At 38.5% G+C, this 241,651-nt stretch overlaps 2 protein-coding genes and 1 long non-coding RNA gene across 10 annotated transcripts; all 3 read right to left on the bottom strand.

Moving 5' to 3' along the window:
• Window positions 1-59,860: 59,860 nt before the first annotated feature.
• RAPGEF2 (Rap guanine nucleotide exchange factor 2) lies at window positions 59,861-222,271 on the bottom strand. 8 transcript variants are annotated; one of them, XM_032443993.1, is made up of 30 exons: window positions 221,829-222,271; window positions 173,128-173,198; window positions 168,606-168,662; window positions 157,296-157,379; window positions 140,491-140,566; window positions 138,337-138,504; window positions 135,729-135,746; window positions 101,259-101,390; window positions 95,661-95,838; window positions 93,789-93,925; window positions 93,226-93,384; window positions 91,615-91,767; window positions 90,512-90,676; window positions 87,788-87,895; window positions 87,498-87,701; window positions 87,289-87,397; window positions 84,071-84,317; window positions 79,713-79,870; window positions 76,100-76,340; window positions 75,483-75,866; window positions 74,515-74,726; window positions 74,301-74,424; window positions 73,523-73,546; window positions 72,279-72,502; window positions 71,265-71,453; window positions 69,401-69,553; window positions 68,127-68,352; window positions 66,045-66,604; window positions 63,240-63,545; window positions 59,861-62,006 (listed from the first exon to the last, which is right to left on the bottom strand). In XM_032443993.1, the coding sequence occupies exons 1-30, from the start codon at window positions 221,895-221,897 to the stop codon at window positions 61,981-61,983; spliced, it is 4,962 nt and encodes a 1,653-aa protein (XP_032299884.1). In that variant the 5' UTR covers window positions 221,898-222,271; the 3' UTR covers window positions 59,861-61,980. The 8 variants fall into 8 exon arrangements, with proteins under 8 accessions (XP_032299884.1, XP_032299886.1, XP_032299888.1 ...); XM_032443995.1 differs by having other exon boundaries at window positions 69,401-69,535; XM_032443997.1 differs by having other exon boundaries at window positions 69,401-69,505.
• On the bottom strand, window positions 221,908-222,770 carry LOC107312978 (translation initiation factor IF-2-like). Its single transcript, XM_015860843.1, has 2 exons — window positions 222,723-222,770; window positions 221,908-222,615 (listed from the first exon to the last, which is right to left on the bottom strand). The coding sequence occupies exons 1-2, from the start codon at window positions 222,768-222,770 to the stop codon at window positions 221,908-221,910; spliced, it is 756 nt and encodes a 251-aa protein (XP_015716329.1).
• A 2,548-nt stretch (window positions 222,771-225,318) lies between these two features.
• On the bottom strand, window positions 225,319-231,656 carry LOC107313077. The gene is made up of 2 exons (XR_001554777.2): window positions 225,685-231,656; window positions 225,319-225,552 (listed from the first exon to the last, which is right to left on the bottom strand). It is a non-coding gene; the product is annotated as an uncharacterized LOC107313077 (long non-coding RNA).
• Window positions 231,657-241,651: the final 9,995 nt, after the last annotated feature.

Raw genomic sequence — 241,651 nt, 5'->3', positions numbered from 1 at the left:
TAGAATTTTGACATAGCTGGGACAAAACTAAAGGCTTTCAAATATTGCTACAATATATCCCAGAGCCTACAGTCTAAACAAGAATTCAGGTTTAGGTGGTTTAGTTTTACTTAATATTTCTCTTCCTCCCACTCTCTTTTTGTCTGATTAAAAGTATTAAAAGAACCGCAAAATTCAGAAATATTCAAATGTCATCATAATCAACCCACACCTTTGAAATAGAATATTTTGAAGACAATACATTTAATAGAATACACTTCAACCAGCACTCCAATATCCTCATTTTTCACTACTACCTGCTGATGATGCGAAAAAATACAAGAAAAGATCAAAATAACTATGGAGATGAGCACAAACACATTAAAGGAGAATCAAAAAGCATTTCGACAACTTTAGTTGACAATTGCTTTGAGAGGAAAGTGATTTCTGAGAGGGCTCTTATTTAAATGCTTCTCACAAGCCTCAGCCTAAACATATGGATGAATTTTCTTCATTTTACACCAGTTCACCTGTCCTTGAGGAAACATATCCCAAGACAGTAACACCCACAAAGTGTTATCATTTATTTATTTAAGGGAAAGCATAAGGAAAGTCCAAGTTTATAAGGACACAATATTTTGAGTGAGTCAGTTTTAGGTCACATTAGACTTCTAAGCCAGATTTCTACAAGGAAACTATGGCTTCAACATGTATTGGAGCTCCATGCAGGCTGAACTGCAAGACTCCTTCTCAGAAATATTTGCTAGAAGTGTGTTAAGATCTTCCCTGGAAGGTTCACATAGCCACTCTCATTCTTTTTCTGAAAATCTTCCATGTAGCAAACTAGAATTATACTTTATAATTTGAGGCACAAATGTAAACTACTCTGAATGCTGGAAAATCATCTAATGCTAATTACAGAAACTTCTTGCTGAATTTTATAAAATTGATTAAGGAGTCATATCTATCTCAATATGCTGCATTTGATAGTAAAATGTGGAATATTTGAAATCCACAGTAGATTTATAATGGAACACAGAACTCAGCTTTACTGAAACTACTGCCTTTGTACACATATCAGATTGATAGTCCATCAGCATCTGCATATTCCCATTTTTCTTCATGTATGTGTGAAGAAAAGGGTAAAGGAGACAGCTACATATTTTTCCATTGGTAATTTCAGAGAACTTAGTTTATAAATTTTACATTTAGAGAAGACAGCATTTAAGATACATCTTTAATAGTGTTTGCTCAGTCATAGGAAAATTCTGTGTGAATATGTCCTGAACAAAAAATAAATAATTAAATAAAAAGTAAAGCTTCAGTGAAACAGTGGCTTAAATTAAAAGAAGATTGTTATATTATTTTCTTCATCATCTTTGGTGACAAAATTATGCATCAACTCCTATATTTTCCATTACTACAGGGTGCAAAAATCATTAGTAGTTCATTAAATAGTGGTGAACTGCTTCTAGAGCAGGATTGTTAGAATCTACCAATGCTCAGATTTGTGATGTAGTGTGTCAGTGCTGGACTGAGAGCAGAAGACAATGAAATATTATACACTGTGCATTTATTCCCAGTACATACTTTTAAACATATAGCTGCATGATTTATACACTATGATAATCTTGTTCTTATTAATGCAAAATCCCAGTTGTGTTAACTCAATTTATGAGACTTACCCATTAATTTCCATCACGCTGCTAAGTCTTTCATAACGTTTTCTAAAAGAGTTGTATTCAGACTTGTTTAAATTTTAATGCCAAAATGTATTCTATCAGAAACCTCTACCAAATATGTAATATACTTTTTCATCAGTTTAAAACTGTTTACTCATTCTACCTTTTACATTTTTTGAAACAACCCACAAACCATTTCTACTGCTACATTCAACTCTTAGGCTGCTCCAGAGACTGTTTCCCTGGTCGGAATATCATACACACCTGCATTCCTAGGTCACAGTCTGAATCATTCTGTGAGCACAAGTGGTTGGTGCAGGGGGAAAACATCCATGTTTCCTCTCTCCCCATCTCAGCCATGCTTCCAAGAGCATACATGTAGTCTGAGTCTGTGCGGTTTCCCCCCTTTTGCTTCCTTCCCCTGGCACATCAGGGTTCAAACTGAAGAGTGCTGCATTCCTCAGATCACCCTTCTTTCCAGGCTATTGCTGGGAGGAATGAGTTGTTTCCTCTCTCTTTGACGTCTTGTTCTGTGGCACCTGTGTCTCAAATAATGGCTCTGTTATCACCTTTATGTGCACTAAAATACCACCATTCCACCAAGCACAAACCGCTACGTGAACATCCTGAAAAGCAATTTGCTCTTGTGCACACCACATCAGCATGTAAAATATACAAAAATGTAAAGATAACTTGAGTTATTTGTCTCCGGGGAAAGGGAAATCTATGCAGAGCCACCGATGTTATTAGTGATAACTAAGTGGCACTCCACTTCACGATCTGAAGGGAGAGAATGGATCTGGCCCAAAGAAGTCTGCAGGCTCCAGGTATTTCCGCACATGTTCTTGTATTCTACCAGAAGGCTTTTTCCAAGTAGTATTCACACAAATGTGCAGTTTACCACATTGTATATGCAGACCATTTAAACTTAACATGCATATGCAACACATGACTTCAGCCTTTTGTATGGGTGGACAACAGCCACTGTAAACAAGCTGGGCTGGCTGCAAATCCTCTGGTCTCTGAAAGTATACAGCAGAGACCTGTCAATTCACGGTACATAAACTGCGTGCCATATTTATCTGTATTTCCAGCACTAAACGATTTGCAGCCATGTATATCCTACTGCAACACAGTGCTTTTAGGATTTCAAGATGTATCCAAAATGGATTTAAAGTTAAACAAAATTCAGACAGTCTCAGAAAGCCTCTCTCTGCAGAACTTGTATAGAAATTATGACTCACTGCCACCTAGAGGAAATTCAGATTCTTCCCTTTCTTTCATATAAAATCTTTCTTCCTGCTCCTGCTCATCATGCAGATATCTTGTACTGAGGTTTTGAAAAGCAGATTAACCTCAAGTTTGTTAAGCAAACACTGATGTGTACTAATTATTTATGGGAAAAAAAAAAAAAAAAAAAAGTCAGCTAAATATCCAAACCCTTGTACTGATGAGAACTTCTTAACTAAGTTCAAGGGCTCTGATTTACTGCAAGACAAGAATTTCCTTAATAGGCAACAGAAAGCTTTGTAAATATAACAATGTATATTTCAGAGCAAGAAAACAAAAAGAATTTGATAAAATTACATTGAAAATAAAGCTACAATTAAATAACAACATACAAATGAATAGTAGGAAAAAAAAACATATATAGGATAAACACAATTCTCATCTTTGTTTTTTGTAATTAAAAGAGAAAAACAAACCTAAAATATTTCAAAAGGATCTCCAGAATTATTATTTTTTTCCAACTATTGCTTTACTTAAAACCTGCTCAATTTGGGTATTTAAATGTTGCACTGAGAAATGTTTTAGCTGTGAAGCAAATCCAGACATTTAATATTTATTGCTGTTACTACCATTCATACTGAGTGGAACAAATATTTCCCATATTTATGTCCATGAAATTTTACACAGGCTAAGTTAATTTTGTTTTATATCAGTGTAAAACAATTGTTGCTGATGGTGTGGTTTGCAATAGAAAGTTCCAAAGTGTATATGCATATCACCAATGCAAGGCACATCTAAGTGCATTGCAGCAGATATACCTAATGCCCCACTGAAGTGACTCGCCCTATGGGTAGTGTGATATCTCTGCTCATCTGGAGCTAACTATGAGCAGGTCTAACCTGCAGAGTTGAGTCAAACTAGATGGACAGGAGGGTTAAAGGGATAGAAGCAGTGAAAGAACTTGCAGTGTGAAGGTGTGACAGTGTGCTTCTCTACACACATTTGGTCTGGCTGTTATGTTGCTCAAACACTGGCTGTTGCACTGGCAGATAGGAGCCATAACACTAGCTTGAACTGGGTGCTGGAGGAACTGGCAGATAAACCTTGCTCATCACCTGAGGGACAATTTAGCATGTGCAAGAAAATATGTCTGAGTCACTCACCTTACCTTGCCACTACATGTCCTCTGTAAGTGACTAGTAGTTTCCCAAACTTCGTAAGCTTCACTAAGATTGAATGGATTGTGCACACACAAAACTTTAGACGTGAGCCATTGACCAAGCTTGGGACTAGGAGAGGATCCAGCCACATCCTAGCTCCTTACCTCTGCAGTAAGAGGGGAAGGGGAGGTTGGTATAGGCAAGAGGTAAAATTCAGCAGTCCCAAGCAACAAATTTGTAAACTCTGAAGGAGTGGGAAGGGTGCACGGTTGAAAAGAGTATCATTCAAGTCGTTGCCTGAACACATCCTAGTACTCCCTAAAATTTGCTACAGATTTGCTAAGAAGTCACCAAATATCACCATCTACCTTTTGAAAGACAGGTTCATCCATATTTTGCCAGGTTCTACAGTTACAACAAAGTCATTTGCAGATGTCCAGCAGAGATTTTCGAAGTGCTGAGTCTGTCTTGAGTGAGTGATCCTCACACTCCCTACAAACAAATAAGAAAGAAGAAAGACTATACTAAATTATCATTCTAGTTAAACATACTCCAACCAATTTATTAAGGATATCCCCTAAAGCTGTCATGATGCTATTCAGAAGATAGTGCTTAGTAATTAAGAGTAAGTTTACTAGTGAGAGCATCCTGACACATCCAAGCTGCTCAATTCAGCCTCAATCACCTTTTCCTGTTTTTTAAATTCCCAAGGCAGTAAGGAGAGATTCTCTTCAAAATTTTCATCCCAGTGTGTGGAGCAGGCAAGAAATTGCAGAGATCAAGTTATTGTTTTCCAGAATGTAATCGTTTCAGTCATATAAGTACAAGGGAGATCAACGTTGTTATATCACAGAGGATGCATTCATTCTTCATGTGGCATTATGCTTATTAATTAGTCACTCAGTTTGCCCTTTCTATACACATGAAGACATGGATGTCACCCAACTCAAATTCTGTGTTAGAGCAGACAAGGAATATGAAGTAAATTGAACATGGAGGAAAATACTCTTCACAAGAGGGAGTCTGACCACAACACTAGAATGACAGCTGAGACAGAACAGACAGAACTGCAGATATTCTTGCACATTAGCAAACTGTATTGGTGGCTAAAAATACCCAGTCTACATGACACTTTAAGGAATACCCTTCTCCTTTTTTCCACAACATTAAAAAGATCTGAGAAATGCATAATTTTCCACCAGGAACTTGAAATGACAAACACATTGCTGCTGTCCAGAGAACTGTATTCAAATACTTAGTGTCTTCATGCAGGGTGCTGAAGACATGGGATCTCTGCTTTCTATACTTGCTGTTCATATGTGCTTAAGCTGCCGCTGAAAGTGAACTGAAAAGCTCCTGACAGTTTCAGTTTCTGTCTGCAGATGACAATAAATCTGACGATAACTTTCTTAATAAGCAGTCTTGAAACAAAGGAACACTCTCTGGAACCTCTTAAGATAGGATACATAGGAGACTGATCAGATAGCAACAGAGAAAAAAGCAACAAGAAATCCATGACATTCGAATGACAAGCAGCTAGAAAAAAAAAAGAAAAAAAAAAAAAAAGACATCATTTTCAATGTTTGATTCAAACGGTGTTCAGAGGAACTTGGTTTTTCTTCTTTCTTTGAAATGATCGCTGCAACATGGAAGAAATACAATTCCATTATCAGTTTATTCCCCTCTTGGGATGAACTCATAAGCTTCCCTTAAAATTGACTGTTTGGGTCAAAAGTATGAGGTTATTATATTCTATCACATAGACAGTACTGGTACCACAAAGAGGAATTTCAATTACAGAATTATCTGTTTACCAGTATATCTTAGTACTAGGTATCATCAATGACTTTTCCTCCTGGGGTTTACCATCTACATCAAAGTTAACAAACCTAATTGCACCCTGCCATATTACACACAATTTTAAACTCAACTGAAACTGCTTCATCTGTAGTATCAGAATAGGGACTTAGCTGGGAAAAGTTACTCCATAAGAGTATTTCCCAAATTCTTTTGTTTCATTGGCATCCTGAGTTGGCAACAGTTCAACATCTCTAGAGATGAGGAGTGAGAACTAACCAAAACGTCTGTTCTAAATCATTTATATTTTTTCCCTGGCTTTGGAGGAACTGAGCTGTTGCCAGACACTTGTGGTAGTTAGCTGTTCTCAGACTACTGGAAGAACTCTGAGGAATCTGTTTCTCATTCTCTCACTTCCCAAGAAAACCACAGGAATGGGTGATACTACTACCCAGCCGCTCACTATCTTCAGTAAGCACTGCTCTCACTATTTCCTCCTCCTTCACCACTACTGTGAGTTTGCATCAGCCGTGCAACAGCCCTGGCATGTGTTGGCTTTCCCCATAACAAAAGTACAAGCACTAATCTAGAAAAAAACTAATTCCAATAAAGAAGGATTGCTTTCTCCTGTATTATGGGAGACAGCTGGCTACCAGAAGTGTCCAGCAGGAATCAGACCTGGCAAGAAGGAAGGGCAGTGCTGCAGAACCAAAATAAATAAGAAGAGTAAAGTATAAAGGAAAAATTGTATTTCAAATAAAACAATGGTTAAAAGCCTTGCTAAATCTAGCCCTGAAATATATATAAAGCTCATGTGACTAATTTCCTACAACACTTTTCCCTAATTCAGCAGTAATTGCAATGGTGTTACATTAACCCATTCTTACACACTTGACAGTCAAAGTGACATGGCATGAATGATTTTGCTCCTAATTCTTAGCATTCAGTTCACAGACATGCAAGTACTTCTGCATGTCCCAGAGCACTTCAAAGAAGAGAGAAGATGATAGCATGAATTCAGTTGTTCTTGACATGAATCATGAAATTTGTTTAATTTTATAGCTGCAGAATAATCAGGCAAGTTAATCTGTACGCCATGATGCTACTATGTCAAAAGTGAACTTTCCAATAAGCCCTTACAGAAATAGGTGATATCTAGCAATCATAACTCCAAATGTTATTCAGACACCACGTGAATATGTGAATGTCAACAGCAACACTGAAATACAAATGCTACTTATTGCAAAGTGTTTATCATAGTCAATCAGCCATTTGCTATCAAGCACTTTATGGGTAATTTCAGAACGAGTCTTATTTTCAAAATATTCCTCAGTGACTCTGTTATTCAAAGAAGTCCCCCTTGGATTCAAATAACATCCTATGATTATTTCACTAAATGTAAAAATGTATATATATATGTTCATATATATATATTCATATATATATATGAAACTTCAGGGCTGATTCACAGAGATCAATTAATTCCCTTCCAGTTCTTGCTTGGGAAAACAATGACAGCATTGTCTGGGTGGTAAAAACTGATGTACAAGATGTAACTAACCACCAGAGCAAAATCCAATAGCAAGATTAATAGTCAGTGTTTTTTCTTCAGAGGATTTTCTCGATGACAAGGTACAGCTGTCAGGGCTTCAACAGATCTTAACTTTTTTTGGCAGAAAAAAAGCAACAACAACCTGCAATTTGCTGAATATTTTCCAAGTGCAGTCCCCAGTTGCCATAGAGGTAGTAGACCATCTGGAGAAGCTCCAGCTGAACCAAAAAGCAAGCCGATCTCAGCTCTGCAAAACTTATTTTGAGGTTGTTACATACTCCTGCAGGATCCAGCAGTAAATTACAGAACTACTGCTTCAAAGGCTTCACAAATCCTTCTCTGGAGTTGGTCTGCTGCCTTCAAAATACACAAGTGTTGCAATATGGGCATACAGTAACTTCAGAGCTGACAGTATCACACTGTGGAGAAACGTCATGTGAAGCCAGAAAGCCAGGCTGTCTTGTATCAGTCAAGTGCAGGAAAGCTTTGACTATTCCTGTATACTGCAAAGACAGCTCACTGAATAATTCCCACAGAACAATTTGTTCAGTCATACTGACACAGTGGGTGCTCAGGACATATTGCCAGAATGCTACGACTTGCTTGAATTCAATACTCAGATTTGACTAAAATTAATAAAACATTGATCTAATCATTGAACCAAAATAGTTAAAATCCAAGCTGTGTTCAGCTGCAGCTGGTCAGATATGTTATGGGACGCTTGCAAATTCTCCTTACTGCATGAGCCTACAGGCACATCAAAGAGCTTCAGTGCAACTTCAAGTGAACACATGCTCCTTCCCTCAGCACATGAAACCTGAGGTATTGCATTCTGCAAATGTCTGGGATTTTCAAGCTACCTAGAGAGCAAGAATGGAAGAAAAGATGGAGGCAGCTTGTTTGAAACAAATTCAATGAATAGTTAGAAACACTTCACGGTATTTACATCAGCACAAATTATAATCAACTCCAGAAGACACATACAATCATAGAATCATTAAGGCTGGAAAAGACTATAAGATCAGCAAGTCCAACCATCCACACCATGCCTACCAGCCATGTCCTTCAGGGCCACATCTACAAGTGCCAGTGCCACACCACCATTTTGGAGAATAATTCCCACCTTCCATCTCCCTCCCCCCACCCCCTTCCCCCCCCCAGCCCCAGGTTCACCCCTCCCTAACCACATTTGAGGGCTCATAGCCAAGAGGAAAATGTCTTCTAATTGGAGACTACTTCCTTCTGGGAGTTTTCCAGTGAGCCCTTGTCTTCAGAAGGAGGCAAGCTATTCCTTTCTTACTACCAGCTTGTGACTAATACCTTTCTCAGGTTATCCTAAAACTGGTAAGAGGTATGTACCTTTATTTCATATGATACAGTATTACTGCCATGTGCTCGTATTACTGCTGATAAGGCACCTTAGACAAAACTAAAATATATGTTACACATTTTTTAAAAGGTTAAGATCTGTAATGTAGAAAACATAACTCTCTTAGGTGTGTGAACATTAATCTTTCATTTCTTAAGCAAATCCTTTACACAAAATATACTTAAGTCAATTACGGTTCAGTACAAAAAGAAAAAAGTGTGATTTAGGAAGTTAGTATCAGTCAAGACCTAAAAATAAACACCTGGATCCTAAAACAGAAAGCAAGGACTCCACCACAAGAATAGAGATGATCCATTGTTCTAAAATGCTGATGTATTTATTGTTAGCTTTAAAATTGCAGTAGTGAAGTGCTTGCTCAACAGGTATTTGTTAATACATTGACCAAGTAAAAACTGATATCTAAAAATCTTATGAGAATCCTGTTGATTATTTTACAACTAGCTTGCACCAAAACAGAGAGCCTGTCTTTTCCACCCCTTTCCATTCATTGGCTTATTTGGGGCCGGAATCACTTGCTTTTTCCAGGAGATTTCCAGAAGGTGCCTTTGAAACAACATGAGAAATACTGAGAAGCAAGGTGCTTTATAGTACCTATGGTAGCAAGTTACATGGGAAGAAAATAGTCAGCGAAACAGACAGTTCTCTCTACTCAGCTTTTCATACTTGGATGCTGGCAGTAATTGCTGACCAGTATACTGAGCGTTATTGTGGTACTGCCTGATGGCTCAGCAGCAACAAGCTGATAATCCTAATAAAGTATGACAGGTGATACTTGTGAGGAATCTAAATTCTAAACCCATTCTTTTCAATAACAGGATTTCAAAATGTGTCCACGAATTAGTTCTGGCTGCTTGCAGTATTGTTTCTTGTCTTACCTATTTTTCTCATCCTTTTAATTGTCATTATTTTCTTACCTCATCTAGTTCTTCAGTTGTTCCCTAAACTTTAAAAGCACAGCTGTCACAGAGAAAGCTTAGATGATTTGCAGCCCTTCACATGTTCGTCTGGTTTCTTTTCCTCTAAAAGGACTTCATTATATTAATGTTAAAGCATTTAATGCTACTTACTAGTGTTCAGATAATGAAGCCAAGAAAAACTATCAAGGGAAAGGCTGATCAGGAATGACATCAAATATTTTTTCTGACACAAAATATTTCATAAAAAGTACTTCCATTTTGAGTAGCATAAGATACAAAAGGTAGAAGATACATTTTACTGGATTGTCTGGCACCTGCTGTGTTGCTATCCGAGCGGATATCTGGGTGGTTCAAACCCCCTGTCAGGACAAGACCTTTGAGCACAACACCTCCCACAGTTGAAGGAAGGAGGCCTCCTCAACAGGCTCCCCCTACTCAGGTGGCTTGTAGCAGACCCCAACCACTAGATGCCCTTTACTGAGCCAACCTCTGATTTTCACCCATAAGCTCTCAGCCTGGTCATGGTTGTTCCTCAGACACAGCTCTTCACAATCTATCCACTTCCTAACATAGAGGGCAACTCCCCCTCCCTTCCTACCCTGTCTATCCCTTCTGAAGAGCCTGTAGCCCTCAATCAGAGTATTCCAATTGTGCAATTCATCCCACCATGTTTCTGTGATAGCAACCAGATCATAATTTTCCAAGCACATCATGGTTTCCAACTCCTCCTGCTTATTTCCCATGCTGCATGCATTAGTGTAAAGGCACTTCAGCTGGGCTTTCTGACACACTACCTTTCTAGAGGGGCCCTCCCTCAAAACTCCAAAAGAAATCTGAAGTTTTGCCCCACTGCTTCCTAAAGGGACACAAGAAGGTTTCAGACAGGAGGGTCAGCAACATTACCTCTTACTCACCTGGCGTGCTCTGTGGGCTGAAGCTAGCCTCTGCCTCCCCAAGGCAATGTAATACTTATCACAAAGTGTCAAGGCCAAGCATGGGCAGTGCAGCTCCACCCCTGCTCACTCAGCAGCCCACCCACAAGCTGCCAGCCCCCCAGCACAAGTGCAGCACTGTTGCTGGCTTCAAAAAAGCCTTAAAAGGGGCTTTTTCTCAGCCATTTTTGTTTCAGATCCCTTGCCCAGTGTAGTCTTGCCTGCCCTGAAGCTAGTCTCTGCAGCAATAGAAAACAGTCTTGGATTGGGTGATCATGAACTGAATCAGTCTTTATCAAACTGCAAGATACACAGCAGGACTGTCCATCACTAATGTTTGAGATTTTAGAAGGAAATAAAGAAAGCATACAGCATGAATTCAGGAACACAAAGCTTTTAAAACATAAAAATATAGGAATTTAAATCAAGGGCCAGAATCTATTTACAGTTTGCACTGCAAGCCAGAATAAAACCTACTAGAAAAAAAAAGCCTATGGCATTTCTTCACAGAATCAACTCCTTTTGTACACATGCAAATCTAAGAGCAAAGAACACTGTTTCTCAGAAGTCAGAGAATGCAGAAAGAAGAAAAATGGCTGAGAGATTTCAGCTAGGCTTTACAATTAACAACAGTTCATTACAAACATTTAAAATAAATAAGCATCTGGAAGAAAAAAGATGCAGTACTGCAAATATAGAGATTAATACCAACCCACATATTAAATACCTATCTTGCCCCAATTTCCTATAAAGTTAATGATGAGGACATTAGTGGAGTAAGAATGAAAATAAAGATAGAACATCAGAAATTATGACACCTGGGAGAGAAATAAATGTTAATATTCTTAATACCTCATAAAGCAAATATAAGAAGAGCTGAATAATCTCCCTGTTAGAACTTAGATACATGGAATAGGCAAGCAAGACTGCACATCCTACTACACTACAATAGATAATGCTTTATTATATAGTGTGTTCATATTTAATATTACGAGTAGTAGCTGTAATATTTGGAGGTATCTTATGAACTGAAATCAGTAAATGCAGGAATTACATTCAAAAGAATGGGTACAAATAATTCTGGAACTAGACATTAACTGACTTAATCAAAACTAAGTCTTTGGACAGATTTTGAAGGAAGAATTAAGGTGCAGAGAGAGAAAAGGAAAGCAGTATAAATTACAATGTGGCTTTATCAAGAGTACATCACCACAAATCAATCTAATCTCTCCTATTCCAAGATATCTGATTTGTTAGAGAGTAGAACATTATTTATCAGGAATTTAAATCAGTGATTTGATACAATATACACACAGAAAATATTTGCTAAAGGTGAAGAAGGCAGGTGCTAATGTGTTTCTAAGACAGCTAAGGCTAGAGGTATCAACAGATAATATTGCCTAAGAAGCCATGGTATAAGGAAGGCTTGCTAGCTGTTTTATCAAGCAGACATCCTGTTTAGTAAGTAATTCAAAGATCATAAGGAACAATGCGGATGAAATTAGCAGAGAATATTACCATATTGATTAGATTGATAAAATGAGATCATGATACAAGGGCATAAAGACCAGATACCTCTACTTGTAGAAGAAATTGATTAAAAAGAAAAAAAATAAAAGAAAAAAAGAAAAAAAAAATTTAAAAAGAGGCATGTTTGTCAGTCTACTTGAGGGTGATCGTTTCTATCAATGAGCTAACAATGAGCTAACAAATTCACAAGTGCGTGAGGAAACATTTTTCATGAGAGGAATTGAAAGACCTAATTAAGAATACTGTATATTGTTCTGGTCAAATAGTTTTAATGAAGATGAACTTTAACTACAATAACTGCAAAGAAAGATAACTGGATTGATTACAAAATGAATACTATCTGAACAAGATCATATGGTAGTAAATCAACTGTAAACACATCTCCACAAGTTCAGGAAGAGGCTCCCAGATAGAGTAATTAAAACAAAAAAAAAACTAATACATTACATACCATTACATTCAGCTACATATATGCACTTTGCCCTAGAAGTAGGAAAATCTTAGTAAGTGCTTCTCTCAACTTGCTTTTGTATCATCTGGGACTCATCAATATCATAAGGACTGTTGTTTACCAAGTGTGAAAAAAAAAAAGAAAAAAAAAGTTATTACCATTTACAAGACAAGCCACTGCGCAAAGACTTGCTGACCTTGTTGGAAGAATCAGGGCAATTAAGACTTGTCTAATTATAAAGAATCATCCTCTAGGCATGGAGTCAGTGTGGGTGGAATGAGAGTGGTTCTGTTCACACATTCAGCTACTGAAGCATGTCTCTACCTCTAAGCATTTATATATCCTGTTTTGAACATAGATGGAATTCTGCTATTTCATCAGACTCAGGCAGGCTTCCAGACACTCACATAACTTGCAGGCCTCCTCAGATCTGGAAATCACAAAGGATCACCTTCCAAGGCCTGGAGTGGTAGCCAATTAACATAACTCTAATCTGAAAAGCCAAAAGACAAACACAAGAATACTTTACATACATCTTATCATCATTTACCTGGTTCTATTTATGTATTACATAGAATGAGTTGAGTATTTCTTAGAGTCTCATAAGACACCTTTCACAACTTCCAATAGGATTGCCTTGATGTCAGAGTAATTCTTGGCCCTAGCCTTCCATCGTTTAAACGGTCTTCCACTTCTAGGCCCAATGTTTGTCTAGCTAATATATTGCACTATTGCAATATAACTGCTCTTGTGGCACCAGAATTTTGCTGGCTTAATTTGAATCTTTACCAACACAGACTACTTTAATGTAACCTTCTTCTGTAACCTAGCACTGATCCACATAGAGAAAAATTAGGGATATAAAATGTTTGTGAAACCCAGCATAAGCATTGTCCCAGTTGATCACACATTACAGTATACCACCAAATGTTGCAATTCATACAACAGATGTAAAGTCATTTGCGTAGTTTTGCTATTCCTCTCACAGCAGATATGCTCATAAGAGTGACGGTACTTCTGCTATATTAAAGCAGAAGTATCAACTGATTTTTAGCCAAGGGCTATAGAGCTCTCTGCCTGCAGGGCAGGGAGAAACCTGTGCTCACTGTAAGTTTAGCATTTCCTGCCTTTAAGCTTTAGGAATTAAGCTCCACAACTTTGAAGGCAGAAAAGAGAATTCCTTGTTTTAGACCAGCTTTGAAAAATCTTCCAATCAAACTTCCTTTTGTAGGTTGTAAGCATAACATAACCTTATATTTTCCTGTTAGATTCCTCTTTGGAATTAACTGATTGTCGAAATGTATTGGAATATTAATATGCATATGAAAATACCTTGAAATTGATAATTTAAGCAGATTTTAACAGCATTTTAACAGATGAATTAAACACTCTTACTTGAAAAGAGACCTGCACATCACCATCAGCTTCTCAGCTCCTTCCTCAGTAGTAGTGGAGTAAGCCACCTGTTAGATTATTCACAGCACAAGATAGAAAAGAATGGTGAAAATATGGTGTTGTTACATAAAATTTTCCTTATCCTATACAAAACTCAGTGTTAGTTGCCTGTTTTAAAAAAAAAAAAAAAAAAAAAAAATTAAAAAATTAAAAAAAGGAAGCAATTAAGAACACCAAGAATTGAGACAAATTATTAAAAATGTTACAAAATGGACACCATAGACATCAGTGATTACCTTCACCATTCATAGCATAGACTATGGTCATTTATCAGAAACATGACAGCAAAATACATACATTTTTAGAAGATGAAATCAAGACATTTAGAAGGCTTGAAGCTTGAACCAGTGCTACAATTTGCCATCTATGCAAACAGTAATGAATATGAACTCTTGTACAGCAATTTCCTCTTCTCCTTGCACCTTTAATTTAGTTATGCAAAGGAGCTCTGGAGATGCTCCATATGCTACCACCTGTTTGTACACTGTGTCTATGCATAAGAAGCAGAGAAACCCAAACAAAGGCAATCCTGTCATTGATTTCACCCTTTTTCAGGCAAATTTCATAATCAGTCTCCATAGTCCTTCCCCTCTCTTTCCTCTTTTCTGTTCAGTCCCTCAGAACAACAGTACAACAGACTTTCTTTTCCACGGAGCTCCTAATTGCCAGAGAAGGTTTGTTGGAAAGAAACACTAACACTATGCCTATGCAATTTCATGGTATTAAATTAAATAATTTTGTCACTTCCTGTCTTGACATACACTTTACCTCAGCTGTAGAGGTAGTAGATAGTAGAATCTAAGCACAGAAGTTAAATCCTAAAAATCTGAACAAAGGACTGAGTGCTTCTGAACTGAACGTTCAGGTGCTTAGGTAGTTGTAGGGAAATTAGTGTTAACAAGTTCTGTTCACATTTACCGTGTGTCTCAATAAATTAATTTATTGTGTATTTATGTCAGAATGCTGCCTAATACTTGCTGATAGTCACTATCAGGAAATACAATAACCTATGTTGGGAGTAACAGGAAAAGTAAGCCATTTTTTCTCAGTCAAACAGTATTTTATCTGATTAAGATGATGCATGCTCTCCTTCTTAGTTCTGATTTAAAAACTAAGCTATACACTTGAGGACACAGCTGTGGAAGATGGTGACTCACAAAACTTAGTTCAGATTGTCTTCCTGCAATAAAAATGCTTTTTTTCAGTACAAGCCTAGCAAGTGTGTTTGTATCATATTGGATGCAAGTAATTTCTTCAGCTATGTATCAATTAAGATGAAAGAAAAATGAAGTAGCTAGTTGTCAACTTCATAGCAAAAGGAGCACAAGTATTCTAACTTGCACTAGACATTAAATTTTAAAATGTTAGTAGTTCAATGAGAAAAAGATTGCCCATAGAGAAACCTGTTCTTCACAGTTAGAATTCATTACAGGAAAAAAAAAGTCACTGTTAATGCAGTTTAACACAGAATGTATTTAACACTGTGTAGCAAAAAGAAGCTAGACGCTATTCAGTCATCAACAATCTTCCATAAGGAAATGAAAAAAATAAATTCTGAGTAAAAGAAAACATCACAGTGGAAAAAGTGCTCTAGCATTTCTGTACAACAAAATTATGAAAGACTTTTACTATTAATTACAGCTTCTTTTTTCTTCACATGTAAAACAATGATAACTGGTGGGTAGGGCATTTAAGCGCTGAAAATGAAATAGCAGTTTTTCACTGTGGGATAGTTACATCAAGCCTTTTGTAAAATGCAGAGTAACTGACAATGAAGTGGGAAAAGACACCCCAGAGAACATGAATTTCCCGTTGAGTAGTAGTAGGCACCTAACTGTATTACCTAATCATCTACTTTGGGTATTTCCACTATTCATGCATGAGTTCTGAAGAGCACCAGACATCAGTTTGCTTCTTTACTTCTGTGGATCTTCTTGGGATCCAGATTCTCCCGTATCTGTAAACAGAAAATATGTTTGTAAACTTCTGTACTGTTCTTTATTAATAATCCATTCAGCAACATCTCATCCATGCTGGAAGACGTACTACATACAGAAATCTAATTTTCTAAATGTCTCTGACTTTCTTCAGCTGCTCTTTACACACAATAAAGTATGTCCTTCCTTTTTTCCTCTCTCAGCATCCTATCAAGGCCCCTGTTAGCAAAATCTTTCTTTTCTGTACCCTGTACACATCAGCTTCTGAAGTTGTCCCTTTGGCTCTTCTAGCAAATTCACATTCTGTCTGTAATAGCTGGTGATCTTGAAAGATTTCCAGTTCTAAGTGGGAGTAGCAAAGGTCCTTGCAAAATGACACAAAGGTTACTTGATAATCACATACTGGTCATTTGTCTTCCAAGACTCTAATCAGAAAGAGATGCACAAAAGGCCAGCATTTGATGTTCCTTGTTGCTCTGATCAAACACTGGAGAAAAAGAGTGTATTCCTTCTGAAGTTGGTAGGACTTAAGCTCAGATTAACTCTGTACTTAAGGACTCCAATTCATGAGATATTCCAGTACTTCATTTGTAAGCCAAATTGTGGAGCATACCTTTACTCTGATGTCAGTCTACTTACGATGTCGGTTAACTAGAGTCAGAAAAATTGGGGCAGTGATCTTGAACTGACTTACTGTCAGCATAATGAATTTCATATGCAGTAACACAAAAATGTCAAGGAGTCTGTTTTTTAAGGACCCATATCAGAAGTGAAGAAGGCCAATGACAAAATTTATGATGTGACCACTTAATTCCAACAAGCAATATTGGTGTTATAAAGAAAACTTTGTAGGTGACATCCCAGCCAGGCAAACACCTTTAATTCTCTGATCTCTGCTAGTGGAAACCATGAGGGAAATCAGGACTGATGGATTTCTTGAGGTAACTGGCATTTGAACCCTGAGGGCTTCTGAAAGTTTGGAGCATACAAAGGCTGTATGAGTGATTTTTCATCTATTTACTCCATTTAAAGTGTGAATCATTTTATCTGTAACTTTGGCTCGACCTTCTGTTCAGTAGAAATGACCAGTAATATGCACACACATATTGAATGTTTTGAATAAATCATACAAATTTGCTGCTAATGCATTTCATTACAAAGTAGGCACTTCTCTATGGTTAACGATAGACAAAAGGTCAGTCCCCAGTACTTTTCAACAGTCTCTGCTTTCCATCCCTTTACCCAAATAAGTTATCACCTTAGTAATTTCACTAGTCTATATTTAATCTTAGCTGACATAGGGCTGACAACAAAAGAACCACAATAGTCTTTTTTCATCTGTTCTTTCATTGTCCTCAATTCACTGTCCGTTTCATCAAGTTTGAGCTATTCAGTAGTCAAGGCATGATCAGAAAACAACAGAATACCATCTTCATCTTCTGTATAGTTTTTTTAATATTACATCTTTTCTTAATCATAAAGCATTATTTATAAAAACAAATATTTAGATTATATTATGTCATGCAAATTTAGGAATAAATTTTACTGTTAAATTTCTTTGTATGAGATCTTCCCAACTATAAGGCTGGTCTTCTCACAGTGTTTTTTAATCAATATAATTTAACTGTGTGCATACTGCAGTTACTTCTCTTTATGTGAGAAAAAACTGAACTGAGATAATCAGTCTTTGCTTATATCCAAGTATGAAGAAAACCAAAGTAGGAAACAATAAAGAAGAAGAAGAAGCAGTGCAGTAAATTAAATCATGAAGGCCTATGACCTCTTCTTCTCATACATGAATGGAGGAATTTCTAAAGGGTTCTTTCTATCTAAGTCCTCCATACTGTTTCTAATGATAAAGCTGCAGAGCCTACAATGATAGACTGAGGGGAATAAAATTCTCAATTGCTTAAGTGTTTATTTGCCACGTGACTGAATTGGCTCCATATTTCATGAAAATGGAAAGGGAATGACTAATAGAACTATCAACTGTTCACAGTGTATTAAGGATATACTTTAGCAACTGCTCCTTTAACCACTCTGTTACCATCTCTTGCATTTGACTGGGGGTATGATTATCCAGCAGTTGGTTCATATCTTCCTCAAAATAGGGAGGTACAAAAAAAGGCAGGTACAAAAACAAGACACTGAACAACATACAAAAATCTTATGTGGAAAACTTCCCCATCGTCAATCTTCTTGTGTTCTTTAAGAATAGTTTGCCATAGTTTCTAGCAATTGATATGGTTATGTTCCAAATCTTGACTGACATCCCTATCTTTTTTTCTATTGTTGTAAATTCCTTTGTAATTTCTTCCTTTTTTTTTTTTCCTTTTTCTTTTTTTTTCTTTTTTAAGTCAAACTAGCAAACAAGTACTAGAAAGACTTGATACATTTTACTATGTTGACATAAACATCAGCTTAGGTGGATCCATTTTACTTCAAAGTTTCTAATTCTTTGCTCATGCTGAATGCTTTCTTCAGGGATTATGGAAAAGCTTTAACAAAAGGAAAAAAACTCTATTTCAGATGGAGAACTAAAATTACATAGGATGCAGGTACTCTGATTAGTCCAGAAGTAAGCTGCAGGTCATTGAAAACATCTTTGTGAAAGGGATGTAAAACAGTGGTACTGTGTACAGAGCTGCAGTTGTATTCTGGATCATCTTCCTACAGGAAGAAATTAAAATTATGCAGCCAAACCAGGTTAGTTACTGCTAATCATTTAGAAATTTCCAATAAATACAGTTCACAAATTGCAATAAGCGGTTGAAGCTGAAAAGTAGTTTTTCCCAGCTCTGTCTCCTTCCTTTTTTGCTAACTCTCATGTCAGGAGACTGCTGAGTGGGTACAAAAGCTCAGTGTTACTGCAGTCTGCAGTGACTGAGGTGAGAAAGTGGAGTAAAGAAGGGAAGGTTTTCAGCCTTTCTTTGTTAATCATCATAAAGCATTATCCTGATGCCCTTTTTCATAGTCAAACTGCAGATTTGAAAGAAAAAGGTCAAACTTGCAAGCTCACAGCCATTTGGCAAGAAGGTTTGCAACAGCACTTGAACATGAGAGATCATGAAATGATTTGGTTCCAGTTCAGAAATAGGCACTGTACAAAAGTATTTGTTTTAATGTGCCCTTGACCGTAGAGGATCAGCAAGTTCAAAATTCAGTCAGCATTATCACAGGTCTGAGCATTTGACAGGTTAAATACAAATTCAGTGAGTGCAGTCTGCTCTAGATACAACATACATTATGAACAAAAGGAAACTTTATAATGTCAAAATATGTCTTGCCAGATTTAGCATCCCTGTTTCTTATTAAATCCTTCCTCCATCCAGCTCCAAAGGAAACCTGGAGATTTATCTTTCCTGAGAGTCATATTGAATGAGCTTTGTTAACCAAGTAGTACATCCTCTTCAGATTTCTTGAATTAAAAGGGCAAAGAGTGTTATGCTGTCAACATACAACAGCAGCCCAGCCTGCTTCTTCTGGCCAAGGTAGCAAATCTTCCCTTCTACAGTTTCCCCTCCATATTAGTTTGGCTGTTGTCTTTGTTTCTCATTATCTCCAGCCATTTTTTACCATGTGATGATTCACTTTCTACGTCAGCCTCAGCCACTAGAATTAAAATATATGTCTGCTGCTGTAGCTCTAATGTATCTGTGATTGGATATGGGCAGCACTTGGCATTTTGTACAAATTTATTTCTATGACAGTCACGATTTCTAAGGCTACACTCACAACCTGAGCCAAGCTATCAAAGATCAACTATTTTAAAAGTGTATGTGACCCTGGCTAATTTTAGTAGTAATGACTATGCAAATTCTCAGCAGTCCCTGCTGTTTAACCAACGGAACAGGATAATCTCTGACAGACAGGCAGCTTCAGGAAAGTAATTCCTTCTCCTGGCACAGCTGACATATTCACTCATTCATCCTAGAAAACAAATTAGCTCCTTCAGTAGATCTCGATACAAAACTGAGCAGATAAAGAGAGATGCACACATTTCTAATAAAAATGTGATGACTATCTATTTCCTCTGCAGTAACACAACTTGTTGCATTCTGACCAGTCACAACCTGAGGTCAGTAACTCAGCGCCTCTGAAACAGAGCTGAGAAAGGAAGGTTGTTATTCTTTTTCTCTTCTACTGTTCTTATTCACTGTTAGTATTCTTTAGTTTTTGGGAGCACCTATTTACAGAGAGGGAAGCTATAAATACTCAGTGAAGGAGAATCCAAACTTCCAACTAGCTTTATTCAAACCAGTTTTTACTGCATTCAAACACTGTTATTTCAGCTGGGGAAAAAAAAAAAAAAAGAAAGAAGAGAAAGAAAGTTAGAGGGGAGGAGTTGGTAGGGGAGGGAGGGGAGGGGAGGGGAGGGGAGGGAGAGGAGAGGAGAGGAGAGGAAGAGGAGAAGGAGAGGAAGGAGAGGGAGAGGAGAGGAGAGGAGAGGAGAGGAGAGGAGAGGAGAGGAGAGAGAGGAGAGAAGGAGAGGAGGAGAGAGGAGGAGAGGAAGAGAGGAGAGGAGAGGAGAGGAGAGGAGAGGAGAGGAGAGGAGAGGAGAGAGGAGAGGAGAGGAGAGGAGAGAGAGGAGAGGAGAAGGAGAGGAGAGGAGAGGAGAGGAGAGGAGAAAGAGAAAAAAAAAAGTTCAAAAAAATACAAAATGAATGCTATTCAATAAATTATCTATTGACCAATCTGCTTAAATGCTACACAGCTGTATATAATGATTACTTACATAGGGAAGAAGAGGAGGGAAACTAAGAGATGGATCTGAGATAGACAAACCTTAAAGCAAGGTCTTGCTTGGTTCCACCAAGTCTACTGATCCTAAAAAGGTGACCTAAAATTCCAGGAAAAGAGCTAAAAGAAAGGCCTTCCCATTGCAATAAACACATATTAGCAAGGAGGTAAGGGGGAGGCAAATCAGGGGGGAGCTTCAATGTGCAAAAGCATCTTCAGTCTCTGGTCATCATTTCACCTTTCCCATACAGAAGGAGAAGAGAAAAAGGTATTGGAATTAGATGTCTGAAGCACAGTCCTGCATCTTGCTGGGAAGGAACCAAACAGGGCCAGGCCTCTGTAACAGTCAAGTTCAGGTGCAAAAGTTTCAGCAACTGCAGCGGTAAAAGATGTACATGGAGCTATGGCCATGGCCTGATGTGAAGAACTGCTGGCCTCCAAGGCCTCATTAGCACAGGTTGTCAGAGACAACAGTGACAGAACCTCTCTTAAGAGTTGTGGAGCTGTGTTGACTACTTCTCTGGTTTCAGGTAAATGAATTTGCTGGTTCCATGTCTATCTGCACTGATCAAAAGGCTTAAAGAGTTATGTGTTGAGCTAAACAGGCCATCAGTCCTCCTGGATTTTCACTAGCCTATTCCCTCTCTGTGATGGCTCAGTAGGAGTAACTGCTTCTCTGTCCACTGCTTTTTCCAGAAATCATATTTTGACAACCAGAAGTTCCACACAAGATCCGTTTTTATAGAAGAAAGCAAAAGCCTTAATACCAATTAAATTGCCTCTTCCTTCCTCCACCTTAGGCAGTTAGAGGATGTTAGCACCAGCATGGTTTCTGTGTATCACAGTTAGATGACGGGTAGCTTGCAATGCATGCCTATTTGTTGAAACATTTATCCACTCTTCATGGCTCTTGCAGGCTGTTCTGTATGATGTTAACATCAGCAAAAGCCTTCACATGTCAAAGCCTCATTTCCTTCAGGACAGGTTATAATGTATTAACTCCTTTTAGTTCTCATTATACTGACACTGATAAATTCACAGTCAGATGAATTTCTCCATTCCTTTTCCTCCCCCCCACTTTCCCCCTCCTTTTATTTTTTCAGTCAAATAATTTTTCTGGGTTGAATCAATGCCTAAACAAGATACATATTCCTCCAGAGAACTGGAAAAAAATAGTTATTTACACTTCAGCTCTATGATGAGTTATATTAAAGAATGGCTTCTTATTTTAGCTTTGAATTGAACAAGAGACTAAGACAGCTTCATTGTTTAGACAGCAATTATTTGGATTTTTTTTTTTTTTTTCAAAGCGAATTTGGATCACTCATTTCTTCTGCCATTGGAAAAAATCAGCGTACCATGCAAAACTCAGCTGGAGAGACACTTGTTTCAATTCAGTTCTATTAAGCAAAAATTTAAAAAACATGAATGTGTTCTTTGATTGTGTTTCATAGGTAAGTTGTAGGCAAGCAATTAGAAGAACACATTTTTTTTACTTTTTTTACATATATGTCTGCCATATTAGAGCAAGTCGGCCACTTGCTCTAATAACACAGTCATTCACAACAATAACAAACTTTCTCAATTTTTTAGAACACCTTTTCATTCATGCATTTCCCAGGATATCCGTGTAGAAGACATGGGGCTTGGAACTCGATGATCCCTGGGGTCCCTTCCAATTCAAGCTCTGAGCTATTCTGTGATTCTGCAGTTCTACAAGGTAAATCAAATCCCAGCCTTCTGAAGGGAAACAGGATTTTTAGCATCACCATCTATATTTAATCTGGTCCTTTAAAAATAAATAAATAAATAAATAGTGGAGGATTCTTATCTATATTTCATATATTAAGGCTACCAGTAAGAAAAACTCCAATACATCATATATTTAGCATAAGCATGTTAGAGAATTGAGTTTTCTCTATAGGTTCCCTGCCATAGACACTGGAGGACTAGTTTAGTTCCCTTATCCCTTGGCTAAAGCAAACACTAAAATTATTCTAGTACTAAAATTAATGTCATTCCTCCTCTTTTCATCATCAGGCTGCAAATGAGCTTTGCCCATCTGAAGGATGTGACTGTCACTTATCACTATTTCCATTGTGACAATCAATACATATATATATACTTATTTACAGGCGTTTTCTGCCTTTTTGATTCCATGATTTGCCAAATTTGATGTGGGTGCTTCTGTTTAGAACACTAATGTAGGATAATGCTTTAATTTTATCGAGCGCTAGTAGATAAGCTTGTTGCTCCAACAAAAAAAATAATAATAATAATCTAAAATTCTCAAATGCTTCTGCAGAATAGAGTCATGGAATCATAGAATTGCACAGGTTGGAAAAGACCTTAAAGAACATCAAGTTCAACTGCAACCTAACCATATTACCCTACCTCTAATAACCCTCCACTAAATCATGTCCCTGAGCACCACATCCAAGTGGTTTTCAAATACATTCAGGGATGGTGACTCAACCACCTAATTGGGGAGCTTTCTCCAGTGCTTAACAACCCTCCCTGTAAAGTTTTTCCTGATATATAACCTAAACTTACCCTGGAACAACATAAGGCCATTTCCCCTCATCCTGTCACCTCTCACCATTGAGAAAAGACCAACTCTCTCTGTAAGCACCTTTCAGGTATTTGAAGAGAGCAATGAAGTCTCCCCTCAGCCTCCTCTTCCCCAGACTAAACAGCTCCAGTTCATTAGTTGCTCTTCATAGGGCATATTCCCCAAGCCCTTCACAAACCTTGTTGCCCTTATCTGGACCTGCTTCAGCACCTCAGTGTCCTTTCTATACTGAGGTGCCCAAAACTCAACAGCAGTGCTCAAGGTAAGGCCTCACCTGAGCCAAGTACAGGGGCAGGATTACTTCCCTAGCCCCACTCACCACACCATTCCTGATACAAGCAAGGACACCATTGGCCTTCTTGGCCACCTGGGCACACTGCTGACTAATATTCAGCCGACTGACCATCAGTACACCAAGGTCCCTTTCCATCAAGCAGCTTTCCAGCCACTCCTCCCCAAATCTGTAGGATTGCCTGGGATTGTTGTGGCCAAAATGCAGAACCAAATACTTGGCCCTATTGAAAATCATGCAGTTAACTTCGGCCCATCAATCCAGTCTCTCCAGGTCCCTCTGTAGTTTCTCCGCTCCAATAAATCAACATTCCCTCCAAATTTGATGTCATCTGCAGATTTACTGAGGGTGCATTCAATCCCCTCATCAAGATCATGAATAAAGACATTAAATAGAAGCAGCCCCAGTATCAAGCCCATAAGTTCAGTACAGCTAGGTGCAGTGAAAGTATAAAAACTTACGTAAAAGCACAACCACTTTTGCAAGACATCCTACTAAGTACACAAATACTTTTTGAATAAAGTGTTGTCACATCCAATTACAAGTGTACAGAATAGAGAGCTAAAGTGATTGTACCAATGTTTCATTAAAGTATAGCAGGTTTCCACAGTCTAGTTCATGAAGTCAGTAAGAATACACAGTAAATTCTGTATAGAATATAGCATTCAGCATTGTTTTTCTGTATCAAAGCTATCCAGAAATAGTACTTTAGATACATACATTTTATTTCCCCTTCCTGGATATACATCTGTCATTTCAAATACTAAATTTTTAGAAGTCACATGTATATGTTTTGCTTTGTCGTTGTAGTTTTTTTCCTAAAAATTAATGTCAGATTTTTGACTGCTATGAGAATCACCTCATTTTGAAAACAGTCAGCACTTACCTTTACTTCTTGAGCTCACTTATTTCTTTTCCTGCTGCAATTAAAATCAGAAATAAAAATAAATGTATTGTTTTAAGCAACAGTTACAACCTAAATCATATACATGCAGATGCAGAATAACTTACAGTATAGTTCATCTTCCTTCCTGTTCCAAAATACCAGCTATACTATGGAAAGAATACTATACTGCCTGTTTTTAAAATCCCCTAGTATTTTTGACAATGACAGCAACTGAGCACTGGAACACATTCCCCAGAGAGGTCATACAGTCTCTGCCACATCACATCTATCTTCTGCTGGCTAAGACCTTTACAAAATCCTATGAACTTATGATTTTAGGTAACTGTGGGCCAGGTAATCTCCCCTTTTGTACAAAATGTGCCATGTATTCAGTGTTAGAAATACACATTTTCATTGTCTTCAATGATACAAGAAAAAAACTACATGAATTGTCTCTAGGCAGCAATTTCTCCCCAAAATTCAAATTTTTCACAGTAGCTGCTCAAGAAGATATTCTCCATTTTGTGTACTGCAAAGTGTTCTTCAAAAATATTTTCTTTTTCATTAATTCATATCAGGAAAGATGGTGCTGGGAATAGATGACAACACTGCTAAAAGTCTTTTTCTATTATAAGATATATTCATTCCTTATTACCTACCTTTGTCCAATTGATACAGAAAAATATAAAGTGAAACTACTTGGCTGCACTCACATGGTTTTTAAAATCTGTTAAGGAGATTGCAAACAATTCAAAAAGAATAAATCTGAAATCAAAAATGCAAGAGTATTTTATAATTCACAGGGACATGGAAATGCATAGCCACCATTAAACTGGACAGTGAAGCAATCTGATTTCCTTCTTTCAACCCAGTCCTGCAAATCTACATGCTTACATCAACGTGTTTGTTGATTGGTTGTTTCCAAACAACCAATGGGTCAAGACCTGCAGCTATCTGGAAAGTACATGTAAAGCATTTTCACAAATGTGCCTAATGTTTTCTGAATACAGTTAATAATATTTCCTGAAAAACACAATTAAGACCTAAATTTGAAAGTCAGTCTGAAGCACTAATTCTCATGTCATTCCAGGTTTAACACTGCTTAACTCCTGTGACATTTCCTTTTAATCTCTGGTCAGCATTTCGTTAAAATGATTTGGCCAGTGCTTCCTGTTTGTCTTCACAAAGGAGAATATTTTTCTTTTCATTTTCTCTCTCTTCAGAGCTCAGAGAGTGAAGCTCAGACTTTCTTCTAACAAGCCAGTGAAACTCAGAGGAATCTTATTCTTGTTCAGCAAGATGAAGTCATTAAAAAAAGAAAAAAATATGTGGCAAGAAGTCAGAGCAGAGTTACATTAGCCTTCAGACACTGCAGTGTGTAGTCTTGGAGGACACTTTGTCACCCCATGAGCCTGACTTGTCTTATCTACTTCTCCTCCATTCTTTTAGTTTGCAATTAGAAAGAATGGGATGGTTGTTTTTTTTTTCCAACAAAGCTGAAAGGAGCAAACCAGGCATATACTATCAAGGCACTCACCACGCTGATAGCTGCCTATGGGACACCTCAAGTCATTGAGAGTGACCAAGGAACTCATTTTACTGGTGTGATGATACAACACTGGGCAGAAGAAAATAACATTGAATGGTGATTACAGTTGCCATATAATGCAGTGGGGGCAGCCCTTACTGAACACTGTAACAGTATTCTTAAGGCTGCCCTGAAGACAGACTCTCAGTGCCTGCAGGGGTGGACAAAGAGACTCTATTAAACCCTATGTGACCTGAATGAGAAGCCTAGAGATGGCAGAACCAGTGCCCTGAAAATTCTTCAGACAACATAGGAGATTTTTCCTTTTGACTTGGAGAATTTCCTACTTAGATCTGAGACTGTCGCTCTTGGTCTGGAGATGCTGTTTCTTAGCTAGAAGACTCTCTTTCTGGACCCGGAGATTCTCCCTTTCAGCTAGTACATTCTCCTGGAAATTCTCCGTCATCACCTGGAGACTCTCTCACTCAATTTCAGAGACTCTCTTCCTCTCTGCAATAGTATCAAATAAGTCCTGATAAGCATAACCTGTTGGGTTTCTTGGCTTCAATGAGCTTACTTAAAAAAAACTACAGTTATGACCAGATATCACAAAAGTAATTACATGTGTATATACTGCAAACCTTCCTATTTACCTATAGTACTGCATATGGCTGCACAACAGGCAGAAAACTTGAAGGCTCCTACTTCTGCATGGATCACATGCAGTGCAGGCATCCAGCTGCTGCTTCTCCTCCTCTTTGCCACATCCCCATGGGCCCCGGGTGCCAAGTTCAGCTCAGAGCATCACACGCTGACTGATCAGCACTCACACGGCTGGCTGGCTGCCATATCTTTCAGTTGATCAACGCTGCTGGAAACACATTGATGGCACCAATTTAGATTCCATTCTTCTATCCAGCTACCAGTTGACAGCAGCATGTAGACATTTGGTATCTTTGGGATCTCTACGGTCTATCAATATGGTGACAGTTTGAAAAATATTAGTGAGAAACTGACAGCCATGCAGCACACAAGCCTCATTGCTTAAGGAGCAGTGCTGATGCTGGGACATTCACTTTTTCATTGGGGAAACTCTAGGAAATGATAAAAAACTCCAAAGTGTGACACAACAAAGAAAACAGAAGTGATTACAGACATTCCCAAATGTCTAAAGTTTAACTAAAACAAAGAGCAGATCTGAAAACATCAGAAACATTGATTCGATACAGTAATAAGAGTGCTGTGAACCAAGGTAAGATATGATGCTTTAGTGGCATAAAGCTAACAGATGGAACTCAAGTGAAAAATGGAAGTTAATGTGAAAAGAAGAGTAGAAACTGCATCCCTGTAATAAAATGAAAGTGCATAGAAATTGTCTCCTGTGTAATTGTACACCCTTACTGTACAATCATGCATCCTAACAAATGTGATTATTGGTGATTTGAGTGATAGGTATTTGGTCAATTCTGCACCGGTCCAGTGATCATGAGTGCTAGGAGTGGCAAAATTAAGATGCAATAAAATGAAATGAATTTTAAAGAATAAATGGTTACCAGAATTACCATACATAGCATTCAGCTATATACTACGGAAGTGTATCCTGCATTGCAGTATCTTTCTGTAACTACAATTCCCTATCTGCACTAAAACAAAATACTCTGAACTATGGACATAATATGCAACTGTAGGCTAGAATTTTTTTCTAATCACAGTGACTGCCCATGATTAAGGTAGACAAATTAGATATTTATAGGACAAAATAAATAAATAAAGGGGGGGGGTGGGGGAGGGGAGAGACTTTCCACTTTACAATGGCTAGGAAAACAGACAAAACAAGGAAAAGAGAGAAACTGAAGTGCCCTTATCAAGAACACTGAATATTTTTACACTCTTTTGAAGCAGTGCCAAGAGTGTAATTTCAGCTGGGAACTCTGCGGCTGCATCAGCCATTGTTTCAGAAAGTAAATGGGTCAGGCAGTAAAAGGTTGTTCTTCAAGTCTCTTTTATGTCCCTGTACTAACGATTTAAAGATAATTAAGGGTTTTGTGAAGGCAGAAGATTTTTTCTCCTCAACATCACTGTTTCAGACATGAAAGTTTTTCATTCTGAATCAAAGAAGTAAACGGGGAAATGTGCATTTAGATCTGTTAAGATCAAAACTCTTCCATAAGCCAAGCCTAGAGCCACCATCTTCTCATCACACATCTTAATTCTAAATATATTTTTGACAGAACCTTCAAGAATAAATAGCAAGGCTTCCTCACTGCCAATGTAGTTACTCTTTGGGTCGCTGCTAATACCTTCATCAAGAGGAAACTGCGTTAAGTTTGAAACAAGCCATCCTTTGAATCACTGTTACAGTGCTCCAAAGTGCACTCTGTGCTACATTGTAGCAATAGTGCTCTAGTTAAGTTCCTTTTTTCAAGTTTTCTGCCTGCAAGCCTGATTTGTTTTATCTAGAAGTTTTTGTCTTCCCCACTATTTAACACACCGCCACAGCTGAACAGTTCCCTCACCTTCTCCTTTAGTCCTGCTACGTAAAAGAAGCCAAAGACCGAGGGTTACCGTATTGAAAGTACAACCTGGATTCTTTAAACTGGGTGGAGCAAGATTTTGCCTGTCTAACCTATAAACTGAGAGTTTTGTTTGTCCACTCTCAGAGCCTGGTGAAATCAGTAGTAGGATCTAGAAGAAAAAGAGGGGATGGGCAGGAAAATTATTCACTGTGCTAAACTATATTAATGCTAGTGCCATGAGGAAATCAAAGCCCATCTTAACACTCAGAAGTCAGGAAATGCAAATTAATGGTTCCCACAGCCGCCATAACTCACAGTCTTGGACACATGCATTATTTTATATTGCATCTTGTTACTCCTGTTGTTCCATAAAGTGCTACTTTGAAATCCTGAACAAGAGTAAGTAAGGTCAGTGAGAAAAATTCTTTAGTGGATTTACACAGTCACATGCCCAATCCTGACTGATCTCTGTGAGCAAGGAGAAATTAAATGTAAAACCCAGACTCATTTTGTCTGAACTCAACTACACTGTAAATGATAGAACACCTAACGTGCATAACAGTCAGTCGGTGTCAGTGCTCCATGCAGCTGAAAAAAAAAAAAAAAAAAAAAAAAAAAAAAAACAAACAAACAAAAAAAAAAAACAAACCAAAAACAACCAAAAAAAAAAAACCCAACACCCTAATATTTGAAATGTGTTAAGGTGGATATGAGTAACACAGTTGATAAAGTATGGAAAGACAAGCTCTTAAACTTCTCTGTGTTGATATGTCATAAAAGCTAAAGAACTGCTGATTTCCACAGCAAGAGAAAGCAAGCACAAAAAATGAAGAGAACTGTCTTGGACAGGATAGGAGGGGATACCAAAGAGGGAAATCAGCTGAAACATTAGAGCCATCCTTACATCTATAGGCGCACATAGCTTCAGAAGCATGAAAAGAGAACTGCTGTCAACTGGCCTAAGTTGCTTACAACTTCTTATAGCAAGAAAAATGGTTTAGTGAGTTTTATGGTACATAACCCATTTGCTTCTTTGCATTTCAAATTCCAGTGAGTTGTAAAAAAATTCAGGATACAGATTAGATTCCTAGTAATGGCCAGATAATATTGCAAAGTTACACCATGCCAATTTTTATTTCCTCCCTTTTCATCTCATCATTGGTTTCCAGATGGCATTGACTTACATTAACACCCATCACAAACCACTGATTTGAAAAGCTTCTTAATAAATGTACTTGTTACCTGCCAAACATTGGATCTTTCCACACCTGAGCTCATCCACAGAAGAGTAAAAGATTAATGTGAGTAGCTGATTCTGCTTTTGAGATGCTTTAAAAGTATGCTTTAACATACCAAGAACATATAACAAGAATAAGGCTAATCTTATGTTACAGCTGGTATAGCCACAAGCTAAAAAATTGTGCTTCTCATGTTGTCATAGAAAGAAATACTGCAAATAGCAGGATTTTTCACTAGATTACATGCATTTCTCAACATGTTCCTCTTAAGTCTGCTATGGCTTCAAGGACTTTTTCCAGAGAGAGGAGGCATTTCTTCCTATCAGTGGATTCTACAGCTGTATTTGGTAGCTCTGCATGGAAGCCATGCAGCAGAAACATGGCTGGAGATTGTAGTAACCTGAGAAGGATATCTTCAGACTTCTGCCTAGAATATTGGCACTGTAATGGAAAAGATTTTCTTTGAAGGGTTCTCTCCACTTGCAAAATGTGGTATCTCAAGAGTTACCAGGTCTTGTTGTATTACATACTTTTCAGTACTCTCATTGCTTTTACTGAGGAACCTCTGGTCTTCCCCTGTTGTTTTTGGGAGTGCATTTTTAGCTCTTGTAGTCATAATACAGGCCAGGAAAACTTATCTCTTCAAATTTCAATAACAGAATGCAAATTTAGTAAACCTGATATTTGTAATTCATCATTTGGGCATTCAATCTGTAAGCCTGGAGCTCCTGCCCTGGTAAAAGTGACAACATTAAAAACGCTAATACCTTACCATACCCACATCAGTGCTCAGAAAAGACAATGATACTTTTCAAACGGTGCTTGTGCATGTGAAAAGAGACTGACCTGCCCCTGGCATTCAAAACCAGGACAGAGAATGCAGAAGGACTCCTGACAAATAACACAGGTGTAATTTGCTGTCAGCAAGTAGCTTGCTCTCTAACTCACCCTTCTGCAATAGCTTTGATCCCAAAACAACCTCCGTTGGAAAACCCTAAAATAAAAAATGAGGCCTTTATCCTCAGCTGTGCATATCTCCAATGACCAAAATTTTATGAGCCACCTCTGCTTCTGTGCTCTAATGTCAAGCTTTCCTTACCCAACTGATAGATGAAACAGCCAGGTCCTGGGTCTTCATGACCTTCAGACAACCTGACCTACCTCCAAACTCTTGACATTTTCCTGGTGGCAAAAATAGTTCTTTCCTTGGATAATCACAGAAGAACAGAGAGGAGTGCTTCAGTTGACTCATCTAAAATATCATTTCTTTCAGTATAAGGAAAGTGTAAAATTTATAACATCCCAAGTGACCTAAGGCAAAGTCATGAACTATGGGTTGGAGAGGGAAGGGAGTTTGGGGGAAAGGGGGAAAAATAAAAAAAAAAAAAAAAAAAAATGCATGAGAGAGAGACAGTTTTAAAATATACAGATGTGGCAGATGACTTCACATTTATGTACAACATTAGGAGTCTGCACCCGTAACTTAGTATTGGAAAAAATTACATTCTTTCTTTTCTGGAAATGCTGCCTGCCTAGAATTATTTAAAGATTGAGGGAACTGTGTGTATCAAGAATCTCTGAAAATCAGCTCTAGCAATTCATCCATAGTCATCTACAGAGAGTCCAAGTTCAAAAACTTCAATGGAGTCTGACAGCGTATCACAGAGGTCACAGAGCGAGCAAGTAGCAGAGCTGGACATGTTTCTGTCATCAGTTACTGAAGTCTCCCCATAAGTACTAGCCATCATTTCTTCTGATTTTTTTTCAATCAATCAGTGATCTTGATTGCACTTCTTTTCTCAGTCTTGTGTATGAACCTGTAAGCACTGTCTGGCTGCATTACTATGGTACACTCAACAACAAACTCAGCAGGATACTAATAGGCTGTCTTCATTAACCTCTGTTAAGCAAGTTATGTTCCGTCAAATTTACGCCTTGCACATGTGTGATGTCTTAGAGATTCATAAGAAGGATGTTAATGGCACAGAGCATAAACACAAAATTAACTATCCACTAAAAAGGAAGAATGTTTGCAGGTGATGACAGACTTTTTCTTTTTTTAATATTTCCCCTCATCAAAACTTTGGCAGCACTCAAAAGGGCAAATGGAACAGAGAAATAGATCAGAGGGACTTCACCAATGATGGCTAGAAAAAGGGCAGCTGGCAACAGGAGCTGCACACGTTAGGTATCCAAAATAAAGAGACAGCTTTTGAGAGAAAAAGCCATTAGAAGGTGCCTGGTGAGGAAGAGGCAGTCTGGTGTTATACATTCCTTTCTCAAAACTTTACTGTAATTGCTCACAGGACAGCATAGAAACCAGACTCAGAAAGCTGAGCTGCAGAATGATTTACAGACTTAAATTCTGAGGCTGAACACCCAGCCTTTGACTTACTTGTGTGAAGTCCATCAAGTATTTAAAACAGGCTTCTCAACTTAGAGCTCTCAAAGATTGTACACCTGAAATTCAAAGTAACACTCAAGCTGTGCAGAGGATGATTATTGAATGACTTGGAATATTATATATATTTTTTAAGTAAAAAAACTAAAAAAAGCTCCAGATTTCTTAGGGAAGCCATCCTACATGCAGTAGTCTGTTAGTTCCTCACCTTCTCAACACAGTAATGAAATGACTGCAGGTTAGAAGCATATGAATTACTTGCATTTCAATTAGTTTGTTCAAAAAAAATAAATAAGAAAAGAAATATGAAAAGAAGAACAAGACTTATGATACTTATGATACTAACATTTCAAAGACATGTAAAACTAAAAGTAGGGAGTTACAGCTGAATGAGCATAAAAACAAATTTAAGATAGCCATGTGAATAAAAACGAGGAAGCAATTTTCAGAGCCTGTAGCTCTCACAACATGATGACTTGCTTATATTAAACAAAAACAATAGGCAACAGAACAAAAGTTGGCATTGCTGCTCTGTACTAGGCAGTGGGTACCTTTCTGGCTGCCATTTCAAAGAAATTCAGTAACTTCTCCTGGCTAGAGGAAGTGCCCTTGCTTCAGACTGTGAGGAAAATTAAACTGTAATTCTCTGTCTTTCAGTTTAACCCAAGTCCTAACTATACTGTACAAGTAGAGAAGATGAGCTGAAGTTACCTAGACTCAGCAAAATCAAGAGAATGGAGACAGAATTCTAGCTTCTGTATTTCCTATTTAGACGTTGTTAAAATAAAGAGATTTGAAACATTAACGATACACATCGCTCTCCTGCTCTGATTGCCGTGCCTTACAAAACTGCTGTGTACCACCCTAAGTATTCTACCAAGCATGAGAAAAATCTTAATAACTCATCAATAAACATAAAAGTATAGTCTTAGAGAAATTTAGCCATGACATGTTCAGTTATTTAAGTGGAATCAAACAGGTCTTCATGCTACCGATTAAGAATGAACTTAAGTAAGGGACAAACCTCTGTGAAGAGTCAAACATTTGAAAAGCTTGGCACTACAGCATGGTGCCAACTATAGAAAGAACAAGAAACAAGGTATGGTCTTTTGCTGGGCATTTCAATAATTTTTGTACACTAAGTGAATAGATGGCAATAATTATTTTAAAAAAAAAAAAAAAAAAAAAAAAGTACATTGAGGAAGAAGAACTTGTTAATTACATTTCTTTAGAGATGAAAAAAAAATGACCATCAGTTGTAACCAGTGATCTAGAATGTTGTTTCTTTTTGAAACTCAGGCAGGAATATTTAAGGTCCAAATTACTGCTCAGATGATACCTGATGTTTATTAGCTCCCCTCTCCCCCCCCTATGCTGTTAAAGTGGATTCATTGTTTTTTAATCTAAAAACAATTAATGCAAGATGTGAAAGGTTAGGTTTGAAATAAGGTGTGATACGAAGGGGATGGCAGGCACCCTGATGAGCAGCAGATTGGCTCTGATCTTCCACAAGCCCAGTGTGATGTTGTTGTTCTGCTATGGATGAAAGGGCCCATTATCCTAAAGATAATTGTCCAGATGCCACACCGATGAGGTCGCAGGAAACTGGGCCGTGGTTGTTGAACTGCTATTGCAGCTAATTAACACTTAAGGCTGCGGGCAGCCATTTTATACAGACCTCCCCTCAGATGTGTATCTTCCACATCCTATTAAAGTTAACTACTTGCTCACCCTAATTTTGCTACAAAATGAAAATATTGTCTTGCCTGTCCAAAGAACAAATGCTTCAGCGTTATTTCCACACCATTAAAATTCATCTTTTCATTGCCCTCTTTATTTCAAAGGAGCATCAATTATTTACTCACCAAGGTCAACCAAAGATTTGGCATCTCCTCTTGTTTGATGCAGGAAATAAATAAGCAAATAAATAAATAAATAAAAGGATGTATCAGATATTAAGAGTAAAACTGAACTTTGGAAAAGAGCTAAGTAATAGGCAGCATGACACAGCACTTTGACTTTCCACATTGACTATTTTATCTACTCTTCTTCTGGATTGTGTGCTTTTCTTAAGATGAAAACATGAAATGAGGCCTTCTGCATGTGGTGCTCTCAAAGACAGATCTATATTTCATTCATACCTGCTTAGGGGAGGGCAGTTTCATCAATAATGCTGCAATAAATTCCATACTTGAAAAAATTCAGAGTCCCTACAGACTCCCTCCTGATTTTAATGGGTATTTCACGTGAGTGCACACATCAAAGCAGAGTCTGCTGAAGCAACAGAGGATTTGCAGTGACAGCAGTTGGCAGGTCAAACAGGTAGTTTTTGTTCAACATTATTTTTTTTTTTGTTGTTGTTAGTTTGTTTGCTTTTCAGATCCTATACATTCTTCCAGCAATTACTAAAACTTGACAGATCTGCATTTCTAGAAGGAAACTGAGTGGAGTTTCGACTCTTTGCCCTTGTGAAATTATGTCAACTATAGAATACCTTTACAGCTAAGAAGCGTTTACTGTCATTTAAAAAAATGTTCTGAAATTGACCAAAATGGCTTTAAAGTTTGTCACATTTAATCAGGATGGTCTAGCTTGTGGTTTTTATCATCAAAGTGAAAGAATTTGTGCTGTTTTGGGGATTGTTCCTGTCCTATTATTCATATTTTATTAATTTAGTCTCCCAGAAATATATATGAATATATAATCTGTCTCAACCTCAAACTGTTAGCTTTATTCTCTGGACAATTTAATGATTACAAGGGATCTTTCCAAAGATTTCTGAAGGAATTTCTGTACAGGGAACATGCAAAAGCCTGAATGACCTACACTGTTGCTTTTGTTTACCTTTGCCTGGATCTGCTTTTGCCTCCCACTTGGAATGTTTTGGCATTGCAATTTTTGAGCCTTCTTGTTCATCTTAGAGAGCCAGCACTCCACACAGCCTTACTCAAGATTTATCCTTGTCTTTGCCAACAGAGTAAATTAAGGTCATGTTTTCTTGTTTGTTTGTTTCCCAGCAGCTTCTTTCCAAAACCCTTTTGGTCGGGTTTGCTTGATTTATTGTAAATATTTATTATTGAGGCCATGTCTGCCCAGCTTTAAAATTTAAATCTGCACTTAAGATATATATTATACATACATACCTGTATGTGTATCTTTGAGGGAGTGCCGCCATGGATACTCTATGGTATTCTGCCAGATTTTTCTGATCATATGAAGACGTAACATTTTTCAAAGCCTGGGGAAAAAGAATAATAATCCAAAGACAGGCAGTATAAACAGTGATAGCAGAATAAAAATAAAAGGAAATCCAAGAATGCATCTCTGGGGAACTATAGCAGCTGTCACAGAATGGCTGCAAATAGGTAAAACCTACACTGGAAAGAAGACATAGAGTTTATTTTTCCAGGATATGCAAAAAGATTTCATGCAATGTAAATCTGCTCTGAGAAAACTTGCAAAGATCAGTATTATCTTTTTATGGAATATATAGCTTTCAAACAAAACTAACTGTAAAATTGTCACTGTTGTCTCTTTCACATACACATGCATGTTTAAACCTATGCTTCTGCCATAACTCAAAGAATGATTTATCAGCAAAACACATCCCACGAGAAAGAAAAAACTGTTAGGCAAATACTGATTCAATAAAGGCTCAGACCTAGTCACAGTCTTGAGATCTGCTGTCACACTGAAATTATTCTAAGCATCTGAGTTTTACAGGTTTTGAATTCAGAGCAGTGAAAAAATAGTTGAAGATAATGCACAGAATCTGACATGGAAAACAATACACTGACTTATCACAGAATCACAGAATCACCAAGGTTGGAAAAGACCTTAAAGATCATCCAGTCCAACCATTCACCTATTACCAATAGCTCCCACTAAACCACGTCCCTCAACACAACATCCAAACATTCCTTGAACACCCCTGGAGTCGGTAACTCCACCACCTCCCTGGGCAGTCCATATTCCAGTGCCTGACCACCCTTTCTGAGAAGTAACGTCCAGCCTGAATCCCCCCTGCTGCAGCTTGAAACCATTCCCTTTAGTCCCTCATCTAACACTAAGGACCAAATTTATTCATACATGGTTCCAGAGTCCAAAATGTCTCATTTGTAAAGGTGCAATTTCCTTGAAAACTTTGCTATAAAAAAAAAAAATCTGCATTTTCTTATGGAAATGTTCAAAAATGCTTTAATAATTCAAACAGCATTCTGAAAAGAATTAAGTTTGGGTTTAAATATGTGAGCATATTGATAAAATCAAACTCCAGGTTTTGCATGTTTATGTGTTAATTCATGTGGTATTACACAACTGTAATATTCTCTTACAGAGTCACAAGGTAGAATAAAACATCTGGGCAACCTGGTGACAATTCAGCAGGAACATGGGAAGTAAAAAGTCTTTACAGTGCATGCACTTAAGTAATGCGTATCAGAAACTGAATCTGTTGGAGTCCTAGAATTTGCTTAAAAACAGAATTAAACATTCCATAAATGGCTCAATTTGATGCATTAATATGTAACTACCAAAGCAGGCAAGCAAGAAAATGGATAGATTTTCCATTTTACATTAATGGATCTAGTAGAATTTAGTTAAACTAGACTCACAGAACAAGATGGAGCTAGAGGTAAATATTTTTAAAGGGAAATTTGGAGAAATTCCTTCCTTGAGTGATAACATAAACAATAGTCAGAGCAACTCAAAGTTAAGTGCTGGTATCCAATGTTATCATGCACAGCATGTGAACATTTCTGGAGAAAAACAAAGATGTGAAACAAGCACTGTTTAAGAAAGAATACGGCACTGAGCAGGTATTTGACATTTTCAATGTTTAGTCACAGTTTTGCCTGCAATGCAGATGTGTATGTTCTTAACAAGTCACCTTTTAGCACTGTGGCAGCCAAAGTTTTGTGCCCCGAAAGCAAGATAGACAATGCCTTTGAACTAACTTTCATTAACTAGCTTTCTTGAACTGCATCTGCCAGCATAACAAACAGAACTACTTTCTGTCCCTTCCAAAGTGAATGAGGCTAAAAAGGCATCTTTAACATTTTCACACTGTATGAGGATACCTGTTTACAAGACCTGTGTGGGAGTCTCATAAAGGTGGCCTAGTAATAAGCAAAAAAGGAGTTACTCTGTTCCCTCCAAACAGTACAAATATATATATATTTTCAATCTATAATATTTATTTTGGATACATACACTTATTCTCTGCTTTTCTAGGCTCCAGAACTGGATCTGATATATGGTGACCTGGCTGAAGAAGCTAAATAATATCCCAAGCAATTGCTGAATGTGGTACTGAAACACAATCTTAAATATATGGGGTATAAGGGTCCACTCTGCTGCAATGCATGGACTGAAGTTTTACATCAGCATTAGCAAAGATATATGTATAGAGCAGGACATTTGATACACACAAAATAAGGGTATTCAGAATCTGCATGGGTAAGGTATTACACTAACTTGTAGACTGGAAATAAACAGACTATCCAAATAGTATAGAACAGTCATGGGAATAAAAGTATCTTTCTATTCCTGTCTGGTTAGTTTTGGAGGCAATCTGAATGATTATATTTGTATACTTTAATTTATAGACACTCACTGTGTGAAATCAGTGCTTCACAGAAGGCCACAGATATTTTTAATAATAATGATAATTTAATTTAAATAATTTAATTTATATAATTTAAATTTAATAATTTACATTACTCATTTTACTGTGTGTTTCTTTCAATATTGTTTCTATTTAAAAGGGTTGTACAGAGTCACAAGATGTTACAAAACTACATTGCATTTAGTATAGTGGACCTTTTGGGAAAGGTAACAGCTAGATCCAAAAAGTTAAAGATTAAAATCAAAGCTGAGTAATTTCTGAGCACCACTGTGAGCATAACAGCGAGCCACTCTATGTCCAAGTGCTAAGGAAACAGAGCTTACAATTCTCTGTATTTTGCAGCGTAGGGTAACATACATGCCCTCTGATGGCAACTGGATATTTGGACTATGATCTAGCTATGCATCTTCCTTCCTAGGCTGAGAACACCAAATATTCTTTCAAAGATATCCAGTCTCTCTCTGCCTCCTCCAAGTCATGCAGCAAACTACTTATCACCCTTCTGTTCAACCTCTGTTGTTCTTGAGATGTCCTACCTCTCCTGCCTTGCTTGCAGAACCAGCCCAATCTGCAGAATGCTTTACTTGACAGCAATGAGATTTAATGCATAACGTCCATTCCTTAGAAATAAATATATAGATTAAAATAAAATAATAAATATAAAAGAAATTTAGCTTTAGCTCAAGACTGCGGAGTCTCTGAAGGCATCAAAACCTCACAGAACTGAAACCTCCTAAAACAGTTTAAAGAACTCTGACACTGATAATATCCCAGGGGGCAGGGGAGCAGAAACTACGCCTCTGCTTCTAAGCTGCTTCCACTCCATCCTGAGACCACTGTGCCTGTGTCATTCCAGGATACCTGCTACCCAGAAAGAAATTCATCTCATCTAGATCTGTTTAACAAGTATGAACACTTAAATAGAATAAGAGTACTGAACAAATTCAAAAGTCAGGATATGACAAGAAGCACGAGAGAAATCAAGCACATTTCTATCCTCCATGTTAACTGTATCCCTACCACTTAGCATAAGCTCTCCCGCTTTTCGAAAACAGTGAAAACAGCAGTCAGATCACGTTTCCTGATACTGAGAACACTGAGGGTTCCAGAATACAACCTGGCATCCACAAGTAAGCCCTCCCTTTGCTCCTGAAGAATTTATTTCTTCCATACAATGACAAAGGACAAGACGATGCTCTTTTTTTCAGGCTTGGAAGATTCTAAGTCTTTCCCAAAACAGTTTCTTCTTCATTTTTATGAAGAACTCATTACAGTAACTGAACACAAAGTAGTTTCTTTAATGAAGGCCCAGGGAAGGGGAAAGAACAAAGCACCAATTTTGCCTTTATTTCCCTACTCAATTCCAGTCAAATTCACCTCAGTGGTGCCTGGTTTTCCCACTACCCAATGCCATTCACTGTAATGGCTGAGCAAACCCAAGCAAATCTAGACCGCTTGCTTAGGTCACCAGTGATAATGTAATCTCTGATCAAAGCAGGAGTCTTGCGTTGGTGTTGCCTGCCTCTGACCATCCTCCTTTGCATTTTAACACACTCCTCTTTCTTCCATGCTCAGATCAGAACAATGCAGCATGCGGCTGTCCTTGCTAAGCAAGCAGCAGCTACAAAGGTCTAGGAAGACTGCGCATGGAACTGTGAAAGAGTTGACTGTACATTCACAGTCTGCCTAGAAAGAGGAAGAATAAAGTAACTGCCAGTCTTTCCAGCTGTGCAAGCACCAATTTCCCAGGGTGTATGCCACTGAATGAATCGTTTACATTCTGCCCTTCCTTTTTCTTACTGCTAACAGCTCTGATTGAAATTCCTTTCCAACTCTTCTTCACCCTTTCTCCAAATCAAAGTCATCATGTAATAACCCAAGCAAATGATACCGCTACAATGTTGCTATTTTTTCTTCAAAGCTATTTGCCCGTTTCATTCAAAGTAGTTTCACAGTAATGGAAACGCCATTCAGAGATGAATAACTTAATCCTTTCACTTAATGGCCTTCCCTATCTCTTCTGTTTGATTTGGTGTCCATGCTGGCTTAGTATCTGTTTAACTGATATTTTGTGAAGCAAAGATTCTATTTTTTAATATATTTGTACAGTGGCTAGGCAAACTTATGAATATGCTCTTATAAGTGCTTTCATTTTAAGAGTACTACAAATATAATGCTGATTTAAGTCATTACCGCCTGCCAAAAACAATCAGTTATTTTTGACTTTACAGGTATTCATGCAAATTGAATAACTACAAAATATAACTGTAAAATATATAGAGAGAAATAAATGGAATCAACAGCACAATGCAGATACTGATACTCTCTAGCTCCATACTGGTAAGTACATTGCACAGTAAGATTGTTGTTTTTTGGTTTGTTTTTTTTTTTGAAGGAAGACTGTCTGATTGCATTGTTTTAAATATAATAAGTATATTACAGATTATTGAACAACCTCATCTAAACCACATTAATCCTTTATAAAAAGCAATTATTACATTGGAGTTTAGTCTTCCTTAAAGAGGGCTGACTGGCACAATATATCTGTTAGTAGCATAGTCACCTGTCTTGTGCATATTGCAGAATCCAGAAATCCAAGTCAATCAGAGGTCACTTTCTTTTGGTATCAGACATCTAACACATCAACACTATTCAGCATATGTAATGATACAATGGTGAGCAGCTCATTCCAGAAACTTTTAAGGAGACAGTTCACCATGTCTTGACTTCACATGAAAATACAGCAATTACCCACCAGCTGATATGTAATTCAACATCAGAAATACATCATAGTAATTTTTTAAGTGTATCTGTGGATCCTTTCATTTTCTTGTGACCTCTCAGTCACATGGGCATCATGATTACCAAATAATAACAAGATCATTAGTCTTGCAGATTAAAACTATTCCGTCTGTTGCCTATCCCTCAATTAAGCCAAACAATTTAGAACCCCTGTCTTGCTTCCATCTGGAGTCTGTAGAAATTGTAGCTGTGACTGCCTGAAATAACAGTCTTATCCAATCCCTCTCAAGACTCCCTTGTCGTTTACAGCCTTTGTTTTCTACTGCAAGTTCTTCCAGCCTTATCATTATTGGCCAAGCATAACTCCCAGAATCAGAAAGCATACCAAGGTTTGGTAGGATTGACCTTACTTGCCTCCATAGTAATCTGCAATTCCCTGCTGGCCCAGTCACTATCTTTGTTGTTGTCTTTTATTATTATTATGGAATGAATTGAAAGGGATCTTTAAGATCACCTACTTCCAATCCCCTACTATAGGCAAGGACACCTCCCTCTAGACCAGGTTGCTCACAGCCCCAGCCAGCCGGGGAGATTGGGGGTCATCCCCAGTCTCTCTGGGCAACCTGTTCCAGTATTTCACCACATTCAAAGGAAAGAATTTCTTCCTAATATCTAGTCAAATCTACCCTCTTCCAGTTTAAAACCATTTTCTCTCAATTTGTCACCAGGTGCCCTTATAAAAAGTCCCTCCCCATACTACTACAGCTGCTTCCCATGAAGGGATTTTTTTTTTTTTTTAATTTTTTTGAAGTAACCAAAAGCTCTAGAAGTTTCCTTAATGTCATTCTTTAATTGAAAGCAAAAGGCTTCTGTGATCCTTGCCTTATATTTTTCAATATCAAGGATCCTCACAGCATCTTTCTTTTCTCCTACTGTTACCAGATTTAGCAGTCATTAATACATTTTCACACTGATGTATTTTTGGCTTTTTTCCTCACTCCTTTTAAATAATTGTCACGTGTCTCTTTCTATTATAAGGAAAGAGCTATTTATACACATTAGTACAGCTAATATTATCAAGTCTTCCAAAACTAATCATATATTAAGACTACTGATAGATTTGGGGTTTTTTTTGTGTGTTGGTTTTGTTGTTTGGTTGGTTGGGTTTTTGTTTTGTTTTGTTTAGTCAGTCTATAGTGCTTGCAGATATGACAGAAAACAACACTGCATAAATTTTGTCCTGATCATTTTCCAGGGAGCTTCAGCTCTGAATGGAATTCTTCTCACTCTCATTTTCCTTCTCAGATTATTTTCTTAGTTTCTTTTATCCCTTTACTGTGCATGGGCCAGTAACCACGCAGAAACTGACAGAGGGGTCTATTACATTCATTGTCTGTGTTTTAACTTCTCACCTTCTCATCACCATCAACTCAGTTCTTCAGAATTCTGACCAGTTGGATGTCTTTATGGGACAGCTCTCAGCCACTTTAACTAGCACCTGTTCCCTGCTATCACAGGTCTGTATGGACTGTTGCACCCAGCAGAAGAAGAGGATTAACACTACGTCTGGTGACTTTTGTATCAGTTTAATCAGGCTAAACCATCTGGATTATTTCAGCTCTCTTTCCAAACTTGCAATAATTACAATATTTGAGTTAATCGTTGCCAACCAGCTGCACTGAACTGAGTTCTGCGACTGGCTCATAATTAATTCTCCTTAAAATAATTGTCATTTCTCTGTAAATAGGAACCAGGATCAAACAGATGAAAATAATTTTCCCTTCTATCTCAACTGCCAGCTTTAAAAAAATACTGGACGTATCCTTGGCACCTCTTGCTTAGATCAAATAAAGCTGGAACATATTACACCGTCTATACAAATGGCATTTGTTTATATAGAGTATAACTTTCTAAATGCAGGACTGTCTTGCTTTCCAGTAAAAGCTATCTCCAGCAAATATATTAGCACCAAGTAATTTAATCTATGTTTAGTCAAGTAAGGCAAGGCCTTCTTACAGAGAGGAGGACAGCCAGGAGGAGAGAAACTCTAAAGGAAATGAACCCGTGAGCAGAAAGGTTTCAGGGCATCTCTGGCTTACATTTTGCAGCATATTCCTAGTAGGAATATATCAATCCTCTGAAGTAGTAGCCTATTCTTGTCTACAGCTGCATTACAATGTGTTAAGCACACAAACCTCTGGGCTGTGCCAGCCCCTGGGCTGAAAAACAACTGCTGCTCCCACTGTCACTCTGCACCTTGGCTGCTACACCCCTCTGTGCACTGGTGTTAAATTAGTTTAAAGCAGTATGGGATTAGTTACATCTCCCTAACTAGCAAATATAAAGTAAATAATAAAAGGTTGTGTGCATATATATGTAAACCATAAATATATATATAACTATGTATATATATATATACACACACACGTTGTTTAAGCCAGATGCCCCTCTGCCACAAAAAAAAAGTGGGGATGAGGAAAGCCTGCAGCTTCCTCCCCTATTCTGTCACCTCTGAGTGCCACAGCAAAACCTCCTTCCCCAGACCTCCACAGCCCTCCTTTCCTGAAGGCACATTGCCATCTAGCAACAGCAAAATGCAATCTGCATTCAGTAAAGGCACGACAAGGTGATTCACACAAGGCAGACTCATGCAACGGTGTCCCTCAGAGTGACCTCATGTCTGGCTGCAAGCCCAGGCTGGGTGGGGGGTAGAAAGGTCAGGGCTGCACAGGACAGGCAGAGCCCAGCTCCTGTCATGCTGCACACACCATCACCTCCTCCTGAAACCAGGCTCAGACAAGCTGAGGTGCCTCTGCCAGGCAGAGTGCTTGATCCAGGTCCTTGGGCATTACTGGCATGGGGAAAGTGCTGGGGGCTCTTCAGCCTGGAGAAGAGAAGGTTCCGAGGAGACCTTATAGCTACCTTCCAGTACCTGAAGGGGCCTTTAGGAAAGCAGGAGAGGGAATTTTTTTAGGGCATGTAGCAACAGGATGAGGGAAAATGGTTTCAAATTGGAAGAGGGTAGATTTAGACTAGGTATTGGGAAGAAATTCTACCACCTGTGAAGGTGGTAAGACACTGGAACAGGTTGCCCAGGGAGGTTGTGGATACCCCCTCCCTGGAAGCACTCAAGGCAAGCCTGCATGGGGCTGTGTGCAATCTGGCCTAGACGGAGGTGTCCCCGTGTATGGCAGGGGATTGGAAGTAGGTGGTCATAAAGGTCCCTTCCAACTCAAACCATTCTATGATTCTATCATCTCTTCTGGCTGCAGTAGGTACAGCAGGAAGGCAAACTTCTCTGAAAATGGGCTAAAAGAGGGGGCAGAAACATGACAGGCTGAGAAGAGAGGCTCAAGATTTCAAGAAATATCTGACTTAGTTACAAGGCAAAAAAGTTTTGAACTTAGTTATCTAAATTATTTTTATATCTTTATCTTATAACCTGTGAGGTTCTTCTCACTCCTGTATTTTATGCTTAGTTTTTAATATAGAAAATGGGACTTTGTGGGAGGCTGGCACTAATTTGATATTACCCAAAGTTACTTGAATTTAACTGTTCAAACTGCTACAGGTTTTCAGCACCAAACAATGACTTCCATCAGTAATGGTGGTCTCTCTCATTACAGTGCATTAAATAAGAGCATGGTGTACAACACATCGAATCAATTGTATTTCTCTGTAAAACCCACTGGAATAGTCTGAATGTTTTTAATGAGGATACCAAACCAATAAGCTACTCTGCGATGCTTAAAAAGAAGGAAAGCAAGAAAAAAAACATAGGGTTATTTTAATCAATATCATCCTCTGTTTGCAAGGTCCCTACATGTCCTAGAGATCAAAGAAACATGAATCATCCCTAGTAGGATAAAACACCTCACAGCCAACTTCTGAGACTAAAGTGAACAAATCCATTTGTGAACCTGTGAAAGCTTAAAGCCAAAAGCACCTCTCACTGATTTAGTGCTCAATACTGTACAGTGACACTAGCTATTGTTTGTTCTATAAACCGCCTTGCAATAATAAGCACTCATGGAGGACTTATACTACAAAATGCTTTGATGAGTGCTACTGTGGTGCTTAGAATTACCAAGCCAGATTGCGGGTATTTATTTCAGTGTCTCAGAAATGATTTGGAAAAAGAATTTCTATTTGGAATTGCACCACAGTTTTATCACTCACTCTAATACCTTCCTAGAAAGCCTGACACTGAGTTAAAAATACAATACCTTCAAATTACAGCTGTCCTTCTGACCAAAAAACTGCAGGTAATGTCATTCCTTCCAGACAGAGACAGTCACATCACACCACACACAAATCCATTACAGGCAGTACTTTGGGCTTTTCTTTTTATAATGGCATCTCACATTTAGGTACCAGTTCACAATTCATTAAGCATACAGCTCAGAAAGTTGGAGTAATGTATTAATAGGTTTGAGATCACTGTGTGTTCATACACAGATGGCAATATGCAGCTATTCCAAAGGGAATGATATCAGAAAGATAAGTAATCCCGAATCTAAACACTAAATCTAAATCTCTGTCTTGTACTGAGGGCTCCATACCTGGACACAGTACTACAGATGGGGCCTCACAAGAGCAGAGTAGAGAGGGACAATCACTTCCCTATCCCTGCTGGCCACCCCTCTCCTGATGGAGCCCAGGATCCCATTTGCTTTCCGAAATGCACAAATACAGATGCATTCAAACTCCTTATCACTGTCATAACAGAATCTGACAGCAGCCACTACTACACAATTTCATTCTCATTTTGCTGGAATTGCAAAACGCTGGCCTTTTATTTTAGGCATCTGTGGAACTACGTATTATATGTTTTATGAAAGCACTGCAGAAGACTTTATGATGCTGCAGGGACACATATAAAATAACAATGTTAAGGATGTGAATAACATACAATAGCCGAGAGGAAACAAAAAGGAATAGCCCTCTTCCTTTTAGTAATTGGCTGGTGAGAAGAAAACTTACACTGTGGGGCCACGAGGACCCCTGTGATCTTATTGCTCTTTTTTGATAATAGATTAAACTTTAATAAAAAGTGCAACACACACCTCAGACATCCAGTTTTAATATGACTACTAAACTCATAATAGATGTATGATTTCAGTCATAACAATGATTTCCTATTATGCTAATAACCTTCTTGCCAGTAACACAGAAGATGCTATTCATACCTTTTAATTTTGTCAGAGGACACCATTCATGTGCAAATCTAATTGCTTCAATCCAGTAAAAACATTGGAAAGTCACCAATTTGATGTTGAATACATATTTAAGATCACACTCCTTCTCCTCCCTCTTCCCCTTCCCCCAGAAATTAACACCAGTCTGCCTCAGCTTGCAGCTTCAGGTTATTTAATAGCCTGGTATATATTTCTGGTGAGCTCTTACCAAGTGCTGCAGCAGATCTGTCAGCCACATTCCGTGGGCTCGTACACCACCTATGGAGCACGGCAGCATATGGCAGTGTGGCACTGCAGAACACCAGGAGGTACTACAGGCCAAGAGGAGCAGATTTATGGTGAAAACCACTGATCCTGAGGACTTGACACCCATATTAGATTCAGGTAAGGTCTTCCTGTTTATTTACTTTGGACTAACTCTTGTCTTTCCTTACAAACTGAACACCTGTGTGTGACCAATGAACATCAGTTGGTTCCCAGAGCACTTCTCTCATCTGAGAGGAATAGATGTCCACTCTCTCACACTGCTTCCAGATGCAAAGCACAGGGCTGTACACAGGGATAGGCAGCAGAATGACTTGGAAAGCACAACACTGAGAAACATGTCAGTGCGGTATTCAAACACCAAACTGTCTTCTACTCAAATGCATTTATTCTTCTTCACAACTTCTGTTAAAACCCAGAAACTACAGTTGGACCCCCATTTCAGGCAGGCATGCCCATTATATATATATATATATATATATATATATATATATATATATATATAATAGAAATACAAGCTACAGAGAAGTCCATTCTGAACTGGATCATTTGGGTACTGTCACACACTAAATACTAGGTAATCTGAAAGTTTCATGCCAGAGACCCTCTTTCAAAAGAGAAATCTTGAACATGTGCTTTGAATGTTCTATTTTTAACAGTAAAATGATTTTTGAAACTTGAAGCGTTTTTCTGTTTTTGACTAAACCTGACATTTATAGTTAATATGTGGCATTTCATCAGATGCTTAAGATGTGTTTGAGCAGATAATTCAAATTCAGCATCCTAAATAAAAACTTGATTTAGATTATCAAACGAAAAGCAAAAAAATTCAGTCAGAAAAGTGTTCTCAACTACTAGGAAGATTTTCAGGGAAGACTAACAAAAGGAAGAAAGAGGATGGCCAGCATTTGAGGTAGTTATCTCAAACAGAAGATGCTTAGGACTTAGTTTCTCCTACCTTATGTCCAAGGGTGGCCCACACATGTTCACCACAGTGCTGGATACACCTGATAGATCTGTATCTTTGTGGAACAGCAATTAGAGACCAGATAAGACAATATCCTGAAGCACCTCCAATAAGTACCAGAGAGAGAACAGCTGAACTGGACTCCAAACGTAAGTTCTATTGCAGATAAAGTGATCCTAAATAATCCAGAAGTTACTTGTCTGCGCTTACATTGCAGAAAGCAAGGGTTTGAACCAGCTGCCTTAATGGGGAGCAGATCCATGCAGTTACTCAGTAAACATTGTTAGTATCAGATAACCTAACTTCTCTGGGAAAGTACTCGCTGTTCAGCCATATTTCATAGTAAAAATTATATTTTATATTGTGTATATTTTCTATTTTTACCATTTTATAGTAAAATAGCATCACACAGAGAGACTGTCTATGCGTAGGATGTGAACCTGTAATATTACCGCTTCATTAGATAGTATATGAAAGATAAGCCAGAATTATATTTTTTTACATTAAAGGGAAAAAAGAAAGAAGGAAAGAAAAAGAAAGAAAGTAGCTAGAGATTACGGTTGCTGATGTAGCACATATTCCATGCTATTTAAGTTAATTCACAGCTGTTAGCTTTTTAATGTGACTTATTTATACTAATTATACACTTGAAGTCTTACCTAAACAGGTGAGGTTTAGAAGGCATAATTAATATCTGATTAAAAAAAAGTTCTGAGCACGCATCCTTAAAATATAGGTGGAAAATGTAGGTGGGTAGTCGCGTGCTTTAAATTTCTTATGTCGTAAAAGTGTAGAGCAGATTCGAGCAGCCAGCTTGCAGTTACCACAAGCCGCCACTCCGGGGAGACTTTTACCCACCACAAGCTAAGGGCAGAGCAGCTGTTCACAGCGAGATCAGCCAGAGAAGATAGTTTAAGCCTTAACATAACTGATACAATAAAACAAGTAGCTCTCTGAATTAGCACCATATTCCTATGACATGTAATTGCGCTTCAAATACTGACAGCAAGTAGCAGCATCTCCTCCCCAGCCCTGGGACTCTCAAATACAGTGGAAAAGAATGGATCAGCAATGTTACCAAATATATTTACTAATTATGTATATCAAAATATTGCCATTAATTTTTTTTTAGGTTTGCATTCATATAGGTATACCAACTTCTGTAACACAGAGACACCATGATCCCACCACACCATTAGTGCCAGAAACACCTTCTTCCTGATAGGAACTATGAAGTTCCTGTCGTCAGGTGTCTGCAGAGCATGACATGCTGGCTTTACCTGACTGCAGGTCTTCCAAGTGAGGGGCAACAAGCAGGCACAATGGCTGTCATACAGTACTGAGCACTGCAGGTCTTAGATGGGCCCTCTCTGCAAAATGCACAGTAAAGTAAAAAAGTACTAATTTGTACTGGCATTCTTGGTTAACATGCCCACTGTGGTGAAAAACATCATGTCCTCTAGGCTGCAACGTCATGAAGCTTAGAAAGTCTTATAGAAAACAACAGAAAGCAAGAAGTTTAGAAAGACTGAAAGCCAATGTCACTAGAGGCAACCTGCATGTTCTTAACAGAATTCCATTTCATAGAGTCATAGAAACATTAATATTGGAAAAATCTACTAAGATCTTCAAGTTCAACCATCAGCCCATGCCTGTGACCACTCCAATCCACATCCCTCTGTACCACATCTGCATAGTTCTTGAACATCTCCAGGGACAGTGAGCTCACCAGCTCCCTGGGCATTCTATTCCAGTGACTCCCGCCACATCTCCAGGCCTTCCAGTGCCTCACCACTCTTTCAGAGAACAAATTTTTCCACATATCAAACCTGAACTTCCCCTGGTGCAACTTGAAGCCATTGCCTCAAACTGTGCCTTATTTCTTCACATTTCTTCCTCATGCTTTACTGAATAAGACTTAGTATTTTCACACAATACAAGATATTGTAATTGCATGCATCCTTCTTCTATCTCCTTCCAGATGAGAGCTTAGCTCTCAGGTGCTGAGAGTCAAAGTGAAATGAGCCATTACGACACTGGCTATTTGAAGCTAAGAGCTCAGCTATTCTGTAAATCGTTCTGAGGTCAAAGCAATTTCCACATTTTCCAATCAGCGCACCTCATTATCTGTAAATTAAGAGGGAAAACACAGGTATTGTATAACATATTTCCTCTCTTAAATAATTAAACCCAATCATTTTTGGTGGACACCCAGATCATATTATTTAAACAAGACCTTATTTAAGTGAAGACTTTCTGTGCATGAGAGCAGATTCTGAAGCATGGAGAGGAATCCTACATCCTTTTGGAAACCCAGCTGCACCAGCTGCCTGGAGACAGTGTGGAAAACTCCATGAGGTGGCAGGACCAGGGAGGTTCTGCACATGGCCATGCAGCCAGGGAACAAACCAGCACCATACCAAGGTAACAGAAGTAGGGATGATAAGGAACTGCAGGGTGAGTGAACACTGTTGCCATAGTTGCCAAAATCAGGTCACTGCTATTTTCTGTTCCCCTTCCAATCCACATGTTGCCTTCTCTCCACCTGTGGTACCACGCGTTATAGAAAACCGATCCAGCTAATTTTTTTCCCCCGAAGTTGTTTTCATTTGCATCCTTTTCTCTACCTGGTATATGATGCATCTGCCAAAACATCTTGCCAAAGATGGGTCCACACATTTCCAAAGTTGCTAGTGGATGGCTTAACTAGGAGTAAACTAGAAGACTGGCTTAACTAACAGTGCAAAGCTGCACATTGTGGGTAGGAGGGAGAAAGGGAAGAAGTAGAGATAGAAGCAGAAGCAGAGAAAGATGATATTGCTAATGAAAGAGAAACAGAAGAACATTTTCCATTTATAAGACACAGAAAGAGAGCATTGCTTTTAGAACTATTTTGGATTAAAGTTGTCACACCCCTTCCTCCCTCCCTCTCCCCCCCAAAGTCCTTTCTTAAATTAGAACTGATTCTTTTGAATTATTTAACATCTCATATTTGAGGATTGAAAAATATATTCTTACATTATGCAGCATTAACATGATGTCTATATGAAGGATCTTGTTTGAAGGCAGAAAATTTCTCAGGCTTGCAAATGAAGCTGCTGATACATTCTACTTTGGAACAGAAGCACAACGTTTTTAAACCTACACAGAGATTGGCAGCTGCAGACATTCAGCTTTCATGCATACATCACTAGCTGTTTGCATGGAGACATATGATACAAAATGAAGTTGCCCGAACTTGGCTGATGTTATTCTACAAACCTAGTCGCTGGATGTTTGAATTAATTATCAGTTCACAATTCGAAGAAATTATATAAAATTAAAGTTCTTGTACAGGTGCCAATACTAATGAGGAGGAAAACACAGATAATCTATTTTTTCTTTATTTATGTGTGGTGGCTACTTATCCTACTAAATCAGTTCTGTTTTTCTTTTCTTAAAGTAGGTTATAGTCAACCAGTACAAGTGCATGAAGCTTCCTATTACACAATGAATCTGTTCAGATAATAAGTACCAGCTGGATCCATCCCCAACAGCAATAACAGCCTGTAGAGCACAATTATAACGTAACAGATTGTGAAACAGAGGAGATGGGCTCACTTATAATAAGGCCCTTATGTCAATACAGTGACAGAAAAGAGAGCTTTGCTTGTACATAGTGCTTGTGGCAAGACCCTTATGTTAATATAGAAAATTTCTTCAAAGGTAAATTCTCTGTAAATATTGCCTGTGAACATTTTTAGGAATGTGATTGCATGCACAAATGAGGGACCACTTGGGCCCACTGCTGAATGAAACGGGAGCCTTATGACACACATGATAGGAAAGGCTGAATATCTCACCCTGTTGTTTGCCAACAAGACCAGTCTTCAGGAACCTGGAATCCCAGAGAACAAGGGGAAGATCTGGAGCAAAGACAACATACTTCTTGGTGGAAGAGGTTCAATACTGGATACAACCAATTGCCATGATAGGGCGTGCATGTTAATGCTGACGGAGTTGACAGAAGTCATCACAAGATCATTTTTGATAACTTTGATCAATCATGTCATTTGGAGGAAGTGCCCAAAGACTGAAAGAAAGCAAATGTTGCTCCTATTTTCAATAACAGCAAGAGGGATGGATGGGGGAAGCACAGGTGGTCAGCGTCATATTAATCCCTGGGAAGAGGACAATTCAGCAAGGCATGGAAATCATTTCCAGGCATGTGAAGGTCACAAATGTCATCAGGAGTAGTCAGCAAGGGTTCAACGAGCTTGATCACCTTGATAAACTACTATATTGAAATAAATAGTGTGATAGATCAGAGAAGAGCAGTGAATATTGCTTTTGAAGCTCTTCCCACACTCAGGACACTTATAGGGTCTCTCTCCTGTGTGGATGCGCTGGTGCAGCTTCAATTCAGAACTGCTTTTGAAGCTCTTCCCACACTCAGGACACTTAAATGGTCTCTCTCCTGTGTCTCTCTCCCTGGATGTCAGGGAGACCTTTGGCACTGTGACCCTTAAGATACTCACAGAGAAGCTGTTGAAACATGGGCTGGGTGAGCAGAACACGACTGCACTGAAAACTGGCTGGACAGCCAGGACTAGGGCATGGATATCAGAGGTAAAAGTTCAATTGAAGACTGATAATTAGTGGTGTACTCTAAGACTTAGTACTGGCTCCAGTCCTGCTTAACATCTTCATTAATGGCCTGGATGATGGGCAGAGTGCACATTCAGCAGTTTTACTGTTGACACAGAACTGGAAAGAGTAGCAGAAACACCAGATGGCCACAGTGCCACCCAGAGAAACCTCAACTGTCTGGAAAACTGTCTGTCAGGAACCTCACAAAGCTCATCAAGGAGAAGAAAAGAGATCTGCACCAAGCAAGGAAAATGCACATGCATCCAGCTGGAAAACAGCTTGGCAGAAAAGGATGTGGAAATCTTGTTGCGATACAAATTTGAACAGTAGCCAGCAGTGTGCCCTAGCAGCAAAGAAGGTGAATGGTTTCCTGGGCTAGATAAAGAGGAGTGATGCAAACAAGTCGGGGGAGACAATGCTTCCCCTGCTGATGAGGCTACATCTGGAGTGCTGTGTCCAGATCCAGGCTCATCAGCACAAGAGAGACCTGGACACACAAGAGTGGATCTAAAGAATGGCCAGAAAGGCACCTATGGGACTGGAACACTTCTTCTATGAGGCAAGGCTGACACTGAGCTGTGACTGCTCAACCTGGAGAAAAGAAGACTCAAGGGGATCTCAGCCATGTGTACAAATACCTGAAAGGGAAGGTGCAAAGAGGATGGAATTGAGCTGATTTCAGCAATACCCACTACCAGGACATGAGGTAATGGATGCAAACTGGAACACCAGGCAGCACTTCTGTGCCATGCAGTTGCCAGAGCCCTGGCACAGTCTGCCCAGAGAGGCTGTGGAGTCCCCTCCTCAGAGATCTCCCAAAGCCACCTGGACATGGGCATGGTAGCTGCTTTGGGTGGCCCTGCTGCACCCAGGGCTGGACCTGATGGGATTCTGTGCAATCTTATACAAACCACTTCACAAGTGCTACATGCTTTTAGGAAATGGAAATGTACACAGAAATGGCTAAACATCACTCACAAGGAATTTGCAGGTGTACCTATGAAAAAGACATTCTAAACATCAACATCTAACTTAGATCTATGTATGGCAATGTGTACAAACGCCAATGGTTTAAATTAGCTGATGAGGAAAGTTTTTATCTAAATCCCTCATCATGTGAGCTCTCCAAAAGCCATTTTGCTAAGCTGCATATATGCTTGATTTTGAGATCTTTTGCGCTGTTCTGTTTTTGCCCAATTTTGAAGTTGTCAGTTCAGTTATAGTGGGTAGTACCTCCCAGGGAGACGTATGTTTTGTCTTGCAATTGGCAACACTTACCAGGTCACTGTTGCTGTGCAACTTCCCCCACTTAATAGTAATTGCACATTAAGTCGTCTCTTCTAAAATCATTGACTGAATAGTCAAGTAGAACACCAGCTTGAGAGTAAAGCTTGTTGGAATGTTGACTTGTTTGTAAATGCCTGCAGTCCTCCAAGAAACCGACAGCGATGCACTTGTTCCTGATAGAGCAAGTTGAAGACAGCCCCTGTTGTCAGCTTGCATGATTTTGTTTTTCTATACAAGGCTTGCAGCATTTGGTGCGTATTTTTTCCAAAAATCTCCAGCATCCAGATTTTTGTTTTCCAGTTCTGACAGTATAACAAAGACTGAAACATGCTTTGCAAAAGCACATTTTGGAGAAGATAATTGCTCCTTCAGGCATTATTACTGAAGATAATCCATAATCTTTTTTCATCCTCATAATGCATTGCATCCAGAGTAACCAAAGTTTTCTGCACAATAGTACTCACGTCCCTCTGAAACACAAGAGTATCACTCAGACACACTGCTAGCATTTTTATGACATATAGAAAATTGTAGGAGAAAGAATGCTGGCCTTCAAATCTCAGAAAGGCCATACAGGAGACAAGGATATAAAATGTTTTCTTTCCTACTCTTTCCAATTGATTTCCTGTTTTTAGGTTGTTTCTTCTGATGCTGGTGCAGCAACAACACTCAATAGATATGCCTACCATGACCAAAAAACTTCAAACTACATGTGACCTGCAGTTCCACATCAATGGATATACAACAGAAAGCCAATACAACTGAAATAATTTTGCAGACACCAGTACCTCATTCCAGAAGAGACATGAGTTCCAGAGATTACTTATTAGCTAGTGGCTGTATTTTCCTGCCATAGGAGTTGCTTTTTGTTGCAAGAAGATTTGCACTTTCCCCCCACCAAGGTTTTTATAAACCATTTCTAAGAGTGATTTCACTCACCGAGGTCACACAATTCTTCTTCAGAGAAATAACCTCCAAATCCACAGAATATTTGTGTCCCCACATCTTCCACAGGTTTGAAGACAGGCTGCTCAAAACTGAATAGTAGAGATGTCAAGATTGGACTCTGTAACAGCTGAGTAGGATTATGATTATTACAGTTTAGAGCGTCAGGTTCTTAACTCTTCCATTCTCCATGGACATGCTGATCACTGACAACTCAAGAGTCGGCCCACAACCACCACATTGGTGTTTTTTGGGCTAAGAACAATATGCATAAGGAAAAATAAATAAAAGTCCAGTATCTCATTACACAGCACAGCAAATAGTGTCTTTTCAAGTAGTTACTATGTGTGGGTAACAGCCTTCTATAAAATGCCAGCTCTTCTAGTTATGTTCCTATCCTAGTGAAGGAAGAGATTCCATGTTATTTAGAAACTATAAGAGTTATAGGGTTTTCCAGCAGCAACATTAGGAGAGGAAAGAGGAAAGGAATTAAATTTTTAGGTACCAAAAGCCATGCAACACTTTTACAAGTGGAAGAATCCCAAAATAGCTTTCCAGGCATCTCCAGTCATTGCATAGTGCCACAGTGAGTCATTGTCCCTGCGGTTGTTCTAGAACCATGCAGAAGTGGCACTGAGGGATGTGGTTAGTGGCAAAGTGGAATGGGTTGATGGCTGGGTGAGATGATCTTAGAGTCTGTTCCAACCTTAACGATTCCAGGAAGAACTGGTATTTTGTGCTTATAACAGGTAAAAGGTGAAGACTGGAATAAGTATGTATATACACATTCTGTAGACCTTCATAATGTCAGAAGTTTTAGTCATTCCAATACTATTTTTCTTACATAGGTATAAGGCCAAGTAAGAGGTCGATAGATTTGGCTGAACTCTCAGCTTCAAAAAACACAATTTATTGTAATAGGGGGGAAAAAGCGTTGTCATCAGTATGCAGCATTCTATTAAGTGAGTATTTTTAGCAGATTTGTGAAAGGTATTGATTGGGTACATCTGGCCAATTCCATGTTCCTAAAATCCCAGCACATTTCATTTATAAAATAATAGCTCAGGTGAAAGAAGGTGACCTTCACTGAGCAAGCAGCATGTTTTAAAAATGGTTTATGTTTGTATCTATAATTCAAGAAATCTGCAGAGATGTTTGTTTTGGTTTTTAATCCTGACAATGCTGAGCATGCTTCCAGAATGAAAAAAATAAGTTTTCTTTGTTGGGGAAATAAATAAATGTTAACGTAGATTTTACTTTACAAACGTGCATTGCCATTCTCAAAGGGCCTTCAGTCTAAATTATGCACCATATTTGATGTAGTAAGCAAAGGTAAACAGCAGGGAGGGAACTGGAGGGCAGATTTTGCTGACAACACATTAAAAGTTCAGATATTAAGCAAATACTGGTGGAGGTTAAATAAATGCACAAAGATTCCAAGAAGCACAGCTGAAGGGAGATGGGAAGCAGTGCAATAACATACAAAACATTAACCTACAGGCCCCAAACAGCGGCAACAGCAATTTGTTTGACACACCAAGGTGAATAATCAAAGGGTCATCGCTGATGACCACGTTATGCCAGCCCTGTGTCCTTGTCCCCACAGGAACTCTGGGTGACAGGGGCTGGCAGCACACTGTTCGACCATGGCACCTAATGCTGCTGGAGCTTGAATTGCTGTCAAGCAGCTTAGTCCACACGATGAGGGGACATGACCACCCTCAGTAGGCCAGCAATTTCCACTCTTTCCCTGCCTCTTATTTACATGCACTTTCAGAGAGTCAGAAATCCCTCAAAGCTGCTGCTTTCAGGCATTATACTGTTATTGGGTGACCTGCACCAAGGGGTGACATTCATGAGCGTGCAGAAGGGCTGAGGGTAGGACCTTCTCACTTACAGAGCAAAGGTTGCTACAAGGTGAGCCAACCCAGAGCTTTTTGCTACAGAACAAGTACATAGCAAATAATGTAGTCCTTGGGTACATCCCTGGAACAAAACACAACTCAAATTTTCACCTCAGTGAAATTATCCTTTGAAACAGTGGATGACACAGCTGCAGTGTCAGGGAGTGGGGAAATAAAAGGATTGCAAGGATTCTAACATTCGCTTACAGAAATACTGGGGGGGAAAAAAAACCAAAAACAATCATTTTTCCACCTTTCACAAATCAGCATGTTTTCTCCATTCCACATCAAGCCTGGGGAATGCCAACCACACACAGAGATAACTTGTTTGCAGATGACGCCAAGTTGGGAAATAGTGTTGATCTGCCTGAGGGTAGGGAGGCCCTTCAGAGGGATCTAGATAAGCTGGATCGCTGGGCTGAGGTTCAACAAGGCCAAGTGCCGGGTCCTGCACTTTGGCCACAACAACCCTATGCAGCGCTACAGGCTTGGGGCTGAGCAGCTGGATGACTGTGAAGAGGAAAAGGACCTGGGGGTGTTTGTTGATGCTCAGCTGAACATGAATCAACAGTGTGTCCAGGTGGCCAAGAGGGCCAATGGCACCTTGGCCTGCATTAGAAATAGTGTGGCCAGCAGGAGCAGAGAGGTAATCATCCCCCTGTACTCAGCTCTGGTGAGGCTGCACCTCAAGTGCAGGACAACACTACAACCAAGCACAAGTTTACAACAAAGAAGGATGAAAGGCTAACTCTGCAGGTACTAGACTCCTACTTTCAGTTAAACCATGCAAACTGAGAATCTCCCATGTTCCCAAACTTGACAAATAATTCATAAAATAGATAAACAAAATATAATCCAGAAACACACCAAGAACAAAAATAATGGAGCATGATATTCCAGCAGCTCAGAGGCATGCCAAGACTTAACAAGATGTAGAGTGCCCAACACCTGCCACAGGAAGAACTCATTGCACTCAAAGGAAAAGCCAAATCCTGGGAAACAAAGGCAAAATTGCTGTAATCAGGCACCTAATTCCCAAGCGAGTAGTTGTAAATACATCAAAACCATGTTAGCATTGGGTTCAGACAATTTAAGCTAATGGAAAGCCAATTTATCCCCAAGCTGGTGATAAGGATAGGATCAGTAAAGAGAGTAACTGTACTCTGCAAGTGGGGAGACATTTTGAAAACATTTGTCCTTGAGGTATTCACCAGATGTGCAATAAGCCTTTAAAAGAGCAGCATCCACAAGTGTTGGCATTTGGGGTCCCTAACATCAAGACAACATGAAGGTAACTATAGACACATTGCACTATTGCTTTATGCAACACTTGCTGATGTTTGCAAGCCTTAGTCCAATCCCCTATAGGGCAAGTGTGATGTTAGATGCCTAAAGACATTATCTCACTTTAGCTATTCAGAAATTATTAGAATTTGTAAGCTACCGTGAACCAGCTGAAATTGATATATTACATTATACATCACCAGAAATGGAGGAGGAAGCAACTCATTGGCTCCTTAACATCTGCAGCATAAATGTCCAGCAGCTGGAAATTATCTTCAATGAAGTGCAGGAGATGCAGGAAGATGTCAGATGCGTTAAATAAGCCTGCCACATGCCCATTTCAATGAAGATCCAAACAGAGAACAGCACCTGAAAGAAGGTTTCTGCCTGTCCCTCTGAAAGCTGGCCACTGGGAGTGCAAGAATGGAGTCCTTCCACCTGAGAAAGTGTCCAGCAACCTGAAATGAAGGCTGTGCAGTCCTGCAGGGTCACTAGCAACACCAGTTTTGCAAACAGTTTCAGGAATCTAGAAAGGAACATGTTTTTCTTGAGTGTATATTGGTCAAACATGATTAAAAGCAGCAGAGTGAAACACTATTGCTAATTATAGGGCTATGTGTATGCTGACAAAGGAATGAATCACAAAATTGTAGGGGTTGGAAGGGACCTCAAGTGATCGAGTCTGACCCAACTGCTGAAGCCTGAGCTTGCCCTGTCTGGAAGCACTCCTGGCTTTCTGAATGTTTAAGCGTAGCCTCCTGGCATTGTTTCTGGAGACTGCACACAAACCATGTCTGGGGAGGAAGGAAATGGGTGGTACTGTGCTCTGCACAGAAGCAGAGAGGCTATGTGAGCAAGCAGCAAAGATAAGCAACAGGAACAGGTTAATATGGAGGAGAACCAGGCATCTGAAGAACAACAAAGGAGGTGTGAGCAATGGGAAAGCGTATTTGTGCTACAAAGAGGAAAAGCAGCTAAGGATATCTTTTCTTAGCCAACAGAACACTTAAAACCAGCAGTTTTGGTTGCACACATTAAAAAAAAAAAAAAAAAAAAAAGAATTAAAAAAAATCCAGCCACACAAGATGCAAAGGCATTACACAAATTCCCACTCCTGTCCTACTCAAGTCTGACTTAATCTGACAGGGACAGGATGAACCTAAAACCACAGTAAGACAGAAGAAAAAGAAGAAAGGAAGAGTATTATCCAATCTAAAAGACGTTTCATGTGACAATGATGTTAGCATTACCTTTTGACTACCAGGGCTGTGGCAAAGCCTTCCATAAAAGCAGCAACAGAGGCCATCTTGTCCCAAGACTAAATGGGGATTATATGAGGGTTCCCTGCATTAACAACTGAAAACACCTCTTTCAAGTTGTACATTGATTTTGAAAAGCAGGGCCAAAGCCTGAAGGTTTGCTTTCTATCAGCACAATCCCACACGTTTCAGACCAACAAGGAAGCAAAGCCATACTGGGTCACACAGGCTACCTCCCGTTAGTCAAAGGCAGTGCTCAGATGTACCTATTACACAAAACTCAAGAGAAATTAGTTAAAAACCCTCTCGTTTCACTGGGGACACAAAAAGTATAAAAAATAAAAATAAAATTGAACACAGCACCCAGGCAATGTATTCGTGACACAGCTACTCAGGGGCAAGTGGCACCGTTTTTATTCCTTGGAATGGTATCAGTCGGATTATGCAGTTGATGATTGCCAGTGGTAGAATGTCTTCAAGATTCACAGCTCCCTGGCTTGTTCCTGAGATATAATGGCATCAATTCATGAATTGGACAAGCAGCTGCCAATATTCTGTTACCTGGGGCATATTCATTCATTTCCAGATAACTGCTGTATATAAGCAAATAAATCTTTAAAGATCATCATAATCTAGCAAAAGCTACCATTTTCTTTCATCACATTTTCAGCAGAAAAGAAAATAATCAACTTCCCTTTTACATCAGCAGTGAACCTACTTTCACTGGCAAACTTCCCTCAAAGTGTGCCATTTTCAGGCACAAGTCTGCAAGACTAAAAAGTACCCAGAATATCTGCTGGCTGTTTCCTCCCCAGGTCAAAATTGCTTTTCGGAGCAATTTTAACAACGTTCAGCCTCAGCAGATCTGTGGCATTAATGAATGCTAGAAAGGCTGTTGGTGCTACATAAGCTTTGTCCACAAAAGTATTTTTGAGGTTTCATCACATATCAGGTAACACAGAAGTATTAACAGTCATAATTAAATCAATATTTGCATTCCTCAGAGTTGACTGTGTTTCAATTACCGAACAATCCATATAAGAGAGGAAGTCTGGTACTTTGTTCCATTTCCCACTAGTTTTGAAGCAAAGAGCTTCATTTTTTAATTGTATTTCTCCAAAAGTAGCAAGCATTCAGCCCTTTCGATGGGCCTAACATTTAAGTCCCAGATCTAAAAAAATAAAGCATGCACATTTCATGGCCAAGGTTGGACACTGAGTTGAGTCTAACATCCACTTTTATTACTGAGACTACTACTAAGTGGCCTATATTACTTTAAAATACCTTTTTCAGGCACAACTCATATGAATTATTTTTCCTCCATCTCTCTACCCAAATTGTACAATATACATTCTTCACTTTCACACCATACAGAGTATGAAATCAACATGAGTCCTCCTTTAAAGCTATTAACATGCTATACATACGTAAAAGCATTCCTCCAGGAACTCCTCTTTTTGGAACTCTTTCTGCTGGGGATAAACATCAAACGTTCATTCAGCAGTACACACACAAACTTCCCCTTAATTAACAGTGGTACAAGTATATATCAAGAAAAACTCCACGCTGATAGTTTGCCCACGTCACTTGGCAATGTCCCTTTAATATTAATACACAGAGAAGTTAATATTTTTTCATAAAGTTGTTCAAGTATGTGGAACATGTAAAATGCATAAGAATCAATATGGACATCATTAATGTTATATTTATTTATTTTCCAGCTTCATACAAACTGGATGTAGAAGCATAAACATAGTACATTTCTACCATTTTCAACAAAAATATAACCAATATGTACAATTATTGTATTAAAAATACAAAAGGGATACAGACTCCACCAATGTCTTTCTAAAAGACATACAGGTACAAGTAGTATCAAAAGTATGAGGAAATCACCAGTTAATTGTACATTCTGCACTTGACATCACAGAGCGAACTGAGATTAGCAGTCCTATGGTCTACAATTACTTTATGCTTATATAACATTTGTGCAACTTGTGATAGAGCTAGGATTTTGTATTTCTATATGCACATGAGGTCCATAGCCTTGAGAATAAAACTGGCAAATAATGCATATTACATGTAAAATTACAAATGCTTAATTGACAATGTGATATATAAGCAAATAGACAAAAGCTATGATTACAGGAGAGAGAATTAAATAAAGCACTGACATTTGCCTGATACAGTGAAAAAACACTGCATTTCAATCTTTAAAATTTGAAGTTATTTACGTTTATCTACTGATCAATATGATCAGCTGAGTTCAATGGAAAAAAAAAAATCCAAGACCAGCAGTTCCTCACATTTGAGTACTACTCGGATTGGCAGCCTTCACTTCTCCGGAGTCTGTGCAAAAACAACACAAAAATAGAGGGGAGGGTCATTTCAGTCGTTATAGGTTAATAGCAGCTGTGAGCAGGTGGTTGCTACACATTGGCCTTCTCTACACATGCAGTGTTCCACAAAGCCATTAACAGTTGTGACTATTTCTGCATTGCAAAGGCTGGCATATCTAAAAAGGTTATTCTTCTTTACTTAAAGGCTTGTTTATCCCCCTAATGCCAGGTCAATAGATGGAGGCTATTTAATCAATATTAACAGCTTTCAGAAGCTGTGACATCCCAGCTTGCCTTCACTGCAATGTTATCCAGTTAATTTTTCTTGTAATATAACAACTATCGAGTAAAAAAAAAAAAAAAAAAAAAGAAATAAAGAAACAAAACAAAAAAATAGAAATAATATATAACTTAAAGGTGACGTTGCCGTCTGTCTCGTTAGAATGGGATACTTTGTTTTGAGCACGCCGTCCTGTATCCCACAAGGCACAGGTACGAGGCATGGTGACCGCTGTTCCTTCATTGGAGAGCTGTAAGAGCATGGCTCTGCACTGATCCTAGACCCAACGCCATCCCCACTAACGGGCACAAATCTGGAAGCTTTCAAGGTGGGACACGCTAAGAGAGAAGCTGGACAGTTGGGAAAGGCTGCATCCTGCAGCTCTTCCCTTCTGCCCTGCTCAGCCACGCAGCAGGTAGATGCTATCTGGGAGCTGAGGCTGGCAACCCTACTTACAGGTAGGAAATAATACTGTAATTACTAGGCAGATGCAGTATTTGATCTCAGAACACAAATGTACAAAATTGTAACAAAGGCATTGTAAACAAGCAAATAAGCACTGCCTCCTTGAAGGATTTCAATGCATTCCACTCTTGGTAGGTTAAAGGCCAAACGTAAGTTGACAACTAGCTTATCTCATTATCCCAATGAGACTAAGTGCTAGGATCACGATTAAAATTGAAAAGGAAGATTAAAAAACCCTTCCAGGCATTGGGAAGTGCAGCCAGAGTTATCGTCCTGATGTGATGATCTTGGAATTTGGAATGATACTGTGTGATGTGGCAGACAGCGACAATGGTAGCTTGGAGATTGCTGCACTGTGCATTTCAAGCAACACAGTTTGAAAAGTGCCAGGGCGATTTCTTCACAGTATTTCACATGCAAGGGGAGAAGGGACAGAAGGGGGGTTTGAGGGGGGTGGAGGAAGAAGCCCCATGCTGCTTTAAGGCAGGGAAGGAGGCAAACAGGTCCACCATCCTTTAACTATAGTTCCAAGGCTCCTATTCTAGGGATGTCTTCTTGTGCTCTCCTTTAAGGTGGTTCACTCTGGATCCAGAAAAGCCCCAAGTCTTACACAGCAGAGACTTGTTCATCTTCTGCAAACACAACAGGACAGGGGAAAATATTTAGTTCATGTAGATGAAGACCGCTACTAAATGAAACAACCTGTACTATGTTCATGTGCTTTCTGTTCCTCTCTGTTAGGTATATTAAAAAACAAATGAAAACAAAACAAAAAACCAACTATCTAAATATCTTTACATTTCAGGTCTCATGAGAAGCACTTCTCTGACATTTTATCATCTCAAAGAAAATAGAACAATCACTATTGTTGATCTGGGCGCAGTATTCTCAGGACTGGAATGCAACAGCTGTTCCTAAATATCTAGTAGCTTCATAAAGCAGTTCTTACATTTTTCCTTGAATGTATCTGACACTATTTCCTAGGGAGTTATTTGACTTAAGATTGCATAAAAATGACTGTGGCTTCTGCTGTCACTGGTAAAATACAACTAAAAGTCTCAAACTGCCACAGTAGTTCTTAAAGATTGAGGCAATCCTATTAAAGGGATCTCATCTTTTTGTCATGTTTGATTGCTGAGTTCATGCTGTACACAGAGCTTTAGTAACTAAGCAGTTAGCGAGGGAAGGAGAAAGTTAGCCTTTCTACCATTAGACAAAACAGAGCATCAAAGATTCAGATGCGTGACTTGAGCATTATCCTGCTTAGGCTGCAAGCATCTAGCTCTGAAGATGCAATCCAGCTACACGTACACGCCACCAAATAACAGAAAGACTATGTGTGTATGGTCTTTATATTGCAATACCTGAGCTAAAGCATAAAGATCGGCAAGCAAGATAGCAAATTCATGTGAAGCAGTTGGTATGGAAGACCCAGCATCCACAACAAGAGTTTCAGCTAGAACGCCGAGTGATAATCCATCTAAAACTGACCAATGATGCTCTCTGGGGGTAGGCATTTGTAGACTGAGATAAATATTTTGAGCTAGTGCCAAACACTGGATATTTTCAGGGCACCCAGGGCTTTTTATCTGGAACGTAGGCACCTCAAAAGAAGTTGCCTAAGCCAACTGCTTGGTTGTCAAGGATTCAAGGCAGACATACATTCCAGATTTTAAATGATGTTTTGCATGAACTGAATTCTTCTTTTTCCAAAAAGTAAACAGACAGTAAGGCTTGAAAGATGGAAACTCAAATTATAGCAAGAATTTCTAGTGCAACAATCACTTGCATAATCTACTTTGTGACTGAAAACAACGAACACATTTGCATGCAGCACACTTAAAATTTAACAATAAGAAATTTACCATCTTCATCTGTGGGAAACCCTTGAGACTGATAGTGAGCAAGACGTGGATCTGACTCGTTTGGTTTATGCCACTGAGGTTTGTTCACAGGCCTGCTAGTTGAATGGCCATGTGACTGTTGCTGTTGAGCCGAAGTCCCATGGGTCTCACATGTCCGTGCCACCATTCTAGACCTCTGAAGTGCAACATTGTAATCTGGAGGCTTTCTAGTTGGATGGGAAACACCTTCTGCAAACTCAGCAATAGGTATTCCTACATAACCAGGAGGAGTTGGAGGTGGCTCCCGATACCGACCTTCTTTTCGTGCTGCAAGAAAAAAAGATTGTTATGAAGTAATAAGACGAAAGCTGATGAAATCAAAATGAACAGTGAGAGTTAAATGTTGATCAACTCATGATCCAAGGAGAAAAGCCCTGAAGAAGGATGAAAGTTAAATACTACTTAGTAGATAATGAGATACTGAAAAATAAACTATACGAGAAAACTAAGAATATACAACATACATGTGATACCAATATTGTTCCAGTAGTGAAGTATTAATGAAATTAAATCACTAAATTACATGAGGAACTTGCTCTAACTTAGCAGCTGAAGCTACTCCACCAACTACACAGAATGAATCATTCACTGGTCAAAGAGACCAGTGATATGGGAGATACAAGAGTTCACAAAAGTGGCAGCCATCATGAATATCAGCTTCTCCCCAAATGCCATCCCAGTCTTAATCTTGAAGATGAGTTTTGCCCCTAAAAGTTTACCTCTTCTGTTCTTAGAAACTTGCAGGCAAGGAAAAAATAAATAAATAAATAGATATAAAATAAAATAAATATAAAATAAAACAAAACAAAATAAAATAGAAAAAAAAAAAGGTTCTAAAAACCTTACTAAGGCAAAGCTACAGTTCCAACACATAAGAGTAATGGACCTCATTCTCATGCTTTTTGCATGCGTCACTAACCACTGCTCTTATGATTTTAATTTCTACAGAATTAAGTCTTGAAATCATTCCTGCAAGAACACTAATTGAATAAGATTTTGAGCGGGAGAAGGAAAGACCACATACTTTGTGGATCTCATTGAGGTTTCTCTGTTTACCTGAACAAGAGTTACCTCTGGCCATGACCAGTGTACCCTTGCAGAGAGATTTGAGGGAAGAAACAGTGATGAAGAGTTTTAAACACCTTCAAGAACAGACCAGATGCACAATGGTTTCATGATTCTGTACTGTGGAATTTCATGTTTAAAGAAGTTAATTAAGACTCTGACCCTGAACAGTTTTTTTGTGAGTCTAACCCTTTAATGTGACTACTTACAATACAAAAGCAAACACAGCAGGAAAAAAAAACCTGGCACAGCAAACTTACTCTTCCTGCCTTGTCATGCCCTGTATATTCTTGCACAAGTGACGAGGACAACATCACCCTGCATTATGCACTATGAAATTGACTGCAAGGGCAGTACCAGCTCACAAATGGTTTTACTGGGCTGGTTGGCTTTTGCCTTGCTATTAGCAAGCCAAATTGTCTCCTATGGAATCTAAATACTTTTCTTGGACAAACACGTGTAATTGAGCAAAGCAACATGAAGAAACTTCTGAGAATTTTTATTCAAAGATTTCAGTAATTTTCATTTCAAGTAATTTTGACATAGAATAAATTCTGTTGAAAAATTCTATTGAACTATTGCAAGAGATCCATGATAAACAGAGCTGCATTTTCAAGCACAGTTAATAGTACTGAATGCATGGAAGTTATACAGCTGCAATTTTTGGATCTTTGTCACATTCTCTGAAGTCTATCAGTGTATATAAATGTAGTGGCAAGCTCAGTCATGAGAGGCGAGTCTGGAAGCACACCTGTTGGTGGAAACCAAGTGCATCAAAGAGTAAAATTAGAGAATGGCACAAATCAGGACCTTGAGTCCTGAACTGACCAGCTTCCTCCCCTTCACAGTTCAAGGATTCAATGCTGCACCCAAGTTTTGCAGCAATAGGCAAGCAATATACTAAGGCAGAAAATGGAAAAGCACCTTATCATAATGGTCTCAGCATGGCCTCTGTCTGACAGACTTTTTCAGCTGTGTCAAACCAAAATGGCTTTCAGAGAACCCTTCATAATAACCTGAGGAAAGGCACTCACAGCAAAGGGAAATGAAAGATGCAAAAAATGTAGAAGGGTCTTGGATGGCCCTGTAACACCTGGGATGTGTAGAAGGAAAAATATGAGGATTGTTAAAAACACTGCCAAAGCTACCTTTATGTTATATCCATCCTCACTGGATGATTGTAAATGTAATACAGCCCTAATTTCTTAGGAATCTCTTAAATTTCAGTAATCTAAAGAAATGCCTCAGCTGGTGTCTAAACACAAAGCTGCATTTTTAGAAGTAAGGAACATTTAAAAGTAAGGAATCATCAGACTAGTTATACAAATGTAGAAAGGAAAACACTTCTAAAAAAAAGAAAAAAGATGACTAAATATAGAGTACAAAGGCTTACTGTGAAAAGTAATTCAAATTTCAGAACAGACACCTATATACATCAGCTCCTCAAAACACTGCCCAGCAGTTGAGCTAGTTGGTTTTTTTATGATGTATGGTAGGCTGTCTTGAAACACAAAGGAGCTGCCAGAACTGAGAAGCAGCTGTAAGTGATAATTTCTCTAGCAGTAAAAACACAGTTACAGGGCAAAAACTGAGAGACTACAAAACATTCCATTCTTTAAAATCAAACCAGACAAAAGAAAAATAGGTTTAGAACAATGCTAAGCACTGTAGGTAAGTGAATTAAAGTAAAATGTAACTTACCAATAAGCCCCTTTGTAGTACTTGATGTTACCGGTATGTGAGCGGGCATGGGAGCTGGCTTCGCCTCCTCTGCTGGTATGGATGTTCCGCAGCTAGTTTCAGCTTCAATAGAAACATCCTTCCCACCCCTTCGCTTTATGGTACCTGTGTCACCTTCTGAGTCCTCTCCCCAGTAGCCCGTTGAGGATGCCCAGCTTGCTCTGGACTGTGCTTGATCGAGGCCCTCCCTACCTTGACTTTGCCGGCTATACTTTGTGCCATGATCAGAGAACATCAGCTGGTCCACATGACTGCCTGAGGCCCACAGTCCTGCCCCATCGCCCGAATTATCAAAATGAGCATGTCCAAATGGCAGAGTCTCCCAGCTTCTCTGGTGCTGTATTGTTTGTATGTTGTCATGAGAACCACTTGAACAAGAAGTCCAGCTACCACGGCCACTGTCAGCTGCATCGAGTGAAGCTCTGTCCCCTTGATCCTGTGACAGTTCTTCTGTACTAGGAGAAGACAGAACAGTAGCTCCAGCATACAGGCCTCTGTTCTCTGACAGTGGTGCGTAAGATCTAGATGCACATTGAAGAGGGGAACAAAAAAATCCAGCACTGAAAGCAGAGATCTTTTACAAAGCACACAAAGAACTAGCACGTTAAAAAAAAAACAAAACAAAACAAAACAAACAAAAAAAAACCCCAAAAAAGTGCATGTTGAAAGTTTTGATGCAATTTATGTTGTAGTTGTTTAATGACTAATCTGATTTTGAGCATAGAAAACTTTCCTTTTAAGCTTATCCTTAACAGAATCAGTAAGAACACTGGGTAACTCTCCTGATGAAACACGTTAGTGGAGCCTCCACAAAATATAAAATCTTAACTTTGCAGCAGTCCTTTAAGACAGGCAAATGCCACTGAGATACATAGAATAAAAGGGAGCAGACTGACATATAGGTTCCTACCATTTTTCCATACAAGCAATGCAAATAACTCAAAGTTATAAACTGAGTGACTGAAACTCAGATTCAGACCTCTGCTCATTCATAACTCAGAATGACAACTTACCAGTATTTCTTGCAAAGGAAATTGACTTTGTTACTTTTGGAAAAACATATTACTTCCTATAGCAAGTACGTTCTCTGTAGCCTTCCACTGGCTGATCAAGTCTGACACTACCACTTACATAGCAGCAGTGAAAACTGATCAAGTGTCAGCTTCATTTAGCAACTATCAGGGCTGCTGTGAGTTGTGGTTTCAGGGCAGCTTGTTATGCAGATTGGGACCTTTATCTTCCAAATATTTTACACATCTGATCAAAGAGCTTGCATAGCCTGGGATTCCCAGAGCTGAAGCACACCACTTTCAGAACAGGCCTGTCATCCACAGACCCTACAGGACTATAAACCTCAAAACCAGAGAACTAAAGCTTCCAAATAATAGCTCAAAAAAGCAATTGGTGACTAATACAAATCAGAGCTTCAAATATTTTCAGACCGAGGCTCACAGAGATTCAGAGAACTACTTGCAGCGCTAGCTTACACATCTTTACAGAAGTTAATTATCTAGAAAATTACTTTGAAAGCCAACAGCCAAACATGAATTTTACCTTCAAACATGAATTTTAGCTTTATTGGTGACTAGGAGAGAGATTTGGGGTAAAAAAATTCTAAGCTAGATAAAAATGCAATTTTCTGTAAAAACAGACTGGAAAATTATTAGCTATTTCTGCTCTTACTGCCATTCCTGATATAACTGCATCAATAATTTGTCATCTAACTCAGTTAATTCCCCACCTAAAAAAATGGATAAAACATTCATCTGCTACAGAGAGGAGTCTATAGCAATACTAAGTGCTTAGATAAGGTCTATTGGAAGAAAGGTCTTACTGACATAGACCTCAAAAAACATGTGTGAGGACAAAACATTTTCTTGTAAGAAAACAGAATATGATCAGAAGACTCAGTAGTGAAATAGTGGAATTTAAGAGCAAAGGAGAAAAGGAAAATTTGAGAGAGATAATGGGACAGTTATATAAACAAACATGCAAGCCACATACTGTATGAAAGTATAATTTAAGTAAGAATAAAATTCCTACCCTAAGCTGTATTGATCTGGTTCAATCATGATCCTTCTATCAATTCTTCCCATGCCAAGATTAGTCTCCACAATGCTGACAGAATGCCTCTGTCTCCTCTCATCATGCAGGGATGCTGGCATGGAGTCAAAAGAGGAATTGCTGACAATACTAGATCTGGATGAAATTTCACTGTGACCAGAGTCTGAAAAGTTATCCACTGTGCCACTGGGAGCCAAAGCATAACCTGCAAACAGAACATCACTTCAATCAGATTCTTAGAGGCCCACTCAGCTATTGCCAAGCAGCTGGCAGGTTTCACTGCTGCAACTGCAGTGAATCAAAAGCATGATTACGTTTTACTTACAGAAGAAGCACTGGAAAAAAAGGAAAAGAAAAAAAAACCATAGCTTTCTGTATGCCCTTTTTCTTGAACAGCAGTTTAAGATTGTAGGGGATGTGAAACACTCATTTAGAAACTAGCCACCTTCCTTCCCCTCTACTTTCCTCCCCCGAATTATTTTCAAATGCAACGTATTTGTGTTCTTATATCATGAAATCTCAAATTTCATGAAAAAAAAAAAAAAACAAAAAAAAAAACAGCCTATTCATAAACATAGAAAAGGTTCACTAGGCAAGATTAATGTTACAAAGTAATCCAGAAGACCCTTCATACAGTTTTTGTGTCCTGTATACAAAACACCACCCTTCAGAAGTGAACAACATATGCAGTGTGAAGCACATATGTCTGGGCTCACTGTTTATGACATATCTCAGTGAATAAAAGGCCTATGACATTTTTAAATTAAATTTTAAAAATATTCAAAGTTTTCAAGCTTTCTTTGTGGCTACTGTTACAGCAAAGCCTCCAACACACACACCACTTTATCTTAAGCTTGCCTGTCATACATAGGTCACATCCCACCCAGCTGGGTTACAGAGTAAATAATTCCTTTAATAGCTTAATGAGCTCAGTGAAGTTTAAAATCTTGTACAGCAATCTGCATGTACTGCCACTGGCAGGAGATGCTCTGATGGGAATACTTTTGTCAGAAGCAGCTGTAATGAGAGTGACCTAATGCACCACATCCTGTATCAGTTCAGGCTTCCTTGCCAACTGCTATCAAGCAGGGCCTTCAGCTGTCCCACTTGAGCACCACCTCCTGCTCTCTTGCTGACTATATATGCCTGAAACAGGAGTAGTAATTTATTCTGAATGTACAGATTTTCCTTCAGAAACTTCCAAAGTCTACGACCTCCAGGAAACAGAAGGAGAAATGTTCTGTGTCTAGTACCTTTCCTTGGCGAACTCTGTGGTGAGGTGGGAGGAGAAGACAGATGTGAAGATGCACTTGATACTGCGTCTTCAGATTGTTTCTTGTGGCGGTCCAGACTTCCTTCTTCAGATAATGAAAGAATTTTCTTTAAAGCTTGTGGGGAGTTAATGCCTTTAAGTAAGAATGAATGTAAGCAGATGTAAAGTTTAATATAAATACATCTTCCTATTTCACAGTGCATCTATGGAGGGAACACCATATAGGAAAAAAAAAAACTTCTCTTTAATTAAAGAGTTTCTAACAGCACCCTAAACGAAGCAAAATTTTAATCCTACTGTTCGAAACATAGTGAAGTATTTCTTAGTGAAATAACTTAGTGAAACCAGTCTTTCATTTTTCCTACCTAAAATAAATATTTTGTTGCAGAAAATATAATCCAGAGGTGGTGATTTGTAATACTGCTTGTACAATATACAAATCAGGAATAAGCAAAGTAGTGGTTTCTGGCAAACGAACTGAAACAATGAGGACATACGATGCTCAGCTCTCAGTGAAGGTTTACATTGTGAGGAGTGAAACAGCTTTGTTTCTTTTCCAGACACAGAGCAGTCCAGAAGAGCAAAGGAAGCTGGACATATTAATACGACTGGCTTACAAAATAAGGCCATCCTGCAGTTGCCTTTCTCCCTTTAGAAAATTACTTCAGCACTGGTTTATTTTGGGAAATCAAAGAATAACAGCATCTTTAAGATAATGTACAATGTAAAGATCTAGGGCATAAAGAATTGCTTTTCTGAGGCAACACTTCTCTTTGCCTTTTTCCACCCTCTCCTGTCCTCGAAAAATACATCCTGGAATACACTTAAAAGCAAAGATGGAGCTTCTCTGACAGTTTTGTAAATTTCTGTTTTGTGGTAGAGGATATTTTCAAGCCTTCTACAGACTTTTCCTTTGATCTGCTGGATCACAATGCCATCAATAATTCACAGCTCCTTCATCAACATAACCCAGTCAACTTTTCAGAAACTTTCCCACCATAAGCAAAAGTACAATGTATGTAGCTTCAAAGTCCTTTTAATATTATTTAATATTTAATAATATTTAATATTAAAATTAAGAACTAGATGAAGGTTGAATTGTTTCTTGCCCATTTTGCAGCTTTTAATTCTACTCTAGCCGTCTAAGCTGTGCACAAGTAAAACTAATAAAAAGCAAGAGAAGACTTCAGCTCTGAAGCAGATCTTAAGAATTCATATATGTTACCTACATGTATAGGAACATAGATTTGGAAGACAAAGAAATAATTCCTATATTCCCGGCTCTTTAAGCATGACATGCATGCAGCAGCTTAACAGTAAAAAGCACTAGGGAACAGAATCCAGGCAGACAATTTTCATATTGGAACTTCAGGCCCATGTTTGTAATGACTAGCACACCACTTCTGTAATTAGTTTAGCACACCTGAACTTCTCATTATATGTTCAACTTTAAAAAGAGGACAAAACAAAACAAAGCACCAAAGTAAAAAAAAAAACAAACACACTAGAACTCCTGAGGCACTTCAGGCCACTGAAAAACCTGATGTTCACTAATCCCCTTGGAAAAGCCAAGGTGTTAGTGCAGATAGCCAGAAAAAATCATTATCTCCATCTGCTACTAACAGGTAAATAATTACACTGATTAAATTGACAAAGATGCTTTCCTGGCAGATTTCCTTCTTCCCATTTCTGAAGAATTTTACATATGCACTGCATGAAACAGCATAATTTTCCTATTATACTACTACAAATTAATGTCTCCATCTTATTTGATTAAAGTGCTTCCATGACATGAGCAAAGAAACCTCAGAGTATTAAACTGAATGCTTCTTTGTTTGACTTACCAAATGGTGGAAGGTCTTTGACAGGCACTTTCTTGCGAGAGGGATAAAGAGATACAGCAGGGACCTGCAGTGCCTGATTTACTTTATGTTGCTGCTGCTGCTGCTGCACTTTCTGCTGAATTCCTGCCCGGGGAGCCACTGGTGATGTTTCAGATTTTCCAGATCGCTTGTCTCCTGTATTCTTTGGCACTTTACAAGAAATAGGAAAAAGCAAAGAATGACTACCAGCCACAAATACAGTGGGAGTTCTAACCTGAGAAGTGCCAAGCCCTCCAATTAATAGTTAAAAAGTGATAAAATACTGAAACCACAAATGCAGGAGTATACATCTAGAGCTAAACAGAGAAGAAGGGGAGATTTAATTTCATTTAAAATCTGTACATTATCAAAGAACCTTTCCCTTTCTCAAAATAAAATTCTCATAAATTGACTATTGTTATAGTTATTAAAATGTGACCAGAAGTATACTGAGCTATGATATGAACTGTAGTTGGTTTAGGGTGAATATAATCAATACACTACAATCTTGTATCCTAATATCATAATTAGATTTTTTTGCTATCCTAAAGGAAGGGCATAAGATACAGCATTCTCCAATTAAAGTGTGACAGATTTCCAGTTCTGTTTCCCCCACATGTCTCTTAAATACCTGGCCATTATGGAATCTGTTTTTAACTGATGAGGTTATCTGGGATGACCAGCCCTATTCATACCAATAGCCTGAGAACATCAGAACTGTAGAGGCACTTTTGGTCTCTCAGGACCCTTCATACGGACAAATCAAAAGAACTCGCGGGCTTCAGCATTACACCATCCAAAAAGCCTACATAAATTTCTATGCTGTTAACCTCTAAAATGACTCCCTTAAGCTTCAAAGATGTCCAGTTCTTGCCCACAATCAGTTATAAATTTTTCTGCCTCATTGTCTAGTTGCTATTCCCAAATACTTCCTTGCATTAGACAGAAATAGATTTAACAGCCTCCTTACAACCCATAGCAAATGGCTGTGCTCACATGTGCTGGTGGCTGGCTCACACTGTAGAGACAGAGTCTGGAGGCTTTCTTCATCCATTTCCAGATCCAAGTTTGAGAGATACTGCTTTACTTTCCGTGCCATCTGAGCATCTTCATACAGTTTTTTAGCGTTAAGGAAGGAGCTGCGGCGTACCCGCTTTTTATGACCCCCTGCTTGTGCAACATCAAGCACAGCTGCATTCGTACTGCCCTGGCTGAGAGACCTGGAGTAAATGAAGGGGGAAAAAAAGAGGAAAGTATGAGTTAGTGCAACAGAGAATCACTTAACAAGCATGAAACATGCAAAAGATTGCATGAATGTCAGTCTATGGTCAAAGCTCACATGCCTCATTCCAGTAAGTCAAACAGCTATAACAGATAGAAGGATGAAGATCAGGAAAATCTTTTTACTTGGTTACAGGCACTACTTTAATTACAAAAATATTTTAACCTGTTCTGCTCCAACTAGGCAGTATCACTTCACACATCAAGAAAAGCATTCAAGCTAGCTCTCTCACATAAGCCAGCTATTGAGAAGACTGGGGCATTAGGAAAAGCTCATGCAATAAGGCGATGCTGACAGAAGTCTACAGCTGAAGTTTATATTCCAAGACATGTAACAGAAGGCATTTTTTAAAAGTATCTTGGGAGTTTTCAGTCTGACCACATACAGAATGTATAACCCAGCTTTAAGGAATAAAACTTACTTGTAACTTCCTAGGATGAAAATAGCTTTTTCTTAAAAATGATTCGCTAATTCATGCTGACATAAAAGTCATGCAGGTTTTAATGTATGTACATCTATATAAGAGCTATGCATTGTTCCTGAATTGATAAAAGTTATGGTTGAATTGTAGTGGGAAAAAAGTTTAGCATGTACTGGAGTTATAACATTTCTATTTGACTGTGATAATTGTTTATTGGCCCTAAGAAAGTTAATACCAAATTTTAGCTGTTGCTAACTTCCCACTTCACAATTTCCATTTCACTTAAAGTCAATTTTTGGGCAATAGAAACTGGAGGTGGTGGGAATAAAATACCACTGCTATTTACTTGAATATTTTACAGGTTTTGTATATTAACCTCAAAAGCACTCCTGATCTAAAACATATCGTCAGTTAAAACGAAACAGGGTTAACAAAAGAAAGTATCAAAGCATCAGAAAATTAAAGATGGCAAGTAGGAAATAATGCAAATGGCAAGGGAAGAATGAATGGCTGTGTGCATTGTCTACAACCACTTACCCCAAACTCCTCCATTTCTTCTTCCTGCAAGTGAGAGCCAGGAAGAGTAAAGCATGGGTTTAAGAAGAGACAGAAAGATCACAAGCTCAGAAAGAAAAAGACCAGATCTAAGGACAAGCAGTTTCTAGAAGCCCACAAACACTAAAAAGATTCAGCTACACAGTCAGATACTGCAAACTCCTCTAAGTTCAAATTAAGGAAAACAATATGCAATAAGCTGGTCTAACGTGAAGGCAAAGACCATTCACTCTACATTTTAAAATTATTCTAACTTACACCATTTCAAATACAATCCCAATTCTATTAAATCAAAATGATCAAGCTCTCACACATCGCCATTTCAAGCAAAATAACACATCTCCCCCACCCTTCAACTGATGCAATCTTTTTCTTGAAATAAAATAACTAGCAGCTAATAAGTAATATAAACATCCGTGTGTGCGTGTGTGAAAAATCACAGAATTTAATGATTTCTCCAGTTTTAGAACTTCCTTTGATATATATAATGCACAATTTTGGTTAATCATTAATAACAAAAAAGCCCTCATACTGCTCCAACGTATCAAAGGGACTCAGAAGAGTTAGACATCAGCCCTGAAAATCAGTAATGTTTTCTGTTCACACAGAGCTCACTGAACAACTGCCCAGGACCTGCTGACAGGAAGAAAAATATATCCTTTACTCTCCCAGTACACAGAGAGGCAAGTGAAAAGCACCTCTTGCTGATACTTAGCCTTCTCCAAACTGGAAAAAGCTCTGCCTTCCACAACAAACTTACCTAGTTCTAAACATTAAAGCAGGATCCATGTTGACAGATGCCATGCGACCAACGTGGCGAATTTCCTTTGCGATCATTCTCAGCTTCTCAAAGTTGACTAAGCCCTCCACTTTGGAATCGTTTCCTAAAATTAATGATAATTAAAATCATCAGTGATTGGGTGCCAAAGTGCATTTTTCATAGCTGGTAAGAGATGAAGCACTTATGCTTTTACCTTCATGAAGGAATGTAAGGTCTTTTTTGATAACAGGAAACAAGGGAATAATAGGGGGCTGCAGATTTTGGCTGTTAAGGACATTACGGTATTTTGCCATATTCCTAGACGGATCAAATAAATCCTGTAGATCTTGGAACAGTTTTTCATACTTGCTTGGAAGCTTTTCCCAAGTAGTTCGGAGCCTTGCAACTGGTGCCAAATTCAGGCCACTTGAAACAGACAAAAAAGTGCAAGTTAAAGAACAGTAGAAAAAAAAAAAAAGAAGAAAAAGAAAAAGCTGTGCTCAGCTTTTAGGGTAAAATATCACAATATCACATAACCAGAATAGCATAGCACAACACCAATAAAATCATACAACTGAAAATTTCCTTTTCCAGTGTGCACTGCAGAAAAAATTAACAACATTTGAAGTAGTTAAACATTTTAGAGAATATGTATTTATTCTTGCTACTTTGGAACAGCTTCTGAACTGGATAATAATGTTGTAAACACAGAAGGACCTCAGTAACAATAATTTCCAGATTCCCAGAAATGTCATCTACATAAAATTCAGCTGATGACAGCACAAGGAGCTGCCTTCTGGCTGCAATAATCCAACTCCACTGTGCCTAGGTCAAATTTTGCTATGAAAGACTCCATATATTTGAGGCTATTCTAAAGCTGTAGAGCTGGTACAAAAAAAACAGTTTTCTCCCCCTTAACAATATCAATGAAGACAGTACCTTATGCAGTGGCTAGCATGTCTTGTTTATAATTTCTAAGTCTTGAAAAACTTGGTATAGCAGCATTCCTAATAGTATTTCAGCAAACATTACAGTTTCAAGTTCAAATTACAGGAAAATACCTTCCTTATTGGATCACCAAGTGCCACTGTTAGCAATATGAATTTGTTTAATAAATTTTTTAAGCAGAGATAAGTAAGGCTTTTCTTTTTTCTTTTTACTCAAAATAGAATTTGACAGTACCTAATGATAGCAAACATTGAGTTGAAATTCTTGCATTCTCTGCAGTGTAGTGCTATCTTAATGAAATGCTTGATGATTTTCATCCTTTTCAACTGGTTGGTTTCTCTTAGAATCTCCGAAGCTACCCAGAATGTTTCTTGATTTATCACTTCTTCAAACTTCTTTAGATTAGTGCAGCCTGTTTTTGATTTGAGTTTGAACAAGTCATCTATGTATTCTGTGGGTTCAATATTACGGAATAGCTCAAAGTTTCTCATGGAGAGCTGGGTAGCCACCTCGACAGTACTAAGCTGTAGTAGGGAAATTTGACTCTCTCTTAGTAGCTCTTGAGCATCTTCATCTGAACAAAGAGTTTCTGTTTCCATGTTGTTCTTCAGGTAATACCTGTAAAAACAAAATTCCAGAATATACTTGATACAGTATACTCAAATACTAGTGAAAATTAATGACAAGCTGTAACCACAGAATAAGCTGAATTTTAGCGGGTTTCGATATTAATTAGAAGGTACATAAGAAGTGATTTCTTGTAAAGAAACAGAATGGCAGTAATTAAATAATGCTTCTATTAACAGGATTCTTCATAAACTAGCATAGTCAGCTTTAGTCTATAATCTCACCTGCCACTTAGCTGTATCCTGTCAGCAAGCTTGGATAACTGATCAGGAAGCCTCCTTTGTTTGATTACACCCTCAGGTGTGACAGAGACTTCACACAGTGAATACGCCTCAGGAGTTGCAGTGAGAGCAAATTCCCTGATGGCCTGGATGACCACTTCTTTTGCTGTTGTGTCCTTACTGATCATGATGTAACGACTTTGTTGATCTGCCTTGAAAACCCTCAGAACTTGATCTGGTAAGTCTGAAAAAAAGTTGCACGCAAGATGTACAATTCAGTAATGCAGGAAAAATAAAAACAGCATAAGAACAAGCAACAGTATCAGTCGTACTGAATCAAACTCCTAATACTATTTTCTCTTTATTTCAGACTGTTTCACCTGTCCCATTCCCATGGAACAGAAATGTTGTTTATTTTGTATTCTCGTAGTTTTGTTTTTAAATGAAAGACTGGTCCTGCAAACATTCAGAAAAATACAGCTATCAAATGGGAAAGCTACAAAAATATGCCCACGTATGGACAGGTGAGCTAAAAGGATTTTCATAGGTGTTGAGTGCTGGTGAATTCCACTTAAGTCTGGGAGTAGCTAGAAATGCACATTTAATAGCCAGCTGTATACACAAATAGACTGCTGTAGGGTTAATACATCCAAGTACTTAACTACCAAAAAGACTATCCCTGATAAGTTTAACTCACTGTATCAAATGTGTAAATGATTGAAAATGTAATCACTAAAACATCATCACAGAGTGTAAGCGCTAAATAAGTCAAAGAAAGAAAGCTTTTCTAAGCATCTGGGTTTCAAAAATGATTGTTTCAAATGACTGGTGACAATTCCTGAAGTGAAGGTGTACAAGAAAGCTGTTTACAGGAAACCTGGGGAATTACCATCCTAACTCCAATGCTGCATTTGACATTTCTACCACCTCACTAACAGTTTGAAATCCCAACCCATTAATCAACTGATGTTCGATTGTTGTAATTATATTATAAAAAGAAAACAAAGAACTAAAAATTGTACTGCTGTCCAACAAATTTTTATTTTTTTTATTTTTTAAAGCTTTTAAAATACATGATAAAGTACTTTCAATTTATTTAATTTGATTTCTTCTCTTTATTACAAATAACCTTTTCTAGTGTTGTATGGTATGATATCTGCTCATCTTTATCTGATTAGAATTAATGTCTTCCCCCTACTGTTCCATTTCTCTTAGATAATTTGGAAAGGATCAAGGTAAATCCTTCTGATATGAATAGGCATACATGCTACAAAGGCTGTTTAGACCTAAATGGAACTAGGCCCATAACTGTCAAGCTCACAGTAATATATTTTGCATCTTGAGAAGCACTAATACTTAAGCATATTATGATTAAGTGATTACATCATTATTTACCCATAACACACATCAGTGTAGGCCAATTTTAAGCCACTCCCAAGTACTTGAATTAAATGTATGAATGCCTTTGGTAACCAACATGTCAATTTTGCCCATCATCATCAACTCATTATCAACCCGTCTGTCTTCAGTAATTAATTGAAAAGGGACACAGAGCAGGGCCTGAAGTCATTTAAACATATTTTGACATCATACGGAAGGCAGATGACAAAGACACAAACATTCAGAAGAATTACTAAAAATCAGAATGCTCTCTAGTTCCTGTTGTGTCTTGGTGTTACAGAAATCCTCGTCCCACAAAGAATTGCTACAAAGATAGGAAGCTGTTGCACACAATTGCGGGAACCCACACAGTACTCAAAAGAAGCAGGCATTTTGTGCAAGGAGAAAACCTGCTCTGCTAGATGAGTTAATATGAATTATTTATATGTGCATACCTATAAGAGCTGGTAGCAAAGCACTAAACAGCCTACAGTGAAGTCTACTAACAGTCAAAATGATTACAAATGCAGCAGAATTAACATGTAATTCAGCACATTTTCAAGTAAAACATCTTGAAAAGAATCATACTTATTCTCTTCACTCCTTTTTAAAGTGAAAACTGGAGCGACAGACAAAAGAGAGCAATGCTTTATGATAGCAGTCTAGTCCTATAGAAAACTTGTGGGGAAAGAGTACCAATAACCGATAGGTCATCATCGCTATATCATTTTGGATCCAATCAAAGAAAGACAGCACAAGAAAAGAAAAATCAAGGAACTGACTATATGAATGTTTAAAAATAAACCTTTACATATATTTATTTGAAAATATCTGTGCGGATGAGAAGTAAAGCTAAAAAGACTCCTGGCAGGGAAAAAAAAAAAAAAAAAAAAAAAAAAGGAATTACATTCTCATTTCCTTCTCAAAGACCACTCTTTCAAAAAGAGTTGTTTTATTTTTTGCCCTGAGAGATATCTCTCAAAGCCCCAAAGGATGGCCACACTACTACTACTAGCTTTCTTCTCTGATGTATTCAATGTCTTGCAAGCTGCCTCCATCTCCTTCTTTAATTTAGCCTAAGGTAATAAAAGAAATTAAAATTGTAGGCTTTAATTGTTTCCCTGTCTTGAAGTGTACAGTGGCATAACTCAGCTCTTATCTCCAGCACAACCATCCCTGAAGTCCTTAAGATACGTGCTTTAGGTTTCAGACCTCCCTTCCCCCTACTTCTCACTGAAGAAAAAACTAGAGCTGCAAAGTAATTCAAAAATATTCAATAGTTGATCATTTGAATAAGTTTTAAACAAAAGTAAATAAATAAAATGAAATGGGATTTGCTTGAGGTTTGAGACAGCACTCCCCACAGTTCTGGAAGTGAACCATTTGCTGTACTTGGCACATGCTGGAAACTGCCTAGACTAGCAAAGTAACAAGCTGAAGAACGGATTTTACACACATCTATGTAACATTTATAGCCTTAACACTGATTAAAGAGTGATAGGCTATTATTGATAAAATATTTTCAAAGTACAAGTAAGTGCCCAAATCCCAACTCTCCAGGAGTTCCAGCTGAGCCCTTCTCATATGATAAGGCTCTCAAGGTTGTCAAATTCTTTCCCTTTCTTACCCTCACTTCATAGTGTGTTCCTCTGTACTAAATATGTGTTGCCTTGATAATTTTGTTTGATGGAGAATTTTTAAATTATTACTCAGAATGGATTTCAAATCACTATATATACAAAGCATTCAGAATTCAGCTGTAGACTCTTCTGAGGGACAGGACGATTAACAGGCAACTCAGAAACTCTGTGCCTTACAAGATTATGTAAGAAGTCTGTTCAGAAAAAGACCAAAATACAGTGTGTCCAAGTCCAATGCCCTTCTGCTCTATTTTAAGCTTATGAACTTCCATGCTATTTGAAAATACTGCAGTCTTATAAAGACTGATCTATCATAGCAGATTATGAAGCACCATGCAAAAGTTTTCACTTGCCAGGAGTATTCAGTCAGGAAGAGGTGCTCTGTATACAACATACTTCAAAAACATTCATCTATACACAACTGGGCAAAGTGGAGGAATGTAGTAAGCATTCATAAATGGTTAATGAGGATGACAGTGCATAGTTAATAAAAACCTCGTATGTACTTCAGATTCCAAAGTCCATAAACAAAACAATAAATTTTTTAAAATAAAAGATACAAAACTATAAAATGGAGAACAAAAAAGGATCCTTACCTGGAGTTGTATTGAAGTCCAAGATGCGGTGATGAGACTGTAGTAGATCAGGATTACTGGATGACAGGGTTCCACTGACAGGTAAAGCAGGAGGAATGTGCTTTGATTGCCTCAGTCCTACAATGCTGTCATCCTGAGATTGGCCAATTCCAATGTCACTGCATCCAGAAAGAAATATATGTTCAGAGCTTGGACTATAGCAGGGGAATGCAAAGAGTTCTGTAATACTACATTTTCCAGACTCTCAGGAATTGTTATTTGTGAATCAGTATTCTCCAGAAGATAGGGATTGCTGCCTAGCTTTGCTAACAGCACCCAAATGTGTGGGACATGTATCACTGTTCTTGCATCTTTGACTAGTGCTGCTGTCCCCTCAGTGTCAACTGAACATCCCCTCACAACAACTGAATTTCACAGATCTTTCACCCCAAGACAGATAGGATTTGCAACTGTACTTTGGGAGTTACTATAGTTATATAGTATAGCATGATCTATTCACAAATAGATAGCAGGGGATTGTTTAGCATAACCTTTTAGCCCTTCTACCCTGTATCACCCTCTCAGAGTTCCTCTTCACTGTACATAATTGAAACAATGCCAGCTGACTTGAAAGGCTATGCTATGTGTCCACAGTTGGATGCTACCAGCATCCCCCCCAAAGTGACTAACTGAAAATATTCCGTGATAAAGGTGAAAGACTTTGTCTACTAAATTGTGAAATGTTGGTTCCCAAAAGTCAGTAGTGTTAGACGGATCGGGGACAGAATTATGATCATACTACAGCAGCTGCTATCTGCTTATTGCATGTTGAGTTGAGAAGCTAGGCATCAAACTTTTCTAAAAATATATAGCTGCACATCCTTAATAAAATATTATGTGTGTAAAATGTTGAAACACAGATGCTATAGAGATTGAAAATTATTTAAAACTCAACCACTATAGGAAAAGTCTTCTAAAAAGACTAATACATCTAAATCTGTATCCACACTTGTAAATAAAGCATAAATCAGAACTTCAATTTCATTGCAAAATGATGCTACACAACATCAAGCTACTAAATTTGATGACAGAACACAAATGGCATTTGTACCCTAACCTGGGGGCACTTTGGTTTTTGTATAGTATTCTATCCATCCTCGGAAAGCCCATACAGAAGTAATTAAGGGCCTGATAATTATCCCTGTAAAGCTGTTATAGCATAAGCATCCTTCTGTGTTCACAGGAGGATCACTGCCCAGTATGCTCTTGTACCACTTCTTTAAGTGCTATGAAGTGGAAAGCATTCTGGGGAGCAATGACAATACCCACACCATGTGAATGACACAGACACAGTCACTGCTTTGTAGAAGATGATGATACCTGAAAGTGTCTGTGTATGTTTTTTGTTATTTTGAGGTGAGCTTTTGTTTTTTTCTTTAAACACAAGGCAGCCCCACATTACAGAAATATTTTATGAAGTGTCATGAGGTTCATGAGAGAAAAATACTCAAAACCGAAATAGAGTTGCTGGATTCCCTCATCCATAAGATAGCTGAATCTGAACATCTGTATTTCTGTACTTCCACATAAAGCATGAAATGCTGCGACAAGCAGTGATCAACACAGCACAGTACCCTTACAGCAAGCCACAAATAAACTTCACTACTACTAAAAAGCATTCCCAATAATTGAAGTTTGGTCTTTCAAGTAGGAGCCACTCTACACACAAAAAAGCACATAAATGAACAAACGGGACAAACAAAATGCTTTCTGGCAATTACAGAAACTATGCCGGACAGTACATAGAAGTGTTAACGTTAATTTTTCTCCAAATTAAGTCAGACAATATGCCCCCCTCACTTCTTACACTAAGTAGATTCAGGTACATCACATATTCATTTCTGGGTCTGTCACTATTATATAATCTTTTCATATTTTACTGCACCAATCCTGTGCGTCATAACCGAAGCAGCTTCACTGAAGTGGATCAACTGACAAACATCAGGCTTTTAAAAAATTAAGAGGAATGTTCCTAAACTACTTCTAGCTTCCCTCTAAGTGTTCATATACTAAACTGGAAAGAAGTAACTCAGTTTACTCTATTTTTAAAACACAGAACACTCCCCTAATTCTGATTTCAAATTACACAAACAAGAAATGAACCCCAGAAATTTCAGCTATAAATAGCAGTTCTAGAGGACTCCCAGGTCCCATGAAGATCAACTGCTCTCATCACTAGGCAATAAATTTTATTTTCTGGGTGAAAGGAAATTGTGCTTTTAAAGGAAAGTATTTATGTTATTTTCTATAGTGCTTGCTGTGCAGAGACAGCATTATCTGATAAACAACTTCCCTGCTGAATGACAAATGTGGTAGAACAGGTAGAGGAATGGCAGAAGTGTCCAAGTGCCTCTTGCTTCAGAATAGCATGCTGAGCATCCCCCTGAATGGCTAAAAACAGAGAAGAGAGCGGGGGGCTTTCTCCTAATCTGAGGTGCTGAACCATGGACTGGGTAAAGCTTTGTAAAAGCTGGAAGGGTGATGGTACTTAGTTTTAATTTGAAGCAAAACCACTCCAGGATGAGAAGTGGTGTCAAGTGCTGCAACCAAGGAGCTTGAGTAGTGCCTATGAGAAGGAGATTTTGTAGTAGCCCCAGAGGAAATGACACTATTTGCTCAATTTGGGAAGTTACTCAATGTCATCAGAATGAAAAGCAAGACTGAAGGAATGTATTATCTACTGATCAAAACGATTTGTCCTTGATACTGGCTTAATGTCTCACAAAACTGATAAGTTACCTCAGTCTTAACTAGACTGGTTTCATTTGGCTACACTCTAGAGACACCAAAATCACACAGTGTGTTCACTTTCAAGACAACGTAGATACCTTCACCTCGTAAGCTGGCTAACTGACTCATGAAGTCTTTAAATACCTACTCTAAAATAAGTAAATCAGCTTTTTTATCCTCTTCACTGCTGCTTTTAAAAACTCACAAGAATAAAGTCCCCTCATATATGCAACACCATTCCTAATTAGAAAGAACAAGATAGAAGTTTCTACAGAATGTGAAGAAAAAAGCAGAAACAAGCAAATCTACAGCTACACATCTCTATGCAGAACTGTGCAGACAAACAGCAACAGGCAGGCAAAACATCAACAGGCTTTGCAGATAAGCTGCTATATATATCATATGAAGTAAAGCTAGCAAAAGGAAAACAAAATAGGTCAAGTGTACTGTTGTTGGTTGGTTGTTTTTTTTTGTCTCTTACCCAAATATATCCCTGAACAGAAAACATGCACAAACAAAACAAAACAAAGTGAAAACCAACAAGAGAATTTTATGTCAAAAATGCAAAAATCACATCAATAGTATGCTTGGCTCATCACAGGAACAAACATGTAAGACTGGTGAAACAAAAGAGAACATTCTAAAGACAAACAGTATATGAGGATTTACAGATGCTCCTCTACATAAAACTATCCACATAAATTTTAGTAAAAATCATTATTTGGATATAATCTTCTATATCTCTTTAATCCCCATATATCAGTAACATCCATATTTATCCATTACTAATAATTCAGAAGACTATTCAGTTTTGAGCAGGAATACCTAGTATTAGTCATTAGCATGAAAAGAACCTAAATTTTTGGCAGAAGCATCTTCTTAAAGAATTTTGAAAAGATTTTTCTCAATGGCATGCAGAAAGGAAAATACAGGAAAAAAACATTTATTAAACATCAACTATCCTCTACTCTTCAGCTTTGCCATTTTCATGTTCCTCCCATTGATGGCACTTGTCTAGGACAAGTTTTAGGTTCCTATAAAAACTATATAAAACTGTTTCCAACAATCTTCATCAGAACTCCATCCCTAAAATGTGCTTGCAGAAGAAAAGGTATCAGAACAAAATATTTAGCTTTCATAAGAAAACTCACTTTCATCAAATAACCCAAGTTTTAACCTCAGTCTCCCCTTGATGGCAGCATGCTTAAGTTCTTACAGACCACTGGATTGTGTACAGATAAAAATTCTTACTCCCATCAGCAATTTGCAAGCAAATCTGCTTTGCAGAGTTATAGTAAAATTAATTGCCTGGGGTGCTTCAAATAAACAGTCATCTTAAAAGAAATTAGTAAATAACAAAGTATGTTGTTGCTGTACCTTTTAAGAACTAAACACATTCACACTGACACCACAAACTGCATTATTAGGAGTTTATGGACATGTGAATATTCCAACTAGTACTCCCCAGTACACTGAAGATATAGAAGTGTTTTGCCGTAATAACTAAAAGTATCGTGACAAATAAGTATCACAAGAAGTTATTAAAATGTAACACAAAGCAAATAATTAGAAGAAATCCAAAAACTCACTTGTATGGTTTCTGAGGCAGAATGCTGATTCGAGTCTTGTCAAGTATCTTCTTTAACTTATTTCTTCCCCCAACTGTGTTGGCTTTACTTTTCTTATTTACTTTTTCTAATCCTATTACCTGTTCCACATCAACAGCCAGATCTGGGATGGAATAACGGCTCGCCTTTTTAATATCACCGATTTTAGGCAAGTGAGGAGCACCATTTCGTTTTTCCTCTGACAACCGTGTTAAAAGTTCTTTAAAAACTGTTCAAGACAAAAGGAATGAAAGAAGAACAAAAAACATAAAAGATAAACACTACACACTTGACCAGTTCACTTTTAAACTACAGCACCTTCTGTTAATTCAAATATTAACTGAATTTAGAGGTAAGACTAAATAATTTACAGCTTTTTAAGAAGACACTGATTTTCTGAAGTAAGAATCAGAAAAAAAATCTAAAACTGAGCCCAGCATGAAAAAGAAATACACCAGATAATCAAATTATTACATGGATTTTGTCAGCAGAAGGAATTTGACTTTTCAGTTTAAAGATATGGACTTCTGTGAGATAACAGCATATTTGAAAGAGAACAAATTAAAATAGGCAAGAAAATTAACAACTGTGAAGGAAAGTTTTAAACTAACGGCCAGCAATGAAAGCTCAGAGGTGGGCAATAATTAGCAGCATCAAAAGTCAGAAATCAGAGGGAAAACTGATAGAGATACTATGAAAATTCCCTGACCTCTTGGCTGTTGTGGCCATCTGCCAGATGTACAAGAACACCTGAAATCTTATAAGTCTAACAGGCTGAGTATAACAAAAGTGAGAAGGTCAAACTTATTACTGCTCCCAGCTTTCTCCCACAGCACTGTAGCAAACAGTCATCTATCTACAAGGCAGAAATTCCTGACAAATTTGTGAATCATTTCTTCTACAACTTTAATCTTAACCAAAATGTCAGCACATTTACATATTTTTTTAAAAAACCTGATATGACAACAAATCCAGATCAGTTTGGAACAAGATATTACCTATAGACAAATAGAGAAAAATATCACATCTGATGATTTGATTTGTAATGATAAATCCACTTCTGAGAGATATGAATCTATGTTAGAACAAACTGCAAGATTAACACTGGAGGCCACATAAAAGGATAAAAGGAATGCACAAATCTCTCCTAGGAAGGAAGAAGAGAAAGGTTTTTGAAAGGTTTACCCAGAGAGGTTGATGATGCTCCCCTCCTGGAAGCATTCAAGACCAAGCTGGATGGGACTTTGAGCAACCTGGTCTAGAGAGAGGTGACCCTGACTACAGCAGGGGTGCTGGAACTAGATGATCTCAAAGGTCCCTTCCAACCCAAACCAGTTTATGATTCTATGATTCTGGGTTCTGAATAAACAGAAAGCCACTGCTATGGGTCTAGCACAGAACACACAAAAAGTAATGATTCTTGTACAGTCTTGTATACAGGACACTGATGTAAGGAAGACTTCAATTATTTACATATCTTTGCAAAGAATAACCTGTCTGTACAGAAATAGTCTGATAGTTATTTTTTTTAAGTGTGAATAATTTTAATCTTAGGAAAAAGAGAAGCTTTCTGTATATTAACAGCTTAGAAGTAGAATATCTTCAAAGAAAATCACCATAAAGAAGGAAGATATTTTAAGAAACGGAAGGAGTAAGAAAAAAATAGAATATTCAACCCAAGAGTTTGAGCTAGCACAGATTTTGAGAAGATAAACTAAGAACTGATGTTGGCCAGTTGGCACTTACCGCAGATGAACTTACTATATTAAATAAACAAAAGTAATCCCTCTCAAGAAATGAAGAAAAACAAAAGCAAAGAAAGAAATCATTGTTTCTCTGGTACTTTCTGTGAAACTAATGATTAAATGTAAGGAATTGTAGAAGAAATGGGGAAAAAAATGGTAAGCAGCTAAGAATGAGTATTCAAAGCAAGGTTTTATTCCACTGTAACCATTTTTGCCTTTAATAATCTTTTCTTCCAGCAGTACACAAGAAATTACCAAGGGATCTTAAAAGCCTCAAATACGACTAAAGGAAAAGCAAAGAACTAGTAACAGTATCGTAGAAAAGGAGCTGGGGTCTAGAGAGACAAGTTAAATAATATACAGGAAAATGCCGTTAAGAAATAGGAACCTCCTCTGGAAAATTATTGATAGGAATACTGCATGCAATACAGCTGTTCTGATACTCCACTGTGATGTGATTTCAGTATTTGGAGTGGATTCAAAACTTAGAAAGCACAACTTAAGAAATCAGGTTAGGCTTAAGACTAAAGCAACACATGTAACCAAAAATAATCCAGAGATATTTTTGCAAACAATTTACAGAGAAACAAGCACATGCAACTAAATAAGCATATACAGATAAATTAATAGATGTTTCATAATAAATAATTGAAATATTAGAATCATTATTGGAAAGGAAGAAGAAAATCCCCAGGATATAGACTTGACAAATAACTGTTGGAAAAAGCCTATGCATATTTAACCATCAATTAATTAGTGCAGTGGCATCCTGTGGAAATATTCTGCCCTGCTTATTTACAGTGAAGATCATCATGGAAGAAATACTTAGGGAACACATCAATGAATTATATAAATAATATAAGTACCTAGTGGGAAAAAAAATAAAATCAAATAAGATGCACAAGATCTATTTCTAATGATAGAAATAGAGGTCCCAAGCTGCTTAAAGACTCCTTCAGGACTGATTTGGTACTTGTTAGAAAGAGAAATTGAGAGAATAGACTTGGAGATTGTTAAAGCCCATTTTGCAAAAACGTTTTTATTAATCTTACTGTACTCATCATACAGCACAGAATGAAAAAGTATGCAGAAGTACAGTCAACAGATTAAGATCATTAGACAACTGAACTGCCAAAAAAGCTTCTTTCTTGAGACAGAGCTAAATCTTACAAGTGTCATTGTGTTTCATAAATTCAAGCTAAATGGCCTCTGCGGTTCCTGCCTCTTAACCCAAACACAAGCACTTCTGAGAATTAAGTGACCTCAAACAACCTTATTTGTAAATTTTTCTCTGCTATTTTGAATTCAGACACTTCAGGACATGGCAAAGCTCCTGTTCCAATTCTTCCTAACTCAGAAGTATTTCAAGTAACTATTTTAAAACATTTCCAAATGTCTTCTGTACAAAATGAAAAGCATAATCTAAATTAGAACAAAAAGTGTGCGCAAACTTACCAAATAAATTGGTTTTCACAGTGATAGACAGATGAGTGTTGTTTCTAAGGATTTCCATGGCTTTTGACAGCTGAATATTTTCGAAGTTTTGACCATTCACTTCCAATATCTAAAAATATAAAGAAATTAGCATTATTTTCATTTAGTGTGCAGAATGGAGGAGAAAAAGAGGAAAAAAATAACAAAACATCACATTTTAACATACATACCTGGTCTCCACGTTTCAAGCCTGCTTCTGTAGCTTTACTACCAAAATCTACGCTGTCAACAAAAATCCCAAATCCTTTTTCTGACCCTCCCAGCAAGATAAAAGGCAAAGGGGCTTCTCGAGATGGCTTTGTTAAGGTTATCAATCTTCTTTTTGCTTTAGCGGCGCAAGCGATATTTAACAGCCTCAAATGTCCACCCATTTTCTACCAAAAAAGAAGAGCATGATGAGTTATATATAATGACAGCCCATTTCTTGCTATCTCAAACTGTCAGAAAAAAAACTTCTTACCTCCCTCTCCAAATTGTTCTCAAATTCTTCCAGAAATCGAGTCATAGCAGGATCTCCTTCAAAGTCATTGAAATGGTTGTTCACCCACAACAATACTACCCGTGTAACCTGAAAATTAATTAACTAATTACCAAACAGTACTATTGCAAAGTTCTTAAAAACAAACAAACAAACAAGCAAACAAAAAAAAAAAAACAAAAAAAAAAACAAAAAACCCCAACTATTTCTTACAGCTTCTGAAAGTTTTCATCGCAATCCTAAATGTTATATATCCTGATTTCACTGATATGCAACCATTTACCAGGAGGAAAGAATTAAGTGTAAAAATTGCCTGAGTTGTATTTCACAAAGATTACTGAAGTTAGAAAGGTGACACTGGCTGAGTCAGATTTGCTCAAGGTATTGAGGTAGATCAATTTCTGACTTATAATCAACAATTTCCTGTCCACATATATTTCAAAACCTGCTTAACTCTTCATGCACATAATCATTAAGTTTTTGATGTTTTTCTTAGACTGACTCTTGAAACTCACAAAACGTGAGATAAGCCACCATAAACTTCATTAAGCATTTGCCTGTGTCAAAGAACTATTGAACATTTACAGAGGCAAGAAAAAGGAGCTACTGTGAGAAGCACGAAAGAGGTGAATACATGCAATTTTCTTCCTTACATTCAATCTTCCATCTCCTCTCTCTTCATCCTTCCTCTCTCCATACAACTATGGTTATCAAGTTCAAATGGATATTAGCTCATATTTTAAAATTTGTTGGGATAAGATAGGGATGCTACCTATCAATATATTACTGAAAGTAAAGCTAAAAACCAAGAGCTATTTTTCTGTTATTTTTCTCTAATGAAGGCTTTCACTGCAAAATTTGTTCTTAGTAAGTGATCTGACCTGAAAGCTTCTTGTTCTAAAGACCTGAGGCAAAGCATACAAAAGCAAACCTCAGCACCCCTATGGGAGCCATATAGTTTGGGTTCACACTGTTTCCAAGAGGGCTCCCTTTTACTCTGAAAACAAGGTGAATTGAGAAGAATTGTAGCAGTTCTCAACCAAACTAATCTACTATTTTAGAGAGATTGGGTTCTAAAATGGAATAATTACACAGTACCTGTTCTACAGCCCACAGCCCCAAGAAAATAGCATAGGAGTAGCATTTTTCCATTCTTAAAACAAAAGACAAACTTCTTTTTTGTTAAGCATCTCAGTCTTTTTTCATTAATACAGATCGCATTGGAAGATACAGATCATGCTTATATAAATTAAATTCGCAGCAACCACAATTTTTTTAAATCATCTGGGAAGTTGTGAGCCACATAATGTATTTTAAACCACAGCAGTAAAAACTTCAACATCAATACTACTTTCAAAGTTGGAACTTAGTGCTGTACTCAGCAGACACAGCACTGAAATGGTTTAAGCAGTGACTCCGAGAACAATGTCAATAATAGCACTGCTATAAAAAAAGGTTAAAGCTTTAAACTCAAGTATCCTGACACTGGGCAAAACCATAAGGAAGGCAAGATCCCAAATATACCTGACTACTAACTATTGATGGGACTCACTGTGCTTTACTCATTTATTTCCCTCTCCTAACAGTCTGTCAGCTTCCAATAGAAAACAGCCAAAACTCTCCAGATCTCACTTGTCACTTATTTTTGCTCTTCCCAACTTATTGTTTTTCCTGAACTTGTATCAAGCAGCCTTTTTGTCAGCACTGCTCAGCTCAGTGTCAGAGAGGGCTGGCTCTTGAGATGGCAGAACAAAGAGCTGCTCTGTTTCTAGTCCTAACAGCAACTACACTTGCTTATGTTCTTAGAGGCTGAGAGGATTATCCATGGGAGGATAGGAAAAATAAGTTTAAAGATGAACTCTGGTATTATAGCTCTGAAGCTCTAGCAAGTCTGTACTAAACAATATTAGCTGCAGCTTTCCAGTGTACATGGCAATCAGATTTTCACAGAAACAGCTAGTATTTCCCTAAAGCAAAGCCTAAACTTTCTGCCCAGAGAGGAACAGGCACAAGGCACAGACACAGTAACATTTCTAGTTGAAAAGTATATTTTCCAACTATTGCTTTACATTTGAAAAACGAATAACATTGTAAATAAAGCATTACAGTGTGAAGCACAATTTGGCCTCAGTTGACATTGTGTGGGTATCAGAGTGCCAGGGCTGGATAGACAAGGCCTTGCTCCTCCATCCTTCCCTAGCCTTGTCTAGGGAAGGAGCTATTTGATTGCTGTATACTTTTCCTAATGCTGTGAAAGGCTCAGCAGATTTCTAACAGTGGCTACATTTAGCTATATTTTCTAGTGCCTTTCTATGAGAATGAACTATCACCAAATGTTTGCCAACATGTATTAACTAGTATTATAACAGAAAACATGGGACTTCATTTTATACTTGGATTTCCAGGCACTAAAGAATTCCACTGAACTATATTAAATAAATATGGAAATTATCAAGGAAAAAAGCTTTTTTTTATATTAGCAGCAATTAAATTAGGCTGTAGAAAGACAAAAAAATGAAAAATGGAATACAGCTTATGTATGTCAAACACTGTAATTCTTACTTTTATCCATGCAGTTTGCCATTAAAATACTTCATCACCTATTTACATCTTACTCAGTTTAGTTGATTAAAAATATTTCTATTACTAATAGGTTATTTTTTCATGTCTATGATAAAAGGTGTGTAAATTTAAGGGGATCTTAACCTTATCCCTGAGGCTGGGGTCATTGAACCACTCCAACAACTTTTTCCCCACTTCCATTGGGCTGGAAAGAAAGGTCCGATATGTCAATAGGAAGTCTTCTATAAATGTTGGGTCTACCACAGAGTGTTCTTCCACCAAATGCATTGTTAACCTCTCCGCTGTTCCCTATAGAGAAATTAAACCTTAGTTATTTAAATGTATTTTCAACTAATGATTTTTTTTTTCTCATAGCATACTGAAGATGAATTATACTAGAAAGAACAATACAGTTGCTATTAACTGATGAGATAAACAGCACAGTTCAACCATCCTTATAAGAAATGCAGAAAAAAATTCTGTAATTATGTTTTACAAAAATCATATTGTTAATCATGTGCATAACATTTTAAAGATTAATAATAAAAGTTTACATCTTTTACTTTCAAATATATAATTTTATAACACATCTCAACTAATCTTGTGCCTTACTTTACAATTACAGAACCACAGAATGGCCCAGGTTGGAAAGGACCTTGAGGATCATGAATCTCCAACATCCCTGCCACAGGCAGAGCCACCAACCTCCACATTTAATACTAGACCAGGTTGCCCAGGGCCCCTCGAACACCTCCAGGGACAGGGCATCTACAACCTCTATGGGAAGCCTGTGCCAACACTTCACCACTATCACAGAAAAGAACTTCCCCGATATCCAACCTAAGTCTTCGCTCCTTCAACTTAAAAACATTTCCCCTTGTTCTGCTATTATCTATCTTTCCAAAGAACTGACTCCCCTCCTGTTTGTAGGCTCTCTTTAGGCACTGAAAGGCTGCAATTAGGTCACCCCTAACCCTAACCTTAGGTCCTAGAGGGACCTAACCTTAGGTCCTTCTCTGCAAGGCTACTCTCAAGGACTGCTCCTTACAGTCTGTATACATGTCTGGGATTCCTCCAGCTCAAGTGCAAAACCTTGCACTTTGCTGTGCTGAACCTCATTCCATTCACCTGGGCACACCTTTCAAGTCTGTTGAGTTCCCTCTGAATGGCACCCATTCCTTTATCTGCCAAGTGCAGAGATTTATTAACACAGACCTTTGAAAGACTTTCCCCATCTTTGCTTTTACCTTGATGACAATGTGACCTTTTCTTGTTCCAGTGCGATCAAGCTCTCTGTGCTCCTTAACCATCACAATCTCTCCTTCCTCTTCTACCTTCTGCATGTTCTTTTCCACTTGATTGAGGATGCGGCAATAATCTTGCTGAGCTATACAAACAAACTGGAAAGAATCATCACGCACCAGTATTAAAAGGAAAAGTCTTTTAAAAAAAAACAACAGCAAAAACATTTAGAATTATGATGGAAATACTTTATCATCAAAAAATTAGTTGTTCAAACTGTAGTCAGATTTTTCTTATCAGCAGTTCAGCTGCAATAAGCAGATGAATACACAGTTCTGTTCTTCCAATATGATCTTGCAATTAGAGGAGCCCAAGATTGATCAGAGCAAGATGACTTAGCATCATCAACCATTTTTGTTCAGCAGCTACAACCACCCTGATTCTAGAGATGAAGCTCAGTATCCTGCAGCTGATATTGTCCACTTTTGTGTGCTATTTAAAAGCAGTAAGAGAGATGGTAAGAAAAACTTTGCTTTTTGTTTATTGGGGTTTTTTGTGTGTGCGTGCTTATTACTATTCCAAATTATTTTCATTTACTGTTAAAAAAGACAATCATCAAGAATTCTTTGCAAGTATTTGAAATTAATCTGTCTTCTTAAATAAACTTAAGTAGACAGAAAGGAAATTACAGCGTTTCTCTTATTGACAAGTAGCAAAGTCATTGTGTATGATGGTTTTGACACTGGGCATGAGATTCCCAATTAGAATTTCTCTCTCACCCTTCATAATTAATTTATGTAATTTCTTTGTTTCCAGCAGTTATCAGGAGATAAAACAGAGCTCCTACAATCTGGATTAGTTGCAGAACATTATTCTAACAAGATGCCATTTATGTGTTTATTCAAAGTTAGATGGGCAATGTAAACCAGGTGACTCCATTAGCACATTTTCACCTATTTCAAAGGGCATCTGATGAAAGCTAAATACCTATCAAAACCAACAAAAATGCTTAATTTACTCTCATAAAGTTAATAAGCACTACACCTCCAGATTAAGCTAGTTATTTTATGCTACAAGAAGAGCACCTTACAACTGATTGCTTGTGTTACAGCAAATGTCAAGACATATTCCTTGAAAGGGCAGGCCAGCTGAAGCTAAAAGGTCTACTCTAAAACCAGAGGACAGAGATGAATCCCTCTAAGATTCAGTAGCGGAGTCCAGTGCAGGGAAGAATCACTATTATCTACAGAAGTAAAAGAGCCTTTAATGGGTAATGGATCTTGACATTCTACTAAAGGAATTAAACTGAAAAGCAAGGATATATGCAAAGGAAAAGGAAACTGAAGCAATAGATATATGAAGCAGGCTACTGGGCCTTGAGCTCTGGAGAAAGCACATAAACTTTATCATTCAAAAAAATTCCTATTTGGATGAACAGACTTCAATTTCCTGGACTGTACATACAAACACTGGAGCCATAGTTCTCAAGTATTGCACTGGTTATGCACTGGAGATCTTACACATTCACTCAAATTTAAAATAAAGCTTTGTCTGGCTGCTCAGATGTATTACTTCTATATGTACGTGGTTTTGTTTGTACAATTATACAACTCTACCTGGCAGTCATCCACTTTGGTTCTCATCACTCCTTTCATATATTCCTTTTCCATGGTAGGGGAAACTCCAAAACTGTTTCCCATGCACAATATCTCTGTTCTTCCATCAGGATATGTCACTTCCACAGAGCCATTCAGAATGACTGACCAGGAATCCAGCTACAAAGTAAATGTTGCAGGACACAAAAAGACTGAATCACTTAACACTGTAATATCATACAATATAGATATATTTGTCTCCCCAAAGGAAAAGTCTTTTCTTCTGCATCTATTAATAAGATGTATATACTAGGCTTTGAAATGTTGAAATGTATTTCCAAAATCAGCTCTAAGAGGCAAGAAGCATTGCATATGTTACAAAGACCATTTTCTTAGACATTTATTGAATAAGAAACACTGCATAAATACTTATGGAAAGCTTGATAGGGCAAAAAAGAAGGGGATGCTTTTGCACTCTCAATTTCACTCTTTTTAATTATTTTTTTGTCAAAAAATTGGACCTTAACACTGCAGAAACTGGGATGTCTGGTATAACAGGAAAGTCAAAAGTAACGTCCACTGACCTCTTCCCCATCATTCAGTACAATAGTTCCTGCTCTCTCCACAACTGCAAACACCATTACAGCACAGAGCTCTCTTCTTACAGACATTGTCATGTTTGCAAAGGCAGGGAGTTGATGCATAAATTCCAGTAGTTGTTCTGAAGAAGAAAAAGCCCACTGAGTCATGCACGTCAAAACAACAAAGCAGAGCAAAGACGGTTCTTCAGAAAGATGCCTAAGGCTACTTAAGCTAAAATGCTGCACAATCATTTCTGTATACTAATAAATCCTATACAGTGGCCAGTTGTAATTACTGAATATTTTGTAGGCATAGACTAGCTGGTCATATCATCAATAGAAACCCTGCAAAGTAAAAGTCAGCATAGTAGAAGAATTGTAATGCAATCAAGAGATCTGAATACAGCCAATGAAACTAATTCTTCATTCAGCCAGACCAATAACTCCATTGAAACTAAGACAGGCCTATATAAAACACATTAAGACATAAAGAAAGGAAATTTCACAAAATTGAGCAAGTTCCTTGGTAAGTCCATTCCTTCTGTGTCCAGGCTAGACTTAACAGTAATTTGTACATGGCCATAACTTGAAGTGTTCAAAAGTTCCCTTAGGATGGAAAAGGATTGGTGTTGTTCTGTCTTCTATGTACACTGGAGTTATACTTGTACTCAGTTATGAGCTTCTCCCATGTTTTGACTTTTCACACAGCCCATATCCAGATAGAGCTCATTTCTTCTCCTTAATAGAGAGGGATTATATGCCCTAAACACTATACATTTTTTGCATTTATTTTTATCAAATGTACTGAAAATAGTCCATCTTTTCCCTAAAGTTCTATTTGCGCAGAATCCCAGCTGAGGCTGGCAGGACCTGCTGGGTGCATCAGGCCTAGCCCTGGCTGCAGGAGGGCCACCCAGAGCAGCTGCCAAGGCCCATGTCTGGGCGGCTCTGGGAGATCTCTGAGGAGGGGACTCCACAGCCTCTCTGGGCAGCCTGTGCCAGGGCTCTGGCAACTGCAGGGCACAGAAGTGCTGCCTGGTGTTCAGACAGCACCTCTTATGTACACCTCTGTGCCCACTGCTTCTTGCCCTGGCACTGGGTAACTCTGATCAAAGCTCAGTTCCGTCCTCTTTGCACCCTCCCTTCAGGTATTTGTATGCATGGAAGAGATCACCCTGAGACTTCTTCAGGATGAACAGTTCCAGCTCTCTCAGCCTTTGCTCATATGAGAGATGTTCTAGCCCCTTAATTATCTCATAATCAAACATAAACATCATTTAGTTATACTTTGATTAAAGAAAAAAATAAAATAAACAAAATCCTGAGTCAGTAAAACAAATTCAATTAGAAATGGCAATTATTATAATTCTAGTTATGCATTGCTTTGCTTTCAAGATATTAGTCTGTACATTAACATAGCAAATTAGTTTTAGTAGATCCACATTTATGTAAAGGTTTTACGCCTCCCTTATGCTTAATAAATATGTATGTACAGATAGAAAGAGATGCAACAGCACAACAAAATATTTAAAAACTTAATGTGATAAGCATTCAACAATAATGTTAGTGTTACCTTTGCCAAGTTTCTAAAAATCCCCAGCAAGCAACAGTACTTCATAAACCAGTCCTGATATTGATTAGAAATTGAACATTGAAACATAGAAGGCCAGCATTGATCGTTTTCACCCACATCATGTGCACTTTCTGCATCGTTGGCTGCACTCATTCACTGTTCCGTATGAGTCAACTAACAGAATAAACAACTAAACTTACCAACTATGAAAGCCAACAACTAAAATCCACACATTGCAAAAGTACACTTTTTGGTGAAGTAAAAACAGATTTGATAGTATTTTACTACATTGTAATACTTACCAATGTCATCATCTGTCCTGTCTATTGGGTCTTTCTCCAAGCAATCTCTGACAATATCTCTACTCATCAAAGGATCTGATGCCCTTTCAATGTCTTCTTCATCGTCATCATCCTCAGAATCCACTGCTGTCTCTGGCAACCCACTGAGATCCATATCACCAGCCTCACTTTCTGTAGCCTAAATTCAAGTACAAACATCTTTTTTTAAAGTATTCAAATATGTTCTTCACTGCTTCAGTTTCCCACTTAATATATAGACATAAATTCCATCTGATCTTTCAACTGATTTTTATATTGCTTCTTAAAATTTCTTTTTAAAACAACTGATCATTAATCAACCTCAAAACAATGTTTAAGCAGCTTTCAACATATTTTAGTCAGTCATACACAAACAGGATTCAACATACATTATTTAATTAGTAGGTCCAGGGGAACTGAAAGCAATTTATCCCAATAAATTGTTCCTCAAAACAGACAAAAAAAAAAAAAAAAGATTTTTTTTTTGCCCTTTAAACACAGAGAAGGTAAGACAAATTATATTTGTATTTCAATAGAATAAGCTTCCATGCTTTTGCCTGACTAGGCATGGCTGACATTTGTTACTTTAATAACATAGTACACAGCCTCCTTGCAAGTGATGCACATGGCTGGAGAGGGATCAGACCAGCTAGCAATGCTCCTAAACACTTCAACCCCACAGCAACCCCAGCACAACAACACAAGCTCTGTAGCAAGTTTTCACACTATCATCTGCTAATGCGAAAATCATCATAGCAGCACCTAGGCAATATTCACATTATTCTTACTTTGCTTTAAAAAAAAAATGCTGTGCATGCTCCTAAACAGGATAAAGAAGACTATTATCAACATATGAAGAAATCACAAAAATGCAGTACTGCTAGCCGTGCTTTCATTAGCAGTCTTGCTGTGTTTAACATCAACACTCCCTGTGATACATTTTAAGCAGTTGCTCTAGCTACTCTTACAAAACACATTTCATCTAAAAAGTCTGGTGGAAAAATTAGCACTGATGAGTCAGTAGACTCGCAGCTTATGACACTGATCTGTCAGAATAAGTCTCCAGCTGTGACAGTTCCAGAGATGGTATGACTAATTCACAAGTTGGTTTTGCAAATCCTCCCTTTACTAACAAGTGCCACTCTTACCTGCTCAGAATAAGCTTTCTCAAAAGCAGGATGGAAAGCTGAATAAGAAATTAAGCTTAGTCACACAGTGCTAACATACAAGAGGTACTCTGGAATCCAAGAAAATTCCACATATTATACAAAAAGAACTGTTCTATTTTTAAAAAATAAATAAATAAGAATAAAAATAAAGTTGACTGCCCACTTTCAGTTTATTGCTTTACGACAAAAGCCCTAAGGAAAAAAAAATGATGTCGTATTAAAAAAATAAATAAATAAAAATGAAAACACACATGCACAACCCTTAAATATGGTAACAGCCACCATACATTTGTGTGAGACTAAAGAGAAAACTAGTGAGCTCTGTTGAAGACAGGGGTTTCTTTGTAACAATAGAAAATCCAGAAAACAAGATGCACATCCTGCAGAGTTCATCCCACTCACTGATGGGATTTAAAGATTTCCAAGGCATTTTTAACAAGGATGAAAGACACCTCAGAACACTGTACGCTGACATAGGTACATGTACATAGGTACATTACTCTCATGCATTCTTTACATTTATATATGAAAAATGCTTGTTGCAGCTTAAATTCAGGAGAATATCTCTCCAAAACTGGAATACCAGTAGCAATGAAAATTTTCTTCATGGTTAAAAAGATGTCATGAAAAATTTGCTGAAGCTACCAAAAGGAATCATGCAGCAGTGACAGCCTGGGATTTCATTTGTCACATCACCAACTAGAAAGTCGGGAGACTAAGAGTCTCAACCTTGAGGTGAAGTGTTACTTCACTTTCAGTGCATAATGAGACCTACCTATTTCTACGCTGTGCATACTAATACTTATCATGAAGTAATACAAAAATGGTTACTTCAGTCGCTGCCTCCAAGTCCAAAGTTGGTCCTAAATTTCAGTGTTAAAAGATCATTAAATGAATATAGTAAAATGAAGACAAAAAAAATATGAAAAGTGAAAGTGCACTGAGTAAGTTTTTCTTACCTGTTTGAATGATTTTTGTAGGGAAAAAGTAATAAAAAGACTGCCATTCTCATTTGGCCAAACTCGGCAGACTGGAGAATGAAGACGTTGGTTTTGTTAGATTGTGAGCAAAGTGATTAAGCCCAGTTTTTCTGGAGGCAGCATAAACATAAAGTGAGAAGGGATGGACAACATGAACAGCTAAGACCTATTTTACAGTCTTTTTCTCCAACTGATTTGGATATCAGTCAAGAAACAGATGAGAAGAGGCCAAGTGGATATGTGCTCATTCAACAAATCTGTTTCTTTATAATTAAGCAGCTCAAGGTAACTATTTCCTTGCTCACTACCTGCACGCACAGCCATACACCTACTCTTTACTTTGGTGCAGAAAGAACAGAATAATTCAGTTCAAAGGGACCATCAAGAGATCATCCTGGAGATGTTTCTGGCCAGGCTGGATGGGGTTTTGAGAAAACTGGTCTAGCAGAAGGTGTCCCAGAATGGCAGACAATCCTCAAGGCAAGACCACTACAACCCTAAATAGACTGGGATTATCACTTCTTGTGACTGGCTGGCTGTGTTGTATTTAATGCACATTTAAGGGGGAAGAGAATGGAGAAACGTTCCACTTTTAAGGAAAATCCTGAGGAAAGAAATACATCAATTTTGAAGAATAAATCCCCCTCTGTGACCAACACTAACAGAAAAACACAGAAAATTTAAAAGTTCAAGAGAAAAATAATGGGGAAAAATCAAGACAGCTATTGTGCAGATCAAAAGTACATCTATGCCGTACTTCTAGTTAATAACAAAAACAGACAAGCCTTGTTCAAAAATATCCCACTTTTCTTTTAATCACTATTATTTTCACAGTCTAAGGGCCAAAAGCACACAGGAAAAGTGAAATGAAGGATGTTTATTAGCAAAAATATCACTTTTTTCTTTTTAATGTATAAACTGCAAAACACCAAGATTACTGACACTACAACATCAATAAACTGCTACGAAATTCAATTCCTATAACTAATTGTAATATGGAACAGTGCGTTATATAATCATTGCAATCAGTTTTAACTACTGCAACCATACAAATCTTATACAACTTCAAGGTTGTCCAACTATTTTCATAAAACTGCACTGCCAAGAGGGCAAGTGGCCATGAAAATCCTACAAAGACCTTGCTTCAAAGAGGACCCATATCAGACTCATGGGAAATCAAAGCTGACATCTTGAGAATATCCTAGTGCTACAGGCATCCTGGGAGGGTCCTGGAAAGGATGTTACACACTTCCTTTACTTCTGGGAGAGTCTGGGACAGATGGGAGGGCACATAGGGCCAAAAGGAAGCCCCCAGTATAAGGGCAGGATAAGGTAAAGAAAGGCTGACGAAGGAAAGACCTCCAACAACACAACAATGTCTTCCCAAGAGAGAGAGGGGAAACCGCAAATTCACAGGCTTAAATCATGTTATCTAAGCAGGATCATCGGCTGGTGATAAACATGTCAGGGATAGGAAGCATTTAAAAAGCGTATAGGAAGAGATATATGACTAAACAGGAAAAGTAGCAACTAACAATTTGCTTTGCCAAGTCAACAAAAGGCAAAAGCAAAGTATTGTTCTTGGCCAATGCTAGTCTGTACACAAGCTACCAACAGCCTGTCCCTTCCCTCTGCAGCCACATGCAGTTCTCTCTGTGAACTGATTTCCTAAAATAAAAGTTCTAGCATTTAACGCCTTACTGATGGGCACCTGAAAAATATTTTTAGACTAAGGTGAGGTAAAGACAAAGGATTATTTATTTTATTTCAGTAAATAATTCTTATTTTAAATGGAAGTTCTTTCATGTGCTACATAAGACAAACAAATTTAGTTACAGCATTAATATTTAAAAGGAAATATTCTCAGCTCAATGCTGAAAGCATCTGAAGATTCAGCTTCATGATTTATTAAAAAAAAGTCTGAAAGGGCCATGAATGTTTTTTTATTGCTGTTCTTGAAACTACAGGACTAAAGTACGTATTCTAACACAATATATTCCACAATAAATGCTCATAGTATTTCATGTCTCCAGGGACGCAGGTAACTTTAATAAATTCTTGGACATTATGTGATTACACAGATTACAATAAATCTCTGCCAGGAATTTTTTAAATGAGAAATTAACTGAAGATTAATTGACAAAATCAGAAAATGCTTTTAAGTGCGTGACGAAACGTCCTCTTTTTAATTCAACTTTAAATTATTTTTTGTATATTATAATGGTAAATATTCCCCGTGTAAATACTTCAAAAAATCAGTCTTTCTACCATCCCAATGATTCCATTTTTGTAAACAAAACTTTCTACAGGAGTCATATCTCAAATTGGCAACTACATGAAGCCACTTCTCTGACGGCTCTCCACAGTATAGCCATTTTGATAGATTGGTTTAAATTAAATTTGGTTCACCTTTTCAGAAAATTAAATTGCTATAGTTTCTTATTAGAGGACGTGGCAAGAGCTAAAAAATATCAAGAGGAGGACCTAGACTTCCTCAAATTACTTTATCTAATTTTTGTTTTAATTTATATTTATAATAAGCATGTGCGTATCAAATATTCTAGGCACCCTTAGGATCTGTTTCACATTAAATGCCTCAAAACTCAGGCTACTCCAAATAAAGAACCTCTTTGCAACAAGAACCTCCCCTCAGCAGTATAACTTGAAATCTCACAAATTCTAGGAATGGGTTTTCAAAGGGTGGGGAAATGGGATTCATCCCTCAAGTCAGGTCAGCACAGGCCTCTCACTGAGAATGTTTTCCTTTAAGTATGTTTCAGAACAGGAAGCCAATCCATACCAGAATTGATACATAATCAGAAAAACAAACAAACAAAAAAAACTTCTAAGTCTACAATTTTGAAATTCTGGTCTAGCTTTTAACCATAATGGCAGATAAGGCACTTTTCATCAACTTATCTCAACATTGTCTCAAAGTAGCAAAAATCACAGCTGTTGTTCTGCAAATGGCAAAATAGATGCTCAGAAAAGGTGAGGTACAGTGCTGGCATCAGAACCAGAGCTCCTTTGTGCTTTAAGTCCCACCAGAAAGCCCGGCAGATGTGCCACACTGGCTCTCTAAACTGAAATTCAGGAAATTTCCTCTCCAAAAAATTTCAACATGCAATCAAAACTCATGAAGTAGAATGCAGAAATATTGCAAAACACTATGTATCCCTACATTGCTGACTTGAAGGCAACAAAAGAAATACATGTCACTGGGCAACAAGTTACCTGCTGAATTTTGCAACATCATATCTATTAAGTATATATCATATCTTTTAAGTTTGAAATTATGCTGATTCAAACCAAAATTTGTCTTTTGAAATCTATCTGATGCTTCTTTAGACAAGAACTGACAATACACAGTAATCCAGGCATTGATCTATTAGCACTGTCAACACCTCCCAACAGGTGCACTCCAGTCTTACCTGGTAGATATCAGAAAGGCTGCTGCTTCCCGAATCACTTGTGATGCTACATCCTGAGTGACTGGATGAAACGTGGGTCACCTGTGGGTGGAGACTGTCAGTAAGGTGAAGCTTTGTGAAATCTGCAGGAAGCTACGGGTGGAGCAGAAAAAGCATCATTACAATTTGATGTAATTGTACACAGGAAAATTAATTTAATGTCATCATTAATCATTAATTAATTTAATGACATCATTAATGTCACACTTTACTCTCTGACAGCACCAACTGTATTAAGAAAACCATTGGGGTCTTAGGATAAAGCATAAAGTTTCTACAGTTTTTAGATTGGTGTAGAGGTCATCAACATAATGCAGGTGCTGCAAATACAAGAACAGATGAAAAAAAAAATCTGAAAACAAACATCACAATAACCTTTGTGCTAAGACACTTTGGTTTCTTACTACATGCTCTGGGTAGAATTCAACTTCATATGAATATTGCACTACTTGCAACATTGACAGTTTCCTTTAGACTAGGATAAACAGTGAGTACAGTCACAAAAATACAGCAAACGCTGTTCTGGATTCAACAAACTCTTTCTTCTGAAGTAGACAGGGTACATTACAGATGAGCACAGTAAAAACCAAGCCACTGAACTGTCTGTTCTACTTTGGGTGAAAGCATATCATGGCAAAAAGGAAACATGGAAAGACCAAGACAACAGCAAAGATCTACAATCCTGAAATGAGTTTGCTAATGTGCTTTGCTGAGGAATGAAACAAGATGGTGCATTTGATCTTTTAGCAGACATAGTACAAAGCTTTGTGACATGTACTTTACAATTGCTTTACGCACACAGTTCCCATCAAAATCTGTAAGAACTGCAAAACCTACCAGATGCAGAAAGGAAAGGTTGATGAATAAACTTTTAAATGCTATTTCTCTTCTCCCCAAAAAGCTTTCATCCCCTTGATAGCTAATAAAAGTATGATAAACTATCAGTTTGACAGGCAATAATTGCTTCAATAATTGGAAAAAAAACACAACAGCACAAAACTATTTGTTCATTTCTTAATGTTTCAACTCAGATGAGGAAGACACAAGCACATTTAAAAAGAGTAACAAGGAGGAGTGTCCACCCATGTCAGTTATTAATGCTACCTTAGCACAACTACCAAACTACAACAATTTGCCCTGGATAGAAACAGGGTTAGGAATTCATCGAACGTTAAGACAGAATAAGTCAATCAGTAGGAAAGGTTAGGCAAAAAGTCAGCTGTAAGTCATAAGAACAGCCATGCTTCCGAAAATGACTGGCTCAGTCAAGTTAGAGGTACTGAATGGTTTTACAGCCGCATGCCTGACATAAGGTTGTTTTATAGTACATGCCCTGAAAGAACCCTGATTTCAGGATATGTGGCAAAACCACAGGCAACCAGAAACCTCAGTCATATTTTGACTGACTGGCATTTCCTACTCCAATATTACTAGAAAGGTCTTCTTCCTTACCACAGCATGACTTCTTTGGTTATAGCAAAATTTGGGACATTTCAAAAAATTCTTCTTATTATTATTGTTATTATTTGAGTGTGTGAAACAGGAGTTAAAATTAGGAACCAGATATTAACAACCCTAAAAAGCTTCAGTCAGCCCAAAGCTAGATTTGATCTTCAAATACCAATCAACAATGAAAGGGAAATTAACAAGAGCAATACTCTAATACATACACACAAATGCTGCCTCCGGAAAAATCTAATTATGTTCACTACTGTTGCTAATTCACCAAAAGGAGAAAGTACAGAATCGAAAAGTGCATTAGTTATAATATCTGTTGATCCTGCCACTTCCTTTTTCATTCCTAAAGTTTGAATCAGCACAAAACTACAGACACATAATGATAATCAAACCACTGTATTAATTTCTGATCACAATTCAGCATCCGAAAAATCAGAATATATTCTATGCATAGAATGTGAAGGAGGTGAATCTCCATGGCTTTTGTAACATGTCACCAATCATTCCACTTGGTTCTGAAAATACAGTCCTCTAGAATTAAGGTATTCCACAGTTTTTTCCAAATCCTATATATTATCTTAACAGGTGGACACATGTCACTTAATGATAACTCATAAAATAGATACTCTATAATATTTTGAAAGCTCTCTATTTTTGAAGGTAGTAACTATTTCAACTAAAACTAACATTAACTGCAAAGGAAGCTGATTATCAGCAGTCTTGAGTACAGCCAAGCGCATTCATTTTTCATAGTGCCCTGCAAATGTCTCCAAGTCACTAGTAATAGCATTTATTTTTAATCAATGTAATAACAATTCTTTAAAACCTTACATCAAAGCAAAGCCAGCTAGTATGTTAAGAAGAAAAAGAAATCCATCTATGTTTAGCATAATGGCTGCAATTAGTGTTTTAAGTGGATCTTTGTTTTGTTCCTACATAGGCAATAGAAGAGGCAGGAGATTGCACCGCAACTGATAAAAACAAGGCAAATAAAAAGCAAGCCTTCTGAATTTTGGCTGTAGACAATCAGCTGAATGTCTGGTGACTACTGGTCTCAGAACAGCTCCCAAAGTCAAAGCCATGCCACATGTGATGGGCTTGCCAAGTAGTGACAGCAGCAGATCAGAAGCAGGCATTTTACTTAGGGCAACCCAGCCAGTCACTTTGATCTTAATCAAATAGGACTATTCACAAGCAGGAAGCACATGCTCACATCTTTGCAGAATACATCATCTCTGTGCAACATGCCCAAAAGCGACATCCAGTTTGACTGCCCTGCCCCCAAACAAGTTAAGGTGAGAAACTGTGTGAGAAGAAATAAAAGACAGTAGAATAGGTTGAAACATTTAAATTGTGAGCTCAACAAAGACTACGTGAGAAGTGCAAAGTGCATGCATTTCTGTCTTAGTCACACACTCCTATTTAAATTATCTAACATACAGAGCTGCACACCATAGGAAAAAGAAAGGCACTGATGACAAAGAAGAAAGCATGCGTCTAAATCTTGAAGATAAGATTTGACAGCCCTTTCTATTGTAGAGGATGACATTGGGTAAACAGTTTTCGGTAAACAGTGCAAGAATTAAAATGCAGCTTTCAGCACCCTAGCAGTGCCAGCAACCTGCACAAAGCTGTCTGGCCCAAACCACGGTATTTACACTTAATTTCCTACTTGCAGCAAAAAAGAGCACATGATTCAAAAATAACGCCAGGAATCTCCTCTATTATATCCAGTCAAGAAATGAATAGGGACATCAATCCCTGCCTTTGGAAGACTTAAAAGTTTACTGCTATGGGTCTCTCTGTAGTGCTACGGATATCACTTTGTTGTGAAATTTAAGCACTCGTGCTTGTATTCAACTAGCATTCCATTCAACAGTTTCAAGACTGCCTTTAGCATATAGAGTAAAGGTTGACTTGTAACATTGTAAGTGCATAAAGGCTAGATACAGCACTTATCCTCTGGATCATAGCATGATATGAGAAAACCTAAGGGCATATTGCTTTCTCCACGTAGCATCAGCTATAAGGGACTTCAGGCTCTACCAATGCCATCAGATCCAAAGAGCAGCTTGTATATTTTTTTCTGCATTTCTATTAAAACATGGCTAGTTTTAAAGGAGTCCTTCAAAGTAACAGGTGTAGAAATGCAACTTGTGTATTTTGTATGAGCCCTGCAACAACACACCAAAATACAGCTCTCCTGAAGCCAGCAACTTAGAGTGACTCTGAATGTTATCAAACACTCACAGTCACAGCATCAGGATGAAACACCAGATGGAATGAAACCATGGCAGACTATTTTGCAAAAATAAATGCATGATTCATTATGCATTCAGTAAATATAACTTTAAAATATTACATGGACATTACATTAAGTAATTAATAGTCATGACAAGGATCAGATAACTGTCCCACTAACCAATTGTCAAGAAGACACTTGGGAAGTGAATAATACTAAGGTATAACACAGCTGGGAAAAGAAAGTTTAACATGCTTGTAGCTCTTGGAAAGTGTGCATGTAAACATGAAGACACTTCAGTGGTTCACATGCACATAGATAAAATGGAGGAAAAAGGATGTGGGAACTTCAAGCGTTTACTATTTGAAAATAAAAAAAAAAAAAAGGAAAAAAACAATTTTGGGAAACTTTCTTAAGGACAAGCTGTATCTCCATGTTGTAACATACATATCTTAAGCCATATCATAACTGTCTATCTTAAAAGCTACATTTTATTACTTCCACCCTCAAAATGAGTCACCATTCCTTGCATGCAAAGCTAACAATTACTTTGCTCTGAATGTTTTCCTTCTATTTTAGGAACATCATGACTTTCTCCTACTCTCCAGCACGCCTTTCTGTCTAACAAGAGGCTATGACTACGTGCCACTGCAGGGACTGTGCCATGTTCATCCTCCTCCTTGCCAAGCACTTGAGTTCTACTGCATTCTGATCAGAACACCATTGGGTTCACCCTAATGTAATCAATACATAATAAAAGAATTGCAGGGGCTAGAAGGGACCTGAGGAAATCGAGTCCAACCCCCCTGCTAAAGCAGGTACCCTACAGTAGGTCAAAACAGGTAGGGATGCAGACAGGTCCCAAATATCTCCAGAGAAAGCACACAGGAAAATGAAGTAAACAGACACGAAAACAGAAAAAATGTGGCTGAAGTTATACTTTTTTTTTTTTCTTTTTAAATTAGCTCTTCCGTGGGTTTGCTTGTTTGTTTTTTTTTCCCATGCAGTTATATGTGGGGAAAGAAGTATACATGCAATAACGGGAAAGACAGAAACCAAACATAATCTTAAAGTACAAGATGAATTCCAACAAGCCACTCGTTTTAGAGCAAACCCATCAGTAAGCATTTTATAAGCAAGGCCTTCCACTGAATGCTATTCAGCGCTTTATGAAAAATGTATAAAGGCACAAAGTGGCTGACTGAGGGACTGAAGTACACCCACAGAAATATGGAATTTTAAGAAAGCAATGACATAACATTCTTTAAAGCAATATTGATTGTTAATGGTACAGGTAACTAAGTGCCTCAAGGTAGACAAAGCAAGTATGGCGGACATGAGAGAACACAAAATATCTCCTTTATGACATGCTTACAAATTCCGACCTTAAAGAAATAGAAACATCAATTCTTCAGCCTCTAAACACACGCATCTCTGCACTTGTAGCACCTGTTGCCTAACAAAATAATGCAACAAAAGACAATGTAGTGCTATGAAAAACACTAATTCTTGTAATTTCATGCTGTAACTAAATACACATCTTAACCCTTCTGACGAATGAGAATAATAAACACCATCATATACAACAAATACTATGACTTAATCTTTCCCATTTTCCTCTACCAAAAATAGAAGTTATACTGTGTTACAGTCTAGCTTACAAACCTAGCTTTCTTTATATCTTATCAGTTCAGTAACATCTTACTCACTGTTTTATGTAAACATTTTATTTTCTACTAAATGTTTGTAAATCTGCTTATACTTTTTCTTTTGATACACTCACATTTGTCATATTTAATGTCTGAAGTAAGAAACATTTCTACTGATGTAAAGTATTCATCAGCATGCCATTTGTGTGCTATTTCAACATAATTCTTTCTCAAACCAAGAGAGACATGAAGGAAAACAATTTCTTTATGGTTCAGTAATTTAAAACACAGCAGTCAATGTAAGTAATTACAGAATAATAAAGTAACTTCTATTGATTCTGCCTTAGGACATGATGCAAGCTGACATGTCCAGCATAGAGTTAAATTCAAAAAGGAAAAAACAAAAAAGAGTTCAAGCTACACTCAGCTCAAATTTGGATGCAGTTCCCACAGAAGCAGGATTTCCTTTTATGTAGAGATGGAAAATCTGAAGTATTTATGTATTTTCTCTGCAAACTTGAGCAAGAGAAGAGTTAAGTGATAAAAACAGAAGAAACAAGAACCTAGCTCATGCATTTTGAATCTAGATATTTTCCTCAGTCAAACAGACATCTTTGTGTGAAGTGGTGACTCAAATCTCACACAGACTTATTCTTAAAAAACATTCTTCATCTTCTGCAGTTCTGAAAATACTGCATTTGTGCAATCTGTTGAGCAGACTGTTTACATACAAAGCCCATGACAGAACCTCTCTAACAACAACAAAAAGCAACACAGACCTGCAAGGACCTCATCAGGCAAGCTCTTCAGAATTTTTCTGCACTAAGACTCTTCTGTAAGTACTCCTCCATAAAACTGTTCAGGGACTTAAAGCAATGCAATGTGCCCTGCTGGTCTCAGAGAGTGAGCAAGATGCAGCATGTATGGGAACTTCATTTTGTTTCCCTTACAAAACACACAACGCCTGCCACTTAATGTACATCTCATAGCTCTGAGCAGCTAATCCTATGAGCGTTTAATGCATCAAATACAATTATCCCTTGCTTGGAGGACTATTGACTTCTGCATAGGGACAGAGGTGGTGAAATGTAAATGGCTATCAGGGGAATGGAGAACAGCTCTCAGGGACAATCCTTTTCAAAGGAGAAGTACAAAATGGATCACTAACACGTGCTTATGCTTCTTTAACTTAACTGCCTTATCTGCTGTAGAACCAGGTCTGAAGACTAGCCTTTTTTTTGACAGCTTTAGTGCCACAGATTTTATATAAAGTTCTATATTCAAGCATCTTTCACAGGAAATCTCACATAAGCATTATTCCTTTGACAAACAAATTTATTGGCATCAACTCAAGTACTGTATGAACAGAAGAAAAAAAAAAATCACACATATTTATAGTGATAGAGAATCAAGAATACAAGCAGAAAGTGTAGTGGATTTGAACTAAAACATATTGAACTGAAGATATAATTTTCCAAAGTTCCTGGTCAGGTTTCTGAGATTCTGAACACAAAGAATTGTAATGTGTTCTACCCATTAGCAACAGTTCTGCTGTCTAAAGCAGCAAGTCTGCAAGATCAGTGTACTTCAATTTAGATTTCTATTCAGAAGTTTATTCGGCATTCTGTCTCACTCAGAAAAAGTGTAACTTCTTCATTTGGCAACAGAAGATACTTCTGTACTTTTAAAACACTGACTCTGTTGTTTTTAGCATTGGAGCAGTTCTGCCCACAGGATCAAAATAAAGTATTCCTCAACTGCTGACCGTGGATATACATGCAAGTAGAGACAACTCTTGGAACCTCAGCTGCATGCAAGAAAGATGTCCTGCCCTCTCACACCGTCTAGGTCATGTTGCTTCACCTTGTCCTTGCAGCCACGTTGATTTTGTAGATAACACCATTACTCAGGCACTGTGTACATTCTTTTAATCTGCTTCACAGAGAAGATGTGCAATTCTGTCTGCACCTGCAGCTTAATTGCTGCAAGATTTTTGCTCTATCTGCTAACATTCTCTCCCAAGCTGCACAGCTGAAGTGAAACATTGCAGAATGGAGGAGATAGAATTTGCAGGTTTTACTCCTGGTTTTCCATTAATAGCATTGGGTATTTCATATTGGTCAATTCTTTCTGTTTTAAAAAGCATCTAAAGTTTACACAGGGTTCTGTTCCTTGTCACATTGAACTACTGCTCAGATGGTAAAAAGCAAGATCTCTATTCCAGCATTTCAGAATTGTAGGAGTGTAATGCTGCATCAGACAGCTTGGAATTACTCTCAGCAAGCATTCCTGTTTACAGACTTGGTGTCTGCACTGCGTACAGCCCACAACTACCCACAAGCTAACAGCTTCCCTGAAACACTGAATAAAATTGAGAAGATACTGTGGAAATAATGAAATCTGATGGACAAAGAGGCCTCAGCTACAACTGCAGACCACTGTGAGACATCTCAATTTTCATCTGAAATATCTTGAAGGTGAGAGAGTAGAAAATAAGTAAAAAATAAATTAAAAGAAAATTTAAAAATCATTCTAATACCACAGTATTTTAATTACCTCCCTTAAAGAAGCGTACTGTCTCAACAAAAACCATACTGCTCTGTAAGTAAAATGATGGAGATCTGTACCCATGACCATCAAGCAAAAGTCTAAACATTTTACAGAAGTCAGTGGCCTAGACAATGGTTAAGCAAGGTCACACAGCAATAAGAATCCTATTTTCAGGAATACAAAGGTGTCTGCTTTGCTGTGAGCTCAGTTAACAATTTTGAAAGGAAAAGAGGTCACCCAGTGACCAAATGCTCTGTCCAGTTAATGAGCGCAGCCACTTCACCTCAGCAAAAGATCCTGTTATTTAATAGCAGTAAATGTGGAGGACAAAATTAATAAAGCCTGGCTTTGTAGAGATTTGTCTCCTGGGAATAATTGATTTCCATACTAATGTAATACATGTTCCAGTTGATGATGTTCCTAAATACTTGGTCTTGTGGCTGCTTTGTTGTTTCATGTGCAAATGTCTGTTGTTGAACTGGAAACTAAATAGCCTACTTTCAGGAGTTTTGGAGATCTATAAATGCAGAACACTTTGACCTGGTATGTGCACTTGTGGGAAAGAAAGGAACAGACAACATGGTTACCAATTTTGCTTCCATAGGAAATCAGAAAAAAAAAAATATGTTTAAAATTGTAAAAGAAAAAAGGTTCAAGAATACTGTAAGCATATATATATATATATATACACCATGTGCCCCGGTGACGCAAGTGGTAGGAATGCCGCATTGCAACACTGGAGGCCCTGGGTTCGAATCTCCCCTGTGGCGCAAGTGGCAGAAGTGCTGCTCTGCTACACAAGAGGCTTGAATCCCGGGGGTTGGACTCAATGATCTCTAAGGTCCCTTCCAACCCGCACAAGAGTATGATACTATGACACTATGATATTCAAAGTAAGTGTGAGTTCAAACATTTCAAATAAAATATTTAAAATTCTGCATTATGTTACGTATGCAACATATGATACGTATGCAACTTCAAATGTAGATCACTGGAAGGGTTTTCTTACACCTTGTGTTGATTTTGTTTCATATCCAACCACAGATGAAAACCAAGGGCAAACCAAGCAGTAAATCCTTCCAAGTGGGGTGTAAAAAGCATAGAAAATTGATAAAGATGGAGATGCATCACAAACATGGTGGCAAAACCTGCTGGCACAGCACAAAGAGATGGCACAAAACATGAGCAGGACATTTCCGTGAGAGCAATGCAATGCCTACGTGGAGCTAAGAACTAGTGAGTATGCTGAATAAAAGATGCAAGGGTCAAGCAATCTGAGAAAAACAAAACAGAACAATCACAGCCTGGGAACTTATCTGCCAGAAATGACCATGAAAACAACTCCAGCCAGTTAACAGATTAGGTGACTGAACTGTTTATGGTGATGCAGTAGAAAAGGAAACCAATGAGATCACTGCATTCATCATCCAGAAACACATTTGTTTGGGTCTCTTATCCTTGGCTCCAGAAGAGATTTTCCCTAAAAGACTGCACACAGTCCCAGCTGGGTGTTTTCAATAAAGGTGAACTTAAAGTCATGCATTTGAAGAGATGCAAAGAAATACCAAAATTATCACAGGAAGTAGTATGTGAAGGTATATAAAGCACCTTTTAGCATGAGCTGAGAAAGCATATTATCACTACCATGAAATAGGAAGGGAAAAAAAAGCACCTACAGTAAAAATGCAATACAAGTGCAAAAACTAATGAGCAAAAATTTGAAAGAAAGTCGTTGCCTAGCAAAACACAGATTCTCAAAACCACACTCAACAGGAGCTGTGGTAGAGAAGGTTTCAAACTGATGCTAGAGTAAGTCCAGAGCATGCTGTGCAACCCACTGTGCAATGGCAGTGACCCAGAAAATCCCTTCCAGGTCCACGTCATTCATCCAAAAAGAAAAAGCAGTGGCCAGTTTAGTTCTTCCCACTTTTACTGAGAAACAGACTAACCTAAGGAGGAAAAACTCACAAGATTCAACGTGATTAACGTTATATTTTGGATTTTAACTACTTGCAGTTTCTCAGTAAAGACATGCATTCCCTAAACTTGCAAGAAAAAACTATTTTTAAAAATATAGATATGTAAATAATTTCCACGTAAACACGAAAAACTGGAGACTTCAAATCTACATGGATTTTTATCTCTATAAAATACCAAATAAAAATACTTTCGATGAAACAGACATGAGAATTCAGAAGTTACATGGTGGATGTTTCTGTTCTGTGCTTTTTTTGTTTGTTTGCTTCTATTTAAAATTAATATCTGTGGCCATATCGACACCATTGTTGGACTTTTAGCAAAGGGATTATATTTGCTTTCTACAGTACAACTCATGAGGAAAAAAAAAAAATCCTAAGATAGCTTTAATTTTCCATAAAGCAGTAGGAGAGAAATGTGTAATTCCTCCACAAATTCTCCCACTCCAAACAAAAAGTTGTGTACTGGGGCTACTTGTTTCCACATGCTTACTCTGCAATAGAAGCTTCTTTTATTTTCCTCACTCATTAATATAAGATTCACATTTCTACTTCACCCCTAATGTAACTGAAGAATTGTAATATTGCATACTTCGATATAAAATAAGCAAAGGATTGCTAAAACTGTTTAATAAGAATATTATGCTTGCAGCTTTTTTTAAGGTATTGCAGAAATGTGTATTCCCAGAGTTGTGATCTGGAAACTCCTACTCGCATAAAGTGAGCACTCCTAAACAATGATTGGAAACAAAATTTTACAAATTGCTTGAAAGAACGAGAGGCAAATAATTTTGCTTTCAAAAATGAGGATGCTCTTACTTGAAGATTTTTAAGAGAGGTTACTGTTGAACATATTAAAGAAAAAAAGAGAATCCCTTTGAGAGTAATGAACAGAAAGTAAGAAGGTTTCATGTTTGCAGTGTGAAATTAGTACATATAATGTCTCAAGGTTTTTCTGATAGTGTAAAAATAGCACAGCAGCCAGATGACTCAGATTATTTTTAAGTAAGCTTCTCTCTTTCTGCATGGTTAATGCTGCAAAATCCTAACATAATGTATTTACCTTACCATTGATTTTTAATGCTATACCAACCTGCTAGTCAAATAGCTTCATTACTTATTTTTATCAATTTGAAATTATAATAGTACTTATGCTATGGCAACAAAACAATAGAGAACGTTGCAGTAATACTTCCAGCTTTATTGCCTATGCTTTGCTTATGTTTTCCTTCCAATGGTACCCAAAGAAAATAATGAAAATGTTTTGTACTGACACGAGCATTTAGGACTGTATATGGTGACATGCTATCCTAATACCCCTAGAGTTTCTGTTCTGTAAGCACAGAACAAGATTTTAAGTTATTTAAAGAACTGTGACTATTTGATTTAAATGGACAAAAGTCTTCCTTGTGTGTGATCATACAGAAGGAGGAAATACAACTTATTTCTTTTCCTTTCAGAGAATCTCTAGGTAAGTATAAGTGTTCCACTAAATTCAGGATCCCTGTGCAGAGACACACGAGTTTATTTATGCAACTCAATACAGACCCTTCTTGTACATTAACAGTACGTCCACTGAATTCTGAATATGCTGGTTTTCTTTACACCCAAACTGCTATTCAATATACTAATATCAAATGCTAAGTTCAACTAGCCCAGCCTTGTCATGACATTTCCAAATTCCCACAAGAACACATTCACAACATAATGTTTTCCCAAGTCTTTATCAATGCAGCTAAAAGGAACTGAGTGGTGCCTGTTAAAACCAGAACTTCATAGAGCAAGGAAAGAGTCAACTGAAGGATCATGTTAGTCTGCATAAAATGCTGACATTCAGATGTGGCTTCAGAAATCTATTTGTGTCTGTATAGCAATGCACACAAACTTTAAATCAGCTCTGATACACCTTTCTTAGGAAAACAGTATCCTAATAAATAAATAATCTCAATCCATGTAGCAACATATATTCAACTGATACCACAAACAATTTCAGTGATGACTATTTAGGAAAAGACATTTAAGATTGCCAAACTGCAGAGAAATAGCAAATATAGAAATAAATTAGAAATTTGAGAGAAATGCATTTAGAATCATAGGATCACCAATGCTGGAAAAGATACCTCCAAGTTCATCCAGTCCAACAGTCCACCTACTACCAATATTTTCCCACTAGGCCATGTTAGTAAATTTAATCTTTATTAATCCCACTGAGCAGAAGTTTAGCTCCAGAGACCTAGAATGCATGCACGTACATCCCTCATTTCATTTGGTCACCTTCTAATAATGAGAGAATTTGAGAGCCCAATTTTAACCACTGATTTCTGACAGTATCCAAATGGTCTTGGCTAATCTTTTAGTCATTTACTATATTAACCATGTTATCTTTGCATGCTTAAGTGATAAAATGCCATCTCCGCTCAAAAAAGCCATCATATTACTCTAACAAAGGAATTCATATATCCAGATTTCCGAAAATACCATCCTCACAGAAGTAAAAATAACATACAATAATAATGGAAGGGTCAGGTGTAGGAGTGACATTTATCTGTCTAAACAACCTCTTCCTTCAGCAGGAAAAGACAGATAAGTAGATTTTCTGTATACTACTGTTGACATGCATACCACTGTTCATCAAACTAATGCTTTAGTATCCACTTATTGAGGAATACTAACTGTATTTGGTAATCTTGGAAACAGCCAAATGAATTATCTGAAACCCTTTTCTGTGAAGTGGAAGAAATCTCTCATAAAACTAGGAAGTAAAAAATATTTCTTAGCAATTAAAAAAACCTATTCTTTGAAATCAAGCAAGACCAAACAGAATAAAAATCCCCGAAGATAAACAACAAAAAACATTTGCAGGAGACATACACCAGCAGGTGTATACACCTGACATACAGACTTCTACAGTGATTAGCAGAAACAAATAGTTTTCACTTCGGTATGTCTTTTGTTTGGCACCAACACTTAAGTTTTAGTTAAATATATATTTCTTCAGTGCTGCTATTTAAAAAAAAGCAATGGGACACCATTACCAGACACAGAGTTAATTATTCAAATTACAAATTACAAACGTTCTTAAGACATTAAATGCATTCCTTTTCCTTATGGTTCCTCTGCAGTAAGAATTTGAGAGGAAAGAAAAAAACAAACTATCTTCATGTCAGAATCTTTCAAATAAGAACTTCTCTATATTCAGCTTCTTCAAGGGCCTAAAAACCCAGCTAACAATCCACTAGAAACATGGGTCAAAACTAAAAATACAGACACACCAGGAAGGCATCTGGCTCTTTCCTGAGCAATGTGAAATAGAAGAGAGTCTAATGCCTGCCAAGTATTTGAAAGATTTTTTTTCCCCCTAGTTTGCTATCAGGAATAAATTAAGATTTAGAGGTCAAGCTGTATCCTTCTCAGGGAAGCAGCAGAGGCAGACACTGTAAAATGCAAGTTTTGAAGTACTTTTAGCTGCTTATGTATAATTTGAAGGAAAATAATAACAATTATGAGAACAAAAACTGTAGTTGGGTCAACAGAAAAATAGCTTCCACAGTTTGGTTTACATTACCCAAAATCTAGTCTGAGTATTACTTTTGACCTCAGCTAAGCTCATCCAGCTTTCAAGCATGATATTCTCCATTACCCCACTTCCAAGCCATCAATCCCACTACCAAGATTAAATTTAAGTTCCAGTACCACAGCCACATTCCCTCCTCCTGCTGCGCCCCTGCAGAAAATCTCCCATCAGACCTTTCTGACACTTGTGAAACTCCTACTACATTCAGGACTTGGCAGGCATGCAGCAGCAGATAGGAATTTAGGAAACAATGCCATGGGTGGAGTCCTAAGAACACAATCCAGCTCCCATTCTCTTGACTCTGCAGGAATAGCAGCCACATAGTACAGTGAAAGCCTATTTTTAACTATAAGGCAAGCCAACATGACTAAAATGCACAAGGGGAGCAGAACTACAAAACAGCACGTCATTTCTATGAAATCATTCTTCATAGAAGGAAAAAAAGGCTCTTATCTATTTTTCTTACTTGCAAAAATCACAGTTTGGAGTCAGGCTATAAACTAAAAAATCCCATCACAATTGACTTCCAAATGACCTAGTGCACAGCACCTGTGCTTGTAAGAAAGCAAGCTGACAGACTCCACTTTCACAGGGTAAAAGAAACCACAAACTGAGGAACAAGGGCACTGCTTATGGTCTGGGTCACCATGATGGCCCTTCTCAGGCTGCCCATAAACTTCTGAGGATCAGGTAGCTTTAGTTACCAGGAAGATACACTGCTGCAATCAAACATCAGCAATGGGATCACCTGGACACCAGTACTAAGTTATCTACAGATCAGAAATTCAAGTTCCACATGGAGCTTCATTTTATGACTGCAATAACATTAACTTATTAACAGATATTAAATGCAGCTATAATAGGATGCAATAGCAGATCTTTACACCTCATGAGCTTGTTTTTTCTTTGATTTAGAAAAGAAATTGACTCCTGAATCAAGCCATGAAACCTGGGCTGAAGAGAGTGTTAAACCATTATTCATACTCCCACCCTAAAGGAGAAGCATCATATCCACTACAAGCTATAATATCCATGGAAGTATCTATATACTTGAGCACAGAGACAACTTCCCATTAAAGCATAATGTTTGCATTTTGTCAAAGATTTCTGTAGTCACTATAGTGTCTAATTAAACTTGCACTCATACACCATGTGAAGAAAATACAGGATAACATTCCCAACTCAAGGAGGAACATTGATCCTCCCACTTACTCCCACCCCAGGGGCCACAACACACTTCTTAACTTCGGAAAAGACTAAATTGTTTTTACACCTTTCTAAGGTACTCCAGTCTGGCTTTGAGAGGAATGGCATCTTACAGGAGACAACAATTTGACCACCCCTAACACAGGAATCAAGAACGGCTAGAACTGTATCCAATCCAAGCTGCTAGACTTAGCAGGCTACTCCCCTATTTGGAAAAATCCTCCAACAGTTGTGATGGAGACCTCAGATCACAAGAAGACTACTGCCCCTATTTCAGGTTTTTCACTGTAATAAGGTTTAGACCGAGTAGAGGACACTAAGTTAAAGTTAACTAAGTACAGTCAGGTCAGTTCATGTTGTCAAGACGAATGCTGAAAGTGAGAGCAACCCAAAATATAGGACACCTTTTGACCAGAGGCTGTGTGCCTATTCTTGTGCAGTACCACCTAAGTAGCTGCATACCACGAGTGCAAAACACAAACTACATCTTCTCAATATTTTTTCCTATCTTCCAGTTATTTCACCAAACATAATGACTATGATGCTTATCTTCTACAATTTAAAAATAAATAAATAAAAATCAGACAAAACTCTTAGTTATATTAAGGGTTATACATCAACATCATTCGGGTCAGGTAATTTGTTAATGCAAGGCTATTTACCTTCACCATCATCTACATAAAAGCTTTGCAATCTGTTGTCCTTCATCAACCCTCCTCATATCCCCATATAACAGATTTAGGAAGGAATAACAAACACTGTTATAAATTCCAGCTCCTGGGCATAGGATCAGCTTTCACAAACTAATCACTGAGCAATATTCAGGTAACCCTTCAGTATAGTTTATTCTTCCTGAGGTTCTCTGCTAAGTCATCAGCATTTCAAAATGAATAGAGCAAAAGGAAAAAAAAAAAAAAACAACAACAAAAAAAAAACAAAAAAACACAACTACTGGCTAGGTAACAAAATGTGAACAAACAGCCAACCATCCATTGCTGGGGTAGTGTACAAGTGTCGGTTACTTTTCAGGGATGGATTGACAGGTTAAGCACACTAATGGTTAGAATCCTAGAGAGCCTGCAGTCCTGCACAAGTCAACCCACATTTCCTGAATACAATACTGAAAATGAAATGTATTAGGTACAAGAACCTTTGGTCAAGGGCAAATCTTGAGACATCTTTCTCATTTTTCCCAAACCCTTAACACTGACTATACTCATCACATAGGGTCATCACAGTCAGCTGTACTTGTCACCTATTGACATAAAAAAAATACTGGAAACAATGATTCAGGACTATCTCATGTGAACTCTTGAAATACCCTACTATCATGATTTTTATTTTTCCTTTAGTACTCTTCTATTCATTATTAAATTCAGAGAATGCTAACAAGAAAGCATCAATAATAGTAACTGAAGTCTTAATACATACAAACCGTTGCAACTAGGATATCAGAAAATTAATATCAGATTTTAGTAAAAATATCCTGAAACTTTGAAAATCTTGTATTTATTTCAGATAACAATCACAGAACTGTGTATTTCTGAGAGAGCTAGTAAAATCAGTACAGCTTATCAAACATCAAGGATGTTGTTAGAGTAATTTGTAAATTTGTTAATTAGTAATTTAAAGCCCAGATCACAACAAGAAAACCAAACTAGATAAAAATTATTCTACAGCACAAGCATCATTCATTATCCCAGAGCACTGATGGCCAGAACATGGTTTATATGCTGATCCAATTCCAGTTTACAAAACTGAGCATTAGGGAGCTGCGATTTCTAATTGCTAAATCATGTGCTGCTGTCTTTTGACACAGATAATTACTTCTCCAATTCTGCAGACCTGTAATACTATCACATACGGAAGAATTTTTCAGATAAGCTCCAGGTCATCTTAGCAGCAGAGTACAGACCATGAAACACACTTCCCCCTCTTGCATACTGGAGCAGTACCGGTGGCAATCGTAACCGATAGAATGAACAACACTATCAACAGCAGTTTCTAATCTTCTTATAAACCAAGTACTTTTTTGCATATCACTATTTGATACACCCTGCCTTAGGTAATTAAAAATGAAGTTTCCAAAAATCTAATTTACTCCATCTTGCCAGAATATTTTTATAGGTCCATTTACTAAACTGCTGAGTTTATAGACTACGTCATCTGGAATTGTCTGAGCACAAGTACCACCCCACCATTTGAAAACTCTTAATCAAGAATTCTGAAAGGGAGTGCAAATATTTTTCAGGTGGAAAATGCCTGAGATACTGAGGTACAGGATTTTCTTAGCTGAATATGCATGCTTCAAGTAACGATGGACTTCATGTCACTCTATTTGCATAGTGATAATTCCCTACCCTATTTAGCACAGCATTCTAATATCCTCTACGTTTTAGAGCTTCTATCATTTCTCTGACTTTTAACTTGTAGTTTCAAAAGCAAATCAATGGTACTTTGATGAGGACTTTAAGGACTTCTTGCGTTCTTTCTTTAGAGGTTTGGATTTTTTGTCAGTGTGGGGTTTGTTTTGTTTTGTTTTTTGCTTTTCTGATTGCTGGGTATCAGCAGCTCTCAATATTAGCAGGATTTTTAACTTGTCTGAAGATATGACAGAATTATCTACAACTCAGTAATAATATATATTATTAGTCAGTTGGTCTAAAATAGCATTTCAGAATAAACTCAGATTCCATTTTAGGTTCATTTCTGTATTTTGGCTATATTCTAGTTTCAGTGTACACACCACCATAAAGATGACTTCGTAAACACTACAATAACACTACTAGGATTGATCACTTGGGATTATAAAAGAGTGCCAATAATACCAGTAGTGCTGGTGTCCCGGTGCTCACTGTGAATTTTTTCTACTTTATAAATGCCAGAGGAGCTGTGGGTGGCAACCCCAACCCTGAAGGCATTCAGTGCCAAGGTTGGATTGGGCCCTGGGTAACCTGATATAGTCAGAGGTGCCACTGCCCATTGTAGGGGACTAGAACTGTACAGGCTTTAATGTCCCTCCCTAGACAAACCATTCTATCATTCTCTGGTTCTAAACTTTTTCTAAATTTCTTTTTGATGTCAACTATCTATTCTGAGCTGAAAAAATCTGCCTATTTCTCAGGAAGGTAGAGAAAGCCAATTATTTGTCTTTGTAAATGTTTATAAACATCTATATAAACATTTGTACATACATAATCTGCTTTTACACTACCTTTCCAAGAAGTAGACAGTATGTATTTTCTAAATAAATTTCCACATATACAACACACGCACACAAAAATGTGCATGTTGTACAGACTCCAGGCCTTGGTACAGAAACAAAAAAATGGCATGACATCTACTATGTGCCAAAGACACTATCATTGACATCTCTACAGGTCACTAATGCATCCACTCTCATTCATATGAGATGACCCATATTATGCCAATAATAAGCTTTTGAGAAAATTTGCCATTCGATGTTGTCCTGGAGAATAAGAATTTATCCAGACTCTGCCACAGATCACTGGTATGATGCCAAGAAAGCCACTTAAAATTAACCTTTCAGAAAATCATTAGACAAGGGGTGCCTGATCTGGGCCAAAATACAGAAAATTCAGAAAAAGTCCATACTTTGAGCACTTACTTAAGTCAACCTAGACTGATAAATAAGCATCTGAAGTTTTCAGAAATCTGTTCTTAGATTTTGCCAAAGATTTGCTTCATTAGAACTACCTGAAAAATGATGATAATGCCACATATATTAATCACATTAACACTACAAACTAGCTACAAACTCCCTAAAAAGCCAGAGAAAGAAAAAATAATACTTTTATCTTCTAATTAGGACTTGAATAGTATGCCATAAACTTAGCCTGGCCATTTAAGCAACAAACCTAACACAAGATATCAAATATAAACCAAAACTTATCCATCTTGAGTTGAATCTTTTGGAATAAAATTCAGAATTAAAGACTGTACTAAAAAGTACATTTGAAGTAATGAAATAACTCCTCCTAATCATTTTTTAAAGATCCACAACTACATTACTAGTCTGCAGAGAGAACCTTTTTCAAAATACACTAATGAAATGGAAAGGAATGATCTGAAGGGAATAAAACAGAAGTCTTGTTTGTCAACAAGCAACAAAAAATAGATGTCCCTTAAAAAACAACTCCAAGTTCCAATGTGATGCACTCTCTTAAGACAAATAAAATCCAAATCATCAGCAGGTAAAGCAGATAGCAGATTACTACCAAGTTGGAAGGCGGCTTTTTCATATATACGTTTGTTCATGTAACTTTTTCCCTTGTGTGTGTGTATGTATGTGTGTACAAATGTCCATAAGTGTGTGTGTATACACACACATATGAGGTCTAGTCAATTCGGATCATTCAGCTTATCAAGTATAGCTTATACTTTTCCTCCCTGCTTTCCCAAAAGGGCTACTTTTATTTTCTTAGTTCTAAAACAGTACCAAGTATCCCTTCCAGGAAGAGAAAATTATGTTTCTTCTATAATGTTTCACATTTCTTAGAAAAGCATGCCACAATCTACACAATCTCTTACTACAAACCAAATTCAAATAGCCATATTTGCATAGTTACAACTCAAGACTCTTTCTCAAAATACCATTCATTTCCTCCTCATTGTTGGGAGAGAAGGGGGCCATAGCATGGAACCACAAATCTTTGTGAACTACAACACAGCAAGAGCAAGCCAAAGACTTACAGCTTTCAGTATTGTTCAGTAATTCAAGACAGGTCAAGAACATCAAAAGGCTGAAGTGTCTACAAGAGCACTGAAGTAGAGTCACTGGGTTCCCAGTGAAACAAATCCTTTATTTGAGCACTTAATTTCTATAGTACCCAAAGTAAAAATGTAACTTTTCCTACAGACTGTTCATAAGTGACAGCAAAGTACTGGGCAATTCATGAGCTGTTAATCATTACACATTCATGGCAGAGCTATGCATCTTAAGTCACATCTTTAAAAGCCTTTTTCTTTTAAATTTATGTTAGTAATGCCGAGTAAAGTTTTCACAAACAACATGTAGAAGAGGAAGAATGAGATAGCTGCTGGGACAACATCCACACAGAACCCAGAAAACACACACAGCTGCAGCACTGCCTCAATCCCTTCTAATTTATGAAAGATAAATAAGACCTGTACTCTTCATGAATGATACCGATCTTTAATTTCTTACATTAATTAACCTAGGAAATGTAACAATTTTTCACTTCACCTCCCTCCAGCCCAACCATCATGAATGTAATAGCCATTTTGCACAACGTTTTTCACAGAACAGTAAACTTACTGCCTATTAAACTAGTGTTAAATTAGGAACTTAACAGCATTAACTACAATTAGTTTACAGAATCTTGTGAAATCCAGCACAAGAGATTTTTGCACTCATTTCCAGCTTGTCTCAGCAAATCAAGCTGCAAGACTGCAGGTGGGGATGTCACAGAAGTAATTAAGGTTCTTTTCTTGAAGTCAAGTCCATTAGACATCAATAAAAGGTTTGGGATTCTGGAAACATACAAACATGAAAATAACTTTGCCTAAAAAATGATTAATTCACTCAGTTTTCCTTTTTGGCAAAGCAACACAAAGTCTGTGTATCTTAAAACTCTGAAATTGCCCTCCCTCCATACAATAACTCAGATCTTCAAATCCAATTTTCCAAGCAAAAAGCCTCTACCTGGACAACAAGCATGGAAAGTTTCATTGCCAAAGTAGTGTTTCACTGCGAGCTAGATGTGTCCTAACAGTATCACAGAATCATTTTAAACTGCACAAGCCCTTATCTACAGACTTTGTTAATGCAAAATCTGCAATTGTGTGCCAGCCTTATGTCAAAAATATATATTTTTTCATTTATATGTCAGCATTTCCTACAGCAAACTAATTTTCTTATACAATTATTATTATTATCTTTCATCATTACCTTTCATCATTTGGTATTTTGGTTCATAGAGTGAAATTTATCTCTGATTTAATTAATTCAGAATAGTGCATTTAAAACATGTCAGACTTTAGAATGTTAGGTCTGTAAGTTACTGAGTTATTTTTTCCCTCACCTATAAGCTATTATTTTACATTAGATTTGCTCTGTTACAAGAATCCATCCAGAAACTTTCATTAACCTTCTCTGGAGAGCAAGAAGAATACATATGCATCTGTCTCATTTTATTTCAATTTGCAAATTCAGGGTATCCTATTCTATTTCAGATTCTTCAGTACTTGAGTTTCAGGAGAAGTGGAGTCGTGGTGGGGTTTTTTCTTAGATTAAGTTCTAAATATTTCATGAACACCAATGATTTGGTAACATGAACTCCTTTATACTTGGAATGTAATTAAGAAGAGAAAGGAACAGTCTACAAATAAGACACTGTGATAAGTCTGCTGCATGCATAAAAATAAATTCACTAGACATGTTCTGAAATGTTTATAGGTTGGTTTCTATGTTTCTACACAAAATTAAAGCTGAATTTGTGATGACAATATTCTTCCTTTAAGAAGTTCCTGTTACCAAATTTTCCTCACTATTTATGATTTAATTGTATACCCTGAACATGCTGTACGCATTCCCATGCACTCTAGTACACACACTAAGCACAAAATGTAGAGGTCTTCAAGAAAGATATGATGAAATTAAAAGTTACATCAAACCATGTAAAACCTAACATAAAGATATTAATGTCAGCAAAGTGATAAGAATCTATTTCTATCATCCTTTTATACTGTCAAGCCTAAATTTCCAGTTTCTGACACCTGAGGCCTTGTTAAATTATGTTTGCTGTTCTACTCATAAATGCATTTATAACAAACATTAAACACAGGCAGCCCATGGGATTAAATCCTGACAAAGGTGTAGCTGACTCATGGGATCAATTATAAAGCATCAGTACTTATGCCTTTTGTTCATGCCGTGTTTTACTAACAGTTTCTGCATTTTCAGTGCAAGTCTACCACAGATGTTCAATGCCGTGTTACAAGGCAACAGCACGCCCGTACCACACATTACACAGAATAAATCTATTCTTATCACCAGCTACAATTAAACCACTTGTTATAAAGCTCAAATACCTCTTTAAAAGTTTTACAAATGCATAGTTGTTTTAACTGAATGCTCATAGCTTTGTGACCAAAAAAAGTATGTCAATATTTTCCAAGTACACTTCTAACCTTCAAAAAAACCGACAAGAGTTGCCTTTCCCAAGCTAAAAAACAACCTTAAGCACAGACACAGATTCTAACGCCACCTCAGGTACAGCTTTCCCTGAAAAACCCACTATTAAATTCCCAAATCAGAAGTACACGAGGAAGACAACAAGCAGTTCCAATTACCATGCAGCTTGCCTGTGACAGGTTATTGATAGAACAAACAGAATTTGCAATACTTACTGAATGTTTCTCCTGCTGGCCCATAACTCCATGGTTAGCTGGGATTGCAAGTGGTTTCATAATGAAGAAACAGAAGCTGAACTGAATTTACACATCATGTACCAATTTCTTATGGATGGCAAGTCACCCTCTACAGCATTAAATTAAAACGAGGAGGAGGGGGGGAAGCAAGCTGGAACTAAAAGTGTCACTACGGGTAAGCTCAAAAAACCCCTCACACTTGTAGTGCAGAGAAGCAATCCAAACGACAGCGTTTGTCTCCATTTTTGTAACACAGAAAGTCTAACCATGTCAGGATGCAAAGAGCCTGATGAAACCCTACATATCCAGTGCCCATCCAGAGGAACAAAACCATTCTCCGAGACAGAGGAACGGGAAGAAAAAAAAAAAAAAAAGAAAGAAAAAAAAAAGGAGAAAAAAAAGCTAAAATGGCTGACTGCACAGAGACTCCCTCAAAAAGGCTTAATAGAGTATTATGTTAGTCAGGGTGCAGGAACCAGCCCCAGCACCCAGTCAAGCATTGTTAATACTCCTGTTTCATTTGCAACTGCACACGCTCACACACACAGCCCCCCCTCGCCACCACCCTCCACTCCCCCAAAATCAGGGCAGAGCATGCGAGCAGGGACCTCCTCCCCCGGCTGCCACTGCTACCGGCAGTAGTGACCGGTGATCCATGCGCCGCTCAGCTAACCAAGTTTGCACAATTAATCTCGTCAGCGTGACATTGACAGACATTGGATTTTATGACACCCGCTCCTCACAATCGAGACTAGCACATCTACTAGCAGGAGAGTCAGCAACAGAAATACAACACAGTAACACACACATAAAACCCAGAGAATCATGAGTCTGAATGCAATACGCCAATATAATTACGTTATTGTGCTTACTTTGGAAGACCATGGCTGCAGGCAGTTGGCATAGCAACGCACAAGGAAAGCCATTTCCTGGGCAGAAAGAATGCTTCCTTTTCTAAATAAAAAAATTCCTCTTAGGATACAAACGGCATTGCTGCTTCCTGCAGAAAGCAAAGAGACTGTAGTCTGTCTCCTAACCTGCAAAGGCACACTCGATGCGGTCCTAGTGATGTAAGTGCATTTCTCACTCACTCTCTCCCTCCCTCTCCCTTTATCCACTGAAATATTTGAGTCAAATGGAAGACACATTCCTTGAGGCTCGTCCCCTCCAACACTTCACCATTTCACTCATTAACATAGAGGTGGACAACGCAGAGAAAACAAGCAGCTCTTGCCTGTATGATGTCAGCCCCTGAAGATGAAGGCAACCCCAAGGGGAGGGATGTGCTCACAGCTGCTCCTCAGGGCACTGCCAGAGTAAGGACCAGCATGTACCTCCACCAGCCCTCCACCAAGTGGGACTTCTCAGGAAAATGAAGGCAAAGCAGGTTTGACATCACCTCCCTTTCCCCCCCCCCCCCACCCAAAAGAGTGCTGCTGCAGAACTGCTGTAAACGCTGTTATCAAGTATTTATAAACAGTGCACTTGACAAGTTCTTGCAGATTTTCAGCTGTTTCACTGTTAGGCAGGCCACAGACATCCACGGCCTGAAGCCCGTGAATGTCAAGATAGTTTTAAAATACAATTCAGGCTTTCTGAATATAGATCTTGTATCTCTGTTCACACTGTATACACAAATCCCCCAGAAAACAAAAGGGGAAGCGAGATCTGAAAGAGACTGACATACATATGGCTTTTATAATCCCCCACTCCGACCGTAATTGCATCTTAAACTGAGAAATCTCCCGCTGCCTCCTCTGGCAGGGCTGTGCTGCTGGTCGTGCACTGCCAGCACCAAGCTGCAGAGGAGCCAAGGTGCAGAGGCCGGGCTGCAGCAGCAAGCCAGTGGGCAGCCCTCACCACGGAGCCCAAATCCATGGCACCTGGCAGTGGAGACCCACACAGGGCCAATGGGATCGTGCCACCTGCCAAGCAAGCTTCAGCCTTCTCAGGGCATGTTTACAGCATACTCTGTCAAATCGGAGACCATCTGTGCTTAAAGCCACTTCAAAGTCTTTTTTATTTCCTTAAACAATATGAGGGAAAAGGATTTAACAGTTGTTACAAAGGCGTAAAGACACAGGAAGAAATGAATGCTGCAGAGCAGCACATAACCTAATCTGCAGCTGCTTTTCACCAAAATACATGTCCACTGATAATTACGTAGTGATTTCATTCTGTGCGGACAATGATTGCTAGGAAATGAGGCTATAAATTTAGCGAAAACCAATCTTTATTATTCACAGTTACTCTAAGGGCACCACTTCATATGCAGCATATTTGGAACTGAATCTATTTACAATTATGAAAGTTTATGACACTTGTACCCTTGGTTTTCTAGTATATGCTAAATCTTTCTGTCAAAGAGAAGTTACTCTTTAAAATGACTCAATTACAAAAATAAGTATTTTAAAGTCTTTGTGACGTGCCAATGTCACTAACAGATGACTTTAAGGCGTCAGATCATGCTTGAGCCCTGTAAAACTGTGAAATGCTTAGCGCCAATCAACTTTCTGATGAAGTTCTGAACAGAAATAGGAAAAGATATTCACTTTGGGAAGTTCCAAAGAAACCCACCTAGTACAAAATCAAAAACTACCACTTGAAGCAAACAAAAACTTTTCAATTCAGTGACCTAGTGTATAACAGCACAACCAGAATGTGAGTTCAGTGCTATAAAGCTCATATCAGAAAAAAGAAAAATATCTGCCAAGATAGAAAGTATTCAGCAGCGTAGGAAGGAAACACAACACTTTCTGGACTGCTACATACTTAACTGAGCTACAAACATGTATCTGCTTATAGAATGGGGGAGAATGGTTTAAACTAAAAGAGGGAAGATTTAGATCAGGCATTAGGAGGAAACTCTTTGTTCAGATGGGGGTGAGGCCCTGGCACAGCTGACCAGAGGGCTGTGGGTGCCCCATCCCTGGAGGTGCTCAAGGCCAAGCTGGAAGGGGCCCTGGGCAGATGGGCTTTGAGGTCTTTTCCAACCCAAGCCATCCTGTGACTCAACTGCCATCACTTCCCAGGTACAGTGAAGCAATATAATGTATACTATCACTTCAAAAAAAAATGAAGACTGCTCCAAAAGTAATGCCTCTTGTTTCATTATGTTGGCTTATGACATTAGAGCCAGATGTTGGCGTTATGGCAGTAGAGGTAGAACCTTCCCAACAATGCTCCATTACCACATGACAGATGGTAGCAGAGCATCAGTCTGACAAAACAGCCTCTGACATGGAAATGGGTATGAAGCAAAAAAGCAAGTCATGGAACTATTGCACACAGAAAAGAAAAATGGCACTCACTAACATTCATCGATGCTTGCTGAACAGTTCTGGAGACCAAACAGTGGATGTGAGCAAAGTGAGGTGGAGTATGGTGCCTTTCAGCAGTAGTGACAGCAACAGTGGGTCACCTGCCATGGTGCAGATTTTTACAGGCGTGGCAAGCAGGCTCTTGTTCATCACTGGCAAAAAATGCATAGACCTTGGTGGCACCTACACTGTAAGATGATGCTTGGTAGCTGAGAATTTGCTTCATCAAGTGCCACTGTGCTCTTCACAAATTTGTGGTTTCCACGGAAATAAATAGGAAGCATTACTCTCAGAGCTACCCACACAATCACATAAGCTAAACTTCATAAAAATTAAATAAAGAAGAAATATAATTCATTTTTTGTACCTTTCAGTAAAAAATGAAGGGCATTTAAATTAGTTATAGACACTAGAGAACTATATCCTGGAAAGTTTCTATCATAAACAAGTATGAAACCACTATAAAGCCTAAATGCAACTTTGCATTCATGTGTATTTCAAAGCTCATGTACAAACTCCTAGTTTAGACTTAAAGTTTGACAAGAGTAAAAAGGTTTTTTTGCAAATGCTTTTGTAGGTGGTTGAAGTGAGATTATAATGAACCTGATCTGAAATAATTGGACACGATGAGTTATCCCAAACAGCTTCCAAAGTACTATATGAATAAGAAAGCTGGCATCTCTCCCTGAGCCTCTTAAAAAAACATAAAAAATTCCTAATAAGACTAACTACAGATGTTAGGATGTCCCTGGATGGAATTCAGAATTCATAAACAGTAGTCCTGAATTTAAGGTAGAAACTGGTACAGATCTCAGCAGCATCTAAATAATGCCTCTAAACTATTTTACGTTCCAGAATATCATCTCACAGACATTCTCCTAAATGGTGCCAATATTGCTTGGACAATTAAATCTTTTTAGGTTAATGACTAATGCTGCAACAACAGATTGCCTCATCTTCAATTTCAAGCAACCATTGCAAGCAAGCAAATCACAGCTATTTGCAGGAGTATTTAAAATTTGATACAGATTACATACATGCAAAATATTCTTTTTTATCTCATAGACAGAAATTATCAGCATCTTTTCCCCTTTCCTTTGAGGACTGTATAAAGAATCATTTCCTTCTTGTTCAAAATCTAATTCAAAAGACATCAAAATTCTCTATGTTCACCAGATTTACTGTCACTTTATGACTCCATAAAGACAGAAAACTGAAAATAGATGTGATCTAGAAAAGAAGACTAAGTAATAAGGCGCAAACTCCGCAGTCATTACATGCCCTCAAAACACTTGCAGCAAAGGGGCAATTACACAGACATTACACATGGCTGTAGGAGAAGGCAACAGCATTTGTCATATTAATTTTTTATTTGACGCAACCTCACCATCACTACACTGACATTCACTTCACTGCTGGCAACACCAAAGTCCCCTTTAAATGAAGCAACCTGCGCTGCTTTGACAGTGTGTTTATTAATGGTACAGAACATTTGAACAAATGCCCTTCTGCTGAGCTGCTGCTGCAGATGAACCTGTAATCCAGATCCTTGAAAGAATGATGAGCCTGGAGCTGACAGGCTGGTGCATGAGCAGGGCGGATGTACAGCAGCTGCCAATCTTACCTGTGACCACAGGCTGATTTATCACCTCCAGCATAGCTCTGGCACCAGAAAAGCAAGCTTCCAGCATCTGGGCCAGCCAGCTTAAAGTGGAGCAAGCTATAACCTTCCTCTAAAACACTTACCATCAAATTCTATTTTATGTCAGATGAGTTTTTTAATACTAGAGCAGACATAATGACTATGCATACTTGCAAAGTCACTTTACAACATAATGTTTTACTGATTTGCTTGTTGACTATTGGTTACATAAGCCTCAAGTTTTATGTCATTAACAAGGCTTGAAAAGTATACATTATCATTACTTAATGCTAAGAACTGGACATGAAAATAGAAGACATTAATGTTTTCAACTAGCAGAATGGTCACAGACGAATTTCCTTAATTGTTTCAGTACTTTAGGAGTGGAAAATGCATTCTGGCAAAATACTTGCAGCTTTTCCAATGTTCCTGAAGTTTCCTACCCTCTTTGGTGTAAGGAAAAGAGTTTAAAATACCATTAATCAAATCAAAGAACAAGAGAATGCGTCTTTAGCTTTTAAATTGTGAAAAAGAGTACACAAGCAAAAAAGCAAATGCTTTTTCCAAGGTCTAGAATTGATGGTGTGCACAATTAGCAAGGCTCCTCTGCCAGATCTAAATGATGCCTTGCCATCCATACCTGTTTGAGCAAAGGTTTGCTGCAAAGACACAAATCTCCTTACTAGTCCAGGGCAAAACCAAAACAAATATAAATTGTATCATTGTGTTCCAAACAAATTCACAGGAGGAATTTCAGGAACACAGGTCCTTCATTTATGCTAAGAGCCCTCACATTTCATACTCTACTACATGCGAGAGCAGAAAAACATTACTGCTGCTGGATAGTGAAATACCTCATTCACGTGCATCCTACTGCTACATGGTTGAAAGGTAAGCACAAAAATCAGGGATTTTTTTAAGGTCAGTTAACCACTCAAGTTGTAGCCCGTTATGTTCTTCACCAGCTTCCCTGAGTCCTATAACTGCTGTTTGCAAGAAGCTGACACATTTGAACTACAAGTGATGCTTGTTCTGGCATCGAATTCAATGCACCTGAGACCACCAGAGCAGGAGTAACAGTATTAACAACTAATGGCTTAAAAAATTAACAAAAGCCACTCCATTTTATTTTATTTTATTTTCAAAACTCATCTAAACACTAGCTGCTTTTTCTGTCACTCGGTTTGTGGTTCATTGGTTTATCACTTGAGAAACTTTGGCAGTAGTGGAAGGATGTTTTTGCTTTAAGAAAATATAAGATGCTTTCTAGCACTTTTCCTTGAACTTATTTAGAAGCTTTAAGAGAGACTGTGAAATTACCATCACTGCGTTCTCGAGGTGCAAACAGACAGAAGACTGGCAATAAACCTCCATCTTCCACTAGGTTTGCAGATTCCTCCCATTCTGGTGGAAGTTGTAGTTTTTTCACCATATGTGATATTGATTGCTTTCCCTCTGTCCTCTTGACTATTTATATGGACATGTCCCATGGTAGGTAAAGTACTGCTGTTATTTTAAGGAAGTTTAACTTTGGTAGTGCTGAGCACTATTAAAAAGGATTTTCATTCACTTCAGTTATCAATTGAAATAAACTAACTTTTGTTTTTGTCTTCAGACACAGTTTTATCCAGGGAAATTCTCCCTAGAGCCTACTCCAGGGGTTCCCAATTAAAAACAACACTAATCATAATTTAGCAGCATAACATCATTTTCTTTTTGAAGAACTCTCTCCTCATGTTGCTGCACCTTCTCCCTTGTGTAATATACAGCATGCACTATCATACTATGAAAGCCTTGTGCACTAGCAACTGTACAGAAATATTTATCCAGATATTTTGCTTACATCAGTAACAATTGCATACAACCTCATATTTCTTATTTTGGAAAAATAATTATCAAAGTGACCCATTTTAAAGAGTCTAAAAGCAGCATTACATCTTTCAGAGACCTTAAAACAAAATTCTAAGTACCTTTTCTCTCACTCCCTTCACATGACTATAAAGTAAATCAGGGAGCCAACTACCAACCATTGACAAAGGTCCTATTTTTCAAATTTAATACTATTTATTTCCCTTGCAATTTTAGTATCAGTTATGTGGATATATAATAAAATTAGTTGTATCTACCAAATTGTGTCTCTCTAATTTGATTCTACATTGTTTTGTATTGAAAGATCAGAAGATTCTTATCTGAAAACATCAGCATGCTTAGTATTAGGATCATCTTTCATGTCCCGAGAACATTTGCAGACTTTAAAAACCTGTTAGCTGCACTGCACACCTTTATACACAAATTACAGCATTCAAGAGAAAAATGAACCGCTGGTGAGGAGTATTAACAGAGTCAAATGAAAAGACAAGGTAAAATATGGTAAATTTTAGCAAGCACATATACACACGTGCATATTCAAATGAAGCAAAACAGCATAGAAACATTGTCTGTGAAGTTTCTATGCCAGGCATATCAATAATACGCATAACACTGCCAGATGTTCCAGGTGCATAACAAAACTTTACTGCCTTTGAATTGGCAGATAATTAAGGCTAACTACTAAAGAATAAACTCCCAAAACTCATTACAAGCATACAACATAATACTAACACATTAACTAGATCTTACATAAAAGAACAGACTTTTTTCTGTCATACCAAATATCCTTCCATCATAGATGTCTAGATTCCAGGAACTCAAAAAGTTCTCTCTAAGAAGACTTAGTTCCTTAGTGACCAGAGTATGGCTACAGAAGCATATTACTAGAATGGTAAGGAAAAGGGAAGGATTTACATGAGAGCCTTGTAGCAAATTCAAAGCAAAGCAACTACTTCATTTTGTTTAGCAGTTAGCTCCCCTAAACTGGGCTGTCATGTAGGGCAAAGTACAAGCAAAGACTGTGCTTCAACTTGTCTAGACAAGACAGGGCACTGGTATAAGCATCTACTGAACAAAGCAGGATATTTAAGCTGTTTTCAAAAGTTTAAAATTTTGAGTAAATGTTAAATGATTAGAACTCAGAAGTACCTTTTAAAGTTTTCAGAAACAGAACCTTTAGGGACAGATTGATGCCAAGCACTAGTAATTTTATCTTTAAATCACTATGTCAAGCAAAGCTCACATAACAGTAGCACAGATGCTTGGGAAAATGAGTCGCCCATGCTTTAGAGGGTTAATACCATCACTTGTGATGTCCATCTCTGCAGAGATGCAAATATCATATGCTTAACACAAATATGATCTATACCTAGGTACCATTTCCATTTACACATTTGATATACAACCATCATTCCTAAAACAACTTTATGCTAATTAAGATAATATATGCAAGAAGTATTTAAAAACACGTACGGTTTTGTTTTGTATTTCAATTTTCCTCAACTCTAACCAAGTTTAAGTTCCATATTTGTAATTTGTTATATTATGCAATGATCAACTTAGGAAAGAGTTATGAAAAAATTAATTTTCTGCTACATGAACGACATTCCATTGCAAGTGCAATACTCCACACCTCAGAAAAGCAGTATCGTGTATGATATTAAAAAAGAATGCCACAATTCCATAACAACAGAAAAATCCCATGTTATACTGGAATATTTGCTGTTATTAACCAAGTATTGCATGTGTGTTCATAAACTATTGTCAACCTCTACAATCTGTAAACAAGACCCAATGTTAGTAATGTATCTAAACAATGGAACTGCTGGTAAGATTACTGACACCCCAGTTGCATAAAATACTACATAACTTATAGTATGTTGCTCTTTGAATTTCCAAATCCAATCACAAATACAAATCCAGTTACAACATCAGCATAAGCCCTTCTAAAGGGAATAAAAGAACAGTAAATCCCAATGGATACATGAGTTCTTCAGCAGGGATGATGTAATACACAAAAATAGACATGCTTTGACAGAAGCTGCTAGTTGAGTAAATAACGCGCTGCATGTCATTAATTTTGCATTAGTTTGCCAGTAGATATTTCTAAAAGGAGAAAGATCTAACAATTTTGGTTTGCTGCAGGTCCTATACAAAATAAAAAACAATGTTGCTCATATACTAACATATTCCTTGCAGCATAAATGAAGGAAGGAAGCTGCGTGGTTACAAAGTTGCATTTTGACACACAGGGACAGGAAATACATATTGTCTTTACAGCATTATCTGTGGATATAGAATACAATGTACTAACAAGAGTACTTCACAGTAAGGTATATCACAATAACGGTTATAGTGAGATAGTTGAGTAGCATATAATGTGATTGCAAAATAGCATCAGGAAAAAAGAGCGGCTACTTTGCCAACAGAATCATAGAATCCTGAGAGTTGGAAGAGATCTTTAAAGGTCACCTAGTCCAATTCCCCCACAATGAACAGTGACACCAGAGCTAGATCAGGTTGCCCAGGGCCTTATTTCCAGCCTTGCCTTGAAAGTCCCCAGGGACAGGACACCCACCACATCGCAGGGACCACAACCTACAGCTTGGTGTCATCAGCAAACTTGCTGACGAGTGCACACTATCTCGCTATCATTGTAACTGAAGATATTAAAAAGTCCTGGCACTGAGCCCTGAGGGACACCATTTGTCACTGATCTCCATCCAGACACTGAGCTATTGACCACTACTCTCTGGATTCAACCCTGCAGCCAGTTCTTCATCCATTGAACAGTCCACCCATCAAATGCACATCTTTCCAATTTGGAGAGAAGGATGTTGTGGGGTACCATGTCAAAGGCCTTACTGAAGTTGAGACAGATGACATCAGTGGCTCTTCCCTTGTCCACTGATGCAGTGACACCATCATAAAAGGCCACTAGGTTGGTCAAGCAGGATTTGTCCTTGGTGAAGCCATGCTAGTTCTCCCGTATCAGCTCTCTGCCTTCCATATGCCTTAGCATAGCTTCCAGGAGAATCTGCTCCCTGATTTTACCCAGCACTGAGGTGAGTCTGACAAGTTGGTCGTTCCCAGGGCCATCCAGTAATTTGAAGTAAATTTTAATTGCAAGAAGAGTTAAGGACAGGGAAGCAAGGTTCCTACAATTTTCTCATTTGCTCCTGACTTTTAAAATGACTTAAAGAAATCAAATAAGCCACCTTATTTTCATATACTCTTTTCCAGAGAGCCACGACTACTGGTGAGAGACTCTGCCAGATCACACATGGTTTCATTTCCAGACCTCCTCATTCAAATTTTCAGTCACTCCTTTCAAAAAAATCCCAAAGGACAATACTTGTCTGCTCATAATACTACCAGTGGGATGAATGGCTCCAAAGCACACAGCATGTGAGGATGAAATTATTGTTTTTGTAATAATACAAAAATAATTGTAACCTGAGGGAAAAGCAGAGATTATCATTGGGCTCACACCCACTGCTCTTTTCCTTCCAACATTCATGGGATAAATAGATTGCCTCTAGTGAACCTCAAGCTGAGTAGGTTAAGAAAGCCTCCTGAAGATGGCAAGAATTGTGCCGGGCTTCAGCAGGCAGCTTTAACCAGTCTGGCTGAGGATGCATCAGCAGCAATTTTCATAAAGATGTTAAAAAACCCAAACACTGTCAGATTATCATGGAGAGGGGAAAAAAAAAACAAACAAAAAAGCAAAAAAAAAAAAAACATGCTATGGGTTTGTTTCAGGGCTGGTGCTTCAGCATTTTACCTATGGGTCTACCTATACTTCTAATACTATTCTATTTTGAAGTTTCAAAAAAAAAAAAAGTCCATGTAAAGCAAGAAAACCAAACAGTTTCTTAGGAGGTAGACATTCTTCTCAGTCAAGTCACACACACAAAGGCTAATAAGCAAGTTAAATCATCTTCACGATAGATGCAAGCAAAATATGATTATGTCTAAAGTTAAAATACAATTTCTATTACCAAGTCAGGAGGTACTAATCTAATTAAAGACAGTTTCAGACACTAAAAGAACAAGTAAAAATTATTTTAAAAAATATATACAAGATTTCCCAAAATCAAGTAAAAGTAGCTCAGGCTCACCTTATCAGAACAAATTCATTTTACTGCACTAAAACTCATGGAGAAAAGGATGCTAACAAGTTGTTTTTGTTGTTATTTTTACCCCAGAAACCATGTTCCAAAATCCACACACCTTGGTACAATATTTAACATTAGGTATTATTTCAAATGGTCCTTAAAGAATTAGCGTAAGTTATCAAAACATCGCGAATAATTCAAAATTCATATCATAATTTTAGGATCAAACTATCACTCTTTGCCATAATATTTTATTACCATACGTAACCCAGGATTCACAAGCCCACTGAAAAATTGGTGAGCACTGTTCTCCAGATAAAAGAGAACTTATTTCTTCCTGGAAAGAAAGGTATCACAATGAAGAAAGAATTTTAGTGCACAAGTCAATTGCATCTGACAATGGAACTGTATTGAAATTTGAATCCTTTGAAGTTGTTTAAACAATTCATTGACTAATGTGGTATGGTCAAAACTCTTGAAATAAGTACCTTTATGACAAAATTTCAGAGGAATTGATCAAAGAATAACTGAAGGCAGGGAAGAATTCTGCAGATAAAGAAAATAGTTTTGTTTTCAGCTCTATCACAAGAGATTTCTCACACATAATAGCAAAGACACTAAACAGTTTGATGAGATTCATTCTTAGCAAATACTAGATTTGCTGAACGCTTATTTTGACACTGGCAAATGCAACTCATCTGCCAAAGGCAGCACTCAGGTCTTCAAATTACTATGTCTGCATTTGAGATCTGATGTCAGCCAAAACTTCTTTATTTTTGGTGTCATTCTGTGATACTTGACTCACTTGGGCAAACTTTCCCCCCTACCTAGCAAGCCATGCACACATCTCACAAAACCTAAAAAAAAAAAAAAAAAAATACCAAAAAAAAAACCAAAAAAACCAAAGACAAAAATACAACCCTACAAAATCCAACTGCTTTTTACAAGATCAGTGCACAGCACCAGGAAAGAAGATAGAAGATGTGCAAAGGGCACTCTTGCAAGTGCTTATCTTTGCTCCTCACCTTCTCACACTCCATTTCACCCTCCTAGTGACAAAGGTAGAAAACAACTACAAGTGTCCTTATTTTTCCAATCACGAATAAAAGATAAAAGTCACATGAGTAAAACCTCTGTCAATAACTAAATATTTTATTTTTCCTACTTTGATTTATCAATCTGTTTTCTCTAAATCACAAGACATAAAAGCAATGAAGAAAGGTCAATCAGGCTGGGCAAGGGCCATCAAACTCCATTCTCACATTAGTATTTTGAACGTTATAACAAGATGGTTCAAGTGTCAGAGCAAAGGCTAGGAGGCACTTTCAGTTAGAACATTGCATCAGCATTATCACGACACACCGCAAACCCACAAGTACATTGTTAGTGGACCATACACAGTAAGTTACAATACCTGAGGTTTAGTGCATTCCTGTGAGCCAAAATGAAATGAATGCCATATAGGAGGAAAGGAAAAGATGAACATTATCAGACATGCCATAGTACATTCCACAACTATGAAGATAATGTTAAATTTATGTTAATGAGGGTCCACTCTCTCCTACATTTTGGCTTCATGTGCAGAAAGTCATGCCACAACTAAGAGTACTGCATTTAAGTTCATGAAAATCACAGACATGCATTTAAGATAGCTTCATATTTCCCTCCACATTTCCATGAAACTTTCCTCAGAAGATAGAGTTTGGACTTTCTGAAGAAAAGTATTGAAAATACAGCATTAATGATCTATCAACCAAAATTCATACTACATGATAAGTAAGAATTTGGATTAGGAATAAAAATAAGTAAATTATACATTCAGTTATGATATTGAGGACGCTATCAAAGCAGCTCTATTATTTTAAACATCATGCATCTAACATCTAAACAAGAATCTATCCACAATGAAGGGCAGATTTCAAAATAAATTCACTGTATTCATTCATTTTCAATGCCTTTAACATTATTTACTGCAGTATCTGTACATCTATTTACTTTTAATGCTGCTCACTGTTCATTCCTAACTGGGACCAAAGATGAGACCTTGACAAATGCTGACTAGTAAGCCCTTAAGGTCTGTGCTAAAATATGCTTTGAATTCCTGTGTTGTTGATGTTTTTTAATCCTTAATTTCTCTAGTTGATTCTTCAAGAAGTTAAGACTAAAAAATATGAACTCAGGGGATAGAAAATAGGAAGACAGAAGAGACAATGAAGTCTTTAGAACAAGTGCTGGAAGCAATAGAAAAGGTATTGACAAGAGAAGAGAATGGGAGAGCATGTGTACAAGATCACCAAATGCTGTAAAATAGGAAGGAATTAATCAACATGGGGAGAAAGCCTATACTACAATCATTTCAGTTTTGTCTGATACAATATTTGCTTTGAGAAAAATAAAGTCCATCATACACATCATATTACTTTTTAAAGCAACATTTTACTGCAATTATTGCAGATTTTACAGTTTGTTTGGCAATCTCTTCCAACTCAAAAAGAAATCCCTCTTGCAATGAATTTACCAACACATATACAAAATCACTATGAACAAAACAAAAACAGTACAGAATGGGCTTTTGCTCTTACTACCAAAGTTAACTTAGAAAAACTCACTATGTATATCTAAAGTGATATTTATAAAATAGGCATAGACCTATGAATGCAAATGGCATCGTATATTATCTAAATATTGTCCTACGTATTATATAAATATCACACCGGAATGGTTTGAAAAGTACAATGTAAACATCAATATCAATAGGAAAAATTCTTCCTGCGCTCTTAAGTCCTATGAAGTCCAATTCTGCATTTTTATTTTTCAAAAATAAAATCAGTAAACTGTTTCATCTTCAAATCAAGTGAAATGGTTCAATTCATATTAAATTTAGAGGCACTTAAAACTGCACTGAAAATTAAACCATTAAAAAATGTTGCATAAACCAAAAAATAATTGTTGGCATAAGTAATTGTTCAACTTACGAGGAAAAGCCTGTATAATTAACAGGAGATGTAATCAAACATCTACACACTCAGAGACACATACTGAATATACTGAAATCAAAGAATAAAGGAAAAAATGGAATACTACGACTCTGCATTGGACCAAAGACAGCATTTCAAAAGCTAAAGTTCTAATCCTGCATATTTATATGCTCGTGATTAACTTTGTGCAAAACTCAACCAAATGAACTCACCAAGACTAAACATGCACAGAGTTATTTGTATCCATGCCTTCATGGTTTTTGCGGATTTGGAGACTTAACCAATCAACTGTGAGCCAAAGACAAATGTCTTTTCCAGTATTTTGTTCACAGTTGAAATCAATACAAGCATTAATCTCAGAGAGCTTTCCCCAGTTTAAAAGACATATAACAAAACCTTTTGGAGAATACTATTTAATTAATATTTTGGTCCCAGGAGAAAGACCACAAGCTTTCAACATGTAAGATTACCCAAAAAAAAGAAATCACATAAAATGACAAAATGATCTCCCTAATGAAGAGCAGAATACATAGCTCACTGAAACCCGTGTATGTGAAGGGCTCGATGCAGATATCAATAAAGATTATTTTGACATCTAAGCTCTAGATTCCAAGAAGAAACAACAGAATTAAGCCAAAAATATGGCCTACTAAAATGCAGTACAGTCTCTTTTCTGCAACAGCGGTCATCATGTATGTGAATGAGTTAACAAGAGCACTGTACACTAAACCACTTGTACTGTGATCTAATATCAAATAGAAATTAGAACAGTTTTTTTTTCCCACAACTACAAGTAGTAACGACTCAAACACTGAGAAATAATAGGTGACATTCACAGTCAGAAACCATGCTTTCAACTATGAACTAAAAAGGAAATTGCACACACTCACCTAGCAATGAAAGAAAATGCACAGTATTTTAAGGGGAAACTCCTCCCCTGCAGAAACATACATTTTAAAGATACCAACACATCTAGATGTATAGATTTTTATATTCAGTAGTTTTCCTGCTTATATTGTTGTGAAACAAATACAGATAGCTTACCGTATGGTAGCCTCTAGGCAGAGGTGGCTTCCCCACAGGATAAGGATCAACAGTATCAATAATTGTTTGTCGCTCCCCTTTTTGGTTGATTTTCCTAAACCTCCTTCGAGACTGCCTGTGAGAAGCTTGACGCTGAAAATATTCTTCATTTTCATCCATATAATCGACCTATAATAGATTCAAGGAAGAATCGTTCCCCATAAGAAATAAAAATGCTTTTGCATGTTAGAAATACAACTATTTCTATTTCAAAAACAGCAGTTAGCTGTAATTTCTGCATTTTCAGCTCTACAAAGAGTGAAGCCATTACCAACAAAATAAAAAAAAAAAATCAAATGCCCAGGGAGATGATAAAACAAGCCAATTTAGCTATGAACAGAAGTACAGAGTACCAATACTTCTTTCAAATATGCTGTCTCCATCCCCTCTCACTTCTTTTTCTTGCACAGAAGCAAATTATTCACTGCTAAAATCACTATTAAAATAAACCTGTATATGAGAGTAGTTGGTTGTTTTCCTACTGACTTCTCTTCGACATCTCAGATCTTTCCTAACCAACCTACGGCAAAAGCTTTGCTTTTCAATAAGCAGCACTATTTGTTATTATTTAGTTCCACATTTTGAAGAGCATAAAACACATTTTCTAACAGACTGGATTAACCTAAAAACAAATTAAAAATAATAGCAGGGATAATAAAGATACCTATTCGGTATATCCCAATAAGAAGCTACAGTAAAGCTTCTCAGTTTCAGATCCTTCATAGCACTAAATTACTAAACAACAGCACATTGAACAGAAAAATATTTCAAACTAATAATTCTGGCTTTCCTGAAAGAACATTATTTTTATAGCAATTTAGCTAAGAGTCAACATCCCTTCTGTGTTCACCCTATCAACAAAAACACTACTCCATACTAACAGGGCAACAACAAGAAAGCTTTTCATTACTGGCCACACATGGGGATTCAGTTAATCCATTCTTCAATTGAGTTGAACCTGCCAGGGATAAAAAGTAGAGGTGCAGAGAAGGGATTACCAGGCACCTAGCAAGGATCCTCTGTAAGGACCCTTTTCAGTAAGAAAAATAAGTATTAGACAAATAGAAATTGCATCAAATCAGTCAGAAGTGTTATGTAACTTTCAGTGTACAAATACAAGAGCATAAGCACAGTTTACCTGGTTTGCCAGCTGATAACCCTGTCTGTCCAGAAGCTTACTTCTGTCTTGCTGCTTCCTCAACTAATTTCCCTATGCCTATATTACAATCACTTCCCAAAAACTTCAAAATGGACAAGACAAACATTCACATAATCAACTGAGCTATAATCTTGCAGAGAACAACCTTGGGACCATGCATCCTTTCCTGAACTTGTGGTCAGATATCAGTGACACAAACTGGCAAGATAAATCATGGGGCTGGCACAGGGCATTAGTAGTGGGCTGCTGCTGAGAAGCTGCTTCTAAATAAGAGAGTATTAAAGAGAGCTTTAGGGCTAAGGAAGAAGCAATTAGCATTTCTTACACATGCCTTCCATTTCTCTTTCTGTACTGAATTAAATTCATAAGACAGGTTTCTCAAGTAGAAATAGAAGAAGAGAGATGACCATTAGTTCAGATGATGCATCCAAGACTAAAAACTTGTGTGTCTGTGAACCCTAGAAAATGATGCTGTTCTGCCCCTAAACTACACAGCAGAAACCACCAACAGGACAACCTGCACGTAGAAAAGCTTCAAAACCTTCAAACTGATTCTTAAAACCTGATAAATGAAAATACATTTCATTTAAACAAACAATTACTTAAACAAGCCTGAGATTAATGCTTTGAAGTACTTACGCTTTAAATAAAGCCACTTTTAATTACATATAAGCATTCTGCTATTCTGCTAACACAAGCAAAATTTGTAGTTACAAGGAAACTGCAACTGTATAAAAAGATACCTCTTCCGTAAATGTGATATGCAAGAAAAGACAAGAAAGTTATGCATGACATCTTGCATTTATAAAAGCTCATGTGTAAACAGATCTCAACATATTTTATTGAAAACTTTAGTGTTTATCAAGGCTGGTCTGTAAAATGAAGTTCTTTTCTGAAAAAAAAAAAAAAAATTTAAAAAAAAAAAAATTAAAGAAATTTCATGAAAATATTCTTACCACAATCATTTCAGATGGCTCCAAAACAATGCATTCACAGCCACGCCTGAAGCTTCCTGCAGAACGCTTGCCAAAACTGAAGAACAAAAATATGTCCATCAGATCCACAACAAAATCCATGAGCACATTTATATTCTATCCAGATATTATAAAGCACAAAATATATACATACCTATTCACAACATAACAGTTTCATGCATACGGCCTCCTACACATAGCTGCTACCCAGGGACAACAGGAGCGGTGTATTTTTGATTCACGTAGTTTACTGAGAGTAACTGCTAAATAATTCCATTAGCACTAAAACAAATGTCAATCAAGCACAGGGTACTTAAGATGCATGGCTGATTCTGAACCACATTAGAGTTTGATCTAGTATCTTCTTCTGGCATTACAGTATTAAGTTACTTAAACCATCTGCATTTCCATAAGGAAAGCTAACTAGCATGTAAATCAAAGAATAAAAAGACTGATCAACTTCAATTAGCTTTTTTGTTTGGGTTTCATTTTTAACTCAAAATAAATTAATGAAGTAAATACTCTGAATGCAAGAGTATTCCCAAACTGAACTGATAAGGGCAGAAGCTTGTTCTGCCTTCCATTACATATTCCCACATTAGTGCAACAATTAAGCATGATAATATTTTTGCTTCCTATAGGATAAAATAAAATAGCAATTCTAGTTTCCATTTCTGAAGTGCTTGCCTGTATTTAATAAGTGTTTCTGCAGGCACAGGTGCAAAGAATCTGGAGAAGGCAGAAGCAGAGGTGTAGCATAGAGACCCAGTACATAATTCAGTGAAACACAATACAAGCCCTCCTATGATTAGATATGCAGTCAAGGTGGAAGAAAAAAAAAGAGCTGAAGTTTGTTTCTGAGGTGTGTGCTACCCTCTACCCCTCCCCATCCGGTTAACTCCTATTTAGACTTGATAGGTCAATGCCAGACCTTTTCTGCTGCAGACAGAACAATGGGAGATGTGGTAATTCTGGACTCACCTTGCAGCTGGTTCTAACAAGCTTGTTGTAACATCTATCTCCCACAAGCTGATGTAATCTCCTGGCCTTTTTCTTACTGGAGAATTGGGCTCAAGAAAGCACAGAAAGCCTTCCCTTATTCCCTACGCACCGAAGCGACCTGCATGACACTGAGCTTCCTAGTGTCCCTCAGGCTTTTCAAAAGACATCTTTGTTTCCTCAAATTCTCTCATATCCAGCATGGAAAAGAATATGGATATGTGCATGTATACATACATTTTTTTTCATGCAAAAATAAATGAGAATGCAGAAATAAAAGTCACAGGAAAATGGGTTGAAGAACTTCAGAAGGCCGCTATTAAGGAAGCCTAAGAAAAATAAACCAGACTAAAAAAGATTGTAAGTTCTAAATTTTAATCAATGATGGAATACGTAGGTACAGTGACACACACAGAGTTGGTGAAAAGTAACTTTTTGAAAAGCATTTCATGGTAAGCAAACTTCAGAAGCTCATATGCCAATCTGAACAGCACGTCTAGCCAGTTTATACCTGCTCTCCTGTCCTGCCTGGCGATTAGTGGAAATGAACAATTTAACTCGCTACCCCGAAGGCTAATCTCTTAACAACAGCACGTTATAGCTCCAAAAGAAGGCAGTCACATATTGAAAAGAAATGCCAGCTGTGCTTATTCATCAAAAGAATAATCGTGTTTAATGGTACATGGGACTTCTACAATAGAAAAAATTTTCCAGAATACTAAGCCTCTTGCAAAGAAACATGCAATAAAGAAGTCTCAACAAAATGCATATTTTCCTAGAGGCAAACACATGCTTCCTTCTACAGTCCCACAACAAACCATAGGGCGCTTTACTCTGCATTGCCTTCCTGAATTTTTATAGAAATTCACCTCTTAAAGGCACAAGAAAATGAAGTCGTATCGTGATTCCTTAGACCACTGATGAAGTGACAAACTTATTTTCTTGGCCATTAATCTGATGTGAGGCACAGTGCTTCCTTAAAACCTCAATGAAGAGGGAGGAAAGAGAAAAGAGAAAGAAGATGGTAAATGAAATTGCTGACTGAAAAACACAACAGAGCAAAAATGGAGCTTAAATTTATTTATTTAATATTTTAACAAAAGTTCTGGGCAGGTGTAGCAGAAAGAAAAAGCAGTTTTTTGGGAGACGCTGTTCTAGAATTCCGAATAATTTGTTTGGATTTTAACCTTCAGCACAACATAACAGGAAGCCAACAAATTAATACAAAAGACATAAACTGAATTTCTACAAATAAAATTCTGTGTTTCCACTCTCAGTAGCACACCAAGTCTTGCATCAAAAAACCATACCATGGTTGTTTTATTCCTACGACAGCACATTTATCAGAGCACACATAATCCTTGAACAAAGGCAAGTCACTTCAGATTACAAACAAACCGTAATCTTTATTAAATATTGCTTTTATGACAGCAAGTAAATCAAGGCCAAAAAATGCAATGACAGTTCAAGTGTCACAGTTCTCTCCTCAGATGTGCCACTGCAACTGAACCTCCTGACCTCCAGTCTGCTACTGAAAACACATTATCAGCAAGGAGCACAGGTAATCAGTGAGACAAGGAGCCCACTGCTTCTACACATGCTCAGCTATGACCAGCTCTGATGGTGGTGCAACATTCAGGACAGTGTTTGCATGCTACCTGTACCAGCACCACATTTGATTAACTACACATAGTCACACAAATGTACGTTGGCATGCAGCTGAAAAACAACTGGAATCTTAGGGCACTGTCAATCCCACTGATTCAATTCAGAAGACTGACATCAAAATCAAAAAGTTTTATTTTTTTTTAAATCAAAATTAACTTATCAGAGCTTGACACAAGAGCAAAAGGTAAAAACCAGAAGAGGACGCTTTTCTTCCAAATCCTCTGCTAAAGTAACTAGCCATCAGGTAGAGGAAAAGCACCAAACAAACTTGATTCAATTGAACAAAAATAAGTTGTTTGAAATACTAATAAGAACTAGAAAGAACCAAATAACCAACGCATAATACAGCCTATTCACCGAGCTAATAAAAAAGTGCAAGCCGTACAGCCTTCTATAAAATACCAAAGGAATGTTATCATAGAATGGTTTGAGTTGGAAGTGACCCGTAAAATCATCTAGATCCAACCCCCAGCTATAGTCAGGGACTTCTCCCTCTAGACCAGGTTGTTCACAGCCCCATCCAGCCTGGCCTTGAATGCTTCCAGGGAGGGGGACATTAACAGCCTCACTGTTCTAGTGTCTCACCACCCTCACAGGAAAGAATTTCTTCCCAATATCTAGTCTAAATCAATCCTCTTCCAGTTTAAAACCATTTCTGGCAGGATAATCCTGTCACTATCTGCCCTTATAAAAAGTGCCTCCCCTGACTTTCCTGTAGCCAATATCAGATACTGGAAAGCCACTATAAGGCCCCAGCTCTCCCTCCTGTCTTCGTACAGGATCACAATCAAGGTCTTTGGGTTTTTAAGAAACTCATTAGGTTTTCTATGAGCACAGAACTCCACCTGCAGAGTCAAATGTTGAGTCCTTCAGGGGAAGGACTGACCTTACCTTCAGAACAGCAGACCTGTTTTAGTAACTTTTTTTCAAAGATTTTGATGCTAGACCTGATTTAGATAAAATGAGTTTGACTACCCAGATTTAACACAAAATATGCAGTCTACAAGAGAATTGGCTGGGTAACATAAAATGTAGAAAGCCCTTACTAGCTGATTTCCAAGGACTAGGGATTTGACAAATTTATTCCTTTCCTTACTGTAGTGTGAAATAAGGTTATAGATATATGATTTCATCAGGGATCTTAAGATAAAAATGTGATTTATGTTTAAAATGCAGTAGAGAATTTTGCATCATACGCATATTACATTTGCTTCTGTCACTCCTTAGGCATTTCATTCTAAAGTGCCTCGTTGCATAAAGATAAAATCTTCTTTTCCTACCTATTATTATTATTTATTCCTACACTTATTACTTTCAGCTTCTAAAAATAACATTGTTTGTAACCAAGTCCACAATGCATCTGAGAGAATCCCAGAGTTGCAACTACTTTCCCTCTATCAGTGATGTGCATGAGAATTACAACCAGGCTAAGGCAGTTTAAAGCTATCTTTGTGCAGGTGGCTGACACTAGGGGATGCAGAGGTTAACAGTACTGTAGACAGCCAAGAGGCTGTTGGGTTAGAATGTTGCTGCCCCACGTAATTTCCCCCAAGAACCTTGTTTTGCAGAAGTTCTTCCAACACTTCTTTCTTGCTACTAGATAAGTTCTGACGTGAGGCCTCTTGAGTGTTAAACCTCACAGATGCTCTCCTCAGTACCTGTCCTGGAGGCAATTTGGCTTCTGAAGTCCTTTTATATCACAGTTCCTTTTATTTCCCATAAAGCTACACTGGGATGCATGATGTGAATATAAATCTACACTTTAAAAAAAAAAAAAAAAACAAAAAACAGCCCTTAAAGATATACCAAACTATTTTATTTGCAGGAATACATCTTATAGTAAGTCTTGGCATAACAATTTTGAAATCAGATTATATATATATATAATCATATTTTTTATATATATATATATATATATATATATATATATATATATATATAATTCCCAAGAAACTCTCCCTGACTATAATATTTCCCAAAACAACTGGTGAAGAAGAGAACAACTGGTGAACAAGTGATGATCAAGAGAACTCTAATTTTGTGCTTGACTATTCAAAAGCATCAACCTCCAAATAAATTCATTCTTACAAGCATTTTGCTAGCTATATATTAAAAAGCATGTGTTCTAATCCACAGAAGTAATTTGCAATTTTATTCCCATTGTCATGAATTCTGAAATTGAGCTCACACTGTGGATGATAGTTCTCTTCTCCATAAGTAAGACTATTTATATTTCACTCACATACAGACATACAAGGGACTGATATATTATAGCTTACAAAGTTCTGGTTAATAGAAGAAACCTTTTAAATGAATGCTAACAGTTTCTACATTTCCCAAGTTGTTTGTTGTTTTTTCAAAAAAAATTGAAAATGTAAGGTCTTTATGATAACCAAATTACAATTAATGAAAATATGCCAGTGACTAAAAGCAAAATGAGAATAACTTGAGGTTAAAAAAAATATTAAAAATAAGAACTACCTTCAATTAAGTGAAACATCCAATGCTAAGCATACCCCATTCATTTTTATGAGTATACCTACACATACAGACAGCCAAAAAGTCTCAAATGGGTATGGAAGGTGACTTGTTCTGCCTGTCCTTTGTACTGCTACCATAACAGCGGGGGACAAAGCAGCATTCTTCAGGCTTGACCAGTCCATTCCCCCAGGTCCCCAGACACCCCTGCACAAGCATTTTGGAAATGGGGGCAGCCACCACACCGGGCATGTTCCCAGGCAGCTGGTCAGCATTGGCCCTTCACTCCAGGCCTCGGAGTTTCTGATTTCACATCAGCCCAGCTCCCATGCAGAAAGATTTCTTAGCACTGGCAAGTAAACACATAAAGCAAAACCCAAGAAAAGTCCACTGCCTATGAATGCCAAATAACAGACTATAAGTTACAAGCCCATTTCCCTTCCTTTTAAACATCAAAGTTTGCTCACAAAAAAAATCCAGTTTCACTAGTGAGAACTAGTTTTGAAAAAGAACATACAAAACTGTAGTTTCCCCCCTTTTTATTGAAGCTTAATTTTCTGTTACATTTCTCACCTTGCATTAGCTTAAAGTAATTAATTCAAGTACAAACTGCAAGTGGTAGAGAGTTGACATTTAAGTCTTACAGAGAAAGCTCCACAAAGCATGGGCAGTTGGACATATCTGTAAATGCAATATTCAAAGCCAAGCTGCTGCTTCAGAATAAACTCCAATTAATCTGCATTTCCTCTAATCCAGAAAGCATATTCCATTTAGTCATGTTCCAACACAGTGAAAAATACAAGCAGCACTTCCTTGTTTCTAGAGTTCACCAAAGTTCCTGTGGTAGGTTAATAAAAGCAATTATGTGCCATATAAATTTTCTGGCTTTTTTTCTTTACTGAGATGTACAAGATACTAGAACTAGAAGTGCAGGCAATAATTTCTGACAAAACTTTAGCAATCAGATATTCAAACACCTCATTTCTTCTCAAGTCCTCAAACACGACACACAAATATGCCTATGGTGTCAGATCACCACTTTGCAATATTTACCAGTGCAGGATATCTCGGTGTGGAGATTAAAATAAATGCCTTCCCTCCCCCACCTTCTCTAAAGCTAATCCTTCTCTCTTCCAGGCTGCACCTGAATAAATCTGTACACATAAGGCAGAATGCGTAGTGCAGTTTGGTTTCCCAAGCTTTTAACGTCGTCATCATGAAAACACATCTCTAGGTACATAAAGTCAGTACCTCCCAACTATTTTTGAGAAAACCACACTGCTCACTTGACATCTAGATTGAGGAGAATCATAGAAAACCACCCAAATGAAATACACAAGGATCGTGCTGAGTATCTTTAGAATGTGAATCAGACAGAAAAAGCAATGGGGACTCTATTTTCTGTATGTCTTTTAGGGAGGAGGCAATAAGTGACACAGTCAATTTCTCCCACTTCTTCCTTTCCCCTCCCTTCCCCCCAAACATCACTGCTTGTTTTGGTATGTCCAGATTTAAAAATATATATTTTTAATGGCCAATTCTAATCTTGCTACATTTTATCTTTGTTTCACACATCATCATGCTTGATGACATGAAATTTAGATCACTCTTCCACCCAATTCTCCCTTGACAGGGATGAAGGGCAGAAAGAAGTTACTACTAGGAAGGGCACATACACACACCAGCCATCCCTAGGGAAACGCTTAAGTGTTCTGAAGAAAACTAAATTTGGCGTGGCCAGCTTCTGACCCCTTGGATAAAAGGCAGAGCCCTTCATGCATGCAGAGCAGCTCTAATGTGAGCAGTGCTGGGGAGGATGCACGGGGGGAAGGTAGCAGCAGGCTCCCTGGGTTAAAGCTGCATGCTGAAAACAATGAAAGCATGGGTTTGTCTACTGAAAGTCAGAGGGTTGTTATCACAGAATTTGAACTGTACAATATAGGCTGACATCTCTGATTCTCATTAAAATTAATGCCTTAGAAAAGGCAAGGACATAAGTGAAGCCCCAATTTTCTCTGCTTTGTGTTAAAAATTGCTTTAAATTAAAATGTGATAGTCATCTGCATATCAAAATAATCAAGAGGTTTCGTTTTTTAACCTCTTCAATTCTCACATTATATTTATGACTGTTTTCAGCAAAAACAAATGGCTTATTTAAGGATTTGCTTTCCAGGTGAAAGGAAAATTGAGATGTTGGCTATTGGAATGAACTGAAAAAGCATTTGCAGACCTGTCACTCCTTTGAAATTCTGAGACATGAGCTCGCTAAACACCATGGATAAGGATGATTAGACTTACCCAGTGTCATATGATAGCTTAGGTGTTTACACTCTCAGATACAACAGCTCCAGTATCAGGGAAAGAACTTGTTTGCAACACCACATCTAAATATATGTCATTTGGTGGGTGGCAGGGAGAGCTCAGAAGGAAAAAGCCTAAAACCACGTCACTGCAGTCCCCTGCTCACCTTGCAACCCAAATCACCATCTGTGAGCTAATAAGAATAATGGCATCCAGGTTAGTAACCCTATCACAGCAGGAGGATGTCAAGCAGGGATGAATCCAGCAAGTCCTACAGAGAATGACCAAGAACAGCCACGCTGCATGAAGGATATTAATAACACGTGGGCATACGCTTAGGGCATATTAATGCTTTAACTAAAATTACCCACTGAAACTGCGTTGAAATTGATGCAGACAAGTTAAGTTGAAAAAATGGTCAAAAGGACAATCAGAAATTACCTGAAGTGTTGCAAAGAATCTTATATCAGTTCACAAGCATACTGCAGATAATGGTATGCTCAGGGCCTTTATAGCATCAGGTAATCCCAAATACATCTCAGACTGGAATAACACTTAAGAATTCTTTATGACCATTTCAGATACACTAAGAACATAAATGAGCTTATAAGATTTCTTCATTATATTCACTACCTGCATTTAGACCATACATACACAAATATATAAATAAAACTGGAAAGAAGTAATGAAAACAAATGTAGCCTGTTGCAGCTTTGAAGTATAACTATGCAGCAACTGTAGTATAGAAAGCTAGAAGGCAGGTACACCAGAAGAACAGGTAACAGGAAAGATGTTTCTTAGGAATAAATCAATAGAAGGCCTCAATAATTTATGCTGGGAAATACTTGAAGAGCTTTCTTTTTTTAAACCTGGTTATTTTGCAATTAAAAAAACAAAAAGCATTATAATGAATGGTTTGAACAAAGTCAGCTTTGCTTAAGCTTTGTCTTAATGACGTCTGCATTGCCACAAACATTACAGTGAAATCATGAGATCAGTATAATAGTCTCAAGGAAGAAGTCATAGGAAAACATTACTTCAGAGGCAAGACCTTGTCTGAATACTCTAATTAACATTCATGAAATTCATTACAACAGAGAAGTATTTTTCCAGCCTTTAGATGTTTCATCCTTTTCTTACACTGAAAAAATAGCCAGTAAGCTTCTTAATTTCCCTTACTGATTTTCATAATGAAGTTACCAGAAAACGTCATCTTTTTGAACTTTCTGCAAAAAATATAAAATGAGTAACTTGACATCATCTGAGTATTCAGCAGTAAAATAAAACCTCACATAGTGGCACTTTTCAACCCTCACTGATGTGAGTGGTTCATTCAGTACAATCTATTCATTGACATGGGAGGTTAAACACATAGCCTCACTAAATCAGTTACCATAAATCCTAGTAAAATGCATTCAAACATAACTTTGTAATAGGTGCCCCATAACTGTAAACGAATAAACAAACTAATGGTGAGAGTAGTGTTTTAGTTACTTAGTTTGCCATTTGCAAATTAATTATCCCTCATTTAGCATGCTGTGCTATGTCAAGTGCAACAGGATTTATTCTTTCTGAAATACCTGAAACTTTTAGCCTTATCTGATGGAAAACTCTCAGGCATTTTAATGTTCTCTATGGTAGAGAGAACCATGCTAATCATCTAAATGCTCCTATTTATTCCTTCCAACTCTCTAAACTCTTACAAATATATAAATAAATGAATCATTACTTCAGCTTAAATTCATCCTTCAACCAAAGAAGCCTATAGAATTGTAGATTACATGCATTCAAAATGAGAAGAAAATGCTCTTCCCCACTTAAACCCCAACACCCCAGTGCAGTCATAGCCATTCTGTAACAGATTCATACCAGACTTGTGTCAAGGGTTCTCACAGAATCACAGACTGGCCTGAGTTGGAAAGTACCTTAAAGATCATCCAGTTTCTACCTCCCTGCTGTGTGCAGGGTTGCCAGTCACTAGACCAGGCTGCCCAGAGCCACATCCAGCCTGGCCCTGAATGCCATATGGGGATGGGGCATCCACAACCTCTCTGCGCAAGCTGTTCCAGTGCATCACCACCCTCTGGGTGAAAAACTTCCTCCTAATATCTAATCCAAATCTCCTGCATCGTAATTTAAAACCATTCTCCCTTTTTCTATCACAACCAACACTTGTAAACAGTTGTACCACCTCCTGTTTCATAGAATCATAGAATTGCTCAGGTTGGAAAAGACCTTAAAGACCATCAAAGTCCAACTGCAACCTAACCACACTACCCTTACTTTAACAAACCTACACTAAATCATGTCCCTCAGCACCATATCCAAATGATTTTTAAACACATCCTGGGATGGTGACTCAACAACCTCCCTGAGAAGCCTATCCCAGTGCTTAACTACCCTTTCTGTAAAGAAGAGTTTCCTAATATCCTACCTAAACCTACCCTGGTGCAACTTGAGACCATTTCCACTTGTCCTCTCACCAGTCAGAAGAGACCAACCCTGCTCTCACTGTAAGCACATTTCAGATACTGGAAGACAGCAATAAGTTCTCCTTCTCAGTCTCCTTTTCCCCATACTAAACAGCCCCTGTTCCTTAAGTCACTCCTCATAGAGCATATTCTCCAAAAGTGTTTTAAAGTGGAGTATCCAAATTCCAATGAGCGTGGTATTTATATTATTATATACTTTACTTCTACATTCCATAATACAAATTACTAAGCATAATTTTATTGAAATTAGTTCATTAAATTTCATCTAATGTCTCAGCTCTGCCCAGGGGTAAAGCTGGAGCTGGCTCTGATGTGACATGCAGCAGTGCTAGCACTGCTCATAGAGACCACCCCTACAGCCCCTCACTATGGAAACATTGCCACATGAACCCAATACAGCCATCATTAATGAACGGCATGTCTCCTACATAACCACATGAAGTTGTTCTGATCACTCCAACAGTGCACCTGAAAAACCAGCACCATGTTCCAAAACCTGTCTCAAGGCCACCATCAGGTCTTTTGTAAAGACAAAAACACCCATCTCTAGGATATAAAGCCAGAAATCAGTAGAAACCCAGCATTTATCATCTCATGAGGAATTCTCAATATTGTTCCTTTCCTAGTAGTCAGGCTCCCCTGAAAGTTATTCAGGTCATTTGTCTGCTTCCGCTTCTGTTACCTTCTCATCTCCTTATTAGAAACTTGGAAGAAAGCCTGGCAGCACTAACCCCACTACATTAGGCTTCTATTTTTATTTTCAAAGGATGCCAGCCTAATAGATTAAGTCCCTTAGCATTTTATCAGTTGTGCGAGAGCAAAATTCCAGTAGCACTGAAATAATTGTTTTGACAGGAACAAGGCCAGACACCACCCAATCTCATCAGTTAGGAACCGTATCCTCTCTTATTTCCCAACACCTCAGATTCTGGTCATCGTCCAAGTGTGCTACCAATTTCAAACCTCAATGAACTCTAAATTATTCAGCAGAACAGGAGATGGGTGCAATAAAGCAAAATGTATGTAATGGCAAATTCATTTAGCTGTAAAAAACATTTTCTTTTAAAGTATTCACTATATTTTTTTTAATTTCTGTGAACAAGGATGGTTTATGATGACATTGGTGGTAGAAGTAGCAACTGCATCATGAACAATATATGGCAAGGTCTGGTTACATTTATGGCTCAGCCAATTTAGATAACAATAGTTGAATGTAAATTTGGTGAAAGTGAGGATGCCAGAATCAGATCACTGAAAACACAGTCTTTTACTATGGTAAAAGATGATACAGAGCAGTTTGGGTTACTTCCAGTATCTAAAATCCATTGTGAATAATTCACAGTAGGCAAACACAATCATAAAGAGACAAACATCTCCTTCCAAATTTTCTTCAAATTCTTAAGTCACTCTTCATTGGTTAAAATCTAAGATCACTCCCCTTCATGCCCCAGCTTCAAATGGTGGACTGAAATACTAAACTAATTTACTCAAGCCAGCCAGCCAGCAGGCATACAACACCAGCCATCAGCCCACACCAGCAACGTAGTCAACACCTTCCCACTGGTTCTCCTGGTACATCACAAGGGCAGCTTCAAAACAGCATTAGGTACATGCAGAAATAGTAAAGCAACAGGTGATGGCTAAAACTAGTAGCAGCAACTAGCAGCAGCAGAAGAATTTTTAATGTTAAAGAACAAGCTACAACAAAATCACATTTTCAAGTAATTTCTTAAATAGATTCAAAAGCATGACCTGGGATGCTATCTTTATAACATTCTAACCTATCTCTTCATGTTTCTGTCATTATGGTGAAAATTCTTAACCATTAGCAAAACTCAGAAATAGGAGAAAGCTCAATAAGCTCAGCAAAGCACTCAATCTGCTCCCAATGTGGCTCAAACTACTGAAACGGCAGCTCTGAGCACCCCTCAAATCCTTCTTTTTTTGCTCAGAGCAAGAGATCTCCTTTGAGACAAATTCAAAATGTGTGATGGTTTAAACATTTGCTTATACTGATCACTACCTTTCAGAAACCATTTGGATCTTAAGATCTCAGAAGTTTCAGCCAGAAACAGCCATTATTAATAAAAACTCTGTTGCAAATACATTAGTACTAATATATTAGTCTAAACGCACTACAGATACATCAATCTTAATGATTTGGGCCGGAGTATTTAAACAATTAAAATGAGCTCTTTCCTATTAATTTTATCCATTTGAAAAATGGCCAAAGATAAAACAGAAAACCATAAAACCACTTCATAATTCTTGGAAGAACAACATGAAAGTAAAATTTAAATTATATTCTCTATATCAGAAAGTAGAGATGCAGACAACAAAAAAAAAAAAAAAAAAAAAAAACACACCACTGGAATGGATAAAAACATTTCCAGGTTCATGCCTTTTTAGTAGTTAATTAAGTTTTACAAATACTATTTGTTAATTAAGCTATTAAACAATCATGAGGCCCATATTAGAGCTCTTTATAAATAGAAAAACAAGTTTCACTACTGCCAGCCTGAGACAGAAGAAGAAAGCAAACATCTGACAAAAAAACATTCATAACACAAAGTGAGACACAATTCTGCACTAACTGATTTTATTATTGCTTTAAACAGATTCAAAACAAGTCCATAATTTCTTCATTGGCTCTCCAGTACATTTTAAACTCACTAGTCTTTTCTATAGCAAAACAAGTCAAAAATGGAATAGAATATCTAATTCCATTTTTACTTGATTTGCTGTAGAAGACTAGAGGGCTAAATCATCACTATTTAAACAGATGTAATTTTGGAGAGAGAAAAAGCAGACGTTCTCTCAACTTCAAAAGTTCATCTTTTAATTAGAGGAAAAGGCTTAAAAGGTTGCTCTGTTATGTAGGTCTGCTAAACTTGCCCAGAGGAGCGCAGCTTCTCATTGCTTTACATTAAATGGCAAGAGGACAATGGGGTAGCTTTGGCAGTAAGGAAAGACAAGAGGCTACAGGAACTAAATAGCGCAGGCAACTAAACAAGGACACCATGACAGCCAGGTATGCATGTGGAAAGTCAGCATTGCTGTGTGTCTGAGCAGTACAGCAAGCACTGCTCAAGTCCACCTCTGAAGATCTCCAAGAAGCAGGAAAAAACATTTAAGCACCATAGACTATCCGAGAAAAATCTTTCAAGCAATTCCATATATTGTTGCTGATAAAGGTCAGCTGCATCCTCCAGCTGGGGAGGCCATGAACAAGCATGAAGCTTGAGCTGTGGGAGATCTGGAAATGTTTTTGTAGTGCAGCTCCAAGTCAAATAAGATGAAGAATGATGGTAAAATTCCCATTAGAAAACAAGTCCTGGAACAAAGACTACACAGAAAGTCTGAGCAGCTGAGCAAATGCAATGAGTGCACAGACCTGACCCAGTGATGCTGGAGGCAATTCCAAAGATATTTTGAGGGACTGTCACATTACTGCCAACAGTGACCACGTGAAGATGCAGGAGAGCCCAGACAACCTTCAGGGAATCGTAACTTCTGCTCATTTATTTTTTAGACTTAATACATAAACCTCACTCTATCTACCACGTGAACCGCTTCAGGGCACAGAAGCTCAAGGGAAGCTCTAGATTAGTGGTCACTGTGGGAGGAAGAAGTTGAAAAGTGTTTAATTTGACTGCAATAGTTTGCTTGGAATGTTTAAATTAAGGGGGAAAAAAAAGTATGAAAAAAATGTAATAAAATATGGAAGGAAAGTCTTCCTTGCATTAAGCTGCCAGCATAAAATTCATTTCTTCAACTTAAAAACACTGAATAGGATTAAGCCTTACCTTATTTAACCACAAATATGGCAGCTTAATTTTGGTCTAAATTCTTTAAAAATCTCTGAACTGTAAGTTTCCCCAAAATAATAAGTCAACTGAATAAAATTCAGCCCTTTAGAACAATATTGGCTAGTCAATGGCATGACTTTTTCTTTTTACAAATACAGCTTAATCTGTATTGCAATAGGCAAACAAAGTGATTTACTCATAACTGTTTTCACAATAAAGACATCGTTTAGAAATGAAAATTCCTGAAACAAATTACTCAATTCAGGACATTGTGTATTCTGTCTCAAACATTTTTATTTTAAAACCTTTAAGTTAAAGTCTTGTCAAGAAGTTAGGTGAAAGTATGTTTTAGTCACACAGTAAATTACATAACTTCGGCAAAATCAGCAGCTGCACCACTCTTGAGAAAGTATTTCAATTAGTGGCTATTTGACCATATAAAGTGTATTATATGACTGCTTATTTTTGGAGTGCTGTATTATTATATACTTGTGGTTTGAATGGGAAAACAGAAGTATGGCAATTTTCTAGGATTCCTGATTTCTTGAATTTTTATTTATCTTTATGAAATTCTTCTTCTCAGCTATATATTATCAGTCTACAAGCTGTAGTCATTTCTTCCTCTCCTCAAATAATCTTAAGCGCTATTTGTACTAGACTTAGGAACAATATTTTGGAAGAAAAAATAAGGTTCCTTGACATAAAATGCACAAAAAATAAATGAAATGGCACTTTAACAGCCTAATACTAATGCAGATAAATCAGCTAATAAAGATCCCAGATATAAATAATACACTAAATATATGCAAACAAACACACTAAATTATTTCCAATAAACAAAGCATGGAACATTCGCTCAATATTCCTCAAAAGGAACCTGGACAAAGGGAATCATGTATCTGTGGTGCATTGGAATAAATTTAAAAGATGAGAGGATACTTCTGAAGAAGGAAAACATGAGATGTTATGGATTTTGAGAGGTCTAGGGACAGAAGGGGCCGGACGATAGGGCAATCTGAGCTCTGGGAAAAGTTAGGGAAAGAGGGCTTTCTGAGTCAGTCAGATGTAGTAGAGAAGAACATTCTTGCTGCTCCCACGCACTCTTCTCATCTCCATCCTCCTCTTGTACAGCTGCACATGTTGCAAAATTATTTCATAGCAACTTTCTAGACTAACAAAGATGAAATCGATGGAACTCGAAAAACACTAATCTAAATGTGAATTTACAGTAAGCTTGATCAAATTGCATTGTTTTGGACAAACAACAAGATCAAAATTAGATGATATCCACCTAGTAATATTTAGGTCTCTTCGTATTAAAGTCAGTTATTCACAAGAACCTGTTTGATTTACTAAAATGCAACAAATTCCTCCGTTTTGATGGTGCTATTTCTGTGGAAGGTTTTTTGTTTTGTTTTCTTTGAAGCAGCGGAAAGACATCAAGACCTCCTACTTGAATGAATGTTTTTGCTCTCTAGTTATACCTTATCTCACATCATTATGTTGAAGATCCTAAATGTTACTGTTATGGACTTGTTATGCTATCTTTGTTAATTAACAAATCACCTCTTTCAGATCTGCTTCCAAAGATATCAGCTTTGGCAGCTACTTGACTCCATCCACAGTTCTGAAGCCTTGTAACACCACATTCCACATGCCATTTCTGCATTAGTCCAGGTGAGCAATCCCTGAATGCTTTTTTACACAGGTAAGATCTATACTTCTCTGTTCATTTTACCAGGAAGATTCACAAGCTCATTGCTTATATTCTTAAACCTCACCTTTTATAGAGAATCAAAAAATACCTGAAGCACAAGCATTGCTGTATTTCCAAAGAATAGAGGATTCTTGCCACAGATAACATGCAACCATTCTCCATTAATTCAGATATCATATATCCCTTCTTCTGGCATCTAAAGGTAGCAATTTCTGCCAGCTTTTTTTTCTGGCATTGCATCTTCAGGGATGACATATGGGACAATTTTCTTCCATCTGCCAGCAGCAGGGATCCTATAATTTGTTGTTGTGCTACTTTTTACAATAAGCAATTTTGCACCTTTATCGCTTACTGTACAGTTTGGTGGCACATCAAATATGCCTTTTCATCAGCAGTGCCTGTCTTCTTAAATATGCAAGAAATTTAATTATGCCAAAAATGTACACCATCATAAATGGAAGTCCCAAGACCAGCATCCCCCTCTCACAAAAAGGCAGATCTGGATATTTAATTGTCCATACAGCTTTCAATTGACTTCCCACCATTTAAAGCTGTATGGAAGTTTCTGGTTCTTTTATTCTCACCATGCCATACAGAAAAGGGTCATTCCTTCATTGTGCCTTTCACAGATTTTATAACATGTTATTTACTTCAAAGGAACCATTTTTAGTAGTTCGAATGAATATGCATATAACCAGCATTTTAAAGTGAATCTGTTCTGTTTCCACAAAAATCCTTGCAGTATTTGCATTTTTTCCATAGCTCAAAATAATTTGGTTTGTTTTTTGGTTTTTTTTTTGGTTTTTTCTTTTACTTCAGTGTTACTAATCTTGACAGTCTCGCACTCAAACTTATATTTTTCCCATCTAAAATATCATTTTTATTGCAAATCCCCTTACATGAAGGATAACCTTAAACAGAGGTAACAAAACTGGCAGTAACATGATATAAGCATATGCCAAAACATGCACTGAGGACTGGTGCAAAGTCTCAGGAAAGCATCATAAAAGCCCTAGTATCTCCTATGATTTAACATTTGATTACTCATGGGAACAGTCTACTCAGTACTTCATTCTATTTGTTGAAGTGGAGTATTTTTAAATTGTCAGTCTTTTCATGACACTTTTGGTGTTCATACCTTGTGCACAATGATGGGCTTTGAAGTCTAGCTGCAGGCATCAAATAAATGCCCCACTTAGTAAAGGAAGGAAAAGCGTGTTTGTGTGTGTACTTCTGCACTTTTGTTAAGAATCCAACTTAATAATTAAAAGACAACTAGCTCATCAGTTGTGTTTAAATGTAGCATATCTATAGCTTACATACCTGCTCCTTGGAAGAAACATAGATTCTTTAATGAAGACTGAGCCAGACAGCAGAATATACCAGCAGGTACCAATATCATCAGGGCTGCAATAAAGAAGACGACAGAGTAAGACACACTTTGATGAAGAAACCCTTACCACTACCAAAAAGAGCCAAACATGCTTAAAATTCCAGAAGAAAGCCACAGTTCAGTCAATTACTAACTAATTCCAGTTTCCATCTGAAAACACGTACATTCTAATAATGTTTGAAACCACTTATTTCATTAAATAAATAAATAACTATCCATTTGGGAACATCACAAAATCCAATGAAATATACATCTGAAAGTTACCAAAAGGAAGCTAAGTTATAGTAAATATATGGTATTATACTATGTTGAATCCATTACTTTCCTCTAGCTGAAGAGAACCATAGCATCTTCCTCTCTATAAATAAGGCCTCCTTTCTTGGTTATTGATATTTTCTTTTCCCTTCCTTCAAGGCAGAAATTCACCCCTTGGCATCATTCTGACTTTCCACACAACAAGAGAGCACTGGACAAACTTGCAGACATAAAACTTTGTGAGATCTGTAGTCAACATTACCTGCTGCTACATTCACTCCCTTTTGTGCTTATTCACGGTACGAGAATAAATTCCTACTAAAAGGGTAAAAGTTTATTTCCCCTCTTGTTACCTATTATAGGGGACCAAATTAAGATTTCATCATCCAGTTCCAGTTCATTCTACTGTAGATTCAGATCTTGCTCCTTGGGTAAGTTCAAGTAACATTCAGAGAAAAACAATATAGTTTCTTAAAGTTACTTGAAACAGTTGCAGTAGAAATCTTGTGCCATTTCATCTTTCTATCCTTACCTCACTTGAGTCTTTACCACTCCTACTGTTTCTTCCAGAGTAGCTCATAACAACATACTTGAATTCAAATGCGCTAGCATTCATAGCCAAAAACCATGTCTGTAGTGACACTCCAGGAGATACGGATTAATTAATTAATCCATAGTACCTTCATTTTTTTAAATTTTAAATTATATGTCTCAAGTCATTAGCAACAATTAGTTCTAACTTTAAGCAAGAACAGCCCACACCCTTTAACAGTGATGACAGCATAGTATTAAAATCCAACCTCAAATCTAAGAAGGTTATGTGCAGTTAGCAGCATGTTCTTCATTTGAGGAAACAAGATTTTCAAAAGCACCTGCATGACAGGTACTCTTAAAGAAGAGTACGATTTCCTCAGCACTGTTTCAAAGGGAAAGATGAAGTTACAAAGGCTGCTCTGATTACACTGACCCACAAATTCAGAGGCTGCTGTTGGTAATATGGCAGCAGAGGTTGAACCTTCTCACCAATATTCCATTTCATGTTGTTGCTGTGTAACAGATGGAACCAAAGTGGCAGTCTGACAGAATGGCATTTGACATGGAAGTGTGCATGAAGCAAAGATGTGTCATCAAATTCCTCCATGTGGAAAAAATTGTACCCACTGACATTCACCAATGCTCAGAGACCAAACAGTGTCGTCTTTTTTTTTTTTTTTTTTTTTTTTTTTACAAGCATAGCATACAGACTCTTGTTCAGAGCTGGGAAAAATTCAGAGCTAATAGTGATGACTGCACTGAAAAAAATAGTGCTTTGTCATTGAGAATCTTCTCTATCAAATAGAGTTATTGTGTTCTATCTGCTGTACTTTCCAAGCAAATAAATAGGAGGTATTTCTTCCAGAGCAAGCTATGTAGAGAGAAACAGGGAGCTGGCCTAAAAGATCTGAAATCAAAACAGCAAATGATACAATTTAGGAAATTGTATCAAGAAAAAGGACAAGCATCAGAAATGTGAAAAATTAACAGCAGAAATTGAGGACGTTATCTATGTCCAAAAAAATTCAGGAACTGACCAAGATGTTGAAGCCTGTGCTTTTCTTACTATCGTCTGATGACTAAACCGAACACATGTATATGACAAGACTTCTAAATTTTCTACAGTTTTTGTGCAACTCTAAACTGAAGTGAAATAGCTGTCACTATTAACTGGAGTTAAACTCATCTCCTCTTTCTTGCTCTACACTTTTCACCTATGCTTGCTTGCTTTAGATATAGCTGAATTCTGCTGATATCTTGTAACCAAGATTCAGTTTAATGCTACTGCAGTTATAGACTGGCCAATGACATTATGATATTCAAGTGTGCAGGTAATCATGGCTTAGAGAGTTTAGCTTCTATGACAGCTAACATCACCAACATAACCCATGTACCCTCACCACTCTTGATAACCTCCAACTTTGTGTTAAGGGTATACCCAGAAGTTAATCTAAATACAAGAATTTGAGCACATTAAGCAAATGCTGGAGGTAGATTTTTTTTAATTATTATTATTATTTCTAATATGAAGCTGTTATTGTTGATGTTGAAAATTCAAGCATGCATTAGCTCACTAGAGAAAACTATCTCATACAGCTCTATGATACAAGAAATGACTGCAGGCATATTCAAACTTGAAAGATTTTGGCAACTGAAGCTACACCAGTGCTCCTCTACTCACCTTGTGCACACCATTCATGAACCTTCCTAGGAATAAAACTACATATTCCACATTGGGTTTGTCTATAAGTACCATAAGTTGTATTCATTCATTTGATGCACAAGATTTGTCAAAACATTCAAAGCCTGTTCCACAGGCCAGTCAACAGTAAGCAGGTAAAACATGTCAGGTGACAACTTCTGTGAACCACTCCTAAAAGAAGTTAAATGTGAAATTCAGTGATGAACTGCAATGTAAATTCTGCTAATTATCTAATTCTGCAAAGTATGCAAGTATCATAGCAAGTCATAAAAGATAATTGTCTCCAATGTAGCAGTTCCTTGTTCCATATCAATTCACAGCCAACCAATTAATTTATTTATTTAAAAAAAAAAAAAAAAAAAAAAAAAAAAAAAAAAAAAAGGAAGAAAGAAAAATGGGCATGAAAACTCTCTGGAAGGCAGTGCTCTGTTCCTGAATTCACATGTCCTGCCATCAAACACATCAATCCAAAAAAAACAATATTGCACATCAATGACCAGATTAATGCTGAGAAAACCACCACTCTGAAGAGACAGCCATTCTCAAAAGCATAAATATGCACCTTAGTTAAATCACACCTTCAAACACACATAAGTTCTAAGTTGGCAGATACATGGCTAGCACTGCTGCTCAAGAAGTCGGCTATGGTGTTGCCATTTTAAAATGGATATTCTAAATACTAACAATCTACAATAATTAGCATGGTTGAAAGCCACTGAAAAAATAGTCATTTTCAGCAATGGCTGTTAGACTGATTCATCAGACTGATTTCCCAAGATGCAGGGATGCAACTGTGAGGATTTCAATGACAATTTTCCTGCTCACACTGCAGTGTTTATATTATTGCTGAAATTGTTGCTGGTGGGATTTTTCATCTCCTTTTCCTAAAAACTGGCAGCATAACTAAGTATAAATGCATAGACTGACAGAACAACAGCAAAAAACCTCTGATGGGATCTCTTTATAGACAGCTGAAAGGAACAAGATTGTTAAAGTTTAATTTTTATTACCTGACTGGCTTTGTTTTCCTTTTGCTTCATCTGTACTTTGCTAACTATTTTTACAGTAAAGTTTGAGAACCTCAAAGATCATGAGTGGTGGTTCACCAGACATGAGTAGTGTCCTCCAGGGCCCGGTACTGGGGCCACTTCTATTCAACATCTTTACAAACAATCTTGAAAAGGAGGTTGAGTGCATGCTCACTAAGTTTGCAGACCACACCAACTTGGGAGGAAGTGCTGATCTGCCTGAGGGGAGAAAAGCACTACAGAGGAACTTGGATACACTGGATCAGTGGGCCAATGTAAAATGTATGCATTTCAATAGGGCCAAGTGTTGGATCCTGCATTTTTGTCACAACAACCCCAGGCAACCCTACAGGCTTGGGGAGGAATGGCTGGAAAGCTCCCTGACGGAAAAGGACCTTGGTGTACTGATAGACACTTGGCTGATGACAGTTGAACCAGCAGTGCGCCCAGGTGGCCTAGAAGACCAATCCAAGCATCCTGGCTTGTATCAGGAATGATGTAGCTAGCAGGACTAGGGAAGTCATCCTGCCCCCGTAGATGGCACTGGTGAGGCCTCACCATGAGTACTGTGTTCAGTTTTGGGCACCTTGTTTCAGAAAGGACATGGAGGTGCTGGAGCAGGTCCAGAGAAGGACAATAAGGCTTGTGAAGGGCTTGGAGAATATGCCCTATGAGGAGTGACTGAAGGAACTGGGGCTGTTTAGTCTGGGGAAAAGGAGGCTGAGAAGGAGAATTTATTGCTCTCTTCCAATATCTGAAACGTGCTTACAGTGAGAGCTCTCTTCTTACAGTGAGGTCTCTTCTCACTGATGATAGGATAAGGGGAAATGACCTCAAGTTGCACCAGAATAAGTTTAGGTTGGATATCAGGAAACACGGTGATGAGGGACACGATTTAGCATAGGGTTGTTGAAGTTAGGGTAGTATGGTTAGGTCATGGTTAGACTTGATGATCCTGAAGGTCTTTTTCAACATGACCAGTTCTATGATTCTACGATTTTAAATTCTATGACATACCAATACAGTTTTTGAAATATTCAAATTCTAGAAGTAACCTGAAAATGGTGCAAAACAAAGTCAGTAACAAAAAAGTTTCCAATATGAAGAGTTCATTCCTATTCTCTACTTAAGTTAGTTGTAGAAAATTTAAATCAAGCTACTTTAAAATCAACTCTAATATCACAGCCCTTATATCACAACCCTTAGACGCTGAGGATTCATCCTTAGAGGCTAAAGAGTAGAGGATTTCCTGAGGAATCTATATTTAATTTCCCAGAATGAAAAGGGGCGTTATTTACAGGAATTCGGGAGCTAGAAAAGGAAATCCAGAGAATAGTTTGTAATATCTTTCCATTACATTTCCCTCCTCAGCTTCCTTGACATATTCCTTTTCATGCAACTACAGTCTGAAGTCAAGCAGCACTTTCCAACTATCAAAGTGACAGATACTGTAAATTCATAGTTGTTACTCAAAATGTTCTGTTTGAACAGTTCAAGTACACAATTATTGAGGTCTTTGAAGGCCTCAGAATGCTGTCACTCCACTGGTGAGGTAGGAAAGTATTTTAAGACTTTGTCTTCACATTTCTAGCATACGACTGTTGCTTGAGACAGAGGTACTCCAAGATTAAGAGGTGCTTATAATGCACCCAAGTGTTAATCTCTAAAAAATGTGTAGTCTAGCACTTGTTACAAGTTCTTCATGCTATCATCTACTTATTCCACTGGAAACTGCAGCTTATTTCCCAGACTCACAACTAACTACTCAACAATGAAGTTTTTTTCCTCATCGTATGTATTTCTATTAAAAACAATCTGTACCACTTGTAGACCAGGTCTGAAACTACAAACCTGAATCAACACTAACAGGATATATATAACAAAAAAGGTTTGCACATAAAGTACATGCTCCACACGTGGTGATTCTAAAAGACATTATTCTAAGGAGTTCTTCCAATGTTAACTTTCAGATTTTCTGATAACAATATACTGAAAAACATTCCAAAGTATTCATGTAAAATGAATAATCAACTCAACCTGCTGAAAGACCCAATAAATACCAATAGCCACACTCTCTAGTAAATCCTACACTACCCTAACAAAACCTGATATGTGACTTTTTAAAATTTTATTTAGTAATAACAAAATTTTAGGGCCATAGCAATCCATTTCGTTCTTCTCAAGTTGCAATGTAGCACACTAGAAGCTCCGTAACAGACAGTATTCAGTTTATGCCTGCTTGCATACATGGTTTCACTAGGACCATGAATGTCACATAAATGTATAGGTCTTTAGTGGTGACTACTGTCAAACATCAATTTCATCAAAACAGACAACTTCAGTAATAATGTTCAGCATCTGGACATGAAAGCACGTGGTAAACAGAAGTCTTTGCTGCTTTGACTACATCACATTCCTCAGCTAACCCATTTAAAACAGCAAGAACAGTTAAGCAGGTTTCAGTGGAAGCAAGCATGGAAACTAATTCCATACAATTACCACTTTTATTCTTTTTACAGCACATCCTTATCCTGAGCACCGGAACATGTGTTCTCCCTTCAACACCAGATATTCAATCCAGGATCCAGCAACACCAGAAAGGACCACTAAATCAAACAGCAGTATCCAAAAATACTTTCTAATTCAAAAGTATGCTTCTGTCTTTTTCTTCACAAGAAAAACAAACAAAAACAAACAAAAAGCACACAAAAACACCATGAAACTGATAAGATCATTGCCTTGATGTGGAAGATCTACTTTGAATTATTCTCTTTATGGATTATTAAAATTTAAACCAATAGAAGATTCAGGACTTGTATTTAAACAGTATTTGGCAGTACTCCTACAGATATGATTTGTGCAGTTATTTTGGTAGAAGAAATGATATCTCAAACCAAGATGTAACTAGCAGATCATATTTTTATGATTTCATACTCGGTATGAAAGCTGAATGTGTTTCAGAATGTAAACACAGTAATTCAGAAGAGATACTGCTCATACTCCCAAGTACCCACTTCAGGAACAAAGGAAATTTGACTTGTCAGATCTGGGACCTTCTTCAGGCATTTAAGTGCTACATAAGAAGAAATTAGGAAGTACATTGTTCTGCAGGCTTATGCTCCATAGGATATTGTTTCTACAGATTACTCTGTCTGTTTCTCTTTGTTCATTTGGACTATCAGCTGTACGCTAAAAGCTATATGCACAGAATCATTTGTTTAATAACTGCTGCTGCAATTAGACATTGGCCATGGAGTGGTTTGGGACATCAAACATCTTCAAGTTTAACAGTCTACCTGAGAGAACATCTCCTTGCCCATAGGGCCTCCCCACTAGCACTTTTTCATTGCAATAAACAAGATGATCAGAAAATCATTTACTCATTGTCAGCACTGTCTACAATCTTCCTTAATAAGCTAGCCAAGGAGTTATCTGTCACATTATTTTATATATACTTAATGACATTAAGAGGTATATCCCATAATGACATTGCAGTCTTGATGTCAAACTCGTATAGTAAATTAGCCCTTGATACCAGAGAAGACAAACGCAGTACAAAAAAATTACAGTCTCGTAAATCAGAAGGAAAATGATGGCAGTATTAGTAAAATAGTATGATCTTGTATCCAGAACATTTCATGGTCATTCTAGCCAGACAATCCTTCTTTTGAATTTTCTGTTTGCAATATTAATAAATAAATAAATAGCCACCCACCTCAAGGTTCTTAATCTAAAAAGTTCAGCAAAAGCAAAAACTCAATAGCCTTTAGTAAAACATACAGCATGGAAGCTAAAAATTGAAGTCTCTTCAAAAACCTTTGTTTAGTCTTAATGAAGGCTCAAAAACTAGGTCAAACATTAACGCAAATACTGACTATGCAAAGCCAACAGACTAACATCGATCACTGGCACTAATAAGATCATGTATAGAACATGCAAGCACACCTCTCTAACACAAAAATATGTGTCATCAATTTCAGAGAGGTGGCGGTCTCCACCGAGCTGTTCTAATTAAAGATCATGTATCAGTAATTAAAGAAGAAGCTTTCAGCTCATTCTTCCATACTTTATTGCACAATTAAGTTTGGCTCTGCAGAGTTATACAGTCACTTTGGCATTTTTTGGCTCATCATCAGTTTTTCTGTAGAACTGGAAGACTGGGAAACCTAGAGAATCCCCACAGATACATTCCTCATATGACCCTGAACAGAGCATTGGTGTCATAATTACATAGACCTACAGTTGCAAAGAAAACTGCATGTTAGCAGTTTGTCTAAAGCATACCTAGACACTTTACAGACTGTGTTCAAAGTTCTCCCCTGTGTGTGTGTGTGCCGTGCCTGAGCTGTGCTGAGGAAGCTCTAGCAGGTGCTCACCGGTCACTGCTAAGAGCATAAAAACATGCTGTGCTACAGCATGGCAATTCAGATACATGGAGCGTTTATTACTGGGTGACTTCAGATAATCAAAACTTAAATGTTTCTTTTTTTTCCCCATCAGATATCTTTAAGGAAGAAAATAAGTGAAGCTTAAAGACATACAAGTCTATCTTACAGAAGGAGTATGTCAAACACCACTCATCTAGATAAAGAGTATCTATGCTATGGCATTCATGCAATCAGTCTAGTCCTCCTGCAATATGTTCTAGAAAATTTTGCACAATTTCAAAACACATCTTTAGGTATGGCAATGATTTTGTTCCATCTAAAACAGCAGCTTATTACAAGCTGTATTTCAAATGGTCATGATTTTTAATTATAGCACTAAATTGCAGGAACAAGACAGTTGTCATGTAGGACTTGTGACAATGCTCAAGCAAATGAGATACTGCCAAATACATACAGAAATATTGATCAGCACAACTGAAAACCAAATCCAGACACTGTATGATGAACACAAGAGAAAAAAAAAAACAGTGGTTATCCTACTAGAAGCATATTCATTGAAAGCTTACACACAAAACACTTATTGCTGAAGATTCCTCTCTACCAGCATAGCAAACATTTCAATTTTAACCCCCCAAAAATGTGTTTAACTGTCAAGAAGTATAAGCACTAACTATAAATCTGCTAAAAACCTGGTTTTCAACCACAATATTAATTAGAATCCTACTTAAGGAAATGACAGGAGTGACTGCTTTACAGTTTTGAAACAACATTTTTCTTCTAACTACATATAATGCGTGAGCCGGCCAAACTGAATATTCTTTTAAATGGATCTTTAAGTAGGTTTGCATAAAGAAAGCAGGTAAGAAAGCCAGGCATGTGTGTCAAGTAAAATCTCAATTCTGAAATTTTGCCTGGAATGTTTTAAGTCCTTTTATCGTTAACTTCCAATCAAATGAAAGTAGCAGAATGACTGGCAAATGGAGAATAACTCGAGCTGAACTGCCACTTTTAATAACCCAGTTTCCATTTAAACAGTGATATGGCCGTAGGGTTTGAGAATTTGTCACTACCGTGCACTCCCACTGATAGTAAAGTAAATGCAGATAAGCCAATTTTAAACAATGTGCTTTGTTTAATCCCTTTGGCCATTTAAAAAAGAGAGGGAAAAAAAGAGATTAAAAAGTTAACGGTATTTATACTGAATGTGGATAATTATTTTCAGCATTGCATATATGTAATTCACCATATTGCCAAATTTACCTTTCTACAAATGCAGCTGACAACACAAACAAAATTTCAACAATGAATGAAATATGATCAGATAAGCAGAGCAACAGTATTAGTTTCAATGCACTTCGGGATAAGGCTTTAGCTTCTTCTCACTGAGACGTTAAGTTGTGCCTCAGGGAGGTCACACACACAGGTCAATTAACAGCTGCAACAATTGCAGCTATTTTAATAGATTTTTCTAGTGAATGCAGAAGATTAGCACCCAACTTCAAATTTTAATGCAAATCATTGCTGGGGAAAAATAAAAAGCTATCAGATTTCAAATTTAATCAAGGAAAGCAAAGACAACAAACTTAGCTTTCATGACCAAAATAAGAACTCTGAGTAAAGAGTTCCAGCCTGTTCAATGCAAATGATCAGCTTGTGTGCTCCAAGTCCATTTCCTAGAGCTTATAACAAAGCACACTGACTCTAACACCTACCATATCATATTGCTCATCTCCTGCAGTACTCCAAGAATACTACAAAACATGTACATTGTAAAATTGGAGTTCTGCTTAGAAAAATGCATCTCCCTGAATGCACGTTGAATTTATGAAGTGAAAACTTATTCCTCCACATTTATTATGCTAAGAAAATATATATTGAAACTTGATTGCAAGTTCCAAGTTATTTTACCCACTAAATAGATCTCAAATTGCCCTTTAAAATAAAACACAGAACAACTCAGATGACACTAGTCATATGCACATACACTTACAACTTCAAAACATTGAAGAATTTTGATAAAATCTTTCAGTCTTATCTATCAGGTTTAGACAATTAAACAAACAAAAAAAAACAGTGATGTGAAATGCTAGAGAGTAAGCATGCTTGCATTAGCATCTATACCCAGAAACCGCAACACTGCCAATTAAATCCACTGAATAAATCATGGGGAAACAAATGTCAACAAGTGAGTAAATAGGAATGACAAGCCAAAAAAAAAGAAAGTGATGAAGTCACACCAAAACAGTGACAAGGTACATCAGTGCAAAAGAATGGCAAAAAGCACTTCACGCTATCCCAGATTTCATGGTTTTCTGTTAGCAGATTATATTTTCTTAGGCCTATATTTTCTTGTTACCTTTGCCTGCTTTAATGTAAGTAGCAGCCCTGATTAATGACATATTCAAATTTAAACCAACAGTTAGAATTAACCAAGACACTGAGTCTAAACACTTCACAACACTTAACAGACACAAAACCCTACTGCCTATACAAGGACAAAGCAACCAGTACAATGGTCTCCACCAAATTAATTTGTAAAATTAACTACAAAGATTATATTGGTCTGATCACAGAATAATTTACCAACCAGTGGATTGTGACCTTGAGCATTTTCCATACATAACCAATTAATGTGTCTCAGTTGACATTAATTCAACCTTGCAAAACAGCTACAGCTCAGCATTAAAACTTGCTCAATCAACTTCACTTCACAGTGGTCAATGTAGGAAAAAATATACATGCATAAAAGAAGGCACACAGGTACATTTCTTTGCATGCACAAACGTTCCAAAGATATCAGACAACCCAGCAAATCTTCATTTACAGCCTAGATTAGCTACACTGAGTCATAATATGATAAAATTATTGTTTCAGTAAGCTGCTTGTGTAAATAAAGAAACTGCTGCTCCCAGATATATATTGTAAATCCGATATGACATTTAGATCACATCACTGCTAATTATAAACCATGTTAGATTTATTGATTTGGCATCTCTGGCACAAGAAGCTAGTCACTACTACTACAACAAAACTGATGTGAAACCAAATGACATCCCATATCCCTTAATTCTATATAACCTCACTGGTTACAAAAATTAATGTAATGTATTTCACCAAGCAAGGGTCAGTATTCTAAACTGACTGATCAAAATGAAGTGGCCTATTTATGTTTACAGACTCTACCCTGGTTGAGAGAATTGGCATTAAACACTGTCCTTAACATACTCTAGAATGAACTAATGTAGAATGTTAACGGAATATAACATAATATATTGTAATTATATAGAATATAATTAGAACTAATATCATATGAAAGGAGGAAAAAATACTTACTAGTACAGAACTTCATTTGCTTCATGCCTTTCATATCGAACAGTTTCACACATCAGTCTGAAAGAGAAACAAGTCATTTTTAATTACGATTTATATCAGCATCACAGGACTTCACTTTCTGAAATTAGTCAGCATTTTCACATTTGCCTCCAGCCCTTACAGAAGCTAACCATCTATTTAAAGCTAAACCGATTTTTAATCTAGGAAAGTAAGTTGTTAATAGTTCTATGCATTAAAGTTATTAGCTTATCCAAGATCAGATCTGACTTAGGACATAACACGTAATTGCTGCCATTTGTAAAATGGTGGTGATCTCATTCTGTAAGTTATTTGATAAAAGTAAGTTGCTTTATGAAGAAACAATTCTGAATTCTAGTAGTTGGGAAAAACTTACAATGCCTAACACTCACAGATACATTGATATAAAAATTGTTTGGTGTTTTTGTTGTTGTTGTTTGTATTTTGTTTTGTTTTTGTTGTGCTGAGTTTTTGTCTGTTTTGCTATTTTTAACTGAAAATCACATTTCTCATCACTGTCCAGGAGATAAAAAGAGAATTTATACTGCATGGTAAATCGCTGCCTCTCATTTTTGCAGGAATTCAGCAACTTAATTTAAAAATTACCAGGAGGTTTTAATGCTGAAATCCCAACAGGCTCAATATGAAGAGAATTTCCTGCAGTAAAATCCTGTCTAGAAAGGAGGATTAAAACACTTCTACCACATTTGTCAGGCAGAGTGAATGTGTAACAGGCAGCAAGCATAACAGGACTTAAACTTATATTAGGAAATACAGTGTTAACTTAGTGGAGGGGGGCGAGATGGAAATGAACATTTCTGTCTATTGTCTGACAGAAATGGGTTCAGCAAATCACTGCAGGTGGGAAGGAAATAAAACCCACCACCTCCCTTCAACATCCTGGGCACTGAATCAAACTACAAACACCCAGACGATTTGACAGATCATCATATAGAGATTTGCTTAAGAGGCTCATGTGAATATTCAAATGAGGAACTATATTTAGATTTAGTAAAGAAATTCTTATTCCCTAAGAACCTCAGCGTATCAATGGCCAGCTACTACGCACAGCTCATGGCTTCATGTTCAGGCAAGAAGTTGATCTGAGGCTCTGAAGAGTTGTTCTGGATTTGGTGTGACATTTGAAAACTCCTTATTATCATTTCTGATAACTTTTTAATTTCTTCATTTCAATAGCCAACTAATTACTGAAAGTTACCTTCACCCTCACATCTTTCAAGATTTTACTCATTAGATCTGCTCAGTAAGAAACAATGATTTTTCTATCCATAAATGGCAGACTTATAGAAGTACCGCGACATTCAAACTTTTCATAGAGAAGAACTGGGAACTTAATTCAGTTTGCTCAAAATCTGAGTTTTGTTATTGTGACCCTTCACCCAGAGATCTTTGATAACTTTACTTATTTATAAACAGTGCATAAATTGTTTGCACATCTTGTGTACTGTATACACATTTCTGCTAAAGGAAATAACTTTTGTCTTCCTTGCACAGCAAGAAGCCTCTAAACCACAGGGCTTCCTCTTTTTCAAACACCAGTTCCCACCCCAGAATTAAGTCTTGCTGAAACCCTACTGTCTGCTTCCACCACTAGGTTCATCATTTTCTCTCTTGGGTCCTCTGCTTTGAGAGGGACTTTAAGAACAGATGTGAGGTTAGTGGTGATGAGATATCAGAAGAAAATAAATGGAAAATTATTACTAGGTATCAGATTTTAAAATGAAAATGCTGCTTAAGGAACATGCTAACTACTGGTCTGAAAAGACTGTGGGCAACAGGCCATTCAAGAGTAGGAGTGACAGGAAACAGAATCCTTTTAACTATCAAGTTTTGTTCCCATATGAATTTGAAGGAAAGGAAGTACATTCTTGACATAGTCACGCAAGCTCATGGCTGGGTCTCTGAGTTTCACAGTCCTTTGGTACAATTATTATGATGGCAATGCAGAAGGTAGACAAGTGCTTAAATTCTTGTGCTAAACTGAAATAATTAGAAGCTAGTTGCAGAATATCAAAACCTAGACTATATCCTCAGATATTTTTAAAATGTACTTCGATCTTGTTTAATTTTCACTTGAATCCGTTCTAGTCCAACTCCTGAACATACTTAATAAACCCAAGATGAGATCATCAGAAAACTATAAGTAAGCTATTCACTACTAAAGGCTATATTTAATACTGATGTTCTAACGTACCTCGAGTTTCTGTAGTATTCCACAGCTGCAATAAATGCCGCATCATAAAAGATGCTATAAAAGCTTTTTGTCCCACATCTGCAGAGATTCCAGCCTTTGCCATGTATGGAACTATAAACAGAAGCTCTCTTCTAGGAATGTACTGTGCTGGGAGAGCTAGCTCAAGTTCCACACATTCCTAAGCAAGAACCTCATTCAGCACAGGAAGCCAAAAAGCATAAATCAACACACCATGTAACCATATGTGAACACTTTGATCTCTATAAACAAGTTAACATCACTTCAACTCCTCGTCTCCAAAACTTGATGTTCTAAAGACTTGCATATAATAGCAAAACACAAAAAAACTTTACTGAATGTGATTGTGGAACGCTTCCAAAGTAGAAGTAATTACACATCTATTTTGAAATCAACATTCACATTACAAAATGCAGATTGGGAGAAAGAAAATCCCACTTCTATTTTCTCACAATTACAGAACACTGGGTTGGGAATTCAGACTCTGACAGAGTGATGAAGAAGGAAACCAGAAATTATAACAACATTAATCAGTTCATAGTTGCATTTCAGCATCTTCAGGTGTGGCAAATGTTGGTAAGTTCAGCACAAAAGCAAGCACAAACTGAAACAGAACCCAAATAATCTGCTTTTGTGATTATTGCACTACAGGAATGGTTTGTACTATGTACTGACTTTTGTTCAAAACTGGAACCTGTACACTGTGTGTAAAGCATCTACTTCCAACCTGAAAGTTTAAAAAGGAAAAGCAAGAAAAACATGCCCATAATGTAAACCAAAAGGAGCATTTAAGTAGATAAACAATAACACCCACAAGAAGAATTTCTTAAGACAAAAAATGGAATAAATATATGTAAAACCTCTTGAATGCAAGGTATGGTATGCAACAGTCATGTATACTCTACTCATTTATTTTAATAGTGCATTAATATATGTTATTTTAATACCTTAATTATTTTAGAAATAATGAAATTAAACTAATCACATATTTAAAAGAACCTGTTACTTCAATTATGGCATATAACTTCAAGTCTTCACTTCCTTTCTTGAGAGTTTAATAGCTTTTCCTAGAAGAATATTTTAGGGCCAAAGAAAGCAATATCTTTATACTTTTTTTAATCAAACTTCTAATTTCTAAATAACATTGCTGCATTTGCCATAATGACATGCATTCATGTAATACATTACAGTAAAGTACACAACTTTACATTTAATCCTCAATGAAAACAAAGATTGTTATACACTTCCTTTTAAATAAGTAACAATGAAGATTATGCTCTAAATTGAGTGTCATCTGCATGTGAAATAGAGAAAAAGTGCAAGAACCATTCACAGAGCAGCAGAAAAATACAGTTTTCTGGTAACAAGCAAACCAAAGCAAATTCCACTCTTCTTCAGCCCGTTTCTACTCCTTCCATTGCAGGGAGAAGAGCAGCCTCTTTACTCTGCAGTACCTCTCCCCTTGCACCCTTCTGGACTATTACACCTCTCTCCTATTTGTTTCTCTATTGCTAATTTTCCATAATGAAATCTCATTAAGAAACAAGGATAACCACAGCAGCAAGTCCATAAAAATAAATAAATAAATAAATAAATAAGAAAAACACCCTAAGTAGAATGCAAGTCTCCAGACCAAATTGTTCACTGTCCAGACACTTAAGACAACATAAGATTTAGAGACTGAAGTACATAATGGATTTCAGTAGGCCTTTTTATTATTATTCAGTGGAGAGCAGAGAAGCGGGAGTAGCACAACACTCCATGCTCAGAAGCAGTTCAAAATGATTTCTAATTGGCCTTTCTGAATGCATTCAGCGCTGGACTCATACCCAGGATTGAAGCAGTTTCAGACAGAAGAGTTCAAAACATAGACAAGTCTAAAATTAGATGAAAACGTCCCCCAGAAGAAACACTATAACTTTCTTGATAACATTTAACTTTGATGATACCTCTTCCTACACAAGTTCAAAACTTGTGTAAAAAGAAAGTGATAAAATTTATGAACTCCTTCATATAAAGCATAAAATTCAGTTTTAATAAAACATACGCATAATAAAAATGTTGACCTCAACAACTCTTCAGCAACAAACTTCTTGGTCTTTTTTTGATGTGAGGTCAAATGTAAGTGGCACTTAAGATGTTATTTCCATGCTTTATATGAAAAATACTTTTAATAGAAGACTGTCGTGTTTGTAAGAAATGCAGATCTTTTTAACAATGGTGTAACCCTTTTCTCCCCACACAAACAGTAGTATTAATAAAGCATCATACCTTAGTTGATGTTCTCTCAGATTAGACAAGGCTTCCATTCCATGTAAATATGAATACACAATCTCCAAATCCTACAAAAATAATGAAAACACAATTAGGATTGTAAATTTGGTACAAGCTGTTAAAATACTGCTTTTATAATTCATCCAGAGCTCTCCTCCTGTGAAGAGCAGATGATGCATCAAGGACAAAAATCACTACGTTTGGGCTGGAAAGGAGAGACCTTGCTCATACAGCATTAAGAAGAAAATATAGCAGTCACAGTTTGTTGGTATTTTTTTCTTTTTGTACTAATGAAAGGATGTAAAAGTTCACATCTGCTGCTCACTTGAGACTTTGGGGTAAGCAGAGGTTCTTTGGGGCATTCACTCACTGTGGGGAGCTGAGAGGAGATCACACATCTCCACATCACCCATCGCCATGGGCAAGATCCTAGTCAGAAGGCTTTAATTCTGAATTGTCTGTCATTTTCAGCAGCAACAGGCAGGCATAGGAATTCTTCTAACCCTTTGCCATTAGGACTGGCACTGTGCCCTTGAGTGGCATGGGTTTAACATGCAGGGAGTGATTCATAGACTAACTGGAGAACTACTAGAGACTCTGACTTAAGTGAATCGACAGATCTCAAGTGGAAGCACGCAGTCAGAAGGGACCACAGACATTTTGCTTTCTTGTCAAAGCACACTGGCATTATCACACTGCAGCTGATGTGCAGCAGTGCCGGATCAGCTGGTCCTGACAAGTGCTGCAGTCTCTCTCCAGAGGGTGTTCATCAGTGAACAGCTCCCTCTAGTACCACGAGTGGAGCACCGAAATTTGAGTAACTAATTCCAGCATCAATCCAGTCACTAAATTCCCCATAACTGTGCACGATAAAAACAAACAAGAAACCCACAGCAAAGCCAGCCAAAAGCACTGACTTTTTTCATTCATGAACAGTAGCTACTCTACTCTCCCATTTAGTCCACAGCATCAACAAGAAGGAAAGCTATTTGAAAATAATCAGCATATTGAAAAGTTATCACAGCTTGTCACCTTCATTTTCTATTTTCTATCTCTGGAAAGCTGTGCTTCACTTACTTAGCAAACACGGGTGTTTAATTGTTATTTGAACTTCTTAGTTACAAGTCAGTTAATGGAATTAAAGAATTCCTCAGAAACATTTGTAACAAGTCTTGCCAAATCCCAAGTGGAGTCAGAATGCTTGAAGCAGTGGCAAAATAACAGCCATCTTACCCACCTGCCATCCCCTCCTTTCTCCAAAGTCCCCTCACCTTCACACATATTAACTTAGGCTGAACGTTTACAGTTCTGACAGCATAGACAAACCAGCAGCAAGCTGAAGACTCAGAGTTCTTAGGAAAAGGATTTTGTTTCAAGGACACAACATGTCTTTAAATTTATGCAGAATCATTGAGTAAAACCTTCAATGAAGCAGTTAAATTACATATATGCTGAGTGATGTACTTTCTGCTCCTGCAGTAGATGTACTTAAATTACCACACGGTGGCAGCCTGAGCCATCAAAAGTTCTGAGACTGCAATTCTTCACACAGTTCCTCCTCTTATTTTAAAAAGTAACCAATACTTTATAACAGCTTATAAAGTTCTATGCTTGCTGTAACTTTTGCAAGGGTTAAACACTCTGCTACAAACCACTGAGGATCCAACATCTTTCTGCTTCCTAACTTCATCCATAGGAAAAAGATGACTGCAACAGCAACACAGAGATTGAGCATATCTTACTACAAGAATTACAGTCTACATAAAAGTCTTGACAATGGTTAGAAAAAAAAACGTCAACGGAAACTCTAAAAGCAGAGATTATGTTAAGGCAGAGAACAAACTGGCAGCATTTTAAGAGATTTTTCTGATTTAAATGAAGAATCAGGCTAAAAGACATAAAACTAACCTGTACTTCAACCTGCAGTACGGCCAAAGTTGTATGCTTTGTTGCTGTATGTGGAGCAGACTGAAATTTAATTCACTGATATTTCTTAATTCGTTTCAGTGGTGTTAGCCAGCTTGTGTTAACTTTCTGACTGGGCTAAAATTCACTCTAGCTTTCAGTGAAGTGACATATACACCTCAAAATTCACCAGTAGTGGCTCAAAAAAGCATACCACCCTATATATTTTTAACTCTTGCTGGTTTCAGCCCTGCTTTGCATTAAGGCATTAAACTACCAGCCTAACTCAACTATACCTACAGTCAAGAGGCAAAACTGCTCCATAGCAGCTCTCAAAGCACCTGATAGCCACCTCGAGTTCAAAACTATCAGCCCACTGATGCTAAGACTGTTTCCAAGTGACTGGCCCTTGCCACATCAACTCATCACTCAGACTGAGGCAGCAAGGAGCAAACAACAGAAGACACAGACAGAGAGCAGAGGCGTCTGCTTGAGGACAGGTGGCTGCACCCCGCTCACAGCTCCAGGCCCAGGCAGTGCCCCAGCCAAGCAGTTTCAGTGTTGTGAAAATGGGAGCTCCCAGCCCTGCCACCTGTCTGGCTCAGCACTGCTCCGCTTGAGATGTTGCTGTGAAGGAGTTCAGCAGAGTGGCAGGGTGCTGTAGGGAAGACGAAGGTGGAGCCTGGCATACTTCTGCTGGCTTATGCACACCATAACAGCTAGCATGGAGTGAGCGCTGGTAGTTTCAATACAGATGACAGTCAGCTTGAAACTGAAAATTTCTTTCTAAGTGAGTGTTATAATGTCTCCCCCATACACACCTCAGGTCATATACTAAGGAGAGACTGAAGAATTAAGCTATAATTGAAACCAACATTGCATATTCCTTCTCTTTCTTTGTAGCTGTAGGATCCTTTCCTATTTTTTTCCCTGCATCCTGCACCTGAAAGCACCTGACTTTCAGTCATTCAGGTACCTATTCCAAGCATTTATTTTTTCTGCCCCTCTAGCATTCAATTCAGCACCCAGCTGCCTAGCTGCCTGTACCAACTCCAAGGCCAAAGCAGTGCCAGTATTGCCAAAAGAAACAGACTGGATTAGCGCAGCCACTCATCAGGCTCAACCAGAAGTGTCTGTGCCACAAAAGAGGCTCCTCCTTCCCAGCAGGTCTGTGCACACAAGTGGGTTCCAACAGTCATGTCACGCTCACCACCAGCAGCTCAGAAAGACACACAGGCTTCCTGCCCTCAGGAGCCAGCAGCTTCTCAGGAAAAGGGAAGGCAGGGAGAGAGGAAGCAACATGGGTTGTTCCAGCCAAACCCAAAGGTATGGTAAGACGTTACCCTGAGAGTGAGATCATGCTTCGCAAACATTAAGCTGTCAAAAGCAAAAGCAAAACCACAGACTGAACAGACTTACGCCACAACATAAAAATCCAGCATTGCTGATACTAAAATCCCTCCCATACACAAAGGAAGATGAAGTATTCTACTTTTGGCTTCCCAACAGCAGAAAAAAAAAATTAAACTTTCTCATAGTTGCTGTGCAGAAGCATGTCCAGGTTTGTGAGTAGTTATCAGTGAGCCATACCAGGAGTCATTTGCAGAAAAGATTAAAATGAAGTCTTTGTTATGTGGTACAGACTTTGCCTCCCTCACATCAGGACCTTCACACTCAGGGAATAGCTGTCCACCACGTGGAAAGCCAGGCACAACCCTAAGTAACACATTACTGTAAGTTAAATTATTCTTTTTAACTGCACTGTAAGCTATCACAGCATTTTTCTGAAAGTTATTCATAGTACTGTATAACACATAAAGAAATTTGTGGCTTTCAAAAAAGATTTATTTCTTCAGAATAAGGTGATCCAACTGGCAGCTACACAGATCTTATTCTGAACTGTGGGGAAAGCAAAGCGAACTAACAGTGATTAATAATTTATCTCTGAACACAGAATAAAACTGATAATTCTTCATATACTGGACTTCCAAGTGCCACTTAAGACACAGAGTACCCCTACCCACCCCAACTCATAACTACAGCTCTCAGAGACAATGAGAAGAGGACCTGAATGGAAGAGTATCTAAAAACAGGTACCTTCTCATCCATGCTCAGAACAGGTGACTGGGATCAAAAGGCAACTTTGGAATGCAAGGGTCTTTTAGAGACATCAAATGTTAAAATAGTTATTCTAGAACATTAGCTAAACCTGTTGGGAAGACAGAGTTCTGAAAAATTTTGCCATCTTCAACCTGTATGAATTTATCTTGACTAGAATGCATCATATATCAGGAAACCTGTGACAAAACATTACTCCTCAGTACCCAGGCATGACTAAGCTTTAGAACCAGCTTCTATCAGAACGGCAACAACCGAGCACAAGCCTTCAATTCCTCTGTTTTGGCTATGTGGTGGGAAAGGAATATAGGCACTGTATATATATCTTGCTCAGGCTTGCTGACACAAAAAGTGTTATTATTAGCTACACTGTGAGGAAGGACATTTGTTCTGAGTTAGGAAAAGAATTTTTAAACCCAATTGGTAACAGGAAAAACAAGCAAATTCTACCTGGAACTGAAGCACCCGTATGTGAAGCTCATCAGGAACAACTCCCAAAACATACTAAAGAAAGAGAAAAATTCCCATTTTCATGGTCTGTCTTAACTGGGCACTGTCCCAGCTCAGAACAAAGCACACTTCTGCAAAGCCTTCAGTTGCATTATTATTATTACTTCTAAAATTCAGAAGCTGGAGAAATACTATAGAATCATGGTAAAACAAATGTAGAGAAACAAGGTGCTTCAATGCGATACTTAATTCAGCCTTCCTCTCTTTCACATGTATTTTCTTTGGGTTGTGAATACTTTATTTAAACAAGTTCCTCTCGAAAGAAAATTTCATTCACCTTCATTTATGCTTTTTTTTTTTTTTTCCTAACAAAAAACTGGGTTATAAACCTCTCCTTCCATGTAATGCCTCAGAGATTCACATATAATAATTTGAGCAGTTGCTGGTTTTCAATCTTAACCAGCAGAACCTGCTCAAATGTATAAAATGGAGTTGGAAGGTTCAACGACCCACCCCACAGGAACAGACTTTTAACCCCAGCTCAAAATTAGTACAATTGATTTAACATACCCTGCTGGTCATAAAGCTTTTAGCTAAGTAAAGAAATTAAGTCAATCGGGAATATAACCATCCTATATGATGAGGTTACATGTGGAAAGGGTGGATGGGAAATTAAAGCCTGCCATCTCGTCAAAGTCAGTGCATAAACTAATGAGCATAGGAAATTACAGGGTAGTGCTGTGAATTTCCTTTCTGCTTTCCAGAGTCTCAGAAGTCAGACAATTAAATGCTTAACACAGAAGTATAAGTTCTGTAGTCAAAAATCCAATCTTTGGTCGCGTGTCCAACTGCAAACAAAATGGTTTCACCACAAAAGATCTCTCCCACTGATCGCACAGTTCAGAATTATAAAAGGCACTTATGTTACTCACCATTTGAAGTATATATAATTGCCTTTTCATGCCTTTTCAATATTTATAGCCAACAGTTGGAAACGTGCGTTAAATCTGTTCTACCCATTTCACATACATTGTACCAATGTTCACATATTTTGTTGCATTTAAGCCAGTCCCCAGGGGTTTGGTTTCATTTTGTTTCCATAATGCTAAGAGCAGACTCAAATTGTTTTGAGACCATGTTATTTGCCCCATTTTTTTCACTATTTATATAGAATAAGATTCAATATCAACTACAAGAAAGTCAGTCTTGTAACAAACATCAGTTACTAAATACAGTGGTTACTAAATACAAAATAACTATTTGCAACAGAAATGTAACTAATCACTTGATTAGTTGACAGGTTTTGAACAACAATTTGGTTTTTTGGATATTTTTTTCTTAGCATGTTTCATTTAGTTTACAGGTTAGATCCACTACACCAGTTTAACCACAAGGACTACAATCCAGACAACTTAGGCATAACTAAACTAGTCTAACCAATCCACATGAAGTAAAGATATTCCATCTCCCCTCCTTATTTGGCCTTGCTGAAATCTTGATAGGCTTTCCATGCAATGGGCAAGAGCCCTCTATTGTCTGAGAAATGTAAATTTCTATGAAGCTTAGGTCACAGCACTTTAACATCATAGACAAGAGGTAACCACAACTACACACAGCACCCTTTCTTCAAACACATCACTACAACTACTGCAAGTCACTGCATACATCACACTGGTACTCAGACAGCATCACACTTGTTGGGAGGGGTGAATGTTCCTAGTCACAAGCAAATAAATTACAGAGACATTAAAGAGCTGTCATTTGCCAACTGATCTGTGATAGTCATTCACATAAAGATTTTATGTTCATCACTGCAAACAAGCTATAAATGTATTAACAGACTAAGAAGGCAGTGTTGCTCGGCTGATGAATGGACAACCAGGTACACTACACCAGCACAATAAGTTGCCATCATATCTCTGCACCTAAAGGCAGTGCCCAACTACTTATGTTTTGTCTAATTTCTCCAGAATACTCACACTTTCCCTTATCTTTTTTCAAAACAAGGCTTCACGTAGCTTTGCTGAGCATTAGGAGCTCGAGGCCCAGCTGTGAATTACAGCCTTTTTCAGCACTGTCCCAAGTGCTGAAAACCAGCAGACTCCACCTGCAACTTTCTGCATTTTTCCTTTGCTACTCAGGAAAAATAATAATAATAATAGTAATAATAATAATAATAATAATAAATAATTTTAAAAAGGAAAGCAAAGAAACAAACAACCATAACCATCAAAACCAGGTTTCCTAGAGGTCCCCAGGGGAGACCCCAAAAGCCCCAAGCGCTCTCCGGAGGTTCCTTGCTGCAGACTGACATCAGCATCCTCAGGGACTGGTGAGCTGCCTGCCTGATTACCATGACAACTCGCAGGCAGAAAACAAAAGAAACTAAGCTTGCTGGAAGCAACGCTCTGCCAGAACTTACAACAGAAATATCTCGGCAGTACTATAATCAACAGAAAACAGCAAATTACTTTATATCACTGGCCTGCAACCATTTTGTATTGCTGGCTTACAATCAACCCAAGCAAAAACAGAAAATAAAACAAAAATCTTACCTTTCCAGCTGCTGACTGGAGCACTAACTCCAACAGCAAAACTGCACAACTCCTTTATGGCATGGACACTTCTATTTTCACTCAAGAAAAATCCTACTTCTCAGTTTCTTTACATTTATGAGCCAGTAAATAAAGGGAAAGGAGGAGGAATGATTACACTATAGCTGACTTCACAAAGGTTTCAAGTGCAATATGCAACTTTTTTTTATCATGTTTAAACAACACATTAACATTCATTTCGGCTGACAAAATTCGAACATTCAGCTCCTTAGTTCAGTTTATAATTCAAACAAAAGCTATATCATTTGATTTTTTGTTTTAAAAAGAGAAAGCAGAAAACTTTGAGAGGTTTTTTGAGCGTTTCTTCCAACAGATATTAATCTTTCTCCAAGCATCGGCAATAGGTCACAGGAAAATTATTCCTGAACAATCAAGCAAACGATCAAACTGAAGTACATATTTGCGTGTCAAATCTATTCGCACCCAGCAGTTCACCTCGAAAGCTGCTAGCGGTCACATCCTCCCAGAGCTGCGATTACTCCTCTGTGCAAATGAGGTGATTAGAAAAATGCTGAAGTACTTTCCACAGAACAGCCTCTCCAAGCCTCAATTTGCTAGCTCAGGTGTTTCCTGAAAGAGAGGCTGCATTTTATAATTCCACATTTTCATCTTCTGGGTTTGGAGCTGAGTTTTTGGTTTTTCTTTCCTTCCAATAAGGAACTGTAGGATTCTGAAAGGACTTGTTTTTGTCTTAAACATAACTTCAGGATGAATCAGTTCCAATATCTCAGGTGGGCTGACTGGAGACATCACTCTAATCTGACATGGCTAGATGACCATAGCCTTAGAAGCAGAACGGCAACTGTCAAAGACATTTTCATATCACATTGTGAAACACTCAGTGATTAAGCACTGTAGCATCACCACAGTTTTGAAGCATTGTCCCTAGCATTTTTTGTTGCCAATGGTTAGATTTCCTTTCACTCTGACAGTGGCCATGTCTGAGTCCTCTGTAAGCCAATCCGATCTGCCAAAGCCACATCCTGAAGGTTCAGGCTACTGTGCTGACCTTTAATGGTCTAAGTCCAGTGAGGCTATGAGCATGCCCACACCCAGCCCGTGTGAGGCTGCCCATGGCACAAGGAGCAGACAAGACCATTACATCTCTGCAGCCAACCAGTAGGATGAGCAGGGCTCAGCCCATCTGCTCTGCCTGTGTCTGCTAAGGTGAAGCTACACCGAACAGCTTCAGCAGACAAAACAGATCACTGTCCCACAGGCAAGGGGCTTATCTCTCTACATTCAGCCTTATCCAGTGCTGCATCCACAAGGGAAAACCATCAGGAACAACGGCCTTAAGAAAAGATACGAGAGAAGCAAAGCATAATGCTTCACTGCAACACTCCACCAGTCCAGAAAAACTGCGCTTTATAGAGAACAAGCCATGCAAGTTGGTTAGGCTTGAATTGTCTGAAAGAATTTGGAAACACTTTCCTCTTTATCATTCCCCATTAGCAGCTCTAGATAGCTCTTCCTCGGTATTCTGAGGTCCCTTTTATCTTATCACACTATCAGATCCAAAACCAGTTCCTGCATCAAACTCCAAATCCAATATGCAACACCTATATTCATTATTGAATCTCAAATTCCACACTTTAAAACACTGGATTGGAATCAGGAGTGATTGGATTTCAGTGACTGTTTACCTCTGATCTACAAGCTGTCTACTGAACTACAGCTTAATTTCTAGTAACTGCTACCAAGATAAGTGCTGGTCAAATCACAACTGTTTTATTTACTTCTTTTTAAAGTTTCCAAGAACACTCATGTGTGGTACACTAGCATTTCTCCCGACATCGTTCTCCAGTTCTAACAAATAGCAACCAACATTTACAGGTCAGCAGGTAGGGCAGCTGCCAAAGGACCAACAGCAGGTTTTGCTGAATGGAAAAACCCAACACACCACCACCTGAAAACTCCACACAGGACAGCAGCAGACTGTCTTTCAGCATCTTAATTCACCCCATACTAAAGGCAAGTTCTAAAACTTCACAGTCTTTTCAGTGTTCCATCAGATGTCGTATTCTTTGCTTAGTATAAGTTAACTAAGTCTTAATATGAAAAAGCTTGCCAGTTGCTTCACAGACAGACTGAGCATATGACAGCCATCAATTTACAAAATCTTAAGATACTGCTCATCAATTGATGAACGACTGATATTTAGTCTTAAACACTGAGTGTTTACCTTCACAGTAGCACATGTATGAACTGCAAAATGGCATGCTAAAGTACATGCATTCTTCATTAGAGACTAGTATTTTACTACCAAAAAGGACAACACGCTTCTTTATCATGAAAAGCAACCCCAGGGAGAGCCCAGCTGTGATGTGTGAAACATCACAGACAAGTTCTGACCATAGAGTACCCCACATGAGCCCTTGTAATACCACTGGAAATCCAACTGTAAACGGGGCCAGGCACCACGTCAGTATCTACACATTCCTAAGAGTGTGCTAAGAAATATGACTAACATTAATTACCTGTTCCCACAAGCCTAGAGTGTTCTAAAGCAAGAAAAAGAGATGAACATCTTTCCACTTATTCTTCTGCATCTAGCTCAAAACCACAAGAGGGATCCCAAAAGGCAGCAAATATTTTCTGATGACACCACAGCCATGGAGCAGGGCCATGGCCAAGGAGGTTGGCTCCAGGAGCACCCAGTGCAACTCATGGCTGCACAGCACTCACTGGCTTACCTGAGTTTTGGGCATGGAGGGAGAGATGTTACTACTAATGACAGTGTGACTAAAAGGTTTTTTTGCAAAGGCTGGGCACAGCGGCTGAGTTGCTTGATTTGCTTGGCTGCAGAGTACTGGGAGGGTAATGCACAGCCCTGTGGTGTTGGATATGAAGAACTGAGATGCAGACAGGTCTGTCATTAGCTGTGACCTCCACTGGCCTCACATTGGTACCAGCAGAGCTAATTGCTCCTTCTCCTCCTCACTGTCCAGCCTCACTGAGCAGGGCTCATTAAGTCAGGAACTTGACGACACCAAGACAGTCTCCACACATTTAGATAGCATTTCTCTGCTGGAGAAATAAGCCACAGAAGCCCCAGAGAATGAGGTGTAGAAGGTAGATTCATAGAGAATCAGCTCAGGAGCAACAGAACTGGATAATAATTCCCACCATGGAAACCCAGGGTGTCTCTATATCATTCTCACTGCCCGAGGTCCAGAAACTCAGCTCAGGAGTTACTCAGTCAGCCCTATATTGTCACAGGCTTTTCTCAGAGCACTCCTTGTGTCTCCCTACGCTGTTCCATCTCAGCTCAGGCATGTGGCGGGACCTGACTTCTCTAAAAAATCCCAGCAGCACATGTAATCCAGATACTAATTGAGAAGGCAGCCTTTCAGGGGTGGGACTTCTTCCTTTTAGAAAGACTCCTCCTCCCTCAGTTAGGCTTAGCACAGATAATGATGATTATTTCTAGTGACCACCATATCCAAAGGGTGGCTTGTTTGTCTGATTTTATCTATTTAATCTGCAAATGACTAACAGCCTCAGGCAAGCTGGTTCAGGAAACAGCAATCAGACTGTCAACATTTCATCAACTATGTGTTGTACAACCACAACACTTTCAGGTGGCAGTTAGTCATTTTTCCTGCATGCGCGGCCCATTCATTGCAGCTGAGTACTGCTGTTGAAAGAAGTTTCCACCTTGCTATGCTAGTCCCTCTGCCTCCCCTTCCTCACCAGTATTAAGCCATTTCATCACTCCTATTTTTTAATAAGGATCTGGTGGGTTTCTTTTCCTCTTCTACAAACTTGGCAATTTCTGTATGTTGGCAAGCACGTCTATCTTTTTCTTTTTTTTTTCCCCCTGGTAACTAATTCAAATAAATTAGTTCATTGAATTTCTACTACATTCTCTCCTATACCTTCAATATTTAGACAGAGCAGTCAGGAACACGGTTGATGGCCAGTATAAAAATGAGTTAGTGGCCTCTAAGCAGCTGCTACAAGGCAAGTGCAAAGCTTAAATAACCACCAGATGAGGAAAGAAATTGTCACCTCTTTTGGTGGATGCTAGAAAAAGACTGGACATAGCAGCAGTTCCAAGGCCCCACACATTTTATGGACAGACAAACCCTGCAAAATCTGGTAGAAGTTCTATGTAAGTTCCAGCTGTGCTGCTAACTAAAGCCATTTGGCACTTACGAAGGAGCAGAAGGCAGCTGGGAAATCTATGACAAGCCCATCAGCTGCATGTTTCTGGGGAAACAATCAGCAGTGCAATATTTTCTTAAAAACCTTGTTTATGGCTGTTCATAGAAATAGGGAACGCCACAGCTTCTGCTTAGAGTGCAGAATACCACGATTACACTGCTTTTCTTGGTTCTTACTCTTCAATAATGAACCGAAGGAGAAATAAAGCAAGACTTGGCTTCAGATCACTGTCACAAGCAACAGATTTCAGTGGCCTGAAGCTCTCATTGCACCTTAGCCCCACTCTGAAGACCCAGCTCAACACTCAACACTCACTTCCACAAAACAGTAGGGCTCAGACGCTGCTCAGGAGTTCTTATCACCAGGTGCTCCAACTGCCACCACTGACTGTGTGACCTCCCTTAGCCAAATCTCTATTGATCATTTCCACTTCCTATTTGCAATGACCTTAAAATATGCTACTTGCATGTTCCAGGGAACCAGCGCCCAGTAGTGGTTATGGCTCACTCCTCTGCTGCCCAAATTGAAATCTAGACCCAAGGAATTGGGAACACCTTTGTGCAGCCTGCCAGAAATCATTTTATCACCTCAAACAATGTACCAGTACAGCACAGCACATATCTTCTACTGCCAGTCCTGCACAGCTGGTAATGTACAGATGAAGGACAGTCTGAATGACAGTGACAGTCCCTGCTCAGGTTTCCTCCAGTTTTGCCAGAAGACATTCCCCAGTGTTACAGCTGTGATGTAGCTGACTCTGTACAGTTGTCTCACCACATCTCAGAAAATGGTTCTGCAATTCTTTTATTTTTTGCCTGACATTGACTGGTGCTCCTCTGAGATGGTTGAATTTTTTGAAGACTCAATGAACACAATAGTCAAGAACAGGAAGTGCCTTTTTTACATTTTTTTTTCTGATTGTTTCCTTCAGTGAATCAAGAAAATGTCAATTTCAACCTATTTAAACTGTAATTATTGAGTAGCTTCCATTCGAGGATACCTTGATTTTGTCTTCAGTGGCACATCAAAAAAGTTAGAACTCTAGACTGAAAGGAAGAATTCATAGTCTCTGAAATTATTAACTCACACTGAAAATTCACAGAACATACCATCCAAGTGAGAAGTTAGAGATTAGCTATTTACTAGGTTAAGGCTACAGTCACACATAGTACAAGTACAGAGCACAGGTGGCCATTGAATTATATGCAAGGTCTATTTGCCCTTCACTAAATCAGTTAATAACTTCAGGAAGTTTGGAGCCAACAATACATGCTTAACATCACCATTACTGGGGTGGGGGGTAACAGAGGGTTCCTCCAGTATTTGGGGGAATGTTCCCAAGGATGCGGGTGCAGAGAAGACCACATGTTCACACCAGTCCTCAGTCAGGTAATACTGTAACCAGACTCTCCTTTACATTCTTCCACAGGAGCTTACAAGCAGAGCAAGAATGAAAACTGCTAACAGCAGCAGAGACCTACAGAAGGAAAACACTGAAGTTTTCTGAACTTTTTCTTGCCCAGTTACAAAACTGGGTGGAAATCTAGAAAAGCTAGACTTGCTTCTTAACCACACTGAAGGAAAACAGAGACTTCAGTGCCTGGAAGATGACAACACTATATCCAGGCTACTGGTCAGTTCCCTACAATGCAAAAGCTCTCTGGATTTACTTTGAAAATACTATGTGATTTGGGAACGAATTACACCATTTTTTATATTTTAAAGAGTGGAATACATTAATTTTATAGCTACAGCATTGCACAGTAGATCCTTGGGTATTTCACCCTTTAAGTCTTTGGCAGTAGCTGATCACCTTGTGACAAGAGGATGTTCTCTCCTGTTAAAAATGGGAGCTTATTTAAGGCCAAACACCTTCAGTTTTGCTGTAAGTGAGTTAGGATTCCTTCAGGACAAGGGAAGGGAAGCAAATAACAAATCAAAAGACAGATCCCAAGAAAAAAGCACAACTTTCTGTGATAAACTGAGTGGCATAAGGTTTGATAGCACACAGACTTTTCAGAAGACGCCCACAGTCCTTTCTCATTCAATTAAACTTAGAAAAGTCTTTTAGAAAATCACTTTACAAGAGTAATTTGAGGGGAATGAAAACAGTTTGTCAGAGAAAGCCTATTTTTAAACTTGATTTCATACTTTGGCAGAAGAAAACTTAAATACTGAATTAATAGCTTTACAGGAACTGGTGGAATCTGCAAACCTGATTTCAAAACTAAGTCAAAAGAGATAAAAAAACCTTTGTCTTTTCTTAGAAAGATTAGGTCAACACAGAGAAGTAGTTTTTCAAAGGTACTTATCGAACAAATGAATTGAGGATCCAACCTTTCCCTTCAATACATTTATTCTTTTGATTTAAGAAAGGTACTTCTGAGTGCAAGTATTTCTCTCTGTTTTCTTAACTGCTAGCTATTTATAACCCAATCTGACAGCCTGAAAGAGATTTCAGGCAGGAATAAAAGATGAAGAAATCAAGAAATCTTAAGAAGCTGGAAACATGAAGATTTCAAACAGGTTGGGAAGCATAGAGAGCCCATGTTGGGAACATCAAACACTTGAAAACAGCAAGATTTACTCATATTCTTATGTTCACAGAATAACCTTTGGAAAAAAAAAAAAAAATTAAAAAACAAATCAAGTACTCCATACCAAGACACCTGACCTGAAATTAAAGTTCAGCTTTTCAACGTTTTTTAAGTTATAACTTAACATTGACCTTTCCTTAGCTTGGTCACTAAAAGCAGGTAACAAATCTTAATACCCTATTCACTTTCAACTTACAATATACATTTATAACATGTTCAAATGAAAAGTGACTTCAAGAAAAACAGAGCTTTGTTGGTTTTCAAGTAAAAACAGCCTACCCAAATTGTCAGAACTTACAAGTGAAACGTAATGCTCAAGTCTTTTCTAGGTAACATTTTGTTCAAAGAAATGAACCGCCCAAGCTTTCATTCTTGGCTTTACAGTGAGCTGGCAGAGGAGTAAAAGAAGCTTGACCATTTGGCAATGCAAGACCAAGAATTCAATACATGGCAGGCTGACAAGACAATTTTCTGGCTGTAAACTCATTCTCCTAAGCAAATCAAAACCAAGAGATGCTTCCATTGCCCTTCTGGTTAATGTCATTCCATTCACTGGAACAGCCTTCTGTTTGACTATTAATATGACTATTACCAAGAATAAGTTTTATTTCTGACCTCAAGCCAGCAGAGTAAAGTCCAAGAAACCCTGGATACATTCACAGCACGCAGCCATTGCTCACATGTATTCAGATTAACCCTTGGAGCACACTGGTTGGTGAGCACATGCATTACTAAGCACAAATTCACGTCACATGGAAAAAGGTTTACGGGAAGCCTGCTTACACAAAAATATTTAAAAAATAATAATAATAATGAAAACAAACCCATCACAGTACCTGACCAAGCAGCACCACACAAAGCAAGCAAAGGATTCCTGTATTCACTATTTGCTGAATAGCAAAGAATAAAATTCTGAAATTAAGTAACTGGAAGTTAGTATATCAAAACAGGCATGCAAATAAGCATGCACTCAAAAGCTTTAATTTCTTCATAGGACATATCCCACTGCCTCCGGTGTCAAAATCTTTAATTGGTATATTTTATTAACGAATTGCACTGGGAGGCAGATCTAACAAGCTCATTTGATAAGTACATGTTTTTCAGTAAGAAACTATATCATGTAACAGTCCAAATTCAGACACCATGAAAGAAGAATCCTGTTACTGCAGAAGCATTCTGGTGTTATAAAGATACTTGATTTAGCCTGGCTGCAGTCCACAGATCACAAGCACACAGTGTGGTATCAGAAGATGAAACAAAGTGATTGTACCTTTTAAAAGTGTCCCTTTTATTTTCTCTCTTTTAAGCTCTCCTGCATGAACATGCCAATATTGCAGCTGAATCCCACAGTATGATTTCACAAGCTTCTGTTTCAGGTCACTATCTTACAAAGTATATATAAGCATTTTACACAACACTGGAAGCAAAAGTAACCGAAGAACCTCTTACTGTTACTTTATCTGACTGTCTGCACTGTTTCCTACCTCACCATTTGAACCCCAGCACACACAGTAGCTGTTTTGAGAAAGAGCACAAAGACGCCCTAATTATTAGAAATCCCTGAACAAACCTAAGCAGCAGAGTAAGATTAATACAGTCACAAGACCCAGAGATTAATCTATTTACCAAAGAATCTGTGCAACAAAGCAGTCTAATACCAGAAGATTACTGAAGCTAGATTTTCAACGAGATAAGAAGGGTCAAGAGACCTGGAGAGTGCAAAACATCTCCCTAATAATGGCTTCCTCTAAAAATAAAAATATGTTCCAGAAGACAAAGGTTCTACCTTGCCAACATTTAATTTAAAACAGCCTAATTTAAAAAAAATACACATTAATTAAAATCAAGAGTCAAAATTACAGTAAAACGCATTGCGAAATAAGCCGAGTAACAAACAGACCAGTAAAATAAGCCCCATTTTAATTCATTCTAGAGAATGAATGACAAAAAACAACCTAAAACACACACACCCAATAAAGGGCTCCATGTTTTAGAGCAATATGTTTCAAATCAGTAAATTGATTCCAAATTTTAATTGAAAATATTAAAAAAATATAATAATAATCCCAAACAGTAATTGTAGGAACTATTTATTCCACGTTTTTCACAACTGAAATATGGGATTCTTCCCTAAAAGCTACTGTAATCATTTTAAAAGGAAAAGAAAAATAACCAGTTGGTTCTAGAACACAAACCTTTCACCAAGCTTAAGAGAAAAAGGGAAAAAATAAGATAGCTCATCAGCCGAACAGAAAGAAGGCTCTGAGGTCCTGAGGCTTGATAATCATCTACAGCATCATGTGACAGATATCCCAGTGACAGTTTAACAGAAGGTGATACAGTGAATTCAATAACCCAGAACCTGGAACAAGATAATTCCAACTAGGAATGTAAGGGACCATTGCACTCTGTGGTTGTACCTTGTAGATTGCTGGCTGCATTCAGCCAGCTTACCTAAAGAATTCAGAAAATCCTATCACTTACACCAGGATCCAATAGTTTTCTAAAGGTGTATTCACAATGAATGAAGTGCAAAAGACACCATAGGAGTTTCTGTGTCTTATACAGAAACTCAGACTGATCTTAGTACATTCTTGATCATTGAGTCAGAGTTCCACTTGCTTAAATTCTAATGGCATGTTCTCAACAAGAATTTCATTTCATGCAAAGGACCTTAACACAACCAACAAGTGATATCACTTGCACCAAACGCATGCTCACCCTTACCATTCCTATCATCTTATATTTTCCACTGTGTAGTACTAGTTTTCAGTTCATATGGCATGAACTAAATTATAGACAGTTGACTGTTCTAAAGCTGTAATAAAGCTGAAGCTGCTCCCAAGCCTGGGAAAGCATATGCATGAAGGGAGAAATTCTTCCTTCCATCTAGGGCATCCAGAGGGGAAAAAGTAAGGATGACAACAGAGGGATTAATGATTTATGATAGCTCCCAAACTCCATGCCCCAGTTTCAGAGGGAGGCCAGCTGGCCACAGATCCCAGAGGAGAACCTCTCCCAGCTCAAGCAAGCCCTTACACTAGGCAGTGCCAAGCAGTCCCTGCAGCCCCTATGAGGCTGGCTGTTACTTTGTGGTGCACTGGGCACCAACTCCTCTTGCCTGAAGGGAGTCCAAGAGTAGGAAGCATTTAGGATGCAAGAAGAGTACAAGGGTCAGAGCCTTTTCCCTGTGTGGTGAATTTCATTGATGTTCAACTCTCAGTCACTAGAAGCTGCAAACCTCTAGAAGTAGATGATTTAACATTGCCAAACTGAAGGGTAGCACAAGAACCAACTGGAGGATGCAAGGCCATATCATTCCCTCACTTCTCAGTGCCTACACTTAACCACACCTAACTCAGTTTTAAAAGCAAGTCGTACCAGCCACATCCTCCCTTCCTTTTTGTGTTAAATAATTATCTTTAATAATACCTTTATAGCATGCCTTCATTTTCCCACAGTCTCGTTAACCTGGTGATTTGAAAACAATAGAGTTTCTTGCATGCAAAGAAAGAGGATGCAGCTGCTTCCATCTATAAATAAGATGTTATATCAGATGTGACTGCTATTGTGTCAGCAGTCAATCAGTTACATGGTAAGATTAAAAGCAAGGGTGGAGGTGTATTTTTTTCCTCTTTCTTGGAATCGAGAGGTCCTCCATCTTAAACAAAGGACCAAAAAGGTGACCAGAAAAAAAGTAAAACAGTTAATGCAAGTCATCTCTTGTACCCTCCAGCATCTTTACAGAAGAGAATACAGAACACAGGAACCCAAGTGGCTTGAGCATCTGTCTGTGGATGGATTCTTGTGTCATAAGTAGAAAGAAAGCCAAAAAGAGGGGGAAAGGAGAAAGCCACTACCTACCCTTGTCACAGGTTTGAAAGCTTTACTGTCGCATATCAGAGATTGCCTCTCTCATATACTATTTTCCTTCCTGATGGCGCCAAGTGCTATAAATCACACTGGCCAGTAATCCAAATCTAAAATGCACTTAAAGGTCAGTGGAGTTGTTATAAATGAAGAAACAACAGAAAAGAATGCAACTTTGTTTTGCTTTTTCATCTCCAAAGTTTTCCTGCATTATGCAAAAGGAAACTTGCTAGCAGGAAAATCTTACTTCTACACACAACACTGCTACAGGCTTCCAGCACCAATCACTGCACTGAGCAGAAGAATGCTATTTCCACCAGGAGTAACAAAGGGAAACTCCATATTCACCAAGTACTCCTTAGATAACTGGCACATTTATATTATATTAATTTATTATATTATTTATATTATACACATTTATTATATTACCCTTTGCACACATTTCTCCAAATAAACACTGCCATGTTTATGAAGTACAATATAGCATAACTAAGAGGTATTCCTCTAGTTAAAGCTCAGCTTGACAGAATTTGTATGGACTACTGGAGAAAGCATCATTTCTTTAGCATATATTCAAAGCATAACTGCAGTATACTAGATCTATTTAAACCAAACACCAGACAAGCTACAGAGCCAGACAAGCTCCATTTATAATCTGTATTAAGTACCATATTTAACATGACTAAGCTGAATATCTACAAGTCTTTTCATAGGACAGTACACTGAAGGTATGCTTTGTATGAAGCTCTTATTGGAAAGAAGCATTTCCAGCTGCCTGGATCTGAAGCTGCCAGGTAATCTCCATCTGACTTCAGGACAGAAGACCTTAAACTTGGTATTTCTTGTGTCTCAGTACAAAGCAACTCCTCCACACCTGATGTTTTCCTACTCCAATACATGTAAAATGGGCAAGACCATAGACTGTATCCATTGAGGTTGTATCGTTAAGCACTATTGACAACAGAAAGCATCACCACATTAAAGAAGGAAAACACAACAAAAAGAGTTGCTCAAAATAGAGAAGGTGAATTCAAGCAAGCCAACTGCAGGAACACAAAAACCTGCAGGCATTGCATAAGGACACATTTTGACTTCCCAGCAAACATTTAAGAACAGCTATAGTGCTACAGCTCATCTGAACACTTCCGTCACAACAAAGATACAATCAGGAAAGACCATGACCTGTACTGTTCTGTTTTTGTGGGGGGTTTTGTTTGTTTTTTGTTTTTGTTTTATTTCTCAAGGGTATCCTCTAGTGCCAGCAAACTAAGGGAGCCGCCGTCCTCCTTCCTTCCTTTCCTCCCTGCATGCCTCCCCACCCCCCGGTACTTGCTACGCAAGTGGTTTGTTTATAGACAGCCAGCCTTTTTACATCTCTGCATTTTGATCACTGCTGCTTTAACAAACAAACACACCACTGCATATTCTTTCAAACAGCACTGACAGTTATGGTCAAATTTACTCTATACTTGCATTTGGGATCTGAATGCAGAACCACAGCACAATATACAGGTTATATTGCATAACTTGTGTATTGTACATACACCAGCCCAGCATTCCTCTGAATTCATCTATGGTGGATAAACAAGCATTTGCACTTCCTATTTCTTTTCTTTTTTGTCTATAGTATACTTTACACTCACTGATACAATCAACACACTTTCCATCACATATATAGTTGGAGATAAAACACAGTCTTCAAATTGAACTGCACCTTTATAAATGGGAATGAAATACAGAACAGATGTAAGAGTCAAAACAAGAATAATTAACGGAGAAAAAGGATAGAGGAGTGTAACACAAAAGGTGAAAAGGTTGGTGCACTAATCAGAAGGTTGGATCATTTTCATTCCATAATACTGAAACATAACAAATCACCAATGCTAGGATTTTTCATATATCCATCAGGTGATGGACAAATACATACAGAACTAGATAGCACCTGCAGTAGCTTCATTTAAACAGGAAACACAAGAAGCCAGGCTTTTCAACTGTTATTCTTATCTCCAAGCATACAAGGGTTTGGAACAAATTTTAAGGTCAGAGAGAAAAACATAAGCTATTACAGCACAGCCAACAACATAACCAAAACCAGATTTTTTGTTATATTCTGGTTATATTTGGGTAGACTTTTTTCCCCCCTCTCTTAGACAAAATCCAGAAAGATTAGTAGCTTTTAATGAACATCATGTTGAATACGAGTTGGAAAATGTTTATAGTGAAACACAGGAATACAAAACCCAAGGACTTATTTCAAAGGGAATACAGCAAAGTACTACAGAAAGAACCTCAGAAAGGAATTACTGGACTGATTTTTTGTCCTATCTTGTCATTACTGATCATTTTCCAAGTTTATGACTATGCCAAAACCAAAAAAGCTTATATTAAAAGTAAAAAGCAAAGTATCTATTAAAAGTAAAAAGGCAAAACACACCTAAACAAAAAGACTTTAATAAATTAAAAAAAAAAAAAACAAAAAAAAAAAAACCTGCCATAGGAGTTAGGGAAGGAACAGTTCAGGAGACACTCTGCCACATAATTGCCTGGCAACTGCAAAAAGTTGGATTTAGTCACCCAGGGGTGTTTCCTACTTCATTCCTAAAACAAAGCTCAAGTGCATTATGTTAGAAAAACAAAACAAACTCTCCCCTCCCCTATCATTAATAAGCCAGTTTCATAGTCCAAGAGGCCTGTCAGGCAACTTGGTACTACTTATTACTTGCATTGTTCCTTACTTTTGCTTTTAATAAAAACTAAATAAACTTTTTAAAGTTTTCAGCAAGGACAGAATCAAGGAGAAGCCTTTAAAAGAATGGAATTACACTGAGTTCAACTTACTCAACAGAAACAGTAGACTGCACTCACCTTCCCCTACTTTTGCTGTCCTTAAAGAGTCAGTAACATCAGCCACCTGCCCTTCATCAGAGAGCACCTGCTGGAGAAGGGACAAAGACTCTGCCCCATGGGGTTTACTTCAACAATTCGCTGCCTCACCACCCAGGATGTTTAGCTTTCAAGGTGTATGCTGTTCTCAGTGTAAAATGAATAGAATGTACCTGCACTTTGTTATGTATGCAAAAGCACAGCGAGTTCGACTCTTACTGTTCCCAAAAAGCATTACTCGGTCATTTCTAATACAAGGGACAGTCATTTAAAAACTTAAAGACTAAAAACCACCAGGAGCAGAATAGAAGTGAGTGTTGTTTCACTCAACTCAAGCTGCTTGCCACAGCCCATCTTAGAGATGCATTTCTGTAGAGGAACTTGACCAATGCATTTTATGCTATTAAAAGACAGGCTAGCATCCTGCTTTGAGCAGGGAAGTTTAACTGGAGGGGTTTCATGGTTGCAGGCTTTATCATTTGGAACAGCAACCACAATTTAACCGAGGCACTGGGCAGCTTATGCAACTCCAGCAGGGCAATATCGAGTGCTGGCCAGAAGCCCCAGCCAGCTCTGCAAGCTGTGTGTTTTAGTCTGCCCTCCCCATGCTCTGCAGCATGTTCTTTGGACCTCCCTGTCCACTGCCTACCCCAAGCCATGCCCCCCTTGATATGAAACAGTACATGCAGGGGGGCGAATGAGTGTCAGACTCTTGGGATTACACTCAAGCGTCAGCTTGACCCTTATTACATTAATACTACCAAGGAGAATTATACCCCAGGTTCCTCATCCTTAAGGATGAGGGCAGGCCTTTTAATTGGTTTCACAACTCTCCCTGTCTTTCATACTCCTTTCAGCTCTGGCACTCACCCTTCCCTGTTATCCAGGTGCTGGCAGGTAGGCTGGATAAGGCAGAAAAATGAGATAAAATTAACCTCAGATCATTTTCCTTAGTCTTAGATATCAGGTACATCTGAGACAGTCCTTCTCAGCCTGTACCAGCCTGCTCCCGAGAGCCACAACTTAAAAACAGGTGAATGCTCTTCCTGCCATTAAAGCTTTAAGAACACAAAATTTTAAACAGTTTACTTGACCCTGTCAACCACTAAATTATAAGTTTCAAAAGTAAATATCTCTATCATTCAGAGTTTTATCATTGAAGAAGATAAAAATCTAAAGACTTATTAAAAGATTCTCCTAATGAGCATGATTTTAAGCCTAAGTGTTGATGGGTTGTTTTCCTCCCTCTCACCACTCAACTGCCACAGTCAATATGCAGACTGTCTGTGTGCTAAGCATCTTATTCTCCTGTCTCTGAAACTCTCAGCTGACAATAGTGCTGAGGGGTACTGAACAGAGAAGTCCACTTCCACCTGCAAAAGACAAGCATGCTCTTTCAGCTCAAACACTAGAATAATGCTGAAAAGAATGTAGAAAAACAAGGCTGAGGTAAACAAGAACAACCTGTGTTTCAGAGGGTATAATCAAGGCTACGTGTCTTGGAGACCAACACAACTTGGACTTCTCAGAAACTGCATGCAACGATAACCTGTTGCTCAATCTGCATGGCAGAAAAAGCGTTACTCCTCTTTCTCTCCTCCTCCCATTAGCACTGGGCTAATTTAAGTTGCCTCATAGGAATGCAGAACTGGTTACAGTTGTACTGAACTCGTGTCCTAACTTAATGCACACGTGCACCTTGAACATACTCTGCTATGTTAAGAAAAACAAATACTAGTGGAATGCATCAGGACAGAAAGATCTATCAGGACAGGTCACCACTACTGGGGAGAAAATGTAACCTGCCCACATAACAATCAGCCCTCTGGAAACAGAGTAATGGTACTTGATATCAGTTCCTCATAAACTCAAGTTCAAGCATTACTTAGCAGCATTTGTTCATGCTGAATCAGTGTATTTCCTTAGCTGTGTCCTTTCTGATCAGAATTTCAGGTCAGAATGGAAGCAGGGTTCCTTCCCTAACAACTCCAGTACAGCTCAGCTCTCACTGAGCTCACCACACTCAACAAGAAAGCAGAACTCATTTTATATATATATATATATATACATATATATATATATAAAATGATATATACATATATATATATATATATATATTTCTTTTTATTTTTTAAGTTGAAAAGTTATTTTCCTAATCTACCTTTATTTTTTTTTCCCCTGTCATACGGATTTACTGTAAATGAAAATTTCCATTTATTCTGCTCATGAATAAGTAAGAAAGAAGGACAAAGCCAGCTAAAGCTAGTAGAATGGCATCTTTCAATATTTACTTGACCCTTCAGCTTTCACGTTTCACAGCAGTTATACAGCTTGGAAATAAATGACACTGTTAAGTTATTTGCATCATTGAATTCTCCTCTGAAAGAAAGGAGAAGAGGAGATGAAGCTGCAAGCTTGTAGTTTAGCACCTAGAAGTGAGATCAGGCACAAAACAATAAATTTAGGAAAGCTGGTATAGCTAAATGAAGCTATATTTAACATTCTACGCTAATGAAAGCTCTCTGTTGTTATAAGCACTGTGTCTATCAATCCAAAGTGAGAAATTCAGGACAAACACAATTCAGTCAGTCACTAAATTCAGAGCCCAGCTAATCTGGACAAGTATACAAATCTTTCTGGTTTATGGGATACTTCAGAGAACATCAAGATAACATCCACCAAGTACAGTCATCTATCTCCATTAAACGCTTCTGTGGCATAAAGCTGGACGGAAACCAAGTCATGCCAAATACCTCAAAGCATTCCAGTAAGAGCAAGGGCTGGAATTCACAGTATGTTCTTTATCAGTGTTGAATGCAGAACTGGCGTCTGATCACCCCTATGCAGCACACCATGTATACCAGTATACTTCAAGAACAGCAGCCAGTTTATGATTTCTCCAGTATAAGGGACTGCTCTGGTCCCAACAATCCCCTCCCTCGAATACTGAGGACTACACTTTTCTCTAATTCTTTAGATTCTGAATTTCTTCTGTTTGACTTGTGGTCCAGCAGCACTACATAGAGGGAGATCATAGGCTTCTGCTAACTAAGTTACCTCCCCACAAAAGTAAAAGTCTGTGGGAAGGGAAGTAAACAGAGCTCACCTCATTCAGGTAACTCTCTAGAACGCCTTTTTCTATGCGTACATCAGACATGCAGTTCTCCAACAGAACATTGCCTCATCCATATGTTTATTTCACATGCCCCAGTTAACACATCCAGCATTCGCACACTGGCACGAGAAAAGAAAGAAAAGTAGCAAAGTAAAACTGTAAGATGACATTATTCATATTTCACAGGAGTCTATGACCTGGAATACAATGGGGCAGTTACAAAATTGTGCCATGGAGTTCTTATTGAAAATGATATTCAGAAAGAAGAATGCCAATACATGAACATGAAAAGAAAATACGTAACATGAAAGTCACAACCACAATATTAACACAAAAAACCCAGACAGTCAGAGCTATCAAAATGTCTGCCAACAGGGCTCAAAACCAGCTGTTGGCTTTGCCAAATCAGTTCGTTTCTGAAATGCATTCCTTTGTCATCCTCCCAGTGGCACCCAAACAGGATTTCCTGCATTAAACTCATTTTTCAGCATTAAGTAGCATTCACAGGGAATCCAGCTTTAAAAGCATTGACATTAAGAGCACATTGTTTATCCTCTGCATAGCTACCGAGCAGCAACTCCCGCTACCCAGAATTAGTGGTTCTAACAAACACATTATTCCATTCTTTTTCAAGTTACACTAAAATCTGAAAAATTCCAAACTGTTTTGGTTTAGCACAGCTGAAAACAAGTTTTGTTGCCAAGATTAATCTAAAGCTTCAAAGGGCACAAGGGACCTCGAACAAAAGGCACTACAGCACAGTCTGGGTGGACAGCAGTGTCATGTCATACTTCTCAAGTTTGTAACTGTTAATTTAGATAAGGAAAAAGCAACTCAGTGAATTGAATGAGATCGTTCTTTAACAGACTTATTCAGTGTTAGGATAATTTAGGTACACCACCTTTTCCTATTATGTAAAAATTGCCATTTGCTGAGGCAAACAAAGGGCTACAATTGCTTAAAAGAGAACTGCAGCTTAAGATCATTTGCAAAGCGATATCTCTCTCGTTGCCAAACAATTACCGTTTATTATCTCTAACCTGCCTTACAGCTAACGAAGACGACTCCCATTCATTTGCACTTCATGAATACTGCAATAGTCGAGCAGAAGTAAATCCCACACAGCAGCTGTGCTCTAACAGCCTATCAGAGAAATGAAGAGCCAAAAAGATGACTACCAACCATCAGGCACATCCTCTGCTGGTGCCTGCACACATATCTCTGCAAGGCGGCCTCAGCTGCTTGGCACAACTGAGCCACAAGTGACTCAGTGCGGTTAGCGATGTCCTCCTCAAGGAAACTTTCAGTGTGCAATATCTCATTTAAAAACATGTCTTATGAATATTCGTTTTGTCTCCATTTCCCCTTTTCATTAATACTATAAATAACTTTTTTTTTCACCCTAGGATTTTCTGAACTCAAGGCCTGGAAACACTAGCAAGTTGTCACAATAATCTATGCTTCTCCTGTCTTCACCACCCAAACTGAGACAATGTAACAGCTAAACATCCAATCATGGATGTTTCCCATACTTAGCTCCTTTGACTTGAGACTCAAAAGGAAGAATATGGGAACCCCCTACAAGGTCTGTCAACAAAGTTACAGCAAATCAGAGCCCAAGCAGGTAAGCAGTCATGATGAGAAGGTGATAAGTGAAATAACAATAGCGCTAGACAGAACTTCAAAGACAAACAATTGAAGAACCAAGTGCTATAGATCAGAACCACCTTTGGCAGCAACTGATTCAGGTGAGATATGATTTAGCAGTCTTCTGTTTTGCTCCACAGAAACCCATTTTCTTAAGTACACTATTCCAGCAAATATGTCAGAAACTCGCCTACTGTGATAGGTATGGCTTTGATGTGCTGAAAGACGTTGTCTGAACTGTTAGTTTCCTCTTTCTCACGAGCTATCAATAGTGCATATCAACAGCTTTTCCAGCACGCCTCTGATACTCCATCACAGCCAAGCACTCATCCTGACTCATGATCAGCTTCCAGTAATCTTTCATTATACAGAATTAATAAATAAATAAAAAATCCATGACCCCACCTCTTACCTTCTAGAAAGCAACATTTTTTTTGAAGAAGAAGATATCCATTGGATATACACAACCAACAGGATGCAAGTTTTTGTTTAGAACTGCACCAAAGTATAGGAAAATGGTCACTGTTTTCAGACATCACAGCAAAAAAAAATATTTCCATGAAAAAGAAACCCATCAAGTTAGATATTTGACAGATGGCATTTAGAACTTCAGGTCCTAAATTCCAAGTTCTCTTAGACAACACAGATTACATATTTTGTTTGCAGTAAAATCTCATTTTCTTCTTATGTGCAATCAAAATCTTTACTGTTACATCATTTGATATCAAGCAAGGTCATAAGATCACACTAAAGGATTTAAAGCACCTTATTTCTAAACCCTGCTGGTCTTGTCCCAGTGATATCCACAAAGGGCTACAGCAGCACAGAAGCAAAGCTAAAACTCTCCTCAAGAGTAGGTACTTTGCCACTCCTTGTGAAGATGGGAGCTCAGAGATCAAGTTGATAGATGGCAGATACAACCAAGAATTTACAATTCATATCCTTAGAACAGCTAACTGACTGTTTAAAGCATTCAAGCAAGACATTCAGTTGACATCACCTAGTCCAAGCATTACAGAAGCTTCTTAACTAAAATACTGTGATTATAAGCTGGATCAATTTACAGGGTTCATGACTTAAGAGGGCTATCTTTTTAGGCCTCATTTAATTACACTATAACTTGTACATAATAGTTGCTGTAATCACACTGCAGAGCTCAAGAATCCTTATTACAAGCGATTAAAAGAAAACCTTATGTTTCCTTTCAAAAGAATTGGCCTCTAAACAGTTTTAGTCCAACTGAAATTTATACACATACAAACCACTAGGGAGCCTGTTCTATGTACTCTGCTATGTTTTACATTCTACTCTAAATGCTCAGAAATCAACAGAAATAACTGCCAAAATAACATACATCAAAAATGTACTTTGAAGGATGCAACATAGCTTTTACTGTGCACACAAATATGAGTGCTTCAGGAGCACCACTTCCATCCTGTGCACTACATGGGAACCTGGCAGTTCACATTAGCTCTGCACTTGGGAAAAAGATGGAAGAAAATAAATAGAGCAAAATGAATGAAGACTGCAGAAGCTTCAGCTAAGCCTCCTAACACTATCAAAAAGACAGAAGTCACTAGAAGAAAAGCTTCTATCAGTATCAGCAAGGACAGTACTAGGCCTTGAACCTGGCAGGCAAACAGTATCTTACCTTCCATTAGTCACAGAATGGTTTGGGTTGGAAGGGCCCTTTATGATCACCTAGTTCCAATCCCCCTGCTATAGGCCAGGTTGCTCACAGCCCCATCCAGTCTGGCCTCGAATGCTTCCAGTGAGAGGGCATCCACAAGCTCTCTGGGCAACCTGCTCCAGTGTCTCACCACCTTCACAGTAAAAAATTTCTTCCCAATATCTAGTCTAAATCTACCCTCTTCTAGTTTGAAGCCATTTTCTCATAAAAACTCCCACCCCAGCTTTCCTATAGGCCCCCTTCAGGTACTGGAAGGTCACTGTAAGGTCCCTCTGGAGCCTTCTCTTCTCCAAGCTGAAGAGCCCCAGCTCTCTCAGCCTGTTTCATAGGGGAGGTGTTCCAGCCCTCTGATAATCTTCACAGCCCTCCTCCAAACCCACTCCAACTTCTCCATGACTTTCTTGTGTCAAGGAAACCAGAACTGGAAGCAGTACTCCAGGTGGGGTCTCATGAGGTCAGAGTAGAGGGGCATTAGGACACATGCATTAACTTGATATTCAAATACAGTATAACATCAAACTTCTATTTTTTCCTCCCACAACACCACTACTTTCTAGCTTCCTCATGAGTTGAGACAAGGGAATAATCACGAAAAAAAGTTACTATTACCAGCCTTGTTCAGGCAAGATTGCAAGGATGGTTTGCTTTGTCATTACACTCCTGCATAACAATATAATCATAGCAAGTTAGATGCAGAACACAAGACTACATTTGCATGTTTATTTTACTATATTTATTTCCTTCCTATTTGCTACATATGTGAACTGGCATTACTTTTTTTAATTGAACTATGCATTTTAAATAACGGCATAAAATTGCATATATTTCACTAAGTACAAATCACACCCTTTTCCAAAGGCACAAAGACTGTTTTGTTCCAGCCATTCACTTGTCCAGTATGCAAAGTATATCTGTCCATCAGCTAGCATCCTTGACAGCATAATTGCTAACCAGAATGTAAAAAACATGAGGAGGGTCAGAACTACGGAAATACTGGTAACATGCCTTGTCACATGCATGCCACTGGTACTAATTTAAGATTCTCCTTTGTTAAGACTCCCCTCCAGCCACTGTTGCATCCAAAGCAGGATTTTGTAAAAGGTTAAGAATGCCTAAAAAGACACTGTTCTGAAATCAGTCATTTTTGTACCACTCCCTGTAATTTCCAAAGCAAGCAGTAGTTCTAATCATTAATGGTAGCCTCTTCTCTCAGAAACAGACTCAGCTTTTCTACCAGTCCTGAGATTCCACTTTTCTTGCTTCTTACCTCAATAAAAGTATGTGTAAATTTACCTTTGTGGACACATAAGAAAACTACAGGCAAATACAAAAGGAAACTACATTTCATTGAAGGCATGGCTATTCTCATTTCACTACTGCCAAGTCATTTTTCCCTCATGCTATGATAAAGCTATATGCAACATCAGAAATACTGAGGCCATGAAAATACATAAAGAAAAAAAAACCCTTTATCTTATCAAACGTGTCCAGTTAATTTTCACAAACATGAGAAAAAAAAAAACATGTAAACATCTCTTTCTTCATTAACAGCTTTCAAGATACTACAGTAATAAGGAGGGAACTGGTTTGTATAATCCTGTTAATTTGGTAGGAAACAAATGCTTGTGGAAAGACTTATTTTCATACTAAGAATACATTTTAGATAAAGATCTGATACAAAATCAGAAGCATTGATACTCTATCCACAAAATGTATTTAAAAATTCCAAGGTCTGTATTGGGTGAAAGAATGCTCCTTGTAGCACGGCGGCAAATATTCAGGCTCACATAAGTAATCCAACAGGTACATACCACTGCAGAACAGGTATTTTTCTAGTGTTATAATCTACATTAGAAGATCCAGAATATTTCTATTTTGAATTCAGCAATTTTAATGGAATAGAAGCAATGTTTTGACTGCTAGCAGGCTGCCATTCCTTACATTTATGAAGAATAACCTCAACTTTCAGCCTATGCAGGACAGCCTACGCATAAGAAAAATCCAGCTTCTACAGAGTTGAGCATACATGAGAAACACTACCATATTCCCAGTTTCAAATCCCTACTTCCCATTCAGAGACATTAATCAAAATAAAACCTTGTTTTAACTATACCTATGCCTTATGAGCATTAGTAATCTAGAACAGCACCCCAAATATCTTTCAAAGCCTGTACACCCTTGACAGTTATTTTCAAGGCCTAGAGCTAATCATCTCATTTCTACACCAAAAACTAAATATTAACTAAAGAATTTTCAGTCTTCTTACTATTTATACTCTGCTTCCAGAAGAAGAACATTCCAAGTTTGCTGGGGGAATGTTTGTGGCTCTCCACAGGGGTTTTGCTAGGTACAACTGTATAGATGTGGCACATAAGGGCATGGTGGTGATGGGCTAGATCTTAGAGGCCTTTTCCAACTTTAATAAACTCTAATCTCTTTAAATCTGCTGAAGTTAAGCAGGATGAGTAGCTTACGCAAACCAGAAAGAAAATAATTTCTTCAGGTTCCAAAAACACAACCATTCCTGGAGTTCTACCTTTACTAAATCACTGTTTATACTTTATTAAAAACAGCACAGAAGTAAAGGATTTCTCTGGGATTTTTTATATAGTGCAGATCACAATTTAGAAACATTAAAAGTCTTACCTTCTTGGACTTTAAAAGAACTTCATGTAGGAACATAGGGAAAGTGAACTAGCAAGATTGTACCTAACCAATAGAACCAAATGTAGTTCGTGTTCCCCTTTCTCCACCTTAGAAGAAAAAAACTATACTTGGAGAATTACACAGATGAGATCTTTGCAGCTGTTTGAAAGATCAGTGAATGTCTGATATCCTCACTTTAGTTTCCAGATATATCCTTTATTAACATTTTTGCAAAAAATGAAGTCCACGAAAGAAACAGTTTAAACACAGTTCTGCTATTTCAAGCAACTTATGTCCCTACATAACAAAATAAAGTGTATTTTTTCTATTTTGTAAAGAAATTGATCCTCCCAATGTCCTAAAGGCTTCTTGTACATTTTCATCCTGTTCATGGCAGAACTCACTAATAGCTATGGCTTAAACCAGCATTCACTCATGGCAGCTGCTGATGGACCACTCATCTGCTCACTGCTGGCTCTTTGCTACGCATGACACGTGCTGCTAAATGCAGGCTGTCAGAAGTGTTGAAATGATTCACTTCTAAATACGGTAAATCTAGGTTATGACTACTTAAAGAAGTTGTTCCTTAACTTCAGCTGTTAAAAACGAACTAACATGTAAAAAATACTGTCAGTTTTACTGTCAAATTTGGCATTTACACTTTTCAAAGGGTATAAAAAAAATTATCATCAGGTAGAAAAAATGGTAACTTTTTCCTCCGTGTACAGAGCAAGTTTTAATTAAATAGTGAGGCCCCCCCATCTGCAATAATGCAGCTGCAAGGAACAAAGCAGTCATAGACTACTGAAAGTCTGTTTTTTGCCACTATAGTTTACCCAACAAGCATTTTCTCTGAAATAACTGTTCAGTCATTACGACAATAGTTTGGTTTCTAGACTCTAGAAATATGTCTCTCTACAGTAGAGTTTGGTACCAGAAATTCAGAAGGATTTTTTTCTAAACTTACTTGCTATGAACATTACAGTATGGTTTTCATTTCTCCCACCCAATGCATACAACAGCGAACTATAGCATCCCAACAACAGACCCAGATCCTACTCTCAATATCAAGATTATTTACAGTTACAGAAGTTGCTCAGCTACCTTAAATCTCAAGGAGTGCAAATACACTACTTCTAATGACAATAGAAAGCTGACAGTATTTTGAGGCATTAAGTTGTGTTTCTACCTAGAAATAAGAGACTAAACTTTAGTGTACAAAGAAGAAATTCAGGCTTAATGAAGATTTTAAAGTATATTTACTTCCTTCATGCAACTAAAGTTTCATTTCATGCATTAAATTGAGGATGCTGCTTCTATTTTGAACTCTTCCTGATTCCACTGCTGGCAGTGCCCACCAAAGTCAGCAAAGATAATTTCTTTTGGTTTTCTTCAGGTTTGCCTGAACTTAAGCAAATAAGAAAGAAAGTAGGCCTTAAACCAACAATGTTTCAACAGAGATACAAAGCTCCTTCTTAGTTTATTTGACATTAGTAGTGTTACTTTCAACTCCATATTGTCACAATCATAAGCAATGAGTACTTAAAGCATCAGACCTGTATTTTCAGACACTATGCTGGCAATGAAGAAGGGACATGAGGCCAGCTAGCACCTCAGTTTAGCCTCTCTTCTATATGAGCATTTTTTTGGATCCAAGCAGAAAACTACTGAAAGGCTGTTTCTGTTCCTATTTCTATTATAGGTATACTCCACTTTCCCACATAAAAATATTACAGACGCACCAAGTAACTAGACAGTAATGAACCAGTGCAACCTGCAATTTTCCCCCTCCCCTCTTTACACCAGTAGCACTTTCTCTTTGAAAACATAACCATCTCAGCAAGACCAGAAATAATACTACAGAGGACCTAATCATCCCACACTCCTGCATGTCTCCCTGAAATATGAAATACAGTCAGCAGTCCAACCCTTAAGCCCGCTTGCCTAATGGCTTCATGTTTCATACAGCAATATTCATCATCTCAGCATTTTCCTCTCTCTTCATTCTCAAAAAAAGGTTTCAAAGCAGTCACACCATATTTTTGTAAATTATTGGGAAAAAAAAGGCTGTTTCAGTTTTGGTACCCCTTACAAACAGAAGCACAGTGAGATGAGACACATCCATCAACATTAGAGACAACCAAAAATTCAGGAACACCTGCAGATCAGTTAGCTTAACAGTCGTGTAATTCATCAGTGAAGTAATACTTGTACAGGAAGATATCAAGGAAACTGCAAACACTTCACTAAATCTCACAAAAATGAAAGCTGCTATTATCACTCCTACACTCTCTCTACAGACAGTTTTATAAAAAGAACAGCCTACAAAGGCAGTCAAAGCTGGCTGACAGGAGTGGAGACATCTGCAAAAGCTGCTCTGCCAGTACAGTATATGTCACTTCTCAGAACAAACAGAGTATTTTGTGATATAAAAATGATCAAAAGTATTTTTGTTAGTTAAAAAACGAGCAGATCATCAGTTGCACTTGTACTGCTGCACAGGAAAGCATCACAGACATTACCTTCCTGAGAGAATGCCAGTTTAGACAAACTCCTGCAGCTACAGTATAGTATGAAACTCATTACGGCACTACATTCTCTCAAGTCAGTACATGAATGATCTTGTCAATATATGCTTAGATCAAGGAGCTGCTAGAATCAGAGTGCACTGAAAGCACATTTCTACCTGGATAAAAACAGGGAGCAGACAGAAAGAATTTAAAAAGCTTGGTCATACTAAGAAAGCCCTTCACAATATCTTGCAGTAAAACATTCGTATACCTAGCTGTGGTAATTAGAATTAACACAGTTTAGATGTGTTTAAACAAAAAAAAAAAAACAAAAAAAAAAACAAAAAAAAAACACACAAAAGAGCTCAGCTGTTATGAACTGAGAGCCCACAACACTCTCCTTATCTAACCTTCCTCTGGAAGTTATTTTCTTCTGCAGCTGCATTAAATGAAACAATATGGTTTATAAAGAACTACAAATCAAATAAGTTGCTGAAGGAGACAGTTTACGGAGGGGATGAAAAGAAGATACCTGGAAATGTGTTGTGCTCCCTGACCTGCAGTGCTTTTGTATTTCACTCTTTTTCCTGTATATTCACCTGAGGCTTAGCCTGGAGAAAAACCACCAAGCTCTTAGAAAGATGCGGTACTGCTAAAGCAGTTAACGTTCACCCGCAGTTAACATTCAAACAGTCACACAAAGCATCTACCTGGCTGTTATATTACTCTTGGTGAACACCCCTGCACTTCACTGTTTAGCATTTTCAACAACCTTAAGAAACTGTCTGGACTTATGGGCTGAAGGTTATTAATGTTTCGGAATACTTACAGGTACTGCTTCCAAGTTCTGCAGTACTAATTATTGCCTGTATTATTCTTAAGCAGTTGCACCTGTTAATAAGGTGTGACCCAATGAACACTTCCAGGCTTGTCATTATATTCATTTTGCATATAAACAAGTTTTGTTTTGTTTCTCTTCATATAAGCTGCACCGAGTTTCTCTTCAGAGAAACAGGACAAAACTGACAAGAAATCAACTTCCTCTGTTTTGGAAAAGAGAAGTATTGCAGATGGTTGTTTCAATCAAAGGATTACAGTGAAAGCAGCACAGCAATGCTCAGTGTGACACACAGCACCATAATGTTGTTGTTGTTAAGTTTGATTGGTGAAAGCTCTTGTCTCCCCCTCAAAATCTGGAGTGCTTTGATGGACTAACCACGGAGACCCCAGAACCCATGTATGGATACATGTGCAACTGCATCAGCTACTGAGGACTCCGTGATCATCAGTTACACCATCACATAATAAGCTGCACTGCAGGACATCAGAAACAGCATTTGCCATCCTTGAATAAGATACACCAAACCATTTTTTCATGGAAGTGTTAAAGGTAAAAGCGCCTAGGTAGCAAAAAGACAACAGAGGACGGTGTTCTGAAAGTCAACTTCTTAGTGGCTCCGCTAATTTAAATAGCTCTGAGGTGGCTAGCAAGGCCCTGCAAATAGCAGCTAATGCTAGTCCAAAGGACAGCAGAGAGCAACGCCTTAAGATATGCCTTGTTAAGCAGGCAATGCCTCTCGGCTGTCCACAGGGTAGCAATTACAGAAGAGCACTGAGTTGTCATGCAGAACCAACTAAAAGTTCTTTCTAGATGGCTGTCATTGGAAGCACAAGCAACCCTCAGAGACGCTCAAAGGAGCTGGACACAAAAATATATCCCAGAGGGTTCATTTGCAAGAAGTCAAATTGGATGGAAAAAAAAGAGCACTCCAGTCCTCCACCCACTCTTCCAGCTTTAATGGCAACAGAGTGAAAACTGCTTGTTGCTAAAATATTCCCTTGCACGCATAAAAATATACTTCTTCAGCCTCACTTTACACTGAATAAAAAAGCATTTCTTAGGATCCAGATCCACAGTTCTTCCCACTGGTCCTGAGTGAAGTGCCAAACAAAGAGTAGACAACAGAAAAAGCACAAGAAAAAGCTCATTTCTCAAAATTGCATAGATAGACAACTTTTCCGTGGTCCCACAACAAGTTAACTCAGGATACAATCTGTATTTTTAAAGATGGAATAGAGTTCCAATAATTCCTTTTTCTTCTGATGTTCAGGATTGCATCCTTAACAAAACAAGGGAAAGAATGATAAACTGCTGCCCTTTTTCAACCCACAACCCCAAGTATGAAATACCAGTTTGGAAAGAACATCCTTTTTACACTCACATATGGTATTTTACAGGCCTCCTACACAACACGCTTGAGTTTTATTTCATGTTTAAAGAACAGGTTTCACTTGTTTGAACCAAGGATAGCTAAGAACTGTTATATCCATATCAAGAGCAAACATAACACACTAGCTAGAAAAATATATCATCAGAAGAAGAAAGTGACAAAAATGTTCCACAATTGAATATTTAAAGCATATTCCCATTTCAATTATTTTGAGCTATCAGTGAGTAAAACTTAAGTGTAGCTAAGTTAGCTTCAATTGCAGTAAGTCATTTATTCTTAATGCAAAATAGAAAAACAATCACAAAGAAACCACATATACCCCACAGAATAGAAAATTTTCTTGATTTCACACAAGTATAAACAGATGTTTGAACAGAATTTTTTTAATATATGAAAAAGTCAGAAACCATTTCTAACGTATGCCATTTCAGTATCATGTTATTATTACTGGGAACTTCACTTTTTAATAAAAAGCAAATGTAATCCACTGAGACTATTGATTGAACAGAAACTTCATAAGTAACGAGCCAAAAAAAATAACCCCAGTGTGGGCTTTCTTTCGTTTTTTAATTCATCATGCAAATAGATGTCAGCACAATCACCATCTCATCCTTCAGATTTTGATACTGTATGGGATTTGCAAGAGAAGCATTTCTTGAGGCTGGGGAAGGCATCTCCATAAGCAGCAAGTACAATTTAGCGATTATGACAGACTGAATTCCTCTTTATCCCTAAAGCATTTTTTCTTACATTGTTCATTACCAAAGTGAATAGCTTCAGAATGTTATAAAACTGAATCCAGGCAGCACAAAGGGATCAGAAATAGAGATCCTCACAAAGAAAAGACTGCAATTGAAGAGAATAGGAAAAGCAGAGAATAAGCAGTAGAATGAGTGGACAGAAAAAACTCCCAGTTGGTACTAACCGGGAGACTGTCAGAGACTTTTTTCTTTACCTGGCTTTCTATCAGGTCATTATCAAGCCCCTACCTGGAAGTTTCTCACTCTATTTTCTCTGTCTACCTTGGATCAAAAGGCACTCTTTGGATTAACAGGTAGCCTCATTTTTATATTTATATTTTTTTAATTGCAGGAAAACATCTGTATGTTCTTAATAGCTCTTCTGAGAAGATTAAGTAAACTGGCAAATTAACTCCCTGGGAATTTCCTCTTAATGTTCCCAAAGTAGGGAATTCACGAGTGAGTTAAACTCAGTATGTTTGAAGAGCTACTCTACATAAATGTACTTCCCAAGCTAACAGGCCCATAACTCAAGCTTCCTCAGTGACTCACAATTGCAGCCTCACCAGATTTTGCAGGTATTCTCCAAACAGGTCATTCGCAACTTTACACCAAAGCAGCTGCAATGCAGATCTCTCGCAGGCCTTACGGCCAGACCTGGAGCTTGCCCAAATGACTAAACCTCAGCATCCTGCTGCTGAACACCACGGCACAGCCTGCAGTTCTGTCACTGGCTGCAGTAATAGCTCCTCTACAGAACAACCAGCTCTTGTTCCTCCAGCTACTTACAGTCACTACTTCATCTTACAGAAACAAATCACGCATCTATGTTAAGGTAATTCATTCTGACATTTTGGAGAGCATTTAGATATGAAAATAAGATATGAAGTGAATGAAAGTAAATGCAAAAAACATCATTTTCAACACTTGTCACATGGCCTCTCACCTCACTTTACAGCTGCCAGGTCTACTCATTAATCTGAGTGCAAAATTGCTCATTTCTGCATGCAGCCTGACTGCAGTGGTTTCAAGGCCAGCTTCCAACAGACACCAGAAAACAGCCTGAAAAGATGCTTACCAGACTTCTGCATTTTACAGCTGGAAAACAAGGCATAGGAGTTTGTAAGGTTTGAGGGGTTCTTGTTGTTGCTTTTAATTTGGGTTTTTGTCTTGACTGTAGGTCCCTGTTATTTTACAGGGTTAGCAATTAGGAAAAGGAGAAAAAGACAAAATAGCCTAGTTACTGCAGTGAATATTTTATGAGTGAGAAATAAAAAGTAAAGCTCTAAAAACATACAAGCTCCTCACCCTCTGAAGACTGTATGGGAAAGGGAGCAGCTCACACACTGGTTGAGCCCTAGCCCTCACTATCAAAAGGGCACTTGTTTTTAATCTCAAGTTTATTTAAATACAGAATGCAAAACTGATAACACAACCGGTAAGGCAACAAAAAGGTTAGAAACAGGGTGAATGTACAAAACAGTTTTGTTCATGGTACTTTCTTAACAAATGCCTCAGTATCTGTTGGAGTAAATTTAAATCAGTCTGGTCAGCACTTAAATCTGTAGCAGGTAAGAGAAGTTTTACGTTCACTAAGCTGGTTCCATATGTCTCTTTCAAATAGTGCTACACACTAAGAATGAGGTTGTCAAATAGCAACAACTAAACTCACAGATTTGGTTTCTTGAAACCTGTTCAAGGCAACAGATTGGAAAGACTATTAAAAGTAAGAAGTACTAAACACAAATCAGATCCATTATAAAAAGTCACAACGCAGCCAGGTACAGGGACCTGAAGTTCACAAGAAGTTCCACCATTGTTGACAGTGCTGATTTTCAAACACAAGTTGATGGCATATGGAAGAACAAAACAACACAAAACCAAGCCAAAGGACCTAATAGTCATTGTAGAGTACAAGTCTGTCATTATAACACATTGACACAAACAGGAGGAGTTACTGGTCATCAGACTCAGGAAGTACATAGGATTAAATGCAAAAAAAAAAAAAAAAAACTAGCAACGACAAGAAGACTGGGCAGCAGGACCTTCGCTTAGATAAAGATTTTTTAATTTTGACTTAAATCATAGCTAACTTCCAAATTCCTTAGAGTAATACCTGTTCCTTAAGAGCACTTTAGAGCACTGATTGCCTTAAGGAGTGACACCAGAAACATACAAGTTCAGTCAGCACTGCATGAGCAGAACAGCACAAGCCTGAATGACTAAGCAGTGCTGTGTGAGAAATTAGATCAGCATTTAAGACCTTGCACTGAACTCCAGCCACCACAAAAGAAGTTATTTCATCAAAAGCATTTGTTGCACTTCTATCCCACATCTTCACTGCCCTCAGAATTACCACACTCTCTCAGAAGACCAGTTGAAGAGAATGCCTTTTGTTTGTGCATGGAGGGGAAAAAGAAACCTCTTCCTACCCTAGAATTAGCAAAAAGCCTTATGCATTTCATGAAATTGGGCTTTGTATTCTCATCTCCCCCAAAATGGCAGGGACAAAGCGATGCTGGTACCAATATCATGCCCCTAAATGCTTGATGGAAGTATACAGGATGGCTGAGCTTTTATCTCATGTACATACATATACTAGTCTAAAATAAAGTCACTACGGCCTTCCAGTACTTAAAGGGAGCTTAAAAATAGAAGGGAAAAGAAATTTTTTTTTTTACACTGTCTGATAGAGATAGGACAAGAGGAGGGTGGTTTATACTGAAAAAGGGGAGATTCAGATTAGACATTAGGAAGAAAATGTTTCCTCAGAGGGTGGTGAAGCCCTGGCACAGGTGCCCAAAGAGCTGTGGGTTCCCCATTCATGGAGGCACTCAAGGCCAGGCTGGATGGGCCCTGGGCAGCCTGAGCTGGTGGAAGGCAGCTCTGCCCGTGTCAGGAGTTGGGGCTGGGTGGGCTTTGAGGTCCCTACCAGCCCAAGCAATTCTAAGATTCAATGGTCTGAAACTCCACGAGAGAAATGAGCCCTGGCAAACAGGATAGAGTCCAAGTTCCTATGCCCCCACACTCTAACCCACACACGGACGCTGTTCAAAGTTGTAATGCATTCCAATAAAGCAGTCAGCAACTTTTGCAGTTTAATCATTTGTACAACTGACATGGACACCAAAGGATGATGAAAAAACAGCACTGTTTTTGGAAGTGAAGCAATAGAACCCACAGGCAGCAGAGCCTGAAATCTGCAGAGCTGAAGAACTGTGTTTCACTGTGGAAAAATACTTTCTGTACAGTTCCTCTTGGGAAGGAGCAGGGAAAGGACATGCCAGAAAACCCACAACAAGTAGCATTTTTGGAATAGAGCACTTCCTGACCTTCGCTTTCAGATAAATCTGAAACAAGATGTCTATAAATAGAATGAGAGAGAAATCAAGTAAGATATATTCATATAACACTTGTACAAAGTAGGATTTTCATTTTTCTTTTCAAGTCGGATACTATTTTCCTAAAGCAATGCAGTGTGGAAGTAGCCTGTCTTACGAGCACAAGATGCTGGCACGGCTACTTCATCATCTCCTAACTCCATTTACAACAAACTGATTTAGAATCATCTTTTGCTACTCTCAGTAAATTAAATGTAAGTCTTTTCACATGCTCATGCAACTCACAAGGCACTCTCATACCCATTCTACCACATTAACTGCACTTAATGCATTGTAGCATAGTTTAGTATTTAATATGAGTGTCTCATTTTTGCTACCCTTTCACACATTCAGCAGAGCTGCCAAGTTCAAGCTGCATATTTCCTACTGCAACTAAGAGCACCCTGGAACAGCCTGGGTAGGCATTAATTCATTACACGTAGTTTAAGAAGTCATCTTGGGAGCTGCATTTTAGCAGCTGTCTAGCTGCAGAGGTGTCAGCTGCATGCTGGCCTGTCAAATTGTGACAAGCACCTTCTAAAAATATACAGCTGTGTAAGGGGAAGCAAGTATTATGAAGCTATCACTAAGATTGCTTTCTTGAGGGAAAAAAACAGAATAAAAAATATGCAAAAAAACAAGATGCCTTATGAAACTACCTACAGTTAACTGCAGTACTACTTCACCTAAGAACTATTTCTAAAGGCCAGGGCAGCCATTAGAGCACCTGTTTCAAACAAACCCCCTTTGTTTAAGAGATGTGTAAGGGAACTCCTGTGCTAAGATGTGGGCCAATGTCAACAGCAAGCCTTCCCGGGTTTATTTAGGTTGTGTCTCTGCAAACTGTGCTACTTTCGTCACAGCTGAATGTTCATTTACTATCCAGCTAAGACAGACTGCACAAAAAGTTTGTGGTTTTTTTTTTTCCCTTTTACTTTTCTTTTACATTCATGTAGAATATTCACTCATACATGAATGCTAGACTATAAAAATCAACCCTACACAGTTAAAGGTCTGGTGTATCCAAATGAGGATGTACTGAGGATATTTCTACATTTCTTCTACAAGTGGACAGTATTTTCTATAATATACACTGTAGAATACTTTGTAAGTAAAGAGGAATTTCCTTCCCACTCCAAAATTAATACGCAGGAATGAAAGTATTAGCTATGACTACCTGAGTGTTTCTCTAAGTGCTCTAATAAGAGAAATAAAGGAGATGGTTACTTTAAGGTACAAAATCAAAACCTACCAACAGGGGGTATAAAAAGGAAAAAAATAGAAGCTACTGAATTATTAAGACAGATATTAAACCGTAGCACCAGGCTAGGTACAAAGAGTAAAAGAAGGGAGAAATGGATAAATGATTCACGGTCCACCTGGGCATTCACAAATACACCATCTTCCCACACAGACCAGTAGCACATGCTGCTACAAATCCCAAGATTCTCCTTTCCAGTCACTAAACACTGCTTTATAAAGCTAACAAAGCATTTTTGTACGCCTGCACATCATATACATAACTATTTTCCACAATTATCCAGTTGTCTAGATATTGTTTAGCTTCTGAACAGAGACTTTACTAAGAGTTATCCTAAATAAAAGCCTTACAAGCTTCTTCGAAAGCATTTAAGAGCAATGGAGACCAGCTATCCCATCAGTGCAGTGTCTAGCAGAATAAAAGCTAGCAGCACTACAACAGACGGCTGCCTCAGACACAGCAGAGATGCAATAAACTCCTCTCCTCCCCCCTCTGAAAACCTCTGCACCAATTACTCTTTCTTCAGCGTTGTTGCCTCAAATCATTTTTAACAGCCAAGCTCGAGCTGCGTTGTCATCTGATAGTCAATGAGCAGCCTGTGACCAAGGAGCAGGCATCATTCAAGTAAATCATCACAAATTAAAATGAGACTTCAGCTGAAATTAGCAGTTCCCAGATGCCACAGAGCAGTGCAACAAGGCTGGAAACACACCTTTACCCTCTCTACAGCCCTCCTGCTCAACATGCTGCTCCACACACACCTGCATCACACAGGAAGAGATGCTCAGTTCTCAGAGCAGGGTGCTCACAGACAGATTTGGAGCATCACCTAGAAGTGCTTACCACACATCAACAGAGAAGATGAAATACAACTCAGACAGAGGCCTTTCATGATTACCTTTCCATAATTTAGAGTGATTACCTTTCCATAATTTACCTTACTCGGTCTTTACTGACTCCTCACTACCTCTGTAGCTGGGAACGTATTCCAGAAAATACTTAGCCACTGCATCAATAAAGTCAGAGTTTAATAAATCAGAGTGCATAACCAGCACTTACAACAAACTGGTACAAAATCTCATTTCTTGTTCCATTGACCATCCTCCATAAACTACAACTCCCATATTTTTTTTTAATATACATTTGCTACTCATTCCTTTGAGACTACAGCCAGAGAGGAAGCAATCCAATCAAGCTGAGCTTCTCTATACCCTCAACCTGTATTTTATCCACTAGCTAAATGAATATTTTACAAAGGCACAGTACTAATGTAACTTCAATCAATGAGCCATTTACAGCTGCCAGCAGGGAAGCGGCCACTCATTAGCCACCCTCATCAGGAAATCACAACTCCAGTCAAGACCAACTGGGTCACCACAGCTTTTGGCATCCAAATGTAGTTGGAAGAAGCCTCACAACATAAGACATCTTGGCACCACAGTATGCTTCAGCAACACCAGGCATCCAAAACACCAGAGCCACCAAGGGCCACCATACATCAACACAACAAAAGGCCATGACACCAAAATACTGGCATAGCTACACAAATAAGATTGCTCCTTTCCCACCTTCCTTCAAACTGGTGCGGGCAGCGTGGCCTTTTCACACCAAGGAGGGCACTGATAGTGCCTGCAGGGACACTGACAGCAGGTACAGAGATCTGCACCGGCATGTGGCCAAGGCACACTCCGTCCATTCACAATATAGCTAAATATTTACTGCTGTGTATTCTGATACTCCTTCTGACAAAGCCGAAGCCAACACAGCCATTCGAGTTCCTGCCGGCTGCCCACACGACTGCAATGCGCTGCTGATCTCAGCGAGATTAAATATTTTGGGACAATGTTCTGCACAGGTGAAGGTACAGCTCCCTAAGAAGATGAAGCACTCATCTCAAAGGTAAAACAGAAACACCGCAGGGTCTGTATTGTAGGTATGTCCCAGTAGATAAGAAACAAAAGCACGCACTGTCACTCAACACAAAAGCAGGTTCCCTTTACACCTTTGTTTCCCTCAGAAAGAGCCCCCAGCACCCATTTCTCAGCTGCCTACAACAGAGCAATGCAAACACAGACAAGAGTCAGTATTAGGCAGGCACACAAAGACTACCAGGCATTAGCATATCACTCACTCAATACAGTGCACACAAAGATAGCGTTGCTAGCTGAGTTTCTTAACCATTGCTATACAGTAATGAGGGAACACCTACAAAACAGAGTTCTCACAAAGGTTTCTCTGAAGCTAATCTCCAGTACAGCACATAAAGACAGAAGAGCTCTCTCAAGACCTACCTTGCATATATTAGAATCACAAAATCGTTTCAGTTAGAAGTGACCCTTAAAGGTCATCTAGTTCAACCCCTCTGTAATGATCAAGGACACCTATAGCCACATCCAAACACTCCCACAATATTCCTTTTTTTAATACACTTGAAGAAAGTGTCTGAGAACAGAGCACTGTGGAGATTAGGTTGCTCAGAGGTTCCTACACAAAGCCATAAGCATTTACTCTTCACCTTATAACACAAGCCTTCCCACTTCGAGTTGTATCAACACCGACATTTGGAGCCAGAATCTAAACCACACTATTGCACCACCCAGATCTCAGTAAGAAAAAGCCACACTCCACCTCTTGGAGTAAGTCATTTTTCTTTTGTTCAGCTAACAAGATTGTATCACTTATCCTGTTTATATTCTGGCCTCGCAAACAGGCAGATCAGCACAAATGAGGAAGCAGAAGACATTGCATGAGAAACGAAACCCCTAAACAAGCTTTGCCACTAGAAAAATACAGTGTACCATAAAAGATTCCACCTCCTGGTTAAGTAAACCCAATCTCAAACAGAAGGATCTTCCAACTGTACTGGTGGTACAGCCTTCGTCTTCCATCAAGTGCTTACAAACTACATTTACATAACATACTATCTCACTTCCCTGTGTTTTTTTGGTTAGGTTTTTTTTGGGAGGGAGAATTTGTTCTTATGTTGTTGGTTTTTGGTTTGTTGTTTTCTTTTGTTAATAGGACATGAAGTCTGAATGACTCATTCAAATGGAAAATGCTACCAGTACTTTTCCCATCAACTACAGAACAAGTAAAATACAGATAGTGATGCGAATATCCTAAAAAAATAATTAAAAAAATAATAATTAAAAAAAGTAAAAATATGGAAACCTTTTTATCCAGTAAAATATTAATATAGAAAACCTCATTTACTTTATCAGTGATTAAAAAAGACACTTTTTTTCCCCCATAGCCACTGAAAAATTAAAACTTTATCTCTTTCCTCCAGTGCTTTAATGATATATATACTGCTTATTATTGTTATTCAGAATCCTTCAGAACTGCTAAAAAACAGGTATTAAATCACTTTTATTCAGGTCAGACAATAGAGAGGCACACAAAGGAATATATCTACAGATATTCGTGCATAACAGAGCTGCATGGAGACTAAACAGCTTATCTCAACTCCAAAAACAAAGCCCTAAGAAAAGCTCTGTAATAGATCTCCTCTCTCTCCTTGTTTTCAAGAGAAGTGGAGAACTCCACGAAGTTCAGAAGAAGCAAAGTGGAGCACCACTTCCATTTTGAGGCTTACTAAAATGCATCCTTTCACACAAAATATGCCCAGCAAATTAAATCTGCAACGCTGGCGGCAGTGAGCGGCGTGCAGGCTCGGCTGCCTCTCACAAAGGCTCTTTGTGGAGCTATCTTTCTGCCAGCGCTCCTTTTGAATTCCCAAACAATACCTTGCAAAAATTAGATCTCCTACTGTGGGAAAGTTCCCAAGACACAAGCCAAAATACATTTTCTCATGAAGCCCTTCATAAGGAAGTCAGAATTCTTGCGCCATCCGTTCAGTGTACGTATGGTTGTTCTTGAAACACAGCAATAGATCAAGTAGCAGAAGAAAAAAACATCAAATCAGGGATTCATCAGAATGAATTAGTAGCTATCACTTGTTAATAATTTGAATAAGAATAAAGACCTTTAAAGACAGAGGAATGAAGAAAAAAAAAACAACCCAAAAACAAAAGAAGTAGCTGTTTTTTAAAACACCTTACACCAATTACAGGGAGATTAACTAAAATACACAACACATCTTCTGATAAAACATTGAAATCTCTTTTCTTTTCTCCCTCCACAGGTACAAAGTGCTTTCTGTGAATAACCTGACAGACCATGGAACAATGTCCTTCCCTCCTGAGGGGGAAAACACTATTTTGGGCAAATACTTGCAGGCCACTGATCTGTTGCTGCTTCTACAGCAAGAACAAACTAAGCCCTTTCTGCCTCTGCAGCTCAGCTGATAGATTTGCTTCTAGTCAGCTTCAGCATTCATCGTGCCCACTGCTACAGTTACATAGTGAATTTTCAAGTTCAAGTTCCCAGTTAGCTTGGATTTGTACAGCTAGCCCAGCCACGATCTGCTGATGCAATGAGAAAGCAGGCACATGTTGAGGTTTCAAATCAGCTGTTTCTGCTCTGCAGATAAAGGTGCTCTCATTGTGACCAGGGCTTTGCAGGCAGTGGAGAAGCTCAGTGCTGCACAACACAGAAATATGCACATGTACAGAGGAATGGCACTGCTAAGGGGAAGAATTAATACAATAATAATAATAATATCAAACTTCTACATTCATTATTATCACTGTCAAAACTCTTAGCAACAAAGCTGTGAGCACCTATGGAAAATTCCTTCAGAAAGGCCTGGAAATAAAGGGATCTTCAGCAAGAGTGTGCAGACAACTGAGCAGTGTGTTACAGCACAAGTCTTCAGCTTCAGAAATTGCATGGAAATTTATGGTGGAAGTTCTGAATCAGACATTCCTGAAGTTTTCTGACAGACTGAGATGAGTGAGGTCGCAGGAAAGAATGCATCCTAGGCAAGGCCTTGCCGGTGCGATTACCAGGCACAAGCAGGCCCATCAGTAGAGCTGTTTGTTCAATAGGATATTTTGTTGCAAAACAGTCTGTAGTTAAAGAGTAACCAAACCCCAGCTCCACAGAGACCACCCAAAATCCAAACCCTGTGTCTGAGAGAGGTATTAAAAGCAGTATCCAAACAGCCCTTGAACTTCAGCAGCTCAGGGCTGCGGCCACTGTCCCAGGCAGCTGGTTCCATGTCTACCACCCTCTGCTAAAGAACCCTCCTCTAAATCCCAGCTGACCCTCCCCTGGCACAGCTCCATGCCATTCCCTCGGACCTTGTTGCTGTCACAGAGCACTGCCCTCCACACACAGTGAGGAGCTGCACTATCAGGCCTTCCTTCAGCTCCTCTGCTCTAGGCTGAACACACCAAGTGTTCAGATTTAGATTCAAAGTACGGCCAAGACTCAGACGGTGCCACTTCAGACACAGTTCTAAGGATGCTAACAGATACCTTCTCATGCATTTGGCACATTCATACACAAAACTTGAATCTATTCCCTTGCATCAGACTCGCACATGAAGCACTTATCTGCTATGACCCCATTGTTTATTTGCTAGGAGATCACTATAGCAAGGAGGAAATGTTCATTTCTGGCTTATCTTCGTATTGCACACAAACACACTATCAGTGGCTACAAGTTAAAAATAACACCACTGAAGAACAAGTTGGAAGATTATTTGGAAAAAAGACAAGGTACATCCTATAATTAAACCATTGTTCCTCCCAAGCACTGGAAGAGGGAACATCTGCCCAGCAGTGGCATCCTGCTCTGGTGCCTTCCGGCACATGACAACATGCCAGCACTGAGCCCAGGGCACCAGTAGCGTTTCCCTCTCCTGCTATGACAGCCTGGTGCCATCATCCCCCTGTGGCTTCTTACTGCTGGACAGAAACACATCAACAGCTTCCAGAAGGAAACCTGCAGTACCAAATGTATATCTATGGCATACACACGTTGAAACAGCCCTTCCTGAAGACATCACTATGCAGCCAGCAAACAGCCAGCCAGTATTCTGAGGTAGGGAGGTCCTTGCATACCATGCCATGCAAATGAGCTACCAGGGCAGAGAGGGATTAGTGCTGGTTCTCTTACTGCAAAGCAAAAGGAGCCCTGCTTTGGGTCTGTGGGGTTGTTTTTAGGTTAAACTCCTCCAGAACAAAACTGCATGCTCTCTGAGGTGGTCTATGAAGCCAATAGGAAATGGTTTTGATAGGACTGAAATTTTATAGCTTTAATATAAGATGACATTTGGAGAAAAAAAAAAAAAACCAACTAGATTGTTATTAGTCACAGCTCGAGGGCACAAAACCATTTGTAATTTATGAACATTAAGAAGTTAGATTCCCCAAAGTAGTTAAATTAACTTTGCAGTTCAAGTCTTCAAAGAGAAAATGAATAGTTTAATAAAGCAGTTAAAGAGGAGAGCTCTGTTACACAACAGTCATGCTGAAGTACAGGCTACGTGTGCTTCCATTTATTTTTAATTTAGAGTTCTAGTCAATGGCGTGTTGAGTTGTAATATGTAGAACTCAAAGAAACTTTTAAACAAGGACACACGGATTACGTATGGATTACACTAAGAACTTCCCAAAGCAGGTGCAGAATTGTTTGCCTTCCAAAAATAAAGAATCAGTCCTGTCCAAAATTACCAGGAGGCTTTTGCACTACACATGCTCATGCAGTTTAGTTTGCTTTCCCCAACAGATTACATCAGTTCTAACAGTTTCTGAAGCTGTACCTACACCTGAGTGCTCACTGTGCTGTTGTCATTCCACTCCTCGCTCTGAGCCTGCAGTGAAGACACTCTGCTTGGTGCAGGACAGAGCAATAATGTCAGATACAAATCCACATCTCCCTAATTTGGGAGAAGCTGAGCCCAGTGAGCTGGTTAACATGAGTGGGCAGCGAACACAATACTAACACTACTGTCAAGTTATTTCCTGTACTGACACAAAGACGATAAATATATTGTCTCTTCCTAACTCTCTGTCAGCTCCCAATGACTTGACCTAATGAGTTCCCAAAAGCTAAAAGTATCTTCACAAGACAGCCGCAGAAACAAAAATGTAAGCAGAGGGAAAACAGGGACAGAAAAAAAGTCACTTTCAGGGAACAAGAAAAAACAAGGTCCTTGTTTCTTCATACAGAAACTTCTTTCGTTTGTTTTTCATTTTACTTGATAACTGCATTACAGACATATCACTCATAGCTACATTTCTTTCAAATTCCAACAGTGCTGTAAGATAAAGCTGAGACTACTTCCAGAGTGCAAAACAAGCACTAGAGGACTGGCCCAACAGCATGACTATGGACAGCAGATCCAGGGGAGCAGAGGGCCCTCTCCCCACCATCTCACTCCCACTGGCAGCACTGGGCAAGCATGCCTGAGCCCCAGCTCCCAGCACCCACAGTGCTTAAAGAGGCTGCCCAGAGAAGTAATGGATGTCCCAACCCCCCCAGGCAGCCTGATCTGGTGGGTGGCAGCCCTGCTCACAGCAGGGGGTTGGAGTTCAGTGATCTTTAAGGTCCCTCCCAACCTAAGCCATTCTACGATTCTGATGACACGCTCTATTTCCCACCAGCCTGGTCTATTTGTGGCTTATTTTGGCCAGTCAGCTCTGTGGATTTCAGGGTGGGTTTCTTTTCCTGTGGCAACTGCCACAGCACGCTTTCAGCCTGCTGATTCTTGAAGTTTTAGCACATTAATGCAGTCCTGGTGTTCCCAATTTAGCTCTGTGCCCTTCACACTGGCTTTGTCCCTGCTTTCCAGCTGATTTCCTCACTGCACCAGTTCCTACTTGTTCATTGCTCTTTTCAGCTGCCCCTTACAAAGAGTGTGGCCTGGCAGGGCCAAGGCTCCAGCCTCACCTGGCACAAGCTCACAGCTGTCACAGGGAAGTATTGGCTCCCCGAGCTCAGCCTGGTGGCCCCACGACCTGACTGACTGGTTCCTGAGCAACTGGTGGTGTCACTCCCCACCAGCAGCCGGCCACCACTCCACAACCACCTTCCAGGGCAAGCACCACTCCAAGGCTCCCACCCTGGAATTGTCCCAGCACAGGAACTTGGCTGCCAGAACACTGCATTTCCAGTGGGTGCCAAGGGATCACTCCTGCACTGAGCAGAGGGACATTTGGAAAGGTCAATCAAGGACAAAGGAACAACTCGAGCTCCAAAATAACACATTCCAGAAGTAGGATAAAAAAAAATAACAGGGAGACTAGAAGATGAATAAAGAAGACAGGTTAACGCAATGCCCGTGCGGCTGGTGTGTTTTTCCATGGGAGCTTTTGTTTTCTCACACATATTCCACCAGCACAGGGATAAAAATAACATGACCACAATGACGTCTCTCTAGCAAAAGGAATGACTTATGGGTGCAGGCCGAAAGTTAAGGTTTCCTCTTTGCCCCCAATTTGAAACCTTTGCCAGCCAATCAGAGGCTTGCCAAAATAATCAGCGAAAACATCTCTTCCTAAAAACCAGAGTGCAACGGGCTCCCAGGGCGCGGGGAGAGCTTGTGGAAAATAGGGCAGATGGCACCGCAACTCGCAGCAAAGTATAACTCCTCGCTCGCACCGCTAACCGCGGAGCACGGCGATGGGGGATCAGCGCAAAGCTCATTAGCCCGCAGACAGCTGGCAGCAGCACCCGTCCGGGAGCAGCGGGAGCTCACGCCGGGCTGCCGCCTTTCCAGCTCGCCTTAAGCCCCAACAGCGCCCATGGCCGGGATGGGGCTCAGCATCAGAGCCGTCCGTCCGTCCCGCCGGAAGCACCCGATGTACGGAGCGTCCATCCCGACCCCAGACCGGGCAGCGGGAGGAAAGTTGCACGCCCTGCCGTCGCCTCTCCCCTCCGCTCCTCTCCCCAACGCCCTCGCCCGGTAGCGGGGCCCCCGCCTGCCTCCACGCCCGGGTCGCGGGGAAGGGGCCGCCTACCTGGGGGCTCCGCTCCGCCGGGTTCTTCATCACCGCCTGGCGGAAGCTGTTATCCACGTAGGACGCCATCGCGCCTCGCTCAGCCGGCGCGGCGGCCGCTCCCGCCCGGCTCGGAAGGGCGGGACGGCAGAAGAGAGGAGTGCCGGCGGCGGCCTGGAGCTGCGGCCCGAGGAGAGCGGAGGGAGGCGGCGCGGGGACCCCGGCGGCACTTGTGCTCAGCAGCGCCGCCGCCCGGATTAGGCCGCGGCCGAGCCCCGGAGGCGCGGGGGCTCCCGGCGGGCTGGGGGCGCCCGGCGGAGGCGGCTGCGCGCTCCCGCTCTACCCGGCGCTGCGCCTCCCGCCGGCTCGATCCGCCGCATCCCCACGGGCGCCTCCGCCGCCTCCCATCGGAGCTGCTGGGGCTCCGCGCCCGTCTCGGAGACGGGGAAGTTGCTGGCTCGGGGAGGCGGGGCCGAGGCGGGCCGGCCGGGGCGGGGTTGGGGCGGACCGCGGGGGGCCTCGGGCGGCGGGGGGCTGCCGGCTCCGCGCCCGGTGCTTTGTGCGCGATGCCGGCCCCGGCTCGCCCTCCGCTGCGGCCGCTCTCGGCACCGACAGGTCTACCCGTGTCCCGCCTGTCCCAGGCTGCGGGATGATGGCAGAAGCAGCGCCCGAGCGCGGCTGGCGAGGTCAGCGCCTGGGCCCGAGCTGGATTGCGCCAAAGCGGGGCTGAACTGATCCCGGCTGCACGCCAGCCAGCCCGGGAAGCCAGCTCCAAAACTCCACGTCCATCGTTTGAGAGGCTGATATCCTAAAAAGGAGGGCTCAGTAGTCCCGAGGGATGTGCGGCAAAAGAGACAACAGCTTCGGAGACACGTCTGGTGCTCACGGCCTCCAAGCTGGGTGCTGAAGCCCCACCAGCTGGCTGGGGTGGCCAGCAGCTTTGGCCAGGCCACCTGTTGCCATTTGTCCCATCACTGACCCTCACTGACCCACTACCCCACACAGGCAAGAAGGGGACCAAGGAAAGGAGCACCGTGGCACCAAACCAGCATCTTCTGGGGCTGCCGAGTGGCCCTTTCACCTAAGCATGGTCAGTAAAGAGCAGTGATCTCGTCCCATGGCTGGTACTGTTTGTTACTTGACATGAACACACCACAAAAGCAGCCCAGCAACACTAAGCACGGAACAGCTATTAAGGTGTCATTAATGGCAATGTAAAACTGTTGCTGTGTTTCCTTCCATAAACAATGTCTACCTTGCACTGATACGTATCACGCAGTGTAAATAATACTGACATCAGGAAATCTGACTGAATTGATTTTCACTCGCTGAAATAGATTTACATTTGATCATAAGGAAGGTCTTATAACGTTTATTTTTATGTCTTTGTGAAAATGTATGGACATTAGTATTAAGAATGTTTTTTTTCTCTCTTATATGGCATACACTTCTGGTCTCAGGAGACACAACCTTATGCTTTTAGACACAGATGACCCTCTTACTGGCCATGTCTTCAAACAGTATCCTTCTAAACCTCTCGAAACTCTATATTTAGTTCATCAACAAAGATAACTCTTTGGGTTAATCCTACTCATACTTGTCAGCAAAACAGTTTTGCAGCTAATACTGATCGCTCTGGGCAGACCATGGGACACAAATAGACAGAGCTCTACATCCCAGCCATATTTTGCTAGTGGTTGCTTACTAGTAATTCTTACAGGAGTCCATTTTATAACTAACAGATTGAAAATATCATGTCCTTTGGCCTTAAAAAAAAAATTAAAAAATGTTTAAAATATTCCTCATCATTAGAGAACATCATTTCTTCAAATTAACAAAGCCTGCAGCTACATGAAAGGGCCAGCTTTTCTGAAGCTCAGCTTACCTACCCAGAGTGCTAAGATTTCCCTTTTTTGTGGGGTGTATGTATATGCCTAGTGCCACAGGAATGCAAGGAATGCTCTCCTGGGCTCTTCTCCTCCATCACTTCAGGGCACTGAATATCTCCTGTTACAGACGAGCTTGCCTGACATGTTCCTATCTCTAAATCAAAACACAACTACCCACTCCATTTTAATACGCAATTAGCTTTAATTCCAGACCTATTACCTTCAACAGCATAAAGTGAAGTGTTTCGCTGTGACTAATTTCTGTTGTGTTATCTGTTAGCAGAGTACCTGTGATTCACAATGATACTCAGTGTCAGCTGACACGATTTTGGGTGCTCTGATTACACTGATCAGTGCAACAAACCTTGATCGCTATCAGTCTATGTCAGAGGCCCATCACATGCCACAGACTTGTTAGAGATGACAAGGAATGAAGGCGAGAAAATTATGTTCAAATACATTCAACATTTTCTCTACAGTATTTAAGAACATGCTGTACCTGCTTACTCTAGCTTTCTGTAAGCAACACTGTATTATGCAGATGCTGCTCATTTTTTGTGTTCCCTATGGAGGATGCAAGTCTGTCCTGCATGATGCTTGTTTTTCTTACTGATATTATAGCAGCTCTTGCATCTGAATAGGAAAAAATACCAAATAATCATTAAGATACAGGCTAAGCCCTGCTTTTCATGCAAATGTTGGTGAAATACAATTTACAATGTCACATAAATCTTTTCAGCATTCACATTCACTCTTTCCCATTTTCTATCTTCAACAGTAGGTCAGTGTTTTGCAATACATACGTGTATCAGGACCTGCCATTCACTTTGCTTTTCCTTTTTGGTTAAATATACATATAACATATATATGTAAATATATAAACGTATACACACATAATAACTTCAGTAAGATATGTACCATCAGTGAGGATATAAACCCATGGATGTCCTTTTATCTCCTTTCTCTGGGTAAACTGTCATTTTGTTATATCTTCTGGAGATTACATGGCAGCTAAAGCAAATTCACACGGATGAGTTCCAATATGCGGAACTGCCTGTCTGCTTCTCAGCTCTCTCCTGGCAGCTTCTCTGCAGTCATAAGAAGTTCCTTTCATAACTGTTTGCATAGGTGGAATGCAAAGGTGAACTGTGGTGTCCATCTGATGGACCGCTCCATGACAGACATTGAGAACAAGAGCCATTCCTATGCTTAAAATCCAATATTATTGGATTTTAAGTCAAGGATGACTGATCTCTACTACCAAGGGGAAGACCAGCTCTTTTGAACAGGTTTATTTTCTATGCTTGGATTTTGGGGATGACAGCATTTTTGCAACATCCTATAGCTACCTGTCTCATTTCCATCCAGACATCACTAGTGCACAGGCACAGTGTATAACCACCACCCTGTATGCCTGAAATTAGGGGCAGGATAGAAAGGTATCAGTGAATTAACACAGCCCATGCTAAAGTAATTTTTGAACATTTACCATCACTTTATTTTCCTTTTGCACTTGTAAGGCAGCATCAAATTTAAAGTGCTGTGAAAGAGGGCCTGGTCTGTGACTCTAAACAAAATTATTCCTCATGAGAGCAGCAAGAAGAGAGCTTGTGACTACTATGAAGTATTTCATATATTTATTCAATTTGCCAGTTTGTTTGGTTACATTTGGGAATACTTATCATTCAGCTTTTGCTGTAGCTGCATCCATCTAAAGTGGCTTTAACTAGGAAGCTTAATACTGGCAGTAGTAGCTCAGGGACCTGCACGAATTAGCTGTCCAAATACTTACAGTGTCTTCTGAGAGGAATTCACAGTCCACATAGCCTTCTCTTCAGATTCACAGGTGAAGGAACCTATGCAAAGGAAAGGGTGGCTGAAATCTGTCTTGCTGGAGCACCACGGGAGCACAGTGATGGATCATGGACCACTATGCCAGATACTGAATGAACACCAAATACATTAGCATGAACTCTCAGAGGTCAAACCTGAATTTCTGGAGTAAGCTCAGATTGGCTCACACAAGCTACATGCACACTTGAGATCATAATGCAGGTGTGTCCATTATCGCTCAGCCATGGAAGTGCTGTTAGGACACGATTATGAGTCTTCTGTCCTGCCTCCTCCTCTTGAAGAGTAGTCTTCAGGATTTCCCTTCACCTTCCCATCCTACAAAAAGAAGAACACTTGTAACAAATCCACTTGTGTAAAATATCCTGACAACCTTTTGTCATTATCAGGATGTTTCAAAGTTATACTATGACCAATACTCATCAATCAGTTCTTCCTTGCTGGTAGGCTTGAGAACAGTCTGCCTGCAAGAAGAGAGAGGTGCAAATCTTGTTTCTTGAGTTGTGCCCACTGCACAGTAAGAAAAGTAACAAACTAAAATCAGGTCTCTCTGGGACAGATGACACATACTGACTGATGGAGGTTTAAACTGCAGCCAGTCATCCGCAATCTAATGCAGGCAGGATTAGAATCATAGAGTCATAGAATCCTTAGATTACAAAGGGTCCTTTGAGGGCCATCTAGTCCAAATCCCCTGCAAAACAAGGGACACCACAGCCACATTCATGTTGCCCAGGGCCTGATCCAGCCTGGTCTTGAAAGTCTCCAGGGATGGGGCACCAATCACATCACTAGGTAACCTGTTCCAGTGCCTCACCACCCTCACTGTAAAAGGAGTAATTTTATCTGTGATACCACACTTTTGTGAATTATATGTTCAGCATCGTATGCTTTGTGAATTTTATATTTAAGTAGCATCCAAAATAAGGACAAAATACTTCATTCTTATTCATGTTTTCATCACTGGACAAATTAGAGTTCAAACTTACATGCCAGTGTTTTATTTTAAAACCAATATATTTCCTGGAAGAAAATGCGTTCATATTCTTTCTTAAATAACAGCAATTGAGTTGTTTAAGATAATCTTTTGAAGTTCCTAAAATGTAAACATTACATGATTGTGCTGAAGTATGAAAAGGGGAAATTGACTGGAAGCCAATCTAGACAGGATTACTATTTATTCAAAGCCAGCCAAGTCTTTGGAAGAATGTAACTCAAGTATGAACAATAGATAGCCAGATACTCATTAATACCCAGTGATACTGCTTCTCATCAAACACAGAAAGCTGACAAAATTAAATCTGTTGCACTAATAGATCACGAGTAATGATTAATAAAACATCTAAATCTCTGTGAGGAAAATGAAACATAAAAGAAGTAGGAATTTTATTCCCGCACAGGGATGTGAAATATTTATAAGTGAAAAATTGGTTGTTAACTCTGTTATTAAGACCTTTCACTGCAAATGTGGCATTTTTTCAGTATTAGGATTCTACGCTGACTGTCTAATTTTCACTGTCATAAATCTTTTTTAAGATAATCAGTTTTATTATGTATGATTGACATGTTTGGCTTTTGGCCTATACTAACTCTTAGAAAAAAACAACATATATTCATAATTTTTTGCATTATTGCAGGGCATTATATATTTTTTAAATTAAGTTTACGGCTGGTAGCATTTTTCTGTCATGAATTATTGATTAATTATTCCAGATATCGCCTTTCCTCAGTCAGCCACCAAGCATTGTTTACTGTACTGCTCAATGAGCTCGTGTTGGAACTGCTTCTTGGAACGAATCCCCGAATGCCGCATTCCCCTCATGTTTCACCTCTTTACTCTTGTCATCATGTTCTATAGGAATCAGCCACACTCTTCCCTACTGCCGCACTACAGTGCATCAGGAATATTCTCCAGTATGATATTAACAGCACTCATTACAAGAGCATTTCCAATTCCATTGCCTTCTTACGAGCTTTATAAATTATTCCATTGCTTCAAAATTAATAACTGTTGGATGAGTTGTATGTTTGTGCGGTTCTGCCGCCTTCTTCCTTCAGTCACCGTTTAGATCTGTTCAAAGCATATGGACATGTGTGGGTGTGAGCTTAAGTGAATGTTTCTAAGCTGTGCATACATATCCTGGCAAAGCATATTCACACCTATATCACAATGTGAGAAGTACTAGGTACCAATTTAAGTGGACAGAATCAACTTCAAGATCAGTAAAAGCTAAAAAAGTTAATATGTTTGTCACTTACAGTCAGTGACATCACACTTCATTGATTTATGTTCCTTTTTTGTTTCATCTTGTTTCCAGAAGAAAACATCTAGTACTTGGAATAAAACAGAATTAAGATTTAACTTTTCCTTATTCTATAAAAACATATTTGAGATAGATCAACACTGAGGTAAGCTATCAAAGCAAGCTAAACTTATCCTGGAATTGTCCTCATCAGTCTTGACAGTATAATGGCAATATACCTACCCACATGTATGCAGAGTGCTCTGCTGCAAACATTAACCGAGAACATTTGTATTCAGTCATGGAAATGTAAGGGTACAAAATGTTGTTATGACCAAGTTTGTTTTCTAAATAACATGTTTATCAATGATGTGAAAATTAAGACTTTCTACAAGCCTTTTTTATGTAGAAAACTTGTGGAGATTCCTGTTTCCACTCCCATCTACCTCTGTACAAATACTGTGACAAATCCAAGTATTACATTCATCTGAAGAAAGAAATCTGTGATTAACATTCAATCGATGACATAAAGGAGCTGACAAAAATAGGCAGAACCAAACAGGCAACTTGTTACTAATCACTGGGCAGAAGTTCATACAATGAGCTACTCGTGTTGCCAGGATCTGTTCCTAGGACAAACCTGAAATAAATTATTATTTTCATTCTATTATTTTGTTTACATTTCACTATCTTTTCCATTTGTTAAGCAGATAATACTCTTTAAATGCTCAGCAGCAGAATGTGATAAACAGCATCTTTGCTCTTCTGTAACCAATGATTCTGCTCAGAACATCCACCATCACATTCTTCTACCACTGCTGCAAAAACATGCAGACCTGCAACTTGCTTCACTTTTGATTTCCAGAATAAATTCATAAAAAATAATAAAATAAAGTTTTTTTTAAAAAAAGCCCTTCTCATTTTTGCTGCATGTAGGGGAAGCTGCCAACAGAAGACCTGCCCCCAAGCATGTATATCTTGTAAATGTTGTTTAAGTCAGAATAGAAACTGAAATGTGGGAAGTATTGTATGAAAGAGGTAGTGGAGACGAAGATTGCTTTTTCTGTGGGAAGCCAACAGGACTCTTTGGAAGATGCACATTTTGAAAGACACATGAACTCTTAAAGATTTTGTCATGGGGAAGTTCTCTTCTAGGAATTTTCCCCTTTTTCATGCAGCTTAAAATACTGCTGACATTTCGGCATCTTACCAGCATGACAAAGACATTGTACGCTGACACAGTAAATACACCCTCGTGTGTCTCTTCCTTCAGCTCCAGCTAGCTGGAATGGAGACAGCACAGTGTATTAAGTCCTTTGGACAAGAAAGTCTTGACATACCTCAGGAGTGTCCTCCTCTAAAAATGTTGCAGAGCGGAGACTGGAAACCACCTGCTACAGCGTGTTTACAGCTGCATTCATGTGAAGTAGGGCACAAGCGGATCCTTTCTCCTGCTACATATTACAGCCCAGTTCCTCAGCTAATGAAAACCTACATATTTCAGGGAGATCAGCTAGTTCTTGCCTGTTTAAAACAGCTCAGGATCTGCTCCTTGGCTCTGGTTCCTGTTGGGGTTGCTGGGAACTTCCATAATGTTGCAATAGAGGATGGGTATGCTCCCTTTCACTTCCAGCTAAAAATACAGCACTGTTTGAACCTCCCAGAAAGAGAGATCTCTCTAAGACATGCTCAGCATTGCTGCTGGGAAGGGCTTCAGGACAAACAGCGAAAAAATCTCAGCCCTTTTTGTCTAACAGCAACTTCTGTGTCTTGTTAGCAATGCAACAGCTCACAAAATGGTAAGTCCCTAGGTTGAAGCTAGCTGCGTAGCTCCATTCCATAGATGCAAGTAGCTTATAATCTTGCCTGAAGCCTTAGCATTACTCTTGCATTCAGGATAAAGCAGATTCTTCTTGCCATGGAGGAAAAGAAACGAAGTACAAGAGAAAATTTCATCTTTAATTAATATGTCTTGGTCCCTTGCGCTTCAGAAATAACACCAACACTCCTGAAGCTAAGTATTCATATAGATATTTTGTTACATGCAAATCGACTTCCTGAGACTTCCCTCAAACTACCTATCATTCTTCCACTCCTCACTGATACATTTTTAGTAAGGATCCCACCCCAAACACATATGAATGTGAGTCAGACAGTGGGCTGATTCTCCTGGGGAATGTAAATACAATAGATTAAAACACACATCAGCACATCTTCAAAGAGCAAAGAGGGACCCTTCAAGCAGTAGCATTACACATTTTTTGTACCCAGCAGTAATGGTGCAGATACTCAGCTAATTTTAACTTGGATGGCAATGCTGAAGCAAGGGGAAGTATTTCTCTACTGTAGTTAGATCCCAAAAGACCTATGTATGCAGGAGTTGAGTTGCATCTCATTTTGTGGGAGCTACAAACTTGATACTTCCAAGGACAGTCTTGTGGGAAATAATAATAAAAGGATTTGTAGGTGGATGGAGATGTGAAGGCAACTGTTAGGCAGTGGTCCGCAGGTTAAGTGAACTCACAGAGCAGTGCTTGTAACTCTTTGTTATGGTGGGATTTAAAGAGGAATTGAAGTGCTGGACACATCCAGAGCACTGCATAGCTTTAAGGCAGCAATTTAAAACTCAAATGGTTTTGCAATGAGCATGTATGTATTTTGTCATCAAGACAGCAGAGGTACTGAATAGGCATGGTTAAACATCTCTGTACCCCAGATGTTTGAGCTTAAATCAGTCTTCCAACTCTAGCAGGCATTTGTAACATTTATGGGCAAATGAAAATGCTTAATTGGCCCAGACATACTCACTTAAACAATAATAAAGCAGATTAGGGTAGCCAACATTAAAGGCTGTGGATGTGGAATTCATAAAAATGTCATAACTTGTAATTCATCACAGAGTATTTCTCATGAAATTTCTTCCCATCATTATCATGAACTCACCTGAAACTCTGTAATGTTTAGAAAACCAGAAAGTAAGTTGCATTTCTCCAGAGTTATTTCTGGGGCCAGATACCCTTCCCAGAGCAGCAAGAGGGAGCTAATACCTGAACACAGAATCCTCTTGGAAAAAAGGAAAGATTCTTTTGGGGTTAAAAAAAAAGCATGATTAGTTTACTCCCTTCCCCTGCTCCACCCTACTGCACTAAGCAGGTAAAGGTGAGCATCTCTGCCACACTAGGTTGCTCATTAACTAGTTCTCAACATCTTTCTGAGAAGATGCAGAGTCTTGTTCTGACTGGACATAATTACGTTATTAAAAGAGGGAAACTGGAGCAGTATTAAAATAAATGCTTGCTTTAACCTATCTGCCTTTAACTCACTCTTCTTATTACTCCAAGTAGACAGTCTGCCCAGAAAGCATGAAGGAAGTGTAGGTCTATAAAGCAGGTCATTCTTCTTACAGTTTCCTACTTCTTTAGTCAGGGCAAGTGCCACTCCATCTCTAATTAAGAATTCCCTATTGGGACAAGATAACTACTGATTTCTAAACTTAATTCCTCCAGACATCTATGCATGCTCTGAGGTTCACTAATACCATGTGATTTTCAGACAGAACATCAGAGAGGAACCCAGGTGTAAAGATTTTCTTCCTTTATAACACTCACTACACAGTGTATCTTTGAACAAGACATTGACATGCATCCCTCCTTGTTATGAAGCATATTACAGAATGCACACACCCCCACCTCACAGAACTGCTCTGAAGACTTGAGCTCGTAAAGCCCTTTTGAGGATGAAAAGCACTACATAAATACTGAGCTCTAAGCTTGGGTATGTGGACAAGCTGCGCACATTCAAAGTAAAAACCTTTCTAATAACATCCATCTGCATCTTGAATACAAGTAAAAAATTGTCAGACAGCCTGTCAGTGATCAAGGCCTTCTCATGCAGCTCACCCTACTGTTTGGCTGCTGGCCAGCCTAGAGAGCCCATGGAGGAAAGTGGCTCTGGAGGAAGGAATGTGCACATTAAGCAGAGGACAGCTTTTCTGAAGGGTGAGAAAAATCAGGCCAACACCCTCAGCTGCCAAAGCCCTCTCTGGTACATGGAGGAATGAAGCAAGACAGAAGGGGAGGCAGAAACCTCAGTAGGCAAGGGCCTGCTATTCTCATTGAAGCCTGTATGCCCTAAAAGCTGAAGTAGAAAACATCTTTGCATCAGGATCAGCTCTGCTTTGCATTGAGGGCATCTCTGTGGAGAGGCAGGGAGAAAGGAGGCAGGAATTTCCTAGGAAGTCAACCAAGAAGGCATATCAGCCTTCGGTGTTAGTGTTGTCATAGAGCCCTTCCCAAAAGTCTGGGGGCCAGTACAGTACAGCCAGAGCAACCCAAGGAAGCCTGCCTGGCTTCTTTCCTCCAGTGCTTCATGCACACCTTGAGATGCAACAAGGTTTTATTAAGTCACATACACTGAGATTGAACTAATAACATGAAAATGTCTATCATATATTTAGATAATTTAATCTAGAAAGCTTTCTAATCATTCATTAAAATTTTACACACAAGAGATTTCTCCACTAATAAATCATAATTTACATTTAGATAGTACCTCTCATTCTAATAGCTTGTCTTTATTGAGAAGTTGATTCCAGTCATGAATCACACGTTATCCTTCATTCAAATCCCTGACATAGCCAAAAAGCTCCGAATTAAATATTTAAGCAGCTTTTAATTCACATTATCTTGTACCAGATCAATTCAGCACAACTCATCAACTAACACAATCAATAATTTATGTGTCTGCAGTTTGTCTGCATGGGGGTTCTGTCAGTCCTCATGCCTCCTCCTGCAGCTTGCTTGGAGAGCCCATGGAGAGCTGCCAGCTTGGCCAGGGCTCACCAGAGCATGCTTCACAGAAGAGCACAGCCCACTAAAACAATGACTTGCCTGAGATCTCCAGGGTCTTTTTTTAAACCAAGCTCAGCCTTGTCCTAATAACTAATTAACATATTCATTGTCTGCATTGCCTTGAGGCCTGCCTCCACCTCAGCAACACATTCTCCATGGAGGCTGTGTGGCCCAAGGCAGTCCTGACACTTGCCATGCTGCTACTCCAAAACTGTATTCCATCTTTCCATCACTTATTAGTTTTTATATACAAAATATACTTATGTCAGTTAGATGAGAGGATTTCAGTCTCCTAAATACATGCATCATTGACTGCAAAAGCAGTTTATTATAAAGGTGCATAAGAAAAATAAAAACTCTCTTTTCCTGTATGCACACAAGTTGCACTAGAGGAGATTTAGATTACAAATAAGGAAAAACTTTTTCTCTCAGAGAGTGGTCAGGTGCTGGAATGGCTGCCCAGGGAGGTAGTGGAGTTGCCGTCCCTGGCAGTGTTCAAGAGGCATCTGGATGAGGAGCTATGAGATATGGTTTAGTAGCTTGTGGTAGCAATGGTAATGGGAGGACAGTTGGACTGGATGATCTTATAGGTCCTTTCCAACCTTGTGATTCTCTGATTCTATGCAATACCAGCTTAAGCACACCTACCAAAGTACAGCATCTCATGAGGAAGTACAACACCTCTTCATCTACACTGACACTGTAAACACCTAAAAGCATCCACAAAGGTTTTTAAGAAAAGAGCAGATGTCACACTGACAGATACAGTTTACTGCTAGGGTTGTGGTAGGTTGATGGTTGATCTAGATGATCTTGGTGGTCTTTTCAACTATAATTATTCTAATTTGACAAAGACAAGAGATGGATGAAGGATGAAATCAACAGCAAGTCACAGAGTACTGGGACCTATCAGCACAGATGTTGACTGAAGGTTGCACACAGCAAAGCCGTGGACTCATTGGGTGGAGGTTATGTTGTTCTCCCACCCTTGCATGACAGAACATGAAACCATCCAGCTACAGGGCAGATGCAGGGAGGAGAAGGAGGTGTGAGGAAAGGAAGCAGGCTGCAAAAATGAGAGCAGCCAAACCAGACTGGGAGGTGCAGCTGAAGGATCAGGAGGAGGAGCCAGGAGCAAAATGTGGTTGAGCAAGTAAACTCGTGGTGATTCAGAGACCAGTGTCCACCAGCTCACTCAGAACATCAGAATTTGCTATAATCATGCACAGACAATCATCCCCAGTCATGATCTCTGATACTCTCCATTGCCCTTTAGGGAAGGCTGGCACACAAATCAGAGCTGTCATGTACATAGGTTGCTCTGAAAGTAACATCTCTTATTTATTTCCATGGAAATGACAACAGCTACAAAGAGTACAAGAACACTCTTTGATAGAGCAAATTCTCAGCTACAAGACATTATTTTTCAACATAGTAACCACCATTAGTCGTGCATTTTTTTTCAGAGATGAACAAGAGCCTGCATGCTGTGCTCATAAAAATATGCATCAGTGGAGATGACCCACTGTCACTACTACTGGAACGCACCACTCACCCCTCGCTGTGCTCACAGCCACTGTTTGGTCTCCAGAAACATTCAGCAAGCATCAGTGAATGCCAGTGGGTGCCATTTTTTCCACATGGAGGATTTCAATGACACACCTTTGCTCCATAAGCAATTCCATGTCAGATGCCATCTTGTCAGACTGCTCCCTGCTGTTATCTGTCAAACAAAACAGGATATGGGTGGGAAGGTTTAACCTGTACTGCTATAACACTAACATTTGCCTCTGACATGGCAGGCCAACACAACAAAAGAAGAGGTGTTACTTTCAGAGCAGCCCTCATATGGTCAACAAGAATGTTTAAAGAGCTTTCTGTTATCCTTGATTTTTTGTTAATTAGAAGTTTTATCAGCTAAGATGTGGTTGGAAACACACTAGAAATCTCTGCTGAGCATTTTAAATATTACACATATTGCTGTGGCAATGAAGATTTGTTTTACTCCTCAGCAGTCCTTTGGGATCACACACACAGGAATGGCTTGTGCCCTAAGGTATTGACAAAGGAAAGAAAAAGAGGAGACAGCAGATGGAATCAGCAGCTGGAGTATCTGCAGAAAATAAGGCAGCTCTGACAGGCGCGCCAGCAAAGCTTTTGTCTGGGAGTCCTATTCTGTCTCTTCTGCCATCACAAAAATAAAGAAATAATAATAATAAAAAATTACTGAGTGAATCTGAATCAGGAGAGACTTTTCTGTGGTGTTGAAAGACCAGAATGTCCTCATGAGACCACTTTCATCAAGTGAAGCATCCTAAAGATTCACAAGCTCTGTTACCATCATTTCATTCCTAGAAATCCCTGAAAATGAGGATCTTTACAACTCTTGTTTCTTAATGATGCATCATTATACTTGTCAACGAGTAGTTTACAGCAGATTTATTGCACCCAGCAAGACAGAGGCAGCCTCTCTTGAGGTCAACTATCTGAGCACACATGCTGGAATCATCTCCAGGAGCAGCACCAGAGGCCCCAGTAGAACCCAGGGGACAATACATCACAATGTGCCCATGCACAGAACCTGCTGGAGGGGCCAGCAGGCCACTGTCAAGTGATCAGTGCAGCAGCCATGGTGCAGCAGAGCCATGGTGCTACCCAGGCAGGGAGAGCTCCGCTCCCTCACGGAACCAGCGGGTGCCAAACACTGTTTGAGAGCAGAATGGTGTTCTCAGGTAGGCAGCAGTGCCAGGGGATTCAGGGCATGCAGCTCCAGCAGGGACAGGGCAATGCTGGTATAAGTGATAATAAGGTAGATGAAATAAGGACAAGAAAGATGCAGGTGCCAAAAAAAAAAAGTTACCTGGTGCCACAGTTTTTCTTTAATCTCATAGATTGCAGAATGCCTAGAGACTAGCAGAGGGACCCCCCGCCCCCCCTTTTGCTGTTTACATTTCTCATACCAAGTAAGTACTGAAGTATTTTTCAACCATACCATGCACACATGCACAGTTGGAGACAGTGATGTGAACTGAAGATGTTTTCCATTTGGAGCTTTTGTGCTCCAGTCAGCAGTTCTCTTTCATTACTTAAGAAGTGTGCCCTGCACCTGCATATTGATGGAAAACTCTCACAGAACTGGAGGAGGGAGCACGGATCAGTTCTGGGGGCTGAATGAGAACCTCCTGCTGACAGCAAGCCAGGATTCCCCACTGGTCCTGGTTAGCGGCACTTAGCAAGATGTCTCCCTGCTACAACTCCATTTGAATTTCAAATGCACCAGTACAAAAGATCAGGCTCAAGAACCAAAAGGGTTGGACTGAAAAAAAAATGTACCCTTATGAACTGAATCTGAATTTGTCTTGGAGCCTGTGTTTCGATTAAAGCAGTCGTCTGTGTATTTATTCACACTAACAATGCTTTTTGAGTTATACAAATTTAGAGACCAATGAATTTCATTGCACTTGTATCTTGTAATATAATTGCACAATATAATTGTACAAATGACTTCAAATTCTTTCTTTCTTAAACGCTAAAATACTACAAAGAATATTTAGATGACATACAATGTATTAAAATACTTACATTTCAACATCACTGAATATATGTCTATATTATAGTTACACACTGCTGTAACTTCTGCTATCGAGTTATAAGTCATGAAAATATACGTAACTGCAGTTTGGGGTCAGATTAAGAACATACATAATCTAATTCCCTTTCCAAAATTGCTATGAAATCTCATTCACAATTTTTGCTCTACAGCCACTTTGTAGGGAAAGGTGACTCAATGTAGCTATGAACCGTGAAAAAGGTTTCCCTTTGATGTTTTAAGTCTATTCCTAGCAATTCACTTCTAGTTTTTGCTCTATGAAATGTTGTGATTGTTCCTTATTCACCTTCTTCAGAACATATATTATTTAATAGCCCTGCTGGTCATTTCTGAGAGTAGGACAGAATAAAATGTATTCAGGCTTCATGAAAAAGTAGTCAAAACCACTTGCCCTGATTCCAGGTTACCATTAATTTTCAGCTGGTAAGGGTAATGGACTGGCACAGGTGGCTACATACACCCACAATTACCTTTTCTCATTGTATCAGATCCTTACACAAGAAACCAGAGCAACACATACTCCAGTACTCTATCAAAGAGATGTTCTATTTTTTTTTATCTAATATCATGAAGTTAATGGTAAAATAGTTGTTACTCCTAGAAGGTAGTGGATTATTCTCTCATAGGAGCGTATGTTTTCTGGGGAAAGCATTTTTTTCCTGACAAACCTATCCTGGAAAGTGCTTTGGACTCTTCATGCTGACTGCCCTTAATTGAACAACGCTGCAGCAGCATTGTGTGACAGCAGCATTGCTCCTGGGAGGGATCTCTGCCAGGCAATTCTGAGACAAGAGTAACAGCCAAGGTTATTTTTAAAGCACTAGAAGTAACTTAATCGTACCAACATAATCACCAATCAAGAATGCACAGCTTGCTATTAGTGACACCGATATCTTGTAAAATGAAAAAGCAAGCAGCACCTGATTATTTATGATGTTCTCTTGCTTGTAATGGAATAAGCATGTTATTACAAATTCACAAGTTAGCAGATTGGTTTAAAATTAACATATTATTCACACGTATTATAGGACTTGTAAGTTAAGGAAGCAAGCAACTACATCTCCAGTCTCTAATATTCCAGACAGGGCTATGATTGATGTGTTACTGTCAGTGGTTTAAAGATCAAATTATGAACTTTTTAGAAATTACCCTACCTCCCGAAAGATAAAATAGAATTTATTTCTGCTACAGTGCCTATGAGTTTCTTTCTTCTGATTTCAACAAAATATATTACTCTTTTGTCATGATCTAATTTTTACAGAAGTAATACTCTCACATACCTCCATAGATACATCATTGAATTTCTATTGGTTCAAGTCTTGTCTCTGGACTCATCCAGCAAGCCAAAGGGCAAAGGGGGTTTGTCACTGTCATATAGCCCCAGAAACAGACTTCTCAAGGAAGCAAAGATGATAAATCAGATAAAATAAATCAGATAAGCTTGATCTAACAGGACTTTGTGCTGTAAAGAATCCTGATAAAAAAAAAAAAAGCTTCAATAAGGAGACTGAAAAGTAAAGTTAGCTTTTACTTCTGCTGTCTTCCAGCCACCAGCTCTGAATCACATTTAGTAGCAAAAGCTAAGACAATAAAAGCAGAGTTTAGTGTTACTTGAGGTATGCTCTGCTGATATATTTACCTTTGGAAGACACCTAACAGAGTTATTAAGGTGATACTTTTTGTGTTTACATTCTTCATTATTTCTATCATCTTAGCATATATACAAAGAAGGAAAGCTCTAAAGAAGCAGCAAGACAGTACAAGGAACTGATGTTGCATGCTCTGCACAGAGTGAGAGCAGTTCACAATTAGATGGAAAGACTTAGGCTGCCCTTCCACACCACCTTGCTCTGCTGCTGGCTCTAATGCCGTGCTTGCAGGCAGTTTCACTGGGGAGCATCTGCACCTGCAGAACACAGCTCCGGGCACTGATCTCCTGGGGATGATGCTGCCCTCAGCCCTCCTGACCTCCTGCCCCCAGCTCACATCTCGCTCTGTTTGTTTTGGCACAACTGCTTCCCTCCCCCGAGGCCACATGGAAAATGAGATCAAGGAACTGATGCAAGTTAAAAATAACCAGGGATAAAAACAAACATTTACTGTGCGGTTAAGAAACAGTTGCTGCAGAGCTTTGGGTAGACGGGTAGGCAGGCAGAGCAGCTGAAGCTGCTGGAGAAATGAATGGCACGTGGCATCAGCCCAGTGCTGGCATCGTGTTGTGATCTCTGGATGCTCCTCAGAGTGTGGGCTCCTGCACCAAACAGGTGCATGCTGTTTGCTTCTGACTCTTATTAACCAAGCCTGGAGGTTGTTTTCTTCCTCTATAAGGGGTCAGAAAAAAGGCCCAAAAAATTGTGAGGCAGGCACCCTGCTGCCTGTGCTGTCCCTTAACAAGTGCTTTAGGGCTTAGGGCTCTGCTTTCTGAGCTGCTAACTGCTCCTGCACACTAGAAAGCACCTTCAGCTCCCATGGAAATCAATAGGATCTGCTATAGACACATATCCTGGGCCTGGTTTTGCTTTTTATTAAGAATTCATGAAATAGCTGCTCCAAGATAACAGCAGGTGCAGCTGTTCATACTGGAAAGGTGTTGCAATGCTGCAGCAAAACTAGAACCAGGAATTCTTTGCACCAGAAAAAAAAATCCACACATGGAGTTCATTTGATAAACCTAATCAGACCAATGCTGAGAACAGCCTGTGATGCTGGGTTACTGTTCTGGTCACGTTAAAGATATTCATCATAAAGTGATGTTTCTGACCCACTTTCCTCTCTGAAATCCTGCACAGAATATGTTAACTAGATCTGCCAGGAGTGGTAATCCTAACCACCAACTTCAGCCGGTCAAGTTATTGTTGTCTGGAGGTTATTGCCTGGCCAGCAGGATGAACTGCGCTGTTGATGTTGCTGAGAGAGTGGGAGGACACCAATTCCTTAATGGGTTTTATAAAGCCAAGCAGCAGTTCCCCATTTAGCCATGATTATGTTCTATGTGCTTTTAAAAAGGCCCTACTAGAACATGTGGTTGCTGGGAAATGAAACTGCTAGGAGTGACCTGATTATTTATTTACATCAAATTAATAAAATTTGATGCCCTAACTTATAATTAATATTTCAGCAGTAACCATGAAGCAAAAGGAAAACTAGCCTCAGAGTTATTTGAGTGACTATCATTCGTAGCACCCTCTCTCCCTCATTCATCGCTCTGGAAACATAACCACAGCTTTCTCCAAAACCTTGATCAAATAAATATGCCTTTCACTATGACTAGAGAGTCAGTGCATCTGGACCAAGCAAGGCAGCATACTGCAGAGACTTCCAGTCTCCACAGAGCACAGGATGCCAGCAGAGCCTCTCTTTATCTGATCAAGAATAGCTAGCTGAAATGCCATTGCTAAGCCAAAGCTGTAGAGAGGCAGTCCCTCAGGAGTCAGGCCAGGGTTTTTTTCCAGTGACAGATATATTCCATCTTCATCTATATTAAAGGAACATCCTTAATTGATTTCTTTGTTTATTCTTTCCCTTATTCTGCAAGGAAGGATGAAAGTCTAAACTCCGCTTTCTGTATAACAAGTGTGAAGGCAATCTTTGCAGGGTATTAATCACACAGCAAGAAGCACTGAGAGACCACTTAACTCTCTATAAATTACAATTCTATTTCTACAGATTATCCAAAGACATTGCTTCCTCTAAAGCCTGGACAAACAATAACACAAGAAATTAGTGAATTGGATGGAATCTCGTTATAAAGGTGCCCTTCCTTGGTAACGCAGCCAAAACAAAATCATCAGCCTTTACTGGGAGACTAACCTGACTTTTAATTGGGCTGGTGTGGTCTTTGCTCCGTCTCTGCACATAGTGATCTATTTTCAGTTAATATGGACCCTGAGAAGACATATGGCTTGGAAACGAATCCCTTGCCTGGGAATAGGAGTCAAGTATTATCTGCACTTGAAAGTTCAACTGGATTAACATATAATTATAGCAGCTCTTCTGGAATAAACACTTCACAAAAGGAGTTCCTTTCCATTGCCATTTTGCTTCATTTCCAGTAGCTGCCTGGAGAGGAAACTCCATGTGGAAACTCACTCTTTGTTTTGCAACATTATTTTTATTTTCTGCTCCCTACACTAGTTTTGAGAATATTTTTATTCACCCTCAGATTGGACTGGCACAGCTTTATTAGCTAAAGCAGCAGCATAAACATCAGTAGACCAACAGGGAATTCATTTCTTTACCAGCAATGAAATCATCTGGCACCATCAGTGGCTGCTCTAGTAGGAGGATGTCAGAACACTTCTGTGGTTTGTCCTTTTAACAAAAAAATGCAGCCTGTGGCTTCTCCAGAGGCCCAAATCACACTACGCTCAATGATCTCTTTCTGCGACAAAGTTTCAGGGATAATCCTCTAGTGTAAAAAAACTCTGGTTGAAGAGCTGCCTCCCACTGCAGCATTAAATATTTCTAGACATTTCCAGGGTTGGCTTGCTGTTCCTCCCCCCCCCCCCCATAAATGTACAACAGGTTTTTGCACCTCAGATGAAAGCCTGTGTGAGGTCTATTTCCTGAATGATGTGTGGCGAGTAAATCCTTACAAAGTCCCCTTTACAGAGGCAATGGTGGAAATGGTAACTAGCCTGTCCCTTCAGTCAATCCTGATCTTTGTAACTGAATCACACTAAATTTGCAGTACTCTTTTGAAGCTATAACCAAAATGTTTTGTAATAACCTTTAAGGTTGACACTGTCTTCATACGCTGAGAAGATGTAACAGCCTTCAGCTCAGGCAGTAAAAATATCAATACTAATCCCAGGCTGTAAATTGATGCTACAGGGATTTTGGTGATTTATGAGTTTCCATGACACTCTTGTGCCCTGTCTGCACAGCTGAGAGACACAGTTTGCATTCAGGTTAAGTTCCCAGCTATCTGGAACTATTCAGTTGCCAAAGCTGTTTTCTAAATACTTGGTTTACTTGTTTATAGTTAGTTGATACAGTTGACAACACCATCTTACGAAGTTCATAGCACTCTTTGCTAAGAGCAAAATTGCCTCCATTTTATGGGCAGTGTAATTGTGCTGTGGAGGCTACTGGCAAGCCTCAATGGCAATGAAATGCTGAGGGCAGATCTGCCTTTTTGTCCACTCTCCTGTTTCTCGATTTTTAGTCACAGAGAACTCAGTTACTCAGTCTGCCTGGGAGCTGTGTTGCCTTCCAGCCAAATGTCATGTTTAGAATCATAGTCATAGAATAGCTTAGGTTGTAAGGACCTAAGGACCAAATCCATCCCCCTGCAGTGGGCAGGGCTGCCCCCACCAGCTCAGGCTGCCCAGGGCCCCCATCCAGCCTGGCCCTGAGTGCCTCCAGGGATGGGGCACACACTGCTCCTCTGGACAGCTGT

Source organism: Coturnix japonica, chromosome 4, assembly GCF_001577835.2.
Source record: "Coturnix japonica isolate 7356 chromosome 4, Coturnix japonica 2.1, whole genome shotgun sequence".
NCBI lineage: Eukaryota > Metazoa > Chordata > Aves > Galliformes > Phasianidae > Coturnix > Coturnix japonica.
This window is presented reverse-complemented; position numbering and strand designations above follow the sequence as displayed.

Coding starts and splice junctions, on each gene's coding strand:
- RAPGEF2 (XM_032443993.1), bottom strand. CDS start 221,897: ATGGCGTCCTACGTGGATAACAGCTTCCGCCAGGCGGTGATGAAGAAC. Junction 138,505..140,490: donor AGCCATCTGAAATGATTGTG/GTAAGAATATTT, acceptor AATCTATTATAG/GTCGATTATATGGATGAAAA. Junction 75,867..76,099: donor AGGATACAGCTAAGTGGCAG/GTGAGATTATAG, acceptor TTGTTTTTACAG/GTATTACCTGAAGAACAACA.
- LOC107312978 (XM_015860843.1), bottom strand. CDS start 222,770: ATGGCAACAGGTGGCCTGGCCAAAGCTGCTGGCCACCCCAGCCAGCTG. Junction 222,616..222,722: donor CTGGCCACCCCAGCCAGCTG/GTGGGGCTTCAG, acceptor CCTCCTTTTTAG/GATATCAGCCTCTCAAACGA.